Source organism: Dromiciops gliroides, chromosome 5 (assembly GCF_019393635.1).
Source record: "Dromiciops gliroides isolate mDroGli1 chromosome 5, mDroGli1.pri, whole genome shotgun sequence".
NCBI lineage: Eukaryota > Metazoa > Chordata > Mammalia > Microbiotheria > Microbiotheriidae > Dromiciops > Dromiciops gliroides.
The window spans coordinates 292,371,419-292,595,211 of NC_057865.1; the positions used below are offsets into that span (position 1 = coordinate 292,371,419).

Below are 223,793 nucleotides of genomic sequence, written 5' to 3' on the forward strand. Positions count from 1 at the left end.
AGGCTCTAAGAAATGCTTGTTCCCTGCCCCCGCTCCGCCCCCCAACCCCCATCCAGGCTGAAAGGGAGAGGGAAAGAACCAGGGATTCATGTTATGTCTTGACCCGGTGGGCAATCTGGTGAAACCAATGGAGCCCTTTTCCGAATCATCTTATTCAATGTATAGCGTAAAACACAGAGGAGCACAACTGAAGTGCAGTGATCAAAACAGGAAAAACACATTCGCGGGTCTCAGGTTAAGAGCTTCTGAGAATCCCGTCAAATGAAAAAACCAGGAGCGGAAGGCAGTGGTGGTGGTGGGAAGAAAGTGCACTGGGTTCCTGTTGCGGCGTATCGACATTCCAATACTACCTGCGTCGCTTTGGGCAAATCACATAAACCGCGCCGTCCCCATCCCTCCCCTCCCCTCTCGTGCCTCAGTTTCCTTCTCTGTAAAAAGACGGACATGGGGGACGACGATTTGTGCGATCTTTTCCAGCTCTAGATTTACGCCTAACCCTTTGAAAGTGCTCTGAACCTTCGTGCCCACCTCAACTCTGGGGCTGGTGCACTTGTTCGAGCCTTGGTTTCTTCATGGGGGCACACACCTGCCGGGCGAGTGGGAGGGGAGGTTGGGAAGAGTGGCCTGCGGGATTGGGGGGCAGAGCTTCTGAATAGCTAAATGTCATTTTTTTATTAATCAGGCCTCGGGGTAGGAGTGGGATACGGCAAAGGGAAAGAAGCAGAGGATTCTAGGTGGGGGACTGGGGACAGATAGGGACGCACTAGGAGGCAGCCCCCTGCGCAGTGATTTGGCTCATTTCAGGGCGTAGCACCTTCCTCTCCCCTCCAGCGGAGACCAGCGCCAGCAGCTCCCGAGCCGTCATAGCCCTCCGACTTAAAATTCCTTCCCTTCACCCCCCTCCATGCGCTCCTCCCCTTTAAGAATGACGCTCGCTTGGGGAGTTTGCGGAAGCTCCCAGCACGTAGTCGACGGGAGGGAGGGCGGGGGAAGGAGAGGAGGGGGCGGTCCCGGGCTCGGCCAAGGCCCCGCCTCTTGCGGGCTTCTCGGCACCCATTGTACGAGTCCTTCGGAGGGGGGCAGGCCCCGCCTCTTCTCCTCCAGTTCCCTCCCCCCCGCCGCCGTCAGTCCGTCCGCCTTCGGCCCCGCCCCTCTGCCCCCCTCCCCCTTGGCTCATTTCCGGCCCCCGCCGTCGCTACTGCTGCTGCTGCTGCTGCTGCTGCCGCCGCCGCCGCCGCCGCCGCCGCTGCCGCCGCTGCTGCTGCCGCCGGCGCTCGCCTGGGAGCAGGAGGAGGCGGAGGAGGAGGAGGAGGAGGAGGAGGGCTGGGGGAGGAGGAAGAGGAGAAGGAGGAGGAGGAGGAGGGAGGACTAGGCCGAGTGGAGCGAAGCTGAGCGGACGGAGGGGAGCGGAGCGCAGCCGAGCCGACGAGAGCCGAGCCGAACGCAGCCGAGCGCAGCCGAGCCTAGGCGGCCGAACCGAGCGCGGCCGAGGCGAGGCGGGGCCTGGCCGAGGCGAGCGGGCGCCGCGCAGCGCAGCCAGCGCCGCGCAGCCGAGCGCCGCGCCGCGGACGAACAACAGCCGCCATTTTGTTTGGGTGCGCGGCCCGGCCCCGGAGGAGGCGGAGGCGAGGCCCAGGCCGAGGAGGAGGCGGAGGCGGGCGGAGGAGGCCCCGCGGCGCGGCCCGGCCCGGCCCCGGCCTGAGCCGCCGGAGCAGCAGCAGCAGCGGCCGCGGCATCACGATGTGAGGCGGTGGCCCGGCCCCGATCCGACCCCAGACGACGAGCCCCCGGGCCGGCGATGAGGACGGCGACGAGGCCGCGGCCCATGGCGCCCCGCAGGCCCCAGCCCCAGCCCCGCCAGCGCCCCGACGAGCGGCCGGGAGCCGCGCCGGCCCCGCCACTAGGGGGGGAGCGTGCGTGAGCGTGAGCGTGAGCGTGCGTGGGAGCCAGTGTGAGTGTGCGTGAGTGTGCCCGCCCGGAGCCCGGAGCGAGAGCGCCGAGCGGCGCAGCGCAGAGCAGAGCGAAGCGGAGCCGAGTCGAGCGACGCCGAGCCGAGCGGCGCCCGCAGCCGCAGCCATGGCCGAGAACGTGGTGGAGCCCGGGCCGCCGTCCGCCAAGCGGCCCAAGCTCGCCTCCCCGGCCCTCTCGGTGGCCGCCAGCGACGGCACAGGTCAGTCCCGCAGCCCCGCCGGGCTCCCACGCTCCCCCCCGCGGCCAGCCGGACCCAGGTGCACGGCCCCAGCCCGGGCCTGGGGGGGGGGGGAGTCCTCCGGGCGGGTGGGCCGCTCATTATGGTGGGAGCTGAGCCTTCTGCTCGGCTGCGAGAGCCCGTCGCCTTCCAGGGCCCGAGTGCCCCCCCCGCCCCCCCCACTCCGGTCTCCGGCTGGCCAGCCCCCCCCCCCCCCGCACGGGTGTTTTTCCTCCCTACTTCCTACTTTTTCCTCCCTTCCTCTTCTTTGCCTCGATCTGGGGGATCGGGGCTGAAATTGGCTCCTGGCTCCTTGAGTGTTTTCCTCCTCGATCTTGGGTTTCATCTCTTGGACGTGCGAATCGTCTTCCCCTTCCCTCCCCTTCCCTTCCCCTTGCAATCCTGCAGCTTCGTTTGGTTTTTTTGTTGTTGTTGTTTTTTCACTGGCATTCGGAATCAATATGGAGTATGCACGGACCCAGTTTTTTCTGCATCTCCCGTCGCTTCGCTTGCTCAGACCAAAATGTCTGAAGCTCCCCATTAGGCTTAGCAGGTTGAAGAAGAGCGAGGACGAGGGTTAGCTTGGCCTTTTCGCTCTAGATTTTCTTCTGTTGGCGTTTTTCGGGTTTGGGGGGCGATGTGCAGAATTAGGGGGCAAGGTGCCCCGAAATCCAGACTGGAAGTTGTAGGTTTCTCAGGCTCCCACAGACCTTGAACTGGTTGCACTGGAACTTAGCTGGCAAGGAGCGGTTTAGATTTTTTGGATGCTTGGACTTTTCTTCAAGATGCTTATTTTAGGTTTTTACCATTATCAGTTCTCGGTGTTTCATTCCGTTTGGGACTCGGTGTGTGTGTTTGTGTGTCGATAGAGAAATTAGGAGACACTTCCTCTTCCTTCTCCCACCCTGCGTTTGGTTGTTATCCCTGATGGCCACCGATCTCCTTGTTCGTTGTTATGTAGTTGGAGCTGCCAGGAAAACGAAGAGGAAAAATGGCTGGCCATCTGACAGTAAGGGAGACCTTGTTGCTCCCACTGTGAAGGATCGGTCTTGCTCAGGCACTAGTTTGGGAATATCTGATACATGCAGCTCGCTGGGCATAGATGGACATCGTCCGTTGTATCCCATTTTGCTACTTAAAGCAGGAATATGTGCATTTATTTTGTAAGTGAATTTAATAGCCTAAGTTTGAAGTGAATTTTATCTAGCCTTTTGGGAAATAGACACCATTTTACAGTACAAGAATGGGGAATTGACATGCTTTGAGTTGATTCTTGAGATGGGTTTAATGAGTGTAGGGGCTTTTTCTGAGAATATTGGCGATTGGTTTAAAGGTAAGGACCGTCCTCTGTTCCATCTGGCGTTTAATAGACCCCAGGTCCTTCTCTCCTAAGGGAAGAAGGCAGCGAGTGATTATAAATGAGCCAGATATTGTTAATTCCTTCTTCCAGTCACTAACAGTGACTGTTAGTGAACAGGCATTCCAGGTTTGACTCTTTAATTGTATGAACTCTAGAATATATTTCGATGCGTGTGTTTGCGTGGTTGTGTGTGTGTGTTGTGTGTATAGATGGATGATAAGATATATCTGGCTTTTATCAATATTGGGGCTAACTTAAAAATCATTTTACTTTTGAAATTTTGGTAGGTTGCGTGAGCACAGAGACCCCTTTGGAAGATAATTTGGTTCCTTCGTACATTTATAAATAAGGGATTGTATTTTATTTCTCTACTGATGTTTAATTTAGGTAACTCATTCTAGAGCTTCCTGTAAAAATATGAATCCACAAGAATCCAAATTATTATTTTTTGCAGGTTAGAATGCAAATTCCCGAATAAACTTAATTCTAGTATGAATGCCGTGAATGGAAATGATTTGATTCAGCTTACCTACTCTATGCCAAGCTCACTTCCCTTGGAGGTGTGCATTAGCTTTGATTTTGCTTCTTACTACTTGAGATTTCCTTGGTTTCCACCAGTAACTGGCCATCTTTAATAGTGGAATAGTAGAGGTTTCAATTGCACTTGAAGTCATTGTCTAAAGACATTTGTTCTTCCCCTGTTAGGTTGGTTTCTTCTCCTGAACTGACTTCCCTAAATAACTTTACTAAGTGCTTCTTTATTCCCATTTTAGTTCTGATGTACAAGATACGAAAGTTCTGTGCAAGATTTATAATCTTGCTAATAATTGAATCCTTGGGTTTTAGGAGAGAAGGTCCGACTAACTGGGTTTCCTTTGGGGGTTTTTCTGGTGGCTAATCCTGATTGGCCTGCTTGGGCTTGGAGTGCTGTAGCCCACCTAACCCGAGGAGCGCTCTCTTGTAATTGGGGGTGGGGGTGAAGTAAGTACTTGGCTTTTTTTTTCTCTTCTCTTCTCTTCAGTATTTTAGTCTATAGATAGTATCTGATCCCCCTCTTCTGTTTTCTACACACAAACAATATTGCCACTTTAGTTCCACTTGGATGATTGAGGGAATTCTAAATGTGTTCACGGGTTATTTTTTATGAATTTTGTTGGCTCAATATTTGAATTTATTATGATGAGGTTTTCATTTTTCCTCAGCCCCCTTTACCTTTCTCCAGGTTTGACATCAGGCTGTGTCTCCTGTGCTTTTGTGTCCCCCCAACCCCCAATCTCATCCAACTTGAGAAGTAAGAGGCCTTTTTGCTAACATTTTAACTTATTTGCAATTGTCCTTTGTTTAGGGAAAAAGAAGTTTGTCGGTTTGCCTGACATAATTCATAAAACCTTTTACATTTTAATATTCAGTGCCTTCCAACTTATAGGTAGTTTCAGTATACTTTTCCAGACAACTTTTCTTAATCTTTAGCTTTAGACTTTTTCTAACTTCAAATTCTATATTTCAACTTTAGAAGTGAGTCTCCTGTGTTGGTGAAGATTTACAAACTAGAGCCGTTTACTGTGCTAAGGATTGCTTTTGAGACATAGTTGCAGTAGCACTGGAGAGGAACATTGGAGTGGATTGGAGCTTAATGTCAGGAAATTATATCTTTTTTGATCATTCAGATACCCTGTGCCTTTGTAGTAATCTACTGTCCAGGTATTTTGACAATCGAGTGAAAATGATAATAGATAAGAAACTGAAAGCCCAGATTGGTTCATTGACTTACCAAAGGTCAAAGCAAATGTAATGACCCAGCCCAAGTTAAATGGCTCAGCCTTTGACTGTGGCTGTGTATCAGCATAGCCAGTTATCAGGAGCATAGTAGGTCCTTAAAATGATTCTGGGAGCTTCTTTTTAACTGAAGTCTGGCCAAAAGCTTCTCTTTTGTTCTTAACTACTTGATTTGAATGACTTCTATCAGTTACTTTTTAGAATTGGGGGAATATTAGACTTTTACTTGAACCAATGGGGAAACTGTTTCAAGTTAGTATCAGACTTATGGGTAAACAGGTGATAAGATGGATTTGGGAGCTAATAATGATTTTTGGATGGAGGGGCTTTCTTTGCTGAGTTGACTGAAATGGCTGATTACTAAAAACTGTTAACTAAAATCAAGTTCAAATAGCCATGTGTGTCTCTTGAAAAACCATTACAACAGTATTTTCCTTAGGCTTAAATTTATTTCTAAATGGTGTTCACAACTCATCAGATATCTAGAGAATATACAGTTTCATCACAGAACCTTAAAGTTGGAGGTTCCTGCTCAAATCTTCACTGATGGTGGGTGATCTGATTGCTTTAATACCACAGAAGTCACAGATTGCGGAAGTCTGACCATAATCTTTAGGGAGCTTTGATGAAGAGAAAATTTAGAGATATGGAATATTGGGCTGCAGAGTTCACTCTTGTCATTTTAAAAGAATATCAAAGCTTTTTGAAATCTCCGATGGCATCGTTTGACTTTGTACTGTCGCTGTGTTTGGATTTCATATGCATATATTTGTTGTGAAGAATGAGTACTTCACGCACCACTAGCATAGATTGACAGAGATAGCACATATCTGTGATTGAAAGAAGGCTGCACTTGGATTAAAAGTACTAGGTTCAGAAGTGTTGGTCAGTCAACAAGCATTTATTAGGCACCTGCTGTATGCCCAGGCACTGTGCTAAGCACTGGCCATACAAAGCAAAAAAAATAGCCCCTGCTTTTGTAGAGCTCACAGTCTAATAGGGGTGACAACGGACAAACAATTATGTACGAACAAGGTCTATACAGGATAAATTGGAGATAATCCCGTAGGGGAAAGGCATGGGAATTAAGGGGACTGGGAAAGGGTTCTGGTAGAAGGTAAGATTTTAGCTGGGATTTCAAGAAACCCAAGAATCCAGGAGACAAAGAAGAGAAGGGAGAGAATTCTAGGCATGAAAGGACAGCAGAAAGGAAGGAAAGGGAATAAGCTTTTATTAAGTACCTACTATGTGCCAGGCTCTATGCTAAGGTCTTTACAGTCATTATCTCTTATGGGTGCCATTATTATCCCCATTTTACAGTTGAGGAAACTGAAGCAGACAGATTAAGTGACTTGCCCAGAGTCACACAGCTAGGAAGTATCTGAGTGTGGATTTGACTCCAGGCCTTATTCACCTTACCACCCAGCTGCCTCTAAATGTGAAAATGTTCAAGGTTGGGAGATGTAGTGTCTTGTGAGAATCAAAAGCCGGGGGGGGGGGGGGTCCAGATGGTTGTGAGAGTGAGGTGAGAGAAGACTGGGAAGGGAGAAGTCAAACAGGATTTCATAGTTTGACCCTGGAGACGCTGGAGTTGATGGAGCAGAGAACTGACCTGGTTAGATCTAGCCTTTAGGAGGCTCAGTCTGGCAGCTGAGTGGAATGGGGAGAGACTGGGGACAGGGGGCAGGCAGCCCGCTCAGCAGGCCTGGACCTGGAGAGAAGGGCTAAGTGGTGATTGACAGAGATGACTGGGAAGATGGTAGCACCCTCCCCAAGAATAGGGAAGTTAGGAAATGGGAAGGGTTTGGGGGGTGTAGGAATAATGAGTTCATGAGTGTCAGTTTGGGACTTATTAAATTTGTCCGTAGTACATCCAATTCAAGGTGTGTAATAGCTGGTTGGAAATGTAGGACTGGAAGTAGGAAAGAGGTTAGGGCTTGATAAGTAGTTCTGGGAATCATGGACATGGAGGTAATAATTGCATCCGTGGGAGTTGACAAAGTTGAACAAGAGATGCTATTAGAAGGGATTCATGGTTATTGGGTGTGAGCTGGATGAAGATCCACCAAAGGAAACGGAGAAAGGAGATGTCTAACTAGTATGGTAGGAGAGCAGACAGTCACAGAAGGCCTGAGGGGGATCCAAAGTGTCAGGCTGAAGGGAGATCAAGAAGGATGAGGAAGGCCCTTAGATGGGGCACTAAGAGATCATTGGTCGTTTTGGATGGAGCAGTTTTATCTGAAGGATGAGGTCCGAAGCCTGACTGCAGTTAGGAAGAGAATGAGGGGGAAGGAAGTGGAGGCCTGGATCAAGAGGTGCATCCAGTTCAGTCTCTTGAACTGGGGGGAAGTTAAGAGGCATGGCTGGATCCTCAGCTGGGAGATCTGTATGGGCTTGTCAGCATTTAGGGAGAGAAGGTACAATGGAAGGGGCAGTCAGTCTGCTGAAAGCGGATCAAATGGGAGCACCAGTGCAGGGAAGGGCACAAGGAAAAGGCTCACTTTGTCTGAGATAAGAGAAACACGTTTGTTGGTGCCCTGTATAGCTAATAAAAGCTAGTATTTGTAGAATTCCTTAAGATTTGCAGAGCACTTTACAAATCTGATCTCATTTGATTCTCACAACAACCCTGTAAGGTAGGTGCTATTTCTATCCCCATTTTATAGATGAGGAAACTGAGACTGAGAGGTTAAGTGACTTACTTGCCCAAGGTTGGACAGCTAGTGAGTATCTGAGGCAGAATTTGAACTCTCAGGGCTTCCTGACTTCCAAAGTCTAGTGCTCTATCCACTGCACCACCTAGCTTCCTCAAGGTAAGACCTCTCCTGATGCCTTAAGATCCTTAGTATATTAACAAATCATCCGAGGATGCCTTTGGGTCTTCCTTCACTGGTCTGGAATAACCAGTATCTTAAACTTGTAGGTTGAAGTTTTTAATTTAGGGTGGGGGGGGGAGTTGGGGAGGTGTTTTCATGAAACTGATTCTCAAGAGCTTTGGGAGTATATCAGACACAATGCCTAATTCAGTAAGACTCCCTGGACCCCAAATGTTACATTTCAAGGTATTTCCTTGGGTTTCATTGCCTTCTCTTTTCCTTGAAATGCCCTGCAAAGTACAGAGAATTCACAGGGCTTTAGAATGATTGACTGTGCTGGGGTGATAAATGCCGTTAAAATTTGTTCCCCAAAGTCATTGTAATTCTGTAGCTACTCCAATATTCAAAAAGTGTCTCTAGGTAGAAGGAAGGCCAGAAGCAGGAAGCTGTTGGCATAACTAGCAGATGGCCCTGAGGGTGGCACATAGTAGGCAGCTCAGGAACTATGTGGATGAATGGCCTTCTTCCTGGGCTCCCTGTCTGGGTGGAGATGGAGGGCCATTGGTTTTGCTGTCCTGCTCTGGACAGGAGACAGCAAAGGCAGAAGAAGAGAACTGCCAGGAGACTTCGCCTCCTTGTCTGGTTGGTGCCTGGAGGCTGCCAACAGAACACGGAAGGGAGAGGGAGGAGTGGGAAGGCAGAGGGATGGCAAGTGCACCTGGTGGGTGGGTAAAATGCCCATTTGCAGTATATTTATAAAAACAATTCAGAGATGGTTCCGACAGTTTGTACACCTGACAGGGACGAGAGTCAGTGATACTTATTTTATTAAAATGGCATCGAGATTTGGGGGTTTCATACTTGAAGAAACTGAAAATTTGAAGTGTATGAGTGCAGCCAATGCTGTTGCAAGTCAGCAGATCAAAAAATGAAGGATTCGTCTGGAGGATTACTTTTCCTTTTATTGGGCGCCCCCCCCCCCAACTGTTGACCCTTGGCCCTTATAGTTAAGGTTCGACAAAAACCCAAGTAACTAAATAGTTTTGACTCAGTGGGCATCGGGTTGGCTCTTAGGGCTGCCTCAGCCCAGCGAGAGGCAGGAGATGTCCTCTTTTCTGTGCAAAGTAAAGTCTCTCTGTACTTAATACACCTGTGTCCAGTGCAGCGAAGTCAATAACTCCTTACAAAGGACAATCACCAGGAGCATGTAATAGCATGCCCTAGGAATGATCTAGGGAGAGTACAACTGACCAGTTTGGCAAATGCACATTATGCACATGTAGAATTTATTGACCAGTTTTACTCCTGTTCACTACTCTTCTTGGGGGAGAAAAAAACAACTGTTTAAGGACAACTCCTAACCTTTAAACAAACGGAAGACTTTGTGTACCAGACTGCTCTGTTGCAGGTAGTGTCATGCACATATATGTTGGTGATTGCAACCAACGTTTCTCTGGAATGAGAAAGCCCAGTTACACCACACTGGTCTTTGAGTATCAGTAAAATATCCAAGAATGTACCAGCACCGTGAGAGTGGGGGTGAGGGGGAGACAGGGGCAGACTTGGGCATTGGAGGCACCTGGACTGGATGCTGGCTCTGATTGAAGTTGTGTGATCCTGGACAAGTCATTGGAACTCCCTGAGACCCAGTTGGTTCCTGTGTAAATGGAGTTAATACCTTGGCTCTGAAGAACAGAATGCGGGGGGGGGGGGGGGGGGGGGAGGGCAGAGCAAAAATGAGGGGCTAGAGAGAAAGGCAGTTAGTTGCCAGAATGGGAAAGAATATTCAGCAGGAAAGACTTGAGTTATAGAAAGTGATTTTGGCAGAAGAGGCAGAAGGAGCAGTAGACATGGCATGAAGTCCTGTAGTTTTTAAAGGCTTTTGTGATTCGGCCCTCCCCTCTTTGCACGAAGATTGACATAAGTACCCCCTTCTCTTCCTCTTCCCCCCCCCCCCACCCCAGCTCTGTATAGAGGAAAGAAGCCATTATCTATCATCTTTGACCTGTATTGATCATTGACTTTAATCTGAGTTCATTTGCCTTTGCTTTTACATTATTATAGTCATTGTGAATATTACTCAGATTCTTCTTTTTCAGTTCATGGATTCCTATATTTCTTTAGATTCCATAATGACTTTCTTATGGTGTGTTAATATTCTTTTATAGCTATACACTGAAATTTATTCAGCTGTTTTCTGGTTGGCTGACCACTTTCTTTGTTTGCAGTTTTTTGCAGCCACAAAAGTGTTGCTGTGACCATTTTGGTATATGGCAGCTTTCTTACTGAGAATTAGGGAATCGGGGGTGGGCGGTTGGGGGGGACTGTAGGGTGGCAGGGCAGAGAAAGGTATGTAGAGTGATGGGATCACTGGATCAAAGGGTGTGGACCATTGGAGTGCTTTTTCTCCAGTAATTCGACATTATTTTTCAACATATTTGTCACATCTTTGCCCACAATCCCTATTGACCTCCTCCCAATTTTTAGGATCTTTATCAGTTTGATGGTTATGAGGTAAAATCTGCATATTTCTTTTTCTCTTACTAGCGAGCTAGAGCATTTCTCATTGCTGGTGGTGTTTTGAATTTATTTTTGAAAAATTCTCATCAAAAAGGTATCGCTTTGATCGAGTCTTTAAGAATGTGATAGACATTGATTGGGAACTTAGAGCAGAGTGGAAGAAATATCAGAATGAGTTGTTTTTTGTTTTTGTTTTTTGGTGAGGTAATTGGGGTTAAGTGACTTGCCCAGGGTCACACAGCTAGTAAGTGTCTGAGGCCAGATTTTGAACTCAGGTTCTCCTGACTCCAGGGCCGTTGCTCTATCCACTGCGCCCCCTAGCAGCCCCCAGAATGAGTTGTAAGGGATGTCAAGGCCACCTAGCCTGGCTCAAAGCTGAACTGGCTGTAAGAAAATGCAAGGCTGGAGAGATTCCTGCCACTGTTCAATTAGGCAGAGCTGGTAAGAAGGCAGGGTAGGAAAGGGACTTTCCAATGGTGATTTTTGTCCATTTTGAGGATTTTGTGATTGACATGATAGGCAAGAGGGAAAGCATTGTCAAATTCTGAGCTGAAAAACAATGGGATGATGTGTGTATTTAGGGAAGGTTATTACTCTTGACAGTTGGGTGTGAAATAGATTGCAGCAGGAGGATAGGGGTTAGGCCCCAAATCCAGGCAAGATGTATCTAAGGCTAAGATAAGACCTGGTTGAAGATGGAAAAGCATGTGCAGGATTAGAGGCCTAGTGTTGACGAACCAAATGGAGTGGTCATGGGACTGGACCACTGATTTCCTTGGCAGAAGTTATTGACTCAGTTTGCTACAAGGTGTACTTGTCTAAACTTGTAGTTTTTTCTTTTCTTTTTCAGTCTGTGGGGGGCAGCACTTGAACCCCCCAAGTCTTCCTGGTTTTGAGACCTGTCCTCTGGCCATTCCCTTCACTCTGTGCACACTAATAATGATGGTCACACAGTACTTTTAAGGTTTGCAGATTGTTTTATACATGCGATAGAATTTGGTCCTCCGCAAGAGGAGGTAGGTGCTGCCACTCTTTTTTTTTTTTTAATTAATAAAGTATTTTATTTTTTTTCCGTTACATGTAAAGATAGTTCTCAACTTTGGTGCTGCCACTCTTAAGCTGTTTTTCAGATGAGAGATCTACTCTAGGGGCCTGAGAAGAGGGCCACTTGGAATGGGCTAGGTAAACAGGACCTGGGATTGGAAATTGAAGCCATGAAGAGTCTGAATATAAAAACGAGGTATTGAAGATGAACTTGAAGACACAAGTTTCTTTGGGAAAGAGAGCTAATAAAGATCAGAAAGTTCAGTTTCAGGGTTGGCAAGATTCATTCAGTCAGTATTTATTAAGCACCTACTCTGTACCAGGTAAAAGAAAAGACAGTCCCTGCCCACAGGGAGCTTGCAGTTAATGGGGGAGACAACAAATATACACAAAACATGCAAGATACAGGATCAGTAGGAAATCGTAAATAGAGGGGCAGCCTTGAAATTTACAGGGGCTGGGGAAGGCTTCCTTCCCCAAAAGTAATAGGAAGCCAGGGAGGCCAGTGTTGGAGGAGGAAGAATGTCCCAGAGATGGGGGGCAGCCAATAAAAGATGTCCCAGCGCCCAGAGATAGAGACTCTTGCACTTAACGGAAGCCCAGAGGCCAGGGGCATTGGATTGAAAAGTACATGAGAGAGGTAAGGTGTAAGGAGACTAGAAAGGTGGCAGGGGGCTGGGTTAGGAAAGGCTTTGAATGCCAAGCTAAGGATTTTGTCTTTGCTCCCAGAAGTGATAGAGAGGGAACCACTGGAATTTACTGGGGGTATGTGTGACGTGATTGAACCTCCCCTTTCAGAAAATGACTGGTGGCTGAATGGAGGGTGAATGGGAGTGGGGAGAGCTCTGAGGCAGGTAGGACCTCCCTCTTTCTCTCCCCAGGCTATTGCATTGATCCAGGATGGATGGGGTGGAGTGGGGTCAAAGTGTCAGAAGGAGAGGAAGGGTCCTAGTAGGGAGATGCTGCAAAGGTGAAATCAGCAGGTCTTGGCAATAGCTTGGACATGAGGGGTAAAGGAAGAGGAGTGGTCAGCAGCTGAGAGATCAAGATGGGAAGGGGCTGAGATCATTACTTAGCCACTGGACAGAAAAGAGGCCGTGGCCCAGCCATAGAAAGAGATCCTAGAGATGAAAGTAGAAGGGATCACATAATCTCTTGGTTTTCTGATGAAGCAGCTGAGGCCCCAGAGAAGGAACAATGATTTGTTCAAGGTCACACAGAAAGTGGCTTGACTTAGTCTATGCTCTTTTCTGGGCGCTCATGGTGTTAACCTTCCCCCTATCTGGTGCAGTACAAGCTGAGATGATGTGATGTGTAAAGTACTTTCTAGCTTTAAAATTCAACGATTCCATCATTTTGCTGACAGATCAGTGATTTAGAGCTACTCTCCCCTCCCTCCTCCTTCCTCCCCTCCTTCAAGTCCTTGTTTAAAAAAAATTAAACCGAAAACCCCAACATGCTCATCAAAGCCCAGACCTAGCTCTAGACCGACCACTCCAAGCACCTACTGTGTCAGGGCCCCCCTGCCCTGTTTCTGCATTACGTGAGATACAACAAATACTAAATGCACTGATACAAGAACTACACCAACATAAATGGAAAGAACATGAACAGAATACCATGAAAACATAATGGCTCAGGTTGGCCTCAAAGAAGAGCCCAGAAGCAGCAGGGGAGTGTGCCAGCTCCCTTGGGCAGGTCAGTCAGCCTCAGTCTCCTCACTGGTCCTTTCCAGCTGTGGGTCTCTGGGTGTGGAATACTTCCAGCAGTGTTGGATTAAGTTATTTTTGCTGAGTGACTTTTTTAATTCTTTGGCTCTCAGGCATGGGGAAGGACATTGGAAAATCAAAATCTCTAACAATAAGAAGTTAAGCACTAAAATGTAGTGGGTTAACTGACCTTTGACTCTTCTACTAAGCACCTAGGCATAGTGAATAAAATTCGAGAAACTTGGAGAGAGAGTGTGTTGGGAAGAACAGAACATCTGTAATCTGTGACCTGGAGGTCATAGGTGAAGATGGAAGAGCATTGGTGGCATGTTAGCCAGGGCTTTTTTGGAAATGGCCAAGCAAGGCAAGAGTGAGCTCTGAAAGAACCCATCTCAGCTCCTACTTGGGGCTCACAGTAAAAAGGCTTCCACAGCTGGAGTTTGATTTCCTCTCCCCCCCCCCCCCAATTGGTAGCCAGGCTCTTGTCAGGCTCCTCGTGGGCATCTTCACAACAGATGTGTGTGGACAGCTGGCAGCCCCCAGCCGCCCAGACAATCAGTGCATCTTGCTTGGGCTAACTGACATCTTCACAGTCAATCTTGAATTTCATGCTAAAACTGTGCAAAATGTGCAGGCTCTTTCTAGTTGTATTAAAAAATTGGAATCCATTATTGGGGGGGGCAGGGTTCTGTATAGTAAGTACATAATGCTTCACTTGTAACTTTAGTTGCCACAATGTGTAACTATTAGATATAATCCAACCATTTCCTTATCCCACATTTTTCTTTCTTTTCTTTGCTTTTGTTTTTTTGTTTTTTTTGCAGGACACTGAGGGCTAAGTGACTTGCCCAGGGTCACACAGCTAGTAAGTGTCAAGTGTCTGAGGCCAGATTTGGACGCAGGTCCTCCTGAATCCAGGGCCGGTGCTCTGTCCACTGCACCACCTAGCTGCCCCGTAATTAATTCTTAATGTTTTCCAGATTAGTGTTTCTGGTCTACCTGACCATCTCAATTTGTGGGTCATCTGTAGTTTTGTCTCTCAAATCAAAATTATTTAGTGGCTACTAGAAATGTACAAAGCCGGGTTTATTTTTGGTTACTTTGCCTTCTCTAGGTATTGGTTTCCTGACCTCATTTCCGCTCCCCCCCCCCCAATACACACAAAACGTCATCTCTTCATAGGGATAACATGAAGATTATATAAAGTTATTTTGTTGAGGACAAAAGAGGAAGAATGGTGCGATGTCATTGGCAAACCAAGTTGCTGAGGGGAGAAACTCCCTGTGCTGTGGCTCTTCAGAAACTCCTTAAGTGGATGAGAGAAATGGGGGGGGGCTGTGCTTGTGGAGTGTGTGCACATGTGTGTGAAAATTTGGGATCCTGGGGGCAGCTAGGTGGTACAGTGGATAGAGCACCAGCCCTGGAGTCAGGAGGACCTGAGTTCAAATCCGGCCTCAGACACTTAACACTTACTAGCTGTGTGACCTTGGGCAAGTCACTTAACCCCCATTGCCTCACTAAAAAAAAAGAAAATTTGGGATCCTGAGGTTACTGTATATTTTTACACTCGGTATTTTTATTTGAAAGTGAAAATAGCCAGTAGTGAACCCCACTATTTTGGCGTCCTCTTTCAACCTCCACTACCAAGACATCAGACTGCTAGTAGAGTAGTATTTATTTATTTTCTTCTTTAACATTGAAATGAGAACTGGTTGGCTGTATTTAGATACTTAATTTGCCTAGAAAAATTCTTCGTGCTTAATTATGATTTTGTAAAAATTTGAGGGAATTGTTTTGCTCAATCTATATGATATACCATAGCTCATTCAACAAATAATGAGTTCAGACTATGTACGAGCAAGCCCCTGTGTTGGCATATGTTTTAACTGGTGATCAGATCTTAAGACTAACAAGGTCAGCTGCTTTATGGCTTGTCTTCACTCTTCTACTTGTGTAGAGAAACTGAAATCCTTCCTGGATTGAGTTCATTTGATGTGGTTATTATCACTGTTGGATAAATAGACCTCTTCTCCCCCTTCTCCCCCTCCCTCCTCCTGTGAGGGTGTTTGTGCCCGGAGTGCTCACAGTGGGTCTTCAGCCAGGTCTGGATGTTCATTATCCCTGTTTACCTGTGCAGTATTGGGGAGCCTGTCCCTTGATCTCTCACTTACCCATTTGTTTTCTTTAGACATATCCTGGATCATCTCCCTCAGATGTCATTTCTTGTGTTTAGGTTGGTCATCACTGGAAATAATGGTCAGTCTACTGCTGCCCATTATGAGTCTCTGTATTGCTCTTGAGGGCAGCTTCCATTGTGATTGTTCCAAAGATAGCCAATGCTCAGAGCCATCTACTATCATCAGTGAAACATTGGTGCTAAAAAGCTGTGGGTTTTAGGTTTAGAAGATTAATTTTCTAAACCACTTCTTAGTTAAGTTGGTGTGGAGAGGATCTGCTCCTGGACTTACATATACCCAAAACTTTTTCAATTTTGTTTGTTTTTGGTTTTTGAGGGGCAGTGGGGGTTAAGTGACTTGCCCAGGGTCACACAGCTAGTAAGTGTCAAGTGTCTGAGGCTGGATTTGAACTCCAGTCCTCCTGAATCCAGGGCCAGTGCTTTATCCGATGCACCGCCCCGCCCCCCCCCAAAAAGCATTCTTGCTCTCAAGGACCTAACATTTTATTTGTTTTGGGGGGGGGCAATGAGGGTTAAGTGACTTTCCCAGGGTCACACAGCTAGTGTCAAGTGTCTGAGGCTGGATTTGAACTCAGGTCCTCCTGAATCCAGGGCCAGTGTTTTATCCATTGTGCCACCTAGCTGCCCCCTTAAAGCTTTTTCAATTTAGTAAGAACAGGCTGACTTTGTGTATGGTCTTTGAGAGTCTACTATTACCCCTACCAAGCTGAGGCAACCTCAGGAGGATTATCATGGGTTGACAGTTCTGACAAGGTTTTTGTCTGATGCTTAATTTACATAGAGGGGAATGTTTAGGTTAAATGTAAGCAATTTACATTAAGCTAGTCGAATTTTTTTTTTTTTTTTTTTTTAGTGAGGCAGTGGGGGTTAAGTGACTTGCCCAGGGTCACACAGCTAGTAAGTGTTAAGTGTCTGAGGCTGGATTTGAACTCAGGTACTCCTGACTCCAGGTCTGGTGCTCTATCCACTGCGCCACCTAGCTGCCCCCAAGTTAGTAGAATTTTTAAAATTCCTACTTTAGTTACTCCCTGATTTGTCTCATTCTAATGATGTTGGAAATTATTAAGTATTCCCTGGAGTTAGGTGCTAGAGTCATACATTGAGACCTGCAGAATTGCAGAAGTAAATGAAGTTTTGAGTCAGTGCTAATTTCTTTCTTTTTTTTTTTATCTTTTTTTTTTAAGTGAGGCAATTGGGGTTAAGTGACTTGCCCAGGGTCACACAGCTAGTAAGTGTTAAGTGTCTGAGGCCAGATTTGAACTCAGGTACTCCTGACTCCAGGGCTGGTGCTCTATCCACTGCGCCATCTAGCTGCCCCTTTTTTTAAATCTTAAGAGTATTTTATTATTTTCCAGTTACATGTAAATATAGTTTTCAACATTTGTTTTTTTGTTTTGTTTTTACATATAAGGTATTTTATTTTTTCCGTTACATGTAAAGATAGTTCTCAACTTTTGTTTATACAAGCTTTACAATTTCAGATTTTTCTCCCTCCCCCCTCCCCCAGACAGCAGGCAATCTGATATAGGTTATATCTATATACATATCTATATATATGTATACACACACATATATATACACATAATAACATTAATCCTACTTCTGCATTAATCCTGTTATAAGAGAAAAAATCAGAGCAGTAATGCAAAACCTCAAAATAGAAAAAAAAAACAACAGCACCCAAAACAAAAGAAACAGTATGGTTCAATCAGCATCTATACTCCACAGTTCGGTTTTTTTTTTCTTGGATTTGGAGATCCTCTTCTATCACGAGTTCCCTGGAACTCTTCTGTGCCATTGCATTGGTGAGAAGAATATAGTCCATCACAGTAGGTCAACACTCAATGTCAACATTTGTTTTTGTAAGATTTTTAGTTCCAAATTTTTACCTTCCCTCCCTCCAAGACAGAAAATAATGTGTTATATATGTACAATCACATTAAACATATTTCTGCATGTCATGTGTTGTGAAAGAAGAATCAGAACAAAAGGGGAAAACCTCAAAAAACAAAACAAAAAAGTAGAAACTGTGGTTCAATCTGCATTCAAATTCCACATTTCTTTTTTCCTGATGTGGAGAATGGAGAACATTTTCCATCCTGAGTCCTTTGGAATTGTCTTAGATCATTGTATTGCTGAGAAGAACCAAGTCTGTTACAATTGATCATCACACAGTGTTGCTGTTACTGTGTACAGTGTTCTCCTAGTTCTGCTCATTAACGCCGATTTCTTAAGTTGATTTTGATATTTTAGATCTACAAGCTGTTTGATCACAACCTGTGCACATATGTCTATACATGTTCTGCAGGAGGCCTTCTAGAAAATACTGGTAGCATTGTCTAGGCTTTCCCGCTGCTTCCTGGTGCTCACTGGTTTCTTAGAAGTAAGCTGTAGCTTGTTTATGCCTACCAGGCATCTCCTTCGCTTTTTTGGAGACCCTCTGATTCTTTGGAGACTGGGGGATCTCAAGACTTTCAGACAGAGCTGCCTCAGGAGAATATTGGTGTGGTAAGTAGTTAGGACAGTCTCTGCTCATTGGCTTATTTCATTCAGGCCACTTTCTTCAGTGTCTAAGAGCAGTGTGTTGCTTGCTAGGCCAAATCTCTGGCTTGTCCATTCAACTGTTTATCTTAGTCTGAAAGAAACTTTCCTCCATTGGTTTTCCAGTGTGGTTACTAGTGAGATTAAACGCTTCTTGGGTGATGATGAATCTCCTTTTGTTTTTTGGTTTTTTCGTTTTTTTAGTCAGGCAGTTGGGGTTAAGTGACTTGCCCAGGGTCACACAGCTAGTAAGTGTCAAGTGTCTGAGGCTGGGTTTGAACTCAGGTCCTCCTGACTCCAGGGCCAGTGCTCTATCCACTGTGCCACCTAGCTGCCTCAATGGATCTCCTTTTAAGGGGTGTGTAATCTCAGAGCTTGGTGCAGTCAGCATGTGGCTGTGCTCCACAAACAGGGAGGTCTGGTGGGGAAGCCTTTTTTCCATTGGAACATGGGATCTGACAGTTTCCATAAGTGTCAAACACTCTAGGGGAGCCTAATCTCCCTGTTTTGTGCCTCATTTGATAGTAATAATCATAGGGTCAGTGAACGACTTTACCTTATCTCATCTGTTAAGGAATCCTTAAGGATTTTAGCTAATGCTCAGGAGACACTTCAAGGCTTTTAGAGCAGCATTTTGTTGCCAGAACAAATGTGTTTGGTTTTTGTTTTTAATAGTAGTCAAAAGAGAAACGCAGGTTTTGTATTTTATGTTTTTCTTTGGTTAATTGTTTAATTGTAAAGCTGGAGTCTGCTGTATGTTGGATGTTATTTATTTATGAAAACCTGACTTCTTCATTCCTTCATCATATTTTAATACAGATTCAGAGCCTAAGCAAGTTTGTAGTTATTGATACTTTCTTGATCATCTTTCTTGGGAGTTAGAAGACCTGTGGCCATTCTCTTCCCCTATTGTCCCTGTGTACATTTGGTCTGGTTTGGCTACCCTTCCAGGCTTTCATGCCATTTCTGGTCCTAGTTGTCTGTCCACATTGATGGCTGCATTTGGTACAGAAGTCTGCACAGGTTTGCTTTTTGTCACTGTCGCCTTCCGCTTTTGTTCTCCCGTGGCCTTGGGGATGACCTGGGTTGGGCCTCTCACTAAGCTCTTGAAGCTTCTCTTTTCCTCTCCTGCCTTTCCATGTTTCATGAAGTGATAATGCTCACGATCTTCCACCATTCTCCTCGTGAAGACTCTAAGCTTTTGCAATAAAAGATGGAGAAAGAAGAAAAAGCAAGTCAGCAACACTGGCTACAGCATGACAAGGGTGTCCGGTGCAGCTTCGCGGATTCCACACCCATGGGCCCCCACTTGCTATGATCTCTTTCCTGGGGGCAGCCTTGCTTATTTTGGTTGAGCAGCATTGAGTACCGGTGTTCTTGTCACTTCTTCATTGAACATTAGCTCAGATGCTCTTCTCTGCTGCTCTGAATCCTTCCCATTCACCCTGCCTTACAATACAGTGATATATCATGGGGAAAGCACCATTGTTTAGCCATTCTTCTATCTGTGGACGTCTGCTTTGATCACAGGTTCTTGTTAACACAAAAACTACTACTGGATAGTTAGATAGCTTTTTCAGCTTTTGACCTCCAAGTAGAGGCCTGTCAGTGGATCTCTGGGTGAGGTTTCAACATTTTCTCTCAAAATTGCTTTCCAGAAGGCCTGCATTAGTAAGTCGTGTGTTAGTGTGCTTGTGTGTCCACACACCCCCACCCCATGCATTGTGTCATCTGAGAACCTCTAGGGTTGTTGTACATTTCTTTTGTCAGTAATTTGGAGCAGTCTTTCATATGGTGGTAGTCCTAGTCATGTCCTTTAGTCACTTATCCATTGGGGAATGATTCTTGGTCATCTTTATAGATTACTATATTTATATTCCCTGTATGGGCTCTCACCCTTAGTGGAGATTATCATTGTAGACCCAGTTTTCCACTTTGCACTGCATCTCTCCTTATCTTTTTGTGGTTATTTTCTGACAGCAACAAGCCAGTAAGCATTTATTAAGCACCTGTTGTATGCCCAGGCACTTTGGGTTACAAAGAAAGGTCAGACAGTCTCTGTTCCATAGGAACTCATAATCTAATTGGGGGCAGGGAAGAGACACAACATGGAAACAACCATCTACAAACAAGGTCAACAGAGAAGGCGCTAGTGTTAAGGAGGTTGGGGAAAGGCTTCTTTTTTTTTTCCTCTGGGGCAGTGAGAGTTAAGTGACTTGCCCAGGGTCACACGGCTAGTAAGTGTCAAGTGTCTGAGGCCGGATTTGAACTCAGGTGCTTTATCCCCTGTGCCACCTAGCTGCCCCTGGAGAAAGGCTTCTTACAGAAGGGGAGGGGGCGGGGGTGGTTAGCTGAGAGGAGGTGGAGATAGGAGGGAGAGTGTTTTATGCATCTGGGGACAGCTAGGAGGCCACAGTTATTGGGTGGCAGGGGAAGGAGGAGGGAGCTAGGGTATGGAAGATTTTAGATTTGATTCTGGAGGCCACAGGGAGCCAGTGGAGTTAGTTGATCTTTAGGAAGATTGTGCAGAGTGGAGGGTATGGACTGGCAGGCCAGCCAGGAGGCTAGTCTAGACATGAAGTTATCAGGAGCTGCCCCAGGATGGTGACTGTCTGGAGAGGAGCTTTTCATGTAATTTATCATTTGTGCTTGCCACTGTTGGGTGAGAACTCCTTCCTGTCTATTACAACACCCCCCATGAAAAATAGATTTCATCTCTTGGGAAGGGGAAGGGAAGAGATGTTAAGCTTTTATCTTTTCAGTTATTCACATTTTTCAGTCATTTTTTTTAGTTCCTAATTTTAAAATTTTAATTGAACAAGTATTAAACAAAATGAACTCTTCCTTACACACAATTGAGCAGAGAGGGTTGTACGTGAAATTGCAAATGTTATGTCCAGTAAGCTTCTGTTATTTAGAACATCTTCAACAGTAATTTCAAAGCTGTCCTTTGTCTCTGCTTCCTTCTTTCTAGCCTTCTGTTCTCTTCTGTGCATTTTGAAAGCACGTTTAAATGGTCCTCTTTTCTTTTGGCAGCCTTTCCTTCCCTCCAGGTGGGAAAAAGGAAGGGCAAAAACTCACCTTTGTCGTTATTATGTAGCTCCCACTTGGGCTGGGTTGTACCTGGAGACCAGCACTTGGGCAAAGGGGCAGCACTGTCCATCCCTGTGGTGAGTCTCTCTCCCGTTTTCCCAGAAGCTTTGCTTTGGAGATTTGGCAAAATATTTAGTGGGGAACAGGTGGACATTTCCCAGTGAATTGTCTATTTTTTGTCTTCATTATCATACTAGTTAAGATTTGGCTCTCTGGTACCCTAACTCTTGTTAGCCATCTCAGCAGATCCCAGTTTAATCAGACACCACAAATAACTTAGAAATGTATGCAAAAGTGAAGAAATTCTCACAACTCCCCATTAGCTCTATACAAGTGCCAAAAAGGAAATCTGGTTTGCTCCTTAGGCAGTGAGGAATTCTCTGCTGTCTAAATACCCAGGTTTGAAGAAAACAGAAAACAGAAATTAACAGTGTTTTACAATGTTGTGTTCAGATGGTGTACAAGAAATCGAGTTGTGTCCTGTGCTAGCCAGGGTATCCGGGGCCCAAGATGGTTCCAGGCCCCGAGGTGCACAATTATGCTCATAGAGGAGGAATAGGAAGCTTAACAATAGCAAAGGGAGCCAGGAGCAGTTCAGGCTCCCTTTCCTGTGTTCACCTTATACAGTTAGAGCACCTTCCCCCCAATTATATGACAAAGGACTTGCCTATTATCCTGCAGAATTTTCTTTTTTGGTCATTGGAACCCTTAAAAACAGTGACTGATGTTGCATCCATAATTGACATTTACATCTGTTTCTCTTGTGGCACAGTGGAGGGCATGTTGGCTTTCCCTTTCCTGCTCTTTCAAGTGAAGGTAAACTAGAGGGCCTGGAAGGCCCTTCCCAGTCCCAGGCTCCCATCCACACTGGGGTCACATGGCTACTAATGTCAGAAAGGTGCTGTCCTAGAGCAGATGGCTTCCTGTGCTCATAAGTCCTTTAAGGGGTCTAGACATCCTCTGTACTTTTGTTTCCTGCAGTTTCCCAGTGTGTGAAACAGCGTACTTTGCCTTGTCCCCAATAGGCCTAAGAAAAGTGACTTCCAAGTCTCTACAGAACAGTTTTTCAAAGATACCAAATTTAGTGTTTATTGCTACTCAGTGTAGAGCGTTGGGGCTGTGCTCCATAAGTTTAGGCAAGGCAGCATCCTTCCTCTTACAGTGATAATAGTCTAGTAGTGTGTAGAAGTGGAAACAATACCTTGGGTGGTCCAGGAGGAGGCGTGGGCTGGGCAGAGTTTCCCCGGGAGAAGGGGGTATTTTGTCTTAAACTCTAATGCCTTTGAAATTCAGTAGTATGTACCAGAGCTAGTGGGGGCAAAGAAAAACCAGTGTAGGCTTAGGGAACAGCCAGTGCAGCAGCATTGAATGGGGCAACACAGGAGCTCCGGCCCCTTTGGGGCAGATGTGGTCTGCGTTGTGCCAAGCAGGGAGGAGATCAGGCCAGAAGGAAGTGAGGGTGGTATCCCATTGTGGAGGTTCTGGGTTCTAGCACTAGTGAGCAAATGGAAATACTTGGAAACAGGACAGAATAGGGGAAAGGAAGGATGCAAGCCAGAGGAAGGCCTCTTATAGCACTTGCTATGTGGGTGATTCAGAAGGACACATAGGAAAGACCTGCGAGCCTGCTCTGTGACTGGCCTGGTGGACGCATGGCAATGGCGTTCGTTCCAGGAAGATTATGAGTCATTTGTGTAGGTCTCTATACAGAATGTTGAAGCTGTGGGGACCAAGGATATTTACTGGTGGGTTTTGTTTTTGTTTTCAGGGCAATGAGGGTTTAAGTGACTTGCCCAGGGTCACACAGCTAGTAAGTGTCAAGTGTCTGAGGTCAGATTTGAACTCAGGTCCTCTTGAATCCAGGGCTGATGCTTTATCCACTGTGCCACCTAGCTGCCCCAAGGGTATTTATTGTTAAGAGAGATACTGTGGAGAGAAGAGGAGGAACTAAATCATGATTTTATGTATCCTTTTTTTTTCTTTTGGTGAGGCAATTGGGGTTAAGTGATAAACCATGATTTTTTAAAAAATTATTTAGAATTTTATTTTTTCCAAATTACATGTAAACCATGATTTTTTATTTATTTATTTTGGGGGGGGTGAGGCAATTGGGGTTAAGTGACTTGCCTAGGGTCACACAGCTAGTAAGTGTTAAATGTCTGAGGCTGGATTTGAACTCAGGTCCTCCTGAATCCAGGGCTGGTGGTGCTCTGTCCACAGCACCAACTAGCTGCCCCTAAACCATGATTCTTAAGACATATTTTCACCCTGGTGTATCCAGGAGATCTTATCTAGCCCAGAGAGTCTGAGAAGCAGAAATCAACAGGCTCAGAAACATGGGATGAAAGAGGATGAACTTAAAATGTCGGGGGGGGGGGTCGACCCTGGAGAATGGGGACTACAAAGCCCTCTGAGTGAGTGGGAATCAAAGATGAAGCAAGTGACAGGGGCCACTAGTCTCCTACCTGACTTTAATCAACATGGCAGAATTGCTGGTATTGAACTAGAACTAGTGAGAGGCTGTGCTAGAGGAGAAATGCAGAGAGGCGAGCATATGCACACATATACACACGTGATTTTTAGAAGAGCACGTTCCAGAGAAGAGGAGGGCTGGGTCGGGCTTGTTGGCCTAAAATTGCAAAAGGAATCATGAAGTGTGGGGAAAGCTCTTGAGTGGAAATTTGTTTTGTTTTTTAAAGGAATACAAAGTGAATTTTTAAAAATATATTTTATAAACATGACATCACATAATTATAAACACATAATATGAACTGAATTTAGAATAAGGAGAAACTTGGTTCAGATTCTCCTTCAAATGATTACTGGTTTTGTGACTCTGAACAAGCCCTTCAACCTTTATGTCCTTGGTGGGTTTTGTTTGTTTTTCATTTTTCTTTTTATTTCTTTTTAAATTTTTGCTTATTTATGGTTTGTTTGTTTGTTTTTAGTGGGGCAATTCGGGTTAAGTGACTTGCCCAGGGTCACACAGCTAGTAAGTGTTGAGTGTCTGAGGTCGAATTTGAACTCAGGTACTCCTGACTCCAGGGCTGGTGCTCTATCCACTGCGCCACCTAGCTGCCCCTCGCTTATTTATTTTTGAAGGACAATGAGGGTTAAGTGAATTGCCCAGGGTCACACAGCTAGTAAGTGTCAAGTGTCTGAGGCCGGATTTGAACTCAGGTCCTCCTGAATCCAGGGCCAGTGCTCTATTCACTGCACCACCTAGGTGCCAATATAAAAAGGGGTTGTAAGTTGAAAATGTTTAAGAAGCCCTGATCTAGTCTAATCCTTCACCCAGCATTTTGCAGATAAAGAAACTGAAGGCACTGGCCCTGGATTCCGGAGGACCTGAGTTCAATTCCAGCCTCAGACACTTGACACTTACTAGCTGTGTGACCCTGGGCAAGTCACTTAACTCCTATTGCCCTGCAAAAAAAAAAAAAGGAAAAAAAATTTTTACGTATATCGGTATTTAAAACCTTTTACTGTTGCCATATTTTTCGAGAACCCCACATTCAGTTGTGTGACTCCATATGGGGTCATGACCCACAGTTTAAGAGGGTAGGGACTACATGAGCTTTTAAGATCTCTTGCATTTCTAAATCTACAATCATATAGATCTATTGCTTCTTAAATAGAAGTACTAATTGCAGAGCTCACCTCATTGGGCTGCTGTAAAGATCAAAAGACAAACTTTTTTTTTGGTGAGGCACAATTGGGGTTAAGTGATTTGCCCAAGGTCATACAGCCAATAAGCAAAAGACAAACTTTTAAAATTGTCAAATTCTATTAAAAAACAAAATTGGTATTATTTCATTGGGGGAAATGAAAAGGCTATTTTAGTAAAAAGCTATATACTTCTTTTTTTCTTTAATCTTAAAAGCATTTTATTATTCTCCAGTTACATGTAGTAAAGATAGTTTTCTTTTTTTTTTTTTTTTGCAGGGCAATGAGGGTTAAGTGACTTGCCCAGGGTCATCCAGCTAGTTAAGTGTCAAGTGTCTGAAGCTGGATTTTAACTCAGGTCTTCCTGAATCCAGGACTGGTGCTTTATCCACTGCACCACCTAGCTGCCCCCCACACGATTTGTTTTTATAATATTTTGAGTTCCAAATTTTTCCCCTTCCCCAAGATAGAAAGCTATCTGATATAGGTTATACATGTGCGATCACATTAAAGACATTTTTGCATTATTCATGTTGTGAAAGAAGAATCAGAACAAAAAGGGAAAACCTAAAAAAAGTAGAAACAGTATGGTTCAGTCTGCTTGAATGGAATTCTTTTTGTTTTGTTTTGTTTTTTTAATGTAATAAATATTTTTATTTAGAGTTTTGGGTTCCACTTTTTATCCTTCCTTCTCTCCCCTCCCTTCTCCCTGAGGCAGCAAGCAATCAGATATGGATTATACATGTACGATTATGTAAAAAATGATTGTATTAGTCATTTTGTATATGAAAACTTGAGTAAAAGGGGAACAATGAAAGAAGGTAGAAAATAGTATGCTTCAGTCTGTTCATCTATATCAGTTCTTTGGTGGTGGAGAGTATGTTTCATCAATAGTCCTTTGAGATTGGCTTAGATCATTGTACTGTTGAGAATAGTTAAGTCTTTCACAGTTCTTCATCAAGTAGATTTGCTGTTTCTGTGCACAATGTTCTCCTGGTTGTGCTCACTTCACTATACATCAGTTAATACGAGTCTTTCCAGGTTTTTCTGAAATCATCCTGCTTGTCATTTCTTTTATAGCACAGTAATATTCCATTACAATCTTATACTACATCTTGTTTAGCCATTCCCCAATTGTTGGGCATTCCTTTTTATTTCCAATTCTGAGTTGAGTGGAATTATTTTTTTTATTTTAAAATTTAAAAAAATTTTATCATTAAAATATTTTATTATTTTCTAGTTACATATAGTTTTCAACACTTTTTTTTTAGAGATTTCTAGTTCCAAATTTTTCTCCTTCCCAAGACAACAAGTGATCTGATATAGGTTATATATGTACAATCACATTGAACATATTTCCACATTACTCATGAAATCAGAACAAAAGGGAAAAGCCTCAAAAAAGAAAAGCAAAAATAGTAGAAAAAGTATGGTTCAATCTGCATCTAGATTCCACAGTTCTTTTCTGGATTTGGAGAGCATTTTTGAATGGAATTCTTTAAGGGGAAAAAAAAAACCCTCAACCTTTCCAGTGAAGAAAGGAGGTGATTAAAGGCATCAAAGGCAATGCCCAGGGAACTCCTTCACCAACCATTAAGTTTAAACTAGAACCCATGACCAAAGGTAGAGCCCTTCAACTCCCTCAGACACTGAAAGTAACAAGAAGAACACCTAAGAGGGCCCACTTTCCCCGCTCTGGTTGGAACCACCTCATTTCTTGCCTGAGTTATTTCAACAAGCCTACTGATTGTTTCCTCCTCAAGTCCTCAGCTCCCCTTTCCAGTCAGCCCATCCATTCCTAAAGCACAGACCTGACCATTGCTCAGTCAACTCCAGCAGCTTCCCCTTGCATTAAGGATGAAATCCAAAGTCCTTGATTTGCCATTTCAAGTACTTTGCAACCTGATTCCAGCCTCACTTTCTATCCTTTCATGTACTTTGCTTCCCCCTTCACTTACTGTATCCACTGGGCCTCTGGCTGTTCCTCACACTGGCTGTTCCACTGCCTCATCTCACTACCTTTGACAGTGGGGATCCCCTAGAGAATGCATTCCCTTCTCATTCATTGTGCCTTTCTGAGAAAGACCTAGGAATTGGTGCAGAGTAAAGTGAGCAGGACTAGAAGAACAGTTTACACAATTAGAACATTCTAGAGAAATACAACTTTGAAAGACATCAGAACTCTGATCAGTGTATTGATAAAATCCAGAAGATCTGCCTTCACAGAGATTTGAAGAACGTAGTCTTTTTTGTGACAGTCTGGTGACATTTATGAGCCCCTTCTCAGAATTGTAGGGATTACTATGGAAATCCATTATATTGGAAATTTATCAAAATATTAAACCGACTCATTTGGGAAAGTTGAGCTGTCCAGAGGTGGACTTTGCTACCTACAGATGTCTGAGAAGCATCAGCCTTGGAATATCCAAATGGTTAGGGTGGAAGGGATCCCTGGGAATTCAGCTATCTGTTGGACTAGGTCAGCCTAGAGATTCTATGATGTGGCAAATTGATGGTTACTGGTAGCCATTGAGAGAACGATTCCATTAGTGATAAGCTTCGTGACTAGATTCCATAGGACAATTGAGATAGAATCCATACTGCGAGAGGTGGTATATATAACTGATGTGCTATAGACAACTTTTTCTTTAAAGTGATGTTTTTTTGTGGGGGGGTTTTTGGTTGCTAGTGTTTTTGTGGGGCAACGAGGGTTAAGTGACTTGCCCAGGGTCACACAGCTAGTATGTGTCAAGCGTCTGAGGCCAGATGCTGAACTCAAGTCCTCCTGAATCCAGGGCCGGTGCTTTATCCACTGTGCCACCTAGCTGTCTCTATAAGTTTCAGTCATGAAGAGGAAAGGAAGGATGGCATCTCCTGCCTGATCTTCAGCCTCACACAGGAGTGGCAAAAGGAAAGGTAAGCAGGCCTTTCAGCTTGCTGTTCAGTGTCCTGTCTGGTCTCCAGCCTCCAGAGGGCAGAGAAGAGAAGGTGCCTTCCATCCTGTGCCTGTTCTCCTGCCTTGGGGAAGGAGAGTATTAGCAGTCCTTTTGCTCTGAGTTAGTTCTTCCCCTCTTTCCTGAACTTGGAATCTGGGGCTCTAAAAGAACATCATTCTTAGGCCTGAATGCTATGACTTTGAACATTTCTCTGAAATTGTCACTAAATGATTACCAGGCTCCCCCTGCTCATAGCTTCTGTGTGCTCATCCAGACCCCATTTTCCCACATTTTGATTGATTTTTTCCCACCTCCTTCACCATCCCCACCACCCCTAAAGTCCCAATGAAATGCCCCTCACCTTAGACAACAAACTTACTTCCATCTTACTTAACAGATCTTATCCCTTCTTGCTTCTTCCATTTTCTGATTCTCAGTGAGACATTGTTCCTGGCTACCCTTTCCAGCACTGCCTGGCCCCCTCCACCATCACTTAGTTACCTGTGCTCCTACCTGCCTAATCAGACCCTGGCAGCTCTTGCCTACAGGTCACTTTCTTCCTTAGTGAGTTGGTACTTCCTCAGTTCCAGGCTCTTCCCCAACTCCTTGTCTTCATATTACAGACTTCAGCATGTATACTGACGGTCCTTCAAATGCCCTAGTTTCCCAGCCTCCTCATTTCTCCATCTTTCCACCCTACTTCAGGCAAACACGAAGATGGGCAGACCCTTTATCTTGATATCCCCCACAAACAGCCCTTTCATGTTCAGGAAATCTGGCCATAGACCTCTGGCTTCCTTCCCACTTCTCTGCTCCTTTCCTCACCTTGACTCCTTGGCACACACTGTCTTCTCTTGCCTTCCCTCACCCTCTTATTAGCACTCTTGTCCTGAGGGTCATTTGCCCTGCTCCACACACACACACACACACACACACACACACACACACACACACACACACACACACTCCACCAAAAATTGATGTTGCCCAGCCTCAACTGGGCCCTCACTGCTACTTCTGGGCAAGGCTGTTCTCCTTAATCAGCTCTATTCTCCAACCATTCTTCTGAACTTTTCCCCACTTCAGCTCTCCCATGGCTCCACCTCCCCTCCACCCTCTCAGCTGGAGACTCACCTCATTTTAACTCAGCCCCTTCTTTTACTACATGATCCAGATGCTGGTGTCTTCTCCACCCAAGCCTCAGGTGTCTTCTACACACAGGAGGGGTCTGACTCCATCCTGCTTCCTCTCCACGTTGGCCTCATTGTCCCTGTCTGCTTCGTGCTTCTCTACTGCCTTCAAACATGCCCAAGTCTTCTCTGTTCTCAAAAAAATTTCATTTGATCCTTCCATCCTTGTTAATTATCCCTTTTGGTAAAAGTTCTGGACAGTTTGAACAGAGGTAGGATAGAAGTTAAACAACGAAGAGTTTGGCTATGCTTGATTTCCCTGTATTGCTCCAAGATTAGATAGTATAGAAAGGGGAAGGGGAGACAGGAATTCCTTAGCAAGGAGAATTCCCTTTAAAATGAGGGGAGTTTTACACTAGCTTGCTCTCTTCCAGTTCTAAATTTGTGAGCTTGGGTATGTGTCCAGCCCATCAGACTTGCATCCCTGATCTTACTCTCTCTCACTTTCCTTCATATGTTTAACAGAAACCATTGGATTTCCTGAATATTATAATAACAAGTTCTTATATATGAAAGCAACGTTTTTAGGCATGCCAGCTTCTGCTGATAGAATGCTTCTCTTTCTCCTTTCCTAAATATTTGGGCAAAATGATTTTTTATCTTAAGGTGAACTACTGTTTAACTTGAGATTTGAGAATGTGTATGTAGCATTGAATGAAATGGTTGCTTTTTTTCATGAAGGAGATTGTATTCGGAGATGGTCATAAAAATAGGGAGGAAGCCTTTCTGTAATATGGTGAACCTAGAGAGCCTAACAGGTATCTTATCTAGTCCTCTCAATTATCTATTTTGATCGATTAAGCCATCCATCAGTGAAAACTTTTGAACATGTACCCGATTTGTTTCTTTTTCTAAGTAATATACATGTTCATGTACTACTGTTACATAGCATGTGCTTTTTAAAAATCTACATTCTACAGCTACCCCCAGTAGAAATTGCATCATTGGCTGTGTTTACTAAATCATTTTATTCCTTTTCAATCCCATCTACTAGCTTTGCAAGTCTTTGTTGAAATTTGGTTCCATCTTCCCCCTTGTTTAACTAATTTTTTTTCCTTTTTCTTTTCTTTTCTTTTCTTTTTTTGGGGGGGGGCAATGAGGGTTAAGTGACTTTCCCAGGATCACACAGCTAGTAAGTGTCAAGTGTCTGAGACTGGATTTGAACTCAGGTCCTCCTGAATCCAGGGCTGGTGCTTTATCCACTGTGCCACCTAGCTGCCCCAATCTTCCCCCTTGTCATTCAGTTTCTCCTAGGTAATTGTCATCTTCAACATCACCTACTTCTGTCTCCTTGCCAAGGCCAGCCCCTCCATACCCATTTTCTCCAGAAAATTGCCCCCACTCTCATATGTCCCTCTCAACAATTTCTCCCCATTCTTTCTATGTTGCTTACATACTCAAGTCTCCCATTTAACAGGCCCCTCCTCAGCAACTCTCTCTTCCTTTTCTCAGCCAAACTCCTTGAAAAAGCTGCATAACAAACTGTGTGTGTGTGTGTGTGTGTGTGTAAAAATTTTCTATTTGTCATAAAGAATAAAAAAGAGCAAAGAACAAAACAAACAAAACCTTGTTCATCAAAATTAACCACCCTATCAAAAAAGTCAGATGTCATCTGCAGTATACCAACTCCGCAGTCTGTGTTCTTCTTTCTCCTAGCCCTTCTTGCGCTTTGCTAGGCTGATATGATTTGATCATATTCTGTTTGTATTATTTATTTTGCTGCCCCTTCCATTTACATTTTTGTAATTGTATATGCTGTTTTCCTGATTCTATTCGATTCACTTTGCACTATCCCATGCTTTATCACATTCATCTTTCCTTACAGTGTAGCAATATTACCTTACATTCATCTAGCTATTCCCCAACTGATGGGTATTTACTTTGTTTCCATTTCTTTACTACTACCCAAAAGCGTTACTATAAATATTTTTGAGTATACGGATTGTTCTTGTCATCGACCCCTGGAATAGCTAGATGTCTAGTGGTGAAATCTGCTAGGTGCAAGGATATGGATACTTGAGTCACTTGACATAATTTCAGATTACTTTCCAGAATGATTATAGCAGTTCAGAGCTCTAGAATAATGCCTCTTTCCACAACTCTTAACCTTTGCCAGTTTGCGGAATGTGAGTTAAGCTCAGAATTATTTTGATTTGCTCTTTTGTAACTTTTTCATGTGGTTATTAGTTGTTTAATAGCAATAGTTGATCCGGGTTCTTTGGAGAAATGTAACATCTCCTTGGGCAAAATAGAATGGGAAAAAGAATCACAACTGAGCACAGTTAGTTTGGACATTGAATTCTGTCCCGAGAAGTAGCACAGAATTCAAGTTGTAAAGCATGGTAATTGGTTCCAGCCCACAGGAAATAAATGAAAAAAAATTTTTAAGTTTATCTGTTTATTAACATAACGGCAAAAGATAAGAAAAAGGTTTTTGTGATTCAAGCATATCACAAAATAATAGTTATGAAAAGCTATATTTTTAAAAAACATTTGACTAGAAACCTGCACTGGCTATAGGATGAGAGCCTTGGTAATGACGTACATGGTATTTTAGCTGCCGACACTGACTTGCCTTTCCTTTTTGAAATCTTTAGGCCTACCCTGGTAGGGACAAGAACCTTTTCTGCTTTCTGAATACGCACACTCACATTCTCACACAGTGAAAACCAAATGCAGTTGGATGACCCGTGGTGCTATGGAAGAGCAGTAATATTTTCAGCATTCCAACATCTCTTCTCTTTTAGCGTTGCTCATACCATGTTCATGCCCATCCAGCACATTGTTCTTCAAATGTAATACTAACAAGACTCTTTCTGCCAATGCTGAGTCCATCTGCAGCATTCTTCCTTTTGTCCATTTTCTCAGCACAAGCCTTGGTGATGTGCAGCAGCGCACCTCCTCCACAGGTTATGCAGACTTAGTTATGCCAGCCCTCCCATGAATCAAGTTTTGGCTAAGGTTACATTCAACCTTTTATCACCGTAATAGGCACGAATTTGAATTGCACATTAATTGAACTGGAAATAATGGATCCTAGCTGTCTGTGCGAAGCCAAGACTCTATTTTGTATAGTTTACCTTTAGCCAAACGATTTTTTAAATTTATTTTTATTTTTTTTTTATTTTTTAGTGAGGCAAATGGGGTTAAGTGACTTTCCCAGGGTCACACAGCTAGTAAGTGTTAAGTGTCTGAGGCTGGATTTGAACTCAGGTACTCCTGACTCCAGGGCCGGTACTCTATCCACTGCGCCACCTAGCTGCCCCATGCCAAACGATTTATGCATTTATATGCTGCATACTCTGTGCCGAGCACTTTGCAGATATTGTTCTATTATTGTCCCTATTTTACAAGTGAGGAAACTGAGGCAAGCAGGTTAAGTGACTTGCTCAGAGTCACACAACTAATGAATATCTGAGGCCAGATTCCAACTTGGGTCTTCTGACTCTGGGCCTGGTGATTTATCTACTACACCACCCAGCTGCCCCTTTAATAAATTAATATAGTCAAAGCAGAACATACACATTTTTTATCATGTCCCAAAACGGTATATTTTATCGTGCAGCTTGGGCCTATCACACCTGGCGGGAAGCAGGTAGCATCAGTGTTAGAGACACCACTTTCTCTCTTACCTACTATCTCAAGTGAGATGCTTTATATAGAATTTTGCAAACCTTAAAGAGATATATAAATGTTGCCTGTCTTAGTTATTGCCTTCCTGACTGTCCTCTGCCAGATCATTATCCATGTCACCCTCCTCTCACTGGGAGTGTGCCACAAGCTTCTGTCCAGGGCCTTCTTTCCAAAATTTTCTCCCTTGGTGACCATCAGCCCCCATGGTTCAATTGTTTATCTATCCATCCTTGTTTGCTCAGATTCAGCAGGTCTAATGGAAGGTAACCACCACCTTTCTAGTCTCCCACATGGGCAATCTTGGAGTTTATCTCCCTGTTCTTCCATATCTTACATGTTCAATAAATTCCACAATATTTCTATGTCTACTACCACATCTCTGGATATTCCTTTCTACTCACTACTACCACCCTAGATAAGACCTTCATCACCTCTTACCTGGACTGTTTCAGTAGCCTCCTATCATCCTTCCCCGCTCCAATTTACCTTCTATCTGGAATGACTACTAACATGATTTGCCACAGTTCCTGTTGTTAATTCCAGTATCTAGGATGAAATAAAAGGTGGTTGGGGGGGGGTGTTTTTGGTTTTTTGGTTTTGCCTCTTCCCACCCTGGCTGTGTCATAACCTTCCAACCTTACATGTTATTCTCCTCCACATATTTTTCTTTTCTAGCTGTACTGGCTGTCTTGCTGTTACATAGAAATTGGTTCCATTCCTTTGCAGTGGTTGCTCCATCCCTGCAATGCTCTTCCCCATGTGGCATTTCTGGATTGCCCCATCTGCTAGAATCAAGGATTCCTTTTCTCTTGGATCTGCTCTGTATCATCACAGAGGGAGTGGGGGAGAGGTCAAGGGCTCTCTATTACTGCTAGGATAAAAGACAAATTTTTCACCTTGCCACTTTAAACCCCTCACAATCTGGCTCTAGTCTACTTTTCTTGGTTCATTGCCCATAACTACCCTCCACAGACTCTAACATGCATGTAAGTGCTTGCTGTCAGCAACTGGAAGCCGAAACCTAGGACTCTTTCATTTGGTCTAGGTCCCCACCTAATACAATATGTGGAACCAAGTTTCACTTTGTATCTTTTTTCAAAAATGGGTTCAAATGCCACTGAAATTTATTCATGGGGAGATTCTTTAATCAGAAAATCTGTTTGTAAACTTAGTTTTTGACAATTCTTTAACATTTATATAGCACCGCCAGTGTGCCAGGCACTGTGCTAAGCATTATCTTCTTTGATTCTTAAAACAAGTCTGGGAGTTAGGTGCTGTTATTATCTCTAGTTTACAGACAAGGAAACTGAGTCCAAGCAAGGTCAATCACACAAGCCCAGGATCACACAGCTAAGAGGTATCTGAGGCTGAATTTGAACTCTGGTGGTCTTGCTTGCCTTCAGGCTGGGTGCTCTATCCACTGAGCTCCCAAATGCTTCATCTAGGTATTGTGATGGCTTGTTCCTACCATCCTTAGCTAACTAACATCTGAAACTGTTCATGAATAACTTGTTCAGTCATTTCTGTTGTGATTCCATTTGGAGTTTTCTTGGCAAAGATACCAGACTAGTTTGCCATTTCCTTTTCTAGCTCATTACAGAGATGAGGAAACTGAGGCAAACAGGATGAAGTGACTTACCCAGGGTGGTCACACAGCTAGTAAATGTCTGAAGCTGGACTTGAACTCAGGAAGACAAGTCTTTGTGACTCCAGCTGTGATAATGTAATTTCATATTTAATTCTCCCTAATTTCAGTTTTTTTGGCTGTCAGAGCTGATTAGATTATTAGTTTTCCCTTACAGTAGAGAACTTGTATGGGTAGTGGAAGAGATCAGTCACTTGGGTTTGTGTTTTCTCCATTCAAAGCCTCTTGTCCATCTTGTGAGTCTTCATTTACTTAGAAGTCAGGCCTTTCCAACCTGTTCCTGCTTAGGTGACAGCTGCCTTGTAGCTCATGCTATCCTGGCACAATTGCTTGGGCTTGGTCTGTCTACAGTGAGATCCTGATGACCAGGGACTAGAGGAGGAAATCTCGACTAATAAGTGAACTTCCTGACAACTTGAGCTTGTCCTTTTGTTAAGAACCAAAAGCTTTCTAAAATGCACCACACACTCCTGCCTCCTTACAGTGACTTTAATTTAACTTGTTTGTGTCCCAAGTGACTAGGCACAGAGAAGCTTATTTAGAGGGGAGAAAATCATAATCTGATGTTTTCTTTCTATTCTCCTGCGCTGGTGGACAACACCCTGTGTGCTGAGGTTCTCTTCTTCCCCCCCCCCCCCCATTTCCAATACAGTGATCTCAAGGGAGTTTGATTGGAAAAGAGATAATGGGTGCCAATTAATTGGGTGGGAAGCCTGGCCTGGTTTAAATGTAATCTCTGGCAACTTGGTTCCTTACCTGTAAATAAGGATAATTTTTAAAATTTTAAATATTTCATTTATTTATAAGTATTTTTAAAGGCTATTGTGGAAGGGAATACTTTGTCAAGAAGGGTAACAATTAAAAATGGTCAAGGTGATTGAAATTTATTCAATTTTCCCCTTCTACTGTTTTATCATTGATTTAAACTTACCAGTTTAGTTACCTCATAGAATGTTATCCAAATGATAAATACAATGTATTCACTCAGTAGTCTGTATTCTTCAGAGCTCTCTGGCAGGTTAAGAGAAGTTAGGCACGTTTGGAGCTCAAGGCCTCATCTTTGACTAGCATGGAGGGCACGGGATAGGCAGCTGTTCAGTTCTCCCCAAGCCTTCTTGGGGCTGTTCAGACACAGACAGCATTTCAGTCCTTTGATCAACATTGGGCCTTTCCCTACCCTCCCACTTCTGCAGCGCTCTCCATTTTCATATGTGAAGTCAGGAATGCTATTGGAGTGGACCTCTTCTGGTTGACAGTATCCTTAGTCTTTTTACTTGCTGTTGTACTTCCATGACTGCATAATCCATCAACTGGATGGAGTGCCCCACGCCTTTGTCGTTGTGGTCACTTCTTCCACCAACACTGTCCGCAGCCACATGCCTTCAAGGGTTTTCTGTAGCTGCTGCAGCTGGCACACGCCCCACCTTGCTTGGAGCCAGCTTATGGTCAGATTAGATGCCCTAAGTTGAGCTAGCTTGATCTTTGGGGCAGCAGACATGCCGGCAGCTACAGACACCCTCCTTGAGCCTTTACTGCGTGGTCCTGGGCCTCAGAACTCAGCTTCATCAATGTGAGTATCAGACAGAATGGAAGAAATTAAAGAAAACTTTTCATATTTCTAGCTGAAGACTCTACTCCCCTCACGATACAGTATTTTCATAAATTTCATAAGATTTGAAGATGGAGAAAACCTTAAATATGACCCATTCCAGTCCCCTCACCTGATTTAAAGAAACTTGGGGCCAGAGAGAAAATGCTTAACTGAAGGTCACACAGTAGTAACAGGGCTTGATGCAGCCATGCTACTACATATTTGGCTTTGGACAGTCAGCACAGGCACCCTTCTTAGGTTTATCATATTCCACAGTATTTCTGGTTCTGCACCCCGAAACTCCCACATTTTCTCACCCAATAACCAGGTCCTGAAGCCTTGAATATTGAGGTTACATCTTAGAGTCCACATCCTAGATTGGGAAGTGGCAATGGACACACAGGTAACAGCCCACAGAGCCTCCTTCCAATCATTGCCTTGGGTGGTGATGGCAGACACTGGTGGTTCCTATGACCTTCCATTATTTATTATGGAGAAATCTCATGATGAAAAAAATAATGTTCCCCAGCAAACTTTGTTGTGCTGGGTTTTAAATGGTAGTTTATTTTTGGAAACAATTAGAAATTTCTTTTTAGGTCAGAGTTCTATTTCTCAGGCCATGACATAGTGAATGTTTGACCCTATTGCTCTCTTCACACTACCTTCCAGCCATCCTATATGAGGCCGGGCAGGCCCTACGTACAGATTTAAAGCTGATGTGGTTAGTGGGCCATTGGTGCCAGATCATGGTAGCTTCATCTTGTCAAAGCCTTGTGAATTAGATCAGTGTGTAATTCTTAGAATGAGATATGGACAGGGCCATCTCTGATCCAGATGTGGCATCATAACATTTGTTGAGCACCTATAACATGTAAACTAATCATTTTCATTTTTCCTCACCAAATGCCAGTAACACAGAACAAGATTCTTCTCTCTTCTCCCTCTCCTCCCCCCCCCCCCAGTAGAACTTAGCTTTTCATTTAATAGGCCTTTTAAAAACAATGTATCTGTCCACATTCTTTCTTTCTCTGCTTGGTTTGCTTAATTTTTCTGAGCAGTTAATCATCTCCCACCCCTTTCCTCAGTAACTATGCACAGTCCACCTAAATACACATCCTTGTTGGCCTCATCTCTAAATAGCTAGAGATCTTGTTTTTTCCTGCACCCATCCCCTGACCCACCATTGAGTTATCAGTTTATAATGTATATACTACTGGTATTTTGCTATCTTCAAGCTGTGACTTTCCTTATATTTCATTGGCATTTTCTGGGGTACAATGTTTTATCACACTGAAAGTTCTTTAGCCATTCCATCATTAAAAGCCATAAGTTCATCTTCTCTGTGTGTTACAAATAACATAACTAACTACAAATAGTCTGTACTTCTTTTACGTCAGCAAGTGAGTTTGGCACCTCTGCTGTGAGGTGGCTCCGGCATTATGCTTTCCCTGTTGTTTGGCTTGCGGTTCCATGACATTCTGAAGTGTGAAATTGCTGCTTGAGCTCCATGTTTCCTTGTGTGCTGAGCTTTCATTTTCTCTTGTGTGTTTTTTTCTCTTCTAGATTTTGGATCTTTGTTTGACCTAGAACATGACTTACCAGATGAATTAATCAGCTCATCAGAATTGGGACTTACCAATGGTGGTGACATTAATCAGCTCCAGACAAGTCTTAGCGCACCAGATGCTGCCTCGAAACATAAACAGCTTTCTGAATTGTTGCGGGCTGGCAGTTCCCCGAATCTCAATATGGGAGTTGGTGGACCTGGCCAGGGCATGGCTACTCAAGCCCAGCAAAACAGTCCTGGAATGGGAATATTGAACAGCATGGTCAAGAGCCCCATGGCCCAGGCCAGCTTGACTTCTCCTAACATGGCAGTGGGTGCCAGTGGGCCAAATCAAGGGCCTTCTGCACAGTCTGCCGCTGGTATGATTCCAGGAGTGAACAGTCCAGTTAATCAGCCCGGACTAGGGATGAACACAGGCATGGGTGCTGGCATGAATCCTAGCATGTTAGCTACAGGCAATGGACAGGGGATGATGCCAAGTCAAGTCATGAACGGTTCCATTGGAGCAGGCAGAGGACGACCTAACATGCCATATCCAAACCAAGGCATGGGAAATGCTGGCAATTTGCTGGCTGAGCCACTGCAACAAGGGTCCCCCCAGATGGGAGGACAAAGCGGATTAAGGGGTCCACAGCCTGGAGGAGCTTTGGGCAAGGTAAGAGTGGGTGGGCAGGGCTCTGCATTCCTAGTTTCAAATTTCTTGTTTGCATTTATTCTAGCTTTGTTAAACAAGATCCTCGATGCTCTAGAAAACAGCTACATTATCGGCGGTTTTGAGCCTTTCCATGGATGTTTTTTTAACTATGTTGATACTTTCAGTATTTGGTGATAAGTGCATGCAGCATACTTTTCAAAGAACTTTAATAAGTATGGGTCAGTAGTTAGCAATACTTAAGTTTCTCACAATGTTTCCAGGTCACCTTTACTCACTGGTGTCCCACCTCTCCCCCCTCTCTAATCCATCTCAGCTGCTAAAGTGATACACCCCTGAGTCTGAACTAGTCACTCTGCTGCTGCCCCCCCAGACTCTATGGCTCTTCAGTACACATACTCACTCTGCCTTTGCAGACTTGTGAGGATCCTCTGACAAAACTCATCTATTTCATGATCCCTATTTCCCATCTCCATGCTTTTACATAGGCCATTCCCCAAGTCTGGAGTGCACTCCAACTTACTACTGCATCTCAAATCTCTTAACTTCCTTACAATTTAATCCACTCACCACCACACTCTGTGTAATATACCTGTTATTTATATATGTGTGTATATGTTGTTTTCCCCTATATAATGGAAGGTTCTTAAAGCTAAGGGCACAGTGTTGCTTTAAGGCATAATTGTGGCTACTTACCCTGAAGTCTCTAAAATGGCATCTTTTTTTTTTTTTTTTTTAGTGAGGCAGTGGGGGTTAAGTGACTTGCCCAGGGTCACACAGCTAGTAAGTGTTAAGTGTCTGAGGCCAGATTTGAACTCAGGTACTCCTGACTCCAGGGCCGGTGCTCTATCCACTGCGCCACCTAGCCGCCCCAAATGGCATCTTCTTGCTTGCTGTATGACTCTGGGCAAGGCACTTCACCATTTGCCACAGTTACATTATCTTTAAAACAAGTTGGAGAAGGCAATGGCAAAACCCTTCAGTATCTTTGCTGAACAAACCCCAAATGTCTTAAAGTACAAAAAGAGAGGGACAGTATTATGATTTCTGGATTAGGATGCTAGCTTTTCAGATTTGCATTTCTGGTTTGATCAGTTGATTACATTAGTAAAAAAAATAATAGAAATGATTTACATTTGACTTGGTTTCTCAGTGTGTTCAACAACTTAGTTATCTTTTTGTTTCATCACATAGGCTAGATTTTTCAGTAATTTCAATTTAAATGAATCGTTTACTAGTTTCTTGAGTTAAAATTAAAACTGATTCTGTGTTCGGTGCTAGACACTGAGGTATCAGGAGCAAGCCCTGCAGAAAAGACAAAAGTAACAGCTGGCTTACTTAAAATTCTCAAATTACTTTAAAATGAAAACCCCTAAATAGGGACACAACTGAAAAAAAAAACCAACCACCATAAAGATTTTATGGATCAGGGTGTGTTAGATCTCCTCTTACAGAGCCATTCAACAAATAGTTATTTTTAGTAAGGAATATTTTTATAGAAAAAGAGCAGAACTGTACAATACTTTGGGAAAAAGTCCGATATCAGCATTGTAATAATGCTTATTGATTTTTTTCAATGTTCTGCACCCAGGGACCTTCTCTTCTGCAAAGAGGTGGCCAGAGGTGTCTTTCTCACAGCTTCTTTTTGGAGGCCAAGTTTGGTTTTGTTCTGCCCACATTCCTCTGGCATTGTTCTGTGGTGGCTCTTCCTATTTACATTGTCTGCTGCCTTCACCCTAAATCAGTTCAATTAAATCTTCCCAAGCTACTCTTGTTGTGCAATGGGTGGTTTTAGTCATGTCCAACTCTTCATGATCCAGTTTGGGGTTTTCTTTGCAAAGATCCTGGAGTGCTTTCTCCAGTTACTTCTCCAGTTCATTTTACAAATGAGGAAATTGAGGCAAATAGGGTGAAGTGACTTGCTCAGGCTCACCCAGCTAGTAAGTGTCTGAATTTGAACTGAGGTCCGACTGCAGGGCTGGCACTCTGCGCACTGAGCCACCTAGCTTCCCCAAGTGACACTTATAGCCCTTTAAGTATTGTCACATGCTTTATATCTATTAGCTCTTTGGATCCCCACATCAGTGCTGTTAATACCTCCACTTAAGGGAAAGTGACCTGGCCAGAAGAATTGCTGTTTAAAGGTCTGTGGCAGGACTGTGAAACTCAGGTTTCTGGCCGTCAATCTACCAGGATACTTGTCAGTCTTTTCATGACCTGAAGCAGCACATTTACTTGCTTTGGTTAATTAAATTATATTGTTTTTGTTTTTTATTTTGATTGCATACTTCCTGCCACGGACCAGCCCCCCAGAAGCATTTGGAGTGACAAAGGGAACTTTAGCAGGGTGAACATTTTCCCATATACACTGCTTGTGTGACTTAATTTGTTCAGGTTGGTCAGATTAGAATCATTGGGTTTTTTGTGGAAAATATGAACTTTGGTATTTTTGTTGGAGTCACAGTGGGCAGGTAGCAGTAACAGCAGGATTTTTGATTCAGCAACGTGGGGTCCTAGGAGCATCAAGGGTCATTGCAACCTGCAGCATGCGCTTTGGGTGATTTTAAGGAACTCCTGAAGTGTCTTCAAGGCAGTTTGAGCTGCCTTAGAGAAATGCTGGGGTTTGCATCCCAGAGGGCCAGCTTCCCTCTCTATAACAACACAAATGATGTAGATGCTTCCCAGTGTCCTTTTGTATAGGGATTGAACTAAAGTAATGGAGTCAATATGTTTATAATAGAAGGAAGAGGGGCAGCTAGATGGCGCAGTGGATAGAGCACTGGCCCTGGATTCAGGAGGACCTGAGTTCAAATCCAGCCTCAGACACCTGACACTTACTAGCTGTGTGACCCTGGGCAAGTCACTTAACTCTCATTGCCCCACAGAAAAATAATAGAAGGAAGAGAAATAAAGCCTGGATAGTCTTTAGATTCCAGTTAGTAAACCCTCCAGGCTGTGCTGGTAGGGAATTTTGTTATTTCTCTGTAGCATGAAATGGACCTTGATAGAAAGGTGATGTCAGTATGCCCATGTCCTAAACGGGATAGGCTCGGCTTAGAAATCAAGATGAAATCCCAGTTCTAATTTCACTTAAATTTACTAGTTTAAGCAAAAGTTACTTCTCTGAAGCCCCTTCCCTAATTTTAAACTACCTACCTTCATCACATTGATTGCTTTGCCTCTCAAAGCTGTTGTAAAAAATAGTGCTTTGTAGAACCCATAGCTCCCTGAAGCTGTGAGTTAAATTTAATTTAATTCATTCTGAATGAGCTGGAAACTGCAAGGTGATTTTGAAAGAGTCCTAATTTTTTAGCTTTTTACAGTAACAGTAGCATGATGTAATTTTGCGCTAAATGTTTCTTAAACTCAAAACAGTTACATCAAAAAAGGAAACACAAGCAAAGGTATTAAAATTAACTTAATTGAAACTTCTTGGGAGCATTTATCTTCTGATTCTTAAGGTGTATGTTTACTTTATGGTACTTAAAAGACAATTTTTATATAGTCAGTTACAAGTATTTTATACCAGTGGTTGTATAGACTAGATAAGAAAGAATCTGGCACTGGCCACGAACTCTGTTGGACAAGAGCTGCCTCGGTGTCCTCCAGACCAAGATGGGGATGGGAGAAAACATCCTCACCAGATGATCAGAGTCATAAAAGAGAACAATATACATACTCATTTACATACAATTTTAAAAGTCTTGTAACAAGGCTAAGAAGAGAAGGCAGGAATTGAGGAAAATCTTTAATCCAATATTTGTGACAACATGAAAGAGATGAGATCTACCCAATATATGAGAACCTTTCATCAGTGCATAAATGGTCAAAGAGCTGCTAACAACCACATGAAAGATTGCTTCATATCACCAATCAAAAGAAAATTAGAAGGGGCGGCTAGGTGGCGCAGTGGATAACACACCAGCCCTGGATTCAGGAGTTCCTGAGTTCAAATCCGGTCTCAGACACTTAACAATTACCAGCTGTGTGACCCTGGGCAAGTCACTTAACCCCAATTGCCTCACCAAAAAAAAAAAAATTAGAAATCACTTCCACATGAAAACTGTCCGAAATGATTAAAGGTGGGGCTAGCAATATTGGAGAGGTCAGTGTGGTTGTGAGGTCAGCCATTCTGAGATACAATTTTGAATGATCAAGGCTCATAGCTTATGACCCAGAGTGATAACAGAGCTAGAAAAAGGAAGTACCCACCGATAGGGGATGGCTAAACTAATTTGATTACATGGATATAATAGAATATTAGCACAAAGAGCCATAAACTGATACAGATTCGATAAATGTGTATTCATTGATCACAAACCCAGGATCAAACCAAACCTGAATGCTCTATAATTATTGTAGTCACCAATCTTGGCCCCAAAATGAGGAGGAAAGGCATTTTCTCCCTTCTTAGCAAATACTAACAAAGTATTGCCAGCTGTGTTTTGGAATTTACAATAGAGGGCTTGCTGCTGGGTACAGGGATGCTATATTTTGAAATGAGGGTGATTTTTGAAATAAAAACTGTGTAGGAAATGAAATGTTCTTGTTCACAAACTGCGTCTCTTAGCACTTCAGAAGCCCTGAGATGAACATCCATAATTTCTGTAAAGGTCACCAAGTTTAGTCATAAAGTTTTACAGGAGCAAGCAATGGGTCCAGACCCCACCCAGATAATGAAGAGCTGTCTGTTCCTGATGGGCTGGACCTATTAAATAAACAGATCTGTGTTGGTGACCAAGTAATCCTATCACCAAGGGAATGAAGAATTCCCCTTAATAGCAAGAGATCCTCAGTAATAAAGTTGAGAGTGGTGGAGCCAAGATGGTGGAGGAAAGGTAGTGACTCTCCTGAGCTCTCCCCAAGACTCTTCCCAGATACCTTCAAATGATGCCATAAGACAATTGCTGGAGCAGCAGAATCCACAAAAGGACTGGGTGAACTAATCCTCCAGCCAAAGACAATTTAGAAGGGCAGGATCGCAGTCACAGCCCCAACAAACCAGGAGCAGGCTGTGGAAGCCACTGAATCAGCAGCAGCAGCACCATCTGCTTTTGGAATTCAGCCCATAGAGTGTAAATAAGGGGGTCGAACAATTTGCCAGAACAAGATTACAGGGGTCTTTTTGCTAGCACTGAGGCAGGACTCTGTTCTTTTGCCCAAGATCCAGATCTCAGTCTGTCCCAGGATGGGGAGGAGCACTAGCACACCGGAAGTTGCAGCCACAGTGAAACTGGATGCCCCTCATAGTTTCAGGGCAGAAAAGTAGGCTTGCGGTTGCTTGCAGACCAGAATACAGGCCAAGAGACTTAAATCATACCACCCTGGAAGGACTGAAAACTTACAGATCCTAGAAGTATCTCTGAAAACCGTTGCACAAAACCCCTGAAGCTTGGGACAGTGAACCCTCAACCCTGGAAGCAGTGTGTCACTTTAACAAGAATTAAAAGTCAAGAAATAGGCTGGGAAATAAGCAAACAAAAAAATTCTTACCATAGAAAGCTACCATGGTGACAAGGGAGATCAAAGTACACCCTCAGACGAAGATAACAAAGTCAAAGCTCCTATATCCAAAGATTCCAAGAAAAATATGAATTGGTCTCAGCCCATAGAGTGGCTCAAAAAGAACTTTGAAAATAAACTAAGAGAAGTAGAGAAAAAAATGGGAAGATAAATGAAAGTGATGCAAGAAAATCATGGGGGAAAGTCAACAACTTGGTAAAGGAGAGACCAAAAAACACTGAAGAAAATAACACCTTAAAAAATAGACTAGGCCAAATGGCAAAAGAGATACAAAAAGTCAGTGAGGAAAAGAATGCCTTGAAAAGCCTAATTGGCCAAATGGAAAAGAAGGTACAAAAGCTCTCTGAAGAAAATAACTCCTTAAAAATTAGATTTGTGGGGCAGCTAGGTGGCACAGTGGATCGAGCACTGGCCCTGGATTCAGGAGGACCTGAGTTCAAATCCGACCTCAGACACTTGACACTTACTAGCTGTGTGACTCTGGGCAAGTCACTTAACCCCAATTGCCTCACCCCAAAGGGAAAAAAGAGAAATAAAATTATGGGGCGAGAGGAATGCACTGGGAGAAAGGGAGAGGTGGAATTGGTAAACTGTCTCACGTAAAAGAAGCAAGAAAAAGCTTATACAGTGGAAGGGAAGATGGGGGAAGCAAGCTGAAGTGAGTGAACTTTACTCTCATCAGAATTAGCTCAAAGAGAGAATAACATACTCAGTTTAGTGTAGAAATCTCTTACCCTGCAGGAAGGGGCCGGGGGCAAGTGTGATAGAAGGAAGGGCAGATTAGGGGAGGGAGCAGTCAGAAACAAAACACTTGAGGAGGGACAGGGTGAAAGGAGATAGAAAATAGAGTAAATGGGGGCAGCTAGGTGGCGCAGTGGATAGAGCACCGGCCCTGGAGTCAGGAGTACCTGAGTTCAAATCTGGCCTCAGACACTTAACACTTACTAGCTGTGTGACCGTGGGCAAGTCATTTAACCCCAATTGTCTCACTAAAAAAAAGAAAGAAAGAAAATAGAGTAAATGGCATGGGAAGGGAATAAGAGCCATTCCCCAGTTGATAAATGATCAAAAGATATAAACAGTTTTCAGATGATGATAATCAAAGATCTATAGCTATATGAAAAAATATACTCTAACTCAATGTTGATTAAAAAGAATCAAGTCAAAACATTTCTGGGGTACTATCTCATACCTGTTGGAATGAATAATAGGATGGTAGGGGATATGGGGGAAATTAACACACTGTTGGTGGAGTTGTAAATTTATACAAACATTTTGTAGGACAATTTGGAACTATGGCCAAAGGGCTATAAAACCATGTATGCTCTTTGACCTAGCAATACCACCACTAGGTCTGTATCAAAAAGAGACAAAAAGGAAAAGGACCTATTTTTATGTACCCCCCCCAAAAATTCATAGCAGCTCTTTTCTGGTGGCAAAGACTTGTAACGATTGGAATAACGCCACCTGCTGGATACTTACTGTAGAGGAGTTCTGCCCATGAAGGGAAGGTCTTTGAGGGCAAGACCAGGAGTCAGGAAGTGACGCGGGCTAGTGGGAGGAGGAAGGAAGAGACTGGTGCTCAGTCTCGTTTTCTTTTCCTCAGGACTCTGGCAGAGAAGGGAGCTAGAAATGTGCTCTCCCTTTAATAGATAGGAATCTAGGCCTTTCTCTCTCTCTTTACCAAATTCTTATTCTCCTTAATAAATGCTTAAAAGTCTAACTCTTGCTAAAGCTTGTAATTGATTGGCGACCACTCATTAGATATTTTAGACAGTTTAGCTAGAATTTTAGCCCTTAACAGACTTCATAATTGAGGGGATGCCCATCAGTTGAGAAATTGCTGAACAAATTGTGATATGTGATTATGATGGAATGGAACACTTGTGCTATAAGAAATGATGGGGCAGCTAGGTAGCCCAGTGGATAGAGCACCAGCCCTGGATTCGGGAGGACCTGAGTTCAAATCCAGCCTCAGACACTTGACCCTTACTAGCTGTGTGACCTTGGGCAAGTCACTTAAGCCTCATTGCCCCACCATAAAAGAAAGAAAGAAAGAAATGATGAGGAGACAGATTTCAGAAAAACCTGGAAAGATTTACATGAACTGATACAAAGTGATTTATACTGTGTACAAACTAACAGCAATATTGTTAAGATGATCAGCTACGAATGACTTGGCTATTTCCCACAGTACAATGATCCAAGACAACTCCAAAAGACTTATGATGAAAAATGCTATCCATCCCCAGAGAAAAACTGATGGTGTCTGAATACATATTGAAGCATCATTTTACTTTATTTTACTTGAGATTTTTGTTGTTGTTTTTGTTTTTCTTTCACAATCTAATATGGAAATGTTTTGCATGACTACACAGGTATAACATATTGAATTGCTTGCCTTCTTAAAGAGGGAAGGGTGGGGAGGGAGGAAGGAAGAGAATTTGAAACACAAAGTTTTTTAAATGGATGTTAAAAATCTTACATATAATTGGGGAAAAATAAAATTCTAATAAAAGAAAAAAGTTGATTCTTTGCTTTTCAGCACCTTACTCCCCTTGAGTGTGAAAGTCATTAGATCTTTCAGCTGCGACCGTCTAGAACTTAGCCTTAATTATTTAATCTCTGATTGATCCAGTTTTTAGTTTTTCAGGTACTGAAAGTTTGGCAATCTTTCCATTTACATCTTTCCATTTGGAATAATTATTTCCCTTGAAGCTCTGCTCCTAGCTTTCTGTGATGGAGGTGGGATTTCTTCATTATTTGTTAGGGGAGGTTCCAACCAGTCATTCCTATGACACCAATAATGCCAGCAGAAACTGGAAGGGGGAGATAGCCTTGTTTATGCTGGAAATCCAAGTACTATTTCCATAGGGGGGCTGGCTAGAGCCCACTCAGGGCAGTTGTTAATTTAGACTTGAGTATGATTTTTAAAAACAGTAATTAATGCAGATTAACCCTAAAAAGTGTGTCATTGGGGAGAGCCAGCCTCTCCCTGACTGTTTCATTTCCTCCTCCAAGTTTTTCTGTCTGGTTTGGGGTATCAGTGGTCCTGGTGTATGAGTTCAGCCTTTATTCCTTAAGTAGCTATTTGTTCATGTATTGTTTTTATGTTGCTTAGGTCACCTCTCCCCCACTCCCTGGCCCCTTTTGATATAGTTTGAACATACTTGCTTCCCTAAGTTAATGCTTGAACAGCAGACATATCAGAAGGGAACAAGAGCCAGGGGAAGTTTTGCTTTAGGAGGGAGGCCCCTTTCTCTTCCCTTGTTTCTATTTTAGGTGCCTCTGCCCTGGCAGGGTGGGGCAGTAGAGAGAGCACAGACCTATCACCAATTACCCTGTAAGCTGATCTAAGATTTAAGTTGGGCCTTGGCAAGGCTCCAGCTGTTCCCTTGGGATTGTCAGGGTTTGAGGACCAAGTCAGACTTGGGTGCTCTGTAAACCCCTAAATAGCTTCTAGATCGTTTCTGAACCTACTTTCTCCTTGCTTAAATCCTTGGGATCTTTACCTTTGTCTTGGCCTTAGACATTGTTCCCTATAGGTTGTACAAATATATGGTGTTTACAACCATCAGAATTCTGTGTGCCTACCTCCACCCCAACACTTCAAGGGCCTTGGGTACTAGGTTAATTAAATTGAAAAATAATGATAGTTTGTTAATGTCTACAGGAAAAAATAAAAGAAAATGACAGTATCAGCGTCCACTGCACCCTGACTCTGCGAGGTAGTATGTTTACCACTTGAAAGATAAAACAACTGAGGCTCAAGGTTGACCCCAGATCTCTCCCCAATTAATGAGAGTAGCAAGATTGGTAAAAGGCTGGTAAAAACGATTGGTTCTGGGGCAGCTAGATGGTGCAGTGGATAGAGCACCGGCCCTGGAGTCAGGAGTACCTGAGTTCAAATCCAGCCTCAGACACTTAACACTTGCTAGCTGTGTGACCCTGAGCAAGTCACTTAACCCCAATTGCCTCACTAAAAAAAAAAAAAAAAAAAGATTGGTTCAGTGCTGGTGCTTTCATTACTTGCGGCTGCATCGCACCTAGGCCATTTTCAGCTCCTGTGTTAGGTGTTTTTTCTTATTTTGAAAAAAGCCTTTTTTAAAAAATATGTGTTAGTCATGGGGGGTAGGGAGAGTGAAGCATCCATAAGCAATCTCCTACATCTTTTACTACCTCTGTGCTGTTGGAAGCAAATTTGTTTGTATGCTGTTCATTTCAACTTGCCTCATAGCTTGGAAGCTGGGATTTGAGTCATTTCCTTAGTTGTACAGTTATCGTATGGTGAAGTTCACAGTTTTAAAGGACTTGATAGTAATGACTCTAAATGGGAATAGCCACTATGCCCTTGAATGGCTCCAGGCAGTCCTATGAAACACAGCACAAAAGCATAAAGTGGAAAACCAGAGGGAGAGTGATAAGGCCTTTGTAGAAGTCACACCCTGCTCTATATGAAACTTATACATGTCTGCCAAGGTACATTTGGGAGGAACTATATCAAGTCTGATTAATGTATTGTTTCAAGAGATGCCTTGAAATTGTTTGTGGACGTGGGGCAGCTAGGTGGCGCAGTGGATAAAGCACCGGCCCTGGATTCAGGAGGACCTGAGTTCAAATCCAGCATCAGACCCTTGACACATACTAGCTGTGTGACCCTGGGCAGGTCACTTAACCCTCATCGCCCCCACCAAAAAAAAAAATGCTTTGAAAGGTTATTTAGTTGAGGTGTTGACATATTTATTGATCTAAATGATGCGTCTCTTCTTTGTTATTACTAGATGGGAATGATGAACAATCCCAATCCTTATGGTCCTCCATATAGTCAAAACTCTGCTCAACAGATTGGAGCTGGCGGACTTGGACCCCAGATGCAAAGCAAGGCTGGGATCCCTAACAGCTTACCCCAATTCCCAATGGACAAAAAGCCTGTTCCTGGAGCAGGAATGCCGAACATGGTAGGTAATGTTCTTGGATAAGTTGGGATCAAGGTTGTTGCCTTATCTCTCCATAGCTTGGAACTTTGTGGTTGGCAGTGGGTCCTGTCTTCCTGTTCTACCACCTGTCTCTGTCTTGTAATTCATGAAGAAATTGACTTGTAAAAAAAAAGAAAGAAATTGATTTGTGCATAGAGATGCATAACTTGCCTTTCTCTGCCTGTTCATTCTTTCTTTAAATATGGGCATAGTGCTATGTCCCAGAGCTTTGGGGGGGGTGGGGTGCAGGGACAGGGAAGGGATTGGGATTAGGAAAGAACAGTGATGGCATTTCCCTCTCCCTTGCTCCTCAGGGGTCTTGCCTTGATAACCAGGTTAAATCAATAAATATATATTTTGTTAAAATCTACAGGAATAAAAGATAGATGATGGAAGCTCTTCCCATTTAAGGTTTATAACATATTTCCTCCCATGGTGCCCCCCTCTCCCCCTTTCCCATGAGGCAAGCCTTACAAGTACCATTTTCATCATTTTACAGTTGAGGTAACAGGCTCTGAGTCTATGAACACCTACCCACCTACCTGTCTGCTGAGTGTCAGAATTTGGCCCCACATCTCTTTGCCCTCCTTCCACATTGGCTCTCTTGAGTTGACAGCATTTAAGACTTTGCTAACAACCCAGGACTGCCAGACCCCAGGTCTGGCAGTGATTTGTCCAGCAGCCACCCATGTCCCCCTTTTCTTATGGGAGAAGTTGGACTGAGTGGACCTAAGTAAGCATGTCTGCCCCTAGCTTTTTATTTGGTTTTGTTTTTCTTCTATTATTCCTCTTTGTGCCTGTGTAAGTGTGTTAGGCTTCTTCTTCCTTCATTCTCCCTCTACTTCCTCCAAGCATGCCTTTTAGAAGCCTATCTCTTAGAACCAAGAGACACTTTTGGAAAGAAGTGGCACTGGACGGCAATCGTGAGCCCAAGGAGCTGGTTCTGGCTCTGCTGACTAATTAACTTTGTGGCCTTAGGTCTGACCTTCTTCAACAAACCTTGGGCCTTGTCTAGACATGGCTGTGTCCCCTGTTAGCTTTTGAGCTTCTTGAGAAAGGACAATGACTTCACACAGTAGGTGATAAATAAATGCTAGTTGGCTGACCCAACTGAGCCCATCATTGTGTCCTCTTGACCTAGTGGTCTTTTCCCCTATTAACCTTTTCACATATCTAGAATTTGCCCACTTAGCAAAGGTCAGCAAAAAGGCAGTTCACTTCCAAAGAAATGTAGGGACTCTCATTTCCATCAAAGAATGAATATCTGAAGTCACCCCTCTACTGAACTTTGTAGGATTTAAAGAAAAGAAACCCTTCAGCTTGCTTTTGCTGTCATAGCTTTCAAGAGTCCTATTTTATTGTCAAGTCTTAGGGGGAACAGCATTTCGAGGAAATCCACTGAAAACAAAGTAGGTAAAGGACTAAATGCACAATGTCGAGCCTTAACTTCTTCTGTGGGAAGGGACAGAAGAAGGGGTTTTCAAAGACATCATCGCCCACCTCTCCCATGCCAGCAGTAGTGTTAGTGAAATGAGGGGATGGTGGAAGCAATGGACACTAACTCCGCTCCTGCTCTTGTCTCTCTAAGGGCCAGCAGCAGGCCCCTCAAGTTCAGCCACCTGGCATGGTGCCCTCTGCACCCCAGGGGATGGGTTCTGGACCCCCCACAGCTGATCCTGAGAAGAGGAAGCTCATTCAACAGCAACTTGTTCTTCTCTTGCATGCCCACAAGTGTCAGCGGCGCGAGCAAGCCAACGGGGAAGTGCGCCAGTGTAACCTTCCCCACTGTCGCACAATGAAGAATGTCCTCAACCACATGACACATTGCCAGGCTGGCAAGTCCTGCCAAGGTAAGTAGAATGGGCAAAGATGTGGGTCAAGGGCCCTCTCAAGGCCACACCAAGAGCCAGACATCTCCCTGTAAGATTGCTGCTCCTGCTGCATCGGTGGGAGTGTTGGGGGCGTGGAGGTTTCCAGTGTGTGCCCAGGAGAAATGGCAGCAAATGCAGCGGGGCGGTCGAAGAGTCAATCCTGACGTTATGGAAGGAGGCAGAATAGGCCTCAGCTTCCAGCTCCGGTGGTTTGGTTCAGCTAGACCCTTAGGAGATGCCGTCCTCTCCACAGTCTTTCTGACGGCTAAATATAGCGCACGCTACTTAGTGTTGGCTTCTATTTTGGTAGCCCGTGTTACTGTATTTGTTTGTGTTGATGGGCACACCTAAAAGGCAGTAGGGGGTGGTGTTGGTCCTGCGGTTGAGAAGGGAAGTCACACTTGATTGGCTTGCTGACTTGGGTGTGGAGAGAACGCTTTCCCAAACCCAGCATGGCTGAGGAGGATTCGCCCTGTGTTCCCAACTCTCTTTGCACACAAGAATTGTTAGACACCTGGGGCTGGGCTTTTGGTTTGCACAAAGCTGATTATCGTTCTCATTCAGAGCTTCTTTCCCTGGCTGAGGCGAGGACTTCTGACATTCAGACTTGTTATTTTTTGAGCATGCTCTCGAGGTGAGAATTGCTAGCCTCAGCTTTTGCAGAGCTTGCTCTTGCCCAGCACAGCCATCTCCTTGGCTTTGCCTTCTCCAGGCTTGTGTCTCTAGCACAGGCTATGACATTTCATTTCTCAAATGCTTGAATTAGGGTGTGATAAGATAATGGAATTTGGCAGACTGATTGGGATGGGCCTGTCCTGAGTGACGTATGCTGCTGATGTCTGCAGGAGAAACCACTCTCCATAGGCAGTTTGAAGGACCTCCCTTTTGGGGGAGGGAGAGTAAACGCTTGCTGAGGGGAGCCCGGTCTCTTTCCGGAGTCACTTTCTTGCTGGTGAGGCGAGCTGCAGGAGTGGGCAGAAAGAGGTTCTTTCTTAGCAGTTTTGTCCTGCGGGCCCTGGCTGTTTTCCATTGAAGCTACGGACAGAACCCCAGGTGGTGCCCGGCTCTTTTGAATGAGCTGAACTGGAAGCGAGTTTGGGGATTGTATAGACTTAGGTTAGAGTTAGGGGCATTATCTGTATTTCTTTTTCCCTATTCCCTTGTCTTTGATTTTATTAATTTCACCTTCGCTGTTTTATTTTATTCCCATTAATAAATCTGATTCGTTTGTGGAAAAGAGGCCATTAAGCTCCTTTCTTATTGACCTGGGAGAAATATTTAAAGGCAGTTCGGAGGGGAGGGAGCTTTGGGCCTAGAGGTCCCTCATTTCCAGGACCCCACTATTACGGTGAGCCACTCAATTAACTCTCCCTATATTAAATTTGGCCCCCACAAAAGTTTCCACTTTGGCCTCTTTAGCTTTGTGGTCAAGAAACTAGATAATATTGCTGCTTTTTATAGCCATTTGATCAACTTGGAGTCATTTTTAAAAGATCCTTTTTGCCCATCTTGAGTTTTTTTCCTCTACATCTTGGTTCAGGTATCATTTGAAAGCAGAATTCAGTGGCGAAATTTTAATTTTGTGTTCACAGTGATGTATTCATTGGTTTATCCAAGCTTATTTGGAACTGGTCAGGTTCTCTTCCCCCACCCTACCCACTGCTCCCCCAAAGTTGACATCCAGCCTCTAGTTGAAATCCTCATGTATTGGAAACCTCAAGAAAACTCATCCCATCTTTCCTAGAGTGGGCCCTCAGATCATCTGCCAATCATGTACCTGAGGCCACGGATGTGATAGAAGGCTGCTAAGCCAGGCTTGGGAAGGTTTTCCACCTCGATCTATCCCCTACCCCATTGTTCCTAATGATTTCTTCTTGAGGCAAATCTGAGACCTCCTGCAGCCTAATTGTAGCTCACACCACACTACCAGATAGCCTCCATCTCATTCTTGTCCTTCCATCTAGTGCCCAAAAGCAAAGACCAGACTCCAGGTGTGGAACCGTGACCTCAACTCTGCCACTGACTTGGGGCAAGTTATGTCCTGCCCTCAGTGTGATAAGGGTTTGACTGGATGACTTGTGTGATCCTCTGAAGAGGATCATGGAGCCCATCTACATTTCCCAAATCAGTTCTTAATTTTTACATGCAAGTTGGGATGTTGCTGTTCTTCATTTTCATTTTGTTAGCTGAGCTTATTTCAATAGCTGTGGAAAAGTCCCAAGCTTTCTTTGGCTCCCCTAGTGTATGCATAGCCTTCAAATCAGTGACCAGCATTGACCATTTGTTTGTTTGTCACTTCAGAGCCAGGTGGCAGCTCCATTTGAAAGGCAAGTGTGGGATATCTTAGCAAATGAAGAAAGCATCCCCTAGGGTTGGCCTGTTAATTGCTCTCTCTTCTGTTTTTGTTGCAGTTTTCTCATTCAGTGAATTAAATATCTGTGTCACTTACAGATCTATGATATATTTGATGATCTGGTCTTTCAGCCACATCATTGATAAACATGTTGAATTGATGGCTATGGTCCTTCACCAGAGACCCTACTCTAGTGGTCACTGGTCCATCAGTTCCCACCCTCGAATTGGGTTGTTCTGCTTTTGCTGAATTCTTCTAAACCACTTCCAACTTGTTCACAAAGATATTGGGAAATGGTAGAAATAGGACCTTCTCTCCTAGGCTTCTCTAGAGCAATGAAGAGATCAGCTTAGACTGGCAGGTGTGACTAATGCTTGGCTCTGCTTGACTAACTACTTTCTGAGGGCACCCGAAGTATCCCTTTAATTCACTCAGCATTCATTCAGTTCCTGTGTGCCTCATGGGCGTAGTGGCAGATGGAGAAAGATAGAGAGTGGCTGCTGTTGTGAAAAGCCTTGTGACATCGGAGATAGTCTGGAGGATTGGAAAAATAGTGTTGCCCAGGGCCCAGGAAGGTAGTGGTCATGAGTGGGCTGGGAGAGCATTGGCTTTGATCTTCACCAACGATGGGAGTAGTGTGATGATAAACTGGTTCTTAAATGTCAGAGGAGCTTTAAATTTAGTCTCTGTTCTCCTCAAACTCGCTACTGTCTAGTGCAGACCCTCAAGGTGTGCTAAGGGCGCCACTGCAGACAGGTGAGCAGAGGTGACAGAAATGCAGGCTATCGAGGAGGCTGGACAGTGGCCGGGGAAGACAAGGTTTGTTTGGCAGTTGGCTGGATGTGGGGGGGGGGGGTTGTGAATGAGGAGTCAATGGTATCCTGGGTGGGAGGAAGTTGGAAATAGGGAACTTGATGAATTTGAGATGCCTACAGTCTATCCCACTGAATGTCCAGTGAGCAGTGAGTAGGGAGCAGAGCCCGCTACCTAGAGAGAAGAATGTGGGCCCAGACCAAAGCCAGTGAGGTTTGTGACATGAGTGGTGAGCCATCCAAGGATAAGAGAAACTAAGCCTTGCTTAGGAGTCTGCCATGATTCAGGTGCGGGTCCTCTCTCTGCACAGGTATGACCAATCTGTCGGTAGGGAGCCATAGAGATTTAGCTTAAAAGAAAGGCTGGGACTCTGGGGCTCCATCCTGTCATGTGGGCTTGACAGCCAACGGAGGCCCAGAGCAGGTGCTAAGGCCTCTCCTTTCTGGCCCTTCTCTATTCCAGTGGCCACACCTTCATTTTTATCAGTCTTAGCTGTTGCTGTTGCCATAGCCTCGGACACCTGCCCCTGTAAGTTTCCCGTGGCTCTTCCTTGCAACCACCCCCCAAAATGTGTCCTTTATACTTCCTTCCTTCTGCATAGTTCTTGTCTTATGATTCCCACTCAGATAATCTTCAGTTATTCCTTAAGTTTACTGAAGAAAAATTCACATGCATTTGTTTGGTCTTCAAGGCTTTCATGACAATGGTGTAGAAATAGGATTACAGAGGAGGAAGTAGAGGTATCAGATGTAAAATGTTGCTAGCAAGAACAGGATTGCTCAATAGGTGGGATGACAAGGCTCTTTGTGGAAGGGGAGACTGGAGACTGGTCATGTTTGTAAGCAGCCTGGATGAAGCCAGGGAAGGATAATTTGACAGGGTCCATAGGAAATGAGAAGTGTTGGCATCTAGGGCTGTCCTTGGAGAGAAGGCTCAGAGATAGTAAAGAGGGTCTGAGAAAGGGTGCCGTGCCCCCCCCCCCAGGGGGGAGCAGTGGTTTTTAATTGGGATTATGGAATTAGAGATTTTCAGTCCTCCAGTCCAGCTCCAGCATGGGGACAGCTGCTGGTTTTGTGCCCCAATTTGCTTCGTGGCCTCTGAGGGTCACACTAGGAACAAGTGGTAAACAGTGCAGAGCCCAAACCTGAAGTTTCAAGAGCTGCCGCAGGCCCCCAATCTTGTCTTTGAGCCAAGTGTCCGTCATGCCGCTGCTGCATTGTCATGGGGCACATTGTCCAGCGCTTCATGCTTTAAAGCTTAAAAAACCTTCTGACCCCACTAACCCCCATGCATGTACAAACCTAACACCATCATGGGCAGGCACACACAGAGCAGCTTTGAATTTCCCTGTTCTGCCTTTCTTCTTCCTCATCTTCTTTTCTTCCACTCTCTTTGCCCTTTCTTCCATGTTGGTCAGCATGGGCAAGGCTGGCTCTGCAGCTTTTCTCTCTCTTCACCAACACCTATATATTTGAGTCTGTTTCCTTGTATGTTTCAAATTTACCTTGTTTGATGAAACCTCCACAGTATTCCATTTCTCCATTGAAGGCTGGGGCCTGGTACCTAGGAGAGTACTTGGAAATAGTTGAAATCAGTCTGAAATGTTAATCCTGTTAATCTTGAACTGCTCAGCCTCCTTTTGCCTTCTTTGTGCTTTCTGAGATTGTGCTTGTTTCCCTGCATGGTTTTTGGTCAATGAGTTTGCTATACTGCTATACTGTCCTTAGCCAAAACTATACTCCCCTTTCCCTCTCCATTGCAACCATATTTAAGGCACACGGAGTCTTCTCCATCCTTTGTCAGGACTTATAAAATCCAAGGATGCATCAGGCTTTGTATGTTGTTTCCCTTTTAGTAATCATCATGACTCTAAGATGTCATGGTAACTTGGCTTATTAAGATTTGTCAGTAACCATTCTTATTGGTCAAAACCAAGTTCCGAATAGCAGTTCCTTTCATCACTTCTACCCTTTGGAGAATAAATTGGGGAAAACAACAGCACTTTGGATGCGTACTTGGTACAAACGTTTTAGTGATGTCTGTTGTCACTGCTGGAAAAAAGAGTTCATGTACTCAGGGTAAAAAATGTTCATATATTTTTTTAAAATGGGGGGGGCAATGAGGGTTAAGTGACTTACCCAGGGTCACACAGCTAGTAAGTGTCAAGCTGCCCCAAAATGTTCCTATATATTAAGCTTCAGAGTAAGACTCCTTCCTGGCTTAGCTTTTTCTAAGATAGATTTCTTATCAAGAGACGGAGCTAAAGTATGGTTACCATTATTGCATATTCTGGTGAAATGAAAATTAAAATAAATACAACTTCATTGGCTCTCAGGAAAATCAAATATTTGCCATTGGACTTTGTATTGTTAGGGGTTAGACCTTCTAAAGAAAGTTTGTGGTCCTTAATAAAATTGGGGGGGGGCAGTGAGGGTTAAGTGATATGCCCAGGGTCACACAGCTAGCTAGTGTCAAGTGTTTGAGGCCGGATTTGAACTGAAGGCCAGTGCTTTATCCACTGTGCCACCTAGCTGGCCCTGATCCTTAGTAAATATTGAATGTGTTTGGGGTCTGTCCTTGCATGGGTGTGTACATGTATGTGTATATGTGTGCATGTGTGTACGAAGAGAGTCCCTAATATTTTATGGAACAACTGAATAGGGTTCTTCAAGCAGTGGTACTTCCTTGTACTGCCCATTAACGAACAAATGAAGTCTGAGGATTTACTCTATTCAGTTGTGTGGGAGGTATGTTTAAAAAAAAAACCACAACAGCTTTGGTGCATTTCTTTGTCCTCCCCCCCCCCCCCACCGCCCGGCCGCGTGCCCCTCCCCCCTTCTCCCCCCCCCCCCCCCCCCCCCCCCCCGCGCCCACCAAGGAACACATAACAATTATGAACCCTGTAAGGCCACATATAAAGGAATTCTACACTGTCAGCCTCAGTTACATGCATTCAGAACAATAGTTTCAGACTTCAAATTGAATCCAAGAAGGTTGAGGGAATTTTGGCTAGACCAAGGAAGAATCTTTGAGGCAGTATGGTGATATGAATGAATACAAGAAGGTGGGGATGGGATTCACAGACCTGAGAGGAGAAATAAAGTTGAGCTGAGCACTTGGACAGGTCCTGCTCATTTGTTAAGTGTTCTCTGCTGGTAAAAGCCATTTTTATTTGGCAACAAACAGGAGCTACTATTGGATGTTTTTCTATAATGAGGTTCACCAAATGAGACCTGAAAATAGGAGAATGCTGCGTCCTAAGGTCCAAGGCCTTTGTCTCAGTGCTGTCCTTAGGGAATATATGTGAAAGAGCCCCTAGTTTCTCTTGCCTTCAATTTTTGCTTCTCCGTGGCTAGAGAAGAAAACCAAATGAGACTGAGTCCCTTGGGAGGTGGTTGAGTCAGGTTTGTTTTAAAGCTAATTTGTATGATTGCCTAAACTGGTTACATGCTTTGGATGTTTGTGGAGAAGATAACAGATACTCCTCTTTATAGGCATGAAGAGTTACCATATTGCTTGACTTGATCTTTGCTTAACTACTCAGTAGACCCAGTGGGCATTTTTTAATTTAAAAAACTCTTCCTTCCTTCCCACTTCTTCTCTTTAGTGGCACATTGTGCTTCTTCAAGACAAATCATCTCACACTGGAAGAATTGCACAAGGCACGACTGTCCTGTGTGTTTGCCCCTCAAAAATGCTGGGGATAAAAGAAATCAACAATGTAAGCCTTTGGTCTCACTGTTTTTGTTCATTATTGTATATAGTTTTTCTTTTTTTTTTTTCTTTTTTTTTCTTTTTTTTTTTCCTTTTTTTTTTCCTTTTTTTTTTCCTGGTCAATGAGGGTTAAGTGACTTGCCCAGGGTCACACAGCTAGTAAGTGTCAAGTGTCTGAGGCTGGATTTGAACTCAGGTCCTCCTGAATCCAAGGCCTGTGCCTTATCCACTGCACCACCTAGCTGCCCCCTTGTATACTGTTTTTCATGAAATCTTAATGTGGAATTCAGGAGTCTGGATGTTTAAATTGTGAAATCTTATGCACAGGTAATGAGAGGGAGGTGTCGTCTTTTCTAGGTTTCAGCTCTCCTCCTCTTTCATATTTTTGAGCACCATGAAGTTGATAATTCTTTTTTGCACCAGAATAAACTATTCAGAATCCTTTATTTTTCCAGGGTAAGATAGTGTGTTTGTTTCTTAAATCTAATTTGGAAAAATTGGAAAATATAGAAGAGGCTGTTGAAAAACATTGATAGAACAAGATAGGAAACCTTTCTTTTTCAACATTGAAATTCTGTGTCCACCAAAAGGATGTTTACCTCCTGCCCTTCCCTCGACTAGCTGCTATGTGTCAAAATCTTTGTAAGTCTATCCTTGAGTTACATGGTATTTTTGGTTCAATAGTCATTTAAGGTCCTGAGGAGAAAAACACTGATAATTACTGTGTAGTTTACAAATCCCCTCGTGTATTGCTTGTTGTGTCCACTTAGGTGTATCATTCATTCATAAGAGGTTAGGTTTTTGAAGGCCTTTGACAACATTTTAAAGGATGGCAAGTGGAAGAGCCTTGATTGCATTATTACTGTCACTTTTTATCTGTGAGGCAGCATGGCAGAGTCGTTAGAAAGGTAGGCTTAGAGCCAAGAGGACCAGAGTTCGGATCATTCAGATACTTATGAGCAGATCCCAGAAGCTCTGTGAGCCTCAGTTTTCTCCTTGGCCAATAGTCCCTGAGAGTTCTTAGGTCCCTCTCCAGATGAGTGAAGATCATGAGTGCCAGGGCCCTAGCCCTGCCCCACTCCCTCCAGTCTGGCAACCACAAAGCATCAAAGTCCCTTCCCGCACTTGTCAATTGTCTTCTGTTGGTAAAAACTGTTTGGATTGGCCGATTTTCTTTTTCTCCTCTATCAGTTCCTTAACTTTTTAACTTTCCAGTCATGACCTCTGAGAAATTTTTACGTGACCCCAGGTGAATGGGTATATAAAATAGGCAGGCGGATCAAACATTTACTGCCAATTTTTTTTGCGACACCCCCCCCCCCACACACACACACACATTCAGTTACATGACCTGAAATGAAGTCCCATAGTTTCAGAATCTTTACCTTAGATCCCAAACTCTTGATATTTTTGGTGGGGGCAGATTGGGGGGGGGGGGTGTTGGTTGTTTGTTTTAGGTCTTGTTGAAAGAGTTGAAAGTGGAATGTTCTGGCTATTTAGCCCTGGGCACTACTTCCTTTTGATGCTTTAACATGTTCTACTTCTTCCCCAGCAATATTGACCGGCGCTTCAGTGGGCATTGGAAATGCTGGTTCTGTAGGGGTGGGTCAGCAAAGTACTCCCAGCCTGAACCCTCCCAGTCAGATTGATCCCAGCTCCATAGAGCGGGCATATGCAGCTCTTGGCCTAACCTATCAAGGAAACCAGATGCAGACCCAGCCACAAGCTCCAGTGAAGAATCAGCAGCCAGGGCAACCAGCCCAGGGCATGCGGCCCATGAACGCCATGAGTAAGTTGGTGCACCCCTCCCTGCATCGAATAGTCTTTTCAAATGCTTGGTGCCGTGGTCTCCATGTAGGCACCTGTGGCATTGCCAAGTCAATTCAGATAATTGTTGGAATGCATATCCTGTTGAGATAGAGATGGGGTCAGAGAATGGGCCATTATTAGGTGGGCTCATATCCCAGTTGGGCACTTTGGGGGATAATTGACATTATGGGGTTTTTATTGGTCACATAAAAATATGAACAAAATGTATCTTATTGCATCTCTTCCTTTCCCTTACCAGAGAGTTCAAAGGGAATAAAGAGAACAGAAAAAGAGAAAGAATTTTGTAAAAATTGGTGCAGTGTATCCCACCCCACCCTTGGCCTTACCCCCTCTCCCAAGAAGTAGAGTAGGCTTCTCTCCCATCTCTTTGGAGCCAGCCTTGTTCTATGGGATATGACAATGTTGTCCTTTTTTTTTTTAAAACTAGAATCTGAAAAATGTCTTCATTATATTCCCTTGTGATTGGTTTAAAGATTCAGAGTAGCCTTGCTGCCTCCAGGCAGCTGAACAAATGTTCATCAGGCCATCCCCGATGAAAAGTTAATCGGGCAATTAACTAGGTTTCACATCCTTCTCTGCCCTCTCATTTTATGTTGCTGTTTGTGAACAAACTTGATAATACTTGGCCATGCTATTTGTTATTCTAACAAAACTAGCTTGATTCCATTTAACTGTGAAAATAGTGATTTTTCTGAAATTTTTATTTAGGCCCCCTTTTCATTTTTACTGTATGTCTCTGTACGTTGCAAAAAGGGTAAAACATTCCAGCCCTTAGAGGTCCTGATTCTCTCCAGGTCTGCAACTCTCTAATGTGCCTTCCTGTACCCCAGAGGGACTTAGCCTTGGGTCTGGCAGCTTGGTTTCATAGCTACATTTCAGTAGAATTGGTTTCCTCAGTAATCCTATGTAGTTTATTTTTTGTATTTTAAAACATTACTCTGAGAAAGGATACCCAGGATTCTGCAGACGTCCAGAGGGGTCCAGGACACAAAACAGGTGAAGAAACCCTTCACTTCCTCATGTGTTGTCCGGTATCATATTTGAATGGTCCCTTTAGGGTACAGCAATGGTTCGTTCAGAACCTTTCTTTATAAAACTTGCTCTGACCTTGTTTGCTTTTATGCCCCTCTGGGATCTCTGCTTTGTGTAGAAGTCAGCTTTATTGACACCTGATTTCTGCAATTTTATCTGAATTCTGTTCTGATTGGCTAAAATGCAGTTACTTCCCAGACTATGAGCTCTTCAAAACATTTCACAAAACATTTCTTACTATAGAACCTGTGGTGGGGGAGTCAGGTGCTTAGAAACTAAAAGCATAACCCTTTTTTAGCAAGCCTGATGTTTTGTACACATATATGCTTGCATGCATATGAAACATGAAAAAAGTCCAAATTTGCTATGATCAGTTATCTTACTAAGATTTACTAAGATTCATGTATTCATTTAAACAGTGGATCCTCCAAAATACGTCTAAAATGGGCTTGGATTTACACAAATCTGCGAGGGTGCCAATCAAGGTATCTGAAGCCTAGATTAGCTGTGTTTCTTTTGTCAAATTGATAGAGCTTACTTGAGGAATGATATAAGGTACCACTCAATAGCTGATCCTTTGTCAATTCCAAAATAATTGTTCTGATTGCTACCCTGCCACTCTTCCTGCTGCCCTCTCCCCCCCCCTTCCCCCAATCCACTCTCCTCCCATCACATTGGTTCCCCACTTTCAATCATCTGTCCACCCTGTCACATCCAGGACAAGCGTTTTTCCCCTCTCTCCCCTCACTCTTCACAGCGCTGCTGATTTTAATTTGGGAGGAACCTCAGAAGTTATCTTTTTCATTTAATAGATAAGACAATTCCCTGCACAAGGTCACACAGGTTGTAAGCAGTAGAAAGTGAATTTGAACACCAGTCCTCCTGTTCCAGATCCAGCCTTTTTGAAGAATCTGTATGACTCTCTTCCCCAAGCTCTTGGTACATCATTCTCATGATTCACCCATCTTTGTCTTTGGGAATAACTTTTCTATTCCCAATAGCCTTGAATGTTAAAAACCACCATTCTGTCTTAAATGAAGTCATCATCTAATTGGACCTTCTTCATAGCTGTCTCTTCTCTTCTCCACCAGCCGCCCCCCACCCCCATCTATATGCATATGCAGAAGAAAGTTTGGGTTCCCATTGCTGTTTACCATGTCATTTCCAGACCATTTTATCCTTATCAGGTTAAAAGAATAATTCCCTTGATTTCTCTGTCTCCATGTCAGCTCTATATTGGCATGCTTACACCTTATGGCATATCACCATCTGTCTGCTAACTATGCTAACTACTAAGTCTAACACTATTGCCCATCCTTTCCTCCTTGCTAAGTTTTTGTGGCCCTATTCTCTCCCTGTTCTCCTATTGCCTGCCCACCTGCTCCTCCTACTCTTTGCTGCTCACCATACACCTCAGCTCCCATTGACCGTTTCTATACCTAACCCTAGTTTCAGTTCCACGTTACCAGCTGACGCTTGAACTTGTCAATAAAATATTCCAGAGAGACCTCTTAACATGTCTAAAACTGACCTCACTCTCTTCCTCCAAACCTCTGCCCTTCCATGCTTCTGGTGTCTCAGTTTCAACACAGGATTATCAGCCTGGTCCTCCTCCGTCTGCCTCATTCCAAGCATCCAGTCATTTGTTATATCTGCTTGGCTGTTGCCTCTGGGGTGAACTCTTGGGTATTGAGTTTTTAAAGCACTATACAGCCAACTAGTGTACCTAGCCACTTAATTAGATACTGATTAACAGGTTGGGCCAGCTGGGCCTAGAGAGGACTGGACCCATGAAGGGACCCACTTGTCACAGGAAAGCAAGTAGGAAGCCAGAGAATTCTGCTTTAGTCTGTGTAGCTTTTCCTAGGTAAAGTCCCATTGGGTCACAAGGGGCAGGCCTGCCTTGACACTCTGTGCTGAATTAAAGCCTCAGTTTCCTTATCCTTCCTTAAATGGCAATAATACCTGTGCAGCCCAAGAGATTTATTACACAGCTTATAAATAGAAAGTGTTGGTAGAAAGAATCTGGTTTTAATTTTTATTATCAGCAGAGGCTTAACTACCAGAGGTTCTTACCAAGCTTTGGAGTCGCTTTCACCAAGCAAGCCTTTTACTCATTTGTTCTTTCTAAAGAACTTGTTCTCTACTCTGTCCTTCTTATATTCTTGCAAGCTTGATGTGAATGGTTCCTGTTGCCTGCTGGCTTTTTTGTATTGCATGTCACATGTGAGGCTCACTGTGCACAAGCTAAACCCAGGGGCCATTTGCCTTGTTTGTTTGGTTTGCTTTCTGGCTTTGGAAAGAGCCTTCCTTTGGAGTGTTAACCAGACGCTGTTTATAGTATGACAGAAGGTAGTCAGACCCTTCCCTTGTCAGTCTGTCTATCCTACACCTTTTCACCGCTGCTTCCCTTGCCTAAGAACAAAACTCTGTTTAAGGGCATCATCATTTCCCCCCCTAAAAGTGATAACTGTTTCTAGCTGTTTGCATTGAGCACTATTGGATTGTGGGCAAGCATGTGCCTTCTTTGAAGGAATGGCTGTGTGTGTTCTGAGAAAGTGCTCTTCCCAAGTGTTTAGAGAGAAACTAGATGAAGAAATAGAGAAAAGGTAATAAACACTATATTTGCATCACCAGAAACACAATGAAAATCGGGTGCATTGAGTTGTAATGACATTTTAAGAGCAGCGTTTTTAACTACAGGAAAAAGATGGCTTAGTGTGGAGATTCCTGGTGTGTTATTTAAATTACACTGTGCTTGCTTATTAACCAGGTGCCAGTCCTATGGGTGTCAATGGAGGTGTGGGGGTTCAACCATCTAGTCTGCTCCCTGATACAATGATGCATTCAAGCATGAATTCTCAAAAGTAAGTGATTTTGGTTAATGGTCTGTTTGATATTTGTTAGAAATGATGTATTGTTTATTGATTCTTTTATTCGTTACCCTGGATTTGAAGAACACTCTACCTGTTGAGACCAGTAATTAGATTAGGCGTTAATAAATATCCAGTTTGGGGCAGCTAGGTGGCACAGTGGATAGAGCACTGGCACTGGAGTCAGGAGGACCTGAGTTCAAATCCGACCTCAGATACTTGATACTGGCTGTGTGACCCTGGGCAAGTCACTTAACCCCAATTGCCTCACCCAAAAATATATATAAATAAATAAATATCCAGTTCAGCACAGGCCACAAAGAATTGGCATGACAAAGCTTACTACTTGCTGGGGTATCTGTTTTGCTAAATACTATAAGCAACCTTGTTATAGTGACAGAAGTGAGTTTACATTCACTTCTTTGTTAAACTCTGGGAAAGCATAGCTTTTAATCTCAAAATTTCAGAATGTTTTTGGTTTTTTATAAAGAAGAGAAGATCCAAATCACCATGAGAGCTTTTTGTCTTAAATAGTGTCTTTTCCTATTCCTTCTCCTTAGTGTAAACTATTTTATTGATTCCTTTTTAAAGCCCAATGATAAATGAGAATGCCAGTGTTGCCAACCTGGGGGCTCTGCCAGCAGCCAACCAGCCAGCCAGTGCTGGAATTCGGAAGCAGTGGCACGAAGATATTACTCAGGATCTCCGAAATCATCTTGTTCACAAACTGTAAGTTGGTGGGCATGTCTGCTTCCTGACAGTGACCACATGCTCCTTACACTGAGCATACATCCCTCCTCTAGCCTGGGGCTGCCACTACCTCAACGACTCTGGGGCCCTGACTTGTGTCACCTGTCTCTCTCCTGGCCTTTCCGTTCTTATTTTGTATTGTCTTATACTGCTCACCATCCTTCCAATCTAGAACTTTTTCAGGGATTCTCAAGCTTTTGTATTCTGTACATCTCTGTGGGACAAAAAAAAAAATCCCCTTGATGCACTTCCCTCATCTCTTTCCCTTTCCTACCACAAAGAAAGCAATATCAGAAGAACAAGGGGAAAGAATTGTATTATTGGGGGGGGGTTGCTTGACCAGGGTCACACTGCTAGTGTCAAGTGTCTGAGGCCAGATTTGAACTTGGGTACTCCTGAATCCAGGCCTGGTGCTTATCCACTGCACCACCTAGCTGCCCCCAATTGTGTTATTTCTAGTAACTGTACCATACATATTTTGGTGAAAGGGCTGGTTTTATTTTATACTGATGTACTTACTCTGCATTCTGGGCAGCTAGGTGGTATAGTGGATAGAACACTATCCCCAGTATCCCAAAGACCTGAGTTCAAATCTAACCTCAAAGACACTTAGTCACTATGTGACCCTGGGGCAAATCACTGAAGCATTCTTTGCTTCAGATTTCTCCTCTGTAAAACGAGCCAGAAAACAAAATGACAAACCACTCCAGTAGCTTCACCAAGAAAACCCCAAAAGGGTCAGACACGACTGAAAGTGACTGAATGACTACTCTGTATTGACTGTTTCTGCCCTCAGTGTCCAAGCCATATTTCCAACGCCGGATCCTGCCGCTCTCAAAGATAGGCGGATGGAGAACCTGGTTGCATATGCTCGGAAAGTGGAGGGGGACATGTATGAATCTGCAAATAGCCGAGTGAGTCTCCCACCTCTCCCTGCCTCACTGGTAGCTCATATGTCATTCTTTCTGCATCTTCTGTTAGCAGTTTGGTTTGTCTTCAGGTCTCTAATCCCCCAGGGAAGATGGGTCTGCTTTCCAAAGCTCCCAATTTACGAGCTGATATCCCCATTGTAAAGCCAGTTACTAGGGGTGTCTCCTTTCTGGTGGGAAAGCTGCACCTACCGATTGCCCTGAAGGGACAAAGGCCAGACTACTCACTCCTGTCCAGGCAGATCTTATAACCCTTTGTTCACTCATCCTCCTGCCACCAAGTAACATTCTCTTCCTCTTTCTCTTTCTCAAATGATGAAAAGGCTGAGTACTACCACCTCCTCGCTGAAAAAATCTACAAGATCCAAAAAGAACTAGAGGAGAAACGCCGGACCAGGCTCCAAAAGCAGAACCTGATGCCCACTGGCCCGGGTCTCGCACCACCTTCCATGAGCCAGGGGCCCAACCTAGGGCCCCCTCCGCCCTCAATGGCTGCCAGTGAGTGCTGCCCCTGGGGTGTGTTTGAAGGCTGTGCTTGCCTTCTGGGCAAATGAGAACACACAATGAGGATCCTACAGTAGAGTAGTCTGGGGTCAGAGAAGGGAAAGAATAGGGGAAGGGGCAAATGGTGAATTGAAGCTGTCTGGGACACATCCTGCTCAAGCTAATGTCCACTGTGCAGTTGGAGCTGCACTACTGGAGACCAGCAGAAAGGTGGTGACCGCATACGGTGATCAGGGCAGCATCAGAGCAGAGAATGGGGCATATGGACAAGACATTACAAAAGGCCTTGACAGCCAGCTGAGCGTTGGGGTGAGATGGGCAAAGAATCAAGTGACCAACCCAGGTATTGGGTAGTGGTCCCCTCTCCCATCCTCTACCCCACCCCCCACACAAAAGATTGGGGGTGAGATCATGAGTTCAAGTTGTCAAACAGGCATTTGGAGATAGAAGGCCAGAGGTCACCAGGATGATTGGGGCTGGGTGAAGTCAATCACTGGCATTGAGATAATTGCATTCATGGGAGCCGATGAAGCCACAGAGGGAAATAGTCTGAAGGGTGAAGAGAAGCCTGGGATTAGCACACATAACCTGGATGAAAATTTACCAAAGGTGACTGAGATGGAAATGTCAGGCAGGGAGGAGATGAGAAAGAAGCAAGGGTAGAAAAGTAGGACTAGGCAGTCCCAAGTGGGAAGGGGATGTGAGTGCTGGGGTCACCAAGGGGAAGGGGAATAGGGAGACCCACCATGGAGAATGGAGGTTCAGAATCACTGGGATAGAGCTGGTCTTGTTCATCTTTTAAGGAATGGCTTCAGGTTGGCTCTTCTCCAGTCTCAGCTGGAGCCTGAGGAGGATCAGAAGGTAGAGGGCAGTCCGCAATGAATTAAGATAGAAATTGATGAAAAAGGGAAGACTAGGGCTTGTTTTAATTGAAAATCGTGTTAATAGGATCAGATCGTTTCATGGCCAAAACGGGGGAAATGGTTGGGATGAAATTACTTGGACTTCTGTTTGTTGAAAAATCAAAATGCCAGTTAATACATTGAAATCACCCTGGAAAGTGGCCTGAAATGACTTCCCACAGGGCTCACGGATAAAGACAGAGAAGTCATCTGGTCCCATAAGAGAGCCAGCTGTTATTTTGTTCTTTACCTGCTGTGGGAAGCCCTTTTGAATTAGAATTCTCAATCGCCAGAGATGGATACATGTTACATGGAGAAATGAAAAGGGGAACTTAAAGTAAAACATTTATTAGCAAACTAGGGCAAACATCCACCTATTTTTGTGTGACTCACAAGCCAACAATGTTTTATACATTATGAAATACAACTTTATTGCTTTTTAAAATGTACAAACCGTTCTTCGCTCCACATGCAAGACTTTGACAATCCCTGTCATTGTGCTCGTTAGGAAATGCTTTGGTTTAAAAGCAGTTAATATAAAACTAAGGGTTTTTAAATCAGAATGATTAGTCTTTAAAAAAATAACCCAGGGGCGGCTAGGTGGCTCAGTGGATAAAGCACCGGCCCTGGATTCAGGAGTTCCTGAGTTCAAATCCGGCCTCAGACACTTGACACTTACTAGCTATGTGACCTTGGACAAGTCACTTAAGCCCCATTGCCCTGTAAAAAAATATATATATATAATAACCCAGGAAGCCCTTTTTAAAGCATCCAGTCAAACACCACCCCGACCCCCCCTACACACACACACACACACCCTCCAGTTACAAGCTCTGTTTCCAATGGACCAGCACCAATACAGTGTCCAGGTCCAGTCAAGTGCTGATACTACTCTATTCTGTACTCATGGGACCATAACTTGGGTGTATTTTTTTTAATCATAAAAGTATTTTATTATTTTCTAGTTACATGTAGAGATAGTTTTCAACATTTGTTTTTATAAGATTTCTAGTTTCAAATTTTTCTCCCTCCCCAAGACAGCAAGCTATCTGATATTGGTTTTATATATATATATACACAATCACATTAAACATTTCTGCATTCGTCATGCTGTGAAAGAATTGGAGCAAAAGGAAAAATCCTCAAAAAAAAAAATAGAAATGGTATGGTTCAGTTTGTATCTAGATGCTACAGTTTTTTTTTCTGTATTTTGAGAGCATCATGAATTTTGATGCAAAAATCTTAAGTGAGATATTAGCAAGGAGATTATAGCAAGTGATCACCAGGATAACACACTATGACCAGGTGGGATTTATACCAGGAATGCAGGACTGGTTCAATATTAGGAAAACTATTAACATAATCAACCACATCAATAAGAAAACTAACCAAATTCATATGATTATTTCAATAGATGCAGAGAAAGCTTTTGACAAAATACAGCACCCATTCCTAATAAAAACACTGGAGAACTTAGGAATAGGTGGATCTTGCCTTAAAATAATAAGTAATATCTATCTAAATCCCATCAGCAAACATTATATGTAATGGGGTAAGTTAGGGGCATTCCCAGTAAGATCAGGGGTAAAACAGGGATGTCCATTATCACCTCTGTTGTTTAATATTGTGCTAGAAATGTTAGCTTTAGCAATAAGAGAAGAAAAGGAATTAGAATAGGCAAGGAGTGGGGCAGCTCGGTGGCACAGTGGATAGAGCACTGGCCCTGGAGTCAGGAGTGCCTGAGTTCAAATCCGACCTCAGGCACTTAACACTTACTAGCTGTGTGACCCTGGGCAAGTCACTTAACCCCAATTACCTCACTAAAAAAAAGAATAGGCAAGGAGGAAACAAAACTTATCACTTTGCGGATGATGTGATGGTATACTTAGAGAATCCTAGAGAATCAACTAAAAAACTACTTGAAACAATTAAGAACTTCAGCAAAGTTGCAGGATATAAAATAAATCCACTTAAATCATCAGCATTTCTATACATGACCAACAAAGTCCAGCAGCAAGATACAGAAAGAGAAATTCCACTCAAAGTAACAGTAGACAATATAAAATACTTGGGAGTCTACTTGCCAAGACAAACCCAGGAACTTTATGAACACAATAACATAACACTTTTCACACAAATAAAATCAGATCTAAATAACTGGGAAAATATCAATTGCTCATGGATGGGCCGAGCTAATATAATAAAAATGACAATTCTACCTAAATTAATTTACTTATTGAGTGCCATACCAATCAGACTACCTAAAAATTATTTTATAGAGCTAGAAAAAAATAACAATTCATCTGGAAGAACAAAAGGTCAAAAATATTGAATGTGTTCTTTATTGTATTGGGTGTATTCTCCAGTTGTAAAGAGGATCATTTGAAAACTGGAGGCAAAAGCAGTGGGGGGAGGTTCTGCGAATCTCGACAGAATCTCAAGGGTGGGAGATACGAGGTAAATACTAGCTCTTTTCTGATTGAAGGGTCTGATACACAGGAGAGCACAGAGTCAGACTAAAGCCAGGGAGAGAGCAAGGACAGTGAAATCATCCTCCCATACCTACCTGGGAGTTCTAGCAGAGCCACTGGATGTTCCATTATTGGGGAGAGTTTGATTAAATGAGCAAGAAGTTTGAATTTCATTGATGTCTGTTGGTTTACATTTGTTATTAAGGTACAATGGTTCTCTAAACCTTCTATTTAAGGAGAGCTTCCTTTTGATTAGAATATGATAAAGCATCAGACTATCACTGATCCAAGAAATGATTTGTTTCTTCATTTTTCAACTAAGCAATGATCCCACCCCAGTCTGGGGGGTAGGGGGCAGCCAGGTGGCACAGTTTAATCTTCTTGAGTTCAAATCTGGCCTCAGACCCTTACTAGCTGCATGACCCTGTTTGCCTCAGTTTCCTCATTTGTAAAATAAGCTGGAAGGAAATAGCAAACCAATTCTAATATGTTTGCCAAGAAAGCTCCAAACAGGGTTATGAAGAGTTGGATAGGACCTAAACCACTGGACAAGTGACCAAATAATTGAAAAATAAATGGGGGCAGCTAGGTGGCACAGTGGGTAGAGCACCGGCCCTGGAGTCAGGAGTTCTGAGTTCAAATCCAGCCTCAGACACTTAACACTTACTAGCTGTGTGACCCTGGGCAAGTCACTTAACCCCAATTGCCTCACTAAAAATAAAATAAATGGGAATCTATAAGTGTGTGCATGTGTGATAGAATATTATGATTCTTTTGGAGGAAGTGCCGGGAAGTTTCAGAGAAGAGATTTTATTTGAATTGGGCGGTGCAGCACATCTCCCAAGACCAAAGATCTCGGGACAGAGAGAGTCCCTGGAGTCCATCTACTCTTATTTCAAATGTTAGTGGGTGTTATTTTTTATTTTGGAAGGAAGATGTTTGTCTGATCTTGGATTTCTTTTCCCCCAGATGGTCCTTTGCAAGACCCAACTATGATCCGTGCCAATGTTCCGAACCAGATTATGACTCGTATGCCTCCACAGGCAGGTATGTCAAGACAGGCTACAGTTCGAATAGAAAAGAATCTTGCCCAGTTCTAAGCATGGCAGAAACTACTCATATGTAGATCTCAAGTAGAGACCCAGAGTTACCTGAATCCAATATCTTAACCTATTGAAATCTTAAGGAAAGCAGAAACAAAGGGGTTATGACTCAGAATGGTGTGCCATTAAAACTACTATTGAATCGGGGCAGCTAGGTGGCGCAGTGGATAGAGCACCGGCCCTGGATTTTCAAATCTGGCCTCGGACACTTAACAATTACTAGCTGTGTGACCCTGGGCAAGTCACTTAACCCCAATTGCCTCACACAAAAACAAGTTAAAAACTACTATTAAATCATACATTCTAAAATGTCCTCTTAACCAACTAGAAAGCACCAGTTCTTGAGCAGATTGCCTTCATTTTTTAAAGGTCTTTTTTTTTTTTTTAATTTTTTTTGGGTCTTTCTCCCGAAAGAGTGTGCATAATGTGTGCATCTATCTGCCTACAGACACATATATGTCTTTTAAACAGGCATGAATCAGTTTGGCCCAATGAACATGCAGTTGCCATCCATGGGACCCAGGCAGACACCTCCTCTTCAGCACCCTGGACAGCTAACCCAGGCTGGGCCCATGAATCAGGTTAGCATTTTAGTCTTCATTTTCCATTGGTATTTGGTTCTTCTCCACCCCCACCCCCCAGTAGTAGTAGTAATGGTAGACAGTTGTAAAACATGTCTTCCAGTGGTGGAAATGAGTCTTTCCTGTTTGCTTTTTAGGATTTGTTGCTGTTTTTGTGTGTGTGTTTTTATGTATAGAAAGGCTAGAATGGAAATGATGTCAAACTTCTGAATATAGAATTGAAGGGAGGGTGGTGCCATGTAATTTTAGATGAGCAGTAAGTATTCTGGGTCTTGTGGATTCATAAATGGGGGTTGGAGGTGGAGATTGCATCAGCCAAAGAGATGGGATTTTGTTGAGCTGGGACAGTAGAACATGAGGTATTCACATGGTATATAATGCATGCATAAGAGTGTAGTTGTATATGAATACATTCTTTGATTCTGCCTCTTTGACTTAATCTATTGACCTACACCTAGTGTAGTTATGAGTATTTGTGTTGTTAGGTGGGGAAAATTGTGATGCCAGCATCCAATGCTGCTGAATCTTCAGCTGATTTGTTCTCCCATCCATTAATCAGTTCTGATGTTCAAGGAGGTATTTCCTAGCTTCTTCCCTTGACAACTCTTCTGCGTGTCAATATGTGTATCATACACTGATGACAGTTGGGAGTAGGGGGCCTGCTGATAGGCCTTTGGGTTGATTGTTGGGTGTTTACTCTTTACCATGATTTCTTTCCCCTTGGCTGTCCCACTCTTTTCTTTTAACTCATTACATTTAGTAGACACTCTTCAGTGTCTTCAATGGTTGACATTTATCCTTTCCTTGATCACCCTTTTTTAGGGTTTGGAAATGGAGCAGCTCATGTCATCCTTATAGAGTTGTATTTATTCATTAGGAGGTTTTCTTTGCATAAAATGTAAATATTTGTAATTTCTATCCATTCTGCCCTTTGGGCCCAACAAGAAAAATTCCAGTCCAGCTATCATGTGTATTATGATGATAGCTTTCCTAATCTAAAGCTCCTTAGTTCTTGCTGCCAAGCCTCATGACATAATCTGAAGGTATTTTGGGGCTGTGTGCTCTTTTGCAGTCTCTTGCCTTTCCTTCACGGGTGCAACAACCAGGAGTTGGCCAGCCTTCCAGCCAGAACCAATTCCTTCCACAGAATCCGTTTCCTGCTTCCTCTCAAGGCCTGAATGCTGCAAATATGCCCATGCCTCAGCCCAACAACCAGGCACCAGTGTCTCAGGTATGTATTACAAGGCCTGCTCTGATTCTGTGTTTGTATTCTCCGTTTTGAGGGGAGTATTCAAGGACTCTGGGTGCTCTTTGCTAATCTGAATGTCTTGTAGATGTTGTCTAGGGAAGACATCCATTGTTCCTCATTGGGTAACTTTTCCTTAGGTATCTATATTATAGTGACCATCTCATCTTAGACCTGCTAAGTTCAGGTGGAAGTCCATCTTGGCATTCTTTCATTACCTCCAAGTGTTCCTTATGTGAACTTATAAAACGGATATTTTTTACTAGGCACAGATGTCCAGTTCTTCCTGCCCTGTGAATTCTCCTGCAATGACTCCGGGTTCTCAGGGGAACCACATTCACTGCCCCCCTCTCCCTCAACCTTCTCTGCATCGGAATTCACCTTCTCCAGTCCCCAGTCGGACTCCTACACCACATCACACCCCTCCAGGCATGGGGTCTCAGCAGCCTCCAGCTCCAGTAGCTTCAGCCCCTGCTCCAACACCCCCAGCAATGACCTCTGGACCACAAGCCCCTGCTCTCCACCCAACTCCGAGACAGACGCCCACACCTCCCCAAGTGCAGCCTCCCGTTGCTGTTGTCCCATCAGTTGAGCCACCCCAGCAGCAGCCCCTCTCCCAGCAGAGCGCTACAGCATCAGTGCCCACCCCAACGGCCCCACTAGCTCCTCAGCAGCCTACGACTCCAGTACGTAAAAACTTGCCTTTCTTCTATTCTCTGAATGCTGTAGGGACTGCCATAGGTGCCCCTGCAGGCATTCAGTACATTTTATGGTTAACTGAGAAGTTAGGGATATGATCAGTCCTCTTGCTGAAGAAAAAGGCCCTTCCTTGCCATTCCTGCCACTGTGTATGTCCCAGGAGAACAGGGTGGGCTGGGGAGCAAACAGAAGAGCACCGACTGCCAACCAGATGTGGGGAAGGTGTGTTCCAGTCCCTTGGTCTAGGTGGTGCTATTGCTCTTATTGGGATAGTCGTCATATGCTACAGAACATGGGCAGGAAAGAAGCATGAAGAGGTGGCCAGACCCGGCATTCCATTAGACTTGAATTCAGCTAGAGCTGTGTGATTCTGGACTAAGCACCTCTCAAGTGGGACCAGTAACACCTCCAAGGGTTGTTGGGAGGATCTGTGGACATCATATATAGTTGCTTTGGGATTCCCCTGTGTTTCATGGAGCTCCAGGGTCTTAGCGTCCTTATTTATGTTGTAGAGATCCAGTTTTCTGTTACTAGTTGGATCACTCCCTTGAAACCCTGTGGCAGCTACCTCTTGGCACCTGAGGACAGCTTGAAGGAGCAGACTAGTTGTTCATAAGCTTTTGTTCGATCTCTGTGTGTAGGCCGGGAAAGGGGCTTTTACCTCCAACAGGAAGGTGAAGCGATGGCCTTCATACACACCCAGCTCAGCCTGGGCGTGAAAGCCTGCAGCTCGGCCCCTCCTGAGACCAGCCATTTCATCGCAGAGAGCTCACAGTCATGAGGGGCTGCTTTTTCCCCCCAATAGTTAGTCTTTTTGACTCCTCCGAGGCACTTGGCACATGGTCTTGTGTACTAGATCCTCAATTGAGACTTGTTGGGGAGAGAAGGAACAGATATGTATGTGGCTTTGGAGTCTTGCTTTGAAAAAAAGCGAAAACATCCGAGTGGCACAATGAGAGAAGCTGAAGGTTCAATGGAAGTTCCGCTTATATGGGTAGAGCTGACAGGTGTTCTCCAGCGTACATTGTCATTGTCGCTTCGACCCTTTGCTTCCTCCTTAGCTCTCCCAGCCTGCCGTGAGTATTGAAGGACAGGTCTCAAACCCTCCGTCAACCAGTAGCACAGAAGTGAATTCCCAGACCGCTCCTGAGCCGCAGCCTTCACAGGACATTAAGATTGGCTCCAAAATGGAAGAGGATCCGTCAGAAGCAGGAGACACCCAGCCAGAGGAAAAGCCAGAGGTGAGAGAAGTGTCACTGAAATCTCCTTAAATGCATTCTCTAAATACTTGTCATCCTCAGAAAATGCAGGATGCTCTAGGTCAGAACTGCCTACTTGTCTTTCAGGTCAAAGCAGTGGCAGTGGCTGAAGACTGTAAGCTGGAACCCATGGACACAGAGGAGAAACCCCGTGAAGTGAAGGCAGAAGTGAAAGAGGAAGAAGAACAGCCAAGCACACCGGCCACTCAGTCTTCTCCTGCCCCGGGACAGTCAAAGAAAAAAAGTAAGTATAGGTCAACTTCTCCCTTGTAGAAAAATCGGGGGAGGGACAGACTGGTCTGGAGCGACCTTGGTGCACTGCTGTAGGAGAAGCAGGTGCATCTCAGCGCGTGATGCCATGGGACCAATCTGACCCCTTTCCTTTGGTGGGCGCCCATCATCTGAGCAGACCTCGGAGGGTTCAGATTACTTTCTTGTCCGTGTATTTCAGTAGGTTATACTAAGCCTTCCAGGGGTCTCCTGTTATGTGGCTAACTTGCTCACTCTTTTATACATGTGCTTCGTGAGCATTCAAGTGTCTCTGTGGCCATTTTATCACAACACTTGTGGTTTCTAGTCCTTCCTTTGGTTCTTCAGTGGCACAGGAATCCTCTGGACCATGCGCTAACAGGCCCCGCACATGTGTGTGGTGTCCAGACAGTAGTACCAGACCGGAGCCCCTCCTCCTGCTCCAATCACTGGCATTTTAATGATGCTGCCTTTGTAATGTCTGCTACTCAGAGTGTTATTTGAACCCTTTGAGGAGCTTTCTACCCTCTTGGTTCTGATCAGTTCTAACTAGGTCATCACTTTTCAATAACTGGACAGAGGGGCTGACCTGTTTCAGGTCTCAGGACATGGCTGTCTCTGGCTGGGATTGCCGGAAATTGACCCGCTCCTCACTCTCTCTGGAGAGATTTCTTTAGTGGTCATTCCCTCATGTTGGGGGGGAGGGGAAAGTGAGGGGGGCAGGTTGTTTTTTGGTTGGTTGGTTGGGGTTTTTTTTAGATCATGTGGGTTTTTTTGTTTTGGTTTTTGGTTTTTGGTTTTTTTTTTTTTAGTGAGGCAATTGGGGTTAAGTGACTTGCCCAGGGTCACACAGCTAGTAAATGTTAAGTGTCTGAGGCCGATCACGCATATTTTTTTAAATCCTCTAACTTACATATAGGTGTGCACACATATGTGCACTTATTTATTTTTATTTATTTTTTAAGTTTTCAAGCCAGAAGAATTACGTCAGGCCCTTATGCCAACTCTGGAGGCCCTTTACCGTCAGGATCCAGAATCCCTTCCTTTCCGGCAGCCCGTCGACCCGCAGCTTCTGGGAATCCCGGTATGTTTGTGAATGTATCTTCCTGCCCACCACCCTCTTGTCCCTGAACTGTTGCACTGTTATAAGATTTGGGGCAGGTTGACTGACAAACCCATCTTTATTAATCATTCGATAAGTGCCTATTGAAAACTATATGCTGTGCTTTCAAATTTTTCTCGAAGTCTTGAAAATCCATGCATTTGACCAGAAGTTATAGTCAGTCAGCCGAGAGCATTGGGCAATAAGAAGATTATCAAAAGGGACAGTACCGCCCCAGGAAAATAAGATATTGAGTCATGTTGTGTTTGAGCATTTGAGATCTGCTTCTCCAGGTCAGGCTTGCTGCAGTGCCTGACATAGCCCCACCTACAACAGGCCACAGCACCTGCAACTCTTGCCTGGAGAGCCTCAGATGGCAGGACGATAAAATCACGGCTCCTATCGCCTTGGTCCGTGGTCTTGTCTCTGTATGCCTCTGACATACTGCTGTTCTGTCCCCCCAGGATTATTTTGACATAGTGAAGAGCCCTATGGATCTCTCTACCATTAAGAGGAAATTAGACACCGGACAGTACCAAGAGCCCTGGCAGTACGTGGATGATATCTGGCTTATGTTCAACAATGCGTGGCTCTATAACCGAAAGACATCGCGGGTGTACAAATACTGCTCCAAGCTGGCCGAGGTGTTTGAGCAAGAAATAGATCCCGTCATGCAGAGCCTTGGCTACTGCTGTGGCAGGAAGGTAAGAAGGGGGCTTTCTCTCAGAGGTTTTCTGGCTGTGCAAACCAACACCTCACAATGGGCCTGTCGGAGGACATGGTCTCTGAATGTGTGTTGTGAGGCAGGCCTCAGGCGCCTGGAATCCTGAGCAGTTGTCTCCCCTCTCTGCCTCAACTGGGGATAAGCATGGTGTCAGCTTTACAGGGAGCTAAGATGCATACTATATTAATGTTAGTCATTGTTATTGTTGTTATTATTCCGTCCTTGGGGGGGGCAGGGCAGTGAGGCTTAAGTGACTTGCCCAAGGTCTCCCAGCTAGTAAGTGTCAAGTGTCTGAGGCTGGATTTGAACTCAGGTCCTCCTGAATCCAAGGCCAGTGCTTTATCCACTGGGCCACCTAGCTGCCCCATATTCCATCCTTCTAAAGTAAAAGCTTCTTTCTTTCACTGTACTTTGAGGGAATGACACCAATTAGAAAGAATGACTAAAACAGAAATTTGCTAGGTGGTGCAAGTTAAAATTGTGAGCTTGGCAGGTAGATATTCCTTAAATCTATTTGTCAATTAATTGACTGTTCTTTTGGCTTGTCATTCAAACCTTTTCAATGCTTACAAATTGTCTTGCAGTTGGAGTTCTCACCCCAAACACTTTGTTGCTATGGCAAACAGTTGTGCACAATCCCTCGAGATGCCACCTACTATAGCTACCAAAACAGGTAAGCCTGACCACAGAGCAGTCATGTTCCACTTGTCCTGTCCCCCAAAGAGGCCAGTCAGGCAGCCGTGAAAGGCTGGGCATAGTCCTCCTTTCCTGGTAAAAAAGAATTGCCCCTCCTGTATTTCCAGGATCATTGTGTTCTAGAACTCAGAGCCAGGAGGGGCCTGGCAGAGATCTTTGGGTCCAGCCCTGGTCTTCCTCAGTTGAGGCCCCAAGAGAGACCAAGGAATTAGTGGTTAAGGTGATGCTATTAGAACCCCTATTCTCTTATGTTCTGGGAGGCCCAGGGCCTTCTGTCTTCCTGTGCAGCTCCTCTGGTTCTGCACTGGCATTCTGCATTGGACCTTTCAGATGGAGCTAGAATCTGTAGTAAAGCCATTTACTTCCTGAGCCCTCTTTAGCCAGCCAGCCAGATTGTTCCCCCTTTTAAACAATGGAAACTTACTGATGTTGATCCTCTTACTCTTGTGAGTTCATCTCTATCTATTACACTATCCTTGTTACCAGCTCACAAGAAGCCAGGTTAATGTTCTTTGTTCACAGACAGGCAGGCAGGCTGGCCCCTTGCCCCAGGCAGCATTTTGCCATGGTGGCTGAGGATCCATTTAGTGAAATATCTAAGGATAGAATAACTAAAAGGCTTTAGGAATATCTTGTATTCAAACAGCAAGTAAAAGTTGCCATGAAATGTTCCCCACCGTCCTATTCTCTCCCCTCTCCCCAATATGTTGTTTGCTCAACCTTCTAAAGTCCAAACACGCAATATATGTTGATTCACCTATGTAGTAGTGGTGTGTGTGAGTCTGTGCATGCAGGCGCATGCACTGTCCCTTTGCTTTGGCCTTCACCTATTTCAGTAAAGGGTTTCCCTAATAGCCAGCACCCCCTGACTTGGGGAAAGCCACACTATGTGCTTATCGTGCTTTCTCTGATTGGAGTGCTCCGTGATGGCCTTGCATATTAGTATCTGTTGTGGGGGATTTAGAGGAAAGTGGGGTGGGTGGTCCCGTCCCTATCCTCATTTGGACTCTGCTTCAGGTGGCATGGATTATGAAAACAGAGGGTGTGGGGCTGACTTAACTGGAATATTCTTTGGTTTGATTTGCTGCTTGTGACCCCATTTGAGAGACTGAATGCTAATCTGTGCTTTGCCTTGGCTTTCTGCTCTGTGTTGTCTTGTCTGGCTCTATGTTGTCTGTTGTCCCGCGATCCCTCATTTCTCCGTTTTGTTTCGAGTATGTGTGTGTGTTGTTTTTTTTTTTTTCTCCTTCATGCTTGTCGTTGTCTGCACTTGGCTCTGATTGCAAAAACCAACCCAAACCCAAACCCAAACTGTGGGTGCCCATGTATCTCCATCATTGACTGTCCTTGTCGCCGTTGATGACCTGCTCTCTGCTCCTGTCCCCTTCCTTGGCCTGCTGTGATTGGTGGCGTCATTGCGTGGCTTGGGCTGTGTTGGGTGACCGGAACAGTTCACCCCAGTATGGCCTTCTTGCCGACAGGTATCATTTCTGTGAGAAGTGTTTCAATGAAATCCAGGGCGAGAGCGTTTCTCTGGGGGATGATCCATCCCAGCCACAAACGTAAGTACTCTGGGCTTATGGTTGGTGTCTGGAAATGTTTCACTTTGAAAAGCTTTGTTGTCTTCTGGTTTAGAGGATATCGGTAAATGAGATTGTCAAAGACAGACTTTAAAGACCACCCCCCAGCCAAACCAACATTTAAACGCTCAGAATTGGGAAAGCTTTCCCCTGGCCTGTCCTGCCAGAGTAAACTGAGTGGCCCCAAAATTATGCCACAGGTTAAAGAAAAGAAAATAAGAAAAATATAAACACAAGGGGAAAAAAACCATAACAAACTTCAGGTAACTATTTTCGATGACAGATTGAGGATAAATTTAATGTTCAAACAAAATCTGATAAAATAACCATGAAGGGCTTAATAATTTTCAAAAACAAAACGAAAAGAAAAGCTTTGTCTTCTCAGTGACAGTCCTTTGTAGTCCTGTCTGCATATCACAGATGTGTGTTGAGACCAGTGTTTAAGCTATACAGGTTATTTTCCTTAAAAAAAAGCTAGCTCTCCATGTGATCACCTGAAAATGGTTTTCTCCTTATCCCTGATATGGGATATCCCTCCACGTTGGCAAAGTATCACACCAGAGCCCCTTCAATAATTCTGTGTGCTAGACAAAGTTGATTAATACATCTCTGGTTTTCATGCAGCATTTGGCTGTCCTCCCAACTCTTCTTCTCCCCATTTACAGATGGGAGTAGTGGAGCCTGGTGGGAAGAGGTGACTGGCCCACCTACCTCTAAATTCTAAAATCACAGGGCCTGTTCCAGTATTTTGGATTCAGAAACTCTTAGAGAGACTTTGCTTTCCTAGTCTTCTGGAACAAACCCCTGTGCCCAACCAACCCTGAGGTCTCAAGCATTTCTTGTAATTTCTAACTAGAGACCAGAAAAGTAATTTCTCTGAGAGATGAACTAAAAATGTGAGGAAAGAGGATGGCCTCTTAGCTAGGTGTCAAGAATCTCACGATTCTTGTCTACAGTCTCTGGTAAATGGAGCAACTTGTTTCAGTTACATTAAAAGAGTAGGAAGGGCAGCTAGGTGGCGCAGTGGATAGAGCACCGGCCCTGGATTCAGGAGGACCTGGGTTCAAATCTGGCCTCAGACACTTGACACTTACTAGCTATGTGACCCTGGGCAAGTCACTTAACCCCAATTGCCTCACCCCAAAAAAAGGAGTAGGGAAAATCATCATTTCACATGAGGTAGAAACACCAGGACTTAAGAAGATTAAACTCAGTTTATCACTCCACCCCAGGACCACATTGTAATTTTCCTAGCAGCTATTACTGGTATGCTAGAACCATCAGAAAAGGCCACAGCAGGGACTGAGTGGACATTTCTGTAATGCTTAGAACCCAATGAAAATTCTTAGTAGAACAAGGTAATAACTTCATAAATCAAAGGCAAAATCTGTAACCATGAACCTCATAGTGTTTAGTGTGCTAAGTGCTGTAAATTTGAAGCGATTACTTTACTCTTAGAAATAACTTGGTGGAGCCCTTACCACTATATAACAGGAAGAGGAGAAGGGGGGGGACAGCACTGGCCCTGGATTCAGGAAGACCTGAGTTCAAATCCAGCCTTACACACTTGACACTTACTAGCTGTGTGACCCTGGGCAAGTCACTTAACCCTCATTGCCCTGAAAGAAAAAAAAGGGGGGAGAAGTGAGTTAACTTGCTTTGAGAGGCTGGTCTCTAAGGTCTTTTAAAGAGACAGGGTAAGTTTAAGGATTAATATCATTGAGAAGTGATTTTTTTTTTTTACTAGGCCAAAGCAGCTCTCACCATGTGTGGCCCATTTTCTTATTTATGAATATGGTCTTAAGTAGGCATAAGCATTTATTACTTGCCTGCTTCTGTGACAGTCATCCTTAAATATTAGCATTGTGGACATTAGTGATGGGATGAAAAATAGTCTTTATCAATAGAAGGCCTTTTTAGTTGAACTTAACTTTCAACTTAAGATAGTTATCTTTAGTTTGCTTTTCACTATATTTAATGGGCCCATTTATAAACACAAAACTGAGCCAATTAATGTGAATTAAGCAGACCACCTCCAGTGCTACTTATGCTATTTATTTTGACTAGGAGATTTCAGATTAGAAAAAGTCTTCTTTTGAAGGGTGTTTTCTTAATGTTGACCCTTATTTTCTCTCCGTAGTACAATAAATAAGGAACAGTTTTCCAAAAGAAAGAATGATACACTGGATCCTGAACTGTAAGTAATTATGGATGTTGAAGGCATTTTATCCTTCTCTGTGTAGAAACCCCTTAAAATCTTCTCCCTCTTTTGCTTTCAATCAGCTGGTCTGGGGTTGTGCAGCCAGCTTGTCCTGGCACAGAACCTCAGTGGGGCTGAGACCACCAGTGACCATTTCTGATCCCCTGTACCTTTGAATAGACCCTGTGGTTATTTTTCTCCTACTTCATGACTTGGGATTTCGGTAGTTTATAGGACCAGCCTGTCTTAAGGCACAATCCCTTTCATCAGCTATGTCTTGGTCACACAATTCTATAAATGCTTTTACTTCAATCAATAGTCAAGTTAACCCTATGCCAGTATTCTCCTAGTGTGATGGCTTATGTAACTCCCTTGTTTGTAGCAGGACTGAGAAACAAGGAGTATTGAAATATGCAAGTATTCTGATTAACCCCAAGAATTTGAGAAGAGAGTACATGGTCTCTGCTCTTTGAGGGCCCAAGTTGATCAGTGCAATCTCATTTCTTTGGGGTAGGCAGGAGTCTTTTTTTTTTTTTTTCCAACTTGGTATTTCACTGTTGTCCACGGTCTTCCCAAATTCTACTAGCCAAAGTGCACTTGCCTTTGGATGTAGCTAATCAAGTGACCACTTTAAATCAGGATATCGGAAGGCAAGAGATTTAATCACTCCAGCATGGGAGCACCTTTCACAGTGCCCACCAATGTGTTTGGACATGCTTTTCTTTGCTGGATGTTTTCTGAGTATTAACTATTGGTTATTTGGATTTTCTAGGTTTGTTGAATGTATAGAATGTGGCCGGAAAATGCATCAGATCTGCGTCCTTCACAATGAGGTCATCTGGCCCTCTGGGTAAGCCGAAATGCTCTTGTTACTTGTCCATGCACTCAAGGAGTCAGTAGGAGACCAGTGTCCTGTCCATTGCGAAACAAGCAACCACGTCCCTTAGACATGGAGGGATCTGGGTAGTGGATGCTCCCTGACAGTGCTCTCAGTTTGATGAACATTTCAACTTTAGAGCAGGAAGCGACTTCCATTTCACCCCCTCATTGATAAAGGTCAGACTGAGGCCTGGAGATGTTTGGTGACTAGACTAAGATCACAGGTGCTTGTGGCAAAGCCCAAATTGATCACAGGATTCCAGAGTTGGAAGTGGCCTCTGCAGACATCTAGTCCACTCTTACCTCCACCAAATCCCCTCTCCACTGTACCACCTCGCTTCCCCATCTTCGTTGAATTTCATCTTGTTTTTGGACCTGTCTCCTAGAGTATGTTCACTGTCCCTCTCCCAGCTTTGTGGCATCTGCACAGTTAACAGGGATGTTCCCTAAACCTCCAAGTTCTGATAGCATAGCAGTGAATACTCTGTAGGACTTCCCATTCAGCCAGCTCCTCATTTGTCAGATAATCAAACTAGATGATAGTCTATATCTTTTCTCTTCACGTTATCCAGGAACTCAACAAAATCCTTTGGGTAGGTTCAGTGCTAAGAAAGCAGGCGGGAGGTGAATTAGCTTTAATGCCATTTCCACTGATAAACATTTTGTCCATTTCTGACTGTGTGAAGACTTTGAGTTCAAGGCCTTAATTTTCTGGGTCTGTAGTTGCAGAATGGCCAAGGTGACCAAGTCTATATGCATAGGACAGGCTTAGAAACTTGTCCAGTGACAACAGTGTCCCTGTTATAATAGGAAATAAAACCATTCTCTGACCTGGCCTTGTGTGAAGCCAGCACAACTTAGCCAAGATGAGCGCTTGTCTAAGCCTTGACACTATCTTGATAGGAAGTCAGGCTCCTTGGTCTATAGAGAACTGGCACATTTCCATCTTTTGTTTCTTTTTTTAAAAAAGTACCCACTGCCCCCAGATGGTCCTGCATTGCCTTATCATCCTCCACCATCTTCAGGAAATCCCTCAGAACAATTCAGCGGCCATTGTTTTCATACCCTGGTGTACAATAGATCTGACCCAAGAAACTTCAAGCGCAATTACCTTCTCCCCTTCGCTCCAAAGCCCTTTCTGTTAGATTTGGGTAGGTGCAGCAGCCTGCTCATCCCCTGCCTGGCCCCCAGAATCCAAATCACATTCGTGGACTATCAGCTGAGCCCACTAACTGTTCACTTCCTAATGTGTCTCCTGTGAAGAACCGGGGTTCTTTCCCAAGGCACTCATCTCTTTTGGCTTCTTGCTGGCAGTATCTTTTGTGCCTGTATGAGGCATCAGAAGCTGCGGCAATGGAATCCATTTTGACAAGACTTGTGGGGTTTTCACTCACATCTTGGGAGCATGGGAGACCCACCGCCTCTTGGCTACAGCTTGGACTTGGTGTACTCGGTGGCCTCCCTCTCCCAGTATCCCATTTTTATACAAACAGTGGTAGGAAAGCCTGCCTTCTCCTTTCTGATTTGTTGCGATTTCTATCCACTGTGAGACTCAATAAGCACGTGTTCTTTTTTTGCTTGTTATTCTAACTGTAGATTTGTCTGTGATGGGTGTCTGAAGAAAACTGGAAGAACTAGGAAAGAAAACAAGTTTTCAGCTAAAAGTATGTAACCTCCTTCTTGGTAACTGAATTTACTGTAGTCCTGGCGATGTGTCAGTGAAAACTAAGGAAGGCTTCAGTGACAGCTCTTCCTCCTGATGGATTTGGTCCAAACATGGCATTTTATTGATGGGAGAATTTATTTTGTCAGTGCAGGTGGGCACCTTGTTTACCCCTTGGAGAGGACTTGAGCGTTCCTAGGGGCAGCTAAAAGCCAGGGTTTCCTGAGTCTAAGACAACCCCAACAAGTCTGTGTCATCCAAGTTTAGTAAATTGAAGTACTGTTAGATATGGCAAAATAGCTGTATCATCGAGCCAAATAGGACTAAAAGTCCAGATCCTACCTGAAGTGCAAACTTTGAAATAGGGGTACACTATGAAAACACAAGTGTGTCTTGTCTCCCGCTTCTTTGTCCCTCCACATTTGCTGTCCTCCAAATAGCTGTTGACTTGGAGGCTCTCCGTGATCAGAATCAGTGTGTGTGCTTGTGTTGTTACATTTTGTCATCATTTTAGTCATTTTTTGCATGTTGTGTGTTCGACTTTTCAGTAATTAACTCGGTTTTTTGTCAGAGCTGACCATTTTGATCAGCGTTTTCTTCAGAAGCAATTTGATGAGGCTTTACAGATGAATTATAAGCAGTTTGCAAAATTTTCAGAACTTAGGTCTTACCTCACACCTTGCATGTTGGCAAAGACCACCTAAAATAGATTCTAAAGGTCAATGTTGGGGGAACTGCAGGAACACATGAATTTAAGTGACTAAAATAGCTGTGCAGTGATCCCATTTCTAGACATGTACTTCAGGAAAGAAAGCGACGAATTGATTAAAATTCCCATAGTAGCTTTCGGTGATTGAGAATGAACAGTTCCCTCCTTTCCAGGGGAGAAGAACTGTGGCTCTCAGTTGATGGGTTGGTTTGTTGAATTATGTTGAGTCTCTTTGCCAGTTTTTGTTATTAGGAATGGCCCATCACCTCAAAGAAGGATAGAGAAACAAACATCATGTGTATTGTATGTTTGTCCAGTATGAGGTCTTTCTCACCAGTCCTTCTCTCTCTGGACAACTGTAAGGAATGTTCCTATGGCTTGCTTTCAAACATCATTTTGGTTTCTGTAGGATTGCCATCTACCAGGCTTGGTACCTTCCTAGAGAACCGAGTAAATGATTTTCTGAGACGGCAGAATCACCCAGAGTCCGGAGAGGTCACAGTTCGGGTTGTTCATGCTTCAGACAAAACCGTCGAAGTGAAACCGGGCATGAAAGCGAGGTGGGGCTCTGCTATTCCCCTGACCACTGTGGCTCAGTTTGAGGCTGCTTGAGGGGGAGGTCCTGCCTGTCTTGCTCTGCATGTGTGTGCGATCCACCTGACCAGCCACGCATCCTTTCTGAATCCCATAGATTTGTTGACAGTGGTGAGATGGCGGAATCCTTCCCTTACCGAACCAAAGCCCTCTTTGCCTTTGAGGAGATTGACGGGGTTGACCTATGCTTCTTTGGCATGCACGTTCAGGAGTACGGGTCTGACTGCCCTCCGCCCAATCAGAGGTAAGCAACACTGTGTGTACCATATGAAAATCGGGACTAGGAATTACGGGAGGACTACAATGGATTGTTGCCTGTCTTCAAGGACTTAGAGTGAAGGCTGACCTGACCCGGGGGTGGGGGGGGGCGGGGCAAAGCTAGGAATTTAAGTTTGATGTCAAGAATTGGGTGGGCACCCCAGAAGGTAGAGGGCTTCTCTTCCTTGTAGATTGGCTGACCTAGCTGACTCAGAGGCCCTTCCTTCCAAGCGTGAAATTCTGCAGTTGAGTACATCTGTTAAAATGCAGAATTCAGAAGTGTCCTGAGAAGTGGCCTAGAGTTTGTCAAGGAAAGGCCCTGAGATAAAGCTGATTCTTTTCTGGCAGGAGAAGGAATATGTCGTCCCGGGCAGTCAGTGTAAGGTATACCTGGCCAAGGTAGCAAAGTCATTCATTTGGAAACGTTCCTGTGCCATAAAGATAGCAGTGGGGCTCTAGGTGCGTGAGAACCTACCTTGTGTAAGTTGAGGTAGAGGCTGAAAGTATTTACTTGAGAATTTCTCATCTTCAGGACAATGCCTGCTGAAGTGTCTCTACGTCTATGAATTAGCACTTCAGCAGTGTTTGATTTGTTCTTTTTCCTTCCTGTCTTTTTAGGAGAGTATATATATCTTACCTCGACAGTGTTCATTTTTTCCGTCCCAAATGCTTCAGGACTGCAGTCTATCATGAAATCTTAATTGGCTATTTAGAATATGTCAAGAAATTAGGGTAAGTGTATCAGTATTCCGATTTTTAAATTATAGTATGGTATGGTAATAATGAGGAGTAGATAGGAGCATTGGTGTATCTTGGAGGCATTTTAAAAATACTTTTAAATACATGTCGGATCCCTTTATTTTCTAATATTGTGGACTTGGGTCTCTTCTGTTAAGTAGCCTAGGGCAGGGCTTCTGAGACTTACCACTCCTGATCCCTTTTCACCCAAGATATTTTTACGTGACCCTGGGTAGATAGGTACCCAGGTATACACAATCTTTTCCTGGGGCCTAGCTGATGTCTCCCATTTGTTCCTGCACCTGAAAATGTTCTAAACTGTCTTAAGCATTTGTGTGTTTGGCTAAGACCTCCTCCTGGGCTCAAACAGTGGTGGAACCCAATGAACCTCGAAGGCATTTTTCACTCCTATTCCCAAAGAAAATCATCATCCCATTGATTCTGGGTGTGCTCATCAGTGTAGTGCGGGATGTCCTGTGCTAGTTCAGACCCTGAAGCTTTCTTTGACCTTAGCACAAGTCCTGCTCTTGCCAGGAAAGATGTCGATCACTGCTCCTCATGCTCTCCCCACACAAGTGACCCTTTGTAGAAATGACACTTTCAGGAGTTCCCCCAGACCTTGCTCTGCTATGAGAATTTATGGCTGCCATTCTTCATTAGTAGACTCAGTTAACCTCTGTGCAGCAGTGACGGCATAATGGCCTGTGTGTCTGCTGCCACCAGGGCAGGAGTGCAGTGGCATCACAAGATGGGTGGTTTGTTGAGGTCTGTTGGCTTTTAAAAAGAAATAATGACAGTTTGGTTCTCAATGAAAACCTTGGGTTAGGTACACGACGGGGCACATCTGGGCCTGTCCCCCGAGTGAAGGCGATGACTACATCTTTCACTGCCATCCTCCTGACCAGAAGATCCCCAAGCCCAAGCGATTGCAAGAGTGGTACAAAAAGATGTTGGACAAGTCCGTGTCCGAGCGCATTGTCCACGACTACAAGGTGGGCTCTGTTGGGGATGGTAACCTGGTTCTTGCTGTACTCTCCATAAGATCTTGGGTCCTGGCCTGCTGAGTTCACACACTCGTCCAAAAATGGCCCCAACATGTGGATCCCTGCTGGCTGGGTATTGGCTCAGAAGAATGCATGTTAACTTGCTGGGTTCTCTTGTATTTTGATGTGGTTTGTTGTGGTTCAGCCTGCAGTAGTGTTAAGGGCTATGTTTGATACCTCAGCTTCACTGGACACTAGAGGAGATGGAAATCCTGGTGAAAAAAATAAATGGGTCACCTCAGTTTCCTGTTTTGTCCCATCCCTTATCAGAAAGTTGTTTGGGTTTTTTTTTTTTTTTCCCAGAAAGAATTTTTTAAAAGAGAGGAAAACCTTGGAGCAGGAGGGACGGTCAGATGTGGGTGCTCCTCCATCTCGCCCCTCAGAGTGCTCACCTGGGCAGCATGTTCTGGGATGGTGTTGGTTAACTGCTTGTGCATTTTTGTAGGATATTTTCAAACAAGCCACAGAAGATCGTTTAACGAGTGCAAAGGAACTTCCTTACTTTGAAGGGGATTTCTGGCCCAACGTGCTGGAGGAGAGCATCAAGGAGCTGGAACAGGAAGAAGAGGAGAGAAAGAGAGAAGAGAACACGAGCAACGAGAGCACAGACGTAAGCCCATTCACGTCCCCACCTCTGAGCTGCTGCGGGGTCCCGGGAGAGGAGCGCTGGCTGGTACAGGGCTGGGCTTTGGGCCTGCAGCTCTTAGAGGAGGGCCACGCCTACCGGAAATGAGAGAGAGCCCAGAAACGGGCTGGGTTTTGTTCCCCTCTTCTTGTCTCGTGCTTAAGTGAGACGCATAGACGGTTAGAGCAGGGTGAACCTCAGACCCCTCATTTTACATGGGAGCCGTGCCCACAGTGGCCAGCAGAGGCTGCTACCTCGGCCCCAGGACGCTATGGCGGCCTCCTCTCTGCCACGCTGCTGATCCCCTGTAGGGCTCCATTGGGAGGGAGTTTTGCAGCCACTGAGCACACCATCCTTCAGATCCTTGCCTTCTCAGAGGCTGCTGCAGACTTTGCTCAAGAACAGAAAGGGCTTGTTTCCTACTTTTTCTCTACGTGTAAGCCACTGCCATTTGTCCTGTGCTTTCTTCAGGTGACTAAGGGAGACAGCAAGAACGCCAAAAAGAAGAATAATAAGAAAACAAGCAAAAACAAAAGCAGCCTGAGCCGGGGAAACAAGAAGAAGCCCGGCATGCCCAATGTCTCCAATGACCTCTCCCAAAAGCTGTATGCCACCATGGAGAAGCACAAAGAGGTAAGGGGAGTGGGATGCTCCCCCAGGGGACCCCTCTCTGGCTGGCTGTCTCCATTTCCCCCTGTCCCATCCTCACTGCAGCATAGAGGAGAGGCAGCATGTGCTGGTGAACTACCAGACCTCCTTCATTTAAAAAAAATTTTAGGGGTTCAATCTCTCACCTATTAACTTGTTGAATTGGTCCTGATTACTTGTTGTGAGGGGACAGAAGAGACAGACACATTTCATCCCTCTTTATCTGCTCTCCTTGTTAGAGTGGCAAGGATACCTGCCCTTGTTGCTTTCAGTGATTTACCTCTTTGATGGGTGGGACATCCCTGCCCTTGCGTCTCCAGTTTGTGTGAACTGACAAGACCTTCTTGGTGTAAGAAGGAAAATGCCATTAGCCACCCCAGCTTCTCCGGCTTGGGATGTTGTTAATGAATACGTTACTGACATGGACAGGGAGGCTACTGTGCTAGAATCCCAACAAGGCCCTTGTTTCCTTTCTGAGTTTTTCCATATTTGCGTATGTTGTGATGGTTATTTGGGGAATTCCGGGGGGGGGGGGTTGCAAAGTTCTCATCGGGATGATGAGGGCAGGTGACTGATTGCTCCTTGGAGTTCTGTCTACAGTTCAAACTGCTCATCATCACGTTAAGCCCTTACAGGCTGAACACTGACAGGAATCAGAGAAAGCACATAGTTTTCAGTCATCTGTTCTAACAGGGTTAGTTCAGCATAAACTTGAGGGGCCATTTTCTTACCTTGGGGAAACAGCTTTGTTCTATACAGCATTTCTTTTCTAGCAGCATTTGTTGTTAGGGAATTTTACTTGTAGAGCAGCATTTCATAACATGCATGTGTGTGTATATGTATGTAAATTTATGCATGCGTGCATTCAGTGGCATTTCCCAAAAATGAAGTCCTTTGATCCCATTGGGACCATTCATGAGGAAACTGAGTTTTGGTGACATACCTAAATCACACTGGGAATCAGTAAGAGCAGAGACTCAAGCCAGATCTGATTGTTCTCAATTCGGTGTTACTTCCAAGATGCCATTCCACCAAAGCTGGAACCATTGTAAGACAACACAAGTAATGTCTTCAAAACTCACTGAGATCATGGGAAATACTGGTCTGGGAGTAACTAGACGGTCCCCAAACCATAATGATGCCATTTTTGCTACCCTCCACCATTTCCTAGCTCTGCTTTAGAATTAATTTCTTTAGAGTGTTGCTTACTTGACAAGCTCCCCGTACAATTTAGAAAAGCCTTTGGAGTTTATCATGAGAAGGCAAAGGCCCCAAACTCCAGAAGTTTGTCCCTAACCAAGTCACTGGGGTTGGTAGAGTTGTTCCCTGTCACTCTGCTCATTTAGAGAAGGATCCTCCCATCTCATCTTGTTAGCTTCCTCAAACAGCCTGTATACTGAAAAACGCCCTACTTGTGTAATTGCAAAAAACCAACCCCTGTATGTTTGTGAAGCAGCTAGGGAACTGATGATTGTGGGGAGGGGGTGGCTTCCAGAGGCAGTCAGTAGCACGTTAGACCCTGGAGCATTGTTTGCTGTAGGGAAAAGCCCTGACCTCCTCCCCTTGTCCTTCTCTTAGGTCAGCTCCAGAGGCTAGAGTGGGGTAAAGCTAAGCCAGGCACACAGCCCAAGGCAACAGAAAGGGGAAGGCCGCCTTTTCCCCTTTCCCCAGGGAAGTGCTGGTGCCCCGAGCTGCTCCTTCTTTCTGGAGTGTCAGTGTGGGCACACAGTCCGCCATTTTCTGTATCACAGTAGGACGCCCTTTGTTGCAGGTCTTCTTTGTGATACGCCTCATCGCTGGGCCTGCCGCCAACTCTCTGCCCCCCATCGCTGAACCCGACCCACTCATCCCCTGTGACCTGATGGATGGCCGCGATGCCTTTCTTACCCTGGCGAGGGACAAACACCTGGAGTTTTCCTCCCTGCGCAGGGCCCAGTGGTCTACCATGTGCATGCTGGTGGAGCTGCACACGCAGAGCCAAGATCGCTTTGTCTATACATGCAATGAATGCAAGCACCATGTAGAAACTCGATGGCATTGCACCGTCTGTGAGGTGAGCTTGTCGTGCTGGGGCCCATGGGGGGGATGGGCAACAGGGGGTCACGGGGCTTGGGGGGACCTCCCGAGACTGAGTGTGAGCCTCTGCTTTTCTCTAGGACTATGACTTGTGCATCACCTGCTATAACACTAAGAACCATGACCACAAGATGGAGAAGCTGGGCCTGGGTCTGGATGATGAGAGCAACAACCAGCAGGCAGCGGCGACGCAGAGCCCAGGAGACTCGCGGCGGCTGAGCATCCAGCGCTGTATCCAGTCACTGGTGCACGCCTGCCAGTGCCGCAATGCCAACTGCTCACTGCCCTCCTGCCAGAAGATGAAGCGGGTAGTCCAGCACACCAAGGGCTGCAAGCGCAAGACCAACGGAGGCTGCCCCATCTGCAAGCAGCTCATCGCCCTCTGCTGCTACCATGCCAAGCACTGCCAGGAGAACAAGTGCCCGGTGCCCTTCTGCCTGAACATCAAGCACAAACTCCGTCAGCAGCAGCTGCAGCACCGCCTGCAGCAGGCCCAGATGCTGCGCCGCAGGATGGCCAGCATGCAGCGCACTGGTGTCGTGGGGCAGCAGCAAGGCCTGCCCTCGCCCACCCCGGCCACGCCCACCACGCCCACCGGCCAGCAGCCCCCCACGCCGCAGACACCCCAGCCTCAGCCCCCGCCCCAGCCTGCCTCCCAGCCCCCACCCGTACCCCCCAACAGCATGCCGCCGTACAGCATGCCCAGAGCACAGCCCCCTGGGGCCGTGTCCCAGGGCAAGGCAGGTGGCCAGGTGACCCCTCCAACCCCACCTCAGACCTCTCAGCCTCCCGTCCAGGGACCCCCACCGGCAGCCGTGGAGATGGCGATGCAGATCCAGAGAGCTGCCGAGACGCAGCGCCAGATGGCCCACGTGCAGATCTTCCAGCGGCCCATCCAACATCAAATGCCGCAAATGACTCAGATGGCCCCCATGGGCATGAACCCACCCCCGATGGCCCGAGGTCCTGGCGGCCACATGGACCAAGGGCTGGGGCCAGCGGGGATCCAGCAGCAGCCCCCCTGGGCCCAGAGCGGCTTGCCTCAGCCACAGCAATTCCAGCCAGGCCTACAGAGGCCCGCTATGATGTCCGGGAACCAACCTGGACAGCCCATGAATATGGCCCCCCAGCCAGGTCTGGGCCAGGTGCCGGCAGTCGCCCAGCCCAAACAAGGCTCCCTGCCACAGGCAGCCTTACAGAACCTCCTGAGGACTCTGAGGTCCCCCAGCTCACCCATGCAGCAGCAGCAGGTGCTCAACATCCTCCATGCCAACCCCCAGCTGCTGGCTGCCTTCATCAAGCAGCGGGCGGCCAAGTATGTCACCCAGAACCCCCAGGGCCTGGCCCAAGGCCAGCCCTCCATGCAGGTGCAGCAGGGCGTGCACCCCAACCCAGCCATGCAGGCCATGAACCCCATGCAGGCTGGTGTGCAGCGGGCCAACCTGCCCCCACCACAGCCGCAGCCCCCTCCCCAGCCGCAGCCCCCACCGGCCATGGGCGGGGTGAGCCCCCAGGCTCAGCAGATGAACATGAATCATGGGGGCATGTCTGCCCAGTTCCGGGAGCTCCTTATGAGGCGCCAGCAGCAGCAGCAACAGGGGGTGGGTCCGGCCATGGGCAACCACGGCCAGTTCCCACAACCCCAGAGTCTGGGCTACCCGCAGCAGCAGCAGCAGCGGATGCAGCACCACATGCAACAGATGCAGCCAGGAGGCATGGGACAGATGAGCCAGCTTCCTCAGGCTATGGGGGCAGAGCCGGGGGCCAGCCTGCAGCAGGCCTACCAACAGCGGCTGCTCCAGCAGCAGATGGGCTCCCCGGCTCCGCCGAACCCCATGAGCCCCCAGCAGCACATGCTCCCGAGCCAGGCCCAGTCCCCCCACCTTCAGGGCCAGCAGATCCCCCCGTCGCTCACCAGCCAAGTGCGCTCCCCCCAGCCCGTCCCGTCCCCTCGGCCCCAGTCCCAGCCACCCCACTCCAGCCCTTCCCCTCGGATGCAGCCACAGCCTTCCCCACACCACGTTTCCCCACAGACCAGCTCCCCGCACCCAGGACTGGTAGCTGCCCAGGCGAATGCCATGGAGCAAGGGCACTTTGCCAGCCCGGACCAGAGTGCCATGCTTTCCCAGCTCGCAAGCAACCCTGGCATGGCCGGCCTCCACGGGGCGGGCGCCACGGACCTGGGGCTGAGCACTGATAGCTCAGACTTGAATTCAAACCTTTCACAGAGTACGCTAGACATACACTAGAGATACCTTGTAGCATTTTGGGAGCAAAAAAAAAAACTTATTTTCTCTTAAGACTTTTTGTACGGAAGACAAAATTTTTTTGAATCTTTCTTAGCCTAAAAGACAATTTTCCCCGGAACATGATAACGAACTTGGTAGCAAACGCTTGTGGTTTCAAACAAAAAGCAAACTTTGAACCTGAGGGATGACAGAATATAAAGAATCTATTTTTGTTATGGCTGGTCCCCCCGCCAGTCCTTCTTCCTTTCCTCTTCCCTCTTCCCTCTCTGTGATTCCCTTCCCTCCGCCGGCTCCCCCTTCCCATCCCTCCTGTGTGTGCAGTGCAGGGTTGAGACCGCGTGCTCCTTCCTTGCCCCTCCAATAGGGTTTATTATTTTTTTTAAATTAATGAAAATATGTAATATTGATAGTTATTATTTACTGGTGCAGATGGTTGGCATTTCTCCCTATTCTTTTTCCTCATGACACCATGGCAGAAGAGTTAACACATGAACATTTCTTAAACCAGAGGACAAAAGGGGTTAATGTTGCTTTAAAAAAAATACATATTATATATATAAATATATATAAATATATATTAAAAATGCCCATTTTTCCTCTTTGGGTGCAAAGATGTTCATTCTTTTAAAAATGTTTAAAAAGATGAAATAGTCCAGTCCCCCTTCAAGTCCACTTTTGTCCTCCAGACGTTTTCTAGACAAGAGGCTCAGCATAAAACTTCAAGTATTAAAACAATTTGTACATGTAGCGAGAACAACAAGGACTTCTTCCGACTCTCCAAGGGCAACTGCCGAGTGGATGTAGGGTATATATTGTGGTTTTGTTTCTTGAAAGAATTTTTTTCGTTATTTTTACATCTAACAAAGGAAAAAATAAAAAAAGAGGGTAAGAATTCCAAGGGGACGATTTTAACATGCAAAGATGTCCCTGGGGTTTCTTCTTTCCGCTTGCTTTCTTTCCCCTCTCCTTCCCTCCCTCTTTCACTTTCTGTAAAACTTGAAAATAGAAAGCAAAAAACCCTCAAATGTTGTAAATCATGCAATTAAAGTTGATTACTTATAAATATGAACTTTCGATCACTGTATAGACTGTTAAAATTGATTTCTTATTACCTATTGTTAAATAAACTGTGTGAGACAGACTGCTTGATTTTGAATATTTTGCTTCCCCTCAAACACAAGTCAGCCTTGGTTGTGGTTTAGAAAAATGTGCGGTGTGGCCGTGTTTGCCGTCTAGGAAACCCAATGCAAATAGTGTGGTCGATGTTCCTCTCCAAGATCGAGCTCTGCGATCAAGAAGTTTCTTGTCAACACCTTCCTCACCTGCCAGGTGCCCCCTCCCTCTCATGGTCATGCCAAGGAACCACGAGGGATTCCTGAGTAGGATTCAGTTCCTTCTTTGCATCCTTTGCTCAAATGATTCTACTATTAGCTGCCTGGGCTTCTCTCAGAATATCCTTATCAGCTGGAGGAGAGTATGCTAAGGCAGATTCAAAGCTGAAGGGATTTTCTTCTGTGGACCAGATGGGAACATGAATTACTAGTCCTTCTATCGTACTTTCGGGTTTTCAGAAAGTAACTGTCCCCACAGAAACTCTGTATGCCCAATACTTAATCCCTGGATCTGAGTAATGTTGAACAACAGTAGCATTAACAGTGCCCACTAAGACTTCCTTTGGTTATGAATATGCAAGTTACATGTCCTAGGTTGTCCTAACAAAATGAGGCTATTTCCACATAATTGAGTGAGATGATAGATTTTGAACCGGGAAGGATGACATGTCCAAGATCACGTAGCTAGTAATGGAATAATTTGAAACCTATTCTTTCTGACCCCAAAGTCCTAAACTCTATTCACCATTTTGAATGTTCAAAAAGTATACCCCCTACTCCCCAGTCACATGAGGTTGGTGGTATACAGAGGAAGAAACACCCAAAAAAGTAATAGGCCCATGGATGGTGACTTAACTAGTATCCCCCAGAATTACACCCGAGATAGTGAAAAGTGGTTATGTCCCAGTTGACCTGGTTTAATTTTCTAACCAACATCCCCGTGGTTGGAGTATACGTCCAATGCAACTATGTTTTCTCTCTTCCCCCCATACACACAGCCCTAGTCTATTCCAAGCTAAGTGTTTCTGTGGTATAGAATCTAAACCTCTTCATATGATTGCCCTCTTGGGTGAACTTGTCCAACAATGTCCTTTGAAAAATGCAGTACCCAGAATTAAGTGTCCTGGAACCAAGTGGCACTGACTTCTCTCCCTCACTGCCCAAAGACCCCATTAGGTTTTGGTTTTTTTAACTAATCCAGGATGGGCTTGGAGATCATTTCAGCAACTCTCGTAGTGGTGGTCTTGGAGCATTTTTTTGGTAGCTTAAAAAAAAACAAAAAATGAGATGCACAAATATAGACAACTCCACTCCCAATGTTCCCATGAATTATTTGTGCCCAGCCTGTGGTAGAGCCTTCCAAGCTTATGTTGGTCTTGTTTAGCCAGTCAGACACACTGGGCCTTGACCCCAGATATAATTAATGATGTCCTTTGGGTCTTCTTCCAAGAACTAAGGACAACAAGCAACCAACCATATCTTTTCCACAGAACTATGAAGCCCCACTTCCCCCAACCTCTAATTCACTTTCAAAATCCCAACTATAGAATTTATTGATGTTTATTCCCTATGTCATCCTGTTAGACTCGGTCTGATATTTGACCCTGTCTGCATCTTTTTGCATCCCAGCTCATCTTGGATTAGCGAGGCCAGCTTTATGTCATCCATAACTTTGATCAGATCCTGGATGCCTTTCACTGATTTAGAAAAAGCACAAATTCTTGGAACTATACCAACAAATACTTTTCAGGGTGATAACCCTACTGCTTAGATTATTCAACTAGGCTTAAATCTCCTTAATTGTTCTATGATCCAACCATCTTGTCAAGTCAGTCAACAAGCATTTATTAAGCACTTACTGGTTGGTGCTAAGTGCTAGAGATAGAAAGGCAAAGTAAATTGGAATGGGGAGTTCAGTCATGTCCCACTCTTCATGACATACTGCACTAATTTGTCATTTCCTTCTCAAGCCCATTTTATAAATGAGGAATTGAGGCAAACAGAAGTAAGTGACTTACTTGCCCAGAGCCACACAGCTAGGAAGTGTCTGAGGCCAGATTTGAACTCATGAAGATGTCTTCTAGACTCCAAGCCCAGCGCTTTGTGCACTGTGGTGCCACCTAGCTGCCCATGGAGTGAGGAAACCAGGAGGCTATTGCATTAAGAGTTCTGAGCGAGAAGAGCCTGCACCTTTGTGTTGTCTGAGTGGAAAGAAGGAAAAGAGTGACAACATGAAGGAAGAAACAAGATTCAACATGAGGTCTGCTGAGGTGTCAAGGATGACACCAAGGTTGGGAGCCTGGATAATTGGGTTTGGTGCCCGTGACCCTAACAGAAAAGCTGGAAAGAGGGGAAGGGGTAGAGGGAAACATGAATTCTGTTTTGGTCACCTTGAGCTTGGAATGCCTGTTCAAGGCGTCCAAGGCAATTGGGCTTTAGGAGAAAAGATGAGAACTGGATAAATCCATCATCCACATAGATGATAATTGAACCCATGCAAGCTGATAAGATCACCAAGCTAGATAGGACAAAAAGAAGGTCCCAGGTGTTGCTTATGGGCGTGACCTGGATAGAGACCCATCAAAGGAACCTGAGGAGTGGTCCTAGCCTGTGGCAGAACCAGGCAAGAGCAACATCACAGAAACCTAGAAAAACTGGTAGGAGATTTACTCAATGCCCTGCTGAACTTGCATCTGCAAGAACATCGTGTAAACTCCACTCCACCAATGTACCTTCCAGTCTAGAAACTCTGGCTGAAAAGGAAACAAGTTTGTCCAAAACAGTGTGGAAATGAGACTTGTTCTTGTCTCTGATCAGTTTCCCAAACCACCCCTGGAACAACGTGCTCTAAAAATTATATTCCCTTCACTAAACATAGAACAACCAGTGACTCGGTATAGCAGCCTGCCCTACCCCCTACCCCAGTCCGACTTCCCATGATGAGCTGCTCAGATTGTTGCCAGATCCGTCCTTGAACACTTTCCAACTTGATAGAACTTAAAGGGCTGACTCTCATGCTTCACAGACAAGTTTTCCAAGAGCTCAGGGTCACTGCCACACTGAGGAATCATTGGAAAGAGGCTTGCGTGGAAAATCACAAAGTCTTATCCTTCCATTTCAGAAACCAGCTTCTTGTTAGCTGTCAAATAGCTGGAAAATGAGGGAGCAGGGATTCAAAGGACCCATGTCTGGCTCCAAGACCAGTGTTCTTTTCACTCAATGATAAGTAACGGGAGCTCATGTGCTCCTCACAGCCTCCCACGGTCGGAGGAGTAGATGCTACTTACAGCCGATGGTGACATCCTCGTTTTATAGATGACATAATGAGACTCAGAGTGAAATGATTTTTTTCCCAGCTCATACAACTAATAGATTCATGGAAGCCCCATAGAATTAAAACCTTCTTGTGCAAACCCTTAATTTTATGTTTGAGACTCAGAGATGTTAATTGGCTTGCCCAAGGTCATACAGCTAGTAAAATTCAGAGGCAAGATTTGAACACGGGTCTTCTGTTTCCAAATGAGCCCTCTTTCCATACCATCTCTCTCCCCTCTCTCTGTCTACCTCTCTGTGTGTCTCTGTCTCTGTCTCCTTCTCTCCTGAACTCATTCCTCAATGATTAACAAGTTCCCAATCCCATCCTATCCCAGTAATTCTCAACCCTCAGCTGATTCAAATCTATCACTGGCCTCCCTTATTTCCATTCTCCGTGAATACCACATCCTATTACAGATCTACACACCCCTCCCACCGTGCCCTGGCATGCCTGCTCTATAGGTTTCTTTTTCCTTTGCCTTTCCTACTTACTGAAATCTGACTTTCTCCCTGGTCACCTTTTAAGGACTGGTTGCATTTTTCTTTTTCTTTCTTTTCTTCTTTCTTTCTTTTTCTTTTTTTGCATTTTTTGTTCATTGCCAGACAAGGACAATTTAGAATCCTCTTTGCTCCCCATGGCCACTCCAGGCTCCACCTCACGGCCACCACAACCAACAAAGGAGTTGTTAGTGCTCCTTTTTTGTTTTTTAATTTTTTTTTCAGGTCAATGAGGGTTAAGTGACTCGCCCAGGGTCACACAACTAGTAAGTGTCAAGTGTCTGAGGTCAGATTTGAATTCAGGTCCTCCTGCTCCTTTTTCGAGATTCATACAACAAGATTCTGGTAGCTGTTGTCTGCTGACCTGTCCTCTATGACTTTGGTGCCTGGCTCAGTCTTCCTCTCCTTCCCAAATCCTGCTTTCATACGAGGAGACTTCAACATGCCTATTGATGCTCTTCCCTTCTACCCATGCATTTTCTCTGCCTGTCACCTGGCCGCAATGTTTCCCCTCCTCATCTCTGCCTCCTAACTTTCCTGACTTCTTTCAAAATCCCACCTTCTATAAGAAGCCTTATCCCAATCCCCTTAGTTTCAAGTGCCTCACCCCTCAGGCTCTTCCCAGTCTACCCCGTCTTTATCTTGTTTGTACATGGATGTTTGAGTGTCATCTCCTCCATTAGACTATTTTTTTTTTTTGTGGGGCAATGGGGCTTAAGTGACTTGGCCAGAGTCTCACAGCTAGTAAGTGTCAAGTGTCTGAGGCCAGATTTGAACTCAGGTCCTCCTGAATCCAGGGCTGGTGCTTTATCCACTGCACCACCTAGCTGCCCCTTCCTCCATTAGACTATAAGCTCCTTGAGGACAGGGGCTGTCTTTTGCCTTTCATTGTGTCCCTGGAGCTTAGCACAGAGCAGGGTACACAGCAAGCACTTAAAAATGTTTGTTCAATAGATTGGCTTTAGAGAGAACGTTACCTATTTGAAAATCTATAGGACCTTCACTTTGAGGGATGACAAGCCTGGCTGCTTCTGGCTCATCCTCTTTCGTGAGCAAATTAATAAATAAAAGGAGGAGGAAGAGCATAACTCTGGAGCTGCAAAGGGACCAATCTCCTCATTTTACAGATGAGGAAACTGAGGCCACACAGGTAGTAAACAAGAGCTGGGATTTGAACCCAAGGAAGGAAAGGAAATGGGCAGGTTGGACTAGTCTAGGCTATCTCTCGACATTCTGTGATTTGATAGTCCTAAATGTGTCCTAAGATTATGGTAGTGGGAGGGGCAGCTAGGTGGCGCAGTGGATGAAGCACCGGCCCTGGATTCAGGAGGACCTGTGTTCAAATCCGGCCTCAGACACTTGACACTTAGTAGCTGTGTGACCCTGGGTGAGTCACTTAACCCTCATTGCCCCACTAAAAAATTAAAAATTAAATTAAAAAAAAGATTATGGTGGTAGTGATGGTATTGGTGAAGTGTGTGTGTATGTATTATCCTGATGAGTTTTATAAAGGACTTGAACAATCTTGTGAGAGCCCACAGGAAGGGTTCTGCTGGTCAATCGGTTGCTATGGAAACAGGAGGCCTTTTGCACTAACAGCTTCAGAGAAACACGGGAGCTTAATGGGCTCCAGCTCTGTGCTGCCTCCTCCTTTCTGGACCAATGAGGGTGGACCCAGCCTGGGGAGGTGGGGGACAGGGAGGGGAGGGGAGGAAGGTGGGACATGATGGAGGTTGGAGAAATGTCTTCCCAAGGACCAATGAGCACTTGCTGTTCCCTGACCTTGGCTTTTCTTGACCTTCTCCCTGTTGGATAATAGAACTGTGGTTGTATTATGGAAAGATAGGAAGGAATACTAGAAAGGGTTTAGGGAGGAAGAGGAAATCTAAAGCCATTTTTGCCCAAGGCCTTGCCTGTTGGAGACTCTGAATAAATATTTGTTGCTAAATTGAAAGCACTTGTTCCCCAAGGCTCTATCCCAGGCAGCTGCCTTCTCTTCTCCCTCTCCGGGAAGCTTCAGGTATCATTTATGGGCTGATGACTCCCAAGTCTCTATCCTAGTCTCTTCCCATTTGTTTATTTCCAAGTATTTGTTAGATGGACATTCAGGTGACCAGGAGCTCAAACTCTACAAATCCAAGCCCGAACCTGTCATTTTCCCTTTATCCCCTTCACCTCCCCTATTTCTATGGGCACCAGAGATATACGGGCCACCACCCCCATCCCTCCTGTCTCCTAGGCTTAAAAATCTCAGGGGCAGCTGGGACTCTTCTTTCCTTCACATGTACAGTCATCAGGCCCTTACTGATTTTGTCTCTGCCATCTCTCTTGGGTCAATCCACTCGTCTCCACTCTTGAAAAGGTCACTCTAGCCAGACTCAAGGTTGGATTGCTGAGGTAGATCCCTATCAGGTTCTCTCAGGTCTATTCACTCCTCTCTCCAATCCACATAGTAGGTGCTTATTAGATGCTAGGCGACTGACAGTAGAGCCCCAGTTTATATCAACCTCTGCTCAGCCCTTCAGTGACTTCCAAGTGATAGAGGAGGCTAAAAGGGGCTAATAGATAACCTATCAACTGTACCTAAGAGGGGCTAGCAGATTACCTAAGACTTGGGTTCTTATCAATAGTACCTAAAAGGGTTAACAGAAAAACTAAGGTTTGTGTTCTTATCAACAGAACTGTAACCAAGAAAGTTCAAGTCCCTACTGTTATGGGGGAAATGAGTGGGGATTTGAGGTAGGGGTCCTTAGGAATTCCTCTTTAAAGAATTACACCCTCTTGCACACAAATCCAATTTGAATAAAATAATAGTTTATTTAGGTGCTAGGGAGAAGGCATGGCATAGAGGCATAGCTCTCTGAGATACCTATCTCCCTGAGCAGGAGACAGGCAGATACTTTTATAGAGGACCGATGGTGGTGGTCCAATGGGGTGATCAACTGACTGTGGAAAGTTCCCTTATTGGGGGAGGACCATCCCCCACTGGTGATGGTTGGGAGAAGTTGGGTGAGGGGCGGCTCCCAATCTCTCTCCCCATCACACTACAAAGGCAGCAGCCATTTCTAATCTTATCTCTGAGAGGGGTGAGGGGGCCTGGAATGAAGGGTGGTGGTCCTGAAGCAAAGTAAGTCCCCATCTGATGCCACTTATCTCTTTAGGTGTGTCTGTCCTTTGGTTTGGTTTCTCAAGGAGAAGGTTCTTTGATTTACCCCAGAACACTTCTGAGGTCCCCAGGGCCCATAACACTACCAACCAATGCCATCAACAGAGACAGTAACTAGGGACCATTAACCATTAATAGTCATGAATATTCCTGGATGACAGGACACTTAGAAACCAGATCTTAAGTAAAGAGATACCAAAAACACAGAGACCCTCTGTCTCTGACAAGTTTAAGCATGTCTTTAGAAGCACGTGCAGAAAAGGCCAAATTTGTCCTTAGGTTCACCTTTATGACGTTTAAACCCCTAAAACACACCCCTAGGGAAAAAGGTTGTTAACCCCTTGGGAGTTGTCTTAGGACCCCAGAAAGTCCAAATTAGGATGAGACCTCCCAGGTACCTCCCTAAGGAGGAGATTAAGATAATGAGATAAGGAGCAGCTAGGTAGCACAGTGGATAAAGCATGGGCCCTGGATTCAGGAGGACCTGAGTTCAAATCTGGCTCAGATACTTAACACTTACTAGCTGTGTGACCCTGGGCAAGTCACTTAACCCCAATTGCCTCACAAAAACAAAAAAACAAACAACAAAACAACAACACGTAAAAGTGTATTATTATTTTCCAGTTACATGTAGAGATAGTTTTCAACAGTTGTTTTTATAAGATTTCTAGTTTCAAATTTTTTCCCTCTCTTCCCTCCCCCCCCCCAAGACAGCAAGCAATCTGATATAGGTTATAAATGTACAATTACATTAAACATATTTCTGCATTGGTCATACTGTTTAGAGGAATCAGAGCAAAAGGGATAAACCTCAAAAAAGAAAAACAAAAAAAATCAGAAATAATACGGTTCAATCTGCATCTAGATGCCGCAGTTCTTTTTTTCTGGATTTGGAGAGCATTTTCCATCATGAGTCCTTTGGAATTATCTTGGATCATTGCATTGCTGAGAAGAGTCAAGTCTATCACAGTTGCTCAACACACAATGTTGTTGATACTGTGTACAATGTTTTCCTGGTTCTGCTCTTCTCACTCATCATCAGTTCATGTAAGTCCTTCCAGGTTTCTCTGAACTCCTCCTGCTCATCCTTTCTTACAGCACAATAGTATTCCATTACATTCATATACCACAACTTGTCCAGCCATTCCCCCATTGATGGGCATCCCTTCAATTTCCAATTCCTTGCCACCACAAAAAGTGTGCCACCTGGTTGCCCCTAAAGATAATTTCTTACCTTTTCCAGGAATTCTTGTTTGGCTTGTGTCCAATTTACATTTTTTTCTTTGAGGATTTGCTTGTAACTGTTTTGACTTCCTTGTCTTCTTCTGAGTTTGTTTTTTGATATTCCCCATCACCAGAATAGCTTTTAATGATCAGGTTCTTTTTTTTTTGTTGTTGTTTCCTCATTTTTCTACCCTATTTCTTGATTTGGAGCATTATGTTAATGTTGGGCTTTGTTCCCAGCCTAGGGAATGGAGAGGCACTGTCTCAATTTTCTGGATTTTTCATACTTCTGTTTTAAGAGCTAGTTCTAGAGGTTTGGATGTTTTGGGTGCTTCTAAGGTTTGGTGACCTGGGAAGAGATGTGGTCACTACTCTCCTGGTCTTTACCCTAGTCCTTACCTAGGAAGGACTCTGATCCTTTGGGATTGCTATTTATACTGCCTGAACATATCATCTCATTAAATACTCACAAGAAATTATTATTTACAATTGAGGAAACTGAGGCAAACAGGAGGTGAAATGACTTGCCCAGGGTCACACAACCAGTAAGTATCTGAGGCTAGATTTGAACTCAGGTTTTCCTTACTCCAAGCCCAGCACTTTATCTGCTGCACTCCCTGCAGCCTTCCTCTAAGGTTCCTGATTTTTAATATTTGCTGTTTTCTAAGGTATAAATGTTCACACTGAAATTTTAACAATAGGCGAATCAGCTTTTGCAGCACTAGGGGCTCCAGCACAGTCCTGATTACTTAGAAATAGGGAGATCTTGGTGACTTTGGACAGAGCACTTCCAGGAAGGTGGTGAGCTTGGAAACTCAATGAGTGAGGGCTTCAGAAGTGAGGGAGAGGTGAAAAGGTCGAAATGATGATGTCTGAAGATGTTTTTTTCTAGGAGTCTATTTATGAAAACAAGGAGGAATATAGAATGATCATTTAAAGTGTTGTCAAGGTTTCTTCATCTGTTCCTGGGGTTGATGTGAAGATCGAATGAGAGTATTTGTGTTTGTTTGGTTCTTTTTTTGCAGGGCAATGGGGGTTAAGTGACTTGCCCGGGGTCACACAACTGGTAAGTGTCAAGTGTCTGAGGTCGGATTTGAACTCAGGTCCTCCTGAATCCAGGGCCAGTGCTTTATCCACTGCGCCACCTAGCTGCCCCCAAATGAGAGTATTTATAAAGTGCTTAGAAGAGGACCAGGCACATAGTAGGTGTTTAATAAATGTTTGTTCCTTCCCTCCCCCTCCCCTTAAATGGACAGTGCACTGGATTTCCTATTAATTGGCCAATGTGCCTTCCAGTCTTCCGGTCTCATCTGTAAAATCGGACCCAGTTGTTTCTAGGACCCCTTCCCATGCTAAGTCAGCAAGCATTTCTAAGCACCTAAAATAGGCCAGGCGCCTTCCTGAGTGCTGGAGGTATAGAAGAAGGGGGAATCGGTGAGCATGCTCTGTGGAAGGAGCCCCAGGCCAGACCTGAGTGTCACCAACTTTCTTGGCCACCCTGGGCCACTGCCGAGCCCAGACTGGCCAAGGGGATGCGTGTCTGAGCTGCGGCTCCAGATGCCATCCTTCCTACTGCTGCAGGCAGCCCCATGCTACAGCCTCAGAGGGCAGAAGGCACACCCGTTGCTTAGCAACCAGTGTGGGAGAAGTTGGATCAGATTCAAAATTTGTTTCCACGTCAAGGACTGCAATATTGTTGGGCGGGGGTTGGGGTGGGGAGGGGAGCCTGTTGCTCAGTTTCCTCTTCTGTAAATTGAGCTGTTTGGACCAGGCAACTTTTGATCCTTATTGTCACAATTGTCATCATCATTATTTTTGAGCCAAAAGGGTACTCGAAGGCCACCTAGTCCAAGCCTCTCATTTTACAGGGAAGAAAATGAGACCCAAAGATGGGAAGGAGCTTACCCAACATCACATTGAGAGTAACTGGAAGAGCCAGGATAAAAAGCAGTCAACAAACATTTGTTAAGAGTATACTATGTTCAGGGGCAACTAGGTGGCGCAGTGGATAGAGCACCAGCCCTGGATTCAGGAGGACCTGAGTTCAAATCCGGCCTCAGACACTTAATACTTACTAGCTCTGTGACCCTGGGCAAGTCACTTAACCCCAATTGCCTCACTAAAAAAAATAATAAAAAATAAAAAGAGTATACTATGTTAGATGGCTAAGCTAGCCATTAGCCACTGGAGACAAAAGGAAGTGTTCCCTTCACTCAGGGAAATTATACATGTAAAGGTTTTCCTCCCACCCTGTTATCTCCTGTGAGTTTTTGGTTTTGGGTTTGGGTTTGTTTGTTTGTTTGTTTGTTTTTGTGAGGCAATTGGGGTTAAGTGACTTGCCCAGGGTCACACAGCTAGTAAGCATTAAGTGTCTGAGGCCAGATTTGAACTCAGGTCCTGACTCTAGGGCTGGTGCTCTATCCACTACGCCATCTAGCTGCCCCCTGTTAGTTTTTTTTAAACAAATTTTGAACTTAAACACATGAAAAAACCATTTCCATACATACAACAGAACCCGAAAAGAAAATTGTGTATGATTCCACAAATCTCTATTTCATACCACTGGGGTTTTTTGTTTTAAAGAGTGTATAATATCAGATTTCTTTCTGTCTTGGGGAGGGGGAAGGGAGGAAGAAAAATTTGGAACTCAAAATGTTATAAATACAAATGTTGAAAAGTGTCTTTATATGTAACTGGAAAAAATACTATTAAAATTGGAAAAAAAATAAAGGGAAAAGGACCCACATGTGCAAAAATATTTATAGCTGCTCTTTTTGTGGTGGCAAGGAATTGGAAATTGAGGGAATGCCCATCAATTGAGGAATGTTTGAACAAGTTGTGGTATATGAATGTAATGGAATTCTATTGTGCCGTAAGAAATGATGAGCAGGAGGAGTTCAGAGAAACTTGCATGAACTGATGATGACTAAGATGAGCAGAACCAGAAGAACATTATACACAGTATCATCAACATTATGTGTTGATCAACTGTGATAGACTAGATTCTTCTCACCAATACAACAGTACAAGAAAGTTCCAAAGGACTCATGATGGAAAAGGTTCTCCAAATACAGGGAAAAAAAAAAAAGAACTGTGGAATATGGATGCTGATTGAACCATACTATTTCTTTTGTGTTTGTTGTTGTTGTTTTTCTTTTTTGATGTTTTTCCTTATTGCTCTGATTCTTCTCTTATAACATGACTAATGCAGAAATATGTTTATATATATATATATATATAAACCTATATCAGATTACCTGCTATCTGGGGAGGGAGAAAAATTTGGAATTGGAAATCTTATATAAACAAATGTTGAAAATTATCTCTACATGTAACTGGAAAATAATAAAATACTTTTATTTTTAAAATAACATAAAAAATTGGAAAAAAGTATATAATAAATTCCACGTTATCTTCATTTTTTCATTTTTATTTCTTTAGTATTTTATTTTTCCCCAATTTTATGCAAAAACAATTTTTAATCTTTGCTTTTCAAATGTTGAGTTCCAAATTCTCTCTCTCCCTCCTTCCCCACTCCCCTCGTTTGAGAAGTCAAGCATTTTGATATAGGTTATACACTACATGTTATTTGCAAAGCTGTCCTGAGTGTCTGGGCTTCCTTCTGAAATTTCTCCTATGTTCTCTTGTTCCTTTAGAGAAATGTTTCAACGGCATCACTATTGTTGACCCTCTTCCACTTCTCACCAAGTGCCATCCCCCGGTCAAATTTTAAAACAGAAATGGGGAAGGGGGTGGTTTTATAACAAGTAAGCAGGGGGTGGCTAGATAGCACAGTAGATAAAGCACCGTCCCTGGATTCAGGAGTACCTGAGTTCAAATCCGGCCTCAGACACTTGACACTTACTAGCTGTGTGACCCTTGGCAAGTCACTTAACCCCCTTTGCCCCACAAAAAAACAAACAAAAAAACAAGTAAGCAGTCAAACAAAACAAATTCACATATGATCATGTCCAAAAAAATGTATGTGTCATTCTTGAGTCCATTGTTTGTACAGAAGAGGGTAATATGCTGCTTTATAGGTTCTTTAGAGATGTAGTGGTTATGGCATTAATCAGAATTCTTAAGTCTTTCAGCATTTTTCATTACAATGCTTGTATCTTTGTAAACACCATCCTCCTGGTTCTGTTCTGAACTCTGCATCAGGTCGTATAAGTCTTCCCAGCATTCTCTGAAATCACTTCTTTTATCATTCCTTTTTTTCCTATCTCCCTGTCTATATTCAGGATTTAAAAAAAATTTTTTTTATCATGCACTTCCATGCTTAAAGAAAGAGAGCATTTTCTTATACACAGAAGAACATAAAAAGATTTCTCTAAGAAACTAGGATCTCTACTTCATACTGCTTGTTGTTGTTTTTTTTATTTTTTCAAGTAGATAATAAATTTCACATTTTACTTTTGTAGCAAGTATGTGCTGGCTTACTCTCCCAGAACAAGGCTAGTTACATTTTTTCCCTCAGGGCCATGGGGTTACCATGAGGGATTGTGAGAGCCCTCTCTTCTCTACTACCATTGGCTCAAGCCCCCACAAGTTGTGCTCTCATAATTATTAGCCACCAAGGACTAGCACCCCAGCTCCAGTTAACCACTTAACATCAACTAATTCTTATAAAGGAATATTTATTTCAAGATATAGCAAAAATACATTTTCCCCCAACACTTCTGGGGCACACTCTCTCCTATCCCACCCCAGTCTTTGGGGAGAGTGGTTCACTCAGGATAGTTTCTGTATAACATTAAATCCACCACAGTCATATCCAAAAGTACAGTGCCTGGCACATAGTAGGTGCTTAATAAATGTTGATTGATGGGGGCAGCTAGGTGGAGCAGTGGATAAAGCACCAGCCCTGGATCCAGAAGGACCTGAGTTCAAATCTGGTCTCAGACACTTGACACTTACTAGCTGAGTTACCTTGGGCAAGTCATAACCCTCATTGCCCAGCAAAACAAAATGTTGATTGATTGATTGATTGATTGATTGATTGATCTAAATGTGGCATTGCTGCTAGATGAGTTCTGTCTCAACTACTGCTAGGCTGGTCTCAAAGGTCATTCCTACAGGTCACTTCTTTCTCCTTAGGGCATCGAGGCTGAACTATAAAACCCCACTCTGGGTTTCAGTTTCCTTACCTGTAAAAAAAGAAGGTTGGATTCCATGGCTTCTATTGTCCCTTCCAGGCTTCAGTTTCTGATCCTATGAGCCACCCTTTGTGACACCCAGGATAGGGCAGGCAGCATAGAATGTGCCTGGACTGCTTCTACATCTGTCCAAGGGGGGCTCACCTGGAGAGCAAACAGATCATTCCATGACTTTCTATTTTCAAGTAAGGTCAACAAGTATATAGTAAGTGCCCACTATGTGCCAGACACTGTGCTAAATGCTAGGTATACAAAGAAAGGTAAAAGACAGTCCCTGCCCTCCAGGAGCTCACAGTCTGATGGGGAAGACAACATGCAAACAAGCTACAGATGGGATGATAAATTGGAGATAATCAACAGAGAGAAGTCAGTAGCAGTCAGGGGAACAGGGAGACTTCTTATAAAAGACGGGATTTTAGGGGGCAGCTAGGTGGCGCAGTGGATTAAGCACCAACCCTGGATTCAGGAGGACCTGAGTTCAAATTTGACCTCAAACACTTGACACTTACTAGCTGTGTGACCCTGGGCAAGTCACTTAGCCCTCACTGCCCCGCAAAAAAAAAAAAGAAGAGGCTAGATGGCCTTTGAGATCCCTTCCAGCTCTAGGCCTAGGATCCCATCACCTCCCTGGGCTTCAGTTTCCCCTTCTGCATAATGAGGGGGCTAATCTACACGGTCTCCGAGATCTCTTTCAGCCACAAATAACCCTAAAACTGAAGTCCTCATCAGCTTGTCTCCTCTCAGCTCCGCCTCCCCCACTTCACTCCCATGACTACAACTCCCACAAAGCTTAGCGGCCCCTCGTGAGCACGTGCCGGGATGTGGGCGGGTCTTCCTGATGTTCACTTCGACGATTGCCTAGACGCCGCGGGACGACGGCCAATGGGCTTCGTGCGGGCGGAAGGCGCGGCGGCCATGGCGGCGGCGGGCTCACGGTGAGGACTTCGGGCTTCGGGCTTTGGGCTTTGCGGCCTAGGCGGCCTCATGGAGCGGGTCCTCGAGGTGAGTGTGTGCTGATCGGGGGTCGGCCCCAGAGAGCCCCACGCACCCCCTGTGCCCGGGCCGGGGAGGAGGCCCCTCAATGGGTGTGGGGAAGCTTTATTCCTTTAACCGATGAGTAAACTGAGGCACGCGCAGGCGCAGAAGCGGGACACGAAACACGTGCGCGCACCCGCCACACGAAAACTCGCAGCACCGAGCTGGAAGTGACTTCCCAGGCCATCTACCCAAATCTCCTCCTTTGTCAGAGTGGGAAACTGAGGCCCAGAGAGGGGAAGGGTCTTGCCCTGGCTTCTCACTTAGTGTATTTGGACTCGGGCCCTCGGGCCATGTTTACGTATCCAGGGTTAGGGGCCCTGATCTTTCATTAGTAAAGGGACCTCCCAGCGGAGGAAACTCCCTCCACCCAAGCTGGTTGGCAGCCTCCCCCACCCCATTCGCAGCCTTCCCTGTGGTTGGACCAGGGCTCCCTTCTGGGAGCCAGGCTTTTAACTGCCTAGGAAACCCCTTCGATCGAAAGAGCTCCCAAAGCAAATTCAGGGACCCTAGGTTGAGCCCCAGGTTTAGGCAGTGGCCTAAGACACAGAGCTTAAGGTCACACAGTCAGTGCTAAGGCGTGTTTTCCTGGTGGCAGTGCCTGGCATACAGCAAGTGCTTAATAAATGTTGCTTGACATCCCATCTGTAGCCTAGCCACCCCCTCCCCCCACCACGTATGCTTTCATGTATGCATAAACAACATCTTCATTGCCTCCCAGTGATCAGAGCATTGGACTTAGCATCTCTAAGATTCCTTCCAACTCTAAATCTGATAGGCCAGTAGGCTTCAAAAAGCGACAGGGTAAATTATTTTTATTTTTCATACATGTTATTATATGTATGGGAGGGGAGGAGGGCATGGAGAAAGTTCCAGGCAATCAATCAATCAATCAATCAACATTTATTAAACACCTACTCTGATGCTAAATACAAAGAGAGACAAAAGGCAGTCTATGCCCTCAGGAGCTTGCCAGCTATCTTCTGTCCCCAGCCTAAGGCTCTGTGACTTAGACCCCCTGTCACCCCTGGGTCACTGTAGATTTGTAAATGCAAATTATTCTCTCTAAGAATTGGAGGGGATTGGGGAATTTCTTGATATTCAGCTGTTTCCCCAGACAGCATGCCAGTTCTTAGATCCCTGCACGGGTGGTACCCTTGTCTAATTCACCCTATTTTGCCTTAACAATTGCATTTGCCTGAGTCACTGTCCAACAGCATCCTTGTTGGTGGTAAAGAAATAGGGGGCAAGCAAAAGCGACAGGCCCTGGGAGGCCTGGCCCAGAGCTGGAGTCAGGAGTCAGCCGGCAGACCTGCTGGGAAGAGACAGGGACGCTTTGTCCTCGGACCTCTGGAGTCCAGACTTGTTCTGGCTTCAGCCTAGGGGTCTTTAGGGTGTCCACTCACCTCAGGCTGCTCTTCAGCCTCTGTACCAGGCCATTCACCAGCCACCTTTGGTTTCCCCCCACTGCACCCCCAGGGCACCCACTTGCTTCCAGGAGAGCCACCAGACACCTCATTATAGAAGGCTCTTCTCTCTGTGGGAGCATGCCCAGTTGTGGGAGGCCTGAGTCAGGCAGTGTGTGTGACTTTCATTCCATCATTTCCACTTGTCTTTCTGAATAGCAGCTGCAGCAGCCTTGGATCAGGGTGCCTGGCTTCCCCCAACCCCTCCAGCACAGACTGCATCTCCTCTCTTTTCTTCTATCTCTGCCCATTTTATGGGTTTGAGGTACAATGATAGTTACTTCAATATTATTAGTGATCTGGGGCTTTTAAAAAAAAATTATTTAGAATTTTATTTTTCCAAATTACATGTAAGAACAAATTTTGACTCAATTTTTCAAAACTTTGTGTTCCAACTTCTCTTCCTCCCTCCCTCTGCACCCCCCACCCCAAGAACTCCAGCAATTCAATATGTTATACATGTGTAGTCATGCAAAACATCTCCACATTAGCCTTAGCCAGGTTGTGAAAGAAAACAGACAAAAACAAAACTTCAGATTAAGGAACTTTCAAAAATTATGCTTCAGTCTGTTTTTAGATACCATCAGTTCTCTCTCTGTAGATGGATGATCTGGGGCTTTTTTAATATGGTTATTAATCCATTCCTTCTGATCTCTTGGGGAATGGCTCCTGGTCTTGTTGATCCATGTCCCTTCCCTCCACAGTATCTGTGTGGTACCTTCCCTCCAACTCTGCCCCCATTCCCATTGTAGTGACCATGGAAAGCTTCAGTTTGTCACCTCCCTGCCCTCCCCTGACATTGGTCTCTGAGAAAGCTCAGATTTAGACTGTGCATACACATACAAAACCTGTGTGTGTGTGTGTACATACATACGCACGCATACACACATGTACACAGCTAGTGTCAAGTGTCTGAGGCCAGATTTGAACTCAGGTCCTCCTGAACCCAGGGCCGGTGCTTTATCCACTGCGGCACCTAGCTGCCCATCCCCATCATTTCTGGCCAGGTGCCCTTTCTCCCCTCTGCACAAGGTGAGCCCTCCCTGGGAGAAGGAAAAGACAGCTTCCCTATTTCCTGGTGGCTGTTGGCCAGCGTTCCTGGTACCTTTCAGAGGGTTGTTGGTGCAGTAACCAGATGTGCTGACGTCAGGTCCTGTCGGGCCTCTGGAGCAGGTCTCTGGCCTTCTCATTCACCCTGCCTGCTACACCCAGGCAGTCAGCAAGTATTCATTAAGCACCGACTGTGTGCTGGGCCCCGTGCTAAGCAGGTGGGGTTCAAAGAAAGGCCAGAGCCAGTCTCTGCCCTGGAGGGCGCAGCGCCTGATGGGAGATGTGCGCGGCGCTCATCCTCGGTGCCTGTGATTTTCCCACCAGGAGATGCCCTCCTCAGAGAGGATGGAGGATGAAGAAGAGGAAGATGACGATGATGACGACGATGAGGAAGAGGAGGAGGAGGAGGAGGAGGAGGAGGAGGAGGAAGAGGAGTTGGATCTCTTTGGGGGCTACGACAGCTTCCGAGGGTACACCAGTAGCCTGGGCAGTGAGAGCAGCTCCTGCCTGGAGGAGTCCAGCGACAATGAGAACGAATCGCATGACCGGGAGGCTGGGGAGCTCCCCACCTCCCCCGTGCTGATGCCCAGCCCCAACCCCCGTTCCCAGGATGGCAGCGGTTCGGAGCCAGGTGCTTTGCAGGGCTCCTCTGGCAGTGGGAAGGGCCAGGGCCAGCCAGTGTCCCAAGGGAGAGAGCAGGGGCCCTCTGTGGGGGCAGGGTGTGCCCGTGCTGTGAAAAGCCTGCCAAGCGGCGTGGCCATGCCTGGCCTGAATCTGGCCAGGGATTCCCCACCCTGGAACTCCTGGATAAGCGGCCCCCTGGGCCGGACCCTCAGAGCATAAAGGGCACTTAGTGAACCCTGAGGGAGTCAGAGGTGGCTGGGCTCGGGGCAAGGCCCAGAGTTCTCTTCTCAGCTGTCCAGTCCAGAAGCCTCCGGCTCCAACTGAAACCAGACCTGCCTGGGACCAGTTGAATAGCCATGCATTTCTGTGCCTGGATGAGGCCTAGGACCCTGGCTGAGAATCAGTGTAAAGAGCCCTGGGCTTGGAAGTCCAAGGACCCGGGTTCAAATCCTCCTCTGCCAAGGAGTCCAGGGCAGAAGGGGCTAGGTTTGATGTCAGGGTCTGGGCTCACATCCTGGCCTCTTCAACTTGGTAGTTGTATGACCTTGGGCAGGTCCCTTTTCTGTTGGCCTCAGTGTCCTCATGTAAAATGGGGGGTGGGGTGGACTCAATGGCTCCAGGGTCTCTTCCAGCTCTAAGTCTGTTGGACCTTGGCTGGTACAGACCTTAGAGGTCATTGAGGACATTGTGCCCCAGGCGGGCCATGGGTCACAAGGTCACACATCAGAGGGACGACTTGAACCCGGGTTCAAGGCAGTGCTCTGTGCTCTACTGCCCCTTGAGGGAGTCAGGCAGTCTGTGCTCTCACTGATTTGGGAGTCCCCCGGTGCAGATGGCAGCCAGCCCCCTTCTGCCTTGTGCTCCCACAGGGTTATACCCCAGGAGGTCCCATCACAGGCCCCGGGCCTTGTCAGCTTGCCACGCTCTTTATCAAAGTCCAGTCTGAGGTGGTTCTCCCCTCTTTTCCCTTGGCCCCTCCCTCCAGTTAACAAAGCAAAGCAGGATCACGGATGGGTGGGCCTTCTGCTGTCACAGCCCCCACCTCTGCTGGGTCAGCATCTCCTCTGGGGCCATTGCTGGCGTGGCCCTACCTGACTTTCCTGGGGAAAGCAGTGATGGGGAGAGGTGCCTTACTTCCCTTGGGGTCCCACAGTGCCAGCCCTTCTCTGGATCTTCCTTACCTTCCCTGGCCTCCTAGTGCTTCTAGCGGCCCCTGTGGACACTGCCCCCATGTCCCTGGCCCAGAGGGTCATGGCAGGTCCACGGCATTCTTTCCTGGCTGGTCCAATACTCCCGTGGTCAGGCCTGAGGTGACTTAATCAGCTGCTTCAGAAAGACCACGTTATGGGTGGAGCTGGCTGGGTCATGTGCCTTGTTTTCTGCTACTCTCCCCAGCGGTCTGTGAGATGTGCGGCATCGTGGGCACTCGGGAGGCCTTCTTCTCCAAAACCAAGCGCTTCTGCAGCGTCTCCTGCTCCCGGAGCTACTCGTCTAACTCCAAGAAAGCCAGTATCTTGGCAAGGTTACAGGTCAGACCGAGATGTCCCTCACCCACTGGGGCCGTTGGGGGGCGTGGAGACAGCCAGGGCTTTCCGGAGGTGGGGAAGGCGAGGGAGCCCTGCTGCTCTGGCTGGCGGTGGGCCACGGGCAGCTGCTGCACAAAGCCTGGAGATCCCTGTCCCCAGTGGGCTCCCTGTGCCTGGTAAGATTCCTGTCTTTGGTGGGTTCATTGGTGGAGACTGTCCTGTGGACTCTAAGGGAGCTGAGGCTCTGAGATGTCAGAGAGAGTTTCCCAAGTTGGTGACACTGGTGGCCTCCCAGAGCCGGTGTCGTGGATGGAGCCGGGTGCTGGCCTCCACTTCTCCGTGTGACTTTGGGAGAAGGGACTGGGGAGGTCATGTAATCCAAACCTCCATTTTACAGACGGGGGAGCTGAGGGCTGAGAGAGGTCTCAGCGTCACAGGCAGAGCAGGGATCAGAGCCCATGTGGTCTGCCCGAGTCTCATTTCATTCCTTGCTTAAGTGGAAGTTCCCATCTCCTCTGCCTTCTTTGGGTAAGGGGCCTGCCTTTGGTGCCTAGGCCAGTCCTCTCCTGTGTCTCCTCTGGCAGTGGGAAGGGCCAGGGCTTTACCCTTTAGCCAGGGGCTGCTCTGGGTGCTGTTGGGGCATGTGGCCATGTGGGCCGATAGCCCCCTGCCCACAGCCAGGATTTAGTGGGGAAGCAGGACTGAAAACCACGTTGGGAGGAGGTGAGCAGTAGGACCAGGGACACTGAGTCCCCTCCTCTGTGCCAGGCATTGTCTTGGACCCTTTGCAAATAGAGTCCTCACAGCTGCCCTGAGAGGTAAATGCTAGTATTATTCCCATTTGACAGTCTAGTAAACTGAGGCAGACGGTGGTTCAATGACATGGCCAAGGTCACCCAGCTTAGCAAGTGTCTGAGGCTGGATTAGAACTCCAGGCCTGGGAACTCAGTCATGAGATCTTCTTGACTGCAGGCCCAGTGCTTTACTGACTGGGCCACCCAGCCAGTGAGACATCATGGTACAAAACACTGAGTTGTGTGTGACCTCTTAAGTGTCCTAGGAATTCTGAGGAGAGATGAGTGGGGCCTGATGTACTCAGGAAAGGCTTTGCCATAACACGTTTCTTCGGCGTGTAAAGAATTATAAAGTTCTCTCCCACTGTGGCCCCCTCCCCGCCTGAGGGAGGCATTTGACAAGTTAGGAAACTGAGGCCCACAGCAATTCCTGAACTCACCCAGGGTCATTTAGCAGTTCAGGGCTTCTGATTCTCAGAATGATTGAGTGAATAGCAGATTTATTAAGTGCTTGTTATGTTCAGAAGGCTGCACCAAGTACCGGGGATACACAGAGAAAAGTGTCAGTCTAAGACAGGTCTGGAGGTGGCACCTAGAGGATGGGAACCTTTGGAGGCTGAACATCTTCACTGTATTTTTTTATTTGTTTGTTTGTTTTTGGGGTTTTTTTGGTGGGGCAATGGGGGTTAAGTGACTTGCCCAGGGTCACATAGCTAGTAAGTGTCAAGTGCCTGAGGCTGGATATGAACTGAGGTCCTCCTGAATCCAGGGCCGGTGCTCTATCCACTGTGCCACCTAGCTGCCCCTTCCTTGTATTTTTTTTTTTTTTTTTAGTGAGGCAATTGGGGTTAAGTGACTTGCCCAGGGTCACACAGCTAGTAAGTGTGTGTTAAGTGTCTGAGGCCAGATTTGAACTCAGGTACTCCTGACTTCAGGGCCGGTGCTCTATCCACTGCGCCACCTAGCTGCCCCCCTTCCTTGTATTTTTAATCAGCTCCCCAGTAGCATAAACCCCTTCCCCCAGCCTGGGTCTCTGGGAGGGCGGGGCGTGGCAGGGCAGGGGATGGGCTCACAGTTTAATGTCTGTCCCAAGCCTGTTCTGGGCCAGAATCCCAAGCCCCGTGGGAATCCAGGAATCCTGGCTGCCAAGGTCCTCGTGACTGAGCTCCTGGGTCTAGATCTCTCCTCCCTTCCCATACCTAGAACTGTGAAGGCCCAAGCGCCCGGGAAACAGCCCCAAACCTGAGCCTGTTTCTGGGGGTGTGCCTCTGCCCCCCACCCCCCAATCAGTCCTTTGGGCTTGGATCGCCCAGGAGAGGTCCAGCCCTTCTGGCCCTCCTTTTACCAAAGGGTCCAAGCTCACCGAGACAGGAAGTGTCCGACAGAATTTGAACCCAGGCTTCTGGGAGGTACCTACAGGACTTTTGCTGCTGGGCCCAGACAGGTGTCCTGCCTGGCTCTACTTACTCACCATGTGACCCTGAGTCAGGCTCTCTGGGCCTTAACTGCTCCTTCTTTAGGCTGAGGGCCGGCCTGGGGCCTTGGATGTCCTCAGTTCCAGCTCCCCCATCTCTGTTCATTGGGCCCCCCAGTGGTATGTGAGCTTCCTCAGGGCAGGGATTCTGATGGTGACCTCTGCCAGGACAGATGCTTCCTTGACCCAGAACCAAGGTGGCCTGCTTTCTCTGCCCTCTTCCAGGGGAAGCCTCCCACCAAGAAGGCCAAGGTCCTCCACAAGGCTGCTTGGTCGGCCAAGATTGGCGCCTTCCTTCATTCCCAGGGCACGGGGCAGCTCGCAGACGGGACCCCAACGGGGCAGGATGGTGAGGATGGGCCCTGAGGCCTGGGGAGGGGGGTCAGGGAGGGGGCAGGCTGTCTGTGTGAGCCGAAGACTTTGGGACTTTGGGCAGCCTTGGGGTGGGGGCAGGGGGGGTCCAGGTGTCTGTGGGGCATCAACTTGGCTGTTTCCTGTGACATCATCTTTATTTCCAAATGGATCCTTTCCCTCTCTTCGTCCTTTTGGAGACATCCCCCCTAGTAGCAAAGACTAGGAAGAAGAAAGGAAAAAAAGTTCACCCCCCCCATCCCCTGGGCTTTTGCTCTGTACTCCATTCCCACCTTCATTCCTGCTTGGGAAGGTGCCCCCCACCTTGTCTGCACACATGCACACGTACACCCACATACAAGATTGTAAGCCCCTTGGGCAGGGTCTGTTTCTCCAAGGAAGTATGTCATCTTACGCATTTAAAGACCTAATTCCAAGGGCCCCGTGGGCCTTCACCTGACTGCCCGACAGGGCTTCAGGATACCCCCTGTCCTGGTATGGGGGCCCCCCCAAGTGCCTGGTTCAGGGCAAGACAAGACCACAGCTCCCCAAGGAGCCCAGAATTGGGGCAGGGGCAAAGGGCACTCCCCAGCCCTGGCTTAGAGGCCCAGTTGAATAAAAACATTTTAGGCCGGGCCTGTGGTATCAGGCGCCCTGGTGGTGGTGGTGGGGGGTGCTTCACTTTGTTCTCGCCTCTGGCCCCTTCTCAGAATCACAAAGGAAATCTGGTACTATGTTTAAGACAAGCTCAAGGACCCCAGTTCAGAGCCCCTGGCTTGGGGGGCGGGGCATCTTAGGCCATGGGCGGGGCTTCTGGGGGTGGGGCAGGTATCTCCCTCCAGGCTAGATCCCTGCTTGTGGAGGAGGGGGCTGGGGCGCAGAGTAGGAGGGCCCAGCTGCCTGGGCCCATCCCACAGACCTCGGCTTTCCCCCTGCCTCTCTGCCCCTGCCTCAGGAGGCCTTCAGAGACGAGACCCCTGTTTCCTAATGGCTGCAGGTGTGCTAGGAGCCCGGGTGGGACCAGGGGTCTCTGCAGAGCCCCTGTAGCCCCCTCCTCTCTCTCTCCTTTCATATCCTTGCAGCTCTGGTCCTGGGCTTCGACTGGGGGAAATTCCTAAAGGAACACAATTATAAGGCAGCCCCTGTCAGCTGCTTCAAACACGTAAGAATCCTGGGCCTGTCTGGGGTCGGGCTTGGGGAGGGGGCTTCAGGCGGGACAGGGGGACGTTGTTTCTGGCTGCCCCTTGTGCACCCCGGAGTGGGGGAGGCTGTCACCTGCCAGGCTGCCGCGCTGGGTGTGCAGTCCCTGCCCATACTCCTCGGCCTCCATCTTTGGCCGTCCACTCACCCTGTGAGTTCAGCACCCTCCTCTTTGGGGCCTGGGCTGTTGGAGCCCTTTTTGCTTTTTGTCCCTCGCCCTGCCTGGGGACCCAAAGGAGGGTCAGAGACAGCCCCGAGCGTGGGGGGGGGGAGAGAACTTGGGAACAGCCTTGGACTGAGCCCACCGAGCCAGTCCGATTACCTGGGGAATGAGCCGAGGGCTGTTCTGGCTGTGAGGTGCCTGGGAGAGGCTTCCTGCACACAGTCAGCACTCAATAATTGCAGGTCCTTGATTCAGCTGACCCTCAGCACCTCCCCCACTGGTGGTGGTCCCTGACTTTCCCTGGGGCTCTGATGTGGAGACTGCCGGTCCCAGTCACTGCTGCTGGAGGGGCCCAGGGCCCTGGGAACCAGCCTCCTCTCCTTCCCTGCTGCCCTCTGGGCACAGGAAATGCCAGAGGTCACTGCTCCCTTCCCTCCTTTTGTGGCCTCATTCTGGTCTCTCCCCCCAGGCCCAGCTCTTAATAGAGGCACTTAATGGGTGCTTTGGGTGTGAATGGTTGAGTGGGGGCTGAGGTCTCTGGCTCTCAGAGTTATTTTGATGCAAATCTTATTGCTGTTGTAAACCTGGGAGGCTGACAAGTCTGTAAGCATTCATTAAGCGCCTTTTGTGTGCCTGCCGTGGTGCTAAAAGGCAGTAGGAGCAGAGCCCAAAGGCACACATCTGGGGAGGTGGGGGTGGCAGGAGTAAGTGAGGCAGGCTGGCAGAGCCCGAGTTAGAAAAGAGTGTGGGGGGGTCAGTATCTGTGCCTGTGTGGACATCTGTAGGGAGGTACCCCCTCCCCCCCAATCCGGAGCCTCAGGCTTCCCGCTCTTGGGAAGTTGTGAAGATCAAGGAGAGCACTTGGATCAGGGGGTGGAGGTGACCCAAGACTGACTTCTGCCCAGTAGAAAAGACATTTTATAAAGTTGAAGCTTAGAAAGATCCTAAGTTAGCCCGAGAGCCAGGCCAGGCCTCGCCTCGGGGGCTCAGGCTCACAGAGACGGGAAGTGGCAGAGCCAGGCTTCGAGCCAGGGCCCAGGGCAGGTGACCCTGGAGGGTACCCTCTGAGGAGGCCAGCCCATTGGAAGGCATCATCGAGGCCTGAAGAGGGATGGATGGGCCACTCACTCTGCTTATTTCCCGAGATACAAAGAAAGGCCCCCAAACCCTCCTCTCTCTGGGAGGAGGAAACTAGCCCTTATTGAGTGCCCCCTAGCACAGGCTCTGCTGCCTTCTCCCACACTCCCTGAGGTCTGGAGACTGTCCTGTGCTGCTTGGATGCGGGGGGCCCCCCCCTCGTGTTCTCCCCTTTCAGGGCTGAGCAGAATTTCATCATTTCATTTCGACAAACATGGGGGACCATGGGCTGCAGAGCACCCCTCCCCCAGCCTTGGGGGACACACCCAGTTAAATGGGTGGGTCTGTGCCTCCTGGAGCTCCCACCTCAGCTGGGGAGAAGAAAAAACTCCAAGCACCAGCTGACTTTGGAGGAGAGCAGCCAACCCGCCCTTCCTCCTAGTGCTTGCAGCACTGGAGTAGTAGGGATTGGGGGGTGGGGAATGAACCCAGTAGGCTTCCTGGACCCTGTGCCTTTGGGCGGGGCCTGGGCAGATCCCCGCAGCAGGCCCCTCCCTTCCCCACAGGTTCCGCTATTTGATCAGTGGGATGATGTGGTGAAGGGGATGAAGGTGGAGGTCCTGAACAGTGATGCCGTGCTCCCCAGCCGCGTCTACTGGATCGCCTCGGTCATCCAGACGGCAGGTGAGCGGCAGGGCCCGGCCAGGGCTCAGGGAAAGAGCAGACTAGGCTGAGTCAGATGGGCTGAGGAACTCCAGGGTTTTAGTAGCTGGGCCTCAGGGACCGCAGTGACCTGCCCTCTTGGTGCGGCTGGTGGAGGAGCTGGCTCTGGGCCTGGGCTCCAGTTTCCTTATCTCTAAAATGGGGCATTAATTCTACTTGTGTTCTGTCTTTGGGGGCCAGGATGGGATCACAGGGGAGGTGGGGGTCGGGGGCACAGCGTTGGGGGTCAGGATGAGGCCCTGTCCATCTCCTCCCTCCCTGCAGGCTACCGGGTGCTCCTGCGCTACGAAGGCTTTGAGAACGACTCCAGCCATGACTTCTGGTGTAACCTGGGCACGGTGGACGTGCACCCCATTGGGTGGTGTGCCATCAATAGCAAGATCTTGGTGCCCCCGCAGAGTGAGTGTGGGCCCCAGTGAAGAGGCCCTCGGGGGCTGGGGGCTGGGCAGCGGATTCCTGCCTTGCCCATCCCTTGGCCAGGGGCACAGGGCACTCTGTGGGTAGCAGGAGCTCATTAACCCTTCCCTGGCACCCTCTGTCTCTACAGCCATTCACGCCAAGTACACAGACTGGAGGGGTTACCTTATGAAGCGGCTGGTGGGAGCCAGGACCCTCCCCGTGGATTTCCACATTAAGGTCGGGTCTGTGGTCTCCCCTTCCCTGGTGCATCTGATCCCTGCTTTCACCTCATTCCTCTCAGTCACCAAGCTTTAATGAAGCACCTGCTGTGTGTCTGACGGGGGGCCTGGGGGCTGGGCCTGCTGAGACAAGGAAGGCCATGAGCCCTCTGAGGCCGGCTTCAGTGCCCTGACCTTCTTCTGATGTGATCAAACTGCAGAGAATGTGCTCTTGGCACAGGAGGTGGAAGGACCAGTGGTTCTGAGGTCTGCTGGACATGCGGGGTCTCCTTTGCTCCCCCAGGGCCCGTCAGCCCCTGCTCTCCAGGGTGTAAGGGGGACTGGGGGCTTAGTTTGGAAGCATTAAGCACCCACTGTATGCTGGACTCTGGGCTTAGATGTGAGGAAAATGACAAGCTCAGACAGGACGCAGGCCCCTCTCCTGCCTGGAGGGCTGGCTGCCTGGTCCTGGGGTGAGACACTGGGGAGAGGCAGGACAGCGACTGGGTCAGGGCTCAGGTCTCTGGGCACCAGGGAGAAGGCAGAGGCATTGAGACGGGCCTTAAGGGATGATCGGAATTCAGCAGGTGAGGATGGAGGGGGCAGAGAGAAGGCCTTAATCCTGGCACAAGAGGGAGGAGGAAGGAGAGGTAGGGCCATACCTGGTGATCAGGTAACCCAGTGACAGTTATTCCGTCCTCCTTGGGAAGGCTTCAAATGGCAGACCTGAAAGATCTCAGGCTTTGTAGGCACCAGGCAGCCACAGAAGGGACTGTGGTCCAACATTCTAGAACCTCACAGTTCCATGCCCTCATGGAGCCTCAAGCGTCTTTAGTTAGTGGGACAAGTTACCCACCTAGAGAGTACTATCAGTACTTAATCTGATGGGAAAGAGAAGGGCTCTGATCATTCAGGGAAAGAGGCAGGCTTTGTGGACGTGGCGGAACTGGGAGCCTCCTCCATCTCATCCTTGGATTCTGTGGGCTCTAATCCTTCCTGTTCTAAGTGCCCTTCCAGCCCTGGCATTCCCTGTTCTAAGCTCCCTCCCAGCCCTGGCATTCCCTGTTCTAAGCTCCCTCCCAGCCCTGACATTCTGTTTTAAGCTCCCTCCCAGCCCTGGCATTCCCTGTTCTAAGCTCCCTCCCAGCCCTGGCATTCCCTGTTCTAAGCCCCCACCCTCCACCCCCTGCTCTGATATTCCCTGTTCTAAGCTCCTCCTCAGCCCCAACATTCCCTGTTCTAAGCGCCCTCTCTGCTCAAACCTTAGGAATGTTGACGGGGATCTTGAGATACTGGGGACTAAGTCAGTCCTGGAGAGGCTAAGGCTTTCCTTGTCTGTGGCTGCAGTTCAGAAGGCAGAGTTTGGGGGGCTCCCCCTCCCCCTCGAGATGGGAGTGAGCAGCAGAATAGGCCGCAGGGACCAATGGAAGCCTTGGTCCCTGTACCCGGAAGTCTTTCAGGCCGGAGGCTTTGCAGGCCTCTCCCGCTCCTGCCTGCTCTCGGCCTGCCCTGCTCCCTCTGCTGGCCTGACCGGGGACATCACCCAGAGTTTTCTTAGCTGGTGAATGAGGAGGAGGACTGATGCTTATCTCAGGCTTGTGTGGCCACTCCACTCGGCCTTCAGGAAGCACCTGCTCCCTGCCAGGCCCTATGCACCCCAAGGGCAGTGGCCCAGTGAGAAGCAGGAAGTTCCCCGCTCTTGGTTCAGAAGCTGAGGAGCTACAAAGACGTGGATGCACTAAATGCTCAGGATGGGTTTTTGGTAGTGGAGGCACCAGCGAGGGGAGGGTGGGGGGAATCAGGGAAGACTTCATGTGGGAGGTGGCCCCCAGGCCTGTGTAACCTTGGGAAGCCATCTACCTACCAAGCCTCAGTTTCCTCATATGTAATAAGTAAAAACCTCCTTCCCAGTCGGGTACACAAACCCTACCTCCCCCCAGGCACCAAGTGCCTTATCCAGCTCTCCCAGACAAACCCTGGAACATGGAATGTCTGAGCAGGAATGGAAGGGCAAACCCTGGAACATGGAATGTCTGAGCAGGAATGGAAGGGACCTGGCAGTCCCAGAGAAAGGAGGGGCACCTTTGGGCAGACTGACTCTAAATCCAGGCCCTTAACAGACCCTTGCTCTGCCCGCAGCTCTTTTGTTTTACAGGCTGAGTACAGGGACTTACCCAAGGCCACAGGTTGGTTGGTTGTTTTTGGGTGAGGCAATGAGAGTTAAGTGACTTGCCCAGGGTCACACAGCTAGTAAGTGTCAAGTGTCTGAGGCTGGATTTGAACTCGGGTCCTCCTGAATCCAGGGCCGGTGCTCTATGCACTGTGCCACCTGGCTGCCCCAGAGCAGAGGTTCTTGACTGTTTTTTCCTGATGGAGCCCTTTGGCAGCCAGTCTAGTAAAGTCTCAAGATCCCTTCTCAAATATTAATAATAGCAGACACCTACTATGTGCCAGGCATTGTACTTAGTGCCTTACACTTAGCTCATTTGATCCTTACCCAGAGATGTGGGAGCTATAATTTACCCCCATTTTACAGATAAGGAAACTAAGGCAGGGGACTTACCCAGGGTCACACAGTTATTAAGTATCTGAGGCCAGATATGACTTTTAAGTCTTCCTGACTGAAGTCTCAGTGCTCTACCTATTAAGCCATCTAACTGCCCCATGTTTTTGTTTCTAATGCATAGAATAAAGTAGATGGGATGACGTGATAGGGAGAGGTAACTGAAGAAAAACAAGGTCATGGAACCTGGGGGAGCCACCTTTGAGTGAGAGGCCTGAGGCTTCTGGGGTGGGGGAAAGTGGGTAGGAGCAAACATTTAATGGAAGACGGTGAGTGTGAGGCAGAAGGGTACAGGGAGCGTCAGCTGGCAAGGTTCTTGTGTGGGCATCCTAGGCCTGGGACTGGCAGGAGCTCAGTTGCCTTCTAGTCCTGTCTCCTCTTCTCCCCCCCCCCCCCCCCCCCCCCCGCATAACAGGTGAGGAAACAGGCTGGGGGAAGGAAATCTCCGATCCCTGTGACAAGTGTCAGAAGTGGGGTCTGAGTGGATGTGGGAGCTGTTGGCCAAGCTGTGCTCGGCTCCTCCTCCTTTGTCCTGATTGTGTGAGCGATCATGGACAAAAGGTCAGACCTGGAGGGAAGAGAGAAAGGGGCAGCAAGCCTGGAGCCGAGGAGGCCCCAGTGAGGACTTCCCAGGAGGAGAAGCAGGTGGCCTGCTCTCGTGGAGGGAGCCAGATAGCGCCTCTCCTCTCACTGGTTGGTTGGGAGGAGCCCAAGGGTCATCTGGGCTGACTTCCTTTTTAGAGATGAGGAAATTGAGGCAGTGTGGGGGCAGTGTAGAGGGACAGATGGACAGAAAAGCATCCATTAGCCACTCACCTTGTAGGCTCTGGTGGTACAAAGACCTAAGAGGGACACTCGCTTTCCCTAAGGAACCTCCATTGTGATGGGGAGTCTGTCTGGGGAAGGGACTTTTGGTGTAGGGAGTCACAAGGATGGCAGTGGAGGTACGGGGGGCAGTGTCCAGCAGCTGCCCCAGGAGGTAAAAGGCCGGAAGGGCCTGCTGGGCCAACAGGGCCTTTCTCCACATCCAGGGTAGATGGATTAGAAGCATGGTCTTGGCTCAGCTGGAGATGGTCTCAGAGCAGGATTTGAACTCCATTCTTGGCCTGTCTCTCCCAGCCTGGGTTGGGGTAGGGGGGGCTCTAGGTTTCAGCTTGACTACTTCTTCCCCCTGTGATAAGCAGCCCCAAGCCACTTCCCTCCCATGAGTCCCAGCTTTCCAACGTAGGGGTCTGGGCCTGGACCAGCGAGTGTTGGAAGTAGGCGTCCTGACTCCCAGGGCTCTCCAGGCTCTGCCCCTCACAGCCAGGATGCCTGATCCTTGAACATGGGAGCTGAGAGGAGAGCACTGTGTGACCCTGAAGGGCCGTGGTGATGCCACCCTCCCATCATATGACTTTTCCAAGGTCACCCAGCCAGTTGGGGAGTGGAAGGGGCTGGCCCACATTCCTGCTTGGGGCTCCTGTTGGGACCTGCCGGGATTGGCCTGGGGGAGGGGGTCACCCTTGGCTTTGCCCCGTCCCAGGCTCTTGGGAGGGCATGCCTCACACCCTGAACCCCCGTGGCCTTGTTCTCCACAGATGGCAGAAAGCATGAAATACCCGTTCCGTCAGGGTATGCGGGTGGAGGTGGTGGACAAGACTCACGTGTCCAGGACACGCATGGCCGTGGTAGACACTGTGATTGGAGGGCGGTTGCGACTGCTCTATGAGGATGGCGATGGGGATGACGACTTCTGGTGCCACATGTGGAGTCCCCTCATCCACCCTGTGGGCTGGTCCCGCCGTGTTGGCCACAGCATCAAGAAACCAGGTGCAGGCACAGCAGGAGAGGCTACAGGGGTTGGGGAGCCCCAGGGGGTGGGGGCCTGCCCCACCTCATTCCCTTCCATCTTTCTCCTGCACAGAGAGGCGAGGGGAACTCAGCAGCCACCCGACCTTTCGGAAGATCTACTGTGATGCCGTTTCCTACCTCTTCAAGAAGGTGAGCAGCCCCTCCGCGGGTGGGGGCCTGGGCAGTGACCCTCAGATCCCTCCTGGCTCCAGATTGTGATCTGGCCCACACCCCGAGGGCCCCATCTCTTCCCTGGGCCCAGGCAGGGGATGGCCAGCAGTGACCAGTGCCCGTGATTCCCCGCCTGCCCCTCTCCCACAAGGTGCGAGCTGTCTACACAGAAGGTGGCTGGTTTGAAGAGGGGATGAAGCTAGAGGCCATCGACCCGCTGAACCTGGGCAACATCTGTGTGGCCACTGTCTGCAAGGTGAGCTGGGGTCAACAGCCCCTCAAAAGCAGCAGGGCCCAGGACTCCCGGGCTTCTGAGCGCGCGAACTTGGGGGGCCCCTCAGGCCTTAGGCTCTTTATCTGTAGAACGAGGGGATTGAGATGGACTGGCTCTGGGCCCTTGAGCTTTAAAGCCCCTGGTTGGGCCATCTGTGGCCCTGATGTGGGGATTAAGTGTTTGTCTACCAGCTCTGACTGGTCTTTTTCCTGCTGAGCTGTAACTTTCTGTAGGCTCCCTCTTAGAGTCGGCCATTGCGGAGACCCAGCTAACTGAAATGTTAGCGGTCTGCCCCACTGTTGTTGCCGAGTGCCCTTTGTGACTCGTGGTCCGGGTGACGTGAGGGGTGGGCTGCCCTTGGCCCCATCGCTTATGCCGGTGGGTGTCCTGGCTCCCCTCGGGGAGGGCCCCCATGGGTGGCTCACTCTGCTGACCGGAGCCTCCCCTTCCTCATTGGAGGTTCTGCTGGACGGTTACCTCATGATCTGTGTTGACGGCTCCACCTCTGTGGATGGCTCAGACTGGTTCTGTTACCACGCTTCATCACACGCCATCTTCCCGGCCACTTTCTGTCAGAAGAACTCCATTGATCTCACGCCTCCAAAGGGTGAGGCTGGACGGCGGTGGGGGGGTGCCTGTCAGTCATGTAGGGAGGAGAGAGGCCTGCTGGGGTGCTAGCTGCGTCACAGGAGGGAATGTCTGTGTTGATAGGACCGCTGACCTGTGCCCCGCCCCCCCCGCCCTGGGGCCAGACAAAGCAAGTCTGGAAAGCCCGTGGCCTCCCCCTTACTGACCCTGCTGCCCCAAAAGCAAACCCAGGCAGGTGGGATGGGGCCGGTGGCTCACACTGCGCCCTCCCCACCTTTCCCTCCAGGGTATGACGCAAAGACCTTTGACTGGACCGCCTACCTCGAAGAGACCAACTCAAAGGCTGCTCCTGCTCGACTCTTCAACATGGTGAAGAGACCCTGGGTTTGGGCAGGGTTGGCACTCCTGGCAGAGCCCACAGGCTGGGGTCCCGGCCCCAGGGCCCCTCCTGCCTCGTGCCCAGACATTCATCCAGCGTTCTGGCCTGTAGCAGTTGAAAACTTGGGTCCGTGGGCTCCATGAGCCATCCTGGGGGTGCAGTCTGGCCTGTGGCTGATCTCCTGCTTCTCCTTTCCCCAGCACCCTGGCCATGCCCGCTCCCTTCCCCAGAGAAGTGTGTGTGGGCTGCGCCCCTGCCCCTGGGATGGTGGTTTCCCAGGCTTGCCCCCGGTGAGGTCCTGGCCCCAGATTCCCAGGTGGGCTTCCCCGGGCTTGCCCCTGGGTGGAAGGAGGGGACAGGCAGACCTTGGGACCAGCTGTTTCTCCTCCCGCCCCCAGGACTGTCCCAACCACGGCTTCAAGGTGGGCATGAAGCTGGAGGCTGTGGATCTCATGGAGCCGCGCCTCATCTGTGTGGCCACGGTGAAGAGGGTGGTGCAGCGGCTGCTCAGCATTCACTTTGACGGCTGGGACAGCGAGTATGACCAGTGGGTGGACTGTGAGTCACCCGACATCTATGCCGTGGGCTGGTGCGAGCTGATCGGCTACCAGCTCCAGCCCCCGGTGGCTGCAGGTCTGTCCCCTTGGCGCCGCCACACAGGCTTCTCTTCCAGGGTGGGCCGTGAGGGTGAGCGCTCCTTCCCCGCCCCTGCCCCTCGGGGAAGCCAGGCATGAGCATGAGGAGCATGCTGGGCCCTCCTTCAGTCCAGGACAGGCAGGCCCCAGGACCAGGGTAGCCCCACCATAGTGCCTGAGAGAGGGCAGGATTTGAACTCAGCTCTTCATATGCACCATGCTGCATGGCCTCTGTCAGGCCCCAAACTGCCCATCCTCTAAGCCTAATGTGTCTATATAGACATGTTGATTCAGAGCAGCAGGACCAGGGGGAGCTTCTAGTGCAACCCCATTTTTACAGGTGAGGAAACGGTCTTGAGGAAGTAGGGGGACTCCCCCAAGGTCACACACCTCTGGGGAGAGTGTGCCGTGCTTTACAGGCATTTCTTCCTGTGAGCCCCCAAAGTCTGAGGTGCCGTCGTTTAGATGAGGAAACTGGCTTAGGGGGTGAAGAGCCTCACCCTGCCGCTCCTTGGTGTCTGAGGCACTTTGGCGCTTCCTGGGGGCCATGGGAGGGGGCGGGTCAGATCCCATGGGTGTCCTGAGGGAAGAATCCAGTCTCTGGATTCTTTCTGTGCCCCCCTTCTTCCCCCGGGCAGTGCCCTGAGCTCGGAGCCTTTTCAGTTGGTTTCTGTGTCCCTGACACGGGATGTTACTAAGCAAGGTTGTCCCTGGCTCATGCGGCCTCGGCCCTGAGCTCCCATTTCATGATCTGTAAGCTACTTGAGCTTACACGTCTCGGGACTGACCAGGAGTGTCTGTGTTGGGTGCCTCAGATTGGGGTGTGGCTGACCTGGGTTCGAGTCCTGGCTCACTGTCTTGTTCACTTTGGCAAGTTGCTGTCCCCCCTGGGCCTTTGTTTCCTCATCTATAAAACAAGGTTGAACTGGGGCATCTCTAAGGTCTGAAGACTCTGAGGTGCTCCGTCAGAGGGAGGGGGTCAGGTCATCCTCACTTGTATCGGTCAGCAAACGTTTAAGACACCCCCACTCGTGCCCTGTATTGAGGCACCAACACCAAGATGTCCCCATCCCTGCCTCAAGGAGCCAAGGTCACCACCTCCCTGGTGACCCTCAGCTCTGCTGACCCCAAGTGTGTGAGGGGCCCCCCCCTGCCCCTCGGGCGATCAGATCTGTGTTGGACAGGGCCTCCTTCTGCTCATTAGCCAGGGTTTCCTGAGTGTCAGTGGGCTGGGGGTTGCTTGGAAGCCCTCCCCCCACTTCTTCCCTCCTTGTCTTTTGGTGACAGAGTCCTCCACTCCCCAGCAGACCAAGGAAGTCATGAGGAAGAAGAAGAAGCCATTTGGGAAGAAGAGTAAGTGAAGTGGGCCTCCTTGCTCTGCCCTCGGCTCCTCCCCTACAGCCATTTAGGCAGAGCAAGGCCTGCCCTGGACACCCCCTTCCAAGGACCTATGGGCTGGCCCCATCTTCATCGGAGCACGGCCGGAGAAGTCTTTGCCCCTCACGAGACTGGCTAATCCCAGCTCAGTTTAGCCTTCTCCCAGCCTTGGCTGCTGTGTGGTGGCTCTTTGATCGCTTCTGGATAATCAATAACCCTCCCCTGGGAATATCCCAGAGCTGGGAACTCCAGCCAAGCCTCTAGGTGGGCAGGACCCAAAAGAGAAAAGTCTTAGTCCTGTGACAGGCCGGAAATCCTGTTGGCATGTGTTTATGTCTGCTGGAAGAGTGGGCATGGTCATTAGGGCTGCCGAGCCCTGGGGCAAGGGCAGGCCCAGGCCAGGGGGAAGGGGGTACCGGGAGGGGAGGGGGCATAGCCTGGTTCAAGCCCCTACTGCTCATGATGGTGACCGTCTTTGGGGCTGTCGCAGCTCTTCCAGAGAATGAGACTGACCTCACAGCGTGTGGCTGGGTGAGAGGCTCTGCTCAGTTAAGGGCTGACCCAATTGACCCCAGTGCTCTGTCTGTTTTCTCTGTATTTGAAGGGAAAAGGATCACACCCAAGGCCCGGCCAGCAGCCAAGAAAAGCCAGTACTGACCAAGCTGTTGTCGACGTGAGGCCACAGAAACTTGAGTAAGAGCTTTAGCCCCAAGGGATGAGAGAGGGGCTCAGCAGGGAGGGTGTCCTGGGGGCCCAGCACCTTCTGCCCAGTGACCCTGGCTTCAGATGCATGCGGGCTCTTTGTGGGGGGTCTCAGCTCCCCCACCTGAAAAGATGAGGCAGGTTGAGTGGGAGGGGCAGGGAAAGCCCCAAGCACGGGTACATTGGCCTGGGTGTCTGGCCAAGCTTCTTGACCTGGGTGTGTTAGTGGGGCCTAGTGGGGCCTAGTGGGGCCTTAGGGAGCGGCAGAGAGTGCTGGATTTGAACCCAAAGCAAATGAGTTCAAAGGTAACCTTTGAGGCGTACCACCGGGGCTTCAGTTTTCTTGTCGTCCCTTCTGTCTCTGAATCCTCTCAGACATCCCGTGCTCTTACACTCTCCAGGCCTGACTCCCGGCCCTTCCTCTTCTCTCCTCCACAGGCTGAGCCCCCACCTCGTTGGCTGGTCCGCTGGGGCAGGATGTCGGTCCAGTTGTGTCCCGCTGGTGCAATGAGTCAGAACCTGGCATCTGATTGTGAAGCTCATGGCTACTGGCCTTTCCTCAGTCAGGGCTGCCGGGGCCTTCTCTGGCCTCGTCCTCCGTGAGCAGAGGGGCTCGGCCAAAGCCGGGAGCGGAGGGTGAGCAGACCACAGCAGCCCTCCCTGCAGGAATCCTCGGGACACCCCCTCCCCACCCTGCCCCTGTCAGTCACCGCAGAGCTCAGAGGCGACATGACGGGTCCAGACACCCTGCAGGGAAGCCAGCATCTCCCCAGCTCTTGGCCCCTCCCCTCGGTGTAAACCAGCCTGACCCTGGATCAGAAAGGAGGCGGCTGGCCTGCGCTCACTCTTTCCCCTCTAGACAGTTTTTCAGAAAGGAGAGAAGGCCTCTTTTCCCTTAAAAAGTCATTCTCTTTGCCCAGGCCCTGCCCTGCTGGGTAGGAGAACTGACCAGTGCCCAGCTCCCTTTTGTCCTTGCACCTTCTTTCCTCCTTCCAGCCTCAGGCAGGAGTCTCTGATTCTCGGTTCCTGTATGGGAGGCCCCTGTCCAGCAGGCAGCCTGGGCCCCCATCCCACCTGGCCTCTCAGTGAGGAGCCGGGTGTAGCTGCCTTTTCTTGGGTCCCAGCCTTTCCACAAGGAGAAGAGGGATGGTGGCATGCGAAGGTGTCTCAGGGTTTGCTTTGTGGGAGGATGGGGCAGAACCTCCTCTTGGCTGGCACAGCGTGGGCATCGGGCGAAGGACCTTCAGAGTCCAAGGCCCAGGGCAGACGTGATAGTTGTGGAGTTAATCCTGCGGAGGGAAGGACGGCGCTGGGTTCAGATTGCGGCTGTGTAAGGCACAACCCAGTGTAAGGCAGAACTGTCTCCAAGTGGCATGAGTAGAAAGTAGCTCCACACAGGCTGGAACATCACAGAGAATTCCCCTCCGCGTGATTTGCCTTTTTTCCCACATTCTCCCCACAAACAACCCTGTGAGGCAGGTGCTGGGTGTCTTCCCATTTTATGGGTGCATAAGGCACAGTCCAGACAGGGACAGCAACACACAGCAAGTGTGGGGGCCTTGGTTTGAAGCCCAGAGTTGCCACAGCTGGACAAGCCTCGGCAGGGGCTGCTGTTCAGAGCCCTTGGGCGTTGGGCACGTGCAGCTCAGGCTGCAGGAGTCCTGGGAGGCCGCGTCCCTCAGACAGCGCTTACCTTGAGCCGCCACAAAGATGCATGCATATGTTGGGCATGAAGATAATTGGTACTTCACTGGTTCCAGCTGACCCTTGGAGACCCCTTGGGAGGACCCGCTGCCCCTGAATGGCCAGGGCCTCTCCGGACCTGGCTGACCCTTCGAGGGCTCTGCAGGAGTAGAGCTGAACACCAGTTCCTCCAGAGGGCCAGTCCTGCGTCCACTTGCTGGTAGGCCCCAGGCCCCTGCGTGAAGGCTTTCTGGTCCCGCATTCCTGAGAGATAGCCACCCTAGGGACCAGCGGCTGCAGGCATAGATACCCAGGAATTCTAAATAGAACCCACAAGGGCACCTAGTTGAGCATCATGAGAAGGGACCATCTGCCCACAGCCACATGCTAGGGATGAAACAGAAGCCTGCCTCCAGGTGGTACAAAGAGGTGGGAGCCCCCAAGTTCAGGCTCAGACCTTGTGATCTGAGAGGGGGCTAAGGCTCCAGCAGTGGGGAACAACTGGCCCTGAGGCGGCCGCAGGGACTGAGCCCCAAAGTGCTACCCTCCCACTGGGCTCCCAGCCATTATACTTTCTTCAGCCTCTCTCCCTAACAAGATCAGACTGATGTAGAATCCTCTGGATGTAAGACTTCGGGAATCTTTGCAGCAAACCCTCACAATTGTCGACCTAACTCCAACCTCATGGCCTTTCCCCATCACTCACGTGAACTTGAATTCAGCCCTTGACATTTGTCTCTATTTGGTTTTATCTTGTTAGTGGCATCCTGGAATCTGGATCTCTTGGGATCCCAAGCATTTCTCATCCAACCTGGTAGCATCTATTAATCTTGAATGAATTGTAAATTTGATTAAAAACGAAATAATTTTTTTAAGAGGATGGAATTGTTAATGTCTGGTAACATTATTGGGAAAGGGAGGGGTGTCCTCATTCCTCGGCCCTGAGCCTTGTGCTTCCAAAAGTAAACTGACATTGGAAATAAATCTGGGGGTGGGGAGGGCAGCTAGGTGGCACAGTAGATAGAACACCAGCCCTGGATTCAGGAGGACCTGAGTTCAAATCTGGCCTCAGACCCTTGACACTAGCTGTGTGACCCTGGGCAAGTCACTTAACCCCAATTGCCTCACTAAAAAAAGAAATAAATCTGGGGTTGGGATGTTAAATGATACCATCCTTGGTCATGTTTGACAGATAACCTCAAGATCAAGTGACCTGGCTTGCCCTACCCTTCAGTCCAGGACAGTTACTGTAACCTAGGTGGTATTCCTGCTTCCCCTTCTTTCTGTCATTTCAGGCCTCCTCATTGTCAGGTACACCCCCCCCTCACCCCAACAAGAGCTGCTGTCTGCCTTTATCAGTCTCCTGTCCATTTTCTTCCCCCATCACCCCAAGTCTTTTCTCCCTGATGATACTAGTAAAACTCACTTTGCTATAGGGCTTTGAGCTTTGCACATGATTTCCTCAGAAGAGCCCTGTAAAACTGGGAGTGCCGGTGTGAGTCTTCATTTGATAAGACGAAGTGGGCCCAGACTTGCCCACAGTCACTGCCTGATGTGTTACAGTCAGGATTCAAACCCAGGTCTCCAAGTCAGGCTGCCAGGCTGCCTCTTAACAGCATTCCATTTTGGGGATGCCCCTCGGACTTGTTTGGTGCTCAGAGGCTCAACCTGTGGGCCCCTTCCCTCCAAAGAGCTTGCTTTTCTATGCAGAGATTTTACAACTCCACAGTTCTGCTCCTGACCTCCTGCACACAGTAAGCTGTCTCATTGCTTGCTGAGAGCCTGACCTCAAGGCCCCTCTGGTGATCTGGATTGATGTCACCCTCAGAACTCCAGCTTCCCCTTGTATCTGTCAACAAAGATGCAAGCAGGAGTTAGCCTGGCACCAAAGGGAGGCCTTTCTCCTGGATTCTTGGGGAAAAGAAACCTGAGTTGTAGAAAAAGGCCTAGTTAGGGCAGCTAGGTGGTGCAGTGGATAAAGCATCAGCCCTGGATTCAGGAGGACCTGAGTTTAAATCCAGCCTCAGACACTTGACACTTACTAGCTGTGTGGCTCTGGGCAAGTCACTTAACCCTCGTTGCCCCGCAAAAAAAAAAAAAAAAAAAAAAAAAATATATATATATATATATATATATATATATATATATATATATATAAAAAGCCCTAGTTGAATCTTAGTTGGGGTGATGGTGCATGTGTTAGTCCATCAATGGTGGGGGAGAAGTGGAAAGGAAGTAATCTGGAAAGGTGACAATTCTCCCCTTTGGGACAACGGTAAATTCTGGCTGCCTGAAAAACATCCCTTCTGCCCGTTTCATTCAAATAATGAGCTCCATTCCAGTTTCCACTGCCCATGGAGTGGACACAGCCTCACAGATGAAGTGAGTGGAAGCCAGCCAGGAAATGTGCCAGGGCCAACTCAAACCTGCTCTGGAGCCTAGTTTAAGATTTTTAGTGTGAGCATCTTGATGGTCAGCCATACAAAAAGGCCAAGGCCAAGGTATTCTTTTTTTTTTTTAATTTGTTTTTTTGGTGGGGCAATGAGGGTTAAGTGACTTGCCCAGGGTCACACAGCTATTAAGTGTCAAGTGTCTGAGGCCAGATTTGAACTCAGGTCCTCCTGAATCCAGGGCTGGTGCTCTATCCACTGTGCCACCGAGCTGCCCCCCAAGGTATTAATTTAAATGATAGCATAAGAACAGTATCAATACAAACCTGGGGGATCTCCCATGATTAAGCACCGTGTTGATGGGAAGAGTTGGTACCCATGGAGTTAAAAGTGGAGAGATGAGTAGGGATGGTGAGTTTCTGATGGCTTCTTCCATTGACCTTCCTCCCCTGACTTGTAGTCAACAGTGCCTCCAGTAGCAGTGCTTCCAGGGCTCAACTGTCAGAACTGTCTCAGTCTGAGAGAATTTGGAGTCTACACCCTCAGAACAGCAGGCCCTTAATTTAGGGGCCTACCATCAATAGAATCAATAGTCAATTAGAATCAATTTTATTTTCTCAATTTCTCAACCATTTTTTTTTTTGGTTAGGGCAATGAGGGTCAAGTGACTTGTTCAGGGTCACACAGCTAGTAAGTGTTAAGTGTCTGAGGCCGGATTTGAACTCAGGTCCTGAATCCAGGGCCTGTGCTTTATCCACTGTGTCACCTAGCTGCCCCAAGGTCAAAGTCTGAAAGGGGATGAAGCTTTACATCTCATTGTCTCCGTTTCTTACCCCTTACCTTCTGCAAGTTGGTTGAAGAACTCAGTCAAGAGCCTTCTGACCAACCCAACCCTCCCAGCATGGCTGCACCATTTCATATTTTACATTTTTACAAAAGCTACTGCGTAGTGAGTAAATAAAAAAATTCAGTATAATGTAAGCTCCCTCACTAGAATGCAAACTTCTTGGGGCCTTTGACTGTTTCATTTCTTTCTTTCTTTTTTTTTTTTGGTGGGGCAATGGGGTTAAGTGACTTGCCCAGGGTCACACAGCTAGTAAGTGTCAAAAGTGTCTGAGGCTGGCTCCGGAATCCTGGGCTGGTGCTTTATCCACTGCGCCACCTAGCTGCCCTATTTCATTTCTTTGCACTAGGACAGAAGAGGTACTTAATGAGTTGCTTGATAGTTATCTTGTGGAAAGTGCTAGATAAAGATCACATTAACTCAAACTCACACCTTCCTCAGCACCGCCTGCTTCAGGTTGGAGAGGGTGGAGGCTAGACCTCTTTTAAGGAAAGAGGCTCCTGCCTGGCTGCTCCCCTGGACTTCCTCATTCCCCTTCTCCCCAGCTGTCCATCTTCTTTGTAATGTGTTATCCCCTCCTTTAGATCCCTGAGCTCCTAGAAAGTACGGACTCTTTTTCTTTCTTGTATCCTCAGTGCTTTAGCACAGTACCCTGCACATAGTAGGTGCTTAATCATTGTTTGTCCTTCGTGCTCAAAGAGGTCCATGCCCGAGCGAAGTCTTGACTCGCTCGTGGATTGAGGAACACGAAGTCGTCCGTCTCCCTGTCTAGAGTCCAGCGGAAGGACAAAAGTCAGGGCGACTGCCGTTGGCCCAAGATGCTGTAGATGAGCTTGGTGTCTTCCGTGTCCGACCGGTCTTTAAGCGGTCCACGGCCACTCGGGAAGCGCCACCACCGCGGTGGGAGGGCTGCTCATCCGCCTGGGGGGCCATCGCCATCCAACCGGTGGCTCCAAGAAGCTGTAGCACGCGCAGCGGCCACACCCCGGCCAAAGCCTCTCCAAACGGGGGCGGGGGGAGGTGGGGGGGACTTCCCAGCATCGCAGATGAGATGCTCCATGAATACTTATTGACTGATTGGAGAAGACAGGATTTGGATTGGGTTTTGTTTTTAATTTGGGTAAATTGTGTTTCCTATTTGCAAGTCTGAATTTTTAAAAGCCTGTTTTGTGAAAACAAGAGCAGAAAGAAAAAAAACCCAACACACAGCCCCCCAAACCCCTGGAAGTTCACAGTTGTCCTGGAGCGCCCTCTGGTGTTGCGTACTACACATAGCAAGTGAGAAAGATCTCACCCCACCTTTTTGTATGAGGTGAGAAAATTCCTAGTTACTGCCCAGAGGTTGGGGAGCCTGAGCAGGTCACTTAATCTCTGTCTGTCTCAGTTTTCTCAACTATAAAGTGGACATAATGACAACACCTACCTTCCAGGGTTGTTGTGAGGAACAAGTGAGATAATATTCATGAAGTACTTAGCATAGTGCCTGGCACCTAGTAGGTGCTTAATCAATGCTTATTTCTTCCTATTAGACATCTCAAACTGGATGTCTCATATATATCTTGAACTCAATATGTCCAAAACTGAACTAGTTATCTTATTCCTCCAAACTTGCCCCTATTATTGTGGAAGGCACTACCACCCTCCCAATCACCCAGGCTTTAAGCCAGTATCATCCTTGACTCCTTACTCTGTCTCTCACCCCTTCTCCACATATTCGAGTTATCTAGTCTTGTCCATTTGATTTTATCTTCCTAATGTCTCTTGTATTTGCCCCCTTCTGTCCTGACACTGCCCTGCCCTGGTGCAGGCTCTCATCACTTCACACCTGGACAATTGCAATAGCTGCTGGGGGTGGACTCTGCCTGCCCCAAGTCTCTCCCCACTCCAGTCATATTCCACTCAACTGTCAAATTAATCTTCCTAGGGGAAGCTAGGTGGCACAGTGGATAAAGCACCGGCCCTGGATTCAGGAGGACCTGAGTTCAAATCCGGCCTCAGACACTTGACACTTACTAGCTGTGTGACCCTGGGCAAGTCACTTAACCCCAATTGCCTCACCAACCCCCCCCCCCAAAAAAACAAACCAAAAAAAACCCCAAACCATTGAGTTTCAACTTCTCTTCCTCCCTCCGTCCCCATCCCAGCCCCCAAGAACTCAAGCAATTCAATATAAGTTATACATGAGTAGTCATGCAAAACATCTCCACATTAGCCAGCTTGTGAAAAAAAAACAGACAAAAACAAAACTTCAGATTAAGGAACTATCAAAAAATTATGCTTCAATCTGTTTTCAGATACCATTAGTTATTTCTCTGTAGATGGATTGCAATTTTCATAAGTTTTTCAGAGTTATCTTGGATCATTGCATTGCTGAAAATAACCAAGTCATTCACAGGGGATCATCTTACACTTTTGTTGTTATTTTGTATACAGTACATTTCACTCTGCATCAGTTCATGTAGGTCTTTCCAGGTTTTTCTGATAGCATCCTGCTCATTTTTTGTTTGTTTGTTTCTGATAAAGTAACTAACAAAAATAATTATGTTTCAAACTGTATTTAAATGCCATTAGTTCTCTCTGTAGAAGGATTGCATTTTTCATAAGACCTTCAGAGCTGTCTTGAATCATTGCATTGCTGAAACCACCTGGATTTGATGAAGATGCCTTATTATCCAAAAGGATTTTATAAAATCTTGGATTAATAAGATCAAAATGCCCTGCAACTGAATTCCAAACTGAACCCAGATATCTAGCAGATAAATCCCTATCTAATGACTATCTTGTAAAAACAAAAACATCTGGGCATCCTTGTCCTTGCCAAATCCCTTTTTGGAATCATATAATCTTATCATATTGTCTCCTTTAAATCAAACTATCAAACTGATTGGCATTTTATACATTCTCGTTATAATTCAAATTGTTAAACTGATTCGTATTTCATATATTCTTTTCATAGTGTTTGCTTTTAAGTTGATTTGTATCATGATGATGAAACTGATAACAGAATAGTAATATTCTATCCCATTGATTCTTGTACCTGTTAAGGGTAAAATTCTAGCTAAACTGTCTAAAATATCTAATGAGTGGTCGCCAATAAATTATAAGCTTAGCAAGAGTTAGACTTTAAGCATTTATTAAGGAGAATAAGAATTTGGTAAAGAGAGAGAAAAAGGCCTAGATTCCTATCTATTAAAGGGAGAGCACATTTCTAGCTCCCTTCTCCGCCAGAGTCAGAGGAAAGGAGGGAGGACCGAGGGCCAGTCTCTTCCTTCCTCCTCCCACTAGTCCGCGTCACTTCCTGAAGCCTGGTCTTGCCCTCAAAGACCTTCGCTTCATGGGTAGAACTCTTCTACAGTAAGTCTCCAGCAGGTGGCGTCATTCTAATCGTTACATACCACAATTTGTTTTGATGTTCTATAACAGATGGGCATCTACTTTGTTTCCAGTTCTTTGCTACTATAAAAAAGTGCTGCTATAACTATTGTGGTATATATGGGAGCCTTTCTTTTTTGTCACTGACCTCCTCTGGCTATATGCCATGCAGTGGAATCTCTGGGTCCAAGAGGATGGACATTTTCATCACCTCTTCGAATAATTCCAAATTGCTTTGGAATGGTTATGCAATTCACAGCTCCACCAATAATGCATGAGGGGCCCATTTTTCTCTAATCCCTCCAACATTGACTACTCCCATCTTTTTTTCTTCTTTCCCAATTTGTTGAATGTGAGGAAAAACCTTGAAGTCACTTTCCTCCAGAATTTCAAGGCAACAAAAATTTCTTAACTATGCCTAAGGCAAGACTTGTATGAACTGGATGCAAAGTAGAGAGAACAAAACCAGGAGATCATTATAAACAGTAACAGCAACATTGTGTAATGAACAATGGTGATAGACTTGACTCTTCTCAGCAGTGCAATGATACAAAACAGTTTCAAAGAATTCATGATAGAAAATGTTCTCAACATCCAAAAAAACCCCAAAAGAACTGTGGATTATGAATGTAGATTGAACCATACTGTTTCTACTTTTGGACTGTTTTTTCCCTTCTTTTTTGAGGTTTTTCCCTTGTGTTCTGATTCTTCTTTCACAAGATGACTAATGCAGAAATATGTTTAATGTGATTGTGATGTGGGATGGAATTAGGGTCAAATTGATTGTGAGTTGTCTCAAGTTTCCCAAGTTTTATTGCAATACTGTGGGTGACCACAGGGAGAGAACCAGAATAGTGAAAGAAAAGACAGTTATATTTATAGTATGGATAAATTGATTATCAGTCTCATTATAATAATCACTACCTTAGGGAGGTACAGGGGAGGACCTGTTCTTCTCATTATAATAATCTCCACCTTAAGGAGGTACAGGGGAGGGTTTATCCTAATTCGGAATTCCTGGGGTCCTAAGCCAACCTGAGGTGGATACCTTTTTCAGTGGAGGTGTGTTTGGGGGGTCTATGCCTCATAAGGTGAGTCTGGGGACAAATTTGGCCTTTTCTGTGCATGTCTCTTTCTGGTTCCCATGCTTAGTTTCAAAACATTTCATTATCATTTATTTCTAATCTAAATTTCTATAGCTTGTCATTTTTTCATTGTTAGAGTCTAAGGTCTTCATGGTCTCTCTCCTTCTGTTCCCATTATGGGTACTGATTTATGTGAGTAAGAGAACTTAGCATCCCAACTTGTAAGTTATCCATTAACTGGGGTCTGAATCCCTTTTAGAGCTAATATCTGAATTAGAGCTTGTGTCTTAGGTTTTTCTGTTAACCCCTTTTTCACCTCCTAGATCAATTGTACATATATAACCTATATCAGACTGCTTTCCATCTTGGGGAGGAGAGAGGGAAGGGAGGATGGGAGAAAAATTTGGAACTAAAAATTCTATGAAGGGGCAGCTAGGTGGTGCAGTGGATAATGCACCGGCCCTGGATTCAGGAGGACCTGAGTTCAAATTCAGCCTCAGACACTTAACACTAGCTGTGTGACCCTGGGAAAGTCACTTAACCCTCATTGCCCCGTTTTAAAAAAAATCCTATGAAAACAAATGTTGAAAACTATCCTTATATGTCACTGGAAAATAATAAAATACTTTAAAAAACCCCACCAGTAACAGCAACATTATAATGATGTTCAGTTGTGAAAGACTCAGCTACTCTGATCAAAACAATGTTCTAAGATGATTCTAAAGGACCCAGGATGAAAAATGCTACTGTTACTCTCACACAAATCCAATTAGAATAAAACAATCTTTTATTTAAGCATAAGAGAAAGGAGACCAAGAGAGAAGTCAAGGACTTCCCCTGAGAGGAGATAGTTCAGAGACATGATTCTCTGAGGTACCTGTCTCCTCAAACAGGAGAAAGGCAAAAGCTTTTATAGATTGGTGGACGGCGTTACTAGATGGGGTCACCACCTGACAGTGGAAAGTTCCCTTTGGGGGTGGGTTGGGAGAAGTCAGGTGAGGGGGTGATTGTTCTGATTTCTGGAGTTATCTCTGTCCCCCTGGCACTGAGCAGGCAGCAGCCATGCCTAATAGGCTTATCTCCCTTACTCCTCAAGGTGTGTTCCTCCTCCAGTTTAAACTTTAATAGTCCCAAAGTCCTTGATATATCCCAACCCCATAACCCTACCCAGCCTCCAGAGAGAGAACTGATGAGCTCTGAGTGCAGATTGAAGTGGACGTTTTCACTTTCATTATTTTTCTTGCCTTTTTTTTTTTGCAACATAGCTAATATGGAATGTTTTACATGATTTCGTGTGTATAATTTGTGTATATATATATATATATATATATATATTTCACTTGTATGATTGATTATCGCATTGCTTGCTTTCTCAATAGGTGGGAGAGGGACTGGAGGGAGAAAGATTTTGGAACTCAAAATTTTAAAAAAGAATGTTAAAGATAAATAAATAATAAATTTGGAAAACAAACAAACCCCAAACTCCCATGCCTGAAGCATTGTATCTGCCACTTGGGATACAAACGCATGAAAAGAAATAGAACTCACCCTCTTAGCCTGAAGGGGTTTGCATCCTACTGGGGGCCAAAGCAAAGTAATTGTAGGAGAAAGAAAGCAATAATTCCTAGGGGGAAGATGGTCATTAAAATTTTCACCTAGGAGGAGGCAGTTGGCTCAGTTGTGTTTTTTTTTTTTTTGGCAGGGCAATGAGGGTTAAGTGACTTTCCCAGGGTCACACAGCTAGTGTCAAGTGTCTGAGGTTAGATTTGAACTCAGGTCCTCCTGAATCCAGGGCTGATGCTTCATCTGCTGGGCCACCTAGCTGCCCCTCAGCTGTGCTTTGAAGAAAGCTTGGGGATAAAGAGGGAGAGTCAGAAGTGAGGAGTATAATAACGTTTCTGGTTTTGCCAATCATACCAGTGTGGAATTTTGTCATTTTCTTTTATTTTTGTCAATTTGATGGAGGCCAGATGGAATTTCAGAGTTAATTTATTTCTCTTCTTACATGGAGTTTAGGATAAATTAGAAGTTTTTCCTGTAAGGAGCAAAACCAAAGGCAACCAGATAACAGGACAGACATATGGAGGAATCAAGGGACAATTAAAGTTTAGATTGACCAACTAGATATCAGGACAGACATACCTTAGGGGAGATAAAATTCTATAGCAGGAAAGTCAATTAGGCATGGCTACTACCTGACTAGAGCTAGGAGACAGAGATAATCCCAAAGGTCAGGACCATCATTTCAAAATAAGATCCCCCTTGACTCTCAGGAATATGACAAGCATCCAGGCTTTCCCCACCCTACACCCAAATGGAACTTTCCACTTTCAGGTGGACACCCCAGCTATCTTCTATAAAAGCTTTTGCCTTCCTTCTGTTCTGGGAGGAGTATGTTTCTAAGTCACCTTCTCCCCCCTGGGTGAAGTCTTTGATTTCCCATTCGGTCACTTTCTCTAGCACCAAATGAAAGACCACTTTAATTTTAATTGGACTGTGTGTGTGTGATTCTTTATTGAGGAATACCTAAGGACCCCCACCTTTCCCCCCCAACACGCACATATTTCTATTAAAATTTTTGAAAATTGTTTCATGTGATTGTTGGAAGCTTTTGTTTGTTGTTTTGAGAGCTGACTTCCTGTACGCTTTGGAGAATGGGTCCTCTTTGTATAAAATCAAATGATTTCCTTTTAAATTGTGTATGTAAGACTTTTCCTGCAAGTATCTTAAGTGAAGATTTTCCCCATCTTGTTTCTTTCCTTTTTATTCTAGATGCTTTTTTTTTTGGTTGGGTAGAACTATTTTTTCTTTTTTGGAGAATTAAATTAATCTGTTTATGACTTCTAATTTTCTCTAAATCATAGTTTAAAAGTAATTTATCTCCTGTACACAAATTGTGAAAGATATGGGAGGGTGGAGTTAGGGAAGAGTTGGTCCAAGGTATTCCTTGATGAAATGGTGGTAAATCTTGGTACTTTCCTGTTTTGGTCCCAGTCACTTTGGATTGAAAGCTTGGCTTTATACTTGATTCCTCACTCTCTCTCCACACATATCCTCCAATCAGCTGCCAGATTTCTACCTTTACAACATCTCTTGCATCCATAACCTTATTTCCACCAATGCAGCCACTCCCCTAGGTCAATTTCTCATCACTTCTCACCTGATCTCCTGTGCCTGGTATGTAGTTAAGTGCTTAATAATGCTTAACGAATTAATAAATACATGAACACATGAGTCAGTCATTAAATAGGAAAGAATAATACAAAAAACTAGATGAAGATGAAATATTAACTTTATCTTGCTTGTGGAAGTCTTTCCTCTTTAAGAAACAGAAGAAATTATAGGCGATAAGACAGATGAATTTGTTGCTATATAAATAGAGTTTTCAATATAAATCATCGTTTGGTGTTTTGTCATTTTCCAGTCATGTCTGATTCTTTGTGACCCCAATTGGGATTTTCTTGGTATAGGTTACTGGAGTGGTTTGCCATTTCTAACTCCAGTGCATTTTCCAGATGAGGAAACTGAGGTAAACAGGGTGAAGTGACTTGCCCAAGTTCACCAAGCCATTAAGAGTTTGAGGCTAGATTTGAACTCAGGGAGAGGAGTCTTTCTAGGTCCAGGCTCTATCCACTGCACCATTTAGTATATATGTATATATGTGTTTATTCACATTTGTTTTTTTTTAAATATAACTAGCGCTTCTATATACCTTTTTAAGATTTGCAAAGCTCTTTACAAATATCTCAACATTGGTGAGATAGATGTCATAATTATCCCCATTTTATGGATGAGAAAACTGAGGCTCACAGAAATTAAATGACTTGTCCAAGATCACACAGCTACTAAGTTTCTAAGATAAGACTTGAATTCAGGTCTTCTTGAACTCAAGTCTATATCTTTGTATGTGTCTATGTATGTATGTATATGTATATATGTATGTGTGTATGTATGTCCACTATATCTCCTAGATGCCTATATTGCTTCCTTTGTAATCCCATGTATTTTATTTTAAGCATTTAAGAACATTAATCTGAGAGAGAGTCCATAGGCAATCATCAGACTGTCAAAGGGGGGCCGTGACACAAAAACCAGTGAAGAACCTCTGGAATAGTGGATTATCAACCAACAAGCACTTATTAGGCACTTGCTGTATACCAGACCTACAGATACAAAGAAAGGCAAACATAGTCCCTGCCCCCAAGGAGCTCACTTCCTAATGGGAGAGACAATGGAAATAAGGAAATAGAAGAAAAGGGGTCTGGGGAGGCAAGACTCCCGTGGCTGGGGAGCCAGGAGAGACCTCTGAGCCCACACTTGAAGTGAGCCAGGGATGCCAAGAGGCAGAGGTAAGGTGGGGAAGCGTTCTAGGCCCCAGGAAGATTGCCAGTGCAAACGAAGGGAGACGGGATGCTTGTAGAGAAGAGCAGGGTAGTAACGGGAGAGGAGACTGGATGGAGTCCCCAGTTCAAATCCTGCTGCAGACCCTATTTATGCGTGTGACCCTAGGCAAGTCCCTTCCCTGTCCCTGGTCCTCAGTTTCCTCCTCTGTAAAATGAGGGGGCTTGGCCTCAATGACCTCTGAGGTCCCTTCCAGCCTGTACGTCCATAAAGCTGAGTCCTGTTCTCGCTTTGCAGAAGAGGCAGAGGCTCAGGCGGGCTGCGTCTCTCCCAGGGTCCCACGGCTAAGAACCTCAGAGCTAGGATAGAGACCCAGGTGTCCCAGCACCCTCTCCCCCGACCCTTCTCACCGCGTCCCGAAAATCCTGGGCCCCAGGTTCGAGTGCTGCTTTGACACCTGCCTTTGGTGGCTCCCAGATGCCCACGTGCGCTCCTCCACCCCGGGAAGGGCCAGACAGTTTTTAGGTGGGGGCGGGAATGCGGGGCTACCTGGGGAGCCCTGCCCGCTCCAGGGGCAGTTGGCAGGGCCCCGCCTGCCTAGGCTTGAGACTGCCAGCGATCAGGGTGTGGGGACAGACTGGCTCTGGGAGTTACACGCCACCACCCCCACCCCGCCCTCGCCTTGTCTCAGCTCCCCAGGAACTCTCCTCCACCTAGGACAAGGGCGCAGGAGCCAGGAGTGTGGGGTGAGTTCTTGGGGCCCCTGGGAACTGGAGGCGCTGACTCTGTCGGCCGAGAGCGGGGACCCTCGAGGTAGGGAAGGGGCCCGGAGAACCTCTGGGGAAGAGAAAGAGCTAAGGAAAGCCAACTTCTAGTCCGGGCATGGTCCTCTCTCTGGGTCTCAGTATCTGATCCATCCTCCTCTCCCTCTAAAAAATCATAGGCTTTTTGAGCTGGGAGTCGGTCAATACACGTTTATTAAGTGCCTACTATGTGTGAGACACTGTGCTAAGCCCCAGGGATACAAAGAAAGGCAAAAGACAGTCCTTGCCCTCAAGCTTACCATCTGCAAGGGAAGACAACATGTACAAACAAGCTATGTGCATGATAAATAGGAAATGATTAAGGGAGCGGGAGGTACCAAAGTTAAGAGAGCTTGGCAGAGGCTTCCTGTAGGAAGTGAGATTCTAGCTGAACTGGGAGATATCTTCAAGCTCTTACAGTGCCTTCCTCCCCCCATCTTACAGTTAAAGAAAGTGAGCTCAAGGTCACAGGACCTCTGGTTGTAAGGCAAACACTTTCCACTATAGAACACTGCCTCCCTCTGTAAAATGAGAGATGATCCCATTAATATAATGATAAAGGCAAGCCACTTATTCTCACTAGGCCTCAGTTTCCCCCCCTGTAAAATGAGAGTGTAGGGTTAGGTAACCCCTAACATCTCTATGATTACTATCTTGTTAGTCTTTGTGCAAATTGGGCCTCGGTTCCCTCATCAGGCAAATGAAAAGGGTTTTTCTTTACATCGTTGTCTGTGTATACATTGTTCTCTTGGTTCTGCTCATTCCACTCTGCATCAGTTCATATTACCCAAAACCTCCTGAAATTCTTTTTTGTCATTTCTTTTTTTTTAGTGAGGCAATTGGGGTTAAGTGACTTGCCCAGGGTCACACAGCGAGTAAGTGTTAAATGTCTGAGGCCGGATTTGAACTCAGGTCCTCCTGAATCCAGGGCCAGTGCTTTATCCACTGTGCCACCTAGCTGCCCCTTGTCATTTCTTATGGTGCAATAATATTCCCTTCCATTCATAAACCACAGTTTGTTCAGCTGGTCTCTAGCTATCTAGGAGGCAATCTAGGGCTCCCCCTTACATTCCAGTTCTTTGCTTTGCTAACCCCCACCCTTTTCTCCCCCATTCAGGATCAGGGTGCTTGGTTTGCCTGTGACTCATCCCCTCTACCTCAGCATCCTCCCTCTTAATTTCCCCCATCCTAGGTTTTTCCCCTGTTGAGTTGATATATTTCTACCAAGCCCTTTGTGTACTCTGTGTGTGTGTGTGTTCAACGTTCCTTTCTTATTCAGGTAAGAGTAAAGTTCATCTAATTCCCAGCCCCTCCACCCTTTTGTCCATGTATACATTTCATCAACCCCCTTCTTCAGCATCCTTTCCACCCTAGTACATTCCCCCTTTTACACTCCCTTCTCTTTGTCTTCTTTATACCATCAAAACAGAACTAATTTACCCCACAGGTCCTTTGTTTTTCTTATTTAACTTCCTCAATATCCTTTGAAAACATTATGTTTCCAAAGGGCCATTTGTTTCTTTTCCTCCCGTTAGAATGTTAGCCCTACATCATCATATAGCCTCTTCTACTTACTCAAATTATATATTTTTTGAAGACTGGTTCCCCCTATCTTGCCCAAGCTAGAAGTGCAGTGGACACATAATCTTGATCCCAATACTGACTGACTCATAAGTTTTAACCTCCTCTCAACTCATCCCTCCTTAGGCAGCCTTGATGGTCCTCCACTCACCATGTTGGTGCTAGATCTAGTGTGGACCCCCCAGTTGGCATTAGCCCTTCTTCAGCTCAGAACTCCAGAACTCAAGTGATCCACCAACAGCTTCCCCAGCAGCAGGAACTACAGGCAAGAACCACTATGCCTGGCTGCTTAATCAAATTGACCTTTCTGGGTTTCTCTGGACTCTTGTGTTTGTATTTCAAAGTTCCTATTCAGCTCTGACCTTTTCATCAGCCTTGCAGAGTAAGTTATTGTTGGTTGTAAGCCTAAATCTTTTGCCTTTTGGAATATTGTATTCCAAGATCTCCTCTTGTTTATAGACTCAAATGATGCTGACTTGTGATCCCTTTATACTTGAACTGTTTCTTTCTGAGTGCTGGTTGCACTTTTTTTCTTGGATGTGGGAGTTTTGGATTCTGGCCATAGCATACCTACAGCTTTTCCTCTTTTTAAAAATTTCTTTTTAAAGCTGTGCATACCCTTTGACCCAGCAATACCACTTTCGGGGCTTTTGCCCAAAGAAATCATGGAAAGGGGAAAGGGACCCACATGTACAAAAATATTTATAGCTGCTCTTTATGTGGTGGCAAGGAATTGGAAGTTGAGGGGATGCCCATCAATTGGGGAATGGTTGGACAAGTTGTGGTATATGAATACAATGGAATACTATTGTGCTGTAAGAAACGATGAGCAGGAGGAGTTCAGAGAAACCTGGAGGGTCTTGCGTGGGCTGATGATGAGTGAGATGAGCAGAACCAGAAGAACATTGTACACAGTATCATCAACATTGAGTGTTGATCTACTATGATGGACTATATTCTTCTCACCAATGCAATGGTACAGAAGAGTTCCAGGGAACTCATGAGAGAAGAGGATCTCCAAATCCAGGAAAAAAAAAAGAACTGTGAAGTATAGATGGTGAATGAACCATACTATGTCTGCTGTTTTTGGTGCTGATGTTTTTTCTATTTTGAGGTTTTTCATCATTGCTCTGATTTTTCTTTTTGTTTTTGTTTTTGTTTTTGCAGGCAGTGGGGGTTAAGTGACTTGCCCAGGGTCACACAGCTAGTAAGTGTAAAGTGTCTGAAGCCTGATTTGAACTCAGGTACTCCTGAATCCAGGGCTGGTGCTTTAACCACTGCGCCATCTAGCTGCCCCTGATTTTTCTCTTATAACATGACTAATGCAGAAATATGTTTAATGTTATTATGTGTGTATATATATATATATATATATATATATATATATATATTACCAGCAGTCTAGGGGAGGGGGGAGGGAGGGAAGGGAGGGAGAAAAATTCTGAAATTGGAAAGCTTGTATAAACAAAAGTTGAGAACTATCTTTACATGTAACGGGAAAAAATAAAATACTTTATTAATTAAAAAAAATTCTTTTAAAAAAAGTTCTTTTGAGGGGCAGCTAGGTGGTGCAGTGGAGAGAGCACTGGCCCTGGATTCAGGAGTTCAAATCTGGCCTCAGACACTTAACACTTACTAGCTGTGTGACCCTCGGCAAGTCACTTAACCCCAATTGCCCCACCAAATAAATAAATAAAGTTCTTTTGAAATGTTTTTATCATAAAAGTATTTTATTATTTTCCAGTTACATGTAAAGATAGTTTTCAATATTTGTTTTTATAATATTCCAAATTTTTCTCTCTCCTTCCTTTCCCTCCTGCCTACCCAAGACAGAAAGCAACTTGAGGTAGGTTATATATGTATAATCACATTAAACATATTTCTGCATTAGTCATGTTGTGAAAGAAGAATCAGAACAAAAGGGAAAAACTTCAAAAAACAAAAAAGTAGAAACAGTATGGTACAATCTGCATTCAGAATCCACAGTTATTTTTTCTGGATGTGGAGAACATTTTCCAACATGAGTCCTTTGGAATTATCTTGGATCATTGTATTGCTGAGAAGAGCTAAGTCTATCACAGTTGATCATCACACAATGTTGCTGTTACTGTGTACAATATTCTCCTGGTTCTGCTCACTTCACTCAGTATCAGTTCACTTAAGTCCCTCCAGGTCTTTCTGAAATCTGCCTGCTCATCCTTTATTTGTTTTTGTTTGTTTGTTTGTTTGTTTCTGGGGCAATGAGGGTTAAGTGACTTGCCCAGGGTCACAGAGCTAGTTAAGTGTCAAGTGTCTGAAGCTAAATTTGAACTCAGGTCCTCCTGAATCCAGGGCCAATGCTTTATCCACTGCACCACCTAGCTGCCCCTGCTCATCCTTTCTTACAGCACAATAGTATTCCATTACATTCATATACCACAACATTCACACAGTCATTTCCCAGTTGATGGGCATTCCCTTGGTTTCCAATTCTCCCCCTCCCCCCTTTTATGATCTCTTTGGTATTACTGGGTCAAACAGTATGCACAGTCCCATAACCCTTTTGCATAGTTCCAAATTGCCCTCCAGAATGGTTGGATCAGTTCACAACTCCACCAAAAATGCATTAGTGTTCCAACTTTTTCACAGCTTCTCTGACATTATTTTCCTTTTTGGTCATATTAATCAATCTGATAGGTGTGAGGTGGCACCTCAAAGTTGTTTTAATTTGAATTTCTCTATTCAATAGTGATTTAGTGCATTTTTTTCACATGGCAACTGATATCTTTAATTTCTTTATTTGAAAACTGCCTGTTCATATCCTTTGACCATTTCTCAATTGGGGAATGACTTGCATTCTTATACATTTGATTTAGTTCCCTATTTATTTTAGAAATGAGGCCTTTATCAGGAATAATGGCTGTAAAAATTGTTTCCCAGCTTTCTGTTTCCCTTTTAATTTTGGCTGCATTGCTTCTATTTGTACAAAACCTTTTTATAATTTAATGTAATCAAAATCATCCATTTTGCATTTCATAATATTCTCTATCTCTTGTTTGGTCATAAATTCTCCTCTCCATAAATCGGAGAGGTACACTACTCCTTCCTCTCCTAATTCACCTACAGTATCACCCTTTATGTCTAAATCATGTATCCATTTTGACCTTATTTTGGTATATGGTGTAAGATGTTGATCTATGCTTCATTTCTGCCATACTGTTTTCCAGTTTTCTCAGCAGTTTTTGTCAAATACTGAGTTCTTATCCCAGAAGCAGGATTCTTTGGGTTTATCAAATAGTAAATGACTATAGTCATTTACTATTTGATAAACCCAAAGTAGTCATTTACTACTGTGTCTCCTGTGTCTAATATATTCCATTGATCCACCACTCTATTTCTTAGCCAGTACCAAATAGTTTTGATAACTGCCACTTTATACTATATAGCTTCAGATTTGGTATGGCTAGCCCTAGGGCTTTTTCTTTTAGGTTCCTTCCATGACATCATTGTTGGATTTTCCCCCCTATTTTTATTTTTCCTTCTGGTTCTAATAAATCTGTTCTTCTCTCTTTCCATAGTGATGCCCCAAGATGTGGAACTACCTGAGCCTATTGCTGTTGTTGTCACTGCTGCAGGTCTCCTCTGAGAGGAAAGACACCAGTGGCTGCCCCAAGGCCTGTGTCTGTGATAATAGGAAGAGATCCGTCTTGTGCCAGAACCGGAACCTCACCAAAGTGCCAGCTGCCATCCCAGAGGTAAGTCTCCCTAACCCCTTGCACAGTGCCTAGCTTGATCAATGTTAGTCAAATGAATGAATGAATGAATGAATGAAGTCCTTACTCTTAGCCTTCACCAAGAATCCCTGCTCCTGGCCTGCCATCTTCCTTGCCTGGTCTAGGTTATGATTTAGCTGGATAGCGGGGGTTGTCTCCTTGTTGAAATCCTAAGTAACCCATGAGGTCTAGCTCAAGTGCTACCTCTTATGTGAAGCCTTCCCTGATCACTCCTGTAGTCAGTGGTCTCCCTGGGATCTCATGGAATACTTTGATTTGCTTCTCTCACATAATGTCTTTTTCTGTATTATAGTCACTGATGTATCATAATTCATTTATCTCCTTGCTAGACTGGTCCAGCCCAGTCAGAGCCCCTGGCTCCAAATAGGTAATGCCACAGTGGTAGAAATGTGGGCTACAGGGGCAGCTAGGTGGTGCAGTGGATGGAGCACTGGCCCAGGAGTCAGGAGTACAAAAAAAAAAAAGAAATGTGGGTTACGAAGTGGCATAAGGACAATGTCACATCTAAGCTACATATCTCCCCCAGTCACCTGCCCTGAATAAAGTTCTGCATAAAGTTGGCACTAATGTTTTTACCAGTGATTTTTATCAGTGTAGGGAATTTCCAATTTGTGTGGCAAACTCTTCAGCTGGTGGAGAGCAGTGGCTTATCTCTCACTTCACTCCTAGAGGGTAACCTGGAACATGAAGAAGTCAAATGTCTTGGCTGTCATCATACAGCCAGGATGTGACAGAGACAGAGGTCTCCACTACCCCCCTTACTGCTTCTTTAGTTTGGAATAAGGTTTGTTAAATGGACAAATGAAGGATTTTTGTGGGGCAATGAGGGTTAAGTGACTTGCCCAGGCTCACACAACTAGTAAGTATCAAGTGTCTGAGGTCAGATTTGAACTCAGGTCCTCCTGAATCCAGGGCCGATGCTTTATCCACTGTGCCACCTAGCTGCCTAGAAGAAAGCCTTTTTTTTCTTTTTCTTTTCACATTCTCTTTTTTTTGTTTGTTTGTTTTTGTAGGACAATGAGGGTTAAGTGACTTGGCCAGGGTCACACAGCTAGTAAGTTTTAAGTGTCTGAGGCCGGATTTTAACTCAGGTTCTCCTGACTCCAGGGCTGGTGCTCTATCCACTGCACCACCTAGCTGCCCTCAAATCATTTATGAAGTTATAATGACAAGAATGCTGGGCTTGGAGTCAGGAGATCTGGGTTCAAAGCCTGGCTTGAACACATGAATAATTAAGAGTAAACCATTTTGGGGCGCAGTGGATATAGCACTGGCCTTGGATTCAGGAGAACCCGAGTTCAAATCCAGCCTCAGACACTTGACACTTAACTAGCTGTGTGACCCTGGGAAAGTCACTTAACCCTCATTGTCTAGCCAAAAAAACAAAACCAAAAACCAAAAATCAAAACAAAACAAACAAACAAAAAAAGAGTAAACCATTTTGCTTCTCTGGGACTTAGTTTCTTTATATGGAAATCTGGGATAATAATATACTCTCTGGAGAAGGAATGTGTTATAATGGCAAGAGAACCAGTCTTGGAGTCAGGGAGACCTGAGTTTATATTCAGGCTCAGACACTTATTGTGGGAACCCTGGACAAGTTAGTTAACCTCTGTTTGCCTCAGTTTCCTCATCTGTGAAATGGAAATAATAACAGCACCTGCCTCCCAGGGTTGCTGTGAGGATCAAATGAGATAATAATTGGAAAGTGCTTACCACAGTGCCTGGAACATAGTAAGCATGTATAAGCCGGACACATATCAAAGTTAGCTATTATTATCATTTTTATTGTTATTATCATATAATTATTACTTAAACTCTCAGTGTCTGGAGGACTCCCTAAGACTATAATTTGTAGATAATTTATCAATCTGTATTGGCAGAGGGAATGACCACACCAAAAGTTCCCTTCCCTAATGTAATCATGAGTGTGAATGAATGTGTGAGTGAATTAGAAAAAAAATCCACTTCTTATTTCACAGGACTTTTGTGAGGACAGTCCTTAATATAGCAGTGGGAGTTATTATTACTATGAATTAGAAGGCACCCACAAATATTGTATAGGATGGGAATATGTCGATGGGGTAGGATATACGTTGGGAAAAGTGTGTCCACACTTATGGGATCAGAGATCCAGTGAAGTGTACATGGGTCCTACATGACTTTGGGACCTTTCACAGGAAGAGTAACATTCAGTCTCTCCTGCAGTCTCTACCATCATTCAAATTATAGAATTAGAGTTCCACTATAAATCAAATAGGATAGAGTAACAAAGTAAATAACAAAAGGAAATTCCTTTATACATAACTCTCTCTCAGAGTCACATGCTAGGCTGTTCATGCTCCTAGGGTTCTTCCTGGATGAAGCACCTTTCCCAACTCCTGGCACTATTACCTCACCATTACTCACCCCCCCCCTCGCCCACCCTCCTACCCCCATAGGTGACTAGCTCTTCTGCCACTAAGGCTGACCCTTATTGCTTCTCCTCAGAGTTTATGGACTTTTCATTTTCTCCTGAATTTCTGCTATCTAAATTGTGTATCTTTTGATGCTGGGGCTCTCTATTCCTCAAAGGGGGTATTATTGCTTTTTTGTGAGACTGCTTGGTTAACATTACTGGGACTAGTCAACACATGGTTAGTTCCTTTGTTAGTCAGATCCACAGCCTAGCCTAGTTGGTACTTAAAAGGGTCCCTCAAGTCAAGATCTGTTTTTTTCCAACTGTACTCACCCCATCGTCAGAGAATCACCCTGGGTTCCCTTGATATATATAAATACACATACATACACATGCATACATGTACACACACACACACACACACACACACATATATAAAGGGAACATTTCTTTTAGTTCCCATTATGCTCCTGAAAGCTAGTGCCAAAGTTATAGAAGTTGCTCTATAGCTTCAACAGGTCTCAAGTTGTCACTTAGCAAAAATGCAAAAGGTGGAGATAGCAAGCTTTGCACTCCATTCCTGCTGTACACAGATCACTATCCCTCTTTTTTGTGGATTTAGTTGTCTTATTTTTTATTCAACAAACATTTATTAAGCACTTACTCTGTGCCAAGCCCTGGAGATACACTTTTTTCCATTTAATTTAATTTTCAGTTCCAGATTTCCTTGCCTCACCCCTTTCTCCTCTCATTAAGAAGGAAAGAAATATAAAACCCATTAAAATATTAAGTAAGATTCCTATCCCTCTTTTTCATTTTTTTTTTGGTGGGGCAATGAGGGTTAAGTGACTTGCCCAGGGTCACACAGCTAGTAAGTGTTCTGATGTTTAAAATCTAAATTGTGGTCACCTTAAATTAGAAGCTTCAGCACCAGTCTTTGGGCATTAAACATTTATTAAAGCATAGAGGTATTCACAAGGAGTTCAGAAAGTTAAGAAAAAGAAGTCCTACCTAGCCTAGAGTTCCAGCCTGGTTGGGTTCTTCCTGAAGTCCTCCTCCATGAGCCTGCTTTAATCAGGAATTCTCCAGCAAGCTGATTGTGGAAGCTTTTTATAGGTCTGGAACAGAGGCGGTCCTTACACACTGCTTCAAGCTGATTGGTTGGCGTCACCCAAACCCATTGGTTCTGAAGGTGTTCTCAAGTTGAGTTCACAGTCTAGTTTCTGAGAACAATACCTTCTTAAGGGCTAGCCAGGTGTGATTACAATCCAATTAACTTGAAGTAGGCTTAATCAGCAGTCAATCACTCTCACTGATTCAATCAGTACAGATTAATCTCCAGGTGGGTCTTGAGTAGCTGCTAAATCCCATTATTTCATCACAGTGTCAAGTGTCTGAAGTAGGATTTGAACTCAGGTCCTCCTGAATCCAGGGCCGGTGCTTTATCCACTGAGCCACCTCACTGCCCCCATTCCTATCCCTCTTTTTTTTTTTTTTTTTGCAGGACAATGAGGGTTAAGTGACTTCCCCAGGGTCACACAGCTAGTAAGTGTCAAGTGTCTGAGGCCAGATTTGAACTCAGGTCCTCCTTACTCTAGGTCCGGTGCTTTATCCACTGTGCCACCTCACAGCCCCTGATTCCTCTTAAAGGAGCATGGACATATCACCCTAAAGTATGATTCTCTTCTTCTTAACAGATGACTAGGAAACTGGATCTCCAAGGGAATGTTTTCAAGGTGATTCCTCCAAGGGTCTTCCAGACCCTCTCCTACCTGACCCACCTGGATCTGCAGAACTGTCAGCTGAAGCAGATAGAGAAAGGGACCTTCACGGGCCTGCCGTACCTGGCCCACCTCAATCTGGCCTCCAACAACATCTCTGTGCTGCACAAAGGGGCCCTGGACGGACTGCTCCTCCTGAGGCGCCTGGTCCTTGAGCACAACCAACTGAAGGAGATCCAGCCGGGGACCTTCAGCCAGCTGCCCTACCTCAACCTCCTCAGCTTGGCCCACAACTCCTTGCGCCACCTGCCGGACATGACCTTTCGGGGGCTAGTCAGCGCCTGGTGGCTCCGCCTCTCCCACAATGCCCTCTCCGACCTGGCCCCCGAATCCCTGGCGGCACTGCCACACCTCCGCAGGCTCAGCCTGGACCACAACAAGCTGCAGGACCTCCCCTGGGAGGCTCTGTCACACCTGTATGGCCTGGCCCACCTGGATCTCGGCCACAATCCCCTCACCCACCTGGGAAAGGAGGAAGGGCTGGCCCTGCCAGAGCTGCGATACCTGGCCCTCGATGGTGCCTCGCTACAGACCATAGACGTGGGGGCTTTCTCCCACTGTCCCCAACTCTATACTGTGGACCTCAGGGACAACCAGCTGAAGACGCTGCCTTCTCTGCAGGGCCTGGACCGGCTCCATAAGCTCAACCTGAGTGGGAATCCATTGCGCTGTGACTGTGCGGCCCGGCCCCTGTGGGACTGGGCCAGCAGGAACTGGGTGACGATGGACGGACTGTGTGAAGAGCCCCGGCTTTTAAGAGGAGAAGCTTTAGAGTCACTGCGGGAAGAGGACTTGCGCTGTCAGGGACCCAGAGACGGGGAAGAAGAACAGGAGCCCACTGGGGCCCCAGGGGAGGACAAGGCTGCCAAGCCTTGCCCCTCAGCCTGCACCTGCTCCGCTCTTTCCCACCACAGTAGCTGTGAGAACAAGGGGTTAATGCTCATCCCCTCTGGATTCCCCAACACCACTCAGCTCCTAGATCTGAACTGGAACAAGTTTACTTCTGTGCCTCAGTTCTCCTTCCCAAACCTAAGCAGCCTTGTGTCCCTGCACCTCCAGCACTGCAAAATCACTCGCCTGGCACCCGGGGCTTTGACTGGATTAGACCAGCTGATCTACCTCTATCTCTCGGACAATCAGATCTCAGAGCTCAGCGCTGCTGCCCTGCAGGGTGTCCCCCGGCTCCGTTACCTGTACTTGGATCGCAACTACTTCACACGGGTGCCTAGGGATATCCTGTGGGCTCTGCCCAGGCTGGTGCACCTTCACCTAGAGCAAAATGCTCTCCAGCATCTGGCACTCCGTGATTTAGCTGCAGGAGAGAATCTTCACTGGCTCCATCTGAGTGGGAACAACATCTCTGACATCTTCCCGGGCTCAGCTCAGAACCTGGAGGGACTTTATTTAGGCAGCAATCGGCTGCAGGCCGTGCCCACGGCGGCTTTGGAAGGGCTGCCTGTCCTCAGGGAGCTGGAGCTGTCGGGCAATCCCCTCGGGATCCTGCAAGAAGGAGCCTTCATGCCGGTGGCCAAGTCCTTGCAACACCTCTACCTAAATAACACGGGCCTCCAGCAGGTAAGAGGCAGATGAAGCTGGGAAGCCTTGTAAAAGGAAGAGGACACAAGAGCATACACAGTAACCAGCTTCAGGAGGAAGCAAGCGGGCCTTTGCCCAAGGATTTGGGGCTTACTCTATTTACATAAAGAGAAGAGGGAATGAATGAATGCATGCAGAATGCATGCATGCATGAATGAATGAATGAATGCAAGCATAAGTGAAACAATGAATGAATGAATGAATGAATGAATGAATGAATGAATGCAAGCATAAGTGAAAGAGACAATGAATGAGGCAGCTAGGTGGCACAGTGGATAAAGCACCGGCCTTGGATTCAGGAGGACCTGAGTTCAAATGTGGCCTCAGACACTTGACACTTATTAGTTGTGTGACCCTGGGCAAGTCACTTAACCTCAATTGCCTCACCAAAACAAAAAAAAACAAACAAGCAAACAAAACCCCCCAAAAACGAAAGAAACAATGAATGAATGCAAGCATGAATGAATGCTTGAATGAATGAATGAATAAATAAATAAGCATTTATGAAGCCCTTAGCGTGTACTAGGAGGCCTATCATGTGCCAGGCACTGTGCTAAGCACTGAGGTTACAAATTTAAAAGTGTCCATTCTTACTGGGGAGAAAACACATGTAGGGGAGTGGAGGCCAGGGAGGGGCTCTTTGGACCAGGGATGATGGGTGGAGCCACAATGGAGTAGGTGACAGACTTCTTCCAGGACCAGTGACAATGCTGGTTGGATCGTGGTTCTAGAACTGGAGGGGGAAGGGCAGGGGGTATGAGTGGCTGGATCTGGGTAGCGGAGCAGGGCTTGTACCTGCCTTAAATAGTAGGAGGTAGGTGAGCAGGGGAAGCAGTCACCAACCCAAAGAGTAGGGTCCTTGGGATGGGATGGAAGTCTGGGGGCTGAGAGGGATCAAAAATGCCAGGGTGTGGTGTCCAGTCCAGAGGAGGTGAAGGGAGAAGCAGATTCTGGTATGGTGGGACAGTGGGAGGGGGTGCTAGGAAGGAATTAGCCTCCTGAATCTCAGCTCGACTTCCAGTTCTTCCATGAATTAAGTTTTGTTGTCTATTAAAAAGTGAAGTTATGGGGGCAGCTAGATGGCGCAGTGGATAAAGCACTGGCCCTGGATTCAGGAGGACCTGAGTTCAAATCTGGCCTCAGACACTTGACACTTACTAGCTGTGTGACCCTGGGCAAGTCACTTAACCCCCACTGCCCTGCAAAAAAAAGTGAAGTTGTGCCAGATGGTCTCTTAGGTCCCTCCCAACTCCAGTATTCTCTATTCTAAGGCCCCTCAGATTTCTAAGAATAGATGTTCCGGGGCAACTCTGTCATTCATACTCTAAATCAGAGACATCAAGCACTCCTGGGCCCCAAGGGGAAAGGAGGCTTAGCACTCATTTGTCATTTGAGGCTGTAGATTCTCCCTGTTCTCACCCCAGTCCTTACCATCCTTGGCACCTTCCTCTACAGATTTCTCCTGGGGCTTTTGCTGGCCTGGAGCCTGGGCTCAGGAGCCTGTATCTAGAGAAGAATCAGCTGCAGACACTGCCAGCCATGGATGACTTTATCCAACTGGAGGTCATCAATCTCAGCGAGAACCCTTTACACTGTGACTGCAAGCTGTTCCAGCTACACAGGTGAGTGTGCTCTGCCCAGCCCCTCTGCATGGTGCTAGGAAAAGGACTTCACTCAGACCAGCCCTTCTGGGCTCTGGCTTCCATTCTAATGAAGAGAATCTGCCTGGGAGGTCCCCAGCCCAATTCCTTTCACATCCCTGTGGGACCACATCATCTATTTAACTAAGGCAGGGTGGGCATGAATAAATCCAGGGTCTGCCACTGCTTTGCCCAAACTTAGTCTACTGGAAGGACATCTTGGAAGAGGGCTTCTAAGAACCTTTTTCTCCCAACTAATGACCCAAGGTCTACCCCAGCTTGTCCCCAAGGGTGATCTCTCCCAGTTGGGTTTTAGGCTTCACTCAGGGAGTCCCTATAGCTGACTCCTTTCCATCCTGCCTTGTATAACTGGGCTCTCAAGGTCCCTTTCCCTTTCCCAAGGTTTTTTTTTTGGGCAAAGAAGTCCAGAGACATCCCATTACCATCTATTTTTCAAGCCCTTCCAACCTCCTCTCTCTTTTCAGGTGGCTCGCTAGCCAGAAACTGCCTGGGGAGGCCACTTGTGAATTCCCACCCAGTGCTCAGGGACAGAAGGTGAAGGAGGCCACTGCTATCTTTGAGGCCTGCCTGGGGAAGAAAGTTCCGTTAACCTCCCAGCATGAAGCTAAGAACACTCTTGGGCAAAGGAGTCAGTGGATGCCGGCTGTGGCTGGTGGTTATAATGGGAGGAGCCGATCCAGTCATAGACCCTAGGGTCTTTGGAAGTGGGGGTGGTGGTGGAGGTCATTTTCCCTTGGGAACCAATGCTGCAGTTGGTGGGGGGAGTCAAGAGAATGGGAGCAATGGCTGTAACATTCATTTGCCCTTCAGTAAATAAAACCCGTGTGCTTAGACTTGGGGTGTATGTGGAGTGCAATAGGAATTCATATTGCCTCCTAGTAGGGCTGAGCCAACTCAATTAGCAACCTCAGAGTTGGGTTAACTATGATCTCTTTTGTTAACTTAAAAAATTCAATTCAAAGCACTTATTTTCTCTCCCTCCCATTCCCTTAATTCAAAAGAAAAAGAAATCCTAGCCATAAACAAGTATAGTTGAGCAGAACAAATCCCCATGTCATCCATGTCCCAAAATGCATCTCATTCTTTTTTTGGTAGTATTTTATTTTATTTTCTAATTACATGTAAAGATAATTTTCAACATCCATTTTTATAAGATTTTGAGTTACAAATTATTTTCCCTTCCTTTTTTCCCTGCCCCTTCCCCAAGACAGCAAGCGATCAGATTTAGGTTATATATATCCAATCATGTTATACATATTTCCATAGTAGTCATATTGTAAAAGAAAAATTAGAACAAAAGGGAAAAACCACAAGAAGGAAAAATAACAATAAGAAATAGAGTAAAAATAGCTTGCTTCAATCTGCATTCAGACTCCATAGTTGTTTTTCTGGATGTGGAAAACATTTTTCATCATGAGTTCTTTGGAATTGTCTTGGGTCATTGCACTGCTGAGAAGTCTATCACAGTCTATCACAGTTGATCATTATACAGTGTTGCTGTTAACTGTGTACAATGTTCTCCTGGTTCTGTTCACTTCACTCAGCGTCAGTTCATGTAAGTCTTTCCAGGATTTTTTGAAATCTGCCTGCTCATCATTTCTTATAGCAAAATAGTATTCCATCACATTCATATACCACAACTTGTTCAGCCATTCTCCAATTGATGGGCATCCCCTCAGTTTCCAATACTTTGCCACCACAAAAAGAGCAGCTATAAATATTTTTGTACATGTGAGTCCTTTCCTCCATTTTTACAATCTCTTTGGGATCCAGACCTAGTAGTGGTATTGTTTGGTTAAAGGGTATGCACAGTTTTATAGACCTTTGGTTATAGTTCCAAATTGCTCTCCAGAATAGTTGGATCAACTAACAACTCCACCAACAATGAATTGGTGTTCCAATTTTCCCACATCTTCTTCAACATTTATCATTTTCCTTTTTTGTCATATTAGCCAATCTGTTAGGTGTGAGGTGGTACCTCAAAGTTGTTTTAATTTGCATTTCTCCAATCAATAGTAATTTAGAGCATTTTTTCATTCCCCAATTGAGAAATGGTCAAAGGATAGGAACAGGCAGTTTTCTTTTTTTAAACAGGCAGTTTCCTTCTAATCTTGGTTGTTCTAAGTCACTGTCTAAGGCCAAGTTGCAGAGAAGATGCCAACTGTCACTGGTTGAGGGAGTTTTTCATTAGGAGCACCCCATGCCAATGAAATCGCTGGTCAAGGTCCAGCCCAACTCCCTGTGACTTACAAGGAGTATGTGCACTCAATTAGAAGACACTTTACTCCATGAACTCAACAGTGAAAAGATACAGCCTGAAAGCTTGGAGCCTCAGGGCTGCCCCAGGCAGTGTCTGAAATCTCAGCTCCCTCAGGACATATAGCTCCAGTGAAAATCAGAGTGAACAACATTGACTTTAAAATTCTTGAGTAGTCAAAACCCAGTCCACCATTCCAATAATAATGGCAAAACTCTATACCTCTATATATGTTTGAATGTTTGCAAATCACTTTACAGATAGGAACTCATTTGATTTTCACAACTACCCTGTGAGGTAGGTGTCATCATCCCCAGTTTGCAAATAGGGAAACTGAGGCTTAGAGAGGTTAAGCAAGTGCCCAGGATCACACAGCTACTATGTATCTGAGGAACAATTAAAACTCAGGTCTTTCTGACTCCAAGTCCAGGGCTTTATATATTGCATGATCCAGCAAGGCCTATAATCTCCCCTTCCCAGTGGCTATAGACACCCCTGTTAAGTTCTCAATTTCCCCACTCTCTTCTTTTCAAGTGTCAATTCTTCCAGGAAGGGGAATGAGAGGGGCACCCCCAAAGCATGCTTGGGCTTGGAGGCACAAAGTGTGGGTGGTAGAGAGAAGCTGCTATCTCCCTACCACCCCATTCATCACTATCTCCCTGGGTGACTGCACTGCCTTCCTCCCCCATGCCCCCTCTTCCTTGGAGGAGAACCCCTCAAAGGCTTCCCCCAAACCCCAGACACAGTGCAAAAAGCCAGAGGGCTGAAAGCAGGCTAGTGAAGAAGAGGGACTCCTAGAACTTGAGTTGGTCCTCCTGAATCCCAACCAGCCAGTCATCTTGGGGACAACCCCTGTCACTGGAAACCAATAACAAGTTGTCAATGCTCTCTCTCTCTCTCTCTCTCTTTTTTTTTTTGTGGGGCAATGAGGGTTAAGTGACTTGCCCAGGGTCACACAGCTACTAAGTGTCAAGTATCTGAGGTCGGATTTGAACTCAGGTCCTCCTGAATCCAGGGCCAGTGCTTTATCCAGTCAATGCTCTCTTTAAAAAAATGATCAAGGGACAGATAGGTGGTGCAGTGGATAGAATACTTGTCTTGGAGTCAGGAGGACCTGAGTTTAAATCCAGTTTCAGGGCAGCTAGGTGGCGCAGTGGATAGAGCACCGGCCCTGAAGTCAGGAGTACCTGAGTTCAAATCCGGCCTCAGACACTTAACACTTACTAGCTGTGTGACCCTGGGCAAGTCACTTAACCCCAATTGCCTCACTAAAAAATAAAAAAAGGGAAAAAAAAAGTTTATTAAATCCAGTTTCAGGCACTTGACACTAACTGTGTGACCTTGAGCAAGTCACTTAACCCTGATTGCCTTGCCCCTCCCAAAAACACACACACACACAAATCTACTTGATAATCAATACTTTCTAATATAGAAATAAAAACCAAAAAAGAATATGAAACTGTGAGCTCATGTTCATACACTGTGTTTTTAAAAAAATGCACATTAACTTTAACACAGCAGTAACAATTGGCCAGTTTGTTTGTATCCACTTCTGAATTTCTTAGTATATATGAATGTATGTTAGAGAGGAAAATACCATAAAGAATATACAACTTGCTGGGGGCAGCTAGGTGGCGCAGTGGATAGAGCACTGGCCCTGGATTCAGGAGGACCTGAGTTCAAATCCGGCCTCAGACTCTTGACACTTACTAGCTGTGTGACCCTGGGCAAGTCACTTAATCCTCATTGCCCCGCCAAAAAAAAAGAATATACTGCTTGGTAACAGAGTCCATAGGAATCCTTCTGCCTCCTCATTCTTCTCTCATGGGTCCTTGGTCAAATTATTCATCCTTCCAACCTCACCCTCATGATACCCAGGGTTGTCATCGTTTTCTTTTCTTTTTTTTTTTTAGTTTTATCATAAAGATAGTTTATTATTTCCAGTTACATGTAAAGATAGTTTTCAACATTTGTTTTTATAAGATTTTTTTTCCAAATTTTTCTCTCTCCCTTCCTTCCTCAAGACAGAAAGCAATCTGATATAGGTTATATATGTACAATCACATTAAACATATTTCTGCATTAGTCATGTTGTGAAAGAAGAATCAGAACACAAGCAAAAAAAAAAAACAACAACCGAAAAGTAGAACCAGTATGTTTCTTTTTCTTTTTTTTTTGCAGGGTGATCAGGATTAAGTGACTTGCCCAGGGTCACACAGCTAGTAAATGTCAAGTGTCTGATGTCAGATTTGAACTCAGGTCCTCCTGAATCCAGGGCTGGTGCTTTATCCAGGGCACCACCTAGTTTCCCCTGAAATGGTATGTTTTGATCTGCATTCAGACCCCACAATTCTTTTTTCTGGATGTGAAGAACATTTTCCATCATGAGTTCTTTGGAATTGTCTTAGATCATTGCACTGCTGAGAAGAGTCAAGTCTATCATGGTTGATCATCACCCAATGTTGCTGTTACTGTGTATAATATTCTCTTGGTTCTGTTCACTCCACTCAACATCAGTCCACTTAAGTCTTTCCAGTTTTTTCTGAAATCTGCCAGCTCATCATTTCTTACAGCACAATAGTATTCCATTACATTCATATACCACAACTTATTCAGCCATTTCCCAATTGATGAGCATTCCTTGGATTTCCAATTCTTTGCCCAGGGTTGTCATCATTAATATAATATAAGGAGGGGCAGCTAGATGGCGCAGTGGATAGAGCACTGGGCCTGGAGTCAGGAGTACCAGAGTTCAAATCCGGCCTCAGACACTTAACACTTACTAGCTGTGTGACCCTGGGCAAGTCACTTAACCCCAATTGCCTCACTATATATATATATATATATATATATATATATATATATATATATATATATATATATATATATATATATATATATAATATAAGGAGAATGTATGGTGCTGGTTTATAACCGGACTCCAGGTGACCCTGAGGCTGACTCTCTCTGGCCTCATCTTTTTCTTCCAGCTCCAGCCTTGCCTTTTCCACTGGTCCAACTGCAGCAAAGGGGTTCAGTGGAGAGTATGCTGGCCTTGGAGCCAGGAACCCAGATGTGAGTTCAAATCTTGTCTCAGACACTGACTTAGCTGGGTGACCTTGGGCAAGTCACAACCTCTCAGGGCCTTAGTTTCCTCAACTATAATAACAATGACATAGCACTTACTATATGACAGGTGCTGTGCTAAGCACATTACAATGATTATTTCTTTTGCAGCTATAAAATGAGGACATTCAACTTGATGATTTTAAGGTCCTCTCCATGACCCCATGACAAAATTTTACCTCCAACAATTAGATTATTATGAAATTTTTTGTGGAAGAATAAGTCAAACCAATATCTATTTCCTGAGTATCTGCTATCTTCAAGGCTCTGTGCTGGGACCTTTTTGGGGGGGCTACAAAGAAATTGAAGGCATGGTTCTTGCCCTCAAAGAGCTTATAATCCTTTAAGGTTTTCTGTGCTCTTTTCTTTCCATTAAAAAGCTCCCAGAGGACAGCGAGGTGGCACAGTGGATAAAGCACCAGCCCTGGATTCAGGAGGACCTGAGTTCAAATCCATCCTCAGACATTTGACACTTACTAGCTGTGTGACCCTGGGCAAGTCACTTAACTCTCATTGCCCCCGCAACAAAACAAAGGAAAAAAAAGCTCCCAATTTTCCTCTTACCCAGGTGCCAACAGGGTGCTTGAGTTAATAGGGGAACCTCCCCCACCAACACCTCTTACAGTAATAATGATGATAATTATACTAATAAAAGCTACACAGATATTGCCCTTTAGAGTCTGAGGGCCAGGGATTTAGGGCTAGAAGTGACTTTAAAAAATTGAACTCCTTCAATCTTATTTTATAGAGTAAGAAAAACTGGAGCCCACACCTGGGGTGTCAGCATCCTTTGAGCAGAAGTAATATAAACTTGTCACCTTGAGAATTCCTTTCAGCTGCTTCTTGGTCCAAGGAGAGTTGGGGAGGGGCTTCAAAATGCCCCTGCCAAGGGGCACCCCAGGGTCCCCCGTCTTTAGGACAGCTGTGCCAATGAAGATACATTCCTAAGCACGAACTTAATGTCTCTGGGGAAGGGAGCAGGCAGCCACTCCAGAGAGGCCCCAGGATGGGTGACATCTCAGTATCACTTACTACTTTGTGGTCATCCTCTAGGAGGTGATATACCTTCATCTCTTGGGGGGGGGCAGGTAAAAACCTTCCAAAGAAAGGAAAGAAATAGCTTTGAGCTTATTCATTAGAATAGTATTTTCAGTATGTGGTGTGGGGATCCCTGAGACTTTTGGGGGGATGTCAGAGAGATCAAAATAATTTCACAATAATACTAAGACATTTTTATTTCCAAGGTGGTTAATATTGCTAGATCTTGGGCAGTCAGAAGCAAAACACCTTTGAGGAGGGAAAAGATGAAAGGAGATAGAGAATAGAGTAAATGACATGGGGAGGGAGTAGGATGGAGGGGAATTCAGTTAGCAATAGTAACTGTGAAATGATGAGCAGGATGCTCTCAGAAAAACCTGGAAAGACTTACATGAACTGATGCAAAGTGAGATGTACTGTGTACAAAGTAACAGCAATATTTTCAGATGATCAACTGTGAATGACTTGGCTATTCTCAGCAATGCAATGATCCAAGACAACTCTGAAGGACTTATCAAAAATGTGATCCATCTCTAGAGAAAGAACTAATGATGTCTGAGTACAGATTGAAGCATATGTTTTTCATTTTCTTTTTCTTCAGTTTTTTTGTCTGTTTCCTTTTACAACCTGACTAATGTGGAAATGTTTTGCATGACTACACATGTATAACTTATATTGATTGTGTGCTTAAGGGGGAGAGGGAGGGAGGAAGAGAATTTGGAACACAAAGTTTTAAAAATGAATGTTAAAATTGTTTTTATATGTAATTGGGGGGAAATGAAATTCTAAATAAATGGGGGGAAAGAGTAAGGGAATAAAACAGGCAGGTGATTAATATAATAAAATTAAAATATGAGTATATAAAATAAAAAAGAGGGATAGTATGAGGGAGTTATAAAATGTTCATAACAATAAATAAATGGCTTTTAATAAAAAATATTGATAGATCAACAGAAGCTCTTTGGGATCCTCAACATAAGCATGTGAAGGGGTCTGGAGATCACAAAGTTTGAGAATGTCTGTGTTAAAAGGAGGTTGTGATAAGTTGTCACTGATATTGTAAGAGGAGAGCTCTAAATAACTTCTGGGAGGAGAGGGTCCATGCTTATTCTACTGAGACCATTTCCTCATGACAAGGCTGGGGATGGCCCCCCAGGCCCATCCTGCTCAGACCTGTTTGGTGTTGAAGCTTGGGAGCAATGAGGCAGAAGCCGTTGGGTGTGAGCTCCACCTGGATTGGGCAATCCAGCTGCGGCATCAGCCACGGTCAGGCACCTGGGTGCGGTTTAGTACCTCCTTTACACGTGACCCATGAGATGTCAGGGCTGGGAGGGACCTGAGAACTCACCCGGGCCAGCCTGGTCATCATACAGATGAGGAAACAGGCCCCCAAATGGAGAGGGAGCGGAGTGTGTCCAGCAGTCGGGAGAGCTGAATCTGAATCTTGGTTTTGCCTTTTAGTACCCGTGGGAACGGCAGCAAGGACTCGCCATTTTCTGAACTTCAATTTCTTCTATAACATGAGATGATTAGACTAGAGCAGATCCAAAGGTCCTCCCGACCCCGCTATCCCCTGTTCTGAGGCCCCTCTGCCTGCAGCTTCTTCTGCAGGGGAATGAGTCTCTGGCATTCTGAGTGAAGCCCCAGAGCCGTAGATTGTCCACACCCTTTCCAGGAACAATGATTTGGTGATTTGATAATTATTCCAAGAACCAGAGGTGGAAAAGGGAAGGAGGAGGCCTCCCGATAGGATGACTAGATGAGATGAAACCTGGTCTGGGGCCTTTTCCACTCAAAATGATCTTATGAAAATATGACTGGGCAAGGAGGGGAGCCAAACACAAATCCTGGGACTTCTGGGAAAACAAAAGCCAACATGGGTTGCTGATTCAAGGCTCCCCCTGCTGGCAGAATAACGTGGGAGAATTGTATTTGACTGCACTGATGGAACTCAGTTAACGTCAGGAGGAAATGGACCTAGTTAAAAATAGGGACTTTGTACAACTTGGCACATCCACAAGTGCTAAGCTGGGAATAGCAAAATTGCCAGCAGGTCTCTCAGTAGAGGGGCGCTACTTGCACTCTGGAGCCCACTTGCGGAGTGCTTTTCTAAGCATTTATTAAGCACCTACTATTTGCCAGGCACTATGCTAAGTGCTAGGGATCCAGAGAAAGGTGCATTTTTAGCTAAGAAGATCAGACTGAAAAGTATTATTATCTGTTTTAAAGTACAGGGAAGGTTGTTGGATTAAAAAGGAGTCCTTTGCAATGTCTGTATTATTAAAATAAAAAGTTTAGTTTTTTAAAATCAAGCTTAATTTTTAATTTTTCTAGCTTCTGTAATGAATGAAAATAATGTGCTTCACAGTGGAGATCTCAGTAAATGTTCTCTTAAAAACCCCCAATAAACCAAATTCCCTGGGGAAGGGGAATAAAACATGCCGTTCTTGTTGTATGACACATTGTATATATTTTGCAGACTTTTGCTGGTGAAAAGTGAAACTAAATAGTCTTTTAAGTCGTTAAAAGATGTTGACTTTACCCGAAACAATTTATTCAAAGGCAGGTTCTTTTTTTTTCTTTTCTTTTTTTGCAGGGCAATGGGGGTTAAGTGACTTGCCCAAGGTCACACAGCTAGTAAGTATCAAGTGTCTGAGGCCAGATTTGAACTCAGGTCCTCCTGAATCCAGGACCAGTGCTTTCTCCACTGTGCTACCTAGCCACCCCCAAAGTCAGGTTCTTTGTAAAATGATGTAGCAATATGGGGGAGAGCATAGCTCTCTTCTATAGGATTTTATATTGGACTGCTATTCTAGTGCCAAAGGGCTCCCTGTAAATCTCCTGAGGAACTTCTCCTACAAAGAGTCGGCAGGGAGGGAGGGAACTCCCGAGGCACAACTACCCTTGCCTGTCAGCAATACAATATCCATTCTTCTCCACTGTGGCATCTCTTCTGTTTTGTTTTTTGTTTTGGTGCAGGGCAATGAGGGTTAAGTGACTTGCCCAGGGTCACACAGCTACTAAGTGTTAAGTGTCTATGGCTGGATTTGAACTCAGGTCCTCCTGAATCCAGGGCTGGTGCTTTATCCACTCCACCACCTAGCTGCCCTGTGGCATCTCTTCTAAAAGTGAAAGGGAAGCTGGGACGACCCTTTTCAAAGCCATTTTGAACCCTTTCCCCTAGTGGGACAAGAGGCAATAGGAGAATTCTTGAGGAGGGATCCAGGTGTCGCAGTGAATGGTGCTTGGGCTTGGAAGACACGATGTAGTCGTGTAGTCTCAGACACGAAGTGTATAAACCTGGGCATGTCACTGAATTGCTCTCTGCCTCAGTTTCCTCCTCTGTCAAACAGGGATAACAGTAGTGCTTCCCTCACAAGCTTGTTGGGAGAATCTAGTGAAATAGAGGATGTATTTTGCCAACTTTCAAGCACTATAGAAATGTCATTTGTCGTTGTTATGGATCTGCCTGACCCTCAAGGAAAGCAAGAACCTTGGATTTCTGGCCCCACACATCTTTGGTTGGAGGTAGGAATGGGAGATAGGAGTAGCAGGACCAAGCCTACATGGAACCAGAACTTCCCTCCTCCCAAGTTGTTGTTATTCAGTTGTTTCAGTTGCATCTGACTCTTCATGACTTCATGTGTTCTCTTGGCAAAGATACCAAAGTGTTTTGCCATTTCCTTCTCTAGCTCATTTTACAGAGAAGAAACTGAAGCAAATAGGGTTAAGTGATTTGCCCAAGGTCACACAGCTAGGAAGTCTCTGAGGCCAGATTGAAACTCAGAAAGATGTCTCCCTGTTTCCCAGCCCAGGGCCCTAGCACTGTACTGCCTAGCTGCCTCTTAAGAGGGTGGAATCATGGCATCTTAGTGTCCCTTTGAGGCTAGGTCATACCCATGACAAGTGCACTGGGGGTGGACCAAGAGTCACCCAACATCTGGAAGGGGGCAGGGCTAGTACAAGCTAATTAACTATCAACTTCAGCTCTCTTGCCAAGTCCCAACCTACCCTCCAACCAAGGCAAAGAAGTCTCTGAAGGGTGTCACTCATTTAGGAATGGAGATATTTCCAGAAATCATGGTCTGTGGAAACAAGTAAGGGTCTGGTTGATCCAAACACTGGCTCCAACCAACCCCTCCAGGTCCCCCATTGAAATGACCAAAGGCACTTCTGGCCAAGATGTGTTTTGAGGGAGTTAAGCAAGAAAAATAAGAGGATCAGAGGGTGGGTTGATTCTGGTCTGGGGGGTTGAAGAAGGGAATGAGAAGGGAGGGTAAAAGGAGGAATATACTAGTATAGAAAGGGGGAAGAAGGGGATGGCATTTTCCATTCCTCAAAATTAAAGTGGATGAGAAGAAAAGTATACAGACATGGAGGGAGGGGGAGGGGATTTGGGTTAAACCTCACTTTAAAAAAAGGGTGGGGGGCAGGTAGGTGGCACAGTGGATAAAGCACTGGCCTTGGATTCAGGAGGACCTGAGTTCAAATCCGGCCTCAGACACTTGACACTTGCTAGCTGTGTGACCCTGGGCAAGTCACTTACCTTGCCCCACCAAAAACTAAATAAATAAACCTCACTCTAATCCGAGCCAAACAAAAGAGATGTGAACACACAGTTTGCTGTAGCAATACATCTAACTCAACAAGCAAAAAAAAATCTGGGTTGGAAGTGGAATAATACAAGGGAGAATGGGATAATACAAGTCACAGGAAAACAAACTTCCTGTTTCTGAAGGAGGTGTCAAAAGAGGGAGGGGGAGAAGAAAAGCAAAAAACTAGACCATAAAGGGGTACCCATCAATTGAGTAACGGCTGAATAAATGGTCTAAAAACATAATGGAATATTACTGCACTATAAAAAATGATCAAAGAGGCAATTTCAGAGGATCCTGGGGAATATGAATTGATGCAGAATGAAGTGAGTAGAACCTGGAGAACAATTGGTACAAACAAGGCTTAAGAATGCTGGTTCCCCCCCCCCCAAAAAAAAGAATGCTGGTCAATGCAATGACCAGTCATGACTGACTTAGGATGAAACATGTTACCTTTCTCCCCCTCCCTTCCCCCAGAGGTGTTGCACACAAGGGGCATTAAAGAGACATATTTTCAGACATGGTCGGGGTGGGGGGTCGGCGGGGAGGGATTAATTTTGCTTGACGTTTTATTTGTTAACATGGATTTTTTCATCACTCTGAGGATTTAATTAGGCGTGGGGAAGGTCTGAGGAGGAGAAGGAGGGCTAGCAATGGTGATGCCAAGAAAAAAGTCACTATTGAAACGTTTAAAAAATGCACAGAAAGGAGGAGAAGCAAGTTCAGAAGAAAGTACAGATGAACAGGAAATCATAGAAAGTAACATGAAGAATTTGTTAAATATTTGTTTTGTTGGTGTTTTTCTTTAAAAAGAAAGTGATATGAAATGGAGATTTATGGTTTTCCAAGCAATCTTCTTTGTCTTCTGTAGATATAGCTATGTTCATCTTGGGGGTGTTTAAGTTCAGAATTTTTAAAAAATCTAAAAGAAAAAAGGAAGTTCTGTAGAGCCTATTCCCCCGCCCCATGCCCACCACCTTGCTTAAGAGAGAAACGACACCAAACCTCTGCTTGTTTTCATTTTATTTCAAGAGAACAGGCTATTGGCTGACACCCCCTCTACCAGGCAGCTAAGCAGCACACGCATTCGTTGCATCAGAGGATGAGGTGAAAACTGTGAGCAAAACTTAGGTGAAGACACAAGTCAGCCTCCCCTCCTCATCAAGTCGCCATCTGAGAGGGGCCCGGAAGTTAGCTGAAAAGATGCAGGCAGGTCCAGCAGCCTTCTATCGTGAGTCCCAGCTCTCAAACATGTCTGCTCCTTTTTCCAGGTCTTGCCTTCCCCACCTGAGCAAACAAAGAGCAGAATGACATCCTGACCCATTTGGCAAGTTCACCCACTGAACCTGAGTGGCACCTCCCCCCCACTCAGCAGTGTCCTGCCGGGAGAACACAAGGACCTCCCTATGTGTTAGAAACGCAGCTAACCATTCACAGTGTTGCACGGTTCTAACAATACTAGCAGGTCGGTCGCTGTTCAAAAATTCCAAGCAGGCAGCAGTTGGTGAGTGAAGGCTTTGTTCATCTTCATGAAGATGGGCACTCTTCTGAATGTGCCAGAGTATACTGAAGTGAGGTCCCTTACCTCTATTTATACCCCTCAAGGGGTCCCCTCTGACCAATCACATTAAGGCATTTCAATACCCCTCATTTACATACTCCCCTATCAACATATAGCATAGAAATAACAACCAATCAGATTGTACCAAATGGATCAATCACAGTGATAGAAACTAGTCAGGTGGCACCCGTTGACCAATCAGGTTTTACAAACTATGATACCAGGCCATAACCTATTCTGGGCAAGAGTGTCGGCTCCCCCTCAGAACAATGCTGTGATAAGGGACATAACTCTTCAAGAAAGAAAACCTGTCTTGGGGTTTGACCAATCAGATTGCTCCGTTTACCAATCAATCAGATTGCAGTTTTAGGCCCCAACCCTATGCTGGAGTAAGAATGTCCTGGGGGCAGCTAGGTGGCACAGTGGATAGAGCACCGGCCCTGGATTCAGGAGTACCTGAATTCAAATCTGGCTTCAGACACTTGACACTTACTAGCTGTGTGACCCTGGGCAAGTCACTTAATCCCCATTGCCCCACCAAAAAAAAAAAAAAAAAGAATGTCCCCATTCCCCACTAAACAGTGCTTATGTAAACATAACCTTTCAAAACAAAACTCAAGTCAGGGCTTGAGCTCCGAGTCACGTGGGGATCATCTCAGGCGCCTCAAGGTGAACTCCCATCCCAGCCCAACTCCCACAAAACCCAGGCCCTTCTTCAGGCCCTGCTCGGACCTAAGACCCAGGAGCCTCAGCTCGAAGCCTCGTGTGCTGAGCGACCCCCTGCTGGGAGGTTTGGGGCAGCACAGCTGTTGGGCCTGAAACCGGACTCACTCTCTGCCTTTAGGACTCTGAGAAGAGTCCAAATATGGTCTTTTCTCTCATTATCGTTGGCTGACTGAGAGTTTCCCCCCTTTAAGGTCCAGCTTGCTCTCTTCCTGGATTTGGAGAAACAGCATCGCAGACCTATATTTGAAGGGGGTTGGAGGGGGAGCAATCCAGAAGCATACCTTGTCTCTTCCCTCCTAGAGCTGGACCAGAAGGTAGATCCAATGGTGGCACCCAATATGTAGGAACCTAGAGTCTTGGGGGCCCCTGAGCCACAGATTACACATTGCACTTTCTTCTCTATCATCAAAGAGACAGACACAGAGTCTAGAATACCACTATAGTGAAATAGGAAACGGGAGTACAATTATCTATCTGTACATAGTACACGGCTCCTGACTGCAGGCAGGCTCGTCACTCCCTTCACTCAGCCACACTGTCTCAGGGTCTCCTTGGTCACCTCCTTCTCCGGACTCTGCCTGAATGATACTGCTCCTGAATCTTCTGCCTTCTGGAGCCATCTTCCTCTATCTCCTTCACCAGCTCTTCTCCCATCTGCAGCTCAGTCTCCCAGGCTCAGCCCTTGGTTCTCCCCTCTCCTCTCTCTTACATTTACCATCTTAGAAAGAGCCAACTCATTTCCATGTTAAAGATTTATAAATCCACTTAGGCTCCTGACCTCACCTGTCCTTTAGTCCCATATCTTTAATTCCCTCTGTTCTCTGTTCTCAGATACCTGCCAACATCCCAACCGATAGCCAGAACCGCTACCCACTTCGGTGCCAATCACCACCTCCCCACACCTTCTTATCCTGTACCATTTTTATCTGTGTCTTCTCATAAATACTCCTTAGAACATTGGCTGAACCTGTTGAAGACCCTCTCCAAGGATTAGAGACTTTTTTCCTCTCAATGACATCCATCCAAATGTTAGATTGGACTTCACTGTCCCTTCTAACCGGTGCGCCTCGTTCTTCCCTCTGAGGCTAAGCAGAAGGCTAATTCCTCTCTCCTCCAATAGCCCTTTAGATGCTTGAAGACAGTGATTGTGTCTCCCCCGAGTCCTCTCTTTTCCAGGATAAACATTTGTTCTTTTTGTTTGTTTGTTTTTGTTTTTGTGAAGCAATTGGGGTTAAGTGACTTGCCCAGGGTCACACAGCTAGTAAGTGTTAAATGTCTGAGGCCGGACTTGAACTCAGGTCCTCCTAACTCCAGGGCCAGTGCTCTATCCACTGCACTACCTAGCTGCCCCTAAACATTTGTTCTTAAACAAATCCTCCTATTTGCATAGTTTAAATTCTCCACACTGTCTTTTCTAGAGTGTCTCTTGCCAACAGTCCTTAGAATATGGTGCCTAGGACTAAACAGGGCACTATGGGAGATCCAGCCACGTCATGTAGAAGCCACCACTCTCTTCAGTTTTTCCAGATCCCACTCCCACCCCCACCCCGCATCCTCCCTTTCTAATTACCTTGCATGTATTCTCTACTTGCTTTTCTAGGTACATATGGCCTCCTCCGCTAGACTGTGAACTCTTGGGGGGCAGGCACTGTGTTTTTGCCTTTCTTTGTAACTGTGGTGCTTAAGCTATGCCTGTCCCATAGTAGGTGGTCGATAAACACTTGGTGATGGAATAGTTTCCTGTCTGGACAATGGAGGTAAGTAGATGGTTCAGTAGATAGAGCGCTAGATGGGGAGTCAGGAAGACCCAAGTTCAAATCTGATCTCAGGCACTTAGCAGATGTATGACCCTGAGCAAGTCATTTAACCTATCTCAGTTTCCTCATCTGTAAAAAGGGGAATAATAATAATACTGCCTGCTCACAGGGTCAAATGAGATCATTTTGGTAAAGTTTTGCAGACTTTAAAGAACTATAGAAATGCTGGCGGTTATTGCTCCAAGGTCCTTGAGGTTCCTTGGTCAGTTATTTCTTTTGGGCCCTCCACTGAACAAGAAGGTAAGCAAGAATGAATGAATGAATGAATGAGTGAATGAGTGAATGAATGAGTGAATGAGTAAATGAATGAGTGAATGAGTAAATGAATGAGTGAATGAATGAGTGAATGAGTGAGTGAACAAATGAATGAGTGAGTGACAACACTTCCTCCCCCTTTCCTCCCCACCTCCACTATATGGGGCCTTAGGAAGTTACCTCATCCTCCCCAAACCATAGTGGTTCTAGTCGATGTGACCTCTCCCTTCCAGGCCACCATTGCCACCTACCTTGGCTGGTCCCAACTGCTTCCTCTTGCCTTGGGCTTTTCTGGTTTTTCTCTGTGCTGATGGTAGGATGCGCTTGCCTTTCTTGGTCCCCCAGCCTGGGCAGGCCTCAAAGGCGGCTGTAGCAGCCTTGACCTTCTGGCCCCGGGCAGTGGCTGGGAACTCACAGGTGGCCCCCACTCGAAGGTTGAGACCAGCGAGCCACCTAGGGAGAGAGGGTCGGGTCGGAGAGATACTGGGTACTGGGACCAAGGGTGGACTCCATTCTTCTGCTTTGTCAGACACTTCTCCGGAAGGGGCCGGGGATCTTGGGATCTTAGCTGCCCTCTTAGAGAAGGCACCTTGGGGACCCTGGAGTGAGGGGGCTCTTGGGCTTAGGCCTGGGAGGGGCGCGTGCCTCTGAGCCACACTGTATGACCTCAGCCCTGCTCTCTCTGCTGGCCCCCCTCCACCCCTGCACAGCCCCCCAGGAAAGCTCAGGCAGCCTCCCACCTGTGCAGCGGGAGGAGGTGGCAGTCACAGTGGAAGGGGTTCCCACTGAGGTTGATGAGCTCCAGCCCCGTGAAACTATCCATGGCCGGCAACGTCTGCAGCCGATTCTTCTCCAGGTACAGACTCCTGAGCCCAGGCCCCAGACCAGCAAAGGCCCCTGGAGAAATCTACAGAGGAAGAACCCAAGGTGGTTAGGATGCCCCCCGCACTCTTTCCTCTTTTCCCCACAGCCTGACGGTCTCCTTTGGCAAGGAGGTGGCCCATGTCCTTGGCAAAGCCCCCTTTGACATGTGTCCCAGTGTCTGGGCACTGGGGAGGGGCTTAACAAATGGTTCAGTAGATAGAACCTCCGTCCCATCTGCTCTTTCCTCCAATCATAGCTTCACTCATCCCGCTTCCTCTCCCTCAGTCCCTCCCTACATATCAATCCCTTCCCTATTTTCTTTCAAGCATCATCTCCAACGGTCCCCCAACCCTACTAGCCCCTACCTGCCCTCTGAGCTCCCTGTCTGTCTCTTTCCTTTGTCAGGGAAACCCTAAAAAAGCCAGTAAGTGTCTGAGGCTGGATTTGAACTCAGGTCCTCCTGACTCTGGGGCTGGGGCTCTATTCACTGCACCACCCAGCTGCCCCTCTTCACAACCTGGTCCCAAGCTAGCTTTCCAGTCTCACTGGGCATTTCTCCTCTGTTCCAAGATCAGATCCAGCCAAAGCGACCTCTATGTTCTTCACATACATCTCATCTCCCATCTCCATTCCTTTGCACTGGTCATCCCCCATGCCTGGAATGCCCTCCCTCCTCACTTGGACCGCAGAGTCCTCTGCTTTCTAAAGAAGCTCAAGCAGCATCTTGTGGGTGAAGCCTTTACTGAACCCCCAACTTCTGGTGCCCTCCCTCCCTCCTGAGCTGCCTTGTATTTCTTCACTTTCCATTTGGGATGTATGGGCTTGGATATGTGCTTGTTGTCTCCCCCATTAGAATGTCAGCTCCTTGAGAGTGGGGGCGGGGGGGAGGGGGGTTTCCTTCATTCATGTATCTGTAGTCCTGGTGCCTAGCAAGGTGCCTGCAGAAGAGGAGGCATTTAATAAATGCTTGTTGATTGACTGATGGATCAAATCCCAAATCTGTGCCAAGTTTCTGGTCTCTTTCCCTGAGGTGGGACTGGGAATGCCCTTCACTGATAGATCTGGGAAATTTCATATGAGAACAGGAAGGGGCCTGAGAACAGGGAAGATCAGAGCTGGTGTTGTCAGGGCTGGGAGGGGCCTTAGAACAGGAGATGGCAGAGCTGAGAGGGACTTTAGAACAGGGGATGGCAGAGCTGGGAGGGGCCTTAGAACAGGGGATGGCAGAGCTGGGAGGGGCCTTAGAACAGAGGATGGCAGAGCTGGAAGGGGCCTTAGAACAGGGGATGGCAGAGCTGGGAGGGGCCTTAGAACAGGGGATGGCAGAGCTGGGAGAGATCTAGTTTAACCCCATCTTTTAACATAAGGAAACTGAGGGTGACAGAGTTAGCATTAGATATTCTGCAGGTCCTCTGAGTCTGTTCTGTGCTCTTTACATTACATGATGCTGGAGTTTGTAGGGAAATAAGGTCCCTGACACTCTCTTCCTCTCCCTATTTTCAGCAAGTAGGTTAAGGGAGCTTGGAGATCCTCAAAAACAGATGCCTACTTGTCCTCCTCTGCTAGATACTCAGCTTTCCCATCTTATTTCACACTGTTCCTCTTCATGGATTCTCTTCTAGACTGCTAGCCTGTATGAGATGTTACATCCCCTGCCACCATACCTTTGCACACGTCATTCCCCATGCCTAGACTGCCATCCCTTCTCACTTCTCTTTCTTAGAATCTGCAGCTTCCTCTATAGCCCAGGTCAGCCACCACCTCTTACACAACACACCTTTCTCTATCCTCATCTCCTAGGGGTTAATGCTTTCTCTTGAAATAATACTGTAGTACTTTATATAGACTTTTTGTTTTGGTGGGACAACGAGGGTTAAATGACTTGCCCAGGGTCACACAGCCAGTAAGTGTCACGTGTCTGAGGCCAGATTTGAACTCAGGTCTGAATCCAAGGCCGGTGCTTTATCCACTGCGCCACCTAGCTGCCCGCTAACTTTTAAATTTACTCCTCTGTGTATCTCCTGAGTAAAAAGTCCTCAGATTCCCGAGGACAGGAAATGTTGGAAATTTGTCTATGTCCTTTGGCCCAGAACCTGGCAAGTGGCCAATTCATGGTAGCTGGAGTGAAATTGGGTGTGCCCTTGTCCCAGCGGCGCCCCCCCTCTGCTTCTGAGGAGCCCCCTTACCCACCTGCTGAAGCCCTGTGCCATTTAGGTAGAGGTGCTGGAGGGAGCTGGCCACGGGCAGAAAGGCCTTGTCCTGGAGAAGCCTCAGGGGGTTGCTGGACAAGTGCAGCTCCCTGAGGGCGGGCAGCGCCTCCAAGGCTGCTGTTGGCACGGTCTGGAGCTGGTTCCTATCCAGGTGTAGTCTCTCTAATTCCAGGGCTGGGCCTGGGCTCACACGAGAGATGTTATTACTGCTCACGTAGAGGCAGTGAAGCCCCTTGGCCCCAGTCAGGTCCTCCATGGCTAGATGCTGAAGAGCATTGCGCTCTAGGTGGAGGGAGAAGAGCCTGGGCAGCGCCTTCAGGGCAGCCCTGGGTAGCCTGGTGAAGTGGTTCCCATCCAGGTGCAGGTAACGGAGCTGGGGGGCGCCCTGCAGGGCAGCAGCGCTGAGCCCTGAGAGCTGGTTGTCAGAGAGGTAGAGGTAGACCAGTTGACCCAACCCATGGAGGGCTCCTGCCTCCAGGTGGGTGATGCTGCAGTTCTGGAGATGCAGTGACACCAGCTGGGCCAGGCCAGGGAAGGAGCCGCGCAAGATGGAAGAGAAGTTATTTCTCCTCAGGTCCAGGAGCTGGGTATGGTTGGGGAAGCCGGAGGGGATGCGCCTCAGCCCCTTGTTCTCACAGCTGCTGTGCTGGGAGGCAGCAGAGCAGACACAGGCTGCTGGGCAGGGGGTGGCTGCTGTGGCCTCCTCTGGGGCCCGAGTCGGGGCCCGGGGCCTGGGGGCCCCCTCCTCTGCCTCCTTCTCCTTGTCTCCCTGCCTCCGGCAGTATAGATCCTTGGCCCTCAGTGACTCAAGAGCTTCTCCTTTCAGGCGCCTGGGCTCTGAACACAGCCCGTCGGTCTGTACCCGGGTCTTGGCCACCCATTCCCACAGGGGCCTGGCAGCACAGTCACACGACAGCGGGTTCCCACTCAGGTTGAGCTTCCGGAGCTGGCCTACCCCCTCCAGGGGCGGCAGCCCCCCCAGTTGGTTGCTCTGGAGGTCCAGTGATCGGAGGTGGGGGCAGCGGGCAAAGGCCCCGGCGCCCACGTCCTGCAGGGCAGCGTGGTCGAGGGCCAGATCTCGTAAGGCCGACAGGGCCAGCCCATCTTCCTCACCCAAGTAGGTGAGGGGGTTGTGACCCAGCTCCAGCTGAACCAAGCCATCGGGGCGAGACAGAGCCTCCCCGGGCAGGGCCTGCAGCTCGTTGTGATCCAGGCTGAGCCGGCGAAGGCCGGGCAGGCCAGCCAGGGCCTCGGGGGCCAAGACGTGGAGGGCATTGTGGGAGAGGCGCAGCCACCGCATCTGGAGCAGTCCCTGGAAGGCCATGTCAGGCAGGTAAACCAGCGAGTTGTGGGCCAGGCTGAGGCGGCCCAGGGACCCCAGCTGGCTGAAGGCTCCCGGGCGGATCTCCTCCAGGTGGTTGTGTTCCAGATCCAGCTGCCGCAGGGCTCCCAACCCATCCAGGGCCTCTTGGTAAAGGACCGAGAGGCGGTTGGAGGCCAGGCTGAGGTAGACCAATCGGCCCAGGCCGCGGAATGCCCCTTCTGCAACCTGCTCCAGCTGACAGTGCCTCAGGTCCAGATGAGTGAGGTAGGGGAGCTGCAGAAAGGCCTCAGGGGGAATCACCTTCAGGGCATTGCCTTGGAGATCCAATCTCTGGGTCATCTGTGAATGACAGGAGCGTCTTGGCAGGGTCACCCCCTTACCAGATACAGATGATGACCTGCGACAGTCCAGGCCTGGCCAAACTCTGTCAAGCAGACTGGGCCTTAGCCAAATACTCCCTTCCCTCCCTTTCTCTGGAATATAATTGTAAACACACACACACACACACACACACACACATACACACCCATGTGCCCCCCTCCCCCCCAAAGCTGGAAGCTTCTTGACTTGGAACATTCCAATCTAGAAATTACCAGTTTCCTTCCTGTCTGTGACTATGGGGGTGGGCAGCCAGTCAGACTGTCTTGGGCAGGATCCCAGCCCTCTTGAGATACAACTATCCTGCCTTTCCAGCTGCCTGAGCTTCCCTACAGCCTGGATCCAGTAGGCCTGGGTGTTATGAGTTCCCTCTTCCCAACTTCATCTTTTTTTTTTTTTTTTTTGGTGGGGCAATGAGGGTTAAGTGACTTGCCCAGGGTCACACAGCTAGTAAGTGTCAAGTATCTGAGGTCAAATTTGAACTCAGGTCCTCCTGAATCCAGGGCCGGTGCTCTGTCCACTGCGCCACCTAGCTGTGTCCCCCCCCAACTCAACCTTAAGGCTCCCTGGGGACATACCCATGGTATCCTTCCTCTGACCTCCCACTACATTTTTGGAGGTGCAAGTCCTAGCCCTAGTGAGGTCAATAGGCTAATTTGGGGGTTTTAGTCCCTAACCCAGTATGGGGGGAATTGAGGGACTGCCCTTGTTTGTAGGGGTCTGTCCTGGATGTGGTGGGAGGGACCCCTTGGGCTGCCCTCTTCCCCTTCCCTTTATTGCCCACCTCCTGCTTTCTCTGGTATTTCTGGTTAAGCCTCATTGTCTTTCCATTGGAGACTTCCCTTAAACCTGCCCAACAACATTGCCTGGTGCTTTCAGCACCGATTGGCTCATCTTATTTTTTTGCAAGGAGCTGTCAATCCCGAAATTCCCCAGCCCATCCCTGCTGTCTCATGTTATGAATCACCATGCAACCCTTGAGTCCAAGGACCATTTGCATGAAACTCTCCTCCTTGGCAGAGCTTGATTCATCTTTCTCCCCCTTAGGGGACCAGAAGAGAGTGTGGAACCATATGTCTTCTCTCTCAAAGCTGGAAGTCAGAAGACCAGAATCTCTCTTCTCTGTAGCTCCACTTCTCTCACAGGCATAGAACACAGAGCAATCAAAATCTACCAATGAGAACAGTTCCATGGCCCATAGATTTTGAGCTTGGGTAGAACCTTGGAAGGGACCATTGAATTAAACCCTCTCCTCTTACAGAGGAGGAAACTGAGGCCCAGAGAGGTGGTGTGGCTTGCCTAGGTGAGTGTCTGAAGCAGGATTCCAATCTAGATCTTCCTGAATCCAGGCCCTACCCACCGTACCACACTGCCGACATCATACCCCTTGTCTATAGCTTTCCATCGTCACCGTTAATATGGACATCATCCAGATTAGTGCTAGTAGATTCATTGTAATGATATTTTTTTTTGTTTTTTTTTTGTTTTGTTTTTTTTGTTTTTAGTGAGGCAATTGGGGTTAAGTGACTTGCCCAGGGTCACACAGCTACTAAGTGTTAAGTGTCTGAGGCCGGATTTGAACTCAGGTACTCCTGAATCCAGGGCCGGCGCTCTAATTGTAATGATATTAATGATAACATTAACATTTACAATAACTACATTGGTGATATTATATATTACATATATTTTATATATATGTAAAGTATATATACCATGCTTGGTACACAGCAAGTACTTAATAAATACACTATCTGTATGCAGACAGGATTCTCCAAATCTTGGTGACTTTTTTTTTTGTGGGGCAATGAGGGTTAAATGACTTGCCCAAGGTCACACAGCTAGTAAATGTCAAGTGTCTGAGGCAGAATTTGAACTCAGGTCCTCCTGAATCGAGGATCAGTGTTTTATCCACTGCGCCACCTAGCTGTCCCACTCTTGGTGATGTTTCTAAGCTATTAAAGCTGTGTTTAAAAGCTAAAGCTTGACTGCTCAAGAATTTTGGGATATCCTGTGTACATACATGTATACATGTATACACATACATACCACACCCATACGCAATACAAGACATACATACATGTACACACATGTGTATACATATACACATACACACATACAAACACACACACTTATACAATGCATATACACAAATACATGATGCATGCATACACACTCACACACATACACACATGCATACACAATAGTTATACACACATACATACACATACATTCACACACATGTATACACACATACATGCACATATACACATACACAATACTTATACACACATGCATATACACATTCACACACATATACAATACATATATGTACAATATACTTATGCATACACATACACATACATACATACCTTTTGGTGTTTTTTTTTTTGCAGGGCAATGGGGGTTAAGTGACTTGCCCAGGGTCACACAGCCAGTAAGTGTCAAGTGTCTGAGGCCGGATTTGAACTCAGGAATTCCTGGATCCAGGGCTGGTGCTTTATCCACTGCGCCACCTAGCTGCCCCCCATACATACCTTTTTAAAAGGAAAACTAGACTTGAAATCTCATCAGCCTAGGGCATTCCTGGTGATGAAGTACCTCCGCCAGTGGAGGTCAGTATCTTTCTTTTGTTTTGTTTTGTTTTGTTTTTTAGCAGGACAATGGGGGTTAAGTGACTTGCCCAGGGTCACACAGCTAGTAAGTGTCAAGTGTCTGAGGCTGGATTTGAACTCAGGTCCTCCTGACTCCAGGGCCGGTGCTCTATCCACTGTGCCACCTAGCCACCTAGCCATCCCCTGGAAGTCAGTATCTTTCTGCTATTGAGTCCAGGAGAATTGCCTGGGGGGCTCTGTTTAGGATCATAGACCCATGATGTCTGGGGCAGGGAGGGAGGACTTGGAAATGGGCCTCCTGAAACCAAGGCCAGGGCTCTAGTCATTGTGCCACCCTATTTGTTAAACTGCTGTTATATTAATAATACGAATTCCTCCTAATACTAGTAACACATATGGAACATTACTATTCATAAAATTGGTGTTAATAATATTTACTTTGAACAATATAGCAAATTTCTCTTGTGTTTTAGAATTGACAAAACACTTTCTGGTGAGGGAGATAGGCCCCCTGTTCTCAACTCTGGGAACCCTCTGTTATCTCTTGGAGGTGAGAATACCTTCTCACCTCTGGGGGGTGTCCCTTATTCTCATTATTGGTAGAGTGCTTCTTCTGGGAGGTGAGAACACCCTCTGGGGAGGGCCCCCTTTTCTCACCTCTTAGAAAATAACCTCTCTGGGGAGGAAAACACCCTCTCACCTCTGGGAGTACCCTGTTCTTACTTCTATGGAGCCCCCTTGGGAGAACACGCCCTCTGGGAGGTAAGAACATCCTCTCACCTTTCAGAGTCTTCTCTTCTGGTTTCCCTGTTCTCACTTCTGGAAGCCCCCTGTTTTCACGTCTTGGGGCCCTCCCTGCTGGTCCTTCCTCCCAAGGTGATGAGCCCAGCCTGTCCTTTCCTTGAATCTCGACCAGGAATGGGTTGGGGGAGTATCCTCACCCTGGACCTAGCCCACCTTGGGGAAGCCCAGTGGTTGAAACTTGAGGACGAGCCACTCTCTCCTGAACACAGCTGACTGACTTCCAGGGATCACTCACTTAACAACTCTCTTTGGAGCCCCCGAGTCTGAGCCGATGGGTGGGTTTGAGGAGCAGAGCCAAGTGAGGAGCCTCCTACAGCCCCAGGATTGCACCGGGTCCTCCAGGCTCTGCTTGAAGACCTTTGTGAACAGGAACCTCCCACCTGCAATGGGGGCCCACCCCACTTTTGGACAGCTCTCGCCGTTGGGGAGTTTTCCTTCAATCCAGCCCAAATTTGCCTCTATCATCCTCATTTGGAAGCTCTCCAGGTTTTCAATGTCCTTTATAAACTCTGGTTTATTATATACAACCCTCTGACGTGGTCTGACCAGGGCAGGGGACAGTGGGCCTGAATCTTTGGTTTCACTGCCAGTGTGAAGACTCCCTCTACCAAAGCAGAGTTGTACCCCCTCTGCAATTTGTGGCCTTGGACAGTTGCTTTGAGAACAGAGGTAAAGTGACCAGCCCAAGGTCCTACAGTCAGTAGTTATCAGAAACTGAATTTGAACCTAGGCCTTCCTTCCTGAGCTTCAGGTGAGCCAGTTCTAACCACTGTACCACAGAGCATCTCAGTCCTGGACATTATCCTTCCCTTAATGTAGCCTCAAATGACACTAGCTTTCTTAGCTGCTATATCACACAGTTGACTCAGTGTGATCTTGCAGTCCACTGAAACCCCCAGAGCTTTTTCATTTGAAGAAGTAAAGTTGCTTCTGAAATAGATTTGTCTTGGCCTGGTCAGTATCCATTGGTCACTCATCGTACCAAGTCATTGATCAGGGACAAGACCTCTCTCTGTGTCACAAAACTTGTCAGCATCTCCCTCTTTTCCCCAAGATCTGATACCTGGTGCCTCCCTCCCACTAACTCCCCCCCCATCCTGGCTGCCCCCAATCACCTGCGGGATGGTGACTGGCACCTCCGTGAGGTTCTGGCGCCGGCATGAGACGTGTCTCCTGATGTTGTCACAGACACAGATCCGGGGGCAGCGGCCGGCAAATCCTCTCCATGCGAGGGCTAGCAGTATTGAGAAGCTGAGAGGTCTCCACATCCTGGGGTAGAGCTTGGGGCAAGAGATAGGAGGGAGAGGTTGGACCTAGTCAGCTACAAGCCAGGCCTTGTACATGGGATCATGGGGCAGAGAGGAAGGGGAAGGGAATAAGCATTTATTAAGCATCTGCTGTATGCCAGGAATTGTGTGCTAAACATTTTCCAAATATTTTATTTGATCAAAGGACAAGCTTAGAATCACAGCTCCACACAGTCCTGGTCTGTTTCTCTTCTCTTTTCTTTCTTTCTTACTTTTTTCTTTTGGTGGGGCAATGAGGGATAAGTGACTTGCCCAGGGTCTCACAGCTAGTAATTGTCAAGTGTCTGAGTCTGCATTTGAACTCAGGTCCTCCTGAATCTAGGGCCGGTGCTTTATCCACTGCGCCACCTAGCGGCCCCCTTCTGCTTCTCTTTTCATCATTCCCAGCTCTGGCCCCAGCAGTCCCCTCTACCTTAAAATGCTGCTGGGCAATGGAGGATGGGTGTTGGAACCCTGTCTCTGAACCCCCTCCCCCAGGTGCTGACTGTCTGACCCCAGGCAACTCTGTGTGATTATCAGTCCTGGAGCAGGGGCTGCTTAGCATTAGGGGAGGGACTTTCCTCACCAGTGAAATCACAGGCGTGGACCAAATGGCAAAGAGAGGAACAGCTTAAGTCTCAGAGGCCTGATGGCTGTTCCCTTGTATCTAGAGCTAGAACCACCTTCTGGATCTTCACGTCATCCCTCCCCCACCCCCAAGGTCCAACAGCCATCTCTGTCTGATGCAGGATTTGAATGCAGACCTTCTGAGATAGGCAGAGGAAACTAGGGATCCGAGCTCTCCCTGGAAGGGGCCTTGGAGAGTCTCTGATCCAGTCCTCACATCACGGAGAAGGAAACTGAGGGTCAGACAAGTCGTGGGGTTATAGGGTCAAAGATTTAGTGCTGCGCAGTGAGGTTAACTGACTGGACCCAGCTCACACCCGGGGGTCAGCAGCAGCAGCACCCAAGTCTCCCCAGCTCCCAAGTCTTTGTACTGAGCCTAACCCTCCACGCCGGCACCGGAAAAGTGGACCCAAGGCTTCTGGGGCTGGACTCCCCATTGAGATGGTAGAAGCTGGGGAGCCCAGTACGGGGAGTAGGAAGCCCTGTCACTGGGCAGCAGGGAAGTGAATTAGGGCCCTTCCTTTGCTGTCTGGGAGCCCCCAGGGCAGCTGCCTGGGGCCAGGTCAGAGGCTGGTCCAGCCCCGTCTACTCTCCTGGCTCCACCCCACCTCCGGGAGCTGGTGGACATCACCCCAGGAAGGAGCATCTGGGCCAAGCCCTTATTTCACAAGGGAGAAAACTGAGGCCCAGAGACACAGAGGGGCCCAGGCAAGTATCTACGGGCTTAGGGTCACTTAGATAGCCCCCCTTCATTTCACATAGCAGGACCCCGAGGCCAGAGAGGGAAAGAGCTGACCGAAGGACACACAGCTGGCCAGGGGCCCAGACCCCCGTCAGGACGCCGACTTCCCTCCCACTTCTCTTCCCCCAGTGGCTCCCCAAGCCAGATCTGGCCCCTGCACTTTCTGGGCCCTGCTGCTCCTTCCCTCGGGCAGATGGAGCCACTTTCCCCAGGACTCACCTAGACGTTCAGGTCACAAGCTCTCTTGCCCTAGTCTGAGCTCTGGGATGTGGACTGAGGGTGGCTGACAGAGGAGGAGCCCCCAAACAACTCCACCTCCTGGAGGCCAGGACAGCAGCCTCTTCTCCCCCGGCACCCCCCTCCCCATCTCAGGGCCTCCCACCCACCTGGCATGCCCTCTCCTCTGAGCTGAATGAGGGCATTGTTGACTGGTAGGGCCCAGCACATGCTTCTCCCCTAAGGAGAGGGGACCAGTGGGCCAGGGAGGGAGGCTGGGGTGAGGGAGGTGGTCTGAGAAAGAACACATTCAAGGCTTCTCTCCCTCCTGGCTGGAATTACCAGGGAGTTTTCCAGAGGCGCCAGATCTGGAACCTGAGCCTGGATGGCTGATGGCAGCCCCCCCAACCCCCCAAAGGGCTCAGTCACACACAGATCTGAGCAGCCCTGGAGGCTGAGGGCTGATGCAGACAGACTACCTCCAGCCAGACCCTTGTCCAGCCCAGGTGTCTGAGGTCATGGCCCAGCACCCAAAACACAAATATTTATCATCTGGAAAATGGGAATGCGGAGAGGAAAACACTGTATTTGGTTTTCTACTTTTATGCATTTACTTTTATATTTTTTGAAATGCTTCATTGATGCCTTTTAAAAATATTAAAATATCTTCCCCATAACTCACTCTCCAAGAGAACTCTCCCTTTTAACAAAGTACAGTTAAGCAAAACACATTGGCCATGTCTGACAATGTATACTGCATTCTGCCCCTGTGGTCCACCACCTCTCAATTGAGAAGCAGAAAGCACACTTCTCTGTCAATCTGGAGTTTTCATAGGGCTCTGCATTGATCGGTGCCCAGCTTAGAAACAATAGGCATTTACTAGGTGCTTGTTATTTCATCGATAATGTCAAGCTGACCCTTCCTGCCAGTCTTCCCATGTTTGATTTCTTCTTGTAGTTCTTGACAGTATATTGCGCCATGATCTTCATGGTCCACGAGTTGGCCAGCTATTGCCCAGGTGAGGGGCCCTCCCCATTTCCAGGTCTTTGCCACAGGCAGAAAGGGCCGCCCCAGATACATTTGTCTGTGTGGGACCTCACAAAGAACCCCGTAAACTTTCACGTGCTAGAAATGGAAATGGGCGTTGTCAGCCCAGCACACATGGGCAGGTGTGTCTACCTGGGCAAGTGCGTTCCCCCATGAGGAGCCTCAGTCTCCCCGTGCCATCTGAGCAGCTTGGGCTTGAGGATCCTCTCTAAGGACGTACACGATCTGTACAGCAGGATACCTGATCCAGGCAGGAAGGGAATGTTTCATAGGAGGTTTCCCTCAAGGGGCACCTAGGTGGCACAGTGGATAGAATGCCAGCCTCGAGTTCAAATCCAGCCTCAGACACTTACTAGCTGTGTGACCCTGGGCAAGTCACTTCACCCCAACTGCCTCTGGGGGAAAAAAATTCCCTCTAGGAAGAATTGGTTGCTATGGAGGAGGCTGAGTGACACCCAGAGGGCACCCTGGGGCCCACCAAGCCCAGAGCTCTAAGGGCAGAATAGGGAATGGAGGCTCCCTCTCAGTCTTGTGTTTGCGAGCTGGGAATGTTGTGCACAGCACAACACACAGCAGGCACTTAACAAGTGCTCATCAGATTTAATGGAATCCTAGGAGACAGAACGGACATGAACAGAGGACACGCGTTAGGGACAGTGACAAGCCCAGTCTGGTGGGAGACAAATACCATTGAGCCCCTGAGCTAAGAGGAGAAAATGACACTAAAAAGGGGAGCTGGCGTCACACGTCTGGGTGAGGCTACTGGATGGAAATGGACAGGAGCTGCACTGTGGTGGGAGGGAAGCCGGGCCCTCTCAGCTCCTGGCTTCAGGAGAGGAGGGCCTAAGTGTGTTTGGGGGACAGGGTGGGGGGATGTGGGGGTGTGCTTCTGGTTTCAGGAGTGTGGCGATGTCAGTTGAGGAAATTCTCCATACTCGTTTCCATTTGTTTCCCAAGCAATTTCATTGCTGTGGGGTGGGAGGTGGATTCGTACTGTTAACTCTCTTCACTGAGGTAGAGTGCACCTCATTTCTTTTTTTTCTTTGCAGGGCAATGAGGGTTAAGTGACTTGCCCAGGGTCACACAGCTAGTTAAGTGTCAAGTGTCTGAGGCTGGATTTGAACTCGAGTCCTCCTGAATCCAGGACTGGTGCTTTATCTACTGCGCCACCTAGCTGCCCCATGAGATTGTGCCTCATTTCTAACTTAGGGACCCTGGAGTCAGGATTAACCAGGTCTTCCCACCTTGATGGTTTTTTTTTTGTGTGATCAGAATGGATGAGGGACCATTTGCCTGATAATTCACCAAAGGAATCAGATTTACTCTCAGAAGCTTCCATGATCCAAGGTGGCCATTTTAGAGATGGGGAAAGCTGAGGAGGGGGCTGGAACTCGCTGCAGCCCAAGCTAGCCCCCTTCCCTGAGGAAGGAGGTGCCCACCCAGGGAGGCCTTTGGGTTGTTTGGAGTTTGCCAGACCCCTCCTCGGCCAAGGAGCACCCACCCTCTTGGGCTGAGAGGGTCAAAGCCATGCCTGATGAGGATGCTGGCCTGTTCAAGTTTCCCACCCAAGGCCCAGCCTACCTGCATGCTATCACTTCCCCCCCCCCCCCCCCCCCAGGCAAAGGGAAGAGGCCAGGTTGCAACACATCACTTTATTCTGTCTGCTACCCTAACCCCAGCCCAGGCAGGACAGTTACGCACACATCAGCACAAGTACCGACACAGATGAGAACAGGCGTGCAGGGGTGAAGGCACCCTGGGGTGAGGCCATGCCAGAGCTGGCCCCTTCAGCTCTGAGTCGGCTCGGAAGCCACCCTGGCCTAGGCCCACCAAGGGGAGATTCTGGAGAGTCCTCCCTCGTCCTCTGACCCACCAGAGCCCAGAAGGCGGCTCCACACAGCTGGGCCTCTCTGCCCTGACCTCCCCTGTGAGCAGCCAGAGAAGTGAAGTCAAGAAAGTGGCTGAAGAAGCCAAAGGGGGCCCCGCCACCGCCAGCCCTGCTCTGGGTTACGCCAACCAGGCCAGGGCCCACTCTCCTCAAGCACACACACGTTCCTATGAACACTAGCTAAAGCTGGGAAAAGGCCAGAGAAGCTGGACAAAGATCTGCTCCGAGCCTTCCCAGCAGCCTTTGCCAGTGCTCCCACGGAGGGGCCCCCAAGGCCACAGCGCAGGCTGGGAAACCACCACCGCAGACAGGTCAAGAGCACCCTGGGGTCCTGCTCCCGGGGCCCCTGCCACTCTTAGATATGTTACGGGGAAGGGAAGGGGGGGTGTCCCTGCTGCACCCCCTCCTCAGCGTTTTGGTCCATTATGAAGCATGGGCTGACCAGACGCAGAGCGGTAGCCCCAGGCAGGGCCCAAGCATAGTGAGGCAAGAGCAAAGGTTAGGGAGCCAAGGAGACCCAGCCCTGACTCGGAACCCACCAAAGCCCAGAAGAAAATGGCTGCTGCACCCCCAGGGAGCCCAACCACCTGGACCAGCTGTGCTCTGACCACCTAACCCTTCTGGGCCACCAGTTATGGTGGCCAAGCCTGGGCCGGAGGGAGCCAAGCAACAGGGGACAGCTCTCCCGCCTTGGTCTGGCTGGGTAGGATGGGGCCTTCCCCAGACCACCCTGCTGAAGGGCCGAGCTCAGGCCCAGCACAGCACAGGGTCGCGGATGGTCAGTCTGATGCTGCCACAGCAGAGAGTAGGCACCCAGGCACAGCCTAGCTCTCCTCCCCATGGAGGATCCTGGGTCACTGGGTCTGCCTCTCCCACGTGGCCCCCCCAGACTAACTCCGTGCCCCTCCCAGGCAGCAGAGCCCAGGAGGCTGAGATGAGGCTGCTCCCTTTCCCAAAGATCCCGTGGGCGGAAGCAGCTGAGAGGCTCCCCATGCCAGCTATGGGCACCGTCTGCCCCCAGAACAGTTAGTGATGGCCAGGGGAGATCCAGGCAGGCCAGCGTGAGGGCAGGGAACAGCGTTTAATGAGGGGGCCACCATCCATTTCCAGAAGCAGGCAGGATGGAAGTGTCCAAGGCCAGCTCCCCTGAGGCAGGCTGGCGAGGCTGATCCAGAACACAGACGTCATTAAAAACCCCACAAACCCTGGGACCGGAGCCGGGGCCAGGGCCGGGGCCAGCAGGTGGGGCACTGGGGGGGAGGACAAACACCAAACCAAAGCAGCCTCCCCGAGGTTTCCCAGGGTGGAAGGCAGGGGAAGGTCTCTTCAGTGGAAGTGATGGCGGACACACACACTTGTCCTTGGGGGACTGGGCAGGGGCTCTCAGTTCATAAAGTTCGTTGGGGGATGACGGCAGAGGCCCGGCCTCTGAGCGACTAGACATGGTGGAGGGTTTGCAGGAGGTTGTGGCGGGCAAAGGAGCAGGACTCGAGAGCCCTGTTGGGCCTACAAGAGACAGGAATAAAGGGAAATGAATGACGTGAGATCAGCAGCACAAGGCGTCTGGCTGGTGCCTGAGGAGGGTGGGGGCCGCCTCCCTGGTGTCCTGGGCGGGCCTAGGTTAGCTGGTGGCTCTGACCAACACTAATCAGGAGGCACTAATAACATAATTGCTCCTAATTCCGTAGCGTCCTATGGTTACAAAGAACAAGCCTGTGGGGGAGCTCCAAGCCTCACCACCCTCATTTCAAAGATGAAGAAACAGTCACAGAGGTCACGTGATGTGCCCAGGTCAGATGTGGCAGTGGCCTGGATGCCAAGGGTGCCCTTCAATAGTCACACGGGTAACCAACACTCAGAGCTGATGGGAATTCAGGAGACAGAACCACTCGCCTGTCCCTGACTCCAAGCCCTGCGCTGGCCACTGGCCCATTCTGTCCCTTTGACCGCCCAGCCAAGGCCAGGGCAGGTGGGAATGAGCACACAATCCTGATCCCACCTGAGCGCCTCAGCTGGGCTCCCCCCTCCCCGCCCCATCCCAGGAATGTGGAAGCCCCAGCCAAACAGCCACCCTGGGGCCCAGGAGCCAGAGCTGCTGAGTCCCGGCCTGTGTCCTGCCACCACCCCGGGGATCCCCAAGACAGTCGCGGGTCTTCCCATGGGGTCAAGCATCCTGCCTCTTAAGGAGCTGGCCCCCTCAGCTCTCTCCCCGGCCTGGCTGCCCATGCCCTTCCTACAACCTGGAGCCCAGGAGCTTCCCCTGGACCTGATGCTTGTCACCACTGCCTCATCCATCCTCCCGTGCCCTCTCTGACCTGTCCTGCTCCTCCCACCCAGGCGTGCCCTCACATGCTGCAGGGACAGAGAAGTGGGTACCTTCACCTTTGGGGCTTCCCGGATCCCTTCTCGCAGTATTTTGAGATGCACAAAATACATGAGGTCATTACAGGGGTACAAAGAAAGCCAGCTGCATCGAGGTGCAGCTCCTCGTAAACCACTCAAAGATATTTAACAAGTATTTCCAAATCACGTTTACAGAACTGGCCTGGCTAAGGAGAGCTCCTCGCCCAAAGAGGCCTTCTTAACCTTCTCCGCTCGTCACCCGGGTCTATGGGCCAGCAGAACAGGGAGACATAACCTTTTACTGTTGCCAGATTTCTCACGACCCTCACATTCAGTGACTTGACCTCATCTGGGGTCACAACCCACGGTTTAAGAAGCTCTGGTCTAGAGGATCAAGTGCAAACTCCTCAGTCTGGCATTCAAGGCTCTTCCCAGTCTGGCTGGAGGGGGAGAAGGGTCCTTGGAAAGGCCATCTGGTTGTGGGGAGGAGGTGACTGTCCCGACAGCCACCCCCAGGGCTCATTGCACTGGGTGTCACTGAGTGCACCGGCTGGGGAACAGGCGCCTTGGGCGACACTGGGGCTCATGTACATGTGGGCCCATCACCCCGCCCCCAGCCTCCTTTTCCTCATCTGTAAAATGGGGATAGACATGCCAGCTGGGCTGCCTGTTATATACCCATGGATGGGCAACGTTCTGGCCACCATCTGGCCAGAGAGCCGCCAGGCTCCGAGAGAGCCCAGACCCAACTGCGGGGAGGCTCCAAAGGCGGCCAAACTACTCAGGCCTGTGTCTTGCAATCAGCCCAGCCAGCGTGTCCTCCAGAACTGTCGGGCAGAGCAGTGCTAGGCACCCTGGGGGGGGTCCTCCAGGAACCCGCTCTGCAGACCCTTGTCTGCTGCGGGGCTACTTTGGGCAGCTGGGCCTGCCACATAGTGGGTCTGCTCTGGGGAGTCCCTGGGCCCCTGAATCTTCTGGGGGTGCCCGAGGTCTGGCAGCACAGGCCCCACAAGGGGCACACGCCGAAGGGCCAGGCTGTTATGGAAACTCTTTAGGCCCTGCCGCCAGAGCTCCCTCTGCACCCCTCCCCAGTCCTCCAGGACGGGCTCACAGACTGAGTCACCAAGGCTAGCAGCTGAAGCTGTAGTGCCCCCCACCCCGAGGGCCAGGCTGGTCACTCACTTGGTCACAAAGGCCAGGAGCACGGGCGTCAAGGTCTTTGGGAAGTAATCCTGCTGGACCATGTGGTTGAGGACCATCAGGGGGCCATAGAGATTGGGGATGGCCTTGATCTTGTCCTCGCTCTGCAGGAAAGGACACCGGAGGGTGAGGCTGGCTGCGCTGGAGCAGGCCCCAGAGAAGTCGCTGCTGACCTCCCCGATTCCAAGGCCAGGGCTGCCTCGGGCGGTCTGGCCCACGAGCCCCTTAGCAAGCACTTGACAGCCTTCTTCAAACTAAGGCGGGACTTTCCCAACCATTCTGTGGCCCAGACCCCGCCCCCCGGGTCAGCCCTGCCCACCATTGGGACATAGGCCAAGTGCCCCCACAAAGTAGTGGCCCCCAGGCTCCAGGGAAGGAGCCCCCTCGAGTCAGAATCTGTGCGTGGACCTCCCCTTTCCCATCTTTCAGCTGGGCCTAACCCCTTCTCCCTCACCTTGAGCAGTCCCATGTGTATTAAGAGCTTGGTGATGAACGCATTGGAGTTGAAGGTGGCGGAGCCAAAGGCTTTCTTCATCAGGGCGTCTGGAAGAGATGGAAGAGGGGCATGTTGGGCTCGGGGCTGGGGACTCCCAAGAGGCACCTGCCACCCTCCAGCTGGCACAGAGGTGTGCCCCTAAAGCCTTCAGCAGCACCGACAAGGCAGGAGAGGGAGAGGAGGAAGCCCAAGGGCCAGATGGGCAAAGGGGCGTAGAGAGGAAGGGGCGGCCAAGAAGATTCCCCCGGCCAGAGGCCACTCCGGGCTCACAGTGCCCCATCCCACCCTGGCCCCAGGGCACACCCAATCGGGCCCCACCAACCCGCCAAGCTTCTCTCCTGCTGTGGAAACACTTGGCCTTCAAACCAGCCTCGTCTCCTTGACACGACTGTGCCCCCTCGCCCCCAACCTTCCCCCGCCCTGTTCTGAGGCAAGCAGGCAGGCAGGCTGAGGGGCCTGCCCAGTGAGGGCATTTCTTCATTTCCTCCTCTGTAAAAGGGCACACCCACTGCTCTAGGGCCGGCTGGGCAGCGCCTCCCAAGCCCCCTTGTCCTGCCCTTTCGGTTCAGACGAGGCAGTGGAGGTCCCACAGCTGCTGCTGACAGCCTCCCCTCCACCTCCCTGTCAGACCCATGGGGCCCACGCACAGATGGAGGGATGCCTGGTGAGCAGCTCCCTCAGGCCTATCCCAGGCCCAGAGGCCCCGCTCTGTCTCTGTCCCAGGTGCGGAGGGAGCACTGTGGGGAGGACGAGAGCCTGTGGTACATGCCCTCAGACTACGAGTAGGGAACGAGTCATGAGCCAGACCTCTGTCCTGGCATGAGGGAACGTGGCAGCCAAGACACAGGCTCAAATTTCAGCTTCTACACTGGCCAGCCTTGGACCCAAACCTCAACTTCTTCACCTAGAGCAAAGCTTAAACCGTGGGTCAACCCCATATGCGGTCGTGTAACTGAATTGGGGGGCGGCGGGGCCCTGGATTCAAGAGGACCTGAGTTCAAATCTGGCCTCACACTTGTCACTTACTAGCTGTGTGACCCTGGGCAAGTCACTTAACCCTCATTGCACCGGGAGAAAAAAAAAATTGGGGGGGGTGAAAAGGGGTCATGAGTAGAAAGAATTGAAGAAGCCCTGGTCCAGAAAATGGGTGTAGGAATGGGTACTCAGTGCACCCCCTCTACCCCACAGGCTTGTAACCCCAAAGCATCAGAGCTAGGAGCTGTTCTGGTACCCAGTGCCCAGCACCCTGCACCCACGGGCATGGACTGAGCTGTGTGTGCCAGGCTGCCAGCCTGCTGCTGACCACCACGCGCCTGGCCCACCCATCCACCCGCCAGCCATCAGATGCCTCCTAGAAGCTCTTCCCTGCCAGCCTGCACCAGGCTGGAGGCGCACTTACCCACCGCCTCCTGAACAGCCGTCTTCACCGCCAGGTCATCTTTGAACACAGAGGAGACCTTCAGGAAAGTCGAGACCACCTTCTCTGGATCAGACGTGTCCGTCTATGGGGAGCAGGGACGGTCAGGGTGTTGGGGAGAGCCCCGAGCATGACTCCTGCCCTCCCCAGGCCCTGACCTGACGGGCCCCTGGCACAGAGCTCCATTACCTGCTGGGCTATCAGCATTGAGCTCTTGGGCCCAAGACGCAGAAGCTTTTCCGAAGACGGGAAAGCGAGGAATGTGGAGACGTCAGTGGGAGAGCACAGCACAGAAGCAGGTTCCTGCAAACAGAGGCCCTCACTCAGGCCCAGCGAGTGGCTCCAGAGGGGTGGGGCCCCTCCCAACTGTCTCTGCCGCCCAGCCCACAGCCTCACACAGAGCTCTCACTAGGGGGTGGGACACAAGAATGTATTTCAAGGAAGAGCAGCGTGCCTCAGCCGAACCTCCATCACCTTCTCTTACCCTGGTGAGACCAGAGAGGCCCGGCTGGCAGGTCCACGGACTGCCCGGGCCGGGGTCTGAGCTTGGCCCAGGAGGCCCGAAAGCCCCGACCCCACCTGTCTGTGCCTGTTGTCTGCCGCCCTGCCTTGGGCAGGCCATCTAACTGGGGCCCTGCCGGGAGGAGACTGACTTTCTAGTCTGAGACCCCGGTTTCTCGCCTCCCCTCAAAGCTGAACCTCACGAGGGCCAAGGCAATTTCCCCCAGGAGACGGGGGTCTTGCAGACAGTGCGCAGTTGGTTCGGGTGGCGACGCGCACAGTGGCGAGCTGGTCTCTCCACCGACAAACAGGCCCGGGCCCATCCTCCTCCCCGCAAATCCCTGGGAATTTACCCCAACGTGCGTATCCAGGATCTTCTTGGGGGGCGTGGTCACTTCTTCTGCTTCACCTCGCTGAAGCTCCTCCTCCTCCTCCTCCTCCTCCTCCTCCTCTTCCTCCTCCTCTTCCTCCTCTTCCTCCTCCTCCTCTTCCTCTTCCTCCTCCCCCTCTTCCTCCTCTTCCTCCTCCTCCCCTTCGTCGTCACTGCAGAGGGATGGCCGATGAATCCTGCCCTGCCCTGCCCCCCAGGTGACCCCTCAGGCCCGGCCGCCCCTACCTGAGCGAGGCCAGCGTGTGGGCCATGCTGAAGCCTTCCAGGATCTCCTGAAGCTGCTCGCAGCCTTCCTCACCCAAGGCGTTCCCTGTGGCGCGAGGGGGAAGAGTAAGGACCGGGGGAGGAGGAGGGGCTGACGCCCAAGCCCACAGGCCCCGGGAGCCTCAAGGCCGGACGCCTCCCCGTACCGTTGAGATCCAATTTTTCCAGTTCTGATTTGTCCTCAACAGCCTCTGCGATGGCCAGCGCGGCGTCTCGCTTGATTTCACAGAAAGACAAGTTCAGCTCCTGAGACAAAACAGGGAAGGGTGTCAAATGTCTCTGCTCCCAAGCGCGTCAGGGCAATCTCCCCCAAATTATACCAAGCCACTGCCCCCCCCCCCGGCCCTGGCTGGTCCTCGAAGGCTGAGAAGGCAGCTCTTGGATGCACGTGGGCAGCAGGACTCACCTTCAGTCGGTGCAACCCCTCCTTCACAGCGTCAGCGATGGCCAGAGCCCCTCGGGAACGCACCAGGCAGTCGCCAAAATTGATCACTTCCACCTGCCTCAGGATCTTCAGGGTCTGTGGGCCAGAGCCAGGGCACAGCGTGGGTGCAAAGGGAAGTGGAGGGCCTCTGCCAGTCCCTGACCCAAGGCCCACTTAGGCCCTCCTCTGTCGGGATCTGTCCCCCTCGGGCCTCAGGTAGCACTTCGATTGGAGATTCTCTCACACACGTAATTCTAATGGACAATGACGTCTGTGCGTTGCTATCTGAGCCCCTGCTGGGCTCTATGCTCCAAGGAAGCTTGTTCTGTCTCCCACAGAGCGCACCAGTGTAGGTGCTACTGCTCCCCCCCCTCGCTCCCAGCCACCGTGGGGCTCACCTCGGCCATGGCCACCGCCCCCTTCTCAGTGAAAGTGTTGTCATTCAGGTTGATGACTCTCAGCAGGGAGTTGGCCGCGAAGGCCTGGGCCAGCGCTGTGACACCAGGGTGGTTGATCCCATTCTGAGGCATGTGGATTTCTTCCAGGGTCCCAATGATCTGTGTGAGAGGAAAAGCAAAGCAAAGATGGGGAGGGTCCGTGAACACCACCTAAGTGCGGGAGCATGTGTCAGTGCGCCCAGAGCTGGGGCACTGGATTGAATGTGAGATCAGGGCAGGAGCCTGGGCTCGGTGCAGATGCCGAGCTGGATGGCCTTCGGGGCCAGGGCTTCTGGGAGGGGTGTGAGCGTCCCCCCCCCCCCTCACTGGCTCCATTCCCCCGCCCCTGCTCCCCCCACCCCTAGCCTGGCTCCCAGCAGGCCCCTTAACAAATGCTTCAACTGACATTCGACAGACTCCAAGCCCGCCCCTCTTCATCAAGGTCTGACATCAGGCCGCCATCTCTCTCAAGGCTTCTGAGCCATGTGAGCTTGGAGAGCCATTTCTTCCCCGAGCTTCATCAGGAGAATGGGGACAAGGCCAGCTCAGGCACTTGTGGGGCGCTCCCAGCTTCCTCCTCTTCACTCATTCCACCTGGTGGATGCGCCCCACCCCCCACCCCCCACCCCCCCGCGAGACACCACTTCCACATCTGCCACCGCCCCTGGATTGGGGACTCCCCCGCCCCTGGGCTCAGTCGAGCCTCTCGCAGGAATCCCGGGCGCCACTGTCGCTCACCCCAAAGGCTTCAGCCAGGGCCGTGGCTCCATCATTCTCCAGGCGGTTTCTGCCGGCCACAAACATCGTCAGGGCCAGCGGTTTGCCCAGGGCGCTGGATTTCCGGTGGCATTCAGTCAGAGCTGATGCCAAGATCTGGAAGGAGAAATCAAATGTGCTGGGTCCTCTTGTCTTCCCCTGCCCATCTCCACCTGACCGCAGGGTCTTTCTACCTCCCTCGTCTTTGAGTATCCTCAGGTCGAAAGCCAGGGGGCGACTTTGGGTCAAAGTCTGATTCTGCACTAGCTACATCCCTTCAGGCAAGTGGCTGAATGTCTCTGGGCCTCAGTTTCCTCATTTGTAAAGTGAGGCAGCTTGTTTTCTGTGACCTTTTTGCCTCTTGCCCAGAGCACTGCAACCGTTTCTATGTGCTTCCCAAGCCTCAAGTCTTTCCCCACTCCAACTCACCCTTCAATGCTGACTATGCCATGCCCTCCTCCAGTGAGCCCCATGGGCCCTGTCCCCTCCAGGACCCAATGTAGCATTCTCTGCGAGCCCTTCCTCACACTTTAACCCTCTGTCTGCATGCAGCCGGCCATTCCTCCACATCCCTCACCGCTGAGCCTTTGCCCCGGCTGGGCCCTCTGCTTGGAACGCTCTCCCAGCTCACCTCCCCACCTCCTGGCATCTGGGCTTTCTCCCGGGATCGGCTTAAATCCTGCCTCGGGAAGAGGCCTTCCCAGGTTCCCCCAGCGGCTAGGGCCTTCCTCTATCAGATTACCTTCCCTTTACGGCATGTGCCCCACGCTATTTACATGAAGAACGAGCAGTGGGGGCTCCGCTTTGCCCTTTAGCCACCATTCTGAGAAGTGGAGTTTCAGACTCCGTGCACGTCGCCTGCACATGTCTGGCCCCATCCCCACTGCTGCCCACCACGACAACTGCCCCTCATCTGAATGTCTCCCCAGAAGCCAGGAGCCTTCAGCGCTCGATCTTCTCCTTCCCTGCCTCCAATTTGTGAATTAACCAGAAATTAACCAGGAGAAACCAAGCTTATGGGTCCTGGCTCCCAAGAGCCCTGGTCCCGGTTTATTCTGCAAACCAGGTGCCCCGTTTGATTAATCAATCACTGGACATAACTCCTCAGCTTCTTTACTCCGCCATAACCCCCCAACCCCCCAAGACTAGGAGCTCCTCGAGGGCAGCCACCCTGTTTTGTCCTTTCTTTGTATCCCCAGTACCAGGTACACAGTAAGGGTTTAATAAATGCTTACTACCCTCCAGAATCTCTTTCTGGCTGCCGCTTGTCCTCCCCTCCCCATGGACAGGCCTGCTCTTCCCAACTGGAATTTATAAGCTAGACTTAGCTCCCCCATGGCAGAGAGCCAAAGAGGGGTGGGGGCTTGGTGAGCCCACCTCAGGGGAGGACTGCCCAGCTCTCAGCCCCATGGGGCTTCTGGCCTCTCCCACCAAATGTCAGCGTTTCCAGGACCACCCACTGGACCCCGCCCTTGTTAGCAAGGGCCCTGAGCACAGGCCTGAACTGCTCGTCCCATGTCTATGGAGGGCATGCAAAGGCCTGCAGTGCCCTTTGCGCCTCTGTGCGCTCGTGCCGGGGAGCCACCACCTACCTTGCCACCACCGATGCCCAGACCGCAGTTGTTAAGCTTCAGCTCCCGCAGTGTGAAGCAAGCCGAGCTCTTGAGCAGGGCCTCGAAGCCCCGCACACCGTCTGGCCCAAAGGCGTTATCACTCAGATCCAGTTCCACCAGCTGTGCCCCGGCTGTGATGAGGGCATCCCCCAGCGAGATCTAGGAGCACATGCAGGAACAGGCGAGAATGCTCAGAGCTTCTTCTGCAAAGTTTGGGGGGAGGGAAAAGGTGGTGCCAGCACCCCAGGAGTCCTTGTAGCACCCCAGGTTCTCTGTTCCCCCTCCCTCTCTTCTGCTACTGCCACAGGGGGTTGATGTTCATGGGCCCATTGATGCTCTGGGGCAAGCTCTGGCCTGCTGCTGGCTCCCTCGCCCACGGCCACAGGGCCCATGAGTCTTGTCTCCTACGTTGCCCTCCCATTAGGGAGAGGCCTGCTCTCCAGGCTGCTCTGATTCCTTGGTTCATGCTGGGAAATGTGGGACGACCACCCCTGCTCACATTGCCCTTGTCTGTCACAGCAGCTCAGGGGGGCCTCTCCTAGAGGGGAGGGACCCCCCTGACAGGGGCTCAAATGAATAAATGAGTGAATGAATGTGAGGAAGAAGGGGGAAGAGGGAGGCTAGAAACCAAGTCCTTTCTGGCCAATCTTAACATCCCGGCACTGACAACTGAGGAATTACAGAAAGTAGGGAAGATGCCTGAGCCGTACACAGGGAAAAGGAGGGCACCGACCTGGGGAGGGAAGGAAGGCGTGTCTGGAATTTAGATGCCTGTGTGGTAAGGTTGGGTAGAGGCAGGATGGCGAGAGAGGTATCTGACCGTCCAGAGACCACATCTGGTCAGCTGGACAACAGAGAGCCACAGACGTTCTCTGAGGGTAGCTGGTAACGACGGGCCTGCCAGCCTGATCCTGGCACCAGCGTCCAAGCTCCCCACTCAGCTGCTCGCAGTGGGGCTGACCGGATCCCCAGTCATCTAATGGACAAGGGGTCCTCTGACCATCTGCCACCACGTGGGAATGTCCTAAGGAACATGCCCAGCTGCTACTGCCCAAAGAGAGCGGGGGACACTTAGAAACGTCCCAGTCCATGGGAAGCTGGGCCTGCACTCCTGAGGTCAGGGGTCTTTCTGTCTCTGGCCTCTAACAGTGAATTAAAGGAAGGAAGGAATGGAAGCCAGGGTAGACACCATGAGGCCCTCAATATTAGGATGAGGCCACAGGAGTGGGAAGGAGGGCCCTGGTAGAGGGAGATGGTTTAGGGAGGTGTGACCCTGCACATGCTACAGCTTCTTGGAGCCCCAGGTAAGAGCTGGGTGAATCAGGTGGACACCAAAGGTGGAGGAGCAGCCCGCACCCCAGAGGTTCCAGGCTTTCCTGAACATTCCATACACTCCACCATTATTTGTGTAACCCCAGAGAGGTCAATGAAAAAATGGCCCCAAATTATTTATAGCAGCATGTTTTATGAAAACAAAAAACTGGAGCGCAGGAGATGCCCCAATTGGGGAATGGCTAAGCCAATGGTGTGACATGAAGATGATGGAATAGCGGACTCCCAGGTCACATGATCAACAACATGGGGGACTAGGCATTTTCTCAAATCTCCACAATCGTTCAAGATTTTCTAACATCGAAATTATGCACCAGAAGAGATAAAGCCATTTCAGTCCCCATGGTCCAGGACACTGAGCAGGCAAAGAAGGTAGCGAGACCATGATCTAGCAGCTAACTGTGCTGGCTCAGCACCTCCCTCTTCCCAGGGCCATGGATAGCCACCCCCGTGCTGCAGGGGAGCAGTGGGCTCAGGGCTACAACCTGTCGTCGGGCTCCTCCAAGGGCTGCAGAAATCCAAACTCCCAAGAGCAGAAATGTACCCAGGCTGTGGTGGCAGCAGCCTGACACGGCTCTGCCCTGTGCTAGGAAGAGGTGGATACCTGCATGGGGGCATGAGTCTGAAGGAAGGAGCCCAGCATCCAACTGGGATCTGCTTTAACCCCCCAGAAGTCACTTGGGGCAGAGACCTAGGCTGGAGAACCACGAATTGTCCACATAGGAGGAAGCTGAGACACTTTGAGATCCAGCCCTTAAGGAAGAGGGAAGTCAAAAAGTGAGCAATTGGGGAAAATAGATTGAAATTACCAAAGATCGGGGCAGCTAGGTGGCGCAGTGGATAGAGCACTGGCCCTGGAGTCAGGAGGATCTGAGTTCAAATCTGGCCTCAGACACATAACACTTACTAGCTGTGTGACCCTGGGAAAATCACTTAACCCCAATTGCCTCACTGGGAAAAAAAAAAAAGGAAATTACCAAAGATCTCAGGAAGAAAAAACCCCTCAAAAGACCTTGACCAGAAGCAGATGCCTCTAAGATTCAGTAAAGGAGTCCAGGCCTCTATGAATCAATAAATACTGCCTGATGGGGCAGAGGGCCCTGTGGATCTTGAGAATGCGGAGCCATAATAGGCTGTTCTGAGTGGCTGAAAAGGGCAATGAGAAATGTGAGAGCAGAACTGACGGCCAGAACGGAAACACTGAAATCTGCCCTAGCAAGTGTTGGCAAAGAAACCAGAGAGGCCGACTGACTGGGAATGCACACACAAAGACGTGAAGGACAATCTGGACGAAGAGAAGTAGAAGCAATAACACCAAAAGAAAGCGCTTTCTCTATGCAAGCAAAACATATTATCTTGAAGATGAAAGCACAGAGACAACCTAAGGATCAGAAAAACATAACAAGTCAAAAACCTCAACACCATAATGTGAGAAATAATACATAAAACTTCCCAGAATTTCTGGCCACAAAAAACCAAATTGCCGATCAAAAGGATCCACAGATTGCTTCCAGAAAAGATAGCAAAGGCTCTAAGTTCCAAGACACACAGTGGTTAAATTTAACAATGCCACTGAAAAACAACCAGGATCTTTGCATAATAAAAAGGAAAGACAAGACTACTCTGTGCTCATCAGAAAATGCAGGAGGGGACAGAAGGGTGTTCTGAAGAGCAATGGAGCTCAGGATACAGCCCAAAGTGATGTATCCTGCAAATCTGAGTTTGGGCATAAAGGGGGGGGGCAGAGAAGATGGATGCTCAATAATAAAGAAGCATTCAAAACGTTCTTAGAAAGAAAATCAAACATGAAGAGATTTTATTTGCTTCTCAAACACCCTAGGCAACAGCAGCAGCAAAGGGAAAGCATAGAGATCATCAAGAGACTTTCTTTGTGTATAACAGAAGACAGAGGTGAAGTCAGGTGCAGGTGATGATGGAGAGACCGGTCTGAAGTATTATGGACTGAACCTGGTGGTACTGCACTCATGGGTACAAAATGGGAGGGAAAGAGGAGGACAGAGAAGAGGGTGATGTGTGCTAGCCAAGTCCAGGGCTAGTGATGAGAGAAAGGGGAATCCTGTGGTCTGTCAGAAAGAGGAGAGTCTGAAGGGCAGTGAGTGAGAAGGCAGGGGAGGAGAAGGGGTGCCACTAATCAAAGTGAAGGAAAATGTGGAGCTGGGACTGGGTGGTGTTTGTGGCGATTTGGTGCTTGGAGAAATCTTACTTTGGGAAGGGGCAGCCATTGAGGGCAACTGATGCCTGGGGAGAGGGATGGCATGGACCCAGGGAGGTTTAGAGGCAAACCAGATAAGGCGAAACAGGTGTGTGTGTGGGGGGGGAGAGGTCAGTAGGGAGTTGTCTAATCAGGGAGTAAATGGGGGGCAGGAGGGGAGGGGGTGTGTCATGAGGTAGTCCTTTCTAGGGAAACAAGAAACAACAAGGCCCGTAGAAATGCATATTCTTCTGAGTGAGGGTGAGTGGGAAGCCCCACAAAGCAGTGGCACAAACTACCAAAATGGGCATCCCTGAAGCTCTGATTTGATGAGGGACAGAGAACAGAAAGCACCTAAATAACTAGAGGAGCCGCGGACTAAAGAATGAGAGTCTAAGGCAGATGAGGGAGCAAGGGAGAGAAATCCTTTCTGGAAAAGGGAAAAGAAAACAAAGACTTAAAAACCAGGAAGACAAGCTGAAAAGGAAGAGAGGAAGGGAAATTCTACTTGGCTGCGGGGAAGAAAAAGGAACTAATAAGCAAAGCCCCAAAGGGAAAGGACAACAAACAGGGTGGGAGGGGCTCAGAGATGACAGGAAGAGTACCAGTGGAAGACTTATTTGAACTGCTGCAAAGGGAAGTGAGCAGAACCAGAAGAATACTGTACACAGTAACAGCAACACGGTAATGAGGAACAACTGTGAAAGACTTAGCTATTCTGATTGATATAATGAGGCAAGACAGTTCTGAAGGACACATGATGAAAAATGTTTCCCCTTGAGAGAGAGAGAGAGAGAGAGAGAACTGACAGTCTCTAAGAGCAGAGGGAAGCCTGTTGTTTTTCCGACTTACTTTTCTTGTGTGTTTTTTGGAGGGTGGTGGTGGTGGGATTATGGAGAAGGTAGATTATGTTTTGCTTGACTTCATATGTACAATGGACATCATATTGCCTGCCTTCTCCATGGGCTAGAGGCAGGGAGGGAATTTGGAACTCGACATTTAAAAAAAACTACCAAAAACAAACACAGAAATATTTTTTTTTTAGTGAGGCAATTGGGGTTAAGTGACTTGCCCAGGGTCACACAGCTAGTAAGTGTTAAGTGTCTGAGGCCGGATTTGAACTCAGGTCCTCCTGACTCCAGGGCTGGTGCTCTATCCACTGCGCCACCTAGCTGCCCCACATAAATAATTTTTTAAAGAAAAAGAACCCGTGGGAATAGAGTTACCTTAAAAAAGACTAAGCTAAAGTAATTGGAGAGAGTAGTACTATGTCTGTAGTGGAAGAGGGGGAAAAACCCTGTTCTTAGAGACAAATGGAGGAAAATATAAACCATGCTCTCATAACTTGAAATGTGAATGGATTAACTAATCCAGTAAAATGAAAAAGAACAACAGACTGGCTGTGAAAACAAAACCCCACAAACATTTAAGAAACATACAAAGAATAAAACTGAGCAGTTAGAAAAAAATGTACTATGCATCAAGTGAATCCAAAAAAGCCATGTTACAATCATGTCACCCAACAAAAGTAAAACATTCAAAAAATAAACTAGACATTTGCTGAAAGGAACCATAGAAAACAAACCAGCGTCAGTATAAATGCTCTGAGTGTAATGAGACGATTATAGACATGAAAGTATCATTGTGAAGAAATCACAAATATGATGAGAAGTATGGAAAGACTTCTATGAGTAGATACCAAGTGAAGAGGGCAGAACCAGGAAAACCACCCACCCAGTGACACCAGTGTAACTGAAAGAACCATAATATTATAAATGAAGCTGGATGCTGTGAAATCATAATGACCAAGCCTGGGAGGAGAGAATCTTCAGATTCAGAGGCTGCTTGATAGATAGCATGGAGAATTTTAGGTCAAGGGAAATTAGGGCTGAGAAGGGGCACATCAGTCATGTGTGGAAGTCTGTCTTCAAAGGGTAGAGAAGCGAGGGGGTAGTAGGAAAGGAACGCAGTGAGGAGGGTACAGGTACAGGATTCTTCCCAGGAGTCGGCCGGGAAAGGGAGGCAGAGATGATGAAGGAGAGCATGAAGAGATGGGAGGAGCTTCAAGTGAAGGCTTTTGAAGGATGGTTGAGACTTGAACATTCTTACAGGAAGCAGGGAAGGGCCAGCAGAGAGGGTCATACTGAAGATGAGAGAGAGACACGGGAAATCACTGATGGGGAGAGCTCTGCAAGAAAACAAAACAGGGCTGGCTCAAGGGTCCGAGTAAGTACGGGCTTGTCTTGGGAAGGACGAAGGCTTGGGGACCAGGAAGAGGTGGCAAGGAAAGTGGGATTGTCCCTCAGCAGATGGTGACTATAAAGAATTAGGGAGAGAGAAGGGAAGGAGGAGAGGCCAATGGTAAAATCACAACCAGGTGGCTGTATGAAGGCAGACAAGGACACTGATGGTTGGTAGGGTCACGGGGTCAAAGATGCCCGTTATTCAAGAGCAATTCCTAGAGGAACGAAAATTAAAGCAACTTGGAGGGCCCCACTTATACGCACTAGACCGGTGAAAATGAAACAAAGGGAAATGACAAATATTGGAGGGTCTAGAGGGATGAAAGGCACACCAGGATGTGGGGGCACACCCCTTCTAGAAAGTAATTTGGAACTATGCCTTAAAAGTCACTAAATTTGACCCAGAAATGACACTGTTGGGCCTATAAGACAAAGAGGTCAAGGACCCTATGGACAAGAATATTTATAGCAGCCCTTTTTGTTATAGCAAAGGGGTACCTATCAATAGAGGAATGGCTAAACAAATTACAGCAAAACAATGTAATAAAACCATACTATCACATGGTTTCAAAGCAACCGGGAAGATCTGCAGTTCCCAGCAGCACTCTCTCTAGCCTCTGTGGGGTCTGAATCGAGCATCACAGGCAGCTCCAGTGGGATACTGCTCCACCTTATTCTTACCCACACTCCCTCCCCTCCAATGCTCTCATTCATTCTGTCCTATTCTACCGGTGCATTTATTTGCTCCTGGCATCCCGAATGCCTTCAGGGGGCCCTCCCATCCGGGATCCCCCCAGATCTCTGGACGTTTCCTCGGTCCTCATCTTCCAGCTCCACTAGTGATCTGTGATGAGGTGCCTCCCCTGCCTCCCTCCCCTTAGCCCCTGGAGAAGAGGGCCTGTGTTCTAGCCTCACATTCCCAGTCTTGTACACAGTGGGAGCTTGGTAAACGGTTGTTTATCCAATTGCCTGTTAAATTAGTTTTTAGGTAACAGCCCCTTTTGTCCCTTTCAGACTCATTGGTCAGAAATGGATTCTAAGGGCAAGGCACCTTAGTCACCTTAGCCCGACCCTTGGCACCAGCTGACCACAAGGTGGTCACGATACTCCCCTTTCAGTCCAGCCTAGCAACCAGGGAGAGCCCGCCTGCCCGCCCACCCAAAGCTCTGGATAGCTCAGGGAAGGGATGGCTTCTGAATGGAAGGAAGTACTGAGGGGTGGGAGGCAAGGACAGCCTTGCTGGCCCCCTTCACTCACCAGGGCAGGAGGGATCTCCGACCTCAGCCTCCCAGTGAACATGTCGCTCCAATGGCATCGCTTGGCAAGAGGGGAGGGAAGGAAACAAGAGAAAATGCTAAGTTTACTAGGATGGCTTGGACTCCTGCTCTCTGATCAGGCTCGCACCCAGCCTCCTAGCAGGGACATGCAGGGTTAGAACCTGAAGGGCACTGAGGCCGGGCCCCTCCTGTGAGGGAGCAGGACATCAGACTTGGTCCTGCTGGTGGAAGGGCCTGGTCTCTGCCCCCCACGGGCAGCACAGAGAGGGAGATGCTGCTTGGCTGCTCACACAAACATGAACAGAGAGTGAACAGCGCCTGTAGGCACCTGGCTGGTGAGTCAGTGGCACCTGAGGGAGGATAAAGCAGAGGGACCGGCCCAAACAAGGTGACAGCCTCCCTGCGCTCAGGGCCACGCCGGGAACATTCCACGTCCAGGCTCTGACTTCCCACTTCACAAACCCACCCACAACACTGTGAGAGGAACTGGGACACTGAGCTTAGCTAAGAGAAGGTTGGGAAGGGGGAACAAGGTGGCAGCTGGCCTCTGCCTAGCCATCCCCACCCCAGGGAGGAAAAGCACATGCCTGTCTACAGAGGGCAGAGTGAGGTCCAGCCAGCCAAAGAGACAGGCAGGAAGGTTTCCAAAAGTCACTTGAGGGGCAGCTAGGTGGCACAGTGTATAAAGCGCTGGCCCTGGATTCAGGAGGACCTGAGTTCAAATCCAGTCTCAGACATTTGACACTTACTAGCTGTGTGACCCTGGCCAAGTCGCTTAACCCTCATTGCCACCCCGCCCCCAAAAAACCAACCAAACAAAAAATCACTTGGAAGGGAAGGAAGAGCCTCCGACAGGGCTTGGGTGGCCTCCCTGGTGAGGGCTCCCCTCAGGTCACAACCACAGCCATGTCAGGGGAGTGGCACACCCTGGCAAGGAGAGCCTCCAATAATCCTGAGCCTCCTTTCAGCCCAAAAGTTCAGCAGCTGCTACGGGGAATCCTTGGGCCAAAGCCCAATTTTCATATGCTTCGTTCCAATGACATCAGAGTTTGGGGCCAGAGAGGAGAATCAGCTTCCAGGGCATCCAGCCATTGCGCTCCCTCCAGGTGTCCCCCATCCCAACCCCCTTCCCAAGACACCTCTCCTCTCCTCTTTCCTATTAGAATGTAAGTTCCCTGAGGACAGGACTGTCATTCTTTAACTTGTCTCTCCAGCGTCCAGCATAGGACCAGCACAAAGGAAGTGATGAATAAACGCTCTTCTCTTCATTCATGACTGTCCTCACTCATTCCCAGAGATGGGAACTGGATCTGGGATTTCAATGCTGTTGGGAACTCCCAGGGGAGGACGCACCCTCTTTCAAAACAGGCTGGCACCTTCTCTTCAATTTATAGTCTTAGAACAGCAGCTTTAGGGGCAAAATTGAGAAGCCCAGGATCTCAGCCTCATCTTATGGGCCCACGGACTTGAAATGTGACCTGAGGCCCTCCTGATTCCTGAGCCCAGGGGGTCTCACCCCAAACCTCTGCTCCACTGTTCACACCCTGTGGGACCCTGGGCAAATCCCAGGGAGGATGATGTCTCTAGGGCCCCTTCCAGACTCCTAAACATTTCCTCCCCTGAGACTGCTCAGTGCCCCGAGAGTGACAGAACAGATGGTGGTCAGGGGCAGGACATGGTGTGTCTCCATGGGGTGGGGGCCCTCCTTTCCTCTCCCAGGCCCACTGGATTCTGGGGTGGTATCTGTTTATCTCTAGAGGCCTGTGCTCTCAGTTAAGCTGGGGCCAACAGTCCAGGCCACCCAAGTGGGATAAGCATCTTGTTATTTTGCTGAGAACATCCCAAAGAACGAACCGTCCCAGGCCAGAAGTGAGCAAAACAAACCGGAGCCACGGCTGCCAATGTTTGCTCGGCCATGACCTCCTCAGGTAAAGCTGGCACAGCTGGTCCTCGTCCTCTGAAGGCTCTCTTTGAGCCTTCACTGGATCAGAAAAAGAAAAGCCCTTAGGAGGAGACTACCCATGGTCCCTCCTTGACCCTGAGTTGGTCTCTCCCGCCTGGGACGTGGTGGGCAGCAGCCAGCTGGGCTTGCCTGCCCTGATCCCCTGTGGCCCACAACTGGCAAAGGAGTGGCAGTGAGGACAAGGGGAGAAGGAATGAGGGGAAGAGTGTGCATTGAGCACCTTCTCTGAGCCACAAGCAAGCACCATGGGCATAAAGAGACCATGAGGACAGACCCTGTTCTCAAAGAGCTCCTGCTCTCAATGGGGAGACAACACAGGGCAGGTGGAAAGGCCCAGAAAATGAACCCAAGGGAAGTGATGGGGTGGGTGCCAAGGCCCAGAAGAGAATGCCCAGGGGGCCCTGGAAGGTCAGATGATGTTTCCCCAGGGGCTGGAAGGCACAGAAACAGGGCAGGGGGTAAGAATCCCTCCTAAGGTGCATCAAACACTCACCTTCAGTTCCGATTTCTTCTCCAGGGCTTTGGCGATAACTCTGGCTGCCTCCACACCCACTGTGTTGCCTTCAAGGCGCAGGGCCTCAAGGCCCTCAAAGGCCTCTATCTCTCTAATCACCTCCCGAGCTGAATGGACCCAAGAAAGGAGCCACGTGGTTAGAGAATCCTGGGCTCCAGGAGCCAGCAAGGGGTCCCTGAGAGGCCTCCCTCCCCTTTAGGAGCTCTAAGTGTGCTTCCTTGTGTGTCAGAAGGAGTAATGAGCACCCTGTAGCACCTGCCTCACAAGGGTGTGTGTGGTGCTTGGTGACCCTGGAAGCCCCCCCCCGTGCCGCTTCCTCGCTACCCAAAGCACGAGGACTTGGGGGTGCGGCCCCCAGGAGTGAGTCCCCAACCCCTCCAAGCTCCAGCAGCCCCAGGCAGGGTGGGAAGGGTCACAGCCTCAGTCACTTGTCCAAGCAGATGACAAATGACAACAACACAGAGCTTTCTTCAGCATCGTCCTGGAAGACCCCCAGTGCAAACGCCACCATCCCCTACCTGACAGATAATGAAACGTTAACACTTCGGTGACAGGTCACAATGAATGCCCAAGGACTTCGGCCAGGGCAGCACTCGCTCTGGGCCACGTGCTGGGCGCAAAAGCAAAAGGGAAACTCTGCTGTCTGTGAACTTACGGGTGATCACTGGCCATGGCCGTCGATGGAGCAGGGTCTTAAGCAGACCCGCTGTTTGACTGCGCTTCTTACCCTCCATGGGGAAGGGCAGCACTGTACCCATTTTAGGGATGAGGGAAGCTGCCCCATGCCTTGCTCTAGAATCTCCTCCAGCCCAGAATCTAGACTGACCCTGGTTCTCTTTTAAGGGACAAGCACTACCTGGAGCCTGGAAGCACTGCCGATTACCTGGAGGCTGAGGTCAGCAGACAAAGCCAGGGCCCAGACAAGCAGGTGCTTGGTATTTGCCTGTGACAGGGGCACCGAGGGACCCAGGAATACTCTGTCTTTTCAGGCCCATGAGCTCCAAGAGATCCCTCCCCTGCTGGGCAAAGAATGCTCAGGCTGAGCTGCATCCCGTTAGCCCAAAGCCAGCCTCAAACAAGCTTCAGAAGCTCCCGGGGGACCAAAGACTTAGAGCGCAAAGGACTGTTCGCGGCACTCAACCCAAGCTGTTTGTCTGACAGAGGAAAAACCAAGAGAGCCCAGGCATGGTCACATGACTTGCCCAGGCTCACAAAGAGGCCGCCTGCAGTCTGCCAGCCAGACCCCAGTGCCTGCCCAAGCTGGCTGGGACTTGTCTCCTGCTGCCTCTGCCCATGAGTCACACACCTATGACCTTTGCTTCAAGGGGGCCTGTGATTTCCCAGGGTAGAAATCTCCTCACTGATGCAGAGTGGCACCTCATTTGTAACTTATCATCCTGGTGGCTCCAGGGCACTGAGAGCTTAGCTGATTCTCCACCAGGGCACAGCTATCAGGTGTCCAAGACAAGACTCAAGCATAGAAGGGCAGCTAGGTGGCACAGTGGATAAAGCACTGGCCCTGGATTCAGGAGGACCTGAGTTCAAATCCAGCCTCAGACACTTGACACTTACTAGTTATATGACCGTGGACAAGTCACTTAACCCTCATTGTCCAGCAAAAAAAAAAAAAAGCTTCAAGCACATGCCATGTCACCATGGCCAGTCCTCTAGCCCATAAACCACAGCGCTGCTCCGCCCATCTGCCACCTCCTCCACACAGCCTTCCCTGACTGCACCCTCCCAGCAGTTCCCAAAGCAGGGCCCTAGCTTGCATGTTTGCTCTAAGATTCAGTTCTGACTCACAGGGATGTCTACACTGGTCACACCTAAGATCCATGGAAGGTCCTCCTTGTGGAGCCCCCCAGCAGGTGCTCCTGACACCACCCAACCATAACTTGGCCATCTTTCTAGATCCCAATGCAGGGGGGGGGGGGGGTGTGTCTGTGGGCCTGGCTGTGAATTGGGGCCCTGTCAAGTACATGACCTGTGTGACCCCCAAACAAGTCCTTCAACTCTTGGAGGCTCAGGGGGGGGGAGAAAGGTGATCCCTGGACATGAAAGGATAGCCACATCTGCCTCACTGAAAGAAAAAGCACTTGGTGGCCATGTGGAGCCTCAGGCCTGGGCCTGGGCCGGGCCGGAAGGGCAGAGAGCCCTGAGTTTTGGGAGACTCTCAGAGGCTGGGCACCTCAGGCAAATCCTGGCTGCCGCTGGACAATCATTCAAGCTTCAACCGGATGATCCCAGGAGCAGCGTCACAGTCACCCCTCACCCCATTTTACTTTGATTTCTATCTTGAATTCCAAATTCTCTTCCTCCCTCCCTCCCTCTCCCACCCATTGAGAAAGCAGGAAACCCAGTGTTCACCACACACAGGTTCTCATAGTGCTCATCCTGCCCAAGTGGTAAGGAAACTGAGGCAGCAATCTGGGGTCTTAAGGATCTGGCCTATTGACCACAAAGGGAGTTAGTGCCAGAGTCTGAAGTCAGGCCCAGGCTCTCTGCTGAATAAATAAAGGCATGTCGGGCTGGCCTTGACATCAGTTTGATCAGCCCAAGGCCAGGGAGAAGCTATCCCGGCAGGCCTCTGGCTTCATCTCCACGGCATTCCTGGGTCTCCTAGAAATGGGGACCCTCTGGTCAGGAGTAATTAACTGCCCTGAGCATGCTGGACAGGGTGTCAAGGAGAAGGGGAAAGAAATGATCCAAGCACACACTCTGCCACGCACCCAGAAAGTCTTTGTGGGCAAGCCCAAACCAGCTCCCCTGATCTAAGTCAGTGTGGCTGAAGAGTTCAGCCCAACCAGCTGATCCCCAGGAGCTGCACCTGGCCAGAAAGGCTGCTTCCCAGGGCTTAAGAATGTGTAATCTGAGGCAGGGCCTGGTCCAAGGGGCACTGCTTCCCTGGGGGGAGGGGAAAGAGAAGGGGAGGAACGACCTCCAGGGAGAGCATGGGCTTGCTGGGCTGGGCCTCTTTTAGCCTAGGTTCTCCCTTAGCTAGTCCTAGCTCCTCTCCCGATCTAGGCCAAGGGGGTGGAGTGATGGGGCGAGGGGTGGGGGTGAGGGGCTCACCATCCTCTGCCGTGTTGAGTTTGAGGCTTTTCCCTTTGAAGCTGAGCTGTCCCCCGCCCACCTGGGTTCTGGCCAGGCTTTCGGCAAGTTTGGCAATGTCTTCAGACGCCATGGTGGCTGTGGCTTTGTCAGGCTTCCTCCCCGGGCTGCTGAGAAAGGCACCAAGTCTCATCATCAAAGCCATCCCATTTGTTGGATATTTTGCAAGCCACACAGTGCCCTCCCCATAATACCTCGCTGACGTACATACGGGGCCTCACTAGCCCCCTGGGTCAGTGGGGAACATGTGGGGCTTTGCCTGCCTAAGGTCCCAGCTAAGAAACAGCAGCGTCCGGCATGAAGCCCAGGTTGACTGGTTCTGCCACCAGAGCCGAGGCTGGAGGGCATTAGATGTGAAAGACACGCACTCTCCCTGAAGCAACAAACATTTATTAAGCACCTACTGGGTTGAGCCAGCAAAATGTGGGTCTGACAAGAGGGGTGGGCCCCCAACATGGCAGCCACAACACACGCTACCATGATACATTCCAAAGTCGTGCTGCTACTAAGTGCCAGGTAAGGGGGAAAGGAGCTGGCAGCCAAGTGACCGGGAGCAGAGGGAAAGCTTTCTGCAAGAGGGATGGGCTTCAAGAGCTGGATGGGGGAAAGCCTGCCTAGTGGATTCTGAGCCCGAAGGGAGCTTGGGGGTTGCCCAGTCCAACCTCCTCCTCTGCTGGACAGAATTACAGAGGCCCCACAGGTAAAGTCCCTTGCCCAAGGTCACAAGGTAGTGAGGAGCTGGTCCCCACGTGCAGGCCAGCTGGGGCCAAAGGCCTCTCTGTCTGCCAGATGTGAGCATCCAGCTCCATCTCCGACTGTCCTCAAACAGCAGTTGCCTACATGGGCTGAAACCCTGGGCAAAGGGAGTTCCATCTAGCCTGACTTGCTGGAAGGGGCAGGTGGGCAGAAGAGATGCCTGCCACTCTCAATGCTCTGCCCCCTGCTCTTGGGCCCTCGAGTCTCAGCTGCCCCCTGACTCTCCTGGCTGGGACAAGATGGACAGAACCGTGGGATTTCCTTAATTTGGAAGCCAGATGTCAACAGGGCTGAAGATCCAGGGCAGAGTATACACAGGACCAACGACTGACTGTCCTGGGCCACAGCTCCCACTGCCCTCCCCCAAATGGGGCAGAGTGCTTAAAGCCATCTATCCAGGGAGAAGCCAGTGCCCTCCCTGGCTTGCCTGGCCGGAGGCAGGAAGAGGGGGAGGAAAGGAGTTGTCACCTAGAGACGGCAGGCTCAAACTCAGGACCAGTAGTCCCCATTGAGGGCAGGAAGCAGGGGCTCCTAGGAGACAGCAGGCTCTACATCATAAAAGCCACCATCACAATAGGCTGGCCCCACTCCTGGGACAAAGACCACCCCACCCCCACCAAGGACAGAGGAGCCCAGAAAGAACCAGTTCCCCCAAGTCAAGGGCCTAGGCCTGCAGACAGGTCTGACAAGGGCCCCACCAAAGAAAGTCAAGGCATAGATCAATAATGAAAGACTAATGAAAGTTGTCTTGGGGTACCACCCTCTCTAAGAGACACAAAATAGGAACCTGTTGGGGGTTTTTGAACTAGGTTCAAGTACTTGGGTGGAAATTAGGGGAACGTTTGATTCTAAAGCAGAAAGCTAAAAGAAACCCCCGAACACCCCAACAGCCCCACTAGCCCAGTCCCAAACTTCATATACCTAACAGAACTAACCAGCATCATTCATGTGGCTGTGTGCAAAAAACCCTAGATTTTTAGTCAGAGAGAAAACTGGATTTGGGTTCAAATACCAAAACACAGCTATGTGAACAGTAACCTGCATGGCCTTGGCCCTCTCTGTCAAGGCCTGATCGGGGCTGGACAGACCTTCGCTATAGCCCCTCCCAGCTCCAGGTTCCTCTCCTAAACGCTCTGGCACACCTTGTGGTCTCCCCCTCAGAGAACTGAATCCACATGCTACTTAGCCTTGCTGCCACATCCTGGCCCAGCCCAGCGGGGCCCAGTGCACCAGAGTTTGGGGCAAGGTGAGGAGATGGCCCTCTGGAGTGCCCGCTTAGGCCGCTGGCCCCCCCAAACTGAGCTACAGCAAACTTTGCTGCCTAAAGTAACTGTGGAGCGTCTCCACCTGACAGCCAACACTGTCACCTTTTACGACCTCTCGGGGGCTTTAACCTTTCCTATGGGTTGTGTCTCTAGGCAAGTGAACCCTTGGGCATCTGCAAGGCCTAGCACGTGACTTGGACATATCAATTAACACGAATTTGTGAAGCCTGGGCTCTGCCACAGGCACTGTCCGAGGTGCTGGGAGTGGGCATAAAAATGCAGCTGGTCCGCCCTCAAGGAGGTTACACTGACAGTGCATGCCTGTGTGTAACTCGAGTTGTTGTCAATGTACCCGGTTCCTGGATGGCTCCTCCCTTAAGAGCGACACCTGCCAACTGCCCGCCTAAGGATGCAGCCAGTCGGGAGTGGGGGCAGCTCCTTTGCCCTTTCCCGAGAAGGGGTCCAGGCCGAGCCCCCCAGGGCCCTCCCCATCTGCCAACTAGCGCCAGGAGACTTTCCGATTGTTGAGGAGCCCTCCCGTCGCCCAGCTGACACCGGGCAGGGCCCTGGCTCCGCCCCTGTACAATGGGGGGTCCCTCCCCCCAGCCTGGGTCTTCCCCGAAGATCTGATCCCAGGCCCCGGGTTCGGCGGTCGGCACGACCATGCACGATGCCGGAGCGGAGGCGCCCCGGGCGGGGTCCCCCCTCCCAGCCCTGTAGGAGGCCGGACGTGCTCCAGCGACCGCGATCCCCCAATGCACCACCTCTGCTCGCTGGGTACCCTCCCTTCTCTGGGTCTCAGTTTCCCCATCTGCACCCGCCCAGCAGAGGCAGGTGCGGACGCAGACGAGGACGGGGGCGGGCCTTCTCCCCCCTCCGCTTCCTGCCCCAAGGGGCCCCGCGGGAGCCACAGGACTTACGTGCGCGCGCGCTGACGGGCGAGCGGCGGGCTGGCGGGAGGGCGAGCGGCGGGCGCCTCGTGCAGCGGCGGCGGCCTCAGAGCTTGCGCTCGCCACCCTCCTGCGCACGCGCACGGCTTCTCCCCGGGGAAAGGGGGGGGAGAGGAGAAGGGGGGGTCGCGCGCTGGGGGGAGGGGGGGAGGGGAATCACACGCGGGAGGCGAGGAGCACGCGGGAGGCGGCGGCGGAGGCGGCGGCGTAACACCGCGTCACGATAGGCTGGTAACCAACGGCCGCCCACCCTCCTCTCTCACTTACTCCCACACACAAACGCACAGTCACACGCGGCTCGCCCTGGTCTCCGCCAACAGCACCTGCGCCTCCGGGCCGCCGATCGATGATGGCGGCGAGGGAGAATTTTTTGAAAGCCGGCAGTTAATTTCCTGCGATCTGATTTGCTCAGGGACTCTTCGCCGGCCGTCTTTTCCGCCAACGCGCCGGCTGAGCCGGGAAGTGTAGTTCCACCCCTTCGACTCGCCCTAGGAGCCGCACCTTTTCCTGACTACAGTACCCATAGAGTAGTGCGGGCCACAAGCCGGCTTTCCTCCCTTCCCGTTTAGAGTCCCTCTCGTTCCCGCGAGATCATTGATCATTGGCAGGGCTCTCGTGGACCGGAAGAGAAAACTACCATTCCCGAGGTGCACCGCGGCTGCGCCTGCTCGCTGCCTTCGCTCCTCTCAACGGCCGACTGTCAACAACTTTATTTAGAAATTTGACGGACAAAATCTAGGCCCTGGGGCTCCCTCTAGTGACTGACTCTTCTGTTCCTTAAAACGAGGATGGGGGCATTGGCTCTGTTCTGGATAGTCCGCAAAGAAGGGGCTGCCCCGCGCTAGGGAGGAGGGGCAACGTGGAAAACGCGCCGTTACGGGCGTGGTCAGAAGGAGCGAGCAGACCCAGTGAAAAATGCCCCTAATCATTAATAATAAAAGAAATGCCAATGAAAACCACTGAGCTTCCATCTTACAATCGAGCCGATTGGCAAAGAGGACAAGACAAAATGGCGATTGTTGAAGAAGGGGAGGGTGGCGTGCTAATGCATTGTTGGTGGAGCTGTGGATCCGGCTAGCTGTTTGGAGTCCAGATTTACCCCCGTCATTGAATCGTACGGACCCTTTGACCCACCCATTCCAAAACCAGGTAGCTGGACCAAAGGGACCAAAGCCCAGAAGGAAAGGACTAAAATCTACAAAACTACCAATAGCCACGACTTTAACACGACAAAAAAAGATACAATAAAGGGAATGGCAGGACAAATCGTGTCATATTACTGTGATGGAAATTGCTGTCAAGAGAAGGGGGGGCGGCTAGGTGGTGCAGTGGATAAAGCACTGGCCCTGGATTCAGGAGTACCTGAGTTCAAATCCGGCTTCAGACACTTGACACTTACTAGCTGTGTGACCCTGGGCAAGTCGCTTAACCCCCATTGCCCCGTTAAAAAAAAAAAAGAGCGAAATGAGGGACGTGGTAGATTAAGAGGAATTTGAGAAGGCTCTTTTGAACTATGACCCAGTGAAATGAACAGAACCGGGAGAACAATTTACACACTGACAATGATCATGTAGAGAAAAAGAAAGAAGATTTCAGTACTCTGGTCATCAGAACTAATTCATTCGGATTTGGAGGTCTGACTGTGACTCCTTTGGCGAGGAGCAGTGGATAGACATCGCCTGCGCATGCCCGACTATGGCCAATGGATTAATTTGTTTTCCTTGTTATAAGGGGGAGGGATTGTAGGTGAGATAGTGGATAGTGGTAGAGATGCAAAAGGGGGAAAAGAAAGAAAAGAGCATTGGAGTATTGATAAAACACTAAATATTCAGAGGAAAGTAAAAAATTCGGGAGAGGAACAAGCAGGGCAATGTTACTGCTTTGTTACATTTGAGGTTGTTCAGCTGTGTCTTGGCAAAGATGTTGGAGTGGTTTGCTGTTTCCTTCTCCAATGTATGCCCATTTTACAGATGAGAAACTGAGGCAAATAAGAGTTAAGTAACACACAGCTAGTAAATGTGAGGCCGGATTGGAACATAGATCTTCTGGATTCCAGGCCCAGTGCTTTATTCTCTGCACTAACTAGCTAGATTTGATATATCTGTAACTCTCCCCACTCCCCAAACTACATATAAATGAAGTTTATTTTCATATACCATCTTCTTTAAGGGGCTTCTTTGTATATTGGAATGTTAGTGTTCATTGATGATTAAGTTCATAATTTTTGAAAAGACATTTATTAAAGAGCCTACTATGTTCCAGGAACTGCAACACACTGGAAATACCAGTACAGACAAAAAAGACTTAAAAAAGCTTTCATTTTGGGAGTGGAACAGCACAAACACTGGGAATACAAAGTAGGTGCAGCATAAAGAGCACAAGCCTTATAAAAACTGGTCTGTTGGGGGCAGCTAGGTGATGCAGTCAATAGAGCACCAGCCCTGGATTCAGGCAGACCTGAGTTCAAATCTGACCTCAGACACTTAACACTTACTAGCTGTGTGACCCTGGGCAAGTCACTTGACCCCAATTGCCCAGCAAACAAACAAACAAACAAACAAAAAACTGGTCTGTTGGATGGGGTCCTGTTGGTCAGGAATGGTGGCCAGACAAACAAATGCTTTAGAGAGAAATTTCACTCAAATGTGTTTCTCTTCCCTGGAGGAGGAGAAGGAGGAGTCAGGGAGATCTCCTAAATGAGGGCTTTGCTTTTTTTTTTTTTAATTTTAGCAGGGCAATGAGGGTTAAGTGACTTACCCAGGGTCACTCAGCTAGTAAGTGTCTGAGGCCGGATTTGAACTCAGGTACTCCTGAATCCAGGGCCGGTGCTTTATCCACTGCGCCACCTAGCTGCCCCCCCCCTTTGCTTTTTTACATAGAATGATATTTTTGTTTTTGTTTTTTTGATGGGGCAATGAGGGTTAAGTGACTTGCCCAGGGTCACACAGCTAGTAAGAGTCAAGTGTCTGAAGTCAGACCTGAGTTCAAATTTGGCCCCAGACACTTGACCCTTACTAGCTGTGTGACCCTGGGCAAGTCACTTAAACCTCACTGCCCTGAAAAATAAAATAGAATAAAATAAAATGAACATCAGATGCAACAAAGCTCTCTTAAATGACAAGGGAGGGGCAGCTAGGTGGTACAGTGGATAGAGCACGGGCCCTGGAGTCAGGAGGACCTGAGTTCAAATCCGGCCTCAGGCACTTAACATGTACTAGCTGTGTGACCTTAGGCAAGTCACTTAACCCCAATTGCCTCACCAAAAAAAAAAAAATGACAAGGGAGATTGGAATGGCTTGTTTTGTCAAGTATTTACATGCATTCTGAAGTGAGGGAAGGTGGTTCCTGGATGGGGTTGGGGGGTGGGGTAGTCACCTGAGCTGGTAACTTAGTCCTTGACAAATTAATCCTTGACAAAGAAACTCATGCTTCCAGGGTCTGTCATGTTCTGTGATTGAGCCAAAAGGGACTTGGTCCCCTCATCTCATAAAGGAGGCCACTGAGACCCAGGGAGGTGGTAACTTATCCTTCCTGCTACACTGTAGATCTCAGACACACAGATTTTTCTTCTTTTGCACTGTAATGGCTAGCATTTATATTTTGCATGTTGTCATTAGAATGTAAGCTCCTTGAGGGTAAGGGGTGTTTTTGCTGTGCCCCCAGCACTCATCACAGTACCTGGTCCATAGAAATGATTTATCAATGCTTATTGATTGATTGATGGAGTACACCCCCCCCCCCCATTTTCCAGGAGGCACAGGGAGGGGAATCACATGATTTGCTTGAGATCACACTAGTAGTAACCAAAGTAAGATTCAAATTCAAGCCCTCTGATTCCATAGCCACAGTTCTTTCTACCATATCAACTGTCTCCCTTATTATGCTCTGGACTAGAAACAACTCAGTTGTAAAGAACACAACAAAACAACAACAGAGGCCTGGAATGGGCTTAGACCCAGGAGGGAAGCAAAAAGAAGTCCCCAGGACACATGATGAAAGCAGCACTTCTTCTTAAGGTGGGCAAGTCTTACCCTTTACCTCCTGGGGTTGCTTTTCCTGGTCTCCAAGTGGGTAGTAACATCCTAGGCCCATTGGGGAGGGACACCCATCCATCTCCCCGCACAGCCACAGGACCCACCAATGGGCAGGGGAGCTATATCTTTGGTAATTATCAAAACCCTTTAGAACAAACAGGGCCTCTCAGTTTGAAGGAGCAGACTCTGGGAGCTGGAAGAAGCCTCCCAGGTCACTAGGCCAAGCTGTGCCTGAAGGAGAATCCCTTCTACGACATTGCAAGATGAGAACATGGGTTCTCTAAGCTGTGCTTGAAGACTCCCCACGAGGGGGAGCAGAGGTATGCTGGTAAAATGTTTTAACAACTGGTGGAGGAGGAAGAGGAGGAGGAGGAGAAAGGAAGGAAGGAAGAAGAACCCAAGACACACTTTTAAATTTAATTTGCATTATTAACATGATATACTTCTTATTATTGTCTCGACAATCGACAAAAGAATCAAATCCTCATTTGTGGTAGCGTTGTTTTGGCTAGATTTGAACTCTGGTCTTTCTAGGGTACCACCTAGCTGCCTCTGGTTAGTCCCTCATTACCCTCTGCAGTCAAGCAGATCCCCTAATCTCTCCCTCACCCGATACATGGAAATAGCCCTCATGTCTTCCCTGAGTGTTCTCTTCTCCAGGCTGAGCACCCCCAGATAATCTCCAGCTAATCTTATGAGGCCCTTCCCCATCCTGGTGGATGACCTCCCGAGCCTCCCCATCTTCTCAGTATCTCAGAATCCGTGGTGCTCAGAACTGCACACAAACAGGGATGTGAACTTCCAGTTTAGTGGGCTGGGAATAATATTGGATTTGAAGGGGCCACCCACATTTCAGGACTGTCTCTAGCACTCCTGTTGACTATGTGATCCTGGACAAGTCATTTCTCTCTGGGCCTCAGTTTCCTGATCTACAAAATGAGGAAGACCCACCTGGCTCCTCTAGTCCTCTACAACACTAAATGCAACGATCTCATTTCATCCTTACAGAGCCTTTCTGGGGTAGGCAGGAAAGGAAACAACTAATAATAATAATAGGACCAGAACCTAAGCCTGAACTCAGGTGTCCTGACTCCATCCCACAGCCATTTCTCTTGGTGCCTGTTGTTCTGTCACTAACTAGTGTTGTGACATTGAGCATTTTTTTCTCCCTGGACTCAGTTTCCCCATCTGGTCGAACTCCACCAATTGCAGTAATTTATAAGTGTCGTAGAGAATGAGACATCCTAGCTAGTGAATTTAAGAGGTGCGGTGTTTGGGGCACGATAGAGAGCCAATTGTCAAAAAGTACTTAGGAAGTGCTTACTGTGATCAAAACACTGTGCAAAGCCTTGGATAGGGTGCTTTACTTGGAGAGGGGAAGGTCCTGGTTCAAATCCCACCTCAGACATTTATTAGCTATGTGACCTTAGGCAAATCACTTCACCTCTGCCTCAGTTTTCTTATCTGTTAAAAAAAATTAAAGGGTTGTTCTAGATGGCTTCTAAGGTCCCTTTGAGCTCTAAACCTATAATCCAAAGAATGTAGTTAATGTTTAAATTTGCATTTCTCTAATCAATGATGATTTAGAGCATTTTTTCATATGACTATAAATTGTTCTGATTTCTTCATCGAAAAACTGCCTGTTCATATCCATTTATCAATTAGGAAAATGACTCATATTATTGCAGATTTGACAACATTCTTTATACATTTAAGATATGTAACTTTATCTGCAAAGCTGTCTATAAAAATCCTCCCCCACCCCCAATTTTCTGCTTTCCTTCTGATCTTAGCTATGTTAGTTTTATTTGTACAGGGCCGGCCAAGTCACAAATATTTAATAACTCCTTTATTTTTTGTTTTTAATTTACAATACCATAGCATCATATACAGTATGTGTGTGTGTATATGTATATATATATATATATATATATATATGAAATGAATTTACATTATGTGTGGAAAAATCAAATCTCATAAATGGTGTAAAATAAAGAAAAGATAATTTTACAAGTTATTAAAACATCAGACCCCTTTCTGACTTTTGGCTCACCCTGCACAAAACCTTTTTAATTTAATATAATTGAAATTATCCATTTTATACCTCACTCTGCTCTCTTGTTTATTCATAAATTGTTCTCCTCTCCGTAAGTCTGATAATATGTTCCATATTCTTCAGTCTCCCTTTGGGGCATCTAAGTGGTGGTGTGGATAGAGGACTGGCTCTGGAGTCAAGAGGACCTGAGTTCATATCTCACCTCAGACACACTAACTGTGTGACCCTGGGCATTTAAATCACTTAACCCCAACTGCCTTAAACATCCAGGGCCCTCTCCAGTCACCCTGATACATATCTTGGACCCAGACGGCTCTGGAGGAAAGAGTGAGGTTGGTGACCTTGCACAGCTCTCCCTCACTTCACTTCAATTCAGTGCAAGTCATGACATCACCCTGATGTCCTGATCCGCTTTGAGAATGAAGGACAGACAGCAACAATATCCCTCTTTCTATCTAGCTCATGTATCCATTGTGACCTTGACTTGGGAAATGGTGGAAGATAGATTTCTATCAGACAGCTTTTCCCAACACTTTTTCCCAAATAATGAATTCTTAGCACCAAAACTTAAGTCTTGATACTTGTCGAATACAAGGCTATTATGTTTATTTGCTGCTATAGATTGTTCCGTTTCCTCGGTTCCATTGATCCGCCTTTCTATTTCTTAGCCAGTACCAAGTAGTTTTGAGAATCCCTGCCTTTATAATGACTTTCATTTGGCGCCTTTGACATGTATAATCTCAGCTTCCCCATCTGAAAATGAGGGCTCCAGAATGGGTGATTTCTAAGGCGCCTCCCAGGTCTAAGTATGACCAGATTTAGGCTCAGTAGAAAGAAAAACTTCCCAGCAATTGTAGCTGTCCAAAGGTAGAATGAGCTGCTTCAGTGGGGTCTGGATTTCTTCTCCCTGGGGAAGTCTTCAAGCAAAGGCTGGATGAGCATTAACAAGGATGTTGTTAAGGGTCTGCTGCTTCAGGTCCCCCTGCTGCCTCAGGGGGCTCTTGCACCTCTCAGAGTCTGACCTCATTTGGGACTCCCAACCATCTCAGGAGTGAGAGTCCAGAAAGATTATTGCCCCCATATTGCAGAGGAGGAGACTGAGGATCAGAGAGAGAGACATGACTTTTCAGCCCCTGGTTGCACAACTAGTATGGTCAAAGACATGGTGGAACCCAGGTGTGCCTGGTCACTGTTCCTTTATCATGCAAGCATTGACAAAGCTCTTGAGAGATGAAGTGAAAGATGCCCCAGCTCCCAATCAAGCTCTTGGAACTCTGGTAGGGAAAGATTTGTTTATTGAGTATGGCTGCATGCTGTGCCCCTCCTCGGTCACTCTCTGCGCCATGCACTGTGCTAAGTCTTGTGCCAGGAATATGCTTGGGCTTTTACCGACTTAATGCAGGTATTTTGATCAGAAAAGTTCATCCAGCACATTCTTTGGGACAAACAGACATGCCGATGTTAATACAACTGGAACATTTAAAGTGAGTGCTGCCCTGGGTGTTTTTAGATAGCAGTGACTCAAAAACTTAAAGTTTATTTCCAACCCACCACCCAACAAAAATGAAGTTGAATGGGATTGTCTGCCTGAACTGAGCAAATTCAATTACGTCGTTTGGTCTAATGACGAGGATTTCTAAATTGTCTGCATTGTTTGGCCTGAGTCACAGAGGGGGGGTTCACCAAGACCAGCTCTGGGGTGGCCCATGGGGCAAAACCAGCTGGCAAACTTTGTCAATATTTAGAAGGAAAACATGCAGAATTAGAAAATGAGCCAGCTCCCTCTTTTTTTTCTGAATTGAAAACTTTCGAATTAAAATGCCAAAGGAAGTCTTTTAAAGGAGATTTATTAGTTGAAGAGTCACTTGGGAAGGCCTCATCTCTTAGGGCTCTTCGAATTGCTTTCAGCAAGAAAACATTCCAGCAAAAGTGAAATCAAAGGAAAAATGTGTCTGGCTCTGCGACCTTCAGTGATATCGCTGGCTCCAAGGGGAGAAAAAACTGAGTAAGAAAGAACAAGGACAATCACACTGATTAGCTTCTATTGCAATAATTTTTTATGATTATACATATTTCATGGAGTACTTACGTATCTATTTTAAGTAGAATTTTAATATGGATTTGGTGTTTTCTTCGGGATGAAAAATGCATAAATGATTTGAATCAAATATTTTAATGTATTGTTTAATTTATGGGGCTTCATAATGCAATGATTACATATAGACATTCATGCTATATATGTATATGTACATACATGTAAGTCATGTGTATATACATTTCTATATATAGAATTCTTTATTAATCTCTCACTTCCTCTCATCCTTTTTTCCTTCCTCTTCTTCCTTTTCTTCTTTCTTCTCTCTCTTTTCTGTTTCTTTTCTCTGTCTTTGTCTCTCTGTCTCTTTCTCCCTCTCTGTTTCATATATCTACACACACACACACACACACACACACACACACACACACAGCATGCTCCCTTAGAGCGGGGATTAAGTTTTCCTTTTATCTTTTTATGACTGGCTCTTCACACAGTCCTGGAATAGAATAGACAAGTAGAGTAGTTAATCAATGGTTGTTGATTGGTTGGTTGGTTGGACTTGAATTGAGGAAGACCTGGGTTCAAATATGACCCTTAACACTTACCAGCTGTGTGACCATGGACAAGTGATGTCACCTCTCAGCCTCGGGAAACTCTCTAACATTAGAAATGATAGAAAACTGGATCCACAGAAAGGATATTAAGGTTCTGGCCATATTAAATGACACTGAAGATACTTCCTAGCTGTGTGACCCTGGGCAAGTCATTTAATTGTTTGCCTGAGTTTCCTCATCTGTAAAATGGGGTAATAATTGTCTCTACCTCCCAAGGTGGTTGTAAGGATCAAATGAGATAATATTTGTAAGCACTTAGCATGGTTTCTGGTAAGATAAAGATATTAGGTATCTGCATGGCAGGGAGATAAGATGGTCCTCCTTGAGGACCAGAGGGGTGTGTTTGTGTGTGTGTGTGTGTGTGTGTGTGTGTGTGTGTGTGTGTGTGTGTGTGTGTGTGTGAGAGAGAGAGAGAGAGAGAGAGAGAGAGAGAGAGAGAGAGAGAGAAGAGATTGAGAAAGAGATTTGAATTGAACATTGGCTATAACAGCGTCTCATTCAAGTAGATGCTAGTAGGGGCAGCTAGGTGGCGCAGTGGATAAAGCACCAGCCCTGGATGCAGGAGGACCTGAGTTCAAATGTGCTCTCAGACACTTGACACTTACTAGCTATGTGACCTTGGGCAAGTCACTTAACCCTCATTTCCCTGCCCTCACCCAAAAAAGAGTGTATCAAGTAGATGCTAGTACACATAAGTCAACAAATGTTTATCAGAATGCTAAATATGCCAAGAACTGTACCAGGTCCTGGGAATAAAAAGACAAAAACCGAAACCATTCAGTGGCAGCTAGGTGTTGCAGTGAATAAAGCACTGGCTCTGTATTCAGGATGACCTGAGTTCAAAACCGACTTCAGACACTTGACACTTACTAGCTGTGTGACCCTGGGCAAGTCACTTAACCCTCATTGCCCCAGCGGGGGAGGGGGGGGAAGCTTACATTCTATGGAGGAAAAACAATAGGTGCCCAAGAGGCAACTATAAAGTATGATCATCAGCAATGATGAAAAGAGCCAAGGATACCGCCTATACCATCAGTCTGATAGCTAATGGGGAGGGACAGGCAGGCTGAGGCTGGGTGTTCTTTTCTTCAGTGTTGAAGAAGGATACTGGCTGGAATTATATCTATCTGTCCTCTCAGATATCTCTGATCTAGGAATATGGGTCTGGGTTCAGACTTCCCTAGTTACTCTTAATCTTTTTTTTTTTTTTTTTTGGTGTGGGCAATGAGGGTTAAGTGACTTGTCCAGGGTCACACAGCTAGTAAGTGTCAAGTGTTTGAGGCCGGACTCGAACTCAGGTCCTTCTGAATCCAGGGCCGGTGCTTTAATCCACTGAGCCACCTAGCTGCCCCCTCTCTGGCTACTCTTTGTGTGTGTGTGTGTGTGTGTGTGTATTTTTGGGGGCGGGGTGAGGCAATTGGGGTTAAGTGACTTGCCACTGAGCCACCTAGCTGCCCCTCTGGCTACTCTTAAAGTTCCTTCCTGCTAAATGCTAGTTACACAAAAGACCATCACAAATAATGAAAAGTTGTGGTATATGAATGTCATGGAATACTATTGTGCTGTAAGAAACAATGAGCAGGTGGATTTCAGAGAAACCTGGAAGGACTTGCATGAACTGATGATGAGTGAGATGAGCAGAACCAGAAGAACATTATACACAGTATCATCAGCATTATGTGTTGATCAACTGTGATAGACTGGATTCTTCTCACCAATACAATGGTACAAGAAAGTTCCAGGGGACTCATGATGGAAAAGGTTCTCCAAATACAGAAAAAAAAAAGAACTGTGGAATATGGATGCTGATTGAACCATACTATTTCTTTTGTTTTTGGTGCTGTTGTTTTTCTATTTTGAGGTTTTTCCTTATTGCTCTGATTCTTCTCTTATAGCATGACCGATGCAGAAATATGTTTAATATTGTTATGTATATGTATTTATGTACATACACATATATACATATAGATATATGTATATGTGTGTGTATATATATATATATATATATATAAAACCTATATTGGATTGCCTGCTGTCTAGGGGAGGGGGGGAAGGAGGGGAGGAAGGGAGAAAAATTTAAAATTGGAAATTTTATATAAACAAATGCTGAAAACTGTCTCTGCATGTAACTGGAAAGTAATAAGATACTTTTTTTTTTTTTAAAGATCTCAGCTCAAACCAAGAGAGAGAATGACCATCTTCAAACAGAGGTCAATTCTAGCAGTTTCTAACAGCTGAAACAGAAAGGGGCCAGCTTCCTATGCATGCCTTCCATTCCAAAGAGAAAGAGAAAGACATTTTCTGTATGTCCTTGGTCTGTGTCCCAGGAGTGTCTGGACACAACTCAGTGAGTCCCTCATCCAGGTATGCATCACTCAATGCTAATCAGAAAGTCACATCCCCCTCTATACTTAGGAGGTGGTGAAGGAGAGACTGTTAGTTTGGGTACTTCTCTGTCTTAGCTAACAACTCTTGGTTATAGAATAACCATAAATTAATTTAAATTATTTCCACAAGACTTGGGTCCCAAATACAGAGTAGAGTATGACTATTTTTCTTCAACACTGGATATGGAAAAAGCAAATCAGCCACTTAGTCTGGAACATGGAGAGCAAAGTGGGGGAGGGGTAATATAATAAATAAATCAGCTTGAAAAAATAGGCTGGAGCCAACCAAATGATATTTATTAAATATAATCTATAAATGAAGCAGCATACCAGGCGCTGGAGATACAAGGGCAGAATCAAAACAGTTTTTGCCTTCGAGGTCAAGGGATTTATAGTCTAATATGGTAAAAAGCAAGTACACCTATAGATGTACACATGACATACACAAATTACCCAGAAGTTATGCAAAGTACACATAAACCACAAGGCAATCTTGGAGGGACAGGGCATGGGGTGGGGGTGGTCAGACCAGGAACGTGCTTATGCAGGAGGTCCTGGAGCTGAGTCTTGGATGAAACCAGAGACTCCAGGAGGTGGAGGTAAGAAGGAAGCGAATTGCAGCCACAGAAGACAGAGCTGGTGCAAAGGCTGAGGAGGGGAGAAACAGGGTTGTAGATGGTGAAGAACGGGAACCAGATTATAATTATAGTATACCATTGTGGTTTACTATAATTATAATAAACTATCCTGTTATTATATAATGATAATTATTATTAAAAAAGATGATAGATTATAATAGACTGAAATCCCAAACATGTTGTTGTGGAATACACCCATGAGGTGGGGGAAGGCAGGGCAGGGATATGGCATAGAATCATATACATAGGTAAGTACCTACAAAGTGGGGAGTGATGGGAACAGCATAAAGACCCAGAGGAATTTCTCAGAAACATCTGAGGTAGGAGAACACATTCTGCTCTAGGCGCATTTTGCAAACCACAACATACATTAGAACTCCAAATATATTTTTTGGTGGTGGTGTGGGGTGGTATTTGGGGGTGTCATAATTCTCTATGAAGAGATCATAAATCTAATAGCAAAGGTTTTTTTTGTTTTTAAATTTTTTTTTTTTTTAGTGAGGCAATTGGGGTTAAGTGATTTGCCCAGGGTCACACAGCTAGTCAGTATTAAGTGTCTGAGGCCGGATTTGAACTCAGGTCCCCCTGAATCCAGGGCTGGCGCTCCATCCACTGTGCCACCTAGCTGCCCCATTACTTTTTTTTTTTAAAGAAAGTACTAGAAACCAAAAAAAGAAAGGAAGGAAGGAAGGAAGGCAGGAAGGAAGGAAGAAAGAAAGAACTAGAAATGGAGTTAGAAGAGTCCAGTTTGAATCCCGGCTTTGCTATTTATAATCTGTGTGACCTTGGGTAAGTCACTTCATTTACCTGTTTCTTCACTTATAAAATGTCCTGGCATGTTATCCTCACTTAATCAAGAGTCATGAAATAACAATTATTTTTAAAATAAAAAGAGTCATGGATTAATCCTCTTTAAAATGACTTGGTATATGGGGCAGCTTGGTGGTGCAGTGGATAGAGCACCGGCCCTGGAGTCAGGAGGACCTGAGTTCAAATCCAACCTCAGACACTTAACACTTACCAGCTGTGTGACCCTGGGCAAGTCACTTAACCCCAATTGCCTCACTAAATAAAATTAAAAAAAAAAGACTCGGTATGGGGCAGTTAGGTGGCACAGTGGATAGAACACCGGGCCTGGATTCAGGAGGACCTGAGTTCAAATCCGACCTCAGACCCTTGACACTGACTAGCTGTGTGATCCTGAGCAAGTCACTTAGCCCCAATTGCCTCACCAAAAAAACCCAAAACTGACTTGGTATGAGTCTGAATAGACTTTCTCTATCTCCCAGCTTCTTATATATTCTGGTTTTGTTTGTTTTTGAGGGGCAATGGGGGTTAAATGACTTGCCCAGGGTCACACAGCTAGTAAGTGTCAAGTGTCTGAGGCCGGACCTGAACTCAGGTACTCCTGAATCCAGGACCGGTGCTTTATCCACTGCGCCACCTGGCCGCCCCTGTATATATTCTGTATAAACTTATACACACGAAGGTCCACAGGGGCAGAGTAGTTAGAGTCAGGGAAAGCCTTGCTTCCAGTGGAGTGACCCTGAGCAAGTCACCTAACTTCTCAGTGTCCCAAGGAACTCTCTGTGAGCACACCTTTCAGAAAAGGTGAGGATGTTTTTGGTAAGTTCCTCCCCAGGAGCCCCCTAAACTCATGAAATCAAAGGTTGGTACGTGTTTATAACATATAAGTATGTACGTGTAGGTGCATTATCTCCCTCCAGAGAATGTTAACTCCCTGAGAGTGGGGATTGTTTTGTTCCTTGTCTTTGTATTCTGAATGCCTGGCACACAGTGGGTGCTTAATAATGCTTGTCAATTGCTGTGTCTTCTCAGAAGAATACAAGCTCACTCCTTCTGAGCCTTGCCTTGGTTTTTAAAAAATATTTATTTTTATTCTGAACTTAACATCTCTGCCCCCCCCCCCCAACCTGGGGCATTTCCACATACACAGTAGAACAGAAAAAGAGGAAAATACATAAATCTCTGTTAGGTGTGTCTTGCTTTTCCTTTAACATATAAATGATGATGAATTTAACATTTAACTCTCAAAGCTGTCCTTGTGATTCTTCTGTTCTCTAATAGGTATTTTTTACATTCAATTTTTTGAATCAACAAAAATCTATTTTCTCTCCTTCCCCTCCCCCCCATTAGAAAAGAAAACGAAAATCCTTGTATGAAACATGCATCATCAAGCAAAAACAAATTCCCCCTTTGGCCATGTCCAAAAAAGGTAGGTCTCAGTCTGCATCCTGAGGCCAGCCCCTCTTGCCTCAGAGTTGCTAGCCCACACTTTATTTTTTTTATTTTTAATTTTTTTAGTGAGGCAATTGGGGTTAAGTGACTTGCCCAGGGTCACACAGCTAGTAAGTGTTAAGTGTCTGAGGTCGGATTTGAACTCAGGTCCTCCTGACTCCAGGGCCAGTGCTCTATCCCCTGCGCCATCTAGCTGCCCCGTAGCCCACACTTTATCCTTGGTCCTCTGGAATTGTGGTTAGTCACTGCTTTGCTCAGAGATCTTCAGTCTTTTAAAATTTTGTGTGTCTTTACATACTGGTATCACATAAATTGTTCTGGTTCTGCTCGCTTCACTTTGCATCAGTTAATAGAAGTTCAGTTTCACCAAAACAATCCCTCTTGTCATTGCTTATAGTGAAATAATATTCCACATTATTATATGGTTATAGACATACATACACACCATATATGTGCATGTATACACACATACCATAATGTGTTTAGCCATTTCTCAATGGATAGGCACCCTTTGGTTTCCAATTCTTTGCTATAACCAAAAAAGGGCTGTTATAAATATTTTTCTGCCTATGAGTCGTTTTCTTCTTTCTTTGATCTTTCAGGTCTAAGCCTTTAAGTGGTATCGACTGGTCCAAAAATATACACAATTTAGTGACTTCTTTTTTTTTTTTTGTAGGGCAATGAGGGTTAAGTGACTTGCCCAGGGTCACACAGCCAGTAAGTGTCAAGTGTCTGAGGCCGGATTTGAACTCAGGTACTCTTGAATCCAGGGCCGGTGCTTTTACCACTGTGCTATCTAGCTGCCCCAATTTAGTGACTTCTGAGGCATAGTTCCAAATTACTTTCCTGAACAACTTAAAAAAAAGGCACATACTTTATTTGAAACAGAAGGGCACTCCCCCCCACCAACACCTTTCCTCAACCCCCACCAAGATCAA

At 47.4% G+C, this 223,793-nt stretch overlaps 5 protein-coding genes across 17 annotated transcripts; 3 read left to right on the top strand and 2 right to left on the bottom strand.

The window, feature by feature from the left end:
* The first annotated feature begins 1,776 nt into the window (after positions 1 to 1,776).
* EP300 (E1A binding protein p300) lies at positions 1,777 to 92,727 on the top strand. Of its 5 annotated transcripts, none has more exons than XM_043965691.1 (31): positions 1,777 to 2,170; positions 37,469 to 38,127; positions 48,429 to 48,605; positions 50,212 to 50,473; positions 57,268 to 57,381; positions 58,927 to 59,163; positions 63,010 to 63,103; positions 63,701 to 63,838; positions 64,656 to 64,773; positions 65,112 to 65,286; positions 69,635 to 69,712; positions 70,240 to 70,349; positions 71,422 to 71,580; positions 71,862 to 72,281; positions 73,356 to 73,535; positions 73,641 to 73,797; positions 74,768 to 74,886; positions 75,369 to 75,608; positions 76,213 to 76,301; positions 77,806 to 77,886; positions 80,045 to 80,101; positions 80,877 to 80,954; positions 82,580 to 82,647; positions 83,765 to 83,915; positions 84,047 to 84,193; positions 84,826 to 84,939; positions 85,772 to 85,937; positions 86,434 to 86,598; positions 87,085 to 87,246; positions 89,033 to 89,314; positions 89,418 to 92,727. In XM_043965691.1, the coding sequence occupies exons 1-31, from the start codon at positions 2,077 to 2,079 to the stop codon at positions 91,584 to 91,586; spliced, it is 7,260 nt and encodes a 2,419-aa protein (XP_043821626.1). In that variant the 5' UTR covers positions 1,777 to 2,076; the 3' UTR covers positions 91,587 to 92,727. The 5 variants fall into 5 exon arrangements, with proteins under 5 accessions (XP_043821626.1, XP_043821627.1, XP_043821629.1 ...); XM_043965692.1 differs by having other exon boundaries at positions 84,883 to 84,939; XM_043965694.1 differs by having other exon boundaries at positions 50,356 to 50,473.
* A 14,197-nt stretch (positions 92,728 to 106,924) lies between these two features.
* On the top strand, positions 106,925 to 129,257 carry L3MBTL2 (L3MBTL histone methyl-lysine binding protein 2). 2 transcript variants are annotated; one of them, XM_043966884.1, is made up of 17 exons: positions 106,925 to 107,062; positions 109,936 to 110,242; positions 111,631 to 111,764; positions 114,255 to 114,378; positions 115,463 to 115,542; positions 117,387 to 117,504; positions 117,808 to 117,942; positions 118,091 to 118,179; positions 122,304 to 122,535; positions 122,630 to 122,706; positions 122,879 to 122,983; positions 123,461 to 123,608; positions 123,876 to 123,958; positions 124,367 to 124,655; positions 125,891 to 125,956; positions 126,585 to 126,673; positions 127,121 to 129,257. In XM_043966884.1, the coding sequence occupies exons 1-16, from the start codon at positions 107,045 to 107,047 to the stop codon at positions 126,635 to 126,637; spliced, it is 2,058 nt and encodes a 685-aa protein (XP_043822819.1). In that variant the 5' UTR covers positions 106,925 to 107,044; the 3' UTR covers positions 126,638 to 126,673; positions 127,121 to 129,257. The 2 variants fall into 2 exon arrangements, with proteins under 2 accessions (XP_043822819.1, XP_043822820.1); XM_043966885.1 differs by having other exon boundaries at positions 124,367 to 124,601.
* Positions 129,258 to 141,099: 11,842 nt separating this feature from the next.
* On the top strand, positions 141,100 to 154,693 carry LOC122729662 (chondroadherin-like protein). Its single transcript, XM_043968632.1, has 5 exons — positions 141,100 to 141,143; positions 146,339 to 146,515; positions 150,650 to 152,308; positions 153,785 to 153,951; positions 154,455 to 154,693. Exons 2-5 carry the CDS (start codon positions 146,351 to 146,353, stop codon positions 154,681 to 154,683), a joined length of 2,220 nt encoding a protein of 739 aa, XP_043824567.1. The 5' UTR covers positions 141,100 to 141,143; positions 146,339 to 146,350; the 3' UTR covers positions 154,684 to 154,693.
* Positions 154,694 to 166,059: 11,366 nt separating this feature from the next.
* LOC122729358 (chondroadherin-like protein) lies at positions 166,060 to 180,475 on the bottom strand. The gene is made up of 6 exons (XM_043968203.1): positions 180,432 to 180,475; positions 178,673 to 178,837; positions 172,420 to 174,102; positions 170,106 to 170,272; positions 169,617 to 169,818; positions 166,060 to 166,293 (listed from the first exon to the last, which is right to left on the bottom strand). The coding sequence occupies exons 2-6, from the start codon at positions 178,823 to 178,825 to the stop codon at positions 166,252 to 166,254; spliced, it is 2,247 nt and encodes a 748-aa protein (XP_043824138.1). The 5' UTR covers positions 178,826 to 178,837; positions 180,432 to 180,475; the 3' UTR covers positions 166,060 to 166,251.
* Positions 180,476 to 183,113: 2,638 nt separating this feature from the next.
* RANGAP1 (Ran GTPase activating protein 1) lies at positions 183,114 to 209,292 on the bottom strand. Of its 8 annotated transcripts, none has more exons than XM_043966587.1 (16): positions 209,153 to 209,292; positions 205,820 to 205,965; positions 202,727 to 202,854; positions 200,251 to 200,310; positions 193,186 to 193,365; positions 191,576 to 191,710; positions 190,799 to 190,957; positions 190,383 to 190,496; positions 190,123 to 190,222; positions 189,938 to 190,022; positions 189,675 to 189,864; positions 189,010 to 189,123; positions 188,803 to 188,905; positions 187,362 to 187,450; positions 186,890 to 187,011; positions 183,114 to 184,870 (listed from the first exon to the last, which is right to left on the bottom strand). In XM_043966587.1, the coding sequence occupies exons 2-16, from the start codon at positions 205,929 to 205,931 to the stop codon at positions 184,801 to 184,803; spliced, it is 1,761 nt and encodes a 586-aa protein (XP_043822522.1). In that variant the 5' UTR covers positions 205,932 to 205,965; positions 209,153 to 209,292; the 3' UTR covers positions 183,114 to 184,800. The 8 variants fall into 8 exon arrangements, with proteins under 8 accessions (XP_043822522.1, XP_043822519.1, XP_043822518.1 ...); XM_043966584.1 differs by having other exon boundaries at positions 209,115 to 209,270; XM_043966583.1 differs by having other exon boundaries at positions 209,097 to 209,267.
* Between the last annotated feature and the right edge of the window lie 14,501 nt (positions 209,293 to 223,793).

Excerpts from the sequence above, each read along its gene's own strand:
- EP300 (XM_043965691.1), top strand. The coding sequence starts at position 2,077 with ATGGCCGAGAACGTGGTGGAGCCCGGGCCGCCGTCCGCCAAGCGGCCC. Across the intron at positions 63,839-64,655 it reads AATCATCTTGTTCACAAACT|TGTCCAAGCCATATTTCCAA; the intron begins GTAAGTTGGTGG and ends TTCTGCCCTCAG. Across the intron at positions 69,713-70,239 it reads TCGTATGCCTCCACAGGCAG|GCATGAATCAGTTTGGCCCA; the intron begins GTATGTCAAGAC and ends TCTTTTAAACAG.
- L3MBTL2 (XM_043966884.1), top strand. Across the intron at positions 124,656-125,890 it reads TTCCAGGGTGGGCCGTGAGG|AGTCCTCCACTCCCCAGCAG; the intron begins GTGAGCGCTCCT and ends TTTTGGTGACAG. Across the intron at positions 125,957-126,584 it reads GAAGCCATTTGGGAAGAAGA|GGAAAAGGATCACACCCAAG; the intron begins GTAAGTGAAGTG and ends CTGTATTTGAAG.
- LOC122729662 (XM_043968632.1), top strand. The coding sequence starts at position 146,351 with ATGTGGAACTACCTGAGCCTATTGCTGTTGTTGTCACTGCTGCAGGTC. Across the intron at positions 146,516-150,649 it reads TGCCAGCTGCCATCCCAGAG|ATGACTAGGAAACTGGATCT; the intron begins GTAAGTCTCCCT and ends TCTTCTTAACAG. Across the intron at positions 153,952-154,454 it reads AAGCTGTTCCAGCTACACAG|GTGGCTCGCTAGCCAGAAAC; the intron begins GTGAGTGTGCTC and ends CTCTCTTTTCAG.
- LOC122729358 (XM_043968203.1), bottom strand. The coding sequence starts at position 178,825 with ATGTGGAGACCTCTCAGCTTCTCAATACTGCTAGCCCTCGCATGGAGA. Across the intron at positions 170,273-172,419 it reads ATGGCACAGGGCTTCAGCAG|ATTTCTCCAGGGGCCTTTGC; the intron begins GTGGGTAAGGGG and ends CTTCCTCTGTAG. Across the intron at positions 166,294-169,616 it reads AGCAGTTGGGACCAGCCAAG|GTGGGGAAGGCAAGACCTGG; the intron begins GTAGGTGGCAAT and ends TTGTTTGCTCAG.
- RANGAP1 (XM_043966587.1), bottom strand. The coding sequence starts at position 205,931 with ATGGCGTCTGAAGACATTGCCAAACTTGCCGAAAGCCTGGCCAGAACC. Across the intron at positions 191,711-193,185 it reads TGGGCATCGGTGGTGGCAAG|ATCTTGGCATCAGCTCTGAC; the intron begins GTAGGTGGTGGC and ends TTCTCCTTCCAG. Across the intron at positions 187,012-187,361 it reads TACACATGGGACTGCTCAAG|AGCGAGGACAAGATCAAGGC; the intron begins GTGAGGGAGAAG and ends CCTTTCCTGCAG.